The sequence below is a fragment of the Rhopalosiphum maidis genome, chromosome 3 (assembly GCF_003676215.2).
Source record: "Rhopalosiphum maidis isolate BTI-1 chromosome 3, ASM367621v3, whole genome shotgun sequence".
Taxonomy (NCBI): Eukaryota; Metazoa; Arthropoda; class Insecta; order Hemiptera; family Aphididae; genus Rhopalosiphum; species Rhopalosiphum maidis.
In genome coordinates, this window is record NC_040879.1 from 62,141,173 (window position 1) to 62,429,530 (window position 288,358).

Sequence of the window (288,358 nt, forward strand, 5' to 3'; positions counted from 1 at the left end):
ATAATAATTATTATTTTTATATTATTTTCCAAAAAACATTTCAATTAGCACAACCGATCCGGACCCACGACAATTGGAGTGGACGGATTGCTTGACAAGACCGTTTATCCAAAACCGTGAAGAATGATAAAAATAAATAATTTAGCAAAAGCGACTTTATAGAGGTATTATAGTTGTAACTTTTATTTTTTTACGCCTGTCATTATGGTTTTTTCGGAAACATGATGTGATCTGATTATCAAATCATTAATTTCAAAATATTTTTTAGGGAAAATCGATGTGTGTCATATTATAAAAATTATTATAAATTATTTATAAAAATTTAAATGATACAGATTTTAAAAAGTCAAATCTCCAAATTTGTTTATTTATATACATATTTGTTTGTCTGCTCCCGTAAAATGTTTTCTTTTTTTAATGTTTCCTTACATGGTCTTTTTGCTTTGTTTTTTAATTTTATATTTGTATCAGACTGTATTCCCAGAAGAGTGTCCACAAGAATAAAAATATTTGGATGTCCCGAATGAAATAAAGCATTTAATTTTGAGTGAATTCTATCTATAAGGACTCAATTCAAAGATATTAAGATAATAAGCTGGACCCAATTCAAACACATAAAAGTAGCATGGACTCAATTCAATATCACTGTTTTAAAAAGATATTTTTTAAAAAATATAAATTTAAGTCAATTTTGGTTATTTTGTTAGGTATACCTAATTTAAAAAAAATCAGGACATTAGATGTCGAGTAAGACTTGTTAATGAGTAAACTATTATAAAAGATTTTGTTAAATTTGAATAATGAAAACCCATCGATTACGATGAAAAACGACTGTCTGCATTTTGGTAACCATATGGTTACAAAAAATTAGTCTAATAACAATATTGGATTTTCGTAAAAATACTCGTTTATTTGTTTGCTTTTCTCGATTATAAAAATAAGTACTGGGCATTTTTAATTTTTACCTTTTTGAAGTACAAACTAGATCCAATTTACTATCTAAAACCATCCTCAAAGTGTGAAAATGTAAGCATTTTATCGACCATTTATCGTGTATACGGACAAAAAAAAAACGCGCATCATTGTAAAATCAATACATTCATCGCTATGCTTCACTCAGGTTTTAAAATATCAATGCTAGCATTTTTTATCATTTATGGAAAGCATATCATACACGTTATCTATGGTCACTGTATTATTAATACACCTCTAATAAGTAGCTAGTGGACCTCCTTTTGTGGGTGCATTTTAAATCCTCAACGGTTTCCGCTATAGAGAGGTTTCACTTTAAGTAATAGCAATTTACGAATAGTATTACGTTTTGAAAAGGGTGTTGAGTACTTGATTTTGATTGTTCTACAATAGTATTTTGAATAAACAGAGATGCTGAAAAATGTCCTCCTTTATTCTTCTGGCTTAAAAACAAAAAAATACATTAAGTAACTGCGTAGACTTGTTTCCACCGTCCGGCGCATCGGTGGTGGGGTTTATGCGAAAGCGTCTTGAAACGGGACTAGAATCGAAAAGACAGTGATGATGGTTACGTAAAAATAAAAATAAAAAAAAAAACGAATACAAAACGCGTTTTATCTTGCCCGACCTTCTCTCTCCGTCTTGCCGCTCATGCCGCTCTCTCAGTCTCTCTCACTCGCTCACTCTCTCTTACTCGCTCACTCACTCCGCGTCAAGCTTTCGACGTTGCCGGACACGCGTGTAAGGAGACGAAAAAACGGCACCTGCAGACACATGGCGCGCGGGGGTTTCCCCCGGTTTGCCGACGGACTTGTTACACCACACGCGGCTGCTGTTGCTGCCTCTGCACCGATGGACCGCGATTAACAGAAGAAAGTGAACGTGATTTCAGGTACGGCGGAAGGGGTCGGTAACCGGCCATCGTTCCGTCGTCGAACCTTAGAACCGCGTTTAAAGCGCAAACGGCACGGCACTCGCGCGTTGTTCACAACTCCATCACACTTGTCGTCGTCGTCTTCGTCGCGCCGCCGTCGCAAATTTGACCGATTTCGAGAAGTCGTCGTACTCCGGGTGAGTAAAATATTATATTAATATGTTTAATAATATTCCGTTTTTGGCAGTGTACGCACTACGCAGGGAGGGCTATGTAGTATAATAATTGTTGGCATGCAAATCGCAATCGTATATTCACGACAACGAGAACATTTTTTTCGCTATAAAAAAATTTTTTTGTAATATTATTGTTATCATCAAAATTATTGGTGATTTGATTTGTGGTTGTTGTTGTGTTGTTGCGTATATACAGTTCAGAATTAACTATTTTAACGGTTAACCATATATTATTATTATGTATAACTGTTATATTGTTAGTAACTTATAAATATTATAGGGGAATATAAACCAAAATCGATTTTCTCGCACTACAATATAGTTGGTATACTATATTATTATATTTAGATACCTGTATCCTATCATGGATCATTATCACGAATATTATTTATTGCGTTCTGTATTATCTGCTTTACTCGCTCAGCCATGTTGATGAGGTGCTGAGAGGTGTCTTTTCATTTTTTCTTCAATTAAATGTATTATATATTTATATTGCGATTACATGGAATTATAATCAAACGAAAACCAAAACAATAATAAATCTCTGGCGTTAACGTCACCGCCGTACACACGACTAAATATGCAAGAAACATGCATTTTGTTGTCGAATTCAATTACGTACATTTAAAATTATTAATGAATCTAACATAACACCAAATATTAATTTGCTTTTTTCTTTACACTACTAAAATAATGTAATGATTAGTCGATGTAATTATAAAATATAGTAATCTTCCGACGATGAAAAATTAATGCAATCAATTGTATTCATTACTTATGTTACTTTCTATAATATTATAAAGATTTATAAAGATCTATTTTTAAATCTAAATGAAATATTTTATTTGTATTGACCTCAGCGACATTGTTTTTGAATTAGCTAAGACAAAAAAAATTGAAATTGTAAACAGATATAAATAGTTATTGAATTTGACCGACAGCTATTAATGTATACTTATTAGTTATAGAATAAATGATGTACTTAAAAACGTAAGGTATATTTACACAAAATTATTCATTTAACTTATTACATATGTCTAAAAAAAATTGATTTCGTAAAAATATTTACTTGTGCTACTTCTGTTCTACGTATAGGTACTTGATACTCAGTGATTCATGCGTTAAAATCTAACGATTGAGTGGGATTCTCAGACTTAGCCCTACTCTCTAGTTAATCTAGTTGTGTCAATGTTGGGTTGTATTGTGAAAGACTCTACTCAAGTACTGTGTAATAATACTAATAACTTTACAATATCATAGTGCTGATAAATAATACCTTTACGTTTTAATCATATGCATCAGGGAAGATGTTTTTAGGTCAAGTACACCAGACAAAATATGTTTACTTGATTTTTATATATATATAAAAAAAAATGTAATCAACAATAAAATATAATCTTTTATATTCATGCCAGTTAAAATATATATTAATATAATATGTAATTAAATCTAACAAAATAATAAAAAACAACTGAATAAGTAGTAAGTATATACAATAGATTTGACATAATATTTATTTTTTGAGATTTATTAAAAAAATATAATTTTAATAAAATAAGTAAACAAAAGATTGATAGGATGATAAATACATATTAAGACACAATAATATACTTACGTCTATAAAACTTTGTTTGATTGAAAGCTCGGAATTTTATTTTTTTTTAAGTTTTAATTTTATAAATGTTCATCTCAAGCAATTAATACCTAATATCATAATATTTATATTTTATTTTTATTTTAAGTTCTCAGTTTAATTTAAAATTACTTCCAAGACGTTTTTAAGATATATATATATATATATATATATATATATATAAACGTATTATTATATTATGATGATATTATAATGATGCAAGTTTAAATTTTATAATTCAAAATCGTGATTTTTCTTGTTTCTTGAGAAAATCAATTATTTCTAAAATTGTTGATGTATGCATTTATAGTCTTATAGGTACATTAAATTACTAAATCTATAATTGGTTTAACCTATCACACATGTTATTATTTGAAAATTATAACTTAAGTAACTATGAAAATATTAATAATAAAGTTTAAAGGGTTAGGTGGTAATTTATAATATTTTTGAAGTAGTGATGGAGAGTAAAATTATAAATATTAAAAACAATAAAAATAAAGTTTTAAATTTAAGATTATTTTAAAATATACTCTTATATAGAAATATAACAAAAAATGATGGAAGTCGCTCAACTATACTATAGGTTTTTAATGTATCTAATCAGTGTAATAATGATATGACAAGTGATTTTATAATCTGAGAGGGATAAATAGTTGATTTTATAGATAAATAAACAACGCGCTTAGTTTAGTAACTTTAATAGTAAAAATATCAATAAAAAATAAAAATGAATTTGTTTAAAACATTAAACTAGAAATAACTTCAATCTAATATAAAAATTGATAAAAATTCTGAATTTTATAATAACATTAATTGTTGCTATGCGGCTGCCTATACCAATATTATATAGTTATACATATAAATGGAAGACGTATCCATAGATCTATGAAAGTATCAAATTAAGAGACCCCTTAAAAATAAGATTATAAAAAATTGTTCATTTTTTGTTATGAAAAAAAATATAACTGTGATATTAAAAAAAGTGAATAGTATTTAAATAGATTAAACAAAAAAGAATTATTATTACTTACAATTTGTATGTATTATAGATGTATACTATTATATAGATAATATATTAAAGCTGCGTAATTATAAATATTGGGAAATAGTTATGGTAATAAAATAAATAACCCTCATCTCTTATCGTTTTACTACCACTGTACCTCGTAATTTAATCATTGAGTGGTTCATTGTAATGAATTTGTTAAATTTGAATTCAATCATAATTTATTGTTGACAAAAAATTATTTTAAACTATTTCTAAGAAATATTTTAACATATTTTAAATTTATTTATAGGTATCCATTATATTAGTAATTAATACTTCTATTAGTAAAGAAAAAGGTATAACATGTTAGGTTGAATTAAATTTTGACAAAAATATTGAATAATATTATAATTTATTCTAATACTACCAACCAATATTGTTGTTATTATTAACCCATAAGTCAATCAATACCGTCGTGATTGTTAAAATAACGTGAATAGGTTCATGATATAAATAGCTTAAAACATTAAGCTCCAAATATTTAAAAATATATTGTGTACAAACAATAGTAATTTGTACAACTTGGTATAATACTTTGATTCACAAATATGTATATAAAAAATTGCATCGATGTATTTTCGATATATTTTAATTTTATATTAATAATAAAATTACTCACGAGAAACCTTTATAACATTTTAGTAAATATTGACAATTCAAAATAATTTTTTTTTATCAACATCAATAATTAATAATGCATTTACTTTTAAATATCATAAAGTTAATTTTGAAATTTTAATTATTGGTTTTGTGTAGAGAAAATATAATAATTTAAGATATACTGGAATTTTTCAGATCTCTACGATTAATTATTTTATATTTATTGCTATAAATCAACAATAATCACTATTTACATTTAAACATCGAATGTTTTTAACATTTGAACTAAAAATTATCATAAAAACTAATGCACGTTATAATTATTTTTTTATTTCAAAAATAAATATTCATGAGAAATATTACATTAAATTTCTGAGCATTGGGTATACAAATTAGAAATTATTTGATTTTTTATTTAAAAATACTTTGCATTAATTGAAATTTAAATCGTGCATATTCAATTGTGACTGTATTTTTGATTTTTCAACTACTGTAAGAATAACTTTTAAAGAACCTTACCTTAAATTTACAAGATATTTCATATAAAATAAAATAATATGTATAGATATATAGTCATTAATTTGTATAATTTTATGTATTATTAATAAATTTATGTTTAGAAAGTGTCAATTTGAGTTCTAAGTTTCTACAGTTAATATTTATTGAATTTAAAATATATATTATATATAAAAAAAAATGATTATAATATTTGGTTTTCAGTATTTTTTTTTAGTTGTTCTTGATTTTTTTGTAAAGCAAGAACTAGTATTTTCTAACTTTTGACCCTTCTGACAGTTGACTGCATACAAAATCCAATTTCCTACCAGAAATCGGCTGATTGAAAAAAAAACACTTTGTCATTGTAAATGTGTAATACCAATTCATTTATATTTTTGCATAGAATTTAAAATACAAGTAACGACATTCAGTAATTACTATTTTTTTTCACATTTAGTTGATTTGGTTTTCAAGTCTAATGTCTCGTACTTTTTTTTTTATCGATTATTACGTTATTTATTATTGAATACATAATTTTTCTGTTAAAACATAATCAGACAAATGTCGTATAATTATAATACATAGAATAATGGATAGTATGCGTACTTACTATTTGTTGTGGTTCCTATTAGTCATCTGTATAGAAAGTGCATGACATTGTGTAGGAATAAATGATCAAATCTGTCACATATAAACAATAATTATTAATTATTGAGATTCACGTCTAAGGATTATTATGTCTAATGGTTGTTAAATAGGTACACTTTTTCCCTTTACATCCGGTCTTGTATAAATCATTTATGTAAAAATTGTCTAGAATATAATTGATTATCTATAATTATTATTTTGATACTATATGTATAGTGTTGTTTTCTTTTAGAAAAAAAAATAGTTTCCGTGCGAGTGCAAACAAACAAATAAATCCATTTTGAAATTGATTTATATAGGTAAAATAGTTACATTATTATTTTAAACAAAAATAAATGTATTATACAATATACATATATACCAGTGGTCGGCAATCGGCGGACCGCTGGCTGCATCCGGCCCGCGTGGTTATTGTTACGGCCCACTTTTAATCCTGGCACGACAACATTTTTTCATTTATACATTATATTATTTTAAAATTGTAGACAATATTTTTTTCATAGTAAATAATTTAAGAACATACAATTTTTATTGTTGTTTGGTTCGCGAACTCATTTTAATTTATGATTGTGGACCGCAAGTCTATAAAAAGGTTGCCGGTCACTGTTATACGCATGTACTAAAAGCGATGTATATAATAAAATGTAAAATAAATCTATTGGCTTAAACATTATTCCTCTCCACACAAAAATACCTACCATAATTCATAATAATTAATACAATTTTTACTATTTTGCATTTGATATTAATATCTTTTCTTTTTTTTTTTTTAATAAAATCATATTATGTGGACAACAATAATTTTACTGTTAAATATTAAAAATAGTTGTCATGTACCTAGGTATATAGTTTATATCTAATCCACCAATATTAAAAATATAATATATTTAAATCAATAAAGGTTTCAAAAAAAAAAAAAAAAATTAAATACATAAAAATACAAAAATAATAGAAACACACGAGTGAAAAGTGGTAGCGATGACATAGACCAGGGTTCACTAATTAATATTTTTTAAGGGCCACATTAGGAATTTGAAAATTTTTGGCGGGCCATGAAATTTCTAAGTACATATAATAACACATGTAATGTTGTCGTAATGTATGTCATTTATTTTTGTCTGCGGGCCGGATAAAATTTGTTCACGAGCCGCCATTTGGCGACCCCCGACATAGACCATATACTTCTACAATCTACTATTATAATGCTCGCATATGGAGATCGGAATGATAGTATGGATGTCGATTATATAGGGGCGTTTGTGATTAGACGAAGGGATTTTGATAAGGATGTTTAGTTTTATTTAAATTGGATTTTTTTTGGCAGAACCCCATCATTGGGTGTTATTCATTCATACATGAACTTTGATAAAAAGTTTGGTTTAGGATTGAATGGAGTATATTATTTTTACAATTGCAATAAATTGCTCTATTTAAAATACAATCATTCGATACCTATAGTTAATCAAACATACACCATGAACACAATATATTATTATAACTTATTAAGAGAAATAAGAAATAATATCTTATCTATAATTAATGTAAAAATAAGTATTTAAAAATGTAGGCAAGGATCAGCACAAGCATCAATCAAATCAGGTTCTGTGCTTAAGATAATAAGTAGTATAATTTGTAGTTGGTTATGGGATTGCTTATTAGTCATTTTGAAAAATAAACTCATATCATCGTAATTTTTTTTATTTTTTATGCACGAAACATTCAATCGCGCCATTATTTTTAATCTCATACATGTAATATACTTTGTAGTTTTAAATAATTATACATTTATCTAAGTGTTATTATTGCACTATTTTACTAAATTGTACTCGCTGATAAAATCGTAACTATTTCGCGTTTACGCGTTTACTTACTCGCACAGTTACATATTTGTTGAAAAAAGAAATTTAATTTAAAGTTAGTACAAAAGCATATTGTACACTCAATATCTACCACCACTATTTGTTTAGAATCGTAAGTATTTTATGTTTATCTATACCACGCTTGTATCGATATAATTATTCCGTAAACGTGTAAAAGACATTGGACATAGATAAATGTTATACATATGAATGTTGAATAAATTCAAATGCTTTAAAAAATAAAATAAAAATAAATAATTTTAAAATATCAATATTATTCTTTATGATTTAGATTATTGTCGGGATAAAAGAACGGATTTCAGCAGGTTTAATTATTGATGTTACGATAAAAAATTGTATTTACTGCCAGCTGTTATGAGTTCTAAATAATTATGCACAGATCTGATAAACACACACTTCTGCATTGTTGCATGCTGTTGTGTTATCATTACCTCATCAAATAATAATTATAATAATTACTGTTACATATTTTTATTTAATTAGTTGATTCAATACCTGAACCTTAGGTTACAGAGATATTTTAAAGTCTAAATAATTAAAAAAATTTGTATGACATCAATTAGTTTAATAATTGAGTAACGCCTACGTTGTATAGCTGTATATTGTATCCAACAAAATTTTCGTTTTAAAAACAATATAATTAATTAGGCCAGATAAATTAGAATTAAAATTTAAATAAAACCCATAAATGTATGTTTGAAAATACATACGATACATGTATGTAATGAATAAATTCTGCAGTTTATTAAACATTTTTTAAATAACTCGATTGTCATGTGAAATCATTAACGTCGAGTGATATTATATACTAGGTATAGACAATTTTATAGTGAATTACATTTACATATTTTTAAAATAAGTTTTTAATATTTTAATAATACGTTTAGTGAAAGTTTTAATATTATGAAAATTATTTTATTTGTTTTCATTAGTAGTGATGAAAAAAATATATAATCATATTAATAAATTATACTATCAATGTATATCACGTCACTGTATAGCTACTATAGGCTATAGAGTTCTCAGCGTAATATCCAAAAATGATATAGTATTGTATCAAGGTTAATAGATAATATTATCTATTTATAGTCCACTAACCTTGGTCTTGTACAATATTTATTTATCTATTTAAATAAAAATAATAATAATAAAAATTGTTATCAATACAATAAGGAAAGAAATTTGCGCATACAGGTGATTACGTCACAAGTCATCGTGGAAGTATTATGTATGATGATATATTGTAATCGAAATCGTAACTGATTTTTTTGATAACATCGTATACTTATAGCCTTATAGGTATATAACACCTATATATTATGTATGAATTATTTTTTATTATTATTATGTACTATATACTTCGGAAAAATCGGCCAAAGAAATATATTATAGTGCAATAAAATTATTTTTTCGATTCTGACGGAAGAAAAGTTCAAGAAATTTTGCAACAATTTATTAATAGGTATTAGGTACTATACTATTACTTATTATATAATACTGTTTACATAGCCAATGAAATTAAAATAATTTAATTACAGAAATACGTACAAACAGTAATGTGTTCGTCAAACCATTACTATACATACATTTATTTATTTAATTAATTAATTAACGTCGGACGGAAATTAATAAGTTAGGTAATATGTGCAAGAACATTATTATAAAAAGAGTGTAAAGTATGCGTATAAGATCTCTGGTATGTAGATAGAAAAAAATAAAAAAAATTAGAGTAAAACGAAATTCTTACATATAGGTACGATAAGCTAAACTTGAAATTTGGCAAATAAAACTGAGGTAATAATAAAAACTGTTTGGTATGTAAATAATTGATAAATAAATATGATCTAATAATTATCGTCATAATGCATTATAATTTGTTTTATATTTCATACGACAATCATTGGTTGACAATTTTGTAATACCTACAATACTTATCTATATATTAGTACTAAACATTCGCCTTAAAAGACTTTTCGAGTTCAGTGCCTTATTGATACAGACGGGTACTTGATTATATATTATCAACTTACTCTATAGAATTATAGATGGGATTAATGCATTATTTTTTTTTTTGCTCGGTACAACACAGCATGGGAATATGGCACTTACTTAAATAAATAACTGTAAAAAAAGTAAAAATAATACTGAAAACGAAAAATCCATTAATATTATAATATTAACAAATAATAAAAATGTTTAAAAAGATTGCGAATCAAACCATTGTTTGATTTTTAACACAATACGATAAAAAAAGTATAATTTATAATCACATACGCAATGCGCGGTCCAATAAAAATACCTAGTTATTGTATACACGCACTAATTAATGATACACCGCATGTCCTTGCAATCACGTCATACATCACTCGTCAGTCGTCACACAATGTTGTAATTATTACTGGGTGTCGTGATAACACTATATTATGATAATTTATTCAAAAGTCAATCTTCTATTATTATTTTCTGGGTCGTTAATAGCTGTGTACAAAAAAATAGTAGTATTACTTCTACGTTGGCCGAAGAAAAGTTCAAGGGGTCATTAAGAATACCTTAACTTATTATATCCGGCGGGTACTCGATACGCATTTGTGTTCCTAATAATGAAAGATATTGTCAATTAAATACGATAAAAGTAATTAAGTAATATAAGTATAAAATACAAAATATAATATGTATAATAATCGACCAGATAGGAAATGAACTGAAACAAAATATACAAAACGAATAGGCACATATTATGGCAATTTAATATCATAGGTACCCGCCATATTTGTTTTGTATAATACCTACCTATATATTTAAATAAACTATTAGTTCTGATAAAATATAAGCGAGTAAAAACGAATTTAAAATATTGAACGCGTGTTTGCCGTTGTTTATTTTATTGGTCATCATTTGAATAAGATAAAGCTGCTTAAAGCAATTCGATTAGTCAAAGACAAAACACGAGAGTATGGTATACTGTATATTTTATAATATAATATTATAATATGTGCAACATCAATGTCAACAACAACAACTGAAAAATACAAGAAAAACAAAATATGTATATAAAAATACAGAGGGTAATGAACGAATGATATCGTATTTGAGTTATTATGTTAATTATCGTGTCTATAAATATAAAATATATTTCTATAAATTCCTTATTTTGTTAGCCGCGTTATGCAAGAACAGCTCGTTTCGAATGTTCAGAGTGTATATAGTTTTGAGGTGACCCACGGGAATCAATGATGATATGATTATTAATTATTCATTTTATTTTTAACTCGGTATACCAGTATCAGTACCAGTTAGTTTTGAAGGTTTTTGTAAATCTCATTCTTTTTCAGAATAACTCATTATTTAAGAGTTTATAATTTTGATACATTATGCAAAAGTAGAAGTATTATAAGTTTTCGTTTATGAATGAATAATGCACATTATAAATACATATTATTCATAAATTTGATTTTTTATTTAATCGTTGTATAACTTCCAGGTGTATATAATAATATGTACATTTTATACAAATACAAGTATTCAAAATATCGATATAGCTGAGTAATAGTGAAAAACGAATTAATATATTTATTCATTTTCTACAGTTTTAGCGGGTGTTTGTTGAATAAATTAACTATCATATTTTAAATTCGTATTGTTAACGTCTATAGATATTAATCTAGAGATTAACAAACAATGTTAATCTCCCAGACTTGAGAGAGAAGTTAACATAATATATTATATTCTTTTCCATGTATCTGATGCAATTTGTTGTAGGAATACGTTTAATGTTTACAAGGCGTGAACGTCATAATACTCATAATATTACGTGCGGAAGGTACGACTAGAAATTTGGATTAAATCAAAAATATTAATTTAATTGCGTCTAGTAAACTGAATGATCGTTATGATTTTCAAATAAAATTAATTGAATAATTTTATTTTTAATGCATCAAAATATATTTTTATATTAATTATTAAGTTGTAACTTGTAAGTATGTCTTGTAACAACTACAATGTTAAATTTATTATATTTTGACTACACTGTTAATGCATTTCAAAAACGTTTAACCATATTAGAAAATTAGAAAAAATAGAGCAGAACATTAAATAATGTGTGATTATATTGTAATTGTTATATTGTAATTAATTTTTTTTTAAAATGTAAAAAAAAATATGTCTATAGAATTTAAATTAGTTTATTTTATCTTGTAATATGTCACAAAACAATAAGCCCAAAGTCAATTGAAATATACCTAATTTTAATCGATAATAAAGAGACGCATTTAAACATTTTTAAACACCTAAGACCGCAATGATAATTTAAAAATTAATTTTTAAAGTTCTGAAAATAACATAATTTATTAATATACACATTCAATGTAAGTAGTTTACAAACACGTTTACTAGTTATCATTGATATTAATGTTAGTACAGCTCAAAGTTCTAACAAGTAACTATTGTTATTATTCTATTAATATTGGTTAATAATTAATAATTTTAATGTTTTATAGTTTCCCCTGTTGTCTAAAACGTCACAGTAAAAATACACTCAAAGTGGGTGCTTATCCAAGGTAATACATAGACTAGGATTGAACAATTTCATTTTTATTTTACTAACATTATCAAATTAATAATACATACGTATCCACGGTATAATGGCATTCAATTACATTGACATGATTTATTGTAACATCATTTTTTTATTTATGTTTTTTTTTTTTTATTGGTAATTAGCAATCCATCTCATACGAATATACGGCTAATATGGCATGGGTAATTATTTATCAGGACTAATTAACAATAACAAATTGTACCTAATTTATTTATTCGATTATAATTAAATTGCTATATCCTTTGTATTAAGTATTAAATAAACTACTTGATTCAATTAAACCAACAACGTTTTGTACTAGAGTTGCTCAAATGTGCTTAGACTTTTTCAAGTCTTTTTTATAAATTTAATTCCTATACTTATACACCTATAATGTAAATCATGTACTTTTACAACTTAAAACGAATACCTAAATTGAATAAACGGTTTTTTTTCGAAACGTTTTAAATTATAATATAATGCGTCATAAGATATTCATTGTTTATTAGACTGGATAGGAATACAAAAATTTGTAAGACAATTTAACTTACAACTTTATTACCGAATATCGAGTTGATTTTTATCTTCGTTATCTATACACATTTTTAAAAAACAATTTACTAAAAAAATAATCCATTATTACAATATATTATTTGATAGCCAGTAGCCGTATGTGTGTTCGGTGTGCAATAATATGATGTAACGAGAACGGCTTTACGTACCTATTCGTTACGCAATAAGAGTATTTTAATAAATTAATTAATTGGTTATTGCGTTGGTTATTGTACAAGAATATCATAAGATTAATAAATAATTTATAATTTGATATCGTTTTTTGAACATTTTAAATTTGAAATATTTTTCAATTATTAGACGATAATGACGGAAGAGACTGTTTTGGATATTATATTTTTACATTAAAAATCGTTATGGTATCGTTATACTTAAGTATTTATTACAATGGTAACGAATGGAAATAAATTGTATAAATTATTTGAGAACATATTATTTTTATGGCAGACCGTTTGACGAAATAATACGAGATTAAAATAAACGGTATTTATTCACTGCGGTATAAATGAGATGCAAAAACATAAAAATCGCTCACGCGTCAATTTATTATATACACATCGCTTATTTATTCAAACGAATGATATGAATATAATATGATTATCCGTATATATTACAGAAGTGCCTAATCGCTTTAATAGAAAACAACGCGTTGTACATTTATCGAGTTTTACAACACTACATCCCGCGTGGGTATAATATTGTAGGAGGTATAGGTTCAACCAACATAATAATATAATAATGTTAATATTGTTATACGTTGCATATATACAGTATATGCATGTAAACAGGTGTTCATAGGGGAATTTAATTATTACATTTGGTTTATGACTGGCATAGCTATACCTGTCATTTTAAGTACCCAACTCAATAGTTACTGTATTATGTATAGTTAATAAACGTGTAATTTAATTATAATTTGCTATGTTTTCTTCGCCCATCGCTCAATACCACGAGCGATGTATATTGGGTACTTAAACCTTTAGTAACAATAATTATGCAACGACGATAGGTATCTACCCGAATCCCGCAGATACTCTTCAGTTCGACGATCATAGTATTTTTATCTTAATTTATTCTTTTCACACGGTCGAGTGTCGATGACTATTTTTTCAATTTCAAACGGACGTGTGTGATATTGTTCTCCCAGACCGATTTGTTTATTAAATATTAGCGAAATTACTGTATAATTTTCAAATAAATCGATCTTGTTTGTGAGGGGGGGGGAAGTAAAAGAACTCTCGCACGTGTTAAACTGATTTTATTAAGAAAAAAAAATATTGAAACTTCTGGTAGCACCTGTATACACTATACTTATACATAATATATAGTAGACACATCCGTCGTTTATCATACACCAATATTATAATATTTATAATGCGATGATATTATATTATATTATGAGATAATTTCACCTCTGAAGTGCGCACAAACTTATTATATCTGGTTTCACTTTGTTTAATGGTTATCTTACACTTTAATGTTAGACATTCTAATTATTATTATTTAGATTGAAACATAATTTACGGTATAAAAATGTAAAGCAATATAGTGGTATAAAAATGTAATTCAACAACATATCAATCAATTTTAGTTTGTATCAGACGCTATAAAAAATATTAAAGTGTTTTGATCAGAACGTGATTAAAGGCTTATATATTAAAACACCTAACAGGAACGACTTATTAGTGATTGCCGTTGTTTTTTTACGTGTTTAACGTGTTTGTTCAAATTAATCTAAAATAATATATTTTAATTACATTATGTAGTTAAAATATATGATTAAGAATTAAAATATACAATATTAATCAAACAATAAGTTATATAGAACGGGACGTTTTATAAAAGTAACAAACCATAAAACCACGCCTTTGAACTCAAATAACTGATTTCTGGTTCTTAATCATGGATACGGTTGTATTTCGATTACGAATTCCTAACGTTAATCGGAAATGTTGATAAAAGCGTTAAAACTAGGTAAAAAGGAAACAAATAGTATCGTAAAAAAGCGCAAAAACCCCAGGTAGGTATGTGCAAAATGTTTTACTCCAGATATTAAACTAAAATCCGTACTAATTAAAAGCACTTACTGCTTAAAAGCACCAAAAAGGTAAATTTTTAATTAACAAATGTGTTTTAAATTCAAAATATTATTTCTACTTTAAAAAGATGATTAATTTGATATTATTTTTGACGATTTATAACATATAGTACTTAGTAATTCTTTTTCTTATTATTATTACTTTTTTTATGATATTAAATGTTAGGTATTGTTAAAAAATATCGATTTATTTTAATGATTTTATTTTTGAAATATTTGTAGATTATAAAAATTGAATTTTTATTTAGATTTGTTTTATATAACTATATTTACTAATTATCTTATTAGATATCACTATTGGCACAACTTAACAACTGATAATTCAAGTATTAAGACCACTATTAATTGGTCTTGAATAAATATTTTGAGAGTCAACTATAAAAATTTGAATTAGATGTTTGTGCATTTTGTCAATGGTCAATATTAAGTGTCTTTGTAAGCATTAAGCGTAAATATAATATCATATTTATAAATCATAATTATTGCTAAATATATTAATTTATAGACTTAATGATAGGTATTTTACTGTATGAAATTTATAGATTTAAATTTGTATTTACTTGATAATCAGAATTTTTTCATGATATCTGATGCAAATTAAGTTATAAGTTTGATAGAATTGACCTCTTACTAAAACTGTAATTATTGGTTTTCGTTATTCAGTGTTGTTGAATAGGTATATTAATAATTTATTCAAATTTTCAGATCGTTTTTAAAGCATTAATATTGTGCCTTATTATTTTTAATACAAAATTCAAAATGACTGCGTAATTTTTTGTCACAGTTTCGGCCGGTTTTAGACTATCAGGTTAATCCGGGTTCATATAGACCAGCATCAAATTGAAATGTTTATGACAAATTAAACGTTAATAATTTGCAATTTCGTCGATTTCTGCGATAAATAAAATCAAATAATGCTTAGCTAGTTGGACTTAGCTAGTTAATACGTTACTAATACGAACTAAAACTGTGTAATGACATAAAAAATATATGTGTATGGCACTATAATTTTTTTAAATTTTTTCCATTGATTTACAGTTAACAGCGAATTAGATGACAAATATTACTGTTAATTTCAAATTTGGTACAATTTTATATTCAATATATTATTATAAAAGTTAACCAATACGAAATTGTTGTACAATATTTAATGCAATTATTATACATTTTCTTTTAGTAAAACACGTTTGGGTAAAAGTATGATGACTTTGTTGAGGCAGAGGGGATAGTTTATTTACCTAACTTATATATCTAGCACAATTATGTTTCGGGTACCGGGTGCTCGACACTTACAATATTTTATTATAATATAAAAATGTATCTCAAAAAATAGTTTTCAATTCGTTTGACAATTATAACTTCCTTCAGTCATTTTAATAACATCAAATTGTATTATAGAAAAAAAAAAATATTTTTTTAAATTAAGTTTTACATATATTATATTATAGGTACATTTGTAAGTGGAAACTTAAAGATTTAAATGTTTAACATACGAATATAAATAAAATAATAATGGAATATAAATAAATAATATACAAAATTAAATTTTTTTATTTATTTAAATTATAAAACAACTAATTTAAGTCCGTTCCTTAACCAGTTTAACCTTTATAATTCTTGGTATCTAAATTGTAACTAACAATAGTTGTATATATTTACTTTGGAAACTAAAAACACTTTTGCTTATAAATACAGTTAACTCGCGTATGTTCATAAATCAACTTTAAAATTTAATCCTATAACAAATTAATTTATGAAACTAAATTCATTATTAATTACTTATCGTATAAAAGAACTTAGCGAATAATGTGATTTAATGAATAAATAATTTAATAGTTATAGTTATAAAAAAATTCGTCAAAAAAAAAAAAAATTGGCGTATTGTAAATTATAATCTACCTATACTGTAGCAGCTGCGATTCATATAATAATGGTAATTATTATTATTAAATCCGTAATGAATATTGGCCGAGGTCGGACTGTAATTTTTTAAAAAAAAAAAAATTTTGCCGCCACGTTACATTAGTAACATCCGGCACACGACCAACAAACCTGAATGGTTTCGTTTTTTATCTTATAGAAATTTTTACCACATTCGTCGACCGACCGGGCGGCGTGCGCATTTATATAATTATATACACGTCATATAGTTCGCGGTACATATGTACACAAATATATATAATGTATAGCCATTTATATATGCAATACGCAGTCGGGTGCATTACAACAACCGCGTACGACGATATCGCGTATCTAACGAGTAGTATAATATGAATATTATTTTATTGTTATTATATAGTGACCGCCGCGGACACTGTGCGTCGCAGTTTAGTCGCATTAAACGTTTATACAACGTTTAATGCGATTTAGTATCTATTATACTATTATATCGACGTAATACTACTGACAATAATAATGTTATGCACAAGCACAGAGCTTCGGCACATCACGGCCGTTAAATGGAACGCGACGTCAAAATATTTTAGACAAATATATTATGTTTTCATATTATCAGCTGTGATTCATAAATTTTATATAATTACCGTACCTGTGCCCTATACGTATTGCTGTCGTTGATTGAACATCATATTATTATAAATCGTACGTTTAATCAACGACACTGTACGTACCGCGTCGTTACGTCACACCGTCTATACGGGATATAGCAGGTGCCATACTGCGCGCGCATGTATTCCGCTGCACAAAATATAATAATATACGCGCGTGTGTGGGTTTCGATTTACAACATAATATAATATTATTATTATTATACGAAGCATTGGTTTTAGTGGAGTGGCGGCGGCGGCGGCGCCGTGTAAAAAAAAATGCAATTTCTCTTTGTCAAAACTCGTTATCGGGCGGCACGGCGGCGGTCCGTTTTGTTTTCGTAGATGTTTTTTTTTTTTTTCCGTTCCAATTGGCTATATGTACACCCGGCACAGTAGTGTAGACATATACCTGTGTATAAAATCAGACGAAGGCGAGGCTGGGCGAATCGACGATATTTTTCAACCGAAAAGTCGATAGAGATTGTTTTTTTTTTTTTTGTAATTAACTCGAGTTAATAGCTGACTAACTTTTTTTTAACTCGGTTAAGTTAAGAGTTATTAAAGAGCCTGCTTAAATAAAGTTATCAATTTAAGTAAATAATTTTTTTAAATACACGTTAGGTGAGAGTAACTAGCAATCAATCAAGCGAATATAAATACAAAACAAATGGGTTAAAAACTAAGTTTAAAAGTTACTTCTAAACTTACCTCTAACTCATAAACTTTTTTGTGACCAGCATTAAGCGAAGGATATATAATATCTTTTCCTCTCTTTGGTCTTTACTATTTTACTACCTCCTCTTCCTTTTTTTTTTTATTGTTGTTTCCAGAGTTTCTACTCTGTTTTTCGTTATTTTATATATCCTATGCTTATATAATATTAAGTTATAATTTGTATAAGTGCAAAGAAAATATTACGGCTCTTCTTAAAAATTGGCGTGCCGACCTAATTTTTTCACCTGATGAAAAAATGTATTGATGTAATTGTATAAATATATATTTATGGTTTCTGCGAGTGATTGCGCCATCATTATGACATGGTTTCAACGTTTTGATATGCCGCGAGACGAGGACCATCTGTCCACCTGACCTATAATCGTATAAGCCGGTGGTCACCATGTCCCTAGGGGTGGTTTAGAAGTGAAAAAATTTCAACTTCGTCTTTACCGATAATACATTGCATAAGACGATCGTCTTGGTGTCTGTGTACCTCCCGCCAATTGCTTGACCGAAACCGCGGTATCGATAAACGATTGTCGGGATCATAGTCCTACACCCGAAATAGGTATGACTGTTGCCTTACAGTTGAATAATTGTACACGAAGGTGCCTGCAGTACGTCATTTAGCCTCTGTTTTTGGTCACCGGCGTTTCCAAGCGACGCGAATCGGGAAAAATCACGGTCGTATTATACAGCAGCAGTTATTGATTTTTATAGTCGATGCCAGCTATACCTATCGGTGGTGGCGAAATTACGAAATACGTTTTCACTGTGCGATCCAAAAATTGTTTTTGAGAAATAACAAATAATATACGATAATAGTAATTTAGGGTTATCGTGTACCTATATTGACGGAGAAAGTAATCGCCAAACTCTGGTACAAGACGTATTTTTTTGTTTTATACGTTCACATCATGATGCCAGTGAGTCGTGGATGTAAAATAATTACGTTCGAAATCAATCTACCTATTAAACCGACGATATAAATAATAATTTACAAACAACGTGTGCATACCTATTCGTAAATTCGCAGTATTTGTTTGATACGTACTATGTCTTGTATAAACAATTTCTTGTATTTCAGTAACTTCTTTTTTTTTTTAAATGTTTATTCACGTAGAACTGTAAACAAAGTTGTATTCATTGAACTCGACGTCATTTTAAATGTGGCATGAAATCGTAGAAAACATCGTCAAACACTTCATCATAAACGAAAATGATCACGTTTTGTCGCTCCGAACCTATAGAAGACGTATAAAACGTGTAACGAAGACACAACTGCAGTTGGGCTATAGGTTAGGTGTCTCCGGTCGTCTTTAAACTTGAAAGCAGTGATAAATCGTTACATAATCATGTGGTTTATCCAAAAATGGTCAAGGTTTAGTTCGAACTGAGTTTGCATGAATTTATTCAAACTCATCGGTTTGTAGTAATATAATAATATTCTATATGCTGTTCACGGTTACTTTGTCGATATTCACGATATTTTTTCGAAACGTGAAATCTTCGAGAATTCTATATGGTTTATATGCTATACTAATATTGTGTTTGAATTAGTGTGACGTATATACCAACGAGTAGACGCGTTGGAGTGCGTAGTGAAATCGCTTAACGTACAAAAGTGGTTTTTTGGCAATATCGCATATACTTATGAAGTATAATAATGTGCAATAAAACCGAAATCCAATGGACGATTTCGATTTCTTGATCTGTTCATAATTATTTACAGAATAAAATTACAGCTATTTATTTACTGTAAAATATTTCAATATTTTAATACGATTTTTTGTTTTTTTTTTTAATTTTTGTATAAATTTCATTCAATATTTTTTATAGTATCAAAATACATACAAACATATTTAAATGATATTACATTATCATATAGAGAAGTATAGTCACATAGAATACTAAAAAAAGGGTTAATTACAATAGCATAATTATACTAGTGCATACTTATAGTAATAATATGTTAACCAATGCATTATTATTATCATTATTTTTGTTTAAAAATTCGACATATCACGTTTTTTGTGAAATTATGAATGTTACATATTGTTTATAGTTTTATACCTACACTAAATATTTAAATATTTCGGTCGCCCATTTTACTAAAGTCCGTTGGCGGGTGAATTGCATAAACAAGTTATTTTGATCAATTATATCGTGTCATTGTACACTGTAATATTATTATTATTAATTTTTTTTAAGGAGTACTAACATACGTTTACTGGAATATAATTTTAATATTTCATATTACTTTTAATTAATAAACAGATGACCGCTTTAAAAATTTTAATTAGATAAAAAATAAAAAAAACCATCACTAAATTATTATTGTCCATGTAATATTAACAATGCCTTCGAATATTTTTAATGTTATGACTTATGAGTAATAACAGTAATAATAATAATAACGAGACATATGTCTATTATTGTTAGAAGACAATTAAGTCAAGGCAATATTATAGACATATCGAGGCTGCCGTTATCTGGCAAAATTGTATGATTGACGACTTTAACATTGTACTTATGAACGAATACGGTATTAATACTATTGGATATAATAATTAACATAATGATTTTTTTCTAAATACCTATTACTATAATATTGTTGTTTGACTTTACTCATTTTATCATCGAAAGTTTGTTTATAAAATTTATTATAAAAGTATTTATATTATTATTTATTATAATATTTTATTCAAATGTACAACATTTTAAAGAACTTATATTCAAATATTCTAATGACTAAACCATTGAATATCTATGCCCTTTATCATTTATGTAACTATACATCTATATCCTATATAATATGTTGTTTATTGATAATATAAGAAACACGCAGAATGCAATACAAATATTTTGTTTTACTGTTTTATATATATATATATATTTTTTTTTTTACATAAAACAGGCATAATTTTTTCGGTACACACGAACCGCTTCCGAAAATCTAGGTCTGTGTTTCTACATTGTTATACTCAAATTACTTCCGGGCGAGCTCAGAGGCAATGTGATAATACTGTATATACTGTATACCTACTACTTACTAGATTTTTCTCCCATGTGGCTAGTTACGTAAAATGAGTATATTTTTTAATTTTTTTTTCTTTTTGGAGCGGGGAAGGGAAATGATCCGAATATTATATTTTTTTTATCTATATAATTCATCTAAAAATATACTGGTGGAGGAAGTCACACACTAGTTCTTTTCAAATAATTTTTTAATAACAAACAGTTAATACCTAATAATTATTATAATATATTTCTATTATCAATATTATAATATTATCAGCACTTTAATATATCTATTACGCTATTAACATTTTAATGACAAGTAAGAAATTAATTACAAAAATAATATTTAAGCTCAAGTTTAACGCTTAAAACATGCAAATATGTTAATATTCAATGAACGAGATGATAGAACAAGGAGGGAGAGTAAATGATCTTTGCCTCTTTATATCAAAATATGTAAAAGGAATTCATACCTATTACCACTAGAGTACTAGACTAGGTCTTATAACCATATTTTCATAAATTGCGATACATACAGATTTATTTTATGATTATGCTTATTACATAGTAAACAAATTTACGAAGTTTTTGAACATATTCACACCAGATGAGTCTTGATGATTTTCGAAAATCATACATTATGTATTGGATTGAAATTCGAGTAAAAATAGTTGTTACGTACTTGATTTATGTTCGAGTTTATGGAAAATTAGCGATCTCTTATAACATACATTAGGTATATACATCATTATTTCTGCTGCTTACCTAAATCGTATTCATGTTACAAAATATATTGTTTATGATGTTCAACACCACTTGGCACTTTAATATATTAATATTTTAAGTCTTATAATGTATCATTGCTGTGATATACGGTAAGCTATTCGACGAATTTATTATGAAATTTTATCAAATTGATAACATAATAACATTATCATTATAATAGGTATTTAATTTCAATAAAATTCAAATAATGTGCGTACACGATTGTACCGTGTACAGGGACGTACGCAGAAAAAAATATTGGGGGTGTTTTTGAAAATCGGTATTGAAAAGTAGAACTTTTTTTAATAAATATACAAACATTTTTTATGAAAATTAGGTATACTTAAAATACTTTTTATAACAAAATTAACATTAAAATTTAATAAGTAAATAACCAAACGAAAACCCTGCAAGTATTTCGGGGAGTGTTTAAACACCTCCCTGTTTACGTGCCTGACCGTGTACGTATGAGGGAGTAGCAAATGGTGGTAGTGTAATATCATTTCCAGTATATAATATTATCATGATAATATTATTATAATTTACTACTTTATCATTGATATTATATTATATATATAGCTTATATTCAAATATTAATTTCAAATACCGTGTTACAGACATAAATAATATTCTAATTTCTAATGTATCTAACTTTATTATTATTATATTTTTGTTGTTGTTGTTGCTGTTATTATCATTATAAACAATCTTTTAGCGGTTCGTAAAAACATTAATAATCGTACTGTGGCGTCACATTCTCTGTCACGTTCTATTTCATTTGAACACTTAGCAGGTTAACTGGATAATTTTCTCAGCATTCCATCACACGTGATTGTGATGTATAATAATAAAAATATTATCGTCCTTGTAATCACTCGCGCGGTTCCTAATTACTCAGTTTAAGTACGAAAAAGTACCGTATATTTTTTTTTATTCAATACCTACGACCCACACGTTTTGTAATAATTGTCATAATTACGTACAATATCGTTGCACACGTGTTTGAGATTAAATATCATAAACAGGTGTATAGGTACACGTAAATAAATCGGGTGCGTTCACCCCGCAGCAATTGTTTACAAGTAACTATGTTTACGGTTTGATTTGTCAATATTTAAAATTTCAAATAATTATGTATACCTATAATATTTTTTTATTTTTTTTTCGTTTATTTAAAATAATTTACAATCTATACAAAAATTAGTACAGTAAGCAAATTTGATATCTTATAACGGTTAGTGGCAGGAGATTAGCATTTATGGGCAAGCACTCAGCAGGACCACCCGGCCGGTTACATTTTAAATATTATTATGATTTTTATTTTAGTAGGTCTCTAGGCCACGGTCTTTTGAGTCTTCTGCGTACATCACCAGGAAGTGAATTGGAGGATAGTTGTTTTATTAATGGGTTACTTTGAGAGTTTAAGTTGTTGTGAAATTTAGAGTAATATATTTTTGCTAATTGATTGAGTGTAGAAATTTTTAGGTCTTTATGAAGATTATTGTTTGTGAAGTACCAAGGGGGGGATGTTATTACTTGTAAGCAGATGGATTGGAAAGTCTTAAGCATTTTGATATTGGATAGCTTTGCAGTGCCCCACAACAGAATACTGTATGTCCAAACTGGTCGGATTATTGATTTATATATGATAAGTTTATTGGATAGGGAAAGTTTGGATTTTAAGAGTAGTCTAAGGATATGAAGTCTAGAGTTAACAGTTTTACGTTTATGTTTAATGTGTGGGCTCCAGGTTAGTTGTTTATCTAAAATTAGACCAAGATATTTTACTTTGTTTGCCGTTGGAATTATTAAATTATTTAGTGTAACAGGTGGAGCATCGAGATTTGTTAATGTGAAGGTTACTTGGACAGATTTAGTTTCGTTTATTTTGATTTTCCACCTGTTTGCCCACAGGCTGATCATATTTAAATGGTTTTGGATCATTTCACTGGCTATAACGTGGTTTTTGTCGGAGGCAGTTATTAGCGTGTCGTCAGCGTATATACTTAGAGAGGTATAGAAGATCTTGGGTATGTCATGAGTGAAAATCGAGTAAAGGAATGGTGCAATGTCACTTCCTTGTGGGACTCCAGCTTTAATAGTGTAACGGGTTGAGTAGGTGGTGTTTAGGCGGACAGTAAAAAGAACGATTTGACAGATATGATTTAATTAAAAGAAAATAAGGGGCGGGTAAGAACTTTTTAAGTTTATACAATAGACCATCATGCCAAACCCGGTCAAAGGCTTGGGAGATGTCTAGGAATACTGATACCTATAATATTTAAATAATACATATTATTATGGTCTTATGGGTGGTTGAAAACATTAATAGCATTACCATAATACTTATAATGTTTTATCATATTTCGACGATAATAATATTTCACTTGTATAATGACACGCCGATTGATAGGCACATTACGACTTTGATTTGACTCAGCGAATTGATACTGTTTTCCGTTACGTAGACGACATGAGCTCCGCTTTTCAAGCATCACGTTTAGTCAAATTAATTTGTATACAAATATTATAACAATGCATTTTTGTAATTTATCCTTACCAGGATAGATTCGTGGACGTCTTTGTGAGTTCATCTCGACAGAAAGCGACGGTAAAAAGGGACGATTCCTCCCGTTTACTAAAATAAATAAATAAAAATATTTATATAGGTACACGATAAAACAACGTTATTTACAAGACGACGCCGATATAAATAGTTATATGGATAGACACCAAGTACGTTTGAATCGTGTTTCGCTGTGTAATGGATTGAGGAAACGTTTAAAATGATCATGTACACACCACCCCATACATCACTGACCCAACAATAACCTGCTCAATAAATACCCGTATGGACATAACAACGTAATGACCAAAAATTATTTAATTATGAAAAAAAATGTGTAATTATTTATTTACTAATTAATGTAGAGTTTTATAACAACAACGTAAAATATGATTTGTGTAAACATTGCAGGGGCTATCCCTATCGCTCCTATAAAAGTTAAAGCTGGATGGATTTAAATTGAATTATCCCTATATGTATTTTAACAAACTTTTATTTTACATGATATATATGTATTAACCATTGCGGAAATAAATTATTTGCTGGAATAGTTTAACTGCGCGGTGAATCTTTATGATGGTATTTACAATAACCATAGACAATATCGTGGTATCATTGGTATTGCCTGTGTTATTATATTGTATTTCATGCATGGTATTACTATAATAAATATCTTATATATATAAATGATACTTATTGCGTATTAAACATACAGTCATACAGTTTACGTATTGATATAGGTATCATATTAAAATAATTATTTTTTAAAACAAATATGAGATTAGAAAAAAAAAACGTATTAGGTACCAAATTGGAAAACGTCTCCGAATCAAATTATGCATTGTTAACACGGATCAATGTGCAGTCTAGCTATAAAAAAAAAATAATTTCAATAGATAATTCTATCGGATGAACATTAATAGATTTACGATTTCTATTTGTTAATAAATGAGAAGCCGTGGGGAACTTCTGCAACAAAAGTGTTGTATTGTGAATTATGATAGAAAAAAATAAAAAATAGTATATATAAATTCAATAACGTGTCGCGCAACACCACATAGTCTATGATAAATTGTCTTGTAACGGCTTTCAATATCGCGTATGTATAAATGCGTATATTGTAATGTTTATTAAGTTTTAGTAAGTAAAAACGACGGAATTCATTAAAAATTAAAACATGAAAAGCTTATTGAAGTATAAATATTTTCGTAATTCTTATTAAGTCGAGTGTGTTTTGTAAGCCGGATTTGAAATCATCTTTTCCACCATGATACATATATAATCTTATGGTATATGAAGAGGAATACTTACAATGATATCCACGATTTTGTTTATATTTGGGGTTTCCGTTAATAATATTATGGTCGTTGTTTATTTTGGAAATTCATTATTAGTATAATAAAGTATAACAAACCGCCTTCACTGTGGAAAAATTAAATTTGCTCTTTGAAGAAACTCATCGCACGAGTAATATTATTATATTCTTTAGATATAATCTGCATACTGCGCGTTAATAAAACAAATAATAATATTATGTCGTCGACACACACACATATATATATATATATTATGATGTACGTCTTTCGTAACATATATCATATACACTCATTCATTTTATAGATATCTATTATTATTAGCTACAATGTTTGAAATATGAATTGTCTGCCAATGAGTAATAATATTAACATAATATGTAGTATTATTATCGAATAACGTTGAATATCTTATTTTCCAGGTGATAAAATGACGAACGAAGGAGTGGGAAAGTGGTATAGCGGTCGTTCGGTGTTCATCACCGGAGGTACCGGCTACATGGGAAAAGTGCTCATCGAAAAGCTGCTTAGAGACTGCGGCGACGTCCAGTTCATTTACGTACTGTGTAGACCGAAGCGAGGTTTCAGCCCGGCAGCCAGGATAGAGCAAATAAGGAAATTAGCAGTTGAGTGATTATATCTTAAACATTTACATTTTACAGGCCAAGTGGAAGAAAAATTTAAAAATAGTATGTTCGGAAGACATTGATAACACCTTAAAGTTCATTGTACCTATCTATTATAATAATCTGATGAATTTACATGATGAATTACATTATTTTTATCACTCTATCAATAATACTATTATAAAAGTTTATTCCCATTTCAACGTTTAAATATCCTAATATTGCAGTTCTGATTTTATGTGTCAATCAAAATAAATATAAACAATTGACTTGCTCAAATTTTCCTGTACCCATTTAAATTTTGTTTATTTAATTTTAGTGGTACCTACCTATTATTTATTTTACATAATATTATCGATGAGTGGTGATTTAATGGGTTTCTGTATTTTGTGACCTTATTGACGTATTAATAGCTTTTAATTTAATTAAATAATTAAATTACCTAGTAAAACGTTTATTACGTATTAAAACTATATAGTTAACCAAAAAAAACTGTAAATAAAAAAAATTAAAAATGATATCTCTCCCTGTTCTTAATCTAAAATTATTGTTCGTAAACTATTATCATAATATTATTATTTATTTATCACAAATTATAAATTTGTTTTCAATACCATTATAATACTTATTATACCTACTGTCTAACAGTTAAATACTTAGTGACCATATTATAATATTAATTATTTTAATGTTACAAATAATACATTGACATTACTTTAATTAATTTACTATATTTGTATAGTACATTTTTTTTAGGAAATCTAGTTCTCCATGTCAATTACTTTTGTTTTAATCGAATTATTAAGTAATATTTATAGAACCCATATACATTGTATTATAATTATTTAGTTTAATTTTGAAATACAGGCGGTATATCAGGTACCTATAAATAACTAAAAAACATTTCGTTATGATTACTGTGGCCAAGCCTGTGATCTGAAAATATTTTAGCTAGAGGGGATGAGGCTTTTATATATTATTTGTTGTTGCTCAATAAATGAAATCATATTTTCTGTATAATTTTTGTCTAGCTGATTTTGATATAGCAAGAGATTGACACATAAACGTATGTCTGTGAACGGTGTTTCACGTCTCTGGACCATTCACATATAATGTAATATTACTTTAATATACCTATGGCCTTCGGTGCATATAGTTATTATTATTATTTAGGATTTGATAAGATGTTTACGTACACTGCGTGCATCAGGTACCTGTTACACGGTTACACCTAAAACGACACGTATAGTTATATTGAAGAACGCCGTAATTATTTATTATATTTATCGTTTTCTTGAGGTCGTTGGTCGTATAGCGAGATACGTTTACGGACGACGATCAATGTAACATAATATTATAATAGGTAGTTATGTGTACACTATACGGTTTGTATTATAATAACACTTAAGTTAGGTACAGCTGATTATAAAAGTGTCGAAAGTAAAAGTGACTTTAATATTTGTGTATAAATGTGTATAAGCGCAGGAGAAATTGTTGTTTATGACAAATATAACGACATTTAATAATCAGTTATAGAGTCCAATAAAATAAGGTCATTAGGTATACAAACATAAATTAACAGTCATCAAGTATAACGGCGTAGATATAAGGGTATGTATAGTAACCTTCGAAAAACTATATATTATTACATAGGTCATTAAACCCAAATAAACATAAATATAGATGCTAATATTTTACTTCATAGTACGCATTTATATATTTTGTAATTAGGACAGAATTGCAGAAGACACATTATATAGGCCTAAAAAATAAAAATATACAAACACTTATGCATTCAAAATATGTACTAACATTTTTTTAACGGTTTAATAAAATATATAATAAGTTCTGAAATAAGAACAAAATTAAATAAGTCAGGAACAATACCTCTAAATTGGTACGTGTTCACATTCAAACACTCAGTTGATTTACCACCACTGTAGTTGAGGAAAATTTTTGGAAAAAATAACACAAATTAAAAAATATGCTTCAAAAAGCAAAATATACGAAAATGGGCCACATAAAATTATAGATATAGCTTTTTCGTGACATGAAACAAATTAGGTAGTTTCTAGGTGGCTTTTTTTTAAAAAAAAATATGCAAATGCTATAGTAGAAGTCCAATATAGCATGTAAGTAACCGATGGGTCTTGTTTTGTTTTTCAAAGGTGTTCGACCGTTTGCGCATCGAGTGTCCGGAAAGATTGAAAAAAATCAAAGCGATGGAAGGTGATTTGGGCCAACCTGGGCTTGGATTGAGTGACGAAAACAAATCGATTCTTATCAACGAAGTGTCAATCGTTTTTAACGGAGCGGCGTCGTTGCGCTTGGAATCCGGTCTGAAGGATGCGATAAGACATAACACAACTGGAACGAAACACGTGTTGGACTTGGCCGTTCAAATGAAAAAATTGGCGGTAACTTAGACTTAAACACTAAGAATATAGAATAATAACAGCAGTACAGTACACATTAGTGCATTAGTGTTTTCGGTTTTGATGATGTGTACAATGTACATATTATATAGTGCACATACTGCACAATGTACCCAACTTACAATAATATTGTCGTCATCAGTGGTGTTAAATATATAACTTTTGTATTTGTGGGCGTGAGCGCGCGCGCGTGTGTGTGTGGAAGAGAGTTAAATTAAAATTCTAAATTTTTTACGAAAGATATGATTTTTAAAATATTTAAAATGCCCTATAAAAGGTGACTATAATAGTGCATGAAAAATAATTGTATAAGTTAAATCTAAATTTAAAGTCCTAATGTTATAAAATAACTACAGATTATAATACATTTATTAACTAAATAATACACTCGATTTCAAAATAGCATTCTAAAGTAATTAAATATTTATATAAATTAATTTGTATGTATCTTCTACAGTAATGATAGGAATAATGTGTTCTACTACTATGTGAAATTGACAAGTGATAGTGAGTTTGGTGATTAGATATACATCTATTATCGATATTATCATCAATAGGTATTATATTATATTTACTATACTGAATATAGACATATAGTAAGCTGTATTCTATTATGCAATTTTTATTATTTCATTTTTGCTAAGTATAGATTTACTGATATTGGCCACTAACAATGATTATAAATTTCAGGAATTTAACTTTTGAGACGTTTCTAGAAGAAAATCTCCAAATTTTAATTTAAAAATTAAATTAGAACAACTATGTTTAATAAATTAAAACTAATTTGTTTACGAAATTTATAAAAATTCCTGAAATTGAAGTTTGATATTTTAAAAATGTGTATATTTATTTCTAATGTTTCTATAATAGTCCTAAACGCTCTTGTCGAATTCGATCATTGTCGTAGTATAGTCGAATACGATCAGTGTGACAGTGTATATATCATTCTTTAGATATTATTTAGATGTCCATTAAATATTGCAGTGTGTCATTCAATCAATAAATTTGTTATATGACTTATTGGTATCGATAATACAAAATTATAAAATAAACATTTTGCTTTGCCCGTTAAAAAATCTTATTATCACATTGAGAGTGAATACGAGATGGGTATTCAGTTTCCGTAAAAAAAAGCCGGTATAATATTGTACACATAATTAATGGAGTACCACATTGCAGTTTGACGCGATTATCGATTTGATTTACGACAGTGAAACGGCGAAATTTTATTTCGACAAGGACGGGTTTTTTTTTGTTTTCATAATATTCAACAATATTAAATGTATTAAAATGTAACGATATTGTTGCTTTAGTCGTTTGTCCATTTGTCCACGGCTTTCTGTCATTGCGAGTATGACACACTCGACGAAACGATTTATCCATCGCCGGCCAATCCGGAGGACGTCATGCGCGCTGTCGAATGGATGGACGATCATACGATTGAAATCATCACGCCTAGGTAACGTAATACAAGTGTAGGCGAGGTAATGATATTTTTTAAACTTTTTTGGGTTGAGTTTATAGAAGCCAACATTAATTTATAAACTTAAGTCGAGTAAATTACATTTTGTTACATAAACGATAACAGTTTAAAATAATACAAATAATAAATATCACTGAACGAAAGCAATATTATAGTACCTACAATAATAAGAAATAATTTGCTTATATAATTATCTATATCATTATGATGAAAATACTTAATAATTGGTTCATTTTTTAATTTTATCTATGGATAGTACCCAAGTACAATAACGTGCTTATATTTATAATAATGCGTTATTAAACTTGCCTGAAAGTTATCAAAAATAAGTGATTTTCATTGAACAATTATTTTATCTAACGGCAACCAAAAGAGGTGAATTTAAGAAATGCATACTTAAATTCCTAGTATTAATTATCATCAACAATAATTTGATTATAATTTTTATCATTAGATTGTTTAAAAATAAACGTAATTTAAACGTAATCATATATATTATATGTATATAAAATATATATGATTACGTTTAAATATAATATATATGATTGAAAATAATTATTTATTTATCAAGTAAATGTTAATAAAAATCAATAAAATAAAATTACTAAAAATTAAATGTAAATAAAATAAAATTGACTTAACCTTTAATTTATTACCTCGTATGTGTCTAACGTTGGCAAGATAATATAACACATATTATATGCGTTCATGAATATAATTATTATTTTGACTATTGGTTATGCAGTTTTCAAGATCATGTAATGTATTTAGAACAACTAAGTATACTTATACACCACCGTTTTGTGTCTTTATTTATAATTATTTGTCACTTGTTTTCTTACTTGTCAACTAAACATTGTAATGGAGATTGAGAACTCACATATTGATGTTTATGAAAAAAATCAATTTATAAAAAAATACGTCATATATGAATTGACAAATTTACAACAAATTATATAATCCATATACGTAGTATACCTATCTATTTATTAATTACCTAGACAGGTATTATTTGATATTAATTATGTTTAAAAAAGAATTCGTTCAAATTATACAAGTAAACAACTATTTAAATGATCAGTTATTAATTTATAAATTTAAGTAATTGGTTTTCACAATAATATAAATTTTAATATTAATTTATTTATAATTTTTCTAAACAGTATTGAGTTTAACATTTTCTTATCCACTACTGTCTATCTTCAATAATTAAACAATTATACTGTTGTATACTCCGGTAAGGCAGTAATTATTGTTCAACATACAAATTTAAAATATTATAAACAAATACTATTGAAAATTAAAGAAATTATTATTTTCTTACAAGTAATGTGTTTAAATAATTATTATATGAAAACAAATAATACTTAATACGTATATGAAAGTACATTATATTATTATGTATTGGACGAAAATTTAATTTAGAGATTTAGTTGATAGAGTTAAATAATAATCAAATATCTGTGGATTTTGCAAACAAAATAATTTTAAAATAAGCATAAATCATATTTTTCATAAAACGATTCTGCGCGAAACTGGACCAAATCCAAAAATATGATCAATGTAACGAAAGTTACTGTGCTTTAAATTTCACGGTTATTATTGTTATTGTTTTTTTTTTTTGTAATTTGTTGAATGAATTTTCAACCTGGCAACTGTTAAGAAATATTACAAATTTTGTCTTTTTTAAATCTATATAGAAACTTTTTGACTTCACCAGGATAAAATTTATGGTTAATTTAAAAAAAATCGAATCATAATTTACACTGTTAAATAATAGATTTTTTGTTTAAATATTCAAAAAAGGTATCGTCAAAATTTGAACTTAAAAGTTAAGATAACCATAAAAAAATTGTGATAATCTAAAAATTTGCCAGTATTACTGAGAATTTATAAAATTAAATTTTAATGTTATATAATAACCTAACTTAATGGTTTATTACGAAGAAATAATTTAATTGACTAGTTTAATATATTTTTTTTTTTTATCGACATTGCATCATGATATTTTTAAACTTAAAGTAGGCACACATCATAATAAACGCCTAACCTCTGCAATAGGTTTTTTTCGGAAGCTATTAATGACAATATATATCCATCAGTTCAGAGAATAATATAATTAGCTATCAATTATTTATTTTTATTTCGCCACGGGGCGAGCAAACCGGTTAGCCTGAGTATCGTGGACTCAGTGATGGTGTTAGAGAAAATAAACGACTAAATAAATACAATTAATAAAAATGTTCAAATAACGTAATTATTCTAAAGAATCAATGGGATCGTAACATATAATTGTTCTACGGTTAACGGTATTCAACTAATTAAAATTAATCGATTTCAGATTGCTCGGGCCCCATCCGAATTGCTACACGTACTCCAAGAGGTTGGCGGAATCATTGGTCAGCCAATACGCTAACCGGATTCCGATATCTGTGGCCCGACCATCGATCGGTAAGTTTATACATCGATATCGTATATTGTTCGTCATACTGACCTAAAGCTTAACACCGATGCAGTATATGCACTCACGCTGGAATCGATAGCCACCGCGGACGACCTGCATCAGCTGCAGGTTGCGGTAACAGCAACAGTCTTATATTATTGTATAATGCGTTGGTTCGAATAACGTAAATTTTCCTGTCGCGTATTATAGTGACGCCTGCGTTCAGAGAGCCCGTTCCCGGATGGGTGGACAGCTTAAACGGTCCGGTAGGAGTCATCGTGGCTGGTGGCAAAGGCGTGATCCGGTCCGTGTTGTGCAGTCCGGATTACGAAGCGGAAGTGGTGCCCGTAGATATTGCGATTAACGCTCTGATTTTGATCGCTTGGAAGAGAACAATGATCAAGTAAATATTAAAATATATTATATTGCTCCTGTTCTGTCTGTTTGGCGCGTGATAAATTATCATTATAATAATACATTATATATAATATATGATATATGTATTATTATAAATCGACCGGCCAACGATGTGAACATTTTGATCACCGGAAAAGCCCACTAACATCGAACAAGAAATAATATATACATACAGTTTAGGTGGTCCGTCAGCCAGGCGGCTGAATTTAAGTTTAAAAATTTGTAGAAAATTATTAAGAATTTTTAACACAACATCTTAACCCCGAAATTAATGTTTTTATCTTTTGGTATGCTGGACTGATGACACCCTGATGCTCGTTTTTCTATTATATTTTGAAATTAAGCCTAAATATCATATTTAAATACTCAATTAACAAAAATATTTTTAACCGTAATAGTTAAAATACCCGACACTATTTAAATATAAAGTTAAATAAACAAATCTATAAAAAGCAAAAAGCATGTAAAAGTTAATAATATAATTTTACTTAATTTTTTCAAAATTGATTAGAATTAATCATTACAGTTTCCACATTTAAAGTGCATGAATAATTATAATTATATCTCTAGTTATAAATAGTTTATTATTGGATATTTTATCTAAATTCATTCGATAGCCGTGAATTTGATTAAAAAAAAAAAAAAAATGTTTTTTAATAATATTTCATATGTATTTTTATTTTACCCAAAATACTTACATAATATAGAATGTCAGTAGAGCATCCTGAAAAATAAAAACATAAATTTTGGGTTATGTGTTTTATTAAAAATGTCGAATTTTCGGTTACCAATATTTACTCATTGATAAGTAACTTTTGATATAAATTTAAATTTAAAATTTTTAATTTGGGATGTCAGGCTATTGTACTTCATAGGGTTTTCTTTTATTTCTGTGACCATGCTTTATATATAATAAGTAATAATAAATTAATTTTGAATGTGGCAATTAATAATTTGATTATAATTCATATATTATAGTATACAATAAATACTTAAACATTTTTTGACAAAAATATTTTAGGTTTTAGTATATAGATAAATGATATATTATTACAATTTTAATTTGTAGTCATATACAATGCATTTTTAGTGCAATTTGTTTGATTTGTTACAAGTAATAATGTTTTTAATTGTCAATGTTGATTGAACGATGGGACATTTGATTAAGTACTGACTGTTTTATTTAAAACCATATGTCATCTCTGAAGATACGATACAGGATGATGCATTAGAGTTTAGGAATTTATGAGCTTTTACACATGTACCTATATACATTAAGCTGTAAAACATATGTAATTTACGTTAACGTACGTAATTTATATATTTTGATATGTTTTTTTCTGAATACGTCAAGAGAAATGAATATTTTTTTTGTTGTTTTTATCGTTTTATTTATTTGATAATTTAAATACTATTATTAACGTAACGAATTTACGATAATCCGAAGTTCTTATATAAAATTAATAATTATTATAAAATTGAAAAATAAAATGACACGGAGAACTTATTATCATAATTTATAGCCTGTTCTATAATACGCTAGTTGTTGTTTTATTTTATTGTTGTTTAAACAAAATACGTTTTGGATTTACTTAAGAGGAGCATGCAACGTACAAAATTCACCTTTGGAAAATTGACTTTGTACTATACATTTGATTTGAGTTTAAAGCCTCTCTACATGCTTATTGATCGCTATAGGTATATTTTATTTTCACCCGAATATCTAACTGTCAATACAATTTCGTAATGTATTTATAGAATTATTTAATAGAAAAAAATAATTGAATGAAATATTAATGACGAAGAATAAATACGTTGAATTGTTATAGTAACGAAATGGACGATATGGTGCCGTGTTACAATATATCCAAAGGAGACATTGTTCACTTGACTTGGGGTGAAACTTTGGCCAAAGGAAAACGGTACGCATATGAGTATCCATTCGACGCAGGTCTATGGTACCCCAACGGATCGATAAGGACCAACAAACTGGTGCACTATTTCATAGTGTTCTGGCTGCAGGTCGTGCCGGCCTACTTGATCGACGGAATCATGGTGTTGGCCAGGCAAAAGACATTGTAAGTAAACATTACAGGGATCCGATACTGTCCGTTATTTAGGGGTTGAAAGTTGTTGATTTTCTAAGTGTATACATATGCGTGTGCTAGTAAGTTGTTATCATTAACGTGCGTGACTGTGCGTAAAATAAAAAGCGGAGCGCTACCGCATGTGCACGTACACGTCAATACGCCGCTACACGAATATTAAAATAATGTTGTCAAAAGTATCAATCTCTATTGCCAATTAGTATTAATTAACCTATTAAGAGCTTAAAATTTCGATTTTAAAAAGGTGGAGATTTCATTTTCAAGCCAATTCCACAATGAATTCAAACATGTTTTCAGGAGTTTAAAGTTGTATTAGATGATCGGGATAGTTTAATAGATAATTTATTGACATAAGATAAGTGTAAAATGTACGCAGACGGGAACGAATCGTTTTGACCTTAATACAATCATATCACTTTATCGCTGAACCAACATACGTAACGTATACGTATTATGGATGGGATAGTTAAGTGTCTATAATACAAAAAACGAATTGAGTATTTTTTTTAGTAAAATGGTTTTAAGTTAAGCTTAAGAATAACCCAGTGAAATCCAAACCACTTACTTTGCCGATTTTAAAAACCACATTGACACTACATATTCACATGTATTGCATATTTAGCATGGTACGTGTTCAGAAGAGGATTGCGGTCGGCATGGAAGTGTTGCAGTACTTTACCATGCGCAGTTGGAACTTCAAAATCGAAAACACTAAAGCGTTAATAAACGGTCTGAATGAAGCGGACATGAAAAAATTCTTCATTCAGAACACCGATGTTGACATTGAAAAGTACATGATCCAAGTGTTATTGGGTGCTCGTCAATATTGCATGAAAGAGCCTCTTGCAAATCTGGACCGGGCGAGATTTCATCTAAAACTGTGAGTCATATTATGTACCTATATATATAAATACTCTAAATACTTGATAATAATTAATTTAATAAGTAACACTCATTATTTCCAAAACTATTAACGTTTATGTTGATATTATTTTTTATCACATTATTTTAAGTCGTGACAAAAGAATATTTTACCTTTTTTTCTTATAATTCTTATAAGTATTTTAGGTCTAGTTGAGTGGATTATGTATAGGGTCAAAATTTGTGTGCATCTATGATTAAATATTTATAACTCATAATAAGTTATTCGTTCAAAATTCGAATTTTAAACATCATTATATAACTTAAAAAAAAAATAAAAATTTTTAAAAATGGTTTTGATAAAATATATTAAAAATATAGATGCTCTAAAAAAGATTGTTTTGTAAAAAAACTTAGAATTATTGGAAAAGAAAAAAGTTTGCTGTATGTTATACGTTATGTTTTTTTACGTTAAATGATCACTGTATGCAGTTAATAAAAATAATATATCGTTCATTACAATATTAAGAGTTAAGACACGTTCTTTAATAGTCGATTAATATAATGATTATATAATATACAGCGAGTAAATTAATTGGAAAGTCAGTAACTGTAATTCGAAAAATAATGCGAATATTCATATGCAGTTTTTTTCAATGTAATATATGACTAATAGCATACCTTTTATAATGGTGTAAAATAAAAATGTCAAAAACCACTTACGTTTTTTTTTTTTGAAAATTCAAGTTGTAATATGAAAAAATAAACAATTTTGAAATTCGTTTAATTATGAATTAACGAAGAAACTTTTATTTTAAAAATATAGCATAGTAATATGTTATGGTAAAATTGTATGGTTTTCACACTTTGATAATTTATTTGGTATAAAGATTATAAACAGTATACAACTCGTTGATATTTTTTAATTTATTTTTATAACAGATAAATACCATTTTTACGTACTCAGGAATAATAAATTTCATTTTGTTAAGTTAATAAGGAGAAATGAAATAAACATTTAAATTATTAAACTATCTAATGTTAAATTAAGTTATTTACGCATTTACATTATGCACTGATAGAATCTTAACATAATAGGTAACAATAAAGATACAATATAATATCACTATATCAATAACCTCGCAAAAGTATAATTAATATTTAAATATTTTCAAAACATTTTAGGCAAATTATAATTTAAATATAACACACTTAAACTTTTTTCAGACAAGACTATAAATAATTTAGACCACAATAGAGTTAAAATTAGCAGTGGATAGTGAACATATTGAACGATATTATAAAAATAAATATTAAATGCAATTTCCATGAATAGTGAATCTATTTTTTAGGTAGGTTTACCTAGAATTATAGTTACAAAATCATAATACAATTTTATCATATAATAATTATGATGCTGTATTTTTTTAAATAGAATTTCTTCCTTTCATTCAAAATTAAACTGATTTCAAAATTATTGTTTTTTCTCCATATTAAAAATAAATAACGCTACAAAATGGTTATTTTCAAATTTTTAAAAAATTACATTGAATGTATATAAACATTGAAAAAAACTGAATTACAATATCTACATTATATTTCGAATTACAGCAACTGACTTTCCAATTAATTCACATATACCTACGCACATATCTACTGTGTTCAACGGACGGTTAGTTGTGTTATAATATATCAATGATATAATGTCTATTTACCATACGCCCAAAGCTGTAAAAACGAGAAAATTATTCTAAACGAAATGTTCTCATGAAAACCAAATGTTTGAATTTTTGTCTAATTTAATTTAATAACTAATTATTTGAATTCTTTACGAATCTTAATGATGTTAACAATTAAAAAATGTGTTACAGTGTACTTGCCGTACACACGCCATAATAATGTTTGTAAATATTATACATAACTTCCGTTGCGGTTGAAAATAAAATTATAAATTAACCATCAGCGTGACTATTATACGCAATAAAAACATTCATTCTTCCTTATACGCTGTGGTTAGTTCTGTCATAAGAGTTATACCTTCTACACTAATACAGTCGGTTATTATCAGATAGCGTTGATCGTTAAACTTAGATAATGTCCTATAACGATTTTAAAAACGTTTTTTTTTTTTGTTCGATGTGATTATATATATATACCAGTGATTTTCTTATTGGGTGTCGCTGCGTACTGATACATCTCGAGCACAATCTCGGTGTGAAACGATATTTTAAAATGTTTTGAAAAATTAAATAATAAACAACAAACAATAACAGGTAACAAAATAATAATTGTTTTCTAAATATATTTTTTGTCTTTTGAGGTTTAATTTTCGATTATTCTCGATAAGTATGAATACACTGTTCTAAATTAATAAATTATATTTTCATGTATAAACAATAATAGTTTTTTTTTTTATTTCTGAGATATATTAACCTACTTAAATTAGATAATAATAGGAATCAAGGGCGCCCGCATGGGGGTTCAAGGGGGCAATGCCTTCTGATATTTATGTTATTATAATAATTTTTTTATCATTTGTAAAAAAAAATAAAAAATTGTATGTGCTGTATTATCAGAGAATATACATATAATGTACGTATTGTATAGTGATAAGCGCCATGTGAATATATTGCATAACATTCTGTGGTTTAAACATCTGATAAAATCAAACGATAGTAATAATATCCAGCAGCAACGGAGGTAGAGGTTTAATAAAAATGTATTTATATTTATTTTTATTTGAAGACTAATTATCCTAATTTTTTATAAAATTAGTTAATTAGTATAATATTAATAAAAAATAAATAGCTTATGAGTTATAAGTTTATAATATTAATTTTTAGGACTATTGCAGTCTTATACAATACATTATAATTATGTATATATTGCCCCCCTCCCTCGGTAAAAATGTCTGCGGACCCCCTTCATAAGAATTATCGAATTAAAATAATATGCCTAAGAATTTATTTGACAAACCTCATTTATATTTATGTTAGAAAAGTTGTAAAAATAAATACGATATCTCTTATAATAATTTTTTTTTCAAAGATAAGTACTTACTATCTGCACGTTAGTTATATTAAATAACAATGTAATTGTTGAACAATAAAAAATAAATCGAAAGATAAAATATAATAAAATGAGGTACCTACCCAGAACATTTTACGAGCTAAGTATGATCAAATATATTTGGTATTTTTTTTTCTCAATAGATAATTAACCGATATATCCTTGAAATAAGTCTCATAAAATATTTGACTCTAGAACTTAGATTGGCTAGATATGGGGGTGTGTAAATATTTGAAGTAATATTGATAAGAATTGCATCCCCTCTCCATTAACATTAGAAATAACGCGCACAATTTTAGCAAAGTTTATATTATTTGTTTAATGGGTACACACATCAAACTGTAAGTTTACCTTACCAGTAATAGCTTTTTTTGTTCAGGAGGTACAAATAATTGTAAGCAAATCGATATTTGTAAAACTGATTGTTGCAACATCGTTAACCGTATAGTACTTAGCTGCTGTTAATATATATATATATACATCAGTTTATTATCGATCACGAGTGCAGTTGACCTCAACCAGTGTATCTCTCGAGGAATATTTTTTATGGGTTATTGTACGTCAACACTAAATGAAAAAAAAAAATAATGCAACAGACTCGTATAATACCTATATACCTATATAAAAACTGAAATAATGTTCCATTTCTGCGATAAAACCGTAAAATTCCTATATTTTTTTTTACGTTCAATCCGCGCGACCGCCTACGCTATTATAGATACCTACCTACGCTATAACAATAATAATAAAAATATATTTCATATTTTCAGGTTATATTGGCTGAATTTGGTCACACAACTGTTGTTCGGATTTTTCCTCTTGTGGGTGTTTGTACGTGCGTTCGATTCTTTCAAGTTTTTGTTGGACTCCACTACGAGTTCGTTCACAAACGTACCAATCATTGGATCGTTAATACCGAAATGATGTACCTACTGCGAACAACCATATTATTATTATTATTATTATATCACTAAATCGCAATACTGTTATTGCGTGTGTAGATTGCACGCATAATAATTCACACATAATTATTATATTACATATTCTGTATAGATTGTTAGTGTACACAATTTTTTTTACTACTGTAGAATGGACGATCATATTATTATATTATATTTTATAGATTTTATATTATGTTATAATATTTAAAATTATACGCGTATTGTGTGGCTGATACGACAAATCATAGTTTGTTTTTTAAGTATTTTGATTTTCTTCATGTGGTTTTATTTTTTTTTTTTTTAGTTTAAGTTATTATTATTGAATACTCATATTATATATTTTTTTTATATAATACTAAAATGTAATCGCACTGCAGTTTGAATGCAATTCACAATGTTTCATGGGATTTGAATAATTATTTTATTTATTAGTATTAAATATAACAAAAATAATAAAACAAAGAAGAAGAATTCGTTTTTATTCAAATTGTTTTTGTGTACCTATACTGTTATTGTGTTCTATACTAACAGTAAATACTATGCAAAATATTTATGTTATTACTTACGCGGTGTATTGATGCGTTATAACTTATGAGCACAAATTGTATACGGGACGGATTAGGTATTTCAATTTTTTGTAACTCAAGCTAAATTGATGAACTGTAAAAAAAATAATTGTGGGCATACAAAATGATGCGAGAAAATCAAATCTATTAAACAATAATTTTTTCTTTATTTTAATAATTCCGGCGTGTTTCTATTAGTATTATTTCGATTAATTTAATGTCATTACACATAGAATACGAAGACAACCATCAAAACATAATAGATTTCGCTTATTTTATATTTGTAGGATCGTATTGTTCCATAGTCGACTTGCTGTCGAACAAAAAACAATTCCATCACCGTGGTTCGTTAAATAACATTGAAACTCATCGTTACGCATGATTTAACACTGTCACATAATACATTTTATTATGAAAGATGAGTCGATTTTTGTTCTCGTTGTTTGTACAACATAGTAATATATAATATTTTATATGATTTATTGTCTGCAATATTCTAGAACCGCATCTAACAAGTGGTATTTGTTTTTTAGTACTGTATAAAGCTTTCTAATTATATTGGACTTTGAATATTTTTAAAAGGATACATATTGTACTATAATAAAGAACATTTTTTTTTTTTTGATACGTCAATTGTTTAGAATTATGTTTATAATATTCGTTATAATGAACACGCTACGTGGCAGTATAATTAAACGATGAATGCCACTCACAAGTTCGACTCTCTCCAATGTATCAAGGAATGCAAAAAAAAAAAAAAAACTGCAAATAGTCATCTATAATCACCAAGCAGTACTGTTTTCAAAATAGATACTTTTAGATTTGAAATTAATAATTAAGTATTATTGAATATTACGGAATTTAAATTATCGACCATTTTACCCTTAAATAAAAATAAAAATTTATAAGTACATACAATGCTAAAAGTTTCTAATTTTTTTTCCAACTAAAAATTATTTTAGAGAAAAATTAAAATTTTCAATAAATATATATATCTAAAACTTAACGGAATCGTAACACGATTCTTGTTAATTATATCAACAAAAATGTCTACAACCATCAACATTTTATAGTTTATGTTAGGTGTTATCAATAAAAAAAAAAAATAAAAATCTGTAAAATATAAATAGTATCTATAGGATGTAAATGCTCACCTTTCCATCGCGTAAATGACGGCCCCTACAAAGGAATTTTTCTTTTAAAATTTTGACGAATATAAATTTGTTAGACTGTAATTAAAGTTAGGATGGTGTGTTATAAATAATATTTCATTTTATTATAATATATAAAATTGTGGTGATAAAATTTTAAGTAGAAAGGAAAAACAATTTAACGATTTAAAAATAGTAAGATCTATTTATCTCATCTATACGAACGGATAACTGCAGAACAGTAGTAGGTATGTAATAAATAATAATATACAATCATATTTTTAAGAATTAATTGGATTAAATAATCCAATATTCATAAAAAGTGTTTCGTAAATGTATTCGAATACTTTTTTGAAAACGGAATTCGGTGAATGTATCAATTATCATCCCAGCGTTTTAAACATTAATTAATTATTAAATTTGCTTAACATCTAGTTTTAGAATAGTTTATTATATTTTTGTACCAAAATGAATATTATTTGGGTCATAAATTGTTTTTAAGGTTTATCTTATGCGATTTATAAGCCAGTTTTTATTGTTATTAATCGAGTTTCGATCAGTGATAGTTATTTACAAATAACACATTTTCACACTTGCATTGGACTTGCTTGCAGGATTATAAGAAATCAAACATGCCTTCAAAAGTTAAAACGTTTTTAATTTTTGTAATAATGTATTATAGATATATAACGTTTATTTCAATAGCATTCCTGTAAAACGCTTAACCCACGAGTAGTAAAACTATAATTAAATAAATGCTAAAACATTTTTTTACAGCGATTATTTTTATTCTATATATACATACTCGTATATGTACAGGCTTCTGGTTAAATTAATAATATTTATTGGGTAAGTTAAGTTAAGTTAATAGAAAAATATTTGAAAGAAAAATTCAGTTAATGGTTAATTATTTTTTTGAACTAAATCGAGTTAAGAGTTTTATAGAAACTAACAATTAGCGTACTTAAATTAATATAATTATTAATTTGTAATAGATATAGTTTAAAATAATAAAATAATGGATCACGGATGTGGGAAATTACATAATATTCTACTATATGTACTTAATATGTTAATTAATATCATTATAACGAACAAATTTTATATTTTGTTCTTTCGAACAGCTGTACACATGACTTAGTATTTATTTTTATAAGCATGGATTATTACTTAATATTAAGATAACATTTTTAAATGTCAGAATAGTGCAAATAGTAGAAAAAATTAGTGTATCAATACCAACAGTAAAGTAAATTACATTTAGGAATTACACTATTTATTTCTTGTTTTTTATCATCATACGAGTACATTAATAATTATATTATTATTGTATTATTGGTATTTCTCTATCTATTCATAAACATAACTTAGCTTTTAATGAAAATAACTCGTTATGTTTTTAAGTCGATAAACGATGAATAATGTTAGTACAAATCAATAAGTTAAAAATTAAATATATAAAAAAAATAAGTTGAAAAGTTAAAATTACTTGACTTTGACTTATTTATTTTTTACGACCAGAATTGTATAAAGAATATTTAATATCATCTCCTTTACTTGTCATTTTTCTTAAATTTGTATTTTTGTTTTAGAGCTTCTACCCTATTCGTATTATTTGTAGACAAAAGACATAATTTAGAGTTTGGTTCAATAAAAATTATACAGCCCTTTCCAATCATTTTTATACCCACAAACTTTCCAAAAGCGTAAAAAGAAATTATAAATATAATTGTAATTGTATACATGCATGGTAAGTGCTGGGTCACCGTCATGAAATGGTTTTGTGATGCTGTGAGACGAAGACCATTCGTCTGGTCGAAAAATTACTAATGATTAAACATTGTACACAATTTGAGCTAAAAAATTGACATTTACTTAAATCATTACTTATTATCTCGTTTATGTCTAGAATTATTTATACCATTAAACCCAAATTGGGTTGTCTGTTTTTAAAAAAAATTAATAATTTCGTAAAGCTTACTCGGAGTTTTTTTCTATAAGTGACTTTTATTTTTATTCTTTTGGCGTCAAGAGCATTACGATGAAAAAATGACAACTTTCATTTACAGATTTTGTACTTTTAGACGCATGTGCAAATGATCGTGTAGGGTTTTAGAGTATAGATAAGGACGTTGATATGGTCTACACGTGTAGCGGGTAGCGGGTAAGCTGCGTATGATCTACTTTTATCTGAACAGTACTAATTTCAGACATGGTACGCATAACTCCCATGGGAAACATGTGTATATTTTTATTTTATTTTATAATAGTTGAGTTGATAATTTAAAAAAAAAAAAAACTCTGTTACCAGTAACCGAATCATCCGAATTGTGTCATCATCACTGTGGAGTGTCGACAACCGGTAACTGCGTTGCTCCGTCACGAGGTCTCAAAAATGGTACTAATGGACGTAAGTACGATGATCATTTAATATTATACACAAATAATTATGGTGTTGAATTTTGGTCGAATCAACGTATATATTTCAAATGTGGTAGAACATTTCTAAAAATACAGAGCAAATCACTTTTCTGTATAGACGATTTCGAGTATTAGGTACACCGTAGTAGACGTAAAATCTATTTGAATTCTATCATTCATGGTACATTAAAAACCATTCTGAGTGAAAACTGAATGCATATATTTGTATTCATATTTTCCAAATTATTTATTAAAAATTTCTTTCTTTTTTAGTAATGTATACGAAATGTTAAACTACTTTCAGCTAATAACATCGATAACAATAATTTAAAATTATATTTTATTCACATCAATTTATTGGCTTATTGGTCAATTCCTGTATAAATTATAATGGACTAATAATCTAAATAGATTGATGGATTAAAAAAAAACGTTATGATTAGTCTAAATAAATTTAAAATTTCATTGCCTAAGGAAAAGCAATATATTAATGTTATCATGAAAAGTTTCAAGTCCCAACTATTAATATTATTTTAAAACAACAAATTAACTAAAAAGATATTTTGAACATATAATTATTATTTATTCACATTTGAACTTCAAGTGTATACAAAAAATATTCTGCAAATATTATATACAAATTTGTATTTTTGTTATTTTTATTATCAAAGTTCATCTAAGTTTTTCTACTTTCTCTCGGTCAAAATACTTGAAAATGTAATACAAGGTAACTTATATGTTATTATTTATCATAATAGATATTTAAAAATATTTAAGATTTAGGTACTATTTTTTTTTTTTTTTTTAGACATTTTCCAAGTTTAACTATTGATGAGATTAGTTATTTAAACTATATAGTTAAATAAAACATAAAATATACTTAGAATAGTTTAACAAACCGATTTCATTTAAAATCGTTTTTCGTATGCAAAGATTTATCATTCAATTCAAATATATTCTACATCTCAGTGACTTACTCAATAATTAGATACAATCAGCACTTATTGTAAAGTAGAACATTTACTTATTTTTCCATTTTTTCACAATATAAATTTGTTATTCCAAACATAAATTTTCTATTAAATATATACAATCTTATAAAGTTAAAAATGATCAGTGTTGGTACATTTTATACAGCATTAAAATCAAAAAAATATTAATGAATTATTATAAGGACGTTAAACTATTATTTAATAATTAGTAATCGATATATTTAACTTTAAAATATATGCTACAAGCAAAAGTATATACACGAGTAAGTGACATTTATATATTTTTATATTTTTATCATTATTACAAAGCTCTAATTATTAAGCATTTTATTTAGTATAAAATATTTTCACAAATTAAAAAAAAATTTCTTTTATTTTAATACTAATATATTGCTAGTTGTTCCTAAAAAATTAAATCTTAATCAGTGGCGTCATTTGAATTTTTTTTAATACGTATGACGTATAGAGCAGGCCACTTAGCTTATCTAGAATTTTCAACACAACAAAAATAAAATAATCCACATATTTTCAAGCAATAATTCTACTAATCCATCTAATAGTAGGAGTTATTAAATTTACAATAAAGAAAGCATAAAATAATTAACTTATACTTTTTTTTAGATTTTGAATGAACAAAGATGTTTTTTTTTCGTAAATAGTTTTTTTGGTTGTAATAGTGGTCCAAAGTTTCTAGGCGTGAGGAAAATTTGCTGAAAATCGAGTAAAAATAGTAAAATTTGTCAAAAGCAACTTTTTCACTAAATCGATTTTAGTTATTATGTAGTTATAACTCCAAAAGTAATGTTGCTAAAAAAATATCGATATTTTTACCATATATCGTGTGTTTACAAACTCGTTGTGACTTGTTAACGTAGCTTATCTAAACCAAAAATTACAGTTATCAAAATATAAAATATAATATAACATACTTATAGGTTATAATTTATAAAGTAACGAATGACAAAGATTCTCAATAGATAATCGTAATCGTTTATCAAAGATTTTGACATAGTGATAATAATTACGTTTTATAATTAATATTGATCTATTTTTATATAATTGACGGTTATGTATTTACTATAAATGTATTTATTTTTTTGCATACATAGTATTGTTTCTTTCTAAATAATAATGTAATATATTATAGTATTAAGTTGAAAAGTTTCATTGCTGAAATATTTCCTTTTATATTTCAAAAATAGGTTTTAAAAACACTGTGTAAAATACTTAATTCACGATAATTTTATCAAATTTTAGGCGTAGAAGTTTTATCGTATGATATTATAATTTGTATCTACTTACAAAATACAAATTGTATAATTGTATAATTTATTATTAATTATTTGCCATACAAATCATTTTAATTATGACAAATAAATTCTTTAATCAGTAAACTTTTTTTTATACAAATGATAATTGTCACAAAACTTCGAATATAAACCACATGTGTTGTTTATAGGTATACTTCACAATTATTATTATTATTATACTGTATACATGATTCATAACCACCGTTTGGCTGTTCACTGTTATTATTTTGCATTATTCTTAAACATCAACAGCTTTAATCCTTTTTACAATTGTCGCAAAATATGTAAAACTGATGGGTTTGCGGTAGGTAGGTAATAAATCGTATTAAAATTACACTCCAAAGGTAATATTAGGATTTATTTTAAAGGATGGGTATACGCGTAACGCCAGTATTGGTGTTGAAAACCATAATATTAAATCAAAGCTACTTTTGTTCTTTTAATGGATTTATTTTGTTTTATTTATATTGTTCGATCATATTTTTCTTTTTGTATCGATGACAGAGAAGAATATTCATGCACACTAATATACTATTATTATACGCAAGTGTAATATATACAATATATTATTATGCAACACAAATATAATAACTATCTGAACGGGTGCAAAACCAATAAAGATTGTAAACGTTATAATGTTATGTTAACAAATGGAAAATTTTAAACAACTTTCGTGTAAAATATTAGTGATCATAATATTAATTTGGCGTCTTAACCGTTGATGTGTACAAAGGTAGACAAGGGAATGTAACTAATTGAATAACTCGAGTTAAATTAACATATAGTAAACACAATATCATTATTCATTAAGTCAATAGGTGAATGGTTAACAAATAATTAATTTGACTTGATAAGCGTAAACTTTAAACAAAGATTAATATAACTTATTTAAAAAAAAAGTTTACCTATTTTCGAACGCGGATAAAAAAACTCAAGTATTTTATACCTATCTTTGTATACTTATATGATATTATTTTAATTAGAAACTTAAAATAAATAACTTTATTATTATTACTATTAATTATTATATCATTTTTATTTAAAATCATATAGGTAAAAAGTATAGGTACTTATAATAATCATTGTGTAAAAACAAAAATGTTAACAATATTTTTTTTTAACCTAATTGCTTCTTTTAAGTTACCTAAAAATTCCAAGTTATTTTAATAGATAATAAAACTAGTTACGTCCTTAGGTTGAAAAAACAATTAACTTACCTTGTATTCTTCAACTTTTAATCTATTTAAATCCTCACCTTTGGGCATGTATTACCTATGTATTATATGTCGTTATAGTTATTATGGTCATGGCCGTATACTCGTCATGGTTAAACATAAAAATGTAATTAATAAACATTTTTGTTTTTCCGAAGTTCTACATCAACGACCCCAGCAAAACGTTTTGGGATGACCCCAAGATGTACGTAGACGATCCGGGTTTGGACACGTTGCTGTCGCTGACTGCCGACGAGCTGTTGCCGTGCAATGGCCAAGATGTCGTGACCGTGGACAGTGACGATAGCAGCAAAAGACAAAATGTGACGGAATCGCAAAAATCAAAACAGCAGGACAAATCGAACGAAGTTAAACAGGTGTTGGAATGCACTTATCCAAATTGTGACAAGACGTACTTGAAACCATCCCACCTCAAGGTGAATTTCAACGGATTGTATTTATACAGCTATGTGTTATAGGTACATCGAGAAATACAATTTTTAAAACACATATCTACTATTAAACACAACTGAAACGTTGATGTAGTAAATTACGTCAACGTCAAAAATTAACGTCGGTTATCTTATTTAAAAAAAATATAAAGATATAAATATATGTGTCCTATTGATGTGGTTATTAATAGACGAAACGAAGGGGATACTTTCCATGATTAACATATGAAATAACTTTTATTTATTTTTCCAATACATTTTTTTAAATTTATAATTATTTAAATAATTTTTATAAAAATACGAATAAATTTAACACGTATTTTCAAAAATAATAAATTCACTTAATTATTTCACGACTAGTAAAAATGTTAATTTGATATTTTCATACTAGTATATTTATCATAACTACTAAACTACAACAATAGTTTATACAATAATAATAAAAATCGGATTTCAATAATAGACGAATCGGTATTTAAGTCAGCAATAGAGTTCTGATAAAACCTAACCGTCATATTTGATTTGTATAAATGTACCTATATACTATCGTGTCACATTCTCTTATAAAAACTATACATAATATATTTTAAATTTTATTATATAATTTAGGTATCTATAAACACTGCAGATAATAGTAAAACAATCTCTTATTTAAAAGATTGACAAAATTGAGTACAAATATATATATATATATATGTATATTATATATTATTTAACTCAGTTAAGTTAATTATTTAAACTATTTTATTTTAACTGAGTGCTAAACATAAGTTATTCCATGTATGAATACTCGATATTTTATCATTGGTATATTACCAGTGTCTGATATTTTTTTGTTTCCGTTAGAAATAGTATTCCGGAAATCTAACGAAGCACGTTTTACTTTATATTTTTAAGTTGATATCAATTATGGTCACCGCCTACGGAAACGCGGCCATTCATTCGTATAACGTGAAAAATATCAGATTTAAGGAGCCATTAAAATATTATGTTTAATAGTAAATACTTTGCAATATTTTTGTTCCACTAGTCATAGTTTTTAATTACCTCGTATGTTATAAAATGTTGTACTACGGCGTGCTGTATAGGCAATATAGGTACTTCAATGCGCTGAGAACGATATTTTCAAATATTTAATGGACATATAATAAAAATGTTGTTATTTAATAAATTATATATTTTATGTCTTTTGTACGTTTTCGTTGTACAGCTAAATATTAAAACAATTTCGTGCACGTGACTTTACATTTTATACTGTAAGTTACTAGACTGGGCAAGATAATAATATTATTTTACTACTATTTGAGTAATTTTTTAACCGAGTCGAGTTAAAAACAGTTGATGGAAAACGACCATAGTTTAAAATAATAAATAACATCTAACACGAGGAAGATACAGCAAAAATCAGTAATCACTTACTTGTGGTAAATGTTTACGTCATATCATATCATATTATAATATGACGAAAATATTTCAATATCCGTCTTTTCGATTATAAATTGCGCCTATTATAATTTCTTTTTATAAGCATTTTTATTCATTTCCCCTCGTTTATGACTGGCGTTGATAAGTTGAGACATCTTAAACTTGATTTACCAACATATTTTAAAAATACGAAAACTCAAATCATCTTCGTTGCCGCAATATATCTTTCTTTTTCTTTTTTTTTTTATATATACAACCAGCTGGTGTTTTCGGCCAACACTGCTTTGTAATAAACGGGCGGTCCTCGAATTCCAGCGTCGATAATATTACTATTATTACAGCTGCTTAATTTTCTCGTCCACAGGTGCACATGCGGAGACATTCGGGCGAGAAGCCGTACGGATGCATGTGGCCGGGCTGCTCTTGGCGTTTCTCCCGGTCCGACGAGCTGTCGCGGCACTGTCGGTCGCATTCGGGCATCAAGCCGTACGGTTGCGACGTGTGCGACAAGCGGTTTTCGCGGTCCGACCACCTGACCAAGCACGCGCGCGTCCACCACAAGCGGATGGCAGCGGCGGCCGCTCGGTTGCAGTGGCCGCAGCAACAGTGCCAGCAGCGAATCGGCGTGAAACCGACCGCACCCACTACGGTCGCGGCCTCCGCTCCGTCGGTCATCAGACGTCAGTCGTGAAATGACCGCCGTCTCGTGTAGTGGCGCCGCGCGTCGGCGTGCGCGCGGAACGAACGCTGCGGCATTTCACCCAACGTCATCGACGCCGATTCCCTAAAATATACACATATGCGGGCATATGTGTGTGCCCCAAGCTCCTCTTGTCGACAACGGATTTATTAAAATTCTAATTTTTGGAAGTAAAAATTATATTTTCAAATGCTCATAATATTGTATGTAGAGAACGTTCCGTAAGGCGATTCAAACTTATGTTTGTAAAATTAGAACTTTTTTTTCTTAAATGCTATACAATTTTAATCATTCATTATATGTATAAACTGTTTTGCTTCACACTGCGGACATAATAATATCATAATACAGCATTATTGTATACTAATCATCGTGATCAGTGAATTATATGAAAAATACACACCATCACCATACATGTGTATTGAATATTTTGAACTGCATCATAAGTAAGCACATTCAATTTATATTTATAAGATTTTTTTTGAAATGCTTATCGAGGTATTTTCATCTCAAAATACGCACAATATATGCATCTGATTTTACTACAAGCCCAGAACCAGAATCGTTTTAAATAAAAAACAATTCTAGCCGTATGACTCTTATAAAAGTCCGAATTCCTTGTACGATTTGATATGACTGCCGATTGTAGTAAATATGAAAATTATAATTTACATAGTCGATTACAAAGAAAAAAACTGAAGCATGTATATTATTTGGTATGTTACCTATAAACCTATTAGCTGTTAATATACAAGTAAAAATACATTTCTCTAACGCTAATCAAAAAAAAAGTTTAGATATGAAATGCACATGGTGCTAGGACTATTTTTACGGGACGGAATAATTATACATAGTATGTCAAGTTCTATAAATAATTTGTTGATTTTTTTTATTTTAAATTATGATGGCCATATGGCACAAAGAATATCTTATAATAAATAAATAATAAACTGAGTTAGGTACTTTCAAAAAATTATATTTCATTAAGTTAACAGTAATTTCATATTTGTGTGTACTATTAACAGTAGTTTAGTACCTATAATGACGCAGAAAAGGGCATTTTTCCACTATAGGTTTTTAAGGGCTAGTCAATTATTTTGTGCAAGCCAATTTTAGTACAGCTGAAACGGTGGTCCAGGGTTACTAAAATTGTAAATTATTCTATTTTTTAGGACTATCCCATCGTAGCAAATACTATTATAAAAGCGACACATTAAACAGCTGATTTAAAATAATATTAAAGTTTATATAGTGCTTAATTGATAATTGTTCATTTTTAGCCGTTAACTATTAGAATTATTTTTATTTATGATTTATGGACCAGAAGGTTTTTAAAAGTCTAAGGACCAAACAAAATAATACACTTACATAACTAAAGTATGTATATCAATTTTAAAGTAGTTTTGACAAACACAAAATATTTAATTCAAATGGTGAATTCCAAATTGGCGATAAATAATAGCGTCTGATTATAGTTGTCAATGGTGCAATTTTTACTTTTAAATTGGGAGTATAAAAAGTTAAAAATTAAGGAGTAAAATATTGTGAAATCTATTCATATCATATTATATAAATTATAAATTATAATAATTAAATATTATTATGCACTATGATATTATAATTATTTAATGATAATATAATAATTATTTTTTTTACAAAATAATTTTACTTACAAATTTGTTAAATTATTAGTTTTATATATTTTAATATATATAACTACTACCGAACTGAACCGTTTAATGGTAAACATAATAATTATTTTAGATTAATATTTATTTTATTATCACTTTTGCAAGCGCAGTGACTGACTATCCTTTTAATCAATTTACCTATGATATTTTAATCCAATAAAAATTGAGCATTTTGACATTTTACTGTAAAAAAAAATAAAATAAAATAAAATAGGGTTCTCATTATCAAGTTATTATATAATTAACATAATCCGTACAAAATGTTTAAATGTGTAAAATAATATAATAGTCACAGTCATATCTTTTATAGCAATAATAAAAGTACAATCTTTATGGTTGAACATATGACAATAATAAAACACAAGATCCATTTCGTAATAACTTTAGTTTTTATTAATTTTTTTGTTGTTTTTATTTTCTTTTCACAATCACGCAAATAGTAGTCTTAGTCTATGAAAAAAAACTTAATAATTATAATATAACCTATTCTTAAAATGCAACAACGCCAAAATTTATCAAACCCAATACAAACAAAACAAAAAAAAAAAAAAATGAACAAACGAAACCTACATTTAAATGAGACATAATATTAAATAGAATTGTTCAATAATATACAAAAAAAAAAAATAAATAATAGTAAAATAAATAAATAAATTAGATAAAAGAAAAAAAATTATATAGTACGTATAATATTAAATAATATCAATAAATAATTCATAATAATCAATTTTTCAACTCGGCGAAATCAGAAAGGAGAAAAAAAATCATATAAGGAGAAATCATTAAACTATACACATAAATATTACGGCAAGACTTAATAACTAAGGCCTTCTACATAACAATGATCAGTCACAATTAATAATACAAGACACCGGGTGATATAAATGAGTTAAGCCGAGAGTACCAGTTGTTTTGGGTGACTCTTGTTTTTTCCACATTAAATTTTTATGTTTTTATTATAATTATTATTATCTTTTAACGCAACATTACCCGCCGATTTTAGGGAGGGGGGACCAGCAGTCTCAATCACAACGTACAAACATCTTGTTCGCACATACTTAATATATATTATATTATTATGTATTATATTACTTATTATTTCTCCTTTCGACGTTATATTAATATTGTTTTTTCCTTTATAAACTTTTTTTCGATACAAGGTTTTTTTTTTTGTTTATTAAAATTATTATCGTTATCACTAAACTTAAATATAAATTAAGACGTACATTTAAAAGCAAAAAAAAATCTTAATACACTAAAGCTAAGCTAAATTGTATTTTTTTTTTTTTTTTTGGAAACAAAAATAATGACAAGCCATGTTTAAGACAGCTTTGACAAAACAACATTTGAACAATCGTCCTTTTTATCAATTTTCATTTATCTTTTAATATTATAATAATATGTATAGGCTAATCGTGTGTAGCGTACGCGCAGTACGCTACAGAAAAAAAATGAATTTAGTATTAGACTTTTAATTAATGTTAACATAATATCATTATCATTATCATTATCATAATAATAACACTTAAACTTACATACTAAAAATAAGTCGTTACATATTATAACGTACGAATTGTTATCATATTATTAAACGTAGGTAATACGATTTATATAATATTATATATTTTTTTGTTGAAATGTTGAAATGTTGTACATATACTATACACATACGTACATTATAATTTTTATTATATTCTGAGGCGTTATTATTGACGTTACGTTTAGCTACATATTATGACAATAATAATACGTCGTTGGCCAAAAGACGTTTAACAAAAATATTAATTAATAAACAGAAAAGGATCTACATATACAGAATATTATGACGTACAACCATTTAATAGAAACGTCGAAAAACGCAACAGATTTACAAAATATTATTATAATATACATACGAGCATTCGTATATCGTACGTGAATCTGTAATGTTAACATATTTGGATCGGGCGTAGACCATGATTTTTTAATATATTTATTTTTATTTTATTACTACCTATTTGATTTTAACTTCGATTTAATGTCGTCCGGTCTACTGTGGACGTACCTCTACATTATATCGTGTGAGCGGAAAACTAGTAGGCACGTAATAAATCGATCGTAAGAAATTCCGGAACTCACGGAAAATTATTCACTTTTTTTTTTTATCGATATTTTCATTTTGTCTTTAGCACAAATAATCATGTGCAAACAGCGTCCTGGGAAGACACCGATGTGCTAAATATCACATTTAAAACTGTATACGTTTTATTCAGACAAAGGCGCTTAGGCGAAACCAAGTCTTATTATTACATTTTTATTAAATTTTTTTTTATGGGACAGAATACAAAAATACCCCTGTAAAATTTGAACAGTCGTATATATATACAATTCATTTCATAGTTAACCCAGAAATTCCCTAAGAAAATCGTTTTTCGAATGAAGTAAGACAATTTTCTAAAAATCGTAGGTAAATAAAAATAAATAAATAATAAGCTACAATATGAATGAAATACAGCCAAATTAAGATTGCACTACTACGATTATTATAGGAGGCGTTACTATAAGAATGGCATCGTCCAAATTTCTTTAAAATTTTGCTTTGAAAACGTATTTACACATAATTAAATTGTATCATATAAATTGTATAAATTCATCAAAAATAATAATAATAAAAATAAAAACTATAATAATTTATATAACTCATGACAAAAATAAGGAAAGAGAAAAAAACAAAAGACAAAAAAAGCTAAATATAAATAAACCTAACATATTTGTTTTTAGTACCGCCATTAAATGAGCGCCGAGGCACGGTCTCAGCGGTATTACTACAATATCTTTGGGATTAATGGAGCAGACGTATTTAAACAATAATCACAATTGTCGGACAATTATTGGTATTTTTTTAAAAATATTTTTATATATACACACATATGTTTCATATATATATATATTATACACATTGTTTAAATTAAAAAATATATCGACTTGACTAATGCGTCGTGGAGAGAGGTGAGAAAGTCGTGGAGAAAAAAAAATGAAATGTTATTGTAACTTTATAATATGTTTACATGAACTGTGGTAGTAGCGTCACTGTCGTCGGAGTCGTCATCAGGGGACTTCGTAGTTTCGGTTTGTAAGCAGTGGACGATGTTAAAAAGCTGACAAGGCATGAAAAAGTCACTAGTTGGGGAAGAGGGTAAGAACCAATTTCTCAAAACAATAAACCGATAATTATTGTTTACGCTGCGGTTTGGCTTAAAAAAAATATATAAAAAAAATAAATTTTGTGACCCAAATTTTATAGTATAATATGAGTCGATATTCGTGATCGATTTAATGGAAGGGACAGTGTTTGAGAAAATATTCAGTTAAATATTACCATTTTTGTTGTTAATTATTATCGTTGACCGGTGCTAAAAATGACGTATCCCCCATCGAGTGAAATATAATGACTAATTAAATCCTTTTATTTTTCTAGCCAGCTCACACACATATTATTACTAGTACAACTATACCTAACTATGCCTATTGTTGTCAAAATCATAATAATTTAGATGAATAACGAAAAAAATCACATTATGTTTTATATACTTTTATAATGTTATAACCATAGGCCAAATAAAATACGACGAAATCAGTCGTTAATTACTATAGAAGAAATTTAAAAAAAAAAACAAATAAATAAAATATGAAAATAATAAAAACAAAAATAACTCTTTTCTTTTAAAAATACATACCTAAGTCATCAAGGTAAAAAAATAAACATTCTTTAATTTTTTTTATAAATTTAAAATAAAAACTTGAAATGTATCGTTTTAAAGATAAATTTTTTCAAACGGTACAAAACATTATAGTGACTATTAACCGCTGACATGTACTAACACATGTATCACAGAATTTCAAGGAGACAAATTTACCAAAAAAAAAAAAAATTCAGTCACACGGATATAAAATGGATGGTTATACTACGGGGGAGTGGTGGGGGGAGGAGTGGTCGTCAAGGCGACAATAAATTACATTTAAATTTATATTAGGCTACATAACTATACTATACTTATTAAACAAAAATATTGTTAAATATATCAATAACTTAATGAATAAACTTAAACCTAAATTTTTTATTATTATTTTTATATATATTATTCACGTAATAATTTCATCTATGAATTGTATTTGTAACATGATAGTTAACTTCCGGATGCGTCAACGTCGTCAACGGCAATGCGAATCAGGTATTACGAATTTCATATTACTGAATTAAAATTACATACACTGGGAGGCTCAACTTTAATTTTTTTTTTAATTTTTATGTTTAGTTGCCAACGGGTGTAACAGTTATACACTTAAAAAGACAACCCTTAAAATAAACATAACTTTCAAATTTTAAATTTCAAGAAATAAACGGTACCGCGAACGACAAACAAAATTATAACTCAAAACAATTTTAACTTTATACACATTTTTTTAAAAAAAACGAAAAATTAATCTCAACAACAAAAAAATAAATAATAATTTCAATGAACATGTTTTAAACAAAAATAATTTAAAATTTACAAAAACAAATATTATTAGGACCAAAATTATGGATATTATTGAATGGTTTTTTTTAACTCAGTACTGTAAATTTAGTCGACATTAGGCCGAATGTCAAATTTAACAAATTGATAAATAAGTACATATTTTTGGACCGTATGAATCTGCTATTAATTTTTTCGATAATCGTTTAAAATACATATAATAAAAACACGTATTCTCGTTTCATTTTAAGAATATAACGTTCAGTAAATATTACTGTAATAACTCTAAAAATAAATTATTAAAAACTGCAAAATTTAGACATAAAACGGTTTTTATGTTTTTACGTCTAAACGATGGAGTGATCAAAATAAATTTAATGTTTTTCCAGTAAAAATAACTAACTCGGTGTAAATAAATCGTGAAACGATAATATGCGTTGTTTAAAACTATTACATGTCAAAATAAATGACATGCTGTCAAGAGTCCGAAAAAAATAGCATTGGGCAAAATAATCAATTTGGAATTTACAAAACAAGACTCGGGAAGACTTGTTTGGAGGGAATGGCAGATGAAACAAGTGCCTACTATAATAATGAAATAAAAATAATTACTCTACATAAAACCGCAATTGAGCTAAATTTGTATTGAACTAAAATTTATGTTTGTCTAAAATAATGTTAACCTGTTACTCTGCGCTGATAACGATGTTTTGAAAATCTATTTTCCCAACGGAGTTCAACAAGGTGACTAATAGTTTTTATTATTTTTATACAACTTCTGGTTAAATATTTACAAATATTCACCAACCTTTTCTTATTTTTTAGTACTAAACAAATTTAACTAAATTTTGAAATGGCCAAAATAACTAATAAAAAAAAAAAAAAAAAACAGCTTGGGGCGTCGGGGAATAAGAAGAGATGTTACCTACTATATTTTATCGATTTTGGTTGGTTTAGCATAGTGTTTATTGTTTATTTGTGCGTGAAATGTTGATAGGAGTCATCGGGTGACGCCGCTGTTGATGGATGTTCTTCAGATGGAATTGGAACCGTGTGAATTATGTTTGGTGCAGTGCTTGTGTAGTACGGATAACCTGGGTGTGGGCCGGCCACGTACTAAAACATGGATACTTGATTAAAAAAAAAAGAGGCGAAAATGAGCAGTTCTTATAATAATATACGAAAACGATATTTTATTACATTATCAAGAGATTCTTATTGCGATTAAATAACGATTGCCGCTGATCGTGACTAGTAAAACCCTAGATAAATAATGTATACACTATACACGTATTGCATGTTAAATTACTGCATCTGACGCTATATATTGCATGCATACGTACTTAAGATAATTATTATGTAAATTAGGTACATACACAAACATGTACGACTAATAATCGCCATTTACAGGGAAAAAATGTCATGATCGTTTATAATCGCTAAGAATCTACGAGAGTAATGAAATGCCATTAATGTATAGACTTACTGATCCGTTTCCGATCTGTAAAGCAGACATATGTGTGGCGAGTTGCGGTATAACTGAACCGTATTGAACGGATCCAGGATCAGCTTGCTGAATCATCTGACAACATACAGGAGTCTTAAACAAAACATTTATATTTCAAATTAATACGTGTACCCCGTCTTAGTGTGAACAGTGTAGCGCTTATAAATAAAAAAGTTATACACAAAAATCATCTAAAGAGCTTATTTAAAATATGCTTAACGATATATTATATAGTTAACGACCGGAGTGCGATGCAGATGAAGTAAACCTTCAATTTCCTAAGAAAATAAAACAGGCGGAGATTGGAGGAAAAACATACATTTTTCTGATATTTGAATTGCAATATTGCGACTTAATAAAATGTAAATTTTAAAAGCTAGTAGATAGGCAAGACTCTATAACAAACGAAACAAATAAAACACATATAAGTATATTCAAACGTGAAAAGAAACCCAAGGAAAGTATATATTATGAAGTTTAATAATAACATTTGTTATTGTTTAATGATTTTTTGAACGAATCTACTTGAATATTTAGCAAACCTAGTAAATATTGAAAAATATTCCATAATAATGAGAATTTTAAAAACTTAACCCTGATAAATTTGTTCGAGTAATTCTTTTGGTTATAAAAATACATCTAGATCATCATTTTAATTCATGTCGGTGGTTCTTTGATGGTACATGACTTGAGCCTCAAGCTTAAATCATGAATGGTTGGGGACATTATCCGTGGACCACAATTTCCAAGAGTTACATGATATGCTATAAACTATATCTATATAAGAACTAAGAGTATTGCGTAATATACTGGTATTATAATTGAAACATATATTTTTTTTTTTTTATTAATAACATTCTTGTGCTTTCAACCACTGACACTACTAAAACAAGTAACTGAATAAGATACTAAAAAAAGATCTAAAATTTCATCTTCACTTATGATAAGGATTAAATAGTTTCATTTGTAATGAAATAGTGTGGTTTTGAGAGTACTCGACTTGACGCAACCCATCAAAAGTTAATACAAACTATAATTTACCGGATCTGGGAAAAATGTTAAATGAAAATTACTGTCTCCCCACTTGAACTTTACCCTAAAAATATACTCAACTATTTTCGCAATTGCAAATCGTTAAGTTAAAATTACGTATTAAAAATTTGGTAGAATAAAAAATAAATTTAGAACATTTAATACACGAGACAATTTAACGGTACCTATTAAATGTTATCGACATATGAGAATTATGGTTTGCAAATAATAATCGGCGGTTAATAAAATGATAACTCGATTTATAAAATTAAGAATAAATTTCAGTGTAGTTTTTAAATTGTAATTATAATTTAACTATACCATAAAAATAAAATTTGTTTTCATTCTCGTTGAAAAGTTTGGCCCTCGGGGGCCGCATCTAAATATGGCTTAAGCCCGGAGTTTATTGTCGGGTGTACTCGCAATAGCGTACAATTACATAATGATCGTTTAGGCGGATCGCGGTGGCGGAAATACGGCAAAGTTATTACAGTATTATTACAGGTAAGGTGTAGATTAGGTTAAGTTAGGTAAGGTATATATATGCGCCATACGTCTATTTGGGCCAGGTGGTGTGGCGGAGCGGGCTGCATCACGTATTGAGGCAGCCACGTGGACGCCGGGATTGAGTATCCGTGGGCAGGCAACGCCTGCGTGGTGTAGTGCCGGCCGACGTACTGCGCAAGTGCCGTGGCCGGTATGACGTGCGAGCCAGCCGAGCCGGTCAGACCGTTGTGGGTCGCTTCGTACCCGACGTGTGAGCCCTGCAACATATAGTGCTGTACCGGAAATCGCATACATCCGCCGTTCTGTCACACAACAACAACGAATAGAGTTTTAATACAATATTATGCAAAAACAAAAATAATAAATAATAATAATATAATGGTCATAAATTTGGACCCGGATGTCAGTCAGTGCACTTTTTAGTGCCTTATGAATGTGGTAAAGTTTTTTTTTTTTAATTGCTTTATAGGCATGCTAAAAAAATAAAAACAACACACATAATATAAACAAAACACTAAACTGCGATGTGAATATTTATTTTATTGAAGTCTGAAATTATTTTAATCTAAAGGTAAAATAAAAATCACGTAAAACAAAAATTAAAAAATTAAATAAAATAAAAGCAATTTTTTTCTCAACCAACAAAAATCTAAAATTCAAATAAGTTTTAAATATTTTCGTGCTATTGAAATACATTTTAAACTAGAAAATGTAGATAGTTAAATATGTTGGAAAAAAGTTATCGACATCCGGGCCTCAATGACAAATAAATAATAATACAATAAAATTAAGTATACGTTTTACAGATTAGACGGACAGAGCTTGATAAACATAATATTATAGTATAATAATATGTTAATGGAGTGGGCGGTAGATGTCAAAGCTCTGACCCTAACCTGAGGACGTCATATTGTGCGTAATCCATTTATACAGGACAGTATTTTTAAGATTAACTTTGATGATATTGGTTAATGCATGGTTACTAAATAAAATGTATAACAACTGTTTGGAATGAACGCTGTTCCATAATTGTTTATAATTAAATTACAGTATATTGTGATTATAGTTACTATCATTTCGAATCTACTATAAGTATCGTTTTTATAATTTTATAAACCGACACCGTTATTCTATATGATATCGAATAATAAAATCAAAAAAATTAAAAAATAACAAACGTTATACATACACACAATAAAATATAATGTACAAAAACACAAATAAGTTATTTAAAATCTATTCGTGCTATCTAAAATATAAAAATGTTACTTGATAGATAAGTATTAAATATACAACAGTTTTAATGGCTACTCTATTAGAAGTATGTATTATATATCCAATGGTTTGCACACACTGAGTTCTTGTACTTGAATTATGTTCATAATAAGACGTCCTCGTAGTTGGATTTAAAATGTATAGGAAAAAATATAATATTAAATTCGAGATTACCGTGTCGTAAGGTATACGGTTTTGGATATCATATTTACGCGCTCGGGAAAATGTTTACACCACCATAATGCATATTTTTGAGTTAATCGATGGCTTAGTATTTTTTTATGAGAGGGGAAAGAGTTAACTCATGGTTATTTTAAGTATTAAATAGTGTGATTAGATTTAATTTTAATTTTTTTTTATATACATAAAATAAATAGATAAGATAATTAGAATAATATTTTTCTATAAAGAACAATTCTGAAATCAATATACTATAACTGTTTTCGGTAATAACAATAATGCAATATAATATTTGATATATAATACATATTTATTTTTTTAATAGTTGTAGTATAATTTATGAAATATTATTTTTTCTTATACTAATATACGGAGGGTTTTCATAGCATTCAGATTGATTAAAAAAAGCCATTTGTTATTAACTGTTTTTAACACAAGAGTTTTTTTGTTTTTGAGCATTTGAAAAAAAATTGTATGTATACTGAATCGTTTTGTTTATATTATAAAATACATTTCTGCATAAACAAGCTATATTTTTTTTATAAAACACTAAAAACATATAAAAGTATATAAATATTGACCCTAATTATATAAACTAATAACTTTTAATTTTTTTACCGATGTTACCACGGAATTTTAATTGTATTAGTTTTTAAGTTCGTTACACAGTCTTAAATGATTAACACATGAATGTAGTTCATAGTATAAATTAATTAATGTTTGAACAAAATCATTAATTAGTATTATTTTTCAATTTAAAGTTCTTGTGAATTGATATTTATTTCTGAAGTATAAAATTGCAAATTACAACACTAAGTAAAATTAAGTTAAACTATTCTCTATTAAAAATGAAACGCAATAAAACTGTAAATAATCATTTATTTTGTATTACTTTAAATGTATATTATTGACATTTTCGTCTAATTTACCTATAATAATAATTTAATGATTCATCATTAACAGTGCGAGCAATTTAAAATGATGATGAAAGAAAAGGTAAATAATATATATTTTATAAATTCTATTGTGTGAGGAAATTAAATTTATAAAAATTAATCAATACCTATATCGTTGTGATTACCTACCACTTATATATATATATATAATATTATTACGCGTGGTTTTCCAAATAAATTATCTATCTACGTGGGTAATGCGTGTGATAAACGCGCGTACTATATATAGTTCAAAACATACCTCCGATTCTCTCCACAAACGAGAGTCTGATCTATAGCTAGGGTTTCTCTTCTTTTGGCCACTGTCAGCGAATTTGACTAGCAACGGTTCTTTAGATCCTGGCAATGGATTTCCGTTGAACATTTGAATGATTTGTTCACATTTTTCCTTGGAGTCCATTCTGAAAATTATTAAGCAAACAAAAAACATTAATATTATTCTGAAAAAGAAAGTTCTTGTTTGTATAAAATAACTGAATTATAATTTACCTAGCAAATCCGACTCCTTTGCTGACCATATTTGTATCACGTAAAATCCTAGTTGATACTACCTGACCAAACTTCGATAATAGCGTATCCAAATCATTCTCTTTGAAATTCGGTGGCAAGTTGGCTATATATAAGTTTGTAGGATCTTGTTCTTGCTGCTAATAAAATTAAACCATACATTTATTTAAATAATTTTTTTTTTCAAATAATGTAAAAACAGCCAAACAGTAATAAAATTAATTTAATATTGATCATTATTGTCCTGTCCAAATCCTTAGTGATCACACGCATAGGCCTGTCTGTGTGTATACACTCGTATATGCACGAGTAAATATTTTGTTTTCTCTACACCCAAATCAAAAATGTATCCTCGATACATATACTTATTTTTATGTATTAGTGGAGGAACGTCGTCAAATGTGTCATAATATTATATTATTATGAATTACGTACGAAAAACAAACTATAAAATATATATTATACACTAGACACATCGCAATAATAGTGTAAGACACATCGAAAGCGAAACACTGTTTATAATTTTTAAAATGTTAAAACGCAAAAAAAAAAAAAAATACGCCCGAACACAAGACGACGGACAGAAGAAATAACTCAACAACGATTGGTAGTCTGTGGACACGAATAGTGCCACTGCAGTTGCGTATATTAAGATAGTATATATTACAAGTTATATAGGAAAACAAATCGACGAATGCGGAGCAAACATTTTTGTACACCGACTTATAACAGAGAGCGTATAACAGTTGTACTGACGTTTTCGGACGTGTAATTATACACATTATTCAGCACGCCAATAAGTTTTATAATCCCATAGCCATTAGTCAAACACAATCGCAAAGACAATATTATCATTAAGCGGCGTGTACAGAAAACGGAAGCGAACGCATTGACAATAAAACAGAGGCACAGGCGGGGAGGAAGCGGACCGAAAGATTGTAAACCGCGGTTTAAATATCTACTCGTACATCGCAGTGGTATTAACGACGTCTATAAGTAGATTTAGCGTTTCAAAATTACTCGAGAGGTTTTGAAACTATTGATTTTTAAGCCGAGCTCGCTGTTTTCTTTATTCTCCTTTGCCCGCGTTGCCAACACACAGCGTTTTGTGATTCTAACAAAAGGCAGCTTAGAGTTTGATATCAGAAAATATTGCGAATAATGTATATATGACCCGCGACGGCGGCCGTATTGTGAGATTGACGAGATAACAATGTAGCAATAACATGGTGTGCGTACCCGTTTCGAACGAAAATCGACTCTTATGTATTGCATTCGTAATTCGCCCAGTCCATCAAATTAAATTAAATTAAACTATTGACCGTTTGGACTTGCGTGGTTCGACGAGTGCGTTCGTTCGACGCAAGTGGTTTTATCGAGCCGATTAAGAAAGTTACGAGATCAAGACACAAATTTCAAGCGAATTCGTACCATATAAGTCGATTTATCACAGTATATAAATACGTTTAGAGTTGAAAATGCACAATCATTGTTAAAGAACTCCAAAAACGTACATAAAAAGTAAAAGCTACGTCAATGATTCACGGCTTATCGGCAGGTATCTATATAAACGAGTTACGACAGGGGCGTTTTGTGAATTTTTTTAACGAAGGCGGATAGAAAAATTGATTGAAAAGTTTGTTACGGGGTCATGCCCACTACCATAATATCTATCATTAGAGTATATTGTGTTAAATTTCAATAAAAACTATTCTTACTATATGTATTAAATAAAAAAAAAACAGTTGAATTGTTATTTATAAAAATAAGTATGTTGATTTTTCTTTTAGATAACCGGTAAACACTAAATGATTGCACAACCAAAGTGTTTTATAGCTGTTTTGGGTAATTTACGATGAATACATATTTTTATTTCAGAAATAACGGTTTGAATGCCTATGTGAAATGTAACAATAAGCTTTTCAAATTATTCATATTCAGTAAGACAGTAAAATAAAAAAAGAAAAGTACAACAGATTAAAAATTATTTATCATTATCGTCGTACAAAATAGTTTGTCACTTATAATATATATTATGGTGAATACAAAATTGAAAAACACTTCATAATAATTACACTTTGATTACATCAATACATTTTTTAATTAATTAGATTATAGAAACAGCAGACATTAATAAAATAATTGCCCACTAATGTATTAAAGCAGTTTAAAGTGTTTGTAAATGTGACGAGTAATAAAGTTAAGCAAAAAAACCTTTTCAGATGCAACATTAATTGCTACCATCTGGTTAAATTCGTTTAGACCGATACCGAGTAACCTTCAGAATGACAGTAATTATGATAAAATAAGTATAAAAAAAACATCGTAGAATATAATAATTCGAATTTCACGTCAACTGTCGACATGTTATTAGAAACATTACAAGTTTTACAAGACAGTATCGTTCACTCCAAAATTTAAGTTAAGTAAAAAAAATAAAACATTTGGATACCTGTTTGTTAAGAGGAAAATCTAAGTTAAATTTTATTATACGTTTGCTCAAATTAAATCAGTTTAAATTGTACAACGTGTAAAATTATGTTATTATGTTTTACACGTGTATATTTTGTTGTTTTTGTACGGTCGTAAAGCAGTTTATTTTTTCATATTGAAAGTGAGGCAAATTAAAATTAATAATTTGTCAATATAATAGTTCTCGTCATTGCTGTTATTTTTTAAACTCTATATAATAGGTAGTAGAATAATTTAAAATAAACGTTCTGTAATAATTCGTTTTTAATGTGTATCCATTATGATATTATAATAAATGTTTTTTTTTTCAATAACACGAAAACTTCAGAAAGACACAATATATAACTACTACTCAAACGAAAAAACTAAAAAATAATCGGAATGTTAAACTATTAAGGAGTAAGTACCTATACCTAATACTATTATAATGGTAAAAACATAAACGCGTCTGCCACCATAATAAATTACATGTCGCCGGCGGATTGAATATAATAAACAATGGTATGGCTTTTGTTTTATCATAAAAATTCGTCGATAAAATATGGTATGTTGTATTTTTTCCCAACGATGTCCTAATGCATGTTGGCCGTACAATTACATAAATCGATTTTTTGTGTATTCATCTCTCTATAGTGATATAATAAACGTGGTATAGATATAGGTGATATGAAAAATACACTCGTGAGTCATTCACTTAAACTACAACGCTACTTGAGATATTCGAATCAAAAATAAACATTACTGTACGGTATTACAGCTACATATCTAGATAAATCCGAAATAACTAATGTCTGGCCGATCGGTGACGAGAAGGTTCACCAGTAGCGTCAGACAGACACACGTCGTGGAAACCTGACGATAGTACGAAATAAAAATATCGAATAATTGCGCATTGGCAGGGATATGTCCCGCACCTACATATACCGTGTGTTTGAACGGGCTATCTGTATGCGATCACCGTACAATGTTAAAATGTATAGACGCGTACACTAAATACACTGAAAACCACTTAGAAACCCATTGTTCGAAATACAAATCAAAGAATAAATATAAACAAATATATATATGGACGCGTTGAAAATGAGGTATGATATTATTTTTCGTGAAATCAACCACCCCACCGCTGTAGGTAGGTTCGTGCCTACACGATTTTTATTATTATTATCCTGTTATAAGTATTGTGCGCGTGTAACGTTCGTCTATAATATTATACGTACATAGGTACGCCCGTCCTAAATAAAAATAATAAGCCGAAAATGTTTCATATTTTTTTCTCGTTTCATAACGCCCGACTTATTAATACATAGTGATACATACACACACACACACACACACACACACACATATATATATATAAAACACACACACAGACACAAGCATGGACACTGCAGATTTAGGCTCACACGACCGTAATAAAAATAATAATACAGATAAACAGTTGATACAGCGTGTACATTCACATGTGGTTAAATTTATGTAACGATATAGACGCACGACAACAATATTATTATTATCGTTGTAAAATAAAAACGTAAGACGAAAAACATATTACATTATTACTAGTATATACTGTTTGACAGCGACAGTTTTTTAAGTGTATAATATAGTATGATATAAATAATATTCATGCAACAAACGTACAGTGGCCGCTCTACGTTGAACTGGAATACCCACTTTAGCCATTTGGGCTTGGACACCTTTTGCTTGCAGACCTTTGACCGCGGCATCAGCGCACGAGCCAGACTCGAAGTCCACAAATCCGTAACCTATATCACACGCACAAAACACACAAAAGAATAGCATTAACGTCAAATAGTTGCGGGACTTAGGGACTTATTGACGAAGGACAACCTCCGCTCCGTTGTGAAGAAAAAAAAAAAACGAATAATTTAAATAATAATATAGGTAACGCTGAAAACGTCCTTTTTATTTTTTTTCACCCTTCGCCACCCACTATATGGAAGTCAGACACCCTTGTCCTACAAGTACAGTGCTCTACGCTTTGTACCTCTCCTCTTCTTTGCTCACACCAGCTATTTTCGTACCATCCTTTATTCGCTTTATTCATCTCTTTTCCGGTCTTACCCGCCTTCTATTGCTTTCTACATAAATTGCATTAACCACTCTCACTACCCCCGAGTCACTCATAACATGGCCGAACCATCTCGACCTATTTATTCTTATCCTGTCTACAATTGGCGCAACTCCTACACTGCACGTAACTAATTGATTTCTTACCCTATCTTCCCAAGTTTCTCTATAGTCCTCTTCTATTCTGTTTTATTATCCACTACCTTGCAATCCATATTATATAATATAACTGCTTAATAAAATCAACTTTTTCATCTAGTCACACCAAAAATCTGAAGTTTTTCTCTACTTCGTCTATCCACAGATAATTCTATTTCGTTCTAATAATTACCATTTCTATGTACCACCGATTTTAAGAACCTATGTATTAATATATTCACTATATCATCCCCATCTGTATCACATACCTTAACTCATCAATTTTTCGATTACTTTCTCCAAAAATCAAAATCATACATAACTGTCCATGTTTTACTCCTACTTATCTTTAGTCCCTTTCTCTCGAAATAATACTGAAAATAATAATATAATACAATACGTCGCTCGTACACTTGTTGGTGTTCTTGTCCAAGATCGCTTTAGTTGAAACAATGTTGCCGTATCTGTAATGGAAAAAAATAATTAAATACAATTCTATTGGATCAATACATTAGTTTAAGCGCATCAAAATTAGATAGTATTATATAATATATTATAATGACATGCAAGACATGTCACATAACAAGTTATGTGTACAGCAGACAGAGCTTATTATAATATACGCAAATACACAATCAAGACGCACTGCAAGCACGCAATGCAGATCCGGTGGGAGAATAAAACAAGCCATACTATTGCCCGGGACTAACTACACAAAACAAGGATGTGTGTACAATTGATTATATTTTAATATTTTATTCATTGCTGTCACCGAACGATGAAAACAATATCAATATGAATAATAATGAATAGAAACCGTTGATAAAATATTGGTTTAAAAAGTGTACAAGGGTAAGTGGGTTAGGTAAGAGAATTTCAATATAAAGTTTCAAAAACCGAGCGAGGATTACATCTACAAAAGCAATCCTTATAAGACGACAAAAAGTTTGAATAAATCAAAGTCTTACAAATATACCTTTTCCTTTATACGTAGAACTCGAAACTACATTTAATTCACAGCCGATATACATATATGAAAAATCAGGTTGACTATGCGTATAACATATATATAAATATATATTTATACTCAGAAAAAAATTGACGGTATAACCATGGAAGAATATTATATATATATTTAAAAAAACATTTGGAAATGAATAAAGTAGGTCGTCTTTGTAGTGGTAACGAAAATCAAAGTACCAATCGATTAAAATAAGTTTTTTATTCATCTCTTTTAAAGGCTTTGTTGTATACGCGATTACTTTTGTGGTTGAAAGTATTTGATTTAATATTATATAGACTATAAGGTTCATTGATTTTTTAAATAAGATTTTTATTTTATGTAAAAAGTACTTTTTAAAAGGAATTAGATTCTAAATATTATTTAATGAAAATTAAATGAACATATTATAGCGGTAATATGTGGTAGCATTTTTTTACAGTTAGACTGATTATTTTAAAATGTATAATATGTATATTAAAATAAATCAATATCTTTACATGCATATCATAATAATGCATATTAAAAATTTTAATTCTTTCATGGAAATTAACTGAATTAATTAAATATTATACAACATAACTTTATAACTTGTTTTTGTAAGAAGTTTTTTTTACAAAATCATTAATTTTATGTGGTAATTATTTAAATAAGAAAAATAGATATGTAGGTAGAATATATATAATGAAATTCTCTTTTGCAAATAAGTTTGTTATAAATTATTATTAAATATTATAAATATTACTTTGTAACTTGAGAGAATGAACTATGTATTATGTATTGTAATTATTTATTTTCGACATTGATTTATGTTTTGCTAAAGTCAAGAGAACAATATAGTATAAGCGGATTTCAATGAAATTCAATATGTAGAAGGTTAAACAAAATATAATATGAAATTGCGTAAAATACAAAAGATTTAAACACTCATATTATATACAAGATAATATATCGAGTAGAAATGTTAGAAAATGTTTAAAAATTATAACATCGTGTCTTCTTAACTTACATAATACCCGTGAACTTTATTAACAAAAACAAAATGTACACAATATAATTACATTATACACCACACACACTCACTCATTATATTATAATAATACACTGCTTTACTTTACAGTACAAGTAATTTGTATTGGTGAACGTTATTGTGTAACTTCAAACGAACAGCTTTAAAATTAACATTTAAAACCCGTATTATTTATCTTTTAAATATTAAATTTCATCGCAATTTGAACTTTAAATATCTATAAAAAGAGAAATTTTATATGTGTATTTTTAAGATTTTTATTTTCATAAAAATAATTTAAATGAATATTTATTAAAATGTGCAAACATAATAAATTTTTAACTACAAAATAATTTATACATTTTAGCGATTTTGACGAATATTGTCAACATTTTAAATTCAAAAGTTATCAAGTTATTAGTTTTTGAATTACAATAAAAACCAAAATTGATTTTCCAAAAATTGGTTTTGCATAATTTCGTTTTTCTCAAACATATCTACCTTAAAAGTAACAACCAGATTTAATTTGCTACCAGAAAAAACGTTTGAAATTTTACTATTTAAAAATGCTATTACCAAAAAAGATACCCTGTCATAAAAAATAATACGTTATTGTAAAACCAATCAGAATCTAGAAAAATCCTTTACTTTCACCGAGTTTGAATAGGTAATTATGTAAACACGTTAACATTGATAAGTTGCAGCTTTTATAATCTATTACACATAATATACCTATCTTGCATATTATATATACTAATTTTACATGGTCTCAATGGCATTATTCGAGAAAACGTACTCGTATATACTTTGTAGTTTATATCAAGATCTTCGGCATCTTTATAATATAAAGTCATAATAAAGAATATGATTAATAGTTAATACGTTGTGTATATAAAGAGCATTTTAACTTTATAGAACAATAAACAAAAAAATAATATATGTGAATTTTTCTACATTAAATCGATAATTTGTAAAATGTAATTGAATGCAGTAGTTGATGTTTTAATAATATTAGGTCCAGGACAGTGGCGTATATAGACATTAATTTTAGAAGGGGTTAAAAAAAAATTTCCATTCTTAAATTCCAATTAATTATACAATCAAAATCAATGCTCGTATCAAACACACATTTTAGGGGGGGTTGAACCCCTAACCCCCCTATATACGCCACTAGACTCCAGGATTACAATTCATGATATACATCCCACATTTATCATTGGTATATTTAAAAGCATCTTGTTCAAATCTAATATTGATTTAACTATTTACGTCTCAACGATATATGTATCACGTTTTCATATGTCCCACGTATATGATATTGCATTTCAATAATGAACACTGAATATTTTTTAAGTTAGTTTATTTTTTCTCCATTAAAATTATACTAAAAATCAAAATATTATGTACTACTTAAATATTGTCAAACTCCGCGTGTACATGTGAATCGATCGGTTTTACAATGACGTGTGCTCTGTTAAATATTTTCTGAGGAGAATAATCTCGGTGAAATTCGAGAAACAAATTAGTGCTAATAAATATAACGTCAGTTTTTAGTGCAAAATCATGCGATGATCTGTTTTTGGGTAAGCCGGTCTAGTGTATTGAGCGTATAGCTCAAATATCCGATGCATGTTCCGATGTCCACACCATAAAAGAATATTACCTTGGTAATATTCTGTATCAGTCGATAAATTCATCCTTACTAAATTTGGTATAATTGCAGATAATTATCATGTTGAGTATATTATAATAATACATACACGAACTCAATGTGTAACACACTGTACGCGCGCAGATCCATTACTTTAAAAATATTATTATTTATTTTACTCACTGCGAACACATGGTGATCAAATCCTTGTCCATTGTGTTTTGGTTCAATCCGCGTATGTAAAGGTTGGTCTTGGACAGTTGCTGTGCCGGTGGGGCCGATTGACATTCTGACGACGGCGAACTGGTGGTCGGTTGGTTAGACGATTGCAACGAAGCTCCGCCGTTGGTGTTGGAGCTCGAGCTGCTGTTGTTGGTGTTGGCCGGTGAAGAGGCCGTAGGTATCCTGTTGTTGCTGTTGGTGTACTATATGAAAAAAAAAACAATTAAATGCGTTATTAATTTATAAGGTATTAATATATTGCACAATAATCCTGAATTCGAAAACCACCAATACGCATTAACATAGGTACCAGACACTATACCAACGACTATTTTTTAGAACCACCGACACACGTGAGTATACTATTATAACGTTATAACGATTATTGTGCGTACAATCAGATGTTTTTTTTGATTTTTTTAAATTCCAAAAGTGTAATATTATAAGGTCGACGCAATAATATTATAAGTTATATATCTGCACCCTAAATAATATTGCTTCTGAGATTATTGACAGCGATGATTGGGTCTTTATAGTAAAAATTGAAAGTCAGCTGTCATAGTATGATGTATGTTTAGAGATGTGATCTCGCCATCTCAGTAAATTCATGGGTAAAAGTTCAAACTATTAAATTTGAATGATCCCTCGTTTTAAATGTTTTTACAAGCATATTATAATAACTATTATTTAAAAATAGTGATGAGCTTTTTTCCAGTGAAAAATTGTTATAATAGATTTTATATAGGTAGTAAAAACCGAAAAAAAAATACTTTAATTATATACAGCATATATACTTAATGAAAAAATTTTGAGTTGTTAAGAAATTTAATGCATATTATAAATTATTTGAAAATTAAAAAAATACACCTAAAAATATTTATAAAAAATCTATAGATTTACCAATTTTACGTAAATTCCACAGTTGTATGATACTATCCGATCTGACACGTTATTTCCTACGGACTAGGTACGTATAGAATATAATTTCTCACTCACTGTTATTATTACTTGGCATTGAAACAGCGAACGAAAATGGCTGACGATTGAAATAAAACGTATGGTGTGCCTACGGTAAGTGAAAGAAAAATTCGTTCAATTTTTTTCATCTATTTTTGAAGCACCGGGGTACCTATTGTACGTCATAATATACTACGGTATAATACAATACATCCTGCACACATATTTTTACGATACCTATACGCTTTTCATATTCGTTCGTAACACACTCCTATATAATTCAACTGCGCAGTATTCTCCGTCCGTCTGTCCGAACCCGCTTGTAAAATAAAACATGTATCACACACACACACACATTTGAGTCAACACAGAGAACGGTATCCAAAATGGGTAGTTTTCTTTTGAAACTCAACGACCTGCAGTTATGTAGTGTGCATACAACGTACCTCCACAGTGCACATGTTATGCATAATGCCGACTGTATAGTATAGGTAGTTCAAATGCTCAATGCATTATTGTGCAAGGTCGGCGAGAAACCATTAATACCGCATGCTATTATTATTTTTTTTTGTATGCATGTATAATATCTTATCGCTGAGCTTAACATAGTTTTTTACTGTGTGTTTCGTCTTATTTGTTTTTTTTTATATATAATATAATTAATATTTGTTTTTGTTTTTTTTTCAATATTGATTTTATGTACTTGTATAATAATATTATATCTCGCACGATATCGAGTACCTACGGGATTTTCGTCGACTCACTCGACTAGATTAGGTTTTTTCAGAGTCCAAGAAACGCACGTTCATGCACGCACTCATCAAACGAACACCGGTCCGCAATTAGGTACGACAATTTAAAGAAAACCGATAAAAGTCAACCAATGCAACAGTTTATAGTGTATGCGTATTATATTATTATTAAAACAACTGATACGATGACAATATTATTATTGGTTTTCTATTCACCGATATTAGATATATTGTTCTAACCTAACCAAATGGGCTCCAATGCATACGTCGGATGAATGGACTTGAACAATATAACGAAAACGAGTCGTGTTCAATAATAATCGTATTGTATGTGAATCACGGGAATCCTACAACGGTTCCATAACTAATAGTTGCTGCGAATTATAATTACCATAGCGATCGCGGGTCGTCGGTCTGGCAACGATAAGAACAGAATCGGACAAAATATAACATTGCAGTGATAATAATTATAACATAATAATGATATGCATAGGTAACGTTTGTGCGATATCAAGAACATATTTTAAACACCACGCATAAACAATAAATAATATACGTAGGATGATTCACCGATTTATTAAAACTGTGATTTGTAGGAGATTTTAAAACGCGTAATTGAATATACTTGAATTTCATACCATTTAAGGAGTATTTTTCGTGATGATGACTTGTCTTATATTTTCAAATAAAAAAACCCGTAAACTTTGAACTAGATGACTTTTTGAAAATTTTGATGTATTTAAATTGAAATTCGAACTAGTAGATTTGTAATATAATATAATACCGTCGTCTGTAAATGTATAATATATACTTAAGTTTCAAATTCAGAATCTTAATGAATTTATTGCAGGAAAAAAATGGTAGCGAACGAGATTGGTGAATCGCCTGTATCCGTGTACACGTACACGCCCTCAAATAATGATAAGTACACAATTGGCGATAACATGACACTGTAACAACATACATACAATGTAATTATACTATCGTAAATATTTTATGTACGCTATATAGCCGGTTACGAGGCGTGATTTATTTATTATTTACAAAAAATATAACGACGGGCGCAAAGTTCGTTCGTCGGGTTGGAAGTCGTAAAATGTGCAATTTAGTGTACAGCCAATTTTAATATAATAGTTCGTTGAAACTGCACCGACCGCAAAACGAAAGCACTACCACAAAATATAATTATACTAATAATAATAATTATTATTATAATATTATATACAACCTACGACGACTAAGTAGTAAGTAGTTATATATTAAATCATAATAATATGTGCAATGTGCATACCTACAGTATGATTTTTTTATTAGTTAATCTCAAGTTATACATTTTTTTGTTAAGTCATTGTGTTAATGATCATATATTTAAGATCCCTTAAAATCCTGTATAGTTGTAATTCAACAACAACAAATTATATTTTTCATTTTTTTGTATAGACGTGAAGCTATAATTTTCAAGTTCTTAAATTTTTCTATGACAGCATCCATTTTTAATCTCATATTGTGAAGCAGAATAGTTTACTGAGAATTCCGATTAATAAAAATTGATTATCTAACTAGTTGTAGTCAGAAGCATTTAAATCTTACATGCACGGAGTGAAGAGGCAAAGTGTTAGTGCACGGAGTAGTACTCTGCTCATCTAAACTTTTTAAACACTTATAACTTAATATTTTTTTAAGACTCTTACAAAAATTTTTTTTTTAGAAATCTAAAATTAAAAATAAATGTGATAATTTACAAAAGTAAAAAAAAAAAAGGTTGAGTAGGTAACCGTTCTTTGTATAAGCAAATGTTGAGTGTACTCCGTCACTAAGTAGGCATTGTAATGAATGTGTTAAATTTGAATTCAATGATAAATAATTGTATACGTGAACAACGAGAGAGAAACATTCTATTTTTTGGTAACCAAAGTTACCAAACAATTATTTCAATAACAATACTAACATTGTAACAATTGTTAGTGTATCTCCCCTTGACTTTTTAAAAATAATATTGAGAATTATCTATCTTTGATCCACCAAAGTACACACTAGATCTAATTTACCTCTCTTAAAGTCGATGATTTGAGCATTTTTTTTTTTGTATGGGAAAATTATTTTTAAATACAAAAAAACAATTTACAACATTGTAAAATCAATATAGGTGCATTCATGGTTTAGCTAAGAATTCAAGCAGTAAAATTATAGACAAAAAAAAAAAAGATTTTTTTCTAAAATAAATATCGTGTTTTAAAAACTTAAAATTAAGCAAAGAAAATTTCAACTGAAGAAATAACTGTTCTAAGGTTAAAGAATCACTTTGTATTTTATGTATTATATACACTTACAAGTGTAAAAATATTTTAATAAATTCTATCTGCGTACCGGAAAGCACACCTAGTGTAGTAAGCGCTACACACATCAAATATTTTATATTAAAAACAACAACGACAATGACTCATTTGTGCACAATAAAAATGTAGATTAAAAATCGCTGTTTCCTAATTAATATACATATTTCAATCATTTAATAAATATAATTTATTATTGACTTAAATAAAACCATATCGATCACAACGCAACGTGATTTTGTATTACTCAGCTAAATTTAATGATTTATTTTTGTATTCCGTGCCGTATAATGCCTAACCTACCTGATTGCAAATAAATTCGCTATCCAAGGCTAGTGTTTTGGGAAAAAAATTGTTTAAAAAAAGACAAACGCACCATGACTATAAACCCCCTATAAAAGGTACGAACATAAATCCCATAGTTCTCCGCTAAAAATAAAAACGTTTTTGCTTCCAAAAAATTCAATAAAGGCTTAACTCTCAGTTTGATTAGTCAGCAGTGGTTATTGAAATTGAATTAGTGAAATAATTTAAAATCGATCGGTAAAATATAAGAATACGTAATACTATTATAAAAAGTTTAAAACATCAACTATAAAAATACATATATTTTGTCGGAAAATTTATAAAAAATTAATTTTTTTCCAAATTTGGCGGAAATGCAGCCCTTTTCGGTTTTTTGGTAAACACACTGCACAGACGAAAGTCGAGTTCAGTTACACGTCATCATCATAACAGTATAATATAATACGGTGGAATAATTATAGCCACCGAGCGTGATCTACGCGCCGTGCTTAAGACACCATTATATACATATTATATACACGTTTTATGAAGGCAGTCGAGCGTAATTATATTATTATCTGCAGACAGGGCTCAACGGACCAAATCGGTGTGTGGATTATCGTCGTGAACTGGGTCTTCTTGTAATATACGCAATTGGTTAATGCTGTGTATCATATACTATGTATTATATACACAAAACGCAGTAGGTAGGTATAATGCAATATCTGTGGTGTATTGTGAGCGAGTATAAATTAGACATGGTTAGGCAAGTTGACGATATTATTTCTAAATAATTAAATTTGGAGGAAAAAAATTAAAACATTTAAAGTTCGTGTTTTATTAGTTTTTTTTTTTTTTTACTGAAGTGAATTATATGATAGAAATCAAAAACATATGAACTAACTTGAAGTAAGTGGTTTTTTTTTAAATACATAAATATTCAATAGCATCAAAATATAATAGATATTTTTGGCTATAACAAGAAGCAAATTAATGAATTTAATTTTTAGTTTTCTTTTATATATCATCAATATAACTGTGAAATTGTAAAAAAATATTTCATTTTTAACTCACTGTAAAACTTAATTTTTTTAATACAATGTTTGAATTAAGAACTTATAATATAATATATAATACATATTTTTTTAAAGTTTTCATAATTTTTAATAATTTGTATCAGTTATTAATTTTTACGGACATTTTATAAACTATTTTTCAATTTTCGTCTTACACTATGCATACGTCATACTCAAATATATCTTTCACTTATAAAATACTTAAGACTTGATAGATTTTTTTCACATTATTTTAATCATGATTTATTAGAATTTAGTGCATTTTATAATACATTTTTCAAGATTTAAATATTATTTTTTGTAAGGATTTATAATGGATTAAATTCATAGTCCTTTAATCATCAATTATTATTTAATTATTTGTAAAAAAATGCAACATTAATTATACTGAAGTAACTTGTTATTTATTAAGTTTATATCAATAAAAATTAATCAAGTTAAAAGTTAAGATTAACTTTAATTAAATTAAAAGTTTTAAGCTTAAACTTTTAACTCATTTATGCTTAGAATTAAAATTAGTACATACGACGCATAGAAAACAAGAACGCGTTAAATTGTTTAACATCCAGATTGCTATGTTAACCTAGCAACGGTATATACCAGGTATTACCTACACGTAAAAGACAGCTGTAATATACGTATGTTATATATTTTAGTACAACTCTTTATAATGTGGTTCCGAACAAATATACGAGTAGGTGTACGTACATGCTAGACTATATTATATTATGTGGCATTGCTGTTGCAGTAGTCTGTTGCGATGATTATATCAGTTGGTTTTCTCGGTGATTGTATATATATTGTATTGTGTTTTTGAAAGCCTGATAGTATAATATAATATACTATTTACCATACGTATACGGTGACTGTAACAATAGTATATATAAAATACTCGCAAGTTTTACGATAAAACTCCAGAGTTTTTCGATTTGTCCAGCAACGAGCGCATCTATATTATACACCGTAAAATGAAATATTGCATTTTATTTTTTTAATAATTGAAACATAATAATATTATAAATGTCATATCTTTATTATTATTATTATTTAGGAATGCGGAACGAATACCTGCAGCGGTCGGCTATCACATTATTAGAACACGGGTACATTAAAATAAGCGGGTGTATGGGTCTGTATAATATTATAATAAATTAATATATACAGATAAGAATGCAACAAAAACGGTCGGAAATATGAGTGAAACCAACTCACACAATTATTACCGTGTGTCGTTGAAAGCGTACAATAATAATAAAAATAAATATGGAAACGGTTTTTACGACATTCGTTAGAACAGTAAATTTTCAGAGAATTTAAGCGCGAGAATCTTGCATTTTAATTAATAATATAATAATGGCCGGATAAATGTACTGCATCATACAGTACACACTCCTCTTCACTAATAAGCACAAACAAAGAAATTATTATAAAAGGACAGCTGCATTTGAAAAAGTAACAAACGCGTATGATATCGACGTTATGATAAACCAGTAAAGAAAATCGCTTTGTATATTGATAAACAATATAAGGTACGATTAATTTAAATTATATTTTATTATAATTATTATTGAAATGATTATACAAACATAATATATAATATCGACAAGAAAAAAAAATTCATTGAAAAAAACCGCGCATTAAAGAATAACTACCGTAGCTACAGTTATGAATGATAAATCGATATAATAAATAAACATAATAATATCATAATATTATACAATATGCTACTGCCTACTGCGGTATAGTTACAAAGAGGATTGACTACGAGTTTACCGTTCGGGATACGCGATTCAGACACGTTTCGCTGCAGTAATAATGGCCTTGGTTGGAATTTCGGGGACCGCTATATAATATGTATGCGTACAGACGCCGTCCGTTAACCCGATGACGACGACGACGACGACGACTATAATAAACGGAATGCAATTTTTCTTAGCACGAAAACGGCGTTCGTCTTCCAATATATTATATATAATAATAACGATGATCATAATAATATGGGAAACCAAATATTTTTAACGGTGCGGCGTCACGAATGGCATTTGAACGAGTCCCTCCCCACTCAAGCACCTACCAAGAGTGGCATAAATTTCACGCCCATACGCATCATAATATATATGTGTGTTGTATATAGCTTGCACGTCTCCTCTCGTACAACAATCGTTCGTCAAAAATATAGGTATTTTTTATTTTTATTTTTTTTTGAATAGTTCGTTAATAAATCTTCTCCGAGAGGATATTATATTTTTGCTCATAAAAAACGATATTATATGTGTGTGTAATATATACACGTACGCACTTATACATATACATATATATATAATAATGTGCACTAATTAATCATACTTCTTTTCCTATCCGGCGACGCCGCAGCAGTCATTGCCATTATTATATTGTTGTATACTTGCACATCGCGGGGAGGTGGTGGCCGGTGAATTCAGACCCAACAACGCATATATGCCGTATATAATAATACAATATATATATTATATTGCGTGTACAATATGATATACAGTGCGATTCGCCAAGCATGTTTAACTACCCTAACACCGCCTATTTATCCTTTAATAATGCACATTTATTCGAATACCAATTTTTGGAATTTTTTAATATATCTACCCTACCTACATATCTCTTACTCGTTCAAAAAACCGTATTTTTCGATACCAAGGTTTTTTTTCAGAAGTTTTAAGGAGTGTTCTCTGTTGGGTTAGGAAAAAATGGGAGTGAAGACCGCAACACTTAGCGATCGATTCTCCAAGTGAAATATTATATATATTATGGGTGTATACAGAGTGCTACATTGTATGTATAATACATATACGCATATAGTGTATATCATACATTCATTCAGCTGTATATAATATACTATGTACGGATAACGTATTGCCATATTTATGCTCGTCCACACCCATTCGTCTAACTTAATATGCCCGTCTGGCCGTCTATATATAGATACCTACTACCTAAACTTTAAAATGTTCACATAACTGTTTGAATACATAATACAAATGATAGCGATTCAAGTTTTTTTTTAAATATTTACATAAATTAACTCTCTAATAGTTGTATAATATCATCAATTATAGTATGAGAAACGTGAAAATATTTTTTTTCATTGGGAGTTCAAGTGGACGACAAAATATTAAAAAGTTTGTAATGTCGGCGGATTTCTATAAAAAAAAATAATAATTTTCTTGAATCAAGTTTTGAAAATATTAAATGGAAAAAAACTGTCATTTTATAATGGACGAATACAGCGAAATACTATACAGATATATCATATAATACATATATTACAGACCAGAATTAATATCTACGAGTCCCGTAGGCGGTGAACAATTTATTTGTGCCCTATATTTTACTGGGCCTTTGTGAATATATTTTTTTAAATAATATTTAATTTGTTACAGTAGAAGCTTATTGTGAGTGCAACATTCATACACTTTGCAATCAAAATAAAAAAAGCCTTATTATTGTTCAACCTGAATAGGTGGAAAAATAACATGTTCAACTTATTTGATATGCGTACGATCAAAAGTAAAACAATACAAATAAAAAAAAAAATTGCATGTAGTTTATTTTATTTTAAATATGTATAATAATATTTTACATTTAAAATTGGTGTTCTTCCGTGTACTGCAATTCGACTAATGTAAATTATTATTAATACAATATAGATAATTTGTGTTATGTTTTGAATAAGATAAATTATTTAATAAATATATCATTGATATCTCCAAATCCATAGTCAATCACGGTTCTGTAGTCTGGAGCTTACACCGCTCACGCCTTAATCCGACCGTATATGGATATATATATATATATATATATATACGTATGACTTAATCGAGTCATGTATATCATAAATGTATATAGTATATACCTATATATTATGAAAGCGGTTAAATTAATTTAACAGCTTTCGCCAGGATACACACATCGTTGTCATATCATATATATTATCGTGTGTGGATACCTACACCTATAATATATTACGTTTTGTTTACCCAGACACGACGTCTCGTTCGTTGTTATACTCGTAATACGGCCAACGTTAGCCCATCCACCCACCCAACCGTACACCACTCGCATTATATATACCATATACTATGATATTATTGTTTTCGTCATTATTATTATATCGCTAGCTATTATACATAGGTAAATAGGTATGCCTATAGTTAGGTATATGGTTCGTGTGCTGCAGTTTGTGGACTATAATAATATGTATTATAGTCTGACAGGGACGTATTTTTGACAACGGCGTAGCGCGGTCGCTGATGTCTCGAAAAAACGTCTGAAAATTTGGGTGAAAAAAAAACACACAGAAAATAACGGGAGACACTGTATAACGAAATTACGCGGTCGACCTGTTTTATATTATATTAAACATAATATGTCTAATTTTACGTAGATTAAATAATTAAAAAGTTAATTAAAATCGAAAACTGATGGAAACGGTCGCCGCCACAAATGCACACGGTGCGGTGTACCTATATAAATAATATAATAATATTTAGGAATATTATAGCAGACTGACACAATAATTAAAATATTGATTGAGCAATGTAGTATTATAGTTTTTTTTTTCATTTATCTTTCATTATAATTTCAAATTATGAAAACGTGTCAGATATTGTACGAGTAGATAAAGTCATGTACTAATAATACATTTACCCTAACTTATTAATGATTTCTTATTTTATTTCGAATAATCATATAGCCTCTTGATAAATAGGCCACATTTAATTTCTCTGCTTTGAATACAATATTTTTTTACATTTTATTATCCGGTTATTTAGGTCAGGAATAAAATATACATTTTAAAGGGTACTTACTGGAATTGGGTCACAGTTACGTAATGAATAATTATTTTATTATAAATAAATTATAATCTTAATAAAATATATTTTTTCCGAAATAAGTATAAAATATTATTATCTATACAGTTCTATATAAAACTACATATAGTTAATGTATAATATAGTCATATAATTGTATTATTTTACATTAGTCAATAACCACTATTAATGAAATACTGATTGTAGAAAAAATCTATTTTTCCCCCTTCGTCGTATATCTTTATTTCATTAATGATGTAATTATTTTGAACTGAAGTCAATTTTCTGGCTTTTAAGTGTACTTACGAATCTAATTTTAATGTAAATTTATATTTGTACAATCAATAAAAAAAAAAAAAGTGGGTATTGAGATGTGACATTAAAATTAATTTTTAAATGGAAATACTACCGAATTCAATAATAAAAATTCGTTAAATGTGGTCCAATTATAGGCTAAACATATTTTATTGTAAAATTTTAGCAGGTCCAATTAACTATATACCTTTTTGAAAAAGAAAATATTTATTGTGGCCAATATTTATATAAATATTTATAGGATGTACTATATCATTGGTATAATTTAAAAAAATATAAAACACGATTTAATACAAATAATATGATGAAAAATAAACTGGAAATTCTTAAACAAACGGTAGTTGAATTATTATTTTTTTGTTTTAGAACTCTAATTTTACACAAAACAGTAAATTAATAAGTCTCCCAGCAGAAATTATTATTTATTGAGTGTTGTTTTAATATTCTTTTTAGATATACCATATATTATAATATAAACATAGACTGAACCTATGCATATATAATAAGTAGACATGTAAATGTGAATCGAATGTTATAGATTAAAATAAAAACAAATATTTCATTATTTTTTATTCACGTTGATAACAATGAGAATTCCCCGACAATCATAAAATATTTAATATAGATAATATATTATAATAGAGAAGAAATCATCGTCGCATCCGTCATGTTAGCGATATTTTCTTCGTGAAACGAGTAAATTCAATAAAAAAATGTATGGGAAACCGCTGTCCAGTCTTATTTATCTATTAAAATTTTTAAAATTCCAACAGATATAGTCATATAGATGGTTAAAAAAATGGTATTCGGTATACCAATCGTCCATGACGATCATAAGATTTAATTTTCCTGGCGATTAGTGCAAATTATGTTGTCGTCATGTGAGCATGTCGCAATCACGTGACTCACCGATGGCCGACTAATTGTAAATACACAGAACTATTTAATTAAATAATACAACCAATGTAAATACTAAATACACAGTGATCAGAATATCAATAATAATAATTAATATATTATTTCGTAAATAGATGCATATTGTACATGTGATAATTATTGAAATACTATTGATTCCTTTATTGTCTATGAACTATGATCAAAATATAATATTTATATTGGTACGTATAACAATAATTATCAATTACTTATATGTTTGAATCTACAATGGATATTGATTTTACTCGACCAAAGGTGTGTAGTCTGTTGATTCAAGTTATATATTTTTATTTATTGCTATTAATGATGAGCTGAATAACTATTATTAAAACCAACCAACAATATAAGCGTTTCGCAATAAAATAGAAAATGAAAAAAAAATATGAATTAACCTTGAAATTCTAACAAATTATTACGAAGATAAAATCTATTAATGTAGTTATTATAAATAATTATAATTTAACCAGAAAATACTAAAAACAAAAAAAATTAAATCAAACAGATTCAATAATGTGATGTACCTATACAAGGCTACACTATATTGTCAATTATTATAATATTCGTAATATGAGTTTGCATTACAATACTTCCATGCAAAAAGAATTCAAAATTAATTTAAAATCAAAATACATTCATACAAAACAATTAAATCCATTAATAACAATAGTTCCCTATAATAATAATAATAATAATAATAAAAAATAAATAAATAATAATAATAGATACACATACAGATATGCACACATTGCACGGAGCTATATAGTATAAAATATGTATTGTATAAATTGCAAATTTTCGATGTATATTAATAAGTAGAAAATGTATGTAAAAAATACATTTCATACGGTGAAATATTAAAAAACGATGAAACGATTTGTAAAACGGATTTCTGGTTATCGCAGTTTTGATTTACTCGTTACTTAATTTGTCAAAACCATCTTGGGATTAGGGGAGACCCTCACGTACGCAGCATAATCTAATATATTAGCGCCATAAAATGCTCAGCTGGAATGATCATACACATCAGTGATACTTTTTAGATAGGAACCCAATTACGAGGAAATAACAGCAATATATCAAATCCACAATAAGCTGATTGCTCAACCATCCATCGATTTCTAATAAAAATGACTAATGACTATATTACACTCAATATCAGCTTTGAGCTTTCCACCACTTATGACTTATAAAAAAAACATCAGACAAACGCCGAGAAACCTATACAGTCTACCGTGAATTCTTAACGCAGGTTTTCGATTTTACGGGCAATGGCTGACATAACTAAACACATTTAAATAGAACATTCAACAATTTATCTATCATTCGAAAAAAAAAACATAGCCCGTCAAATTATGTTTATAGAACATTTTCAACTATAATATACACTCTCTCTACTACGAAATATGGGTATAACTGAGGGAACTTCTTACGAGGCCAAATTCACTTATCTACCTGCAGAATCTGTAGTTAAACAATATGTAAAACGGTTTCTGGACGTTTTGTCGGCGCAGCGATCTACTCAATTTATCAAAATCGATTTGGTTCAGGAGAGCTCTTCGCATGTATAATATTATAATATTAGCAAAACAAAGTGCTTTGCCGGAATGATCATACAAATCAATGATATTTTTCAGGTAAGCAATTACGGGGGGATATAACGAAGACAGAATGTATAATACGTATTATATTATACTGGAAATAAAATATAATATATAAATGTGTGTGTGTGTGCACTATGCACACACCGATATAATAATATTTGTATATATTTGACACATGGGTTCTAGATAACATGGGCGGAGGATTTTCAGCCAATCAATACGATCGAAAAGTACGTCAGTAACACGGCATATAATATAATATATCTAGTACCTACCCGCGAGCATAATATATATATATATATATATATTATACTGTACGGTAATGTCTTTTTTTCTTCTCGGGGTATCCTTCAGCACTAGCTGCAGTGTGTTTGACAATCGATTCCTTTCGCATGCACGAGCACGCGCGTGTGTGTGTAACGCAATATACAAACAATCTGCAAAACTGTCAAAATGAATGGGCCCTTAATAGACAGTATGAGAAAGGTCAGAAATGCGGAGCGAGATCGTCATTTGTCAAACTTATAATATATAACATATTTTATAAGCGATTTCCCGGTATAAAGGTATACGTCTACTTTATATTATATATATATATATATATATATATATATATATATAGATTATATAGATTAATAACAGCATTGCACCCGCACGCGCGCGAAGGGTGATATAATATTATATATAATCCCTGTAATTATGCGATCCCAAAATTTAAAGGAAAAGGACTGTAGTCTGTAATATATTGCAGCTTGTATAGGACGGACCACAAAATACATATAATATACATACCATGTATTGTTACCAGATGGGAATGACTAGGTCGTCGTTCGTTGATCGAGTCAACGACGGAAATCACTTTAATATAATAATATGAAACGCGTATATCGGTATATCCATCTATATACAAATATATACGATTCAGATATTGACTCGAAAATGAAAAAAAAATATGACAGTTAATAACTGTTATAATAATATTATATCTCGTAGTATATATACATATCATATTATTCGACAAGTTAAGATTATGTTACTCTATCGTGTGGCACGGAGTGTATTAAAACATATGTATCTATATAAAAAGTAATATGCAATAATTTCGAGCGTACAGTGTCGTTTCGTAATCTGCAGAGGTTAAATATTTAGCAAATTGAATTCACTTACCTGCGTGCAAATTATCAGTGCACCTAATTATAATCCTAGTCGTTCGCGATCTATTCATAATAACATGCGCGTAAAAATTATGAAAACGGAATTATAGATTAAATAAATCAAAAAATTTTATCGTACAAGGTTTGAAAGTATATTAATCAAACAAACTAGGCAAATTTTAAAAGGTTAACACTTGACATTGATTTTATTTATTGTACTATTATATATATTCTTTTGCATTTAAAATATTAACTATTTTTAAAGTTATTTATTTGAGATTATCTAATATATAATTAAACGCTGATTACTGATTATAGGCAGTTAATGTAAAGTAGTTTATCATGATTATATTTTTTTTTTCCACTAAAAATACAATATATTAAATTGTAACATACAATATCATAATAATATTGCTTGGGTATTTAATTTTTTAAATGTCAATCATTGATAATTTACGATAATGCGCATAAGTCAATATCACCGCATAGTGACATTTCCTTAATTAAGCTTACTGTTTAGTTACTATATAACGAACAAATATTCAAAAGCAATTAAAAGATAATTTTAACTTATATAATAGCTTGAAAGAACATATTATTATACCTAAATGTGTTATGTATATTCAAATAGAAAAATATCGATTTATTTAAATTGATGTATTAAAAAAGTGCATTAAATAATTATTACCTAATACATTGGAATTGTTTTACTTTCTTAGGCTTTTCATTTATTTAAATTTTAAATATTATTATAATTCAGTAGTAAGGTAATAAGTTTATATTATTTTTCGATGAACTACACACAATTGTATCATAACAGTATATACTGCATAATTAAATGTACATAATTTATATTAAAAGTTATTTTATAACAGTAATGCAACATAATATATATATTTATAGGTACACATAGTATAAAAGTTTGTAATTTGTTAATGTTAAAATTAGTTTATTTTTTTATAAAGTGTTGACCGAGTGCTAAATGATTAGAGGGACCTTTTCAGGTGAAAATTGAGCTATATATCCGGTAAATGATGTTGCAAATATGTGGCAAAAATCCCTACAAATTATAGCACATATATATGTCGATATAATAATAATAAACTAACCGCGCTAATGATATGTATATTTATAAAGAGGGTTATTCGAGACCAGTGTGAAATACGGAAATTTGGATATTTTAGAAAATAGAGATCGTTTGTCGATTATTTGCAGCCTAACTCGACGGGCTATTCTCGTCGCGTGTCGGACGACGATAACGACATAATAATATATAATACGCGCGTACAACCTATATAAATGCCGAAAAGCCCGTTTCGGTGTTTCACCGTTAATTTTTCCTTTCTCTGAAAGCATTCGGAGAAGACTCGGGCAAGACCTCGCATTATAATATAGCCGCGGTGACGAGGTCAATTAACCGAGAGATTCGCCAAGTCGCGAATCGGTCCGACGAACAATCGTTGCATGTTTTCCTATTTGTACACACACACACACACCTACCCGAACGCAGCGTAACGTGAATTTCCAGGAATAGCCGTCCGCCAAAAACTATTATTCCGACAACGCATTTTCCGGGTTACGATGGATAGTGAACTGTGCTGCAGCAGCTACCGTGTACAAGAGAAGAAAGTGGGCATAACGCGACAAATAACACTATTACGATGAGTAATGGTTTATTTTATTATTTTTTATTTTCAGTTGTTTACCGTTTGCGATGAAAAACAAAACAAAAAAAAAAATGTATAATATAATTATATGTATAGATACGCATCATACAAATATATTTTATACAAACACCGTATAATAATATAATAATTATTATTATAATGGCAGAGTAGTGTCGTATTCAGTGCACCCCGAGCACGGCGGAAATGAACTAGATTTCTAGATTTATTATTCGATATTTCTGAGAAATAAATACCTACGAAGAGACGATTTCATCCAACAATGACATCTATATAGTAACAATATGTGAAATTGTGATGTCAGATGCGACAGATGATGCAAGACGACGTGGAAAGGTGACGGATACAAAATAAATTAACGTTTAGTATTATACCTTACTACAAAGTATAAAAAAAAAAAATCATATTATAATTATTATTATAATCGTCGCCGGTCGATATATTTATGACTTATGATTGGGCTTGGCTTATGCACCGCTTAGTATATATAAGGAATATTACGCATAATATTATACACTATGCATAAATATTTTTTGTTGAATTTTATTGCAATATTATTATAATAGAACTTCGCCGCACGGTTAGAAAATTATACGCGTATAGACCAAACATTATGGTATACAATATAGTAACTATATATAACTAAAATTACTGTGCACATTTTTCAGTCTACGTATAACAACTTTTAACTTGATTTCGATATCATATCTACTTGCAATAATTATTATTGTACAAGCATGTCTAAACTTTCACTTTGAAAACTTGAAACTGCGAGATACCTATATCTCAGATAGCAGATTAAACAATACGTTCTCTATAGAACTGCAGAAGTTTCAGCCAATATTATAATAATATAAACAGATAGTAAGATATATATGTATATAAATAGATCTATAATGACTTCGGGATATAGTAAAATGTTTCATCAGTGATATAATTAAGACGTGGTTAAACTGATAATAAGATTAAAATGAAAAAATTGGATCGATAATAATAAACGAGAAAACGAAAATAGGTATATGCTGTATACTGTATAGGTAAGATAGGTAGGTAAAATACATTGCAAATAGTTACAGTTTGGCCGATGTATGTATACTGCTGTCGAGGTGTACACAATTTTAAAGCGATAATAACACCATTATTTTTTTTATAGATTTTGTATTACCAATATTGAATTTTCGTAAACGTAAATTATTAATGAATAACCTATAACTAGCATCTCAAATTACACGAAAGTAAGTATAGACTACACGATATTATTGTTTTGAATATTATAATAAATCGAAGTTTTACATATATATATACCTAACCTAACCTATAATATATATATACAACTTGCGTCGGAAAATATTTAATAGAGTTAACACTTATTATTTCAAAAAATTGTTTTTTAATAAAAATACATAAATAATAAAATTGTTTGCATTCTAAAATTTTAAGATTGTTTTAATTGGCAACTTATACGCATATTCTGCATTTTATAATCAGTAGGTATAGCGAAATACTTGTTGAAAAATGTCGATTTATTCTTATCGGATATTGAAGGAATATTTCAAGTTCAGCATTTCAAGTTTAGTGTAGGCGAACATATTATCTATACGTTAAAACATATTCTTGTAATAGTTGCATTAATATAATATACAAACGTTTTCAAGACATACAATTTCTCAATGTTCTTAATTCACTAATAAATTTCAGTTCTAATGTTGCAATGCACAATTACTGTCGTACACACTGCACATAATCGTAGACACGACCGAACATAATATAATATCATGCTGCATAACTGTTGTTGGCTACGCGCATATTTTATTATATATTTATAATATTATTAGGCGAGTATATATTATGTTATTTACTAAAAATATCGAACTTTTTGTATTAAATACGAACCATAACAAACTATTAAAATAATAATAATTTTAAAGACACTTACTAAAATATTTTAGTTATTTAAAATATTTCTGATTCAAATTGCCATCTAAAAACGCGGAAGGTATACTATACATTCATTACACTTTGAATGCAACTAATTAAGGTATCCGAGAATATACATCACTATTATATTATATGTGTTATAAATCGGCACGTCTATGATCTATAGATTTGTTAATAACAATGTAATAAACTATAGGCGCCAAATGCGTGTATAATTAACATTGGTGGTCTGCCTAACCGTAAGATAAAGTCGAGACAGTCTAATCATTACTTGTCGAACCGGGTTGATGGTCGTATATGTAATCAAACTGTTTTGAAAAAAAGTATTAAAAGCTAATAATAATGATAATATCGTTACAAATGGTTTTATTATTATTATATTTGAATATGACATAAATGTCACATGAATGTTATAAAATTATGAATTCTTGAGTAAGAATTTTAAGACAACACGAGATATACATTTAATAAAAAAAAAATACGTTTTCCTACAAAAACATGAAAATCGATAAATAACATACTTAAAAAAATGTAGTTTTTTAACTCACAGAAGGCATAAACTAAGTTTATAATTATCTTTAACTATGAAAAAAAAGTCGAAATGTCCAAAATTTCATATGATTGATAATTTAAAAAATGTCTTCGTATTATTCATTATTAAAGACTAAAAAAAACAATTTCAGTACGATTTTAAGTTCACAGATCGTGTACAAAATATATATATATATAAAAAAAATATGGACTCATCTATTTTTCTCTAAAAACAAAATATAATATACTTAAATTGTTCATTTCCATAATAAAAAAAAAACAAATCAAATCTAGACCATTTTCTTTAGTTTTTTTAAAATTATTATTAGGAGTGTTACAGCGTTATTATGTATTATATTAATACATAATAATGAAAATCAAATATTTATTGGATTACAATTTATTAACAAATAAAATAAATAATAGTAGGTAATACTAAAAAAAAATAATAATAATAATATACGGTCTTAATATTTAAACGGAAATGGAAAGCACATTTTTTTTTTGGTAGAGAAAAACGGTATCTATTTTGGAGGAAAATATTCCCACCCGTCTATTAAAAATCCAACAGTTCGACGGTGCGCGAATAAACAACTACCTTGCGTCAACATTTGTGCATCGCAGTGAAAATGACCTCTCCAATAAAAAAAATATATAGGTTACAACAATATTATTTGTAACCGTACAACTATACGTTTCCGATCCACATGCACAGATAGAGAAACTATATAATATTTATATTCTACGAAAACCTATAGGTAGTTAATATACAATTTAATATTCAAGCAATCACGCTCCTCAGTCTTCGTGATCGTAAAAATGATAACACAGACAGAACCGATGGAAAAAAAATTTAATAAAACCCATCATTGCAGAAGTAATACATTCCTGATTCCGTTCTGGATTTAAAATGACTGGTGCCTTAACGTCGAACACTCTTGGCGTGGGGATATATGGGTGGGAGATGGTCTGGGCAGTGCGTTCCGGAGGTCTTCGTGAGAAAACTCGTTTGTCGGTGGGGGGGAATAAAGGGGAAGGGGGAACATATTGAAAACCGCGACGACTTGTTGCGCGCGCGTTTGGCACACGCTGAGAAGAGTCATTCACCGCCGCCGATGCAGTTTGCGTGTGTGCCGGGCACCGCCCGCCGCGACCCGGCCCCGTTCGACAGTCGTACGCGACGGTGGCGTTCAATGTCAAGGGCAATAGCACGTCCGCCACACGCCGTTGCTCTTTCTCGTCGACGTTCGCTATATTGTAATAGCCATCATTGTTGATTTTAAAAACAGTTTTTTTTTATCTTATTATTATTATTATTACGAGGACTTAAAATTATGATGCATAAATTGAATTTGTCGAAAATCCATTATAAAGAAAAAAAATATGAGAATAAATAATCAAAGAAAGCGTCTGCGCATTGCTTTTATAGAAAATAATTATTCTATAATTTATTATTGATTTAATTTTTATCAACTTTGATACATTAGATTCTTAAATAAGTTGGTAGTTTAAATAAGAATATATGCCTATATTTTAATGTTTCAAAGCAAATAAATAATCTACGGTACAATGATTTTCATTAGCTCTGAAATTATATAGGTACAGTGATATTTAATACGTTGGCATGAACACCATTTTAAGAATGTTATAAAATTATTACAGTTAGGTATAATAACATAGATCTATCGAAAATTCAATTATTTTTATTTATTTTAGAAACATGGATGATGGATCTAAACGGTAATTTTAATTTTACTAATCGGTGATGGATAATGAATATTATATTATATAAACAAAAATCAATAATAAATATATGCATGTACTAGTGATTGATATTTGTAGAACTACTCACCAAAAGCTTTTAAAAAGTGTTTTTAAATAACCAGCAAACTTTAATTTAGACAGATGTTACGTTGGTTTCCGTTCTCAAATAACCTACAGATTCAAATCACATTAAATAATAATGACTAACACGCAAACAGTACGGTAATAAAATTATTTTATTGAACTCAAGTCATAATAGCTTCTCTATTTCAGAATGATTTTTATGCGAATTCGACAAAACTATTAATATAATATTCGGACAAAGAATATTCGGTCAGTTATTGTCTGGTAACGCGTCGTGTGGCATTTTTTTAGATTTTTTAACAAATATTTATATACGGTAGGTCCACCAGCTTAGTACCCTAAAATCAAAATTTCAAAGTCGAACCATGCTTAAATTAATATGCAATTCGTAATCATTTGTAACCACATCAACATTTTTAATCAACATCTAAGCCCCCAATCGGTATATTTTTGGTGTCTCAGTATAAATATTAATTTTTAAAGTTTGTATTAAATGCTCATCGTTTTATCGACTTGGTATATAACATGTATATGAAATACTTTCCAACTGCCAGAAAATGGCAGATGAGCGACATAATGACAATTTCTATAATATAATTTAATCTATAATATATATGTTACACTCAGGGTTTATTATCAATAGTGTACGGAAACCTGTGGCGACAGTTGTCGCGTGTATTATATCTCAGCTATTATGTAATATAGAATAATATTGTAACAATATTTTTATGAACATATGTATAATATACATATCGTATAGCGTGGGTAATATGAGAAACGCCGATAACGTAAAAAAAACGAACATGGATGAGCCTGCGGCAACTTAAATTATTTATTATCATGTGCTCGTGTATACATATATTGAATTGAATAGACCGCGGGTCCGTCAAACGAAATTTGAAGCGTATCTTATCTAATTTTTTCTACACATTGCCCGGTTACACTGTCATAATATTATATTTTTTATCTAAAATTGACACTATATATTTTACAGATTCGGACGATGTACAATATTCGTTTAAGTTTACTTTGGCAAACATATAACCATATACATTAACATGGCAAACGCACATTTACCCTTTATCCATAACACATTATACCTATATACCCGACTATTAACATTTTTTCGACACCACCATTTAATATTATTATACTATTATATAATATACTGTAAAATAATAAATAATACTACAGTCAGTCCCAAATATAATAGACAGCTAAAATTATTATGACCTATGCCATACGACAAAGATTCATAAGCGCTGTTGGTTTTAGGCTGCAGATAAACTATTATAAAGTGACGATATTGTGAGGTCAATAATTGTTAAGTATATATATATTATTATTTTGTATACGCTTTATTACCATAATTAGGTATATATTTATATAAACGGTGCAACAACTAAAGAAAAATCATTCAAAAAATAAAAAATAAAAAGTGAATCCTATTCATATTCTTATGATATATTATATCATTTTCATTCTATATATGGGAAATAAATTCCTCGCACGTCATATTATATGAAATTCACTGTGAGTATCGTGCATAGTACCTGTATACAACACATAATAAGATACAGGTAGTAGATACGTACTGATATAGGTTTATTATTATATAAAATAATATGTGTTCTTATTCAAAACACACTATTATTATTCATATAAATGTAAGTGTCTCGCCGTTGTACGAGTGCGGCTGCTGTACATGGGCCGAGGGAAATGGTTTATTAATCAACGTAATTATTCGAGTTCTGGAGCTGCAGAGGTTATCAAGCCGTTAAATTCGAAGATATAAATTCAAATTTCAAATTATCAGACGGTAACAAATATGTTTTTTGTGTTAATTATATTGTAAATATACAACTATAGGGACCTATATAATCTATACGGCTATATTATTGTATATTATCTACGTATAAGCTCGCATAATTTCCAATACATATCACAGTATAGAATTACGCGCAATGATCACTTTTGCATCATTAATGGAATTACGAATATTTTTCTCAAATTTCAAACGTCTTATTATGAACATAATGCACTTATTTGGGAGAAATATAAAATTCAAAAATAATTGAATATATGTATTTAAGAATAACTGTATTTCGTGGTATTTTAAACAATTTACATAAGTGATGTGATTTCAAATTTTAGTCAATCTCTAACAATGATTAAAATATTTATAATTACGTTTTTCATTAGTGATATTTTTTAGTATTACACTAAAACCAAAAATTCCGAAAACTATTGAAATCGTAACTTTGTGGAAATCAACTAAGCATAAAGTGATATATGACATTTAAAAGTAATCCTACTACTAAAAAGAAAAAAATTGAAAGTAAAAGATAAAAGAAGTATAATATAGTATATTGTGTATTGTTGTGTCTATATTCCCATTATAAAAATTACATAATTTAAATACAGTAAAGAGTAATCGTTTGAATTCTTTGAATAATAGAGAACTATTGTTAGTCATTACTACAATATGGTATTCAAATGATTTGACTGCGCATTTTAGAGAATTCAGTAAAATAATTTAAATCATTTTTTAAACATTTTTATATATTTTACCAATAGGATTATCTCAGAAAGTAAAAACAAGTACGTTAATCTCGGTTTCCTCGTTTTTAATTAACAATCAATAATAACTTAACTGAACAAAATGTAATGAAAAAAGCTTTCAGTTTATTAATTGTATCATGTAATATTGTTGGACCGAATAGGTTCCAGAATACCAGGCTCGACGAACATTCAATTCGATAAAGGTACTAATGGGGAAAAACTGCAACAACTTTGTTTGCACGTTTTATACTATTCAAAAATGACATTTAATCTCACAAAGACGAAAATCCTCAATAGTTATATTTGTGACGTATCTAACAAACAAATCAACGAATATTAAACGAAACTATAATTATATAGGTACATATCCCGATGTCTATTACAGGACGTAAACGATGATGATAATGATGATGATGTTCATGATAAGAATCGTGTGACACGTATAGGTTTGAATAATATTTTACATTTTCAACGAGAACGATGACAGCACTATAATATACGAGTATGCTAATATAAACCTACCATGATTAATTTAGCGTAAAAACTCATTATATTATATTATTACTCATTATTACATATTTTAAACGATTATTATCGTTATTTTTTTTAAAGTTTTTTTTTTTACTTTTTTCGAAATATTGTCCAGATGATTTTGATAAACAAAAATCTAAAATTAGACGAATACATAATTAGTTATAATTTCCTAAGTTTAAATGAAAAGAGTAGTGGGAAAACATTTTTCATGGTACCACTGTACCATTCCATTCATATAATCTAAACTTCAAATACTTATAACGCTTATAATACTAGTATACTGCTGTTACCAATACTTGTACAAAATAATGTATTCAGGTATTTTGAAAATATTCTATTTTGAAGAAATAAATTAAAAAATTAAATTGTTTTTAAAAAAGTAAACAACTTAAGAAACTATAACTATAAAAATAGCAAATAATATATTTTTTTTTTTTCAAAAATATTGTTAAAAACAATTTTTGATTTTAATAATCATGTAAAATAATAATTTTCAGAAATATTAATAGTTAATTAACTATACCTATCAATAAATGTTTGTACGCGTGCAATAGTAAACGAACGAAATAATTTACAAAATAAACACAAAACGGGAGTTTATTCTCATGCGAACGGATTGACCGATAAGCTCATCCGCTACTGACAACAGCTATAATATACTTTGGTTGAATATTCGTTTAGACACGGTCTATACATTACATTTTATCTACATTAGAGCCGTCCGCAACGGTCTGTGTGACCGTATCCACGATAATTTAACATTACGTAAACATTATAATATTTTATTATACAAATATTATAATAAAATATTAAGATTCGGCAGAGCGGTATACTCCGTAGTTGCATTACACCATAATACAAATAAGCAGGTACATGATAACTAACAAGAAAAAAAAATACAACGATTGAAGTTATATTTTGCTCATGACGTTATAGACATGCGAGTAGAAGGGCTTCTGCCTATATGTATGTAGCCATATTATACTGGTCTATAAAGGTGCAGAAGAAAAAAACGAAAGTATATTAAATTATATAATATTGCTGATCGAATTACTTTATAATATATCAACACCGAACGTGCTCACTCTCATATTTTCCTTTAATAAATATTTGTTACAATTCTAATTTTTGAATTATTAAGTATTCTCGAGGACCACTATATTCACAAATGGTTTTTATACGATTTAAAGAGTGTACTGTGTCTATAAAAATATGTTTTTCAAATGATAATTACCATTTTTATTGTAAGTTTAAAGTTTATTAAGGAAACGATTTTTTAAAATGTTGATGTACATAGTTGAAATTTGAACGAGTGGTTTCTGATTATTTATCAAAGTACTAAAGTAATAGTCAATATGGGATTTAAAATTAAATATGAAGGTAATAATGATAAGAAAATTGTAGTCATCAATATAAGTTTATGGTAATTTTATAATTTGTTAAAAACTACCCGAGTATAATAGGTATTAAGTTAAATATTAGTATAAAAGTTTTAAAAAATATAATCTAGCTATAACTTTAAAATTCCAAAATCAGAATTTAAATAAATGCATAATTAATTGAAAAAGTAGTATGAAAATACACGGTGAATCACTATGTAAATATATATATATTACAGCGTTTAACATAAGTAACTGATTAATTATTTAATTTAATTAATTTGAATACCTAATAATTATTATAATATACATAATGATTTTTTTATTTTTTAATCAGATCATAAATTATATTACATTATTAGTTAGGTATTAAAATTGCTGTATTTAAATGTTTATTACACTCGGTATAGACTACTAGAACCATATCGGGATTTGTGAACAAAATGTAGTCCATCGAATATATACCATGTATATGATATTTATACGAGTTTTCTGTGACAGTAGCAGCGGGCTACAAACAATACATTCTTTGTACATAGTTTTCGTGCTGTCCGAAAAAATATGAACATAATTTTACCGTGGAATGATTTAATGTGTACTTCAGTCAGTGGCACAAATACAAAATACACGTGCGGCGATCGAAACTATTTTCTAGCTATCTTTACACTAAGATGTATATATATATATATATATATGTATGTATATATATATATATATGACATACATAGAATCTGTGGTGGCATGTTTAGGATTTTTCAAAAGAGGAATGTAATTTTATACAATTTCAGCAATGATAAAGAAAAAAAAATTGTATTGAAATTTTAACTATTGAGATGTAGAACTCGGTTCGGGTATTTAACCGATGAGTGGGAGAGGGATAAACCAGTGACGACTCTCCTCCCACCATGTCGAATGCGAAAAAAATATGATTATATCAATACTATACTACTGAACCACGGCGATAGCGTTGCGAGTAAGTACATATACATACATAATATTATACATAACGGCTGTTGTCTTTCGAAAGAAAGTATCGAAAATACAGATTACACGAAACATTTATAATATTATCATTACCTATGTACCTATTGGCGGAACGAGGTCAAAAATATCGCGTCTCGATAGCAAAAAACATATTCGTCTATACTCTTTTTTTATTTTACGTATTATAATATATACTCAATGTTATTATTATTATATTACTCTACACGATTTATATATATATATAATATCATATCCCGAATTAGAAGATCGACTTACCACTGAATATCATTGTATATATATAATATTTACTGTATAGCTTATATAAGTAGGTACACATCAAATGTTTGCAGATCACGTTACCCGCGAGGTACGCAAGTAATTTTGACAATATGTTATACACACGTCGATAACAGTTTGTTTATATTATAATATAGGTACTATACATCGACGTTATTGTTTAATATAGATACGCAATATCTGTTGTCACTTATCTGGCGAACCCGCACATAAGAATTTAGAATACCGAATATTAACTCGATATTATTATTCATCGTAGTAATGTTAATATACACGTAAACAAAATGGTAGGACTATAGGATAAAAAGTGAATAAGTTAATGAAAATAATTAATTCTAGCTAAGTTAATAGGACACAATATAGTTAAGCAAGAAGTTCATATAGTTAATTAATAATACATTTAACTCGCCAAGTTTAAAGTTAATATGGAAAAACATTGAGTAAATATACTTATTTAATTAGTATGTGCGGGTTATATAAATGTATACGAATAAAAAATAATTTAAAATCAAAAATATTAATAAACATTTTTAATTTTAATTTGATGGATCATTTTAAAATCATCTAAACAAGCTAACTTATTTCAATAATCTATTATAAGTTCTACGGATGATTAGAAAAACAACTAACTATTTAAATTAAAAATTACTTATAAAATTGTATTAATAACTTTCAGTATAATACATATAGGTATAATATATATGTAAGTATACATTTTTGATATTTAACTGGAAGACCTTAAATCCATTCATATTTACTGTACTCATAAAATATATAATAAGCAATACATATTTCTTGTTTTAAATTGTCATGTTTATAATTGTTATGATATAATTAGAATATTAAAATCGTTCCGTCAAATTAAACATCAGCGCTAAATACATTATTTGCTCTACACATATGCCCCGATTACAACGTAATTTCATATACTTATGATCGACATTTGACACACATATCATGAATAATATAAAATATTTTATTATCACCCATACAACAAATCCATGGGCGTAGGAATATGCATTACAAATAGTTTCCGTTCATTATCATTTGACTGCAGTTATTATCCAGAACTCAATATACATATATTTATCCATATAAGAAACAGTTTACATTAAACATTAAATATTACATGTATGTTATGTTATTATAATAAAATTAAAGAAAGAAAAAATAAATATATGTAATGCATTTTTGCATCAATATGTATATGGAAAATATACGCAAGAGTTTCAGGTATTTTAACTCACTGACTAGTTTAAGGTGTCATTTAAAGGTTTATAATTAGCTTAACTCAGTACGCAAGACTCATTTGTGGCCATGAAAGTGTAATCACTCTGTATAATGATTATCGTTTAGGAGTGCCAAAATCGCATATAACCACGAAGAGTGCAGTTGTCGAGGGCCATGTGTATTGTACAAGAGGGGGCGTTGGTCTATTTTTATTGCGAATTTCCGTGGCCAACGTCCAGAAAACCATTTATGTTTTTATCCGGTGTCGAAATTGTAGGACAGCGCATATCTCGGGTGAACCCGTGTTAAATTGATATATTTTTAAAAATCAATCCTCGCTTTACAAAATATTAATAAATATATTACAAAAATGCATTGTAAAGTAGTTTTTATGAGCACAATTTATTATGTACGTTTTTTCCAGATGTATTGAAAAGTATTCCATTAAAATATAGTTTGAAAATCATGACAGTAATAAATTATATTGAACAACCACATATTTAATTGCTTTATGCTCGGCCAGCTACGGCAAGATAAATTATTGATGGAAAATATTATTGTAACTTATCACATTAAATCAAATGCACTTATACATCTAAATATTAAATACGGGGTAAGCAGTATATTACATACTTCGGTAATATAATTTAAGTATGGTTATGATTACAGAACAAGTTTTTTAACTATTTTAATATTGTGCTTTATTTTTAACAAGGAGAAAGATAATGATTTTTAAAGTACAATTGTAAACAAAATGTAATTTAATTTACAACCTACTTGTATAAACCCTATGTAAATTTCAAAAGTAACTTGTTAATTAATAAACTTGTTTAATTAGGTAACTAAAGATGTTTTGATAAGTGTTTAGATCTTCAAAAAGTAATAAATAAATAAATTGAATAGGCACCTATATAACGAGTCTTAATCCATCACAGTTTATGCTAAATTAAACAAAGAAAAAACAAACTATAATGGTAACAGACGCGTATTTTTGTAAACGGAGTAACCTATGTACATATAATAATGTATTATATGTTTGGTGTAACAAATGTAGTCGATACTTATAATAATAATAATAATAATAATAATAAATAAATAAAAACCATATTCGTGGGATTTCGAGTGAATGAGTGAGTAAAGTAACTTACAATATGGGTTTAATTAAGTAACGCTACCCTATCTGCTGGAGGTTGAATACCGCGGTAATGACTTAAATTTATGTTGAATAGATTGACGGGCAAAAGCAAAACTTCGTAGACTTTTGTCGAGTTGAGCAGTTAATTATATTACTTAAATTAGGTTTATAGGGCTAATTAGTATGCAGTAAAAATGATTCAAATTAAACTATAATAATATGTATAAAGTATAAGACTCGTTAAAATATTTTTTTAAATAATTTAAGTAATTACGATGATAATTTTTCCTAGTACTTACTTATTTTAACGGTTGATGATATCAACGATAAACAGCTGCTATCTTACTCAATAATTAATTTATAATTGAGTTACAACGAAAAATAATAATAATAATGTACAGTCGTAATAATAAATAATTTCCAGTATATTTCGTTTCTCGTCAGCATATTATGATAAAATACCTAATTTATATTAAAAATGCAGTTCAACACCTGAACTTAAAATTTATATACCTAGTGGGTACACTTCTATACATAAAGAAGCACCTTAAATGAGATTATAATAATAATTAAAACGTCACCACCACCACCGCCACCACTGATGTGACATACGTGAGATTATTAATGAAAATTAATATAGGTAATATATATGCTACTCGTGTATAGCTTTCTACGAAAAAAAGTGTACTTAATAATACTACACTGTTATAATATAATTTTAATATTTGACGCGTACGATAAAATATTCTTTTGACACCACTCGCCGTTTATCCGGTTATGGTAGATAAAAAAAAAGTAACGTGACATTATTAGGGTAGGCGATGAACGTTCATCGTAATCGTATCGCATTCTGAGAAGGTTGCAACTTAAAATCGTAAATGGGAGATTATGTTTTACCTATATACATAAATCGTATTCACTGTGCTAAGTATATATATACTTATGCATGCACGGGCAAGGCACAAAGAAGACTTATATATACACAACAAATTGGGAAAAAACATAGACTGCTGGTCACTAAGCACGTTATGTATCTATACAGGGTGTATAATTTATAAAAATCTACACTATTTTACCAAGAAAATGAAATTATTTTTCAAAAATGATTTTTTATACATATATATTTTTTACTAAAAAGATTTAAATGTTTTATTTTTTTTAATATTTTAATACAAACATCTAACACTAAACGTTATTTTTGTTAGGCTTAATAACACTCGAGTAATAAAAGTGAAATGGCAAAGGATGCCTCATAAAAGTTCTGGTCCGTACTCTGCTAAACTACCTAATATTTAATACTTAATCTTTTATTATTTAATTAATAATTATGCACTACAATTTTTAGAAAAGTATTTGACTTTTGATAATGAAGTTCAACATTTAAGCTTTGATTAAAATAATAGATACAATATTTTGTGTAAATATGAATATAAGCAATATTATAATATAAAGTATAAACAAATAATGTATATGCTATACTATACTATACTATGGTATATTATAAAATCAATAGCATATTTTACATATTAAATTATTATTATTATTATTATATATTAAATTTATACCAAAAAACATTATTTTTTTTAAAATACTTAACAATTTTAGAAAATTAATGTGACCGTGTAAATGCATCACCCAGTATATAAATTCGTACAAGAGAAGAGTCTAGGGTCGAAAAAATAATTCGATATCCTGTAAACATTTCGTATAATAAAGTCACACGCGCGCGCTCGCGCATGTGTACAGTGTTTTTTTTCGTAAGTGAAACGTTATACTCCACCGCGCACTCGCGAGCCACCTTTTGCACTTGGATTTCATCGGCGTGCCCACTTACTGAAAACCGAAATAATAATATATAACTATGACGAACGTCTCTTGAGCGTGTGTTTCGGTTTGACAAAGTGTTACGCGAATACGAAAAGTATAGTGTGTCTAAAATATATTTTTACGTAACGAACAGGTTCACCTTCAGAGCCGCAATAGTATATAATATATAGAACTGCACCGCAGAGGCGATGTGACATGCGAGTATTGGGAACAACCAAATTCATCGCAAGACATAAATATAATATATACAATATAAATGTATCTAGCTATATTATAATTATGTGTATACTGTGTAGGTGTGAATATGACATGTAAACTAAAGCACTTGAACGCGAGTCGCCATATGTTTTTGAACGGACTCGGAAGTTTTCAGAGAAGCGAGTAAATATAATTTGTGTAATATCAATCATTCTAGTTATACATCTACTAATTGGACCTTAAATGCAATTTTGAAACACAATATTTAAAATATAAAATCGTTAAACTAACGAAACGAACGCTCTTTCCGAAACATATTTTAATAGTAAATAGGTACCTACAGTTGTTTAGTATGTAAGCGCAAAACCTGTGTCTTAACTAATGGCTTGCCCCAATTCGTATATTCGACAACTATTTTGTTATATATAAGTACCTCTAGTACGCTCTACTCTGAAATTGTAACGACTTAATCGGCGGCGACGGAAGTTCGAGATACAGTAATCTCGTATATTGTGGTATTAGATGAGTTTGAAAAGTTTTACCCGTTTTGGTTTTGAAGTAATATAATGCCTATAACGGATTAATCTGCAAAGAAAAGTAGCAGTACGTAGATTTTGATTACACCTTCAAAAAAAAAAAAATTAAAAAAAAATTGAGAATTATTTTATTTAAAAAAGTGTATATATTATACTTATTATTATTATTCATATAAAATATTACCAACCTTCAATTATATAAACATAATGAAACTAAATTATTATAAAAATAAATACAATTTATAATATAAATTTAGTATGGATAATATGATTAATAATCACGTATAATCTATTACATATACTATATTATACACTTATTTTAAAAAGATTGAAACAGAGGAATTTAAATTAAAGTACGTGCTAAGACTAATTATTTACATATCATTTAATAATTTAATAATAACTATAAAGAACAATACATCATTCGCATTCGTTGTTTATATAGATCAGTATAATACATTTTATACAATAATTGTACAATTAATTGTTTGCTAAAAGAATATAACACGTGGCATTTACACCACACATGCATATAAAATATTAAAATGTAAAAATTAACTGAGACAAAAGGCGAGAGTCGAAAATCCTAGTATGTCCTAGTTAACCAGTTTTATTGCTTTTGAAGGTTAGAAAAATTAGTCTCAAAAATTATAAGCGCATTTCTATTGGTAATTTACAAACAAGAATTTATTCATTTTTTTATGTTTATCATTTAAAATATTAAAAATTGGAAAAAAAAAGAATTAAAATTATAAATAAGATGGCGTATTAATAGTATACGTATATCTAAAACATGAAAGGTAAACTAATGTACATCAAAGTAATTATGCGAATTTAAGTAGTAAATGATATGCGTGGAACAGAAAATAAGAATAGATGTTTAAATTAAGTTTATAGAAAAAGTATAGAGGGGTATAAAGTATAATATAGTCGGGAGAGGAAAGGCGATATCTATAAAAGCCGTCAACCTTGAGTTATAATTCATTCAAAATAGAAGGAAAAATGCAATTAAAGCTTGCACTGCAGTTGCATTTTATGTAGTAGTTACATAATGAACCTACACATTTTATTTAATGACGCCATCGAGTAGTAGAGGGGAAAAAAGCTCAAGGCCGAATTTTTAAACAAAGGCTTGGACAAAAGCCATTTTAAATCCATGTCACGGTTGACACTGCAGTTCAGTGTAATTTCGGTATGTTGAAATGAAAAAGATACATACATCAACCGTCAAATATTACTCGAGAATTGATAATTTTGATGCGAGTATTTTATTTACTGTTTGTCTCAAAAACTACTATCATACACATGTATAATATAATAAAACAGAGTATTCCAAATTTAGTATGACAAAATGAATGAAATTATTTTGCAGATTCTTATTGGTATCTACACATAGGTTATAGCCCATAGGGTTAAAACATTATTTCATGGTTTTAGTCTAAAGTTGTATAAAATGTAAAATACATCTCAATATATTTGTGATAAAGAAAGCGAATTTGTCTACGAAAAATAAAAACATATACTTAATGAGTAAAGAAAAAAATACTCTCGCAAAATTAATATCGAAAAACGCCAGAGAAGAATACAACGATATACATATTATATATGTATATGTTTACATATATAAAGTATAATATCATCGTCTTGGCACTGTAATGGTGCGACGGCACATCGTAAATTGTACAATAAATTATTTAAATGAATATGCAAAATAATTTTTACACACATCGGACGTGAGGATTGCTTTTAATGGACGATTTCAGATCTTCATAAACGGCGACGGTTTTGTGTTTTATCGTCACAATTCCATTCGCGTTTCGAATAACTTTTTAGCGTACATAATATAGTACGAACACACTGCTTACAATCTTATACTATATGGTATTCACAAGAAATATAACTTTACTCGCCTTCCTACAAAGTTTTACAGTGCATCTTATACGTGCATTTTCGTTTCGGATACGACTTACTAGACTCGTGATCGTTTATCTTATCGCGACACTTCAGTGAATAGACAAAAATATATCAAGAAAAAAAAAACGGTACTCGACTACCTAATAATCTTTTTATGCAAGTATTGCAATGGGATGGTGCCGATGGTGGAAAATAAACATTAGAAATAGATTATATATATTTGTGATAATATTATGGTGAGTGGTGACATATATTTCAACATACTGTACATAAAGTGAAAAAATAATAACAATAATAATAATAATAATAAACAAATACGGTTTAGTTTTTTTCAAATTCGTCTGCCAATATAAAATATGATTACACGCGAGAGATAAGTGGGCAGCAATTTTTTGTTTCAAAATATTGAATAATGTTTGTGAATTCAAAGTGTATAATTATTAAAAGCATGTTTTTAAGAAAAAAATATTTAGTGTATTTATAATTCAATATAAAATAGTTATTGAAACAACGTTTAAAAAAAAAAAACTATTGTTTATTTTTTAATTAGTTTTTAAATGTAGCTTATTTATACGATATTTAATATAATATATTTATATAATTTATTCGAATATGTACCGAAATAAGAAATATTTATTATAACACAACTGACGAAAAGTAAAAATGTCATTGACACTAACCAACCTCAACATTTTGTTTTTTTTTTAATCACACGCAAACCGTGAAATATTCTTATAATACATTATAAGCTCAGTTCCAACTTATTAACACGGGACTTGTCCTTGAGTACTAATAACTATAATTTATAACTGAAGTAGGCGGTAACTGATAACATATTTTTAATGTTAGAATTAGTTATACTTAATATAAAGACAAATCACGCTTTAGATAAGCCGTTTAACAATAAGCACATAAAAATTATTTACATGTATATGCATTATATATTATTATAATTAATAACTGATATTCCCAAAAATTTAAGTGGGCGAAAAACAATTTTTAGAATACGAATAGTGTACCTATCGGACCAAATATCCAACTTAAAATTTCGATACGATTAAACGAATTTCATGAAAAAAATTCTTATTTATCTGAAGTCTCTATATGTGCATAATAGTATAATGCTAAAATGGAAAGGATTTTAATGGCGGGTTATGTATTTTAACAAAACCGAACGAGCGGTATCAAAAAAAAAAAATATAAATGTTCTACCGATACGACTTATTTTCTTTAAGTATCCACCAATATTCTACCTACATAATTATAGTTACCGAAATCTGTATAAAACTGTTTTGTGTTCGATAAAATAATAAACTTAATAAGAACAAAGTGAAATATACTCACGGTTGTCGGATTAGGGTTGTAGGACGTGTACGGCGACATGGTGGTCTGCGTTACTGGACCGGTTCCGTATCGATACTGTTGGGCAGGTAAGGGAGCCGAGTTCCAGCCGGTCGTCGCTCTGTGATGGTATTGTGTAGGGGCGCCACTAGCATAGTTGCCGGTCATACCGGGCGGGCCACTGTGATGGCCAGGTACCGTGCCCGATTTTCCGCCAAAGGTTGTGTTGGTTAAACCTTGGTTACCGCCAGCAGTGTTATAACCACAACCCAACTGTGCACGCTAAAAAAAGTAAGACAAAAATCGACCAAAATATTATTATTAAGTACTTGCTATTTTCATAAAATTATATTATTAATCTGTATCTTTTTTTTAGCATTCGAGAGAGTATAAATATAAACGTATCATATGTTATTACAAAGAGTCATTATAAATAAACGCGAATGAATATTGTTCTTGTGATAAACCACGCACACATTACAATCCATACACACACGACCGCATACAGTATATATATATACTTCCGGCCTGTGATCAAGGTCGATGACATTAGGATACGAACGATTTCCGGACATGAAAACTTCCCCGCACAAATATTTTGTTAATACAATATACATATATAAATTTAAATATTATTTTGTACTCCCGGGAGAGATAGTGGAATGTATGAAAAAATATAAAATTAAAGGTTTGTGTAAACGAACGTAATTATTTATACACATGCATTTTTTTTAATACAAAATAGCTGCTTCAATTGTCAGACGCAAACACTGTCACACTGGCGCTATCTTTATCGACATTTCGAAGGCTTTTGACAAAGTGTGGCACGAAGGTCTTCTCTTTAAACTATGAAATATAAATACTCCAACGCATTTCTTTAATACTATTTGCTCATTCCTCTCAAATAGACAATTTTCAGTCAGAATAACCTCAAGTCGATCTTTACTGGTGTACCTCAAGGCTCCAAACTTGGTCCTATATTATTCAACTTATACGTTTTCGACATTCCTCAATCACCATGTACTCATATTACTCTCTTCGCTGACAATACAACTATCTTTACGGAATCACGCAACATTGAGGCAATAACTACAAATCTGCAAGCTCACTTAAATACCAACTTACGCTGGTGTAAAAACTGGAGGATCAAAATCAACGCCTCCACGAGCATTGGAGTTATTTTTAGTCTACGTCGTTACATTACTTCCCCTCAACTAAATTTCGACAGCGAAAATTTACCGTGGCAACCGATGGTTAAATACCTTGGAGTAACTCTTGACAAACGATTCACGTTGCGGCCCCACATTTCAACTTAAGTCCAACAGGCATACCAGCGCATTTCAATGCTTTATCCCATTTTGAACAAAAAATCAACTATACAAAAAAAATGCTCTCTCTTAATTTAAAAACAAATCATACACCCACTACTCACCTACGCATGCCCAATTTGGGGTAATTGCGTATCCACGCACATAAAAAAAAATCCAAACTGTCCAAAATAAAATCCTCAAAATAATTGCAAACCCCCCGTGATTTGTTAAAAACGCAAATCTCCACAAAGACCTTTTAATACTGAATATCGAAGATCATATAAAAATCTTAGCAAAAAATTTCCATTGCTTTCTTCCAAATTCATCAGGTGCAGTCCATTATAATCTTTTCACTCACCCAACTCAACGTCGATTAAAACGAGCTCGTCCCCACGAACTCGTACGCTAAACCACCTTCACAACACTCAAATCTTCTTACTACACATGCGCTCCTAAAGCGCTTTTAAACGTCATTCACTCTGTTATATTAAGTTTTAAATATTGTAAGTACTAGTATTTATATAAACATATTTTTACTTCTGTAATTTATATTTTAGATATATTTATCCCTTAGTTCTTATATAAAAATATTTATAATCATCACGTTAATATGCTAAAACTATATTGTAATTTGCCTAAATATTCATAGATATAGATAGCCTACGGCTAGGAATGTCTTATTTGTACTAAATAAAAAAAAAAAAATTGTCAGACGCAAAAAACACAAATAAGTAATAACTATATTATGTAAGTATTACTCGTGCAATAAATAAATAACCGTGCGTTTAATAGCAGGGTACTTCACTAATCGTTATGTATTTCTAAAGTGTATTTTCTTATTTGCAGTACAGACTAAAGTCACATGTAATTTATTCTTTAATTGAGTCAATAATGACTTAAAATTGAAATTAAGAACGACGCAGTTGCAGCTGCTTTACTTGCATGTGCATAGTGAAAAGTATTTTAACTAATTTATAGACATAATAAAGATGATACAATGGAAGCATCTTGAAAAAAGTATTAAAGATCCTGGTATAATGACTTTTATACATACATAATTTTAATATTCACTTGAATATAATATATGTATTATTTAAATATTTTAAGCACAATATTTTGTAATAATCGTTATATTAAAAAAAAAATGTTTTCACAGTAAACAGGTACTAGAGAAGTATCTAACTTGTTTTATGAAAGAAATAATATTCTTATTGATATTCTATGCATAGTTCATGAAGCACCAGTAATTTAATTAAATCAATTTAAATGTTAAAAATATTTTTTTTTTACTCGTATCACACTTGATATAACATTAATATAAATTTTAGATGAAAAGTTATTTTATATATTAAAAATTTGTATGCTTTTCGCGAGAGCTCGAAAAAATTGTACAAGTACAATAATAATAATCTTAGAATAATTGCAAAATTCCAGTAATTATTTTTATAAATATGATTTTGAATACTAATAAATTAATAAATATGTATTTTATGATAAATAAAAAAACTATTCACATGCATTTAATGAATGAGAATAGATCTATTTATCTAATTCTCACTAAGTATATAAATTATACGTAGAATTACACAATGTTCAAATAACCATGATAAATACATGTTTCTAACAAATTGATAATAACAGAGGATAAATTAAATTAAATTTAAAAAAATAAATAAACTTTATTATACATTATAGTTATTTCATATTTATTAAAATGTTTTTTTTTTTTTTAAGAAGACAGCAAAGAATTTTTAATATTTACTATCAGTAGATAACACTAATCTGTAATATTTATAATATCAAAAATTCAATAACGTTGTCCTAATATATTTGTGTTGTAATATATTATATTTCAATGCACTAAAATGATGACGTAAATTTTTAAGATGAGTTAACCTAAGTAACCGCTAATCACATAAATTAGAAACGTGGAATAGAATATAAATATATACACATTAATAATATATATTTATATATTATTTATTTTTTTAAATCAATTGTAATTGAACATTTTTTAATAATATATAAATACAAAACTCGATAACTCTCTATAGTAATATTGTATTATACTAAATAATAATTAAATTGTATTTATATATAAAATAGCATATCCATAGAAGGTATTTAAAAATGTAGAATTGCGAAAAAAAGCGATAAGATTTATACTTTATATTATTAATTTTACAAGTTTTTAATAAATGTTTAATAAATATTTCTTATAATGTCATAATGTCATAATTTATCGTTTATCTATGGCAAACAAAAATACTCAGTGGAAATACAAATTCAACAATAGTTGCTATTAATTTAATATTTTAATAACCTTATATGGCCCATATACTATCTTAAATTAGTCAAATTAAAGTAATCACATTAGTTATGAATTAATGATACATACAGTTTTATAGACGATGGATAGTTTGCCGGAATATCGATGAGTCATTACAATTACGACATCAGTATAGTAATGTATTATCGAAAAAATCATAAGACTATTTTTAATAATTATAAAAACATTTAGCCATAATAACGTAAGTTATAGGATCAAGTTAATACTATATATTTATCAATAAAATTGAAACCCTATATTTTAAAACTTGTAATTTAAATGACATTAGTGATATTAAGAAATAAGATGCAATAATTTAACTTGACATTTTTTAAGCCTAACTTACAAATTTAATTTCGAATTTAGGGTATACTATACTGAGATCATTAAGTCTGTAGCTAGTCATCCAAGAAAAAACATACATAATCTCAAATTTCAAAAATAAATCGAAAAAACAGCAATTTCAACCCGTTTGACACAAATAGATTGAAAATATAATTAATTTTGTTTTTACTAGTACATAATACTATAGGTATATAATGTACACGAATACTAAATTATATACTGTTATATATATTTAACGAACATATAAAAACAAAATTTATTTTGGAAGGTTTGGAGACAAACGTAACACTATTTACATTTTAGTGTATAGGTACACATTAGTATACCTATATTAGTATATATTAGTGTATATTTACCTGTTATATAGTTAAAATGTAGGTTTTGTGTTCAACAAAAAATAAATAGAATTATACTTTTTTTAATTGGATGACTTGGACACCAAATGTAGGATTCGCCATGTCACGTCATTATGATTAAAATGAAATTTGTGGAATTTTTAGAAGTTATATATATATATAGACTTATAATAGTAGATAGTTGTTTTTACTCGGTTTTTGTTAATACACTCTATGATTATGGTAACAATATTATAAGTATAGTATACACAGTATACACATATGTCTATAGTGTGTGCAAATGTGAGTCATTGGATAGACATTATGAAATGTCATCAAAATATATTATGCACGTAGTTTGAATTTAAATATTTTTAAATAGGCGTAGTCTGTACGTACCGCTATTTATGTACCTAATCATGTTAAATTAAAAAAAATTCCAGAAGTGTATGACTATTTGTATTAGAATATATTTTTATGAAATTTGTACAAATAATGCGTAGGTATGTAATTTGTATGTACTAATAATTCGTTTCAAAACAAATACGGAATAAGATTATAAGAAATAATATTTGTCTTCAAACTAGTATTTTGAGGGAATTATTTTGATCACATATATTTCTGAATGATACAATCGAATGAAATGGTTTGTATAAAATTTATATTGTACATGGGCGATAACTGCGACGTTTTAAACATATTTTATACCGGACGTTCCAGACGTTTACAGGAAACAAACAAATGCCTCTCTGCTGATCATTCCTAAAGCACCCTACACATAGTTAACTCTACTGGCACTTCAACAAATATATAAACGGGTCTTATAAGACAACGTATTATATCCGTTCCGGGGCAAACGTGTGACAACAACTTCCTTTGAACACTCAGTTCACAAAGTCAATTACCCGCATTCGCAAGTCACAACTCGTTCAACTCAATCACGAAATCGTTTTAGTTTCTAACCACCAAAAGTTTATTTTTTCAAACGTGGTTGGGCAATGTAACATTAAATGTGTTTTAAAACCGAATTAAACGCAAAGCTAAAATCGATAACACTATTGATTATGGATAGACGTTTGTAGGAAATGACAAGCCGATGACACTATATTATATTATATTATAATAATAATAAGGTTTTTTTCATAATATTACAATTATTATTATTAACCGTAATGGTATAACTTTAGGTATATACTACATAATATATATACGGGGTGATTCTTTTATCATAAACCACTCATTATTTCAAAAAGTATTCATGTTTTTGAAAATATTTTTTATCCTTATAATTTCTTTTAAGTTTTTTACTTTTTCGAATGACAACATACACTTTTAATTTTATATTTTAAAGCAAAATATTTTTCTGAGTATTTTGATACATAAAAATCGAATTTAAAGCGAGTACCTTATGAGTTATAAGTATTTAAAGTTTAGACAAGCAGAGTAGTGGACAAACATTATGCAGGGTAACCCCGTACCCTTGTCCACTCCACGCATCAAAACTTTAAATACTTATAACTCATAAGGTACTCGCTTTAAATTCGATTTTTATGTATCAAAATACTCAGAAAAATATTTTGCTTTAAAATATAAAATTAAAAGTGTATGTTGTCATTCGAAAAAGTAAAAAACTTAAAAGAAATTATAAGGATAAAAAATGTTTAAAAATATAATTTTTTTAAAAAAACGTTGATTTTTTAACAACTTGAAACAATGTAAATAAATATTTTCAAAAACATGAATACTTTTTGAAATAATGAGTGGTTCATGATAAAAGAATCACCCTGTATATATATTTATTATTATTATTATAGAATATTATAATAATGCAAAATGCAATATTATGTCAACAGCACACAAAAAGGACTCTTGACGCATATTTGACACATTTGCAACCATCGATGAAGTCTTTTGGCTTCCGACGACCATGTCATGCGACGTTATCGACATGAAATATCACCCGAGAAAGGACTATAGAGACGCACCGAGATTAGCCGCAGGGGTTGTACTTCGTTATCATAGTATGATAAAACCAAATTAAGTACAAACGAAGGTTAACTGTGTATTATTTTAATGATAATCTAATACACAGAGCTTTACATTTATATTACATTATTGTCCGTGAAAAGATAAGTATAATATTGTATTTGAAACAAACAACAATAATCAGTTTTCGATGTTCAAAGAGATATGAATATACAACTAGTATTCATCATGAACAATTATACGTCTAAAAATAATGGAACTGAATCGCACCTAAAATCTTGAAACACTAATACGTTTAACTGATTTTTTTTAGTTCTATTATAAATTAACAATAATAATTATAATTGAATAGGCGGACATCGCTACAAAATTCAATGATTGTACCTATATAGTGAACGTATCTCTGTAAATTTGCTCATTGTATTTCAAACCTCGCTAATACAAAATCATATATATTTTATTTTTTCAATAAACATACACCGTATCCATGATAATTGACAGACTCTAGTTTCAAGCTCTATGCGTGGTCTACCTATGCTTGTAATATATTTGAACAACTGCGCTGTTTAAAATTAGCATATATGTATGTATATACATACCTATAGTATATACCTACATATTATAGGTAATATTGTATAGGTACCGACGAAATTGTAGAGCAAACATTCAGGCATTTTCCATAGAGTTCCGGCATTATAAATAATACGAATAAATTAATATCTTTCCGTCCCAAGATAGTTACTACATTATTAAATGTATAAATGTAACGGGGCACGGAAATAATGAAGTTAATATGATAGGTACTTATTGGACTATGGCTGAAGACACCCGTATACCATTATACGAAGTAGGTACTACAAGCCAACACCGTTAAATAACAATTTCTTTTTAGTTCTCATTAGTGTAATTAACACTTATTATTCCGACTCACTCATCGGGGGGACGGAGGGCGAGAATGATGATGAGTTACATAAACGCTGTAGCAATAATATTTGCTGTAGAGTATATTAAATTATGGCGCTCGATGAAAATACAGTACGGTACCTAATATACCTACATAGTTTCGAACGTAAACGAAGAAACAAGAAAGAGGAAAAGAAATAATAATCTTATCCACCTTTTTTTTTTTATTTCTCGTGTATAATTGTGTACGCATATGACATGAATAGGTGCTCTATAAATATTATAATCACTGCTAAACATTTCACCGCAAAATTCGTACTGGGTATTGAATAGTCGGGGACGTCTTTTACTGCCCATTGGATATATTATATGAATATAAGAAGTTTTTTAGATAGGTATATAATGTTATGTAATATATAATATAAATCTAAGTGTAACCGGATACACGCAGTTCCGGACTGCGGAAAAAAAGATAAACGGTTATAAAATATAATATCGCACGTACAAGATATCCCCTTCCGCCGCACACGTCTGCACTTCTGCAGTCAGCACTGGTGTAGCAGTATAACTATATACGGTATATTATTTTTAATAGAGAGGTACAATAATTATTGTTTTAATAAGCTCACACACATTTTGTACATTCGAATGTGCCGTACGTACACAAAGGTACTGCGATAGGTACGCGCGTGGCAGCGATGACTCACGGTTTATACTTTAAAAAATGCGAATGATGAATAGCATCATCGCGCTGCACAACATTATAATTATTATTATCGTGATCAATGTTTCTACGGTGTTGCCTCCTATACGAATAGTGACAGCAAAAACAAAAAAAAAGTTGAAGTCTAATTCAATTTTTGATTTTAGATTCTCTGCCATAAATAACTTATCTATATTAAAGTGGGAAAATATTTATGGTACTAGTGTATCTACTAGTGTACTACAGACGTACAAAATAATAATATATTATATACTTAAGTCTTAAATACATTAGGTTAGATCATATAATACAAATTAATAACTAAACTATGAAAAATAATAATTTTATAGCCTGCATGTGATATTTAAACAAAACTTAGTGCAAATTGCATGTACTTAACTATATTTTTAAGGACACTAGAACGATGAATTGAAAAAGTACTGTCCTATCAAAAAAAAGTACGTCTGGTCACAAGCTTAGTTGTACCTACATAATATTCTATTTTTGACGATATCCGATACTAGTCACTGACGATTTCGTGGGTTAAGTTCGGGCAATTGTAATAGTCTTAAACAAAAAATTAATTGTCAGTTTAGGTGACTATTATACCGCTTTAGGGAATAAAATTATTTTTGTTTACGTGTGCAATACCTACGGACTTAACATTACGAAATTGTTGGTGGAATAAGCACTCGACCAAACGGTCTACACTCATTGTAGTGCTCCACGATCGCCGGTCGGTGTTATTTTAATTTCTTGAAAAATAAAAACTATAAAAACTATGTTAACAAAAATAATAACGAAAAATATAATAGAAACGGAAAATAAAACGGTTGCGTAATGACTCGCGGCAAAATATAATATTATACACCTATTATATTATATACCATTATAAACACACTGAGTGTTTATAATCCACGTACTATATTCATTATAAAATCTTATTATTGCCGCAAAGATATACAACGAAAATATTTAAAAATGCACGTATACTGTACAGTATATATAGTATGCAGGAATAACCTTTATTTCATAACGCGCGCGCTCAAAGACCGACTTCTTCGTAATAATAATAATATGATAATAAAAAGAACTCACCAAAGGAACGGGTCGTCACGTAGCTGCAGTCTGAAGGATGTAATTTAATAATACTATATTATATATAAGATGGCGACAAGAAAAAAAAAATTAACGACTATCAAAACGCGAGACCGTTCTTGTAGCGTTAGCGGAAATTCACTGAAGGAATCACAATGAGGATTAAAAGGGACCTACCAATTCTGTATTATCCGGCGACGGGCAGGATTATAATAAAATTTTATTATACGAACATAATATACTATACATACATTGTTAGAGTTATGTTTTTTTTTTTTTTAGATAAGAACGAAATCGACGAGGGCGTAGCCCGGACAGGGCCAGAATGCCACTGTGATACAGACCATCATTCTTTTTTTTTTTTTGTCAACCAGTCTCGTACACACACATACACATACACACACACACACACACGACATGAACATTTATACACACCATTAATATAACATCATTTTAACATTACACACACAGCGGACCGAAGATAAGAACGTATTTAGGACGTGAAATGTGATATCGAACATTACCGAGCCACCGCCGCCGCCGCCGCAACCGATTTCGTAGTACACCCGGCTGAAAACATTACCATAATATACGATATACTATAACTACTACTATATACTATACTATTGTAACGTCTGAAGTTATTATAATATAATTGTATATAATATACCGTCGCGTAATGGCGATTTAAACAAACGTACGCGCAATAATGAATAGTGCCGTCGGACTACCTGGGAAACCATACGCATATTATTCAACACAAGCACCAAAAAAAAAAGTTCAATTACTTATTGGTGAATCAAGGAAATTCTGTCCTCTAAAAATATTAAAATATGATATTTAGTCCCTACAGGGAGTTATTAGCTATACGAGTAATAGGATGTTTGGTTTTCGACGTATTTTCATTATAAAAATAATCCGTAACTATCTTGACTAACTATAAGATTATGAGTTGACGTGAAAATTAAGTATACATAGGAAAGTTGTTTGATTATGAACTATTTGTAATTATATTTGTATAACATTAATACTTTTCGTAAAAAAAATTATTTAAAAAAATGTATACATTTTGATTTTCAAACTTCAAATATTATTAATTAATAATAATTAATATTATTATTTAACTATGTCCTATAATCTATGTACGGCTAAACTTTCTATATTTATTATAATATACCTTTTGGAGTTCTAGAGACCTAAATGTTCTATCTTAAAATTTGAATATTTATCGAAGAAGATATAGTCTATAAACTTAATATTTTACATGAACTTGAAACACCCGTTTATCCAATTATAGATTTGCACTAGACTTAATTCTTTAATTACGAGTATACAGAGTCCAAATCGACAGAATATGGGAAATATTAAAACTGAAATTGATTCAATAGATATCGACAGTTAAGTATGGAATATATTAAATCACATTATTTTTTATTAAAACCGTCCCACGTAGGTTTCTGCCTAATTCTATCTTGCACATCATAAAATATCTATAACATCTTCTCCGTGTATATGTAATACAGTTTATCAGACATTGATATACTACTTTGAGTAAAGTAGTGGAAAATCCTTATAGGATAAGACCTGCCTAAAGTGCTTAACCTACCACATAAATACTTACTATAATATAGTGCCACAGCGACTACCTATTATATCGACAGGTTTAAAAATATATAACGAAGTACCTATCAAAAGAAAAAAAAGTTTGTTATACAATATAAATTACACGTGATTAATTTATACGATACAATTTCCACAAAACTGATAAAATTTTCAATTGAACTGCACACGCCTGCTACGGCGCAACAATATATATATGTGTAGTTTCGGTATGGGATTAATGCAACGCGAGGCAAATAAATAAAACTCAACCACTTCATATTACATATTATTATTATAATAATTTGGAATAAAACATATTTTATCAAATGCCAAAATCACGTCTATAATGTACTATATGGTTTTAAAATCACGAAAAGAGACACGTCATAATAATATTTGATCGTAATGCGATTTTATCTATAGAACATTTTGTGAGTGTGCGAAGCGCGCGCAGGAGACGACATCAACGGCATTGTTACGCGCTTCCTATACAAATACAACATAATGACAACTACAGAATTTCATCGAGTAATCGATACACGGACAATGATGATATTTATAATAACAATAATAATATATTCACAGTCATCCATGAAGGGTAAATTCAATATTTTTACAACAATAAATTTCGTATATATTATACGCTTATATTCTTTAATATAATTCGGTCGATATCATTATCTGAGAATAAACTAAATATATTATTATAATGTTATGCATAATATAATGTATATAGTTTATTCTGCACGCAATAATATTAATAAAATTACAGTGGCGTTGAATTTAATAGTGACGATATTGAAAAAATAAACGTCTTGGACTGTATAGCTTAGCTTCCCGTTCGTGTCGTCGCGCTGGTGCCAAATAGGCGACGAATACGACGAAGATAATAATATAATATTTTATTATATGGGCGATGGAGAGATAATCGTTTTTGGGCGAGCCACTACAAATACGCGTTTGTCCGATACCGTCACTGAAATGTCAACCGGACTATTCGCAGTTAACTTTATTGTATCGTATACACGATATATGCACTGACGGAAGACTTAAATTGCATACGCGCGTGTGTGTTATTAATGATGACTACCGTGACGAGAAAATTAAATTCGTATTCGACATGACTACGCTTGCGGGTGATAATTGGTAATAGTGACCAAACGGAAAAAAAGCAGTCGTCCCGGAAAAAAAAATGATCAGAGGAAATTAATTCGACGGACGAGAAAACGGTTCCACGAAAATGGTCCAAGAGAAAATTAATCCGACCAACAAAAGTGGGCGAAATAAATAAAAGAAGAAAAGTCAATTGAAAATTATTTTATAAAAAAGAAAATTACCGAGAACAAACAAAAACGGTTTTATCAAGTGTGAGCCATTCACTATAAAAATGTTTCGAACAATGTTTCTGTTGATATTATATACATCATACAATACTACAATGGCTATAAATCAATTTAAAATGTACACAAATGTTCCAATGTAAAATAAATAAACTATCAAAATAAAATAAAAATATCAGGGGATATAAAATAACACATACACAATATATTACATATTGTTATATTACGTTTATACGTATATGTTTATATGTAACTTGCTTCTATATGTTTTTAATATTTATTCGGGAAAATCTAAAAAATATGTTTGATATTTTATTATATAATATTATACCTAATTATAGTAATAAGTGAGTACCGCCAGCATAACATATCCTAGCGAGCACTTCTATTATACATTATATTATAACTGAAGAGAAAACTGCAGCAGAGGTGCTGCTATAGAGATTCGTATACTCTATATACGTGTTCAGATCCCTCTGCAAACTATATAGACATAGTGGCTGTGGTGATTAAGATTAAGATTCGAATAACAACTGTAAACCTACCTCTCGAATATTGAGGTCATTACAGCAAAGGCGCTTACTGACGCGTTTTAAATTCGCATTTATATGATAATACAGCCGGCTTCTATACTTGACATGCGCGAGCAATTAACGACAATCTCTAAAATGTTCGAATTCCGTACTATACATGCAAAGAGTTTCGGACCCTCGTCTTCATATATAGGTAGAAATCAGAATAAGGGATTAGACGCTTAGTCCTTCAAAATATCTGCAGTTACAAAATTATTTAAAATTAAATTAATTAATTATTTTTATTTAATTTTAATTATTTATAACTTTTTATTACAATTTATTAGGAATTTTGTCGCTTTTGGCATGCAGAACTATAATAAATATTAATTTATATATATTATACATTTTTGTATTATATAATTCAGTTTTTACCATCTAATCATTAGTACAACTTCGTGCTAAACAAATTATTATTTTTAATAATAAAAATTTAGTATTTACTCATTAATATATTATATCATACTACAAATAGTATCATAGAATAATGTTTTGTATTTGATCAATTGTAATACACTGAGCTACATAGACTCATAGTCATAGCTTAAGAAGACGCCATACCCACATGTGTTGTCTCTGTCTTACTAACGTATATCATAAAACAATTTTCGTTCAGCAGAACACATTTTATGATGTTAGCTTTAATATTAGAGTAAATTCACCTATTATCAAATTTAAAAGTAAGAATATTATCTAGAAAATGATAAATGCTTTTATTGATATTATTATTTTAAAGTAAGTTATAGTTATATAAAATATTACAACTTTAAAATGTTCATAATTCACTTTAAGATGATAATATCAATAAAATTTATTATATATTATATATTTCATTTTCTAGATAATATTTTTACCTTTAAATTTGATAATAGGTAAATTTACTCTAATTTAATATTAGATTAAGCTAACATCACAAAATGTGTTCTGCTGAACGAACATTTTTTATGATGTACTTTAGTATTAGTAAGACATAGACAGCACAGCGGGTATGGCGTCCTCTTAAGTATTTGTTTAAATTGGATATCAATAGAAAATATAATGATTAAATTAATTAATTATTAATGTTTTAGTACATCAAGGATTTTCAAACTTCCCGCACTCGACATATTATTGTGTGCATATTATTATAGTATTGGTCACTTGGTATGATTATGTAACGAAAAAATTTCAAATCTAACATTTGCGATTACACTATACTGTACTACCCACACGGTCTGTCGGATCAAAGTAACTACATAGTATATATTTACCTATTATAAACGTTTATCTTAATACAGCTTTGTTCACTAAATAGATTCGCGGCAACGCGAGAACGGAAGTCGAGACGCCCGACCGCGGATATGCGCTAACCAGTATGCAAAAACACGTATACGTCCCCGAGAGCCGTAAGTTGAGAAAAAAAATTCACGTTCGCAGATTGCAGGTGGCGGTGGCGGGAACGTGGAGGGGGGATAAGAAACGCCGAGTTTAATATAATATTATTATGCTGCTCGAGAGACCTTGCAATCGCTCGCGCATGTATTGCACGAAACGCATCGGTTGGGACGGCGACCTTGCAACGAGGTAAAATGTTGGCTATAAAACATCGTCGCGCGTAAGTACTATATGTTATGATAATAATAATAATGATATTGTAATAGCGGAGGCGAGCGGTCTCGTCGTTAATCTTTGACCCGCGTTAGCCGACGCCGTAAAAAAGAAATCAAATAAACAAACTCACGGCGAATATAATTATCGTTATACGATTCATCGTTCTTGGCCGATAAGTGTCACTGCAGATTGTTGCAGTTTCTATACATCATTGTTTTTTTTTTTACTATTCTTTCACACTCACACGAGGACTAGGATTTTGTCACTTCAATAGTGGAAATCAATAGTGCGAGGCTTTCAAAATAATGTATGCGTCGAAATAATACGTAATTATTGAATTATTAAAACAGCGCAATAATCTGTACGCGAGAAAACAACTCCAATGAACAAACAGATTATTATAACTCGTCTTGCGGCACACGCGAAACATTACGAAAGCTTCTAGCGGTATTACTGCCATAGCTTGATAAATGCGCAAGTCGAAATTACTTTTTTTCTCCCAATAGGATCGGGGCTGTTGCAGTGTCCCCATAAAATATACGCGACAATTACACCCTATGGACTGCAGTCGTATGTGTATACGCGCTGTTGTATGTATAATATATATTATATACAATATAATATTATTGTTATAACTGACAAATCGATACACTCCCCAATTGTGAGACTCGAGAGAAAACACCACCTCACATGACCAATATAACCACCAAATATAGTCTACTAAGCTGATGCCGCAATGTGTATAAGTATATAATATTAAACAAATATTACTATATAATAATATAATATATGTAGTATAAAGCCGAGGGACAATGCGTTTGTAACATTTTGCTTGAGTATATAACTTAAGAGCAGTTATTGTGAATGGAGGTACTCGAATTTTACGGGTAGTGCCGTTAAGTATTTTTCCTTCCTATTAGCTTCTAAATGCATCCTAGAAATACTAGAAATATATGTACTATTCTTATGTCATAATAATAATATATATAATGTGTGCCGTTTCTTTTATGCGATATTAATTTGCTAAACGCTTTTCAAGACAATATCAAAATGTTAGGTATTCAATGTTTATTACTGTATAGTACCTAATAATTATAGATATTATTAAATTGGAATTTAACATTGCAAACATAGTGTACAAGTTGGATTTCAGGAAAGTTCTATTTGAGTTTCATTTTAATGTACAACTCGGGTTCTGAAAGAATTGCTTTTCGAATTCAATAATTTAACATCGGTTTTATGGTTTCTAACAAATAAGAGACCGCCATTACAAATCGATTATTTTTTACCATGTGTTACATAAGATATTTTTGAAATATATGTTTAAGATCGTATACGTGCCATGCAGGTTAAAAATATTATTTATTCAAATTATACGCAAAAATGCAAAAACTCAGATAATAATAGTAGTTGTACTTCCCAATAAATCACCACAATCACAGTACATATAAGTACATGCATTTAATTATATATAAAAATATACTGCAGTAGTAGTTCTGACAAATGTGTGCGTGTTTATCGCAGTTCATATAAGATAAGACGTCCCGCAATGGCACAATAACTGCAGTACTGCTGCACACAACACGTTGCAATTGATATGAAACGCATTTGCATAAGCTGACCACCGCCGTGTAGATAAGTGACCTCCATCCCCACTCAACAACCAGTATAAGTATACTCCCCGACAATCATTTGAATAACGCACGTAAAAATGATAGAAATGTAAAATAACATTTCGTTCGAAATTAAAGCAGCAATGTACTTATATTATTGCAATACCTATGTGTTTTGTGTACGCGTGACAAGAACCAGGCAATTCATAAAATTTTGAGAATAATTTACACGTAGGTATATGTATTTTGTAAATTGTAGTAAAAGGTTTTATTATGATACAAATAAACTCGTTTCACCATCGTTCTAGATTCATAAGCGGATTTTGTTTTCAGGAACTCCCAACTTGCTATACCACATACAATATATTTACTATAATATAAAATAAATGATTATTCTAGCAAAATGTATAAATGACCTAATTATAATTTATAATAGCATTATTATTAATTCCATCCCCTGTTTTCGGGACAGTTTCTCACTGATTATACGACGAACGAAAACTCAATCAACTGTAAAATTTAACGAACGGATTATTCAAATTTTTTCCATAAGTACTTCAAATATATGACACAAACAATAATTTATATAATACTTCTTATTATTTACATATCCGCTGCACGAAATTACCATGTATTAATAGTTAATCTCTAACAACTCTATCTACATATATAAGGTTTGTTTTTCGAGTATGGGACTTCTATAGACACTATAGAAATATTCAAGTTCAATCACGCGGGAGAGTATAAAACATTTAAAAAATCGTAAGCACAACAGATCAGTATTTTCGTATAGGACCATGAACAAATTGTAAAATTCTATGCACAAATAAAATATTGAACCACATTGATTAATAATAATTGAATATATTGAGATCATAAATATTAAAATGTAATATAACTTTTCTAACTGCTAGTTTTTATCTGAAACAAAGTTTCGATAATCATAATATTTCGACGGGGTGAAAAACAAAGAAATTAAGATAATTAATCAATGTCAAGAAGTAGTAAAGTTAAATTACGTTGTTACTTAAAATATCGTTCGTCAATGAACATAAACAGATGCTCTAGTTTCGACATATATTTTGTAAATCATCAAACGAACGCTATAAAAAAAAATCATCTCGATCATAACGCAAGTATGCACTATACCAACAATCTAAATATTTATAATATTATATCGGAAAACACATACTATTTATTCTTTTTGGATTCAGAAACAATTTAATTTAGATGTGAGACACAAACGAATGCATTTTTGAAAATTACATTAAAAAAACAATAATATACATATTATATATTATTATATATATGTGTGCTTTTTAAATTGCTAAAGGGGAAATTTAAAGCAAAGTCGTCAAAAATAAACTTACACCATTTGAATGACAACATGATTAAATTATCAATTCCACGAAGTAAAGTATAAGACTAGACAGATAAATAAATTAATAGTATACAAAAGTGGCTTACATACATTTCATGAAAACAATCATCCAAGTTTTTTTGAATTGGATTTTTTTAACTATTACATCTATATATTTTTAAAATATAAATTGAAACAGCCACTCACTCAGAATTGAAAACACATATATTTTACTTATTAAATTGAAAAAAAAATGATTGTACATTTTTGATATCAATACATAACATTAAAATTCAATATTCAATAATATATTACAGTAATTTATTTGTAGGTACATGTATTATGTATTATTCGATATTACACGAGTTGGTAAATGATTAACTATAATAGTGTTAATTTTATAAGTTACTAGTTATATACTTTGACCAATTCAATTACTAATTTGTAAATATTTACATGTTTACTTCAATTATTAGATACTTAATGATAATTAATAAGAGGTTATCCATTCTATGTTGTTTAAAATAAACATATCTATACAAATTGATAACAATATTATTTTTATGTGAATACACCATTCATAACGATTATAAATATATATATATATATTTTTAATCATATTTTAAAATTTAGGTTGGTGATTTTTTTTTTTTAATAAAACAAAAATGTATACACGAGTATCTCATTACTTTAACAACCATGGTAAACTTAGGTATAATATATTTTTTTAAATGCAATACAATAATGATAATATTATATTATGTACCTACTAAGGAACCTCGTGCAATCAAAGTTAAAGGTACGTACTTATAACTAAAAATACTTATTGTTAGTTGTCAGTTTAGAATTACGTGAAATGAATCGATTGTGTACGGGTTTTTATTCATTCGTTTCCTTGTATGGCTTTACCGAGAAGGCTTTCAAGATAATATATACTAATGTATAATAATAATATATATTACAAGTATATACATAATCAGGGATCACTAACTTCGGAATTATAGAAAAAAAACCATATTATGCATACTGCATAGGACTTCGGTATAGAAATGACATGAATACATACTTTTACTCATGTCCAAGCCTTTGCATCCAATACCAATCCACATATAATAGTTCATATTCATAACTATTTCTCTAATCATATTTACCTATATGGTTATTGGTTATACTTCTATTGATTGATGTAATATATACGAATAATAAAGGACCTTAACCGTTACAACATTTAATCAATACAGTATCTAATTGATCAAAAAGATATCAACACTGTTATATATTATGAGTTAATCAAGCCATTAGGTTTATTATAGGCGTTGATAAATGTATTGAAAAAATTACAATACATTTTATTCACTTCGAAAGAATAAATGATTATTATAAATATAGGTTTTGGATTAATATTAATCTAAACTAAATAATTTAAAACTGAAATACATAATATAATAATATGTTTTGTTTAAATATTTCAACATATATTTTATACATCATATAACACTCTACATAATACATTGAGTATATAAACTGAAATAAATAAATGTATGAATATCGACGTCGGGAATACACTACAGTTTATTAGGTATCTATAACTTTAACATTTGTGAATATATTGAGCTCGTAATAATTACTTAGCGTAAAATAGAAATATTTGAATTACATATAATTAAACTAAAAATCCTAATTTAAAAAAAATATATTTTCTGACATATTGGAAAATCGATATTTTAATTGTAAAATATATCAACAATAATTTAAAAATTATTCATCGTAATAAACATAAAGGTTTTTTAAAACATATTGTAGTACCTTTTGTTTAAAGTTAAAATTATTTTCAATACATGTGCGAAGTTAGCATCTATTTTGTATAAATCATATCAACTAATTATATTTTTGAACCTCAATAATGTGTTGGTAATTGTGAGACAATCTTTGGATTATTTTAAGTTCATTGATTCGAAAATATGACAAAAATATAATTATCTTCACATTTTAAAGCTGTATTTGTAAGGGATTGTACGTTGATACGATAAGATAAGATATCTAAGGAATATCACAATTAAGGTATCCATAGTTGACTGTTGTAAAATATGAACTTAGAATGAAAAACATCGAATTCGACGTTATAAATTTATAATAAATGCACACAATAAAAACAATTATAAAAGCTATTGGTCGATGACACGATAAATATTGTGTAAACATATCACTAGTAATACTCAAGAGGATAGAAAACACAAAACCCCAAAACTTCGTGTCAAGCACGTTTATGAATTATCTAAAAGACAATTTTTATTGATCTACGCAAATTGGTATAGCTTATTAGTCAATTTTATAAATAAATATTATCCTCTTTGAATAGTTATTCAAACTTATATTCAGCAATTTATGAAAATATTTTCATAATTAAATACAAATATAATACATTTAAAAATTTATAAAAAAACCACTTGCTTAAAATTGTCTTCATAACCATGTCAGTGGTTCAACATTTTCAAAACTCGATAATTTTATTGAATGCAAATTTTTATTTTTTAATATAATCAGATGCGTTGTTGTGGAATTTATTTCCAGGAGTTATTTTTTGTACACTGTTTCACATCAATAATGAACGTACATTGTTCAACTCCAAAAATTTTCACTGCTCGTTGGAAAATTATGTTCCATTGTGACTAAATTTCCAAAGCTAATAAATCGAATTTTACTTCATTATTTGATACACGAGCATACATTATTATTGTACGTATCAATAAAGAAGTGAATCTCTGGATTTTTTACGTATAATAGTAAAATAAAAAAATACATTCTACGAAATAAACTGCATAATATATATATCCATATAACAGAATAAATAATATAGACCACTATTCAAAAATTGCGAATACCCATTATATATTCTTACATGGGGTTACATAACTATCATTCTTCTATAGCAAAAGGTTAAGAAAAGAACAAAATAAAAATAAATTAGAATAATTGCGACGGTTGCCGAAAAACAAATTGCTTTACTAAAATAGTGTTGGCACATAGCATCAGGATAATATTAATTCAGTAATAACCAATGCAATTTCATCAAAACGATTTGTAAATTGATATTAGATTTAACGACAAAAAAAAACAGAACAACTATATGATGCTACTACGGTATAGTCTGACAATAGTGAATATAATTTAATGTGTATGTTTTCGTAAATAATTATACATAGCGTCAAAATAATACTAAATCGTCTAGAACAACAATTCATGATTGTTTTATAAGTTATAACTAATGCATTAACATAAATTGTAGCGTCAGATTAATCAATAACCATATCGTAAAATAATCATGAAAATTAAAAGATGGTAGTTATGGAAATGTTCAAGTGTGTTCAAAGTACCTGTCTACATATTTTATTAGGTAGATTTATGCTTCATCATAATATTAGATAATAATGTTGATGGAAAATTATAGCAATAACCATTATAATAATTGTATAATCGCATTAAAATATTTATCTATTTTTCCTAATAATAAATCTTCAAAAAAACACTAAACATACATTTCGAGCATAACCAATCTATTTAGTCTTAGATTTTTAATGTTCTATTCAACTGTTATTGGCAACACCCAATTAACTGTTAAAAGCGATAGGTTTATACATTAGCTTAAGCACATTAGAAATAAATATTATTTTTTCTACAATACGAGAATTTCGGATAAATATGATCATAGATTAAAGATCAACTGAGCTAGGATACCACAACTCAAGAAAAACGAAGAAAATAATAAAAGTATTTTCTTATTAACAAATAAGCTGCGAAAAAAAAACAATACACCGTTTTAAAATTTACACGTGTTTTGGGAACCTAATACCACCATTATGTTGACGTCTACTGAAACACGATGACCCCTCTGCTAATTGTTTCCATGTGATTCGCCCTGTATATGATACCCGCATCGAACATGCATATAACGGAGTCGTCGGCCTCATAAAAAAACACATATGTACAAGACGCGTACTTGATATTGCAGGAGTACTATAATTCAAAACTAGGACGTAATTTAACGTCAATAATCATATCGATTAACAACGTGTGATTTAAAAGTACGCACTATATCGATTAAGTGCATTATATATATACAACCGGACCGGAGTTCGAGTAAACGCGTATATATAAAAACGATATCCGTTTCGCGCAGAGACATCGATCATTAGGTATTTTTCACATGTAACATGTTATGACCACACATAAATACATTGACCACAAACCGAGAAATAAATGATGCGTCATTGGTTCTAGGACATAACTGTACAGTATACACATTGTTTATTATAAACTATCACAAACTAGTCTAAGCCGTTTTACGTAAGCAAATACTGCACAAACGCGATGCAGCCGCATACGTCACACATTAGGAGGGAATGTCCCTATTCTTATAATGTAGAACTGTGCCCACCATTTAAAATTGCTATTTGTTTGCTATTATGTTATTTTTCATTACAATTTATGTTCCAATTTGGATAGTAGGTACAGTTTCATCATTGTTTTTATGTAATTGAAATTGAAAATCGATATGTATACTTAGGTATTTAAATAATATAAAAGATTTTAAGTTAATATTTCAAAGTGATCCCAACAGTAACAGTTATAGTAACACTAGACGTATTTACCTACCTACTGTATAAAACCGAATCGTTGCCCGTTTTTGTGCGCGTAATAATAAATTGATTTTGGTGAATAAAAATCTACTTATTTATAATTACACTATAAAGAATGACGAAAAAAAGGACTTCTGTAATGTGGTAATAAAAAGTATTAAGAGACTGAAATTCAAAACGTCTACCTAGTAATTAATGTACGTAGTAAAAAATTATCTGTACACATATAACTTTTTTGTATATATAAATGGGTAAAAATACAAAATCGTAGGTGTGCTGGGTCGACACCAAATTAATTCATTCGCCGCCGGCATTAACTAAAAATATTGGATTGAATTGAATATTATACAACGATATAAAACGGTCTTGGCTCATCGTATATAAAATATCTACTGTAAGTCAACCCGGAGATCCGTTAGTTTGAAAATAATTACGTTCTAATCGGACAATCGTCCGGACGGTACATGACCGAAGACGTCCCATGTATATAATTGTGTATGAATATTACACGCGTATTACATACGCCGACGAGATATGAGAGGGAAAGTTTTAGCAAAGACGAGTAATACTCGTGAGTTTCGACACACCGATACGGCGAGTGTAAGAAAATACAAATAGGACAGTATATTATTATATGGTAAAATTATAAAGAGTCGCGCGAAGGATGACAAAGAATTCTTGAGCGCGGACACACGGAGAAGACTGAAAAGGACTGCACCGAGTGATAGAGAAAAGATGAAAACCGTTATGGCCATTTGAAATGTAATCCGACGGCGGCAACCGAGGACAGGAAAATCGGGATCGTGTAGCCGGCCTACCGGCCGGCATGCGTCGCCGTCGTCATCGGATTTCCAAACAAGGACCAAACATCTATCGCATTCGCGAACGGAGAGTGGTACGGTTTGTACGACACACACGCACACGTAAACGCGATCGGAAATACGCTATGTATGTGTGTGAGTGAGTGAGTGAGTCTATGTTTGATGTGCCACATTGCATTTACCGCGCATACATTACCTAGTGAACTCAGTGGACCAGTCGAATGCAGTGCAGTGCGCACGTATAGTTCGTCTGCCTGTCGCGGTCGTCGTTCAGACTAAGCGTATTATTACAATCGTTATTACAAGACGGTAGAATGCGTCCTTATATATTATATTATATATAGATATATACATGTGTGTATTATTATAGCCTAAAGGTACGCATATAACGTATAATAAATTTACTACAAACGTACAGAGTGATTGTTTCTGACGCATTTTTCGCATTATTTAAAAAAAAAATTCTACCTATACATTAAGCATGCTCACCTAAGGACCATTTCTTTAAAATTCACCTAAATTCTTAAGCATTTTAAGGAGTGTTTTAAGACGAAACAAATTTGTTTTTTTTTTTTTTTTGTCAAATGAGGACCAACCTTTTATACTATAAATTATGAAGTAGATAATTTTTTTTCTGATAATGGCTTGATTTAAACTAGTAGTTTTTGAGTTATAAAATGGTTATAAATTATAAGTATAACAGTTCTTAAAAACAATTTTACAAAAATGAAATATTTAATCTAGTTCCCCTAAAAAGTTATACATACACGACTATTTTTACAAAACATAAAATATGGATAGATAAATGATAATTATTAATTATTAGTTATTTTTAAATAACTGATAATTATTAATTATTAGTTATTTTTAAATAACCATGGGTTAGGTATTCATATTATCACAATTCGTGAATCTATTATAACTATACATAAAGTTCAACATCAAAAAACCTACTTATTTAAGTTTCGAATCGAAATCTTCAACATTTTCAAAAACATCATCTGCTTGCTGCTTCATAGTTTACAGTAAAAAAGGTTTATTCTTATTTGATAAAAAGAAGTTTGTACCTATATCACTATATATAAATTCTAAAATTGTATCTATATATTTTAAATTAAGACCATTTTGAATATAATTGAAAAAACTCAAAACTCTAATCTTAAATAGATGCATTACATTATTTTATACAATTCATTGAATTATTTCAAATGTTGAGATTTCTAGAAATATTAATATAAAATAAATAATCCGTATATTATAATACATAAATATATGTGTATGTGATCGAGCATAATATTTCGATAATATCCAGTAAATTATAACCAAAAAGTTTATTATCTTATAAACCAAATTTTCGTTTAAAACACAAAAAATAAATAATAAATTATATTTTAATAAAAATCACTCTGTATCTCAACAAATGTACAAACGTATCATTGTTGTATAGTTTTTTTTTCTATATGAGTATGGCGGAAGTGGTCGGGTGTGTGAGTGGGATATCGAAAAGGTTACCAGCACATGACCAACATACGGGGTGAAATCAGAAATTCAAGTTACATTAACAACAGGGATATAGTATAACGCTCATACATTAAGTCCCTGACTGTAACACAATTGTCTGTATATAATATATATTACCACATTATATATTTGCATTCGGACAAAACTACAACCTAGGCCAGAATAAAAGAAAACAAATAAAAATACTATAGGTGTATCTATAGTTTTATTATATATATTATTATACATTATATTTTGGTTTGATTTTTTTATTTGAACAAACATCGAAATGAATATTTAAACCATTATTCATACATGTATGAATAGAAAAAAGATAAATTCTATGCATAAGTTGTACCCCCAAAATCATTCAGATAACCTAATGTCCTTATACCACACTCGACGATGATATTATACATGCATACATAACAATATCATACACTAGACGCATGGCTGTGTACAAGCGGGTATATTGTGATGGGAAGTTGTAGATTTTCCGTTACATTTAAATAAGAATTAAATTTAAGTATAATGTGTTTGTGTTATGTGTATTGTATAATTTATATTGTAAGTAGTGTTTTTAAACATTTTAGATTTTATAAGTCACGATGATAAGCCCAAATATTATAAATTACAAATCAGTATATTGTTAAAATATAACTGATATTCACTTCACCCTTCATTCTCAACTATATGGGTCTGCGTCTCTCGTCCTACTCTTCCGTAAGATTTGTCCACATCTCATCTTTATGCACATCAGATATTTTCGTATCATCCTGTTCTTGTATTTTCTTCTACATTAATTTACATAGCCACTCTAACTCCTTTCAGTACTCATAACATGACGAGACCATCTCAATATATTTATATATCCTCATTTTGTCTACGATTGTTATCACTCATAATTATATGGATGGATAACATTGAATTGAATCAAGGCTTATTTTAGATGTATGAATTGAGTCTACTTTATTATCTTAATATGTTTAAATTAAGTCAGTTAAACTTCGAATGACGTGTGATACGCAACAAAAAGATATATTATTCAACAGCTCGGGTGTATGTCGATTGTCGAGTAAAAAACAGAAAACAATTTTCATAGTTAATAGATTTAAGTTTCGATTACAAAAACATTTAAGAAGTCCAACGGTAGATTTGTTGTAAAAATCAATGAAAGTATTTTTTTTTTATTTATCCTTTAATAATAAGGTACCCTTTGAAAATTTCAATTACGGTAATCATGAAAAGCGTGACAAATAAAATATTTACTACACACATAATTTGTAACTGTGTTAAAATAAAATTAGTGGTTTTATTTACCAATTAACAAAACCAGGCCAATGTAAACAAATACATACAAATTTTGGGAAACTATTCGGCCAATTTCCATGTGGTGTTTCTTAGATAATGCTTATAAGACTGAACTTTAAAAATCAAAAATTATTTATTGGAACCGATTCCGACAACCCAAAACTATTCGTTGGATTAAATTCAGTATTACTGTCCTGCTACGCTAACTCAAATATATTAATTTATTATTCAATCCTCCCTAGTCAATAACTGATACAATAAATACTCGGACATGTTTGTACCTCTTAAAGGAACTTATTATCAAGGTAATTTCTATCAAAAATCTTTTTGCAGCAGCTATTTCGTGCACGAATTCTAAATGGGGAAAGATTAAAAGTGACTGGAATTCACGAGCTCCCAGTAATGCTAATATATAAAATTGGCCTACCAACTGCTTACGGTTTTCCATCGATATAATCGTTATAATTTGAAATTCCCCATCACTACAGGAGGATGAGCCACTCTAACCTAACCACAAGCAACAATAAATAACGCATTATGGTATTATTATAGTGGTTGTGTGTTTACCTAGCTATTGTGTATTTTACAATTATATACAACAGACGTATGAGGGTATCACACGCACATCTAAAGGCCTATATAAATATAATTAAGTATTAACCGAAAAAAATCACATATACAAACGTCTAACGAACTATAATCGTTCTCAATCGTTTAGGATGTGTAGCTTATAACAGTCATAAAAAAATGTTATTATTATTATTTTTATTTACATCGATTGAAATACAATAAAGTGTAAATTACTGTTGTAATCCAACCGCAAATAATGAACGATGAATGTAATAACAGTAATATAATATAGGTTATTGCCTGTCGGTCACATACAATACGCGCGCGCAACGTGACTCAATATACTCGAGATTTTTTTATGTTTTACAACCCGCACTCGTCGCTATATATTATATATTAAACGAATCAACAATAATTGACTGAGGCTGCACCCAATCGATTAACGAATTATTGTTAATAAATAATATTATTATAATAATCGTTCACACGAAAATAACGCAATCGTTTTTTTTTTTTTTTTTAATAGCATTTTATTTTTGACAAAATTGACGCGGGATGCAACAAATCTTTCTATATAATATAATATCATATACTCTTACATAGTATGAAAAATTGTATGGAATTTTACTAATTGAATTGTTGTCATTGCGTATACAAACATGTATACGTATAATTATTTGAATATTATGCTGAGTATAATATTTAAAATTAACAATATTATTTTCTGTAGATGTATCAATACTAGTCTTAAAATAAATAACAAATGCAACAACATCAATAAAAAAAACCTTTGAATAAATAAATTTATTTATATTATCATATCTTTGAACATAACCTTCAAAGTTACACAATATTAGATATAAGATTATATCGTAAATATTTTACGATATGTTATTGATCATCACAGCATATAGATACAAAATATATACGACGATTTTAATTTAAAATGTGAACCTTTAAATAATTTAACTAATATACTGGGAAATAATAGAAATAATTTCAAATTATGAACACTACACGTATGTAATTTTAATGTATAAACTACTATACGCTCATAAGCAATTGTGAAAAGATTTTCCATGAAAATATTATATGTTAAGTGGATAATTCCTAAAAAATTGAGTTTTAAATTTACTTTACATGAAACAATGTAAATTAATAAAAATAAATAAATTGAAATCATGGTAACATGCCGCTGTGCAAAAACATAAACAGAATTAATACGAAGATAAATAAATTTAATTAAAAAGATAATCGTAAAACATAATATTTAAAAGACACTAAGACAAACAATTAAATCATACAACCTACCTAATACATTAAAATAATATAAAAAATTAGAGGATATCTAATAATATTATATTAAAAATTAATACATTTATAATTGAAATCAATTCAATAAATACTAGATATTAGATTACTAAAATTAATTTTTATATTTTATTTTTACAACACCTATTTACATTTTTCAATTGATTAAATTACTAAAATACAGAATATTGCACTCAAAATTATACAATATTCAAGTATACAGTTTTATAGTATATAATACTTATATTATAAATTAAAATTTTTTTATTAACTACAAAACAATTTATATGTAATTATTTTCGCAGAAGTGGTGGGCCATAATAGTTATTAAATTCCACATAAACTTCAACATGATTATATTTTATAATATTATTCTATAATCATTTACAAACGCATAATAATTGTACATTATTATATACAAATATATAATATATTGACTAGGTGATTAAAGTGAAAATGTGCATATAATCAAGAATATCAGTGAAAGCAATAGTGATGAAGAATATTTTATGATATAATTTTTTAATTTCATTTTACATACGGATAATACTATTAAAAGTATATTAGTTATATTACATCGTATGTATTAAAAGTTCAAAGTAATATACATCAAAGCTTGAAAAATTATCAATTACAATATATTTTGGAGGTAAGTACTGAAATGTAATTACAGTCAACGACACAACGTCTTTATAAAACATATACAGTAAGTACAATATTATATGATGTAAGTACTAATTAAAGTAGACAAAAATATGACAATTAAAACCATTATCATTTTTATAACCATAATCACAAAAACATTAATAACATATTACACATATCATTAATATTACTAATGGTGTTTACAAATATGTTAAGGTAATAAAATTCAAGAAATCGTTTAAATCCCCTAAAACATTATACCCAATAACGATTATTATCGATCTAAAAATGTATATTGTATACATTAACTACTTCATATTAACCGACGCGACTTCTGTCTGTAGAAAAACTCAAAAATAATAGACGACAACAAAACGTTTATTTTTTATCATGAAATTCAATACGTTTAAGTCCAAATGGAATAGACAGGGTATCTTAATGGAATGTCGTACTTCCTATTCCTCGTTGCATTAAAGCAAACAACGATTGCTATCGATCCTAACCTTTCTAACACATACACACACACACACACATTTTTTTTTTTAGTTTCAATGTCTAGCTGAACAACGTCGTATAAATAATATTTTTAGAATATTTTAAATGTATTACTAAAACAAATATTTTATTAAAAAAGTTTTCATGAGCTTTATTTAAAACTATGACGCGTTCTATAAACAATTGTATCGTATACTTATAATAAAGCATAACAAATATTGTTTAGTAGACAGTTTTAATAAATATTATAATAACGGCTTTGGTGAAAAAAAAATTGTGATCATCATATATTATATAATTACAATAAACTCTACAACATTTTGATCTGAAAATAAAATATGATTTACACTTATAAACCACTATACATATAAGTACTAATAAATACATAAAAAAAATCAAACATATTTTATCTATGTGAATACATTTAAGACGTCCAATAAATTCCTAGTTTACAATAATTATAAATTTATAAATGTTATCAGTTCTTTGCTACACACAATAATAACAATAATATACAATAATATAATATTATAAGTTATTATTACACAAACATGCACTTTATTCTCGATCGTGTTGTAATGTGGAACATAATCAGAACTATGAATACATTATAAATAATGATTAAATAGAAATAAGACAATTCAAATAAGTAATGTCTTTGTCAAATGCAAATGAAAAAATATTAGCACGAAAAAGTTTTTATTTCAAAATTATCTAAAATATTACCTAAATCAACTAAATTTAGTATAAAAATTAGATATAAAATCATAGAAATGGTGATATGAACGTATACAAAAATAGTAAAACATTATTGAAGTATAATGTATATACATATTATATTATATTAATAAATAATTAAATTGTATTCAACAAATAGATAATCAAAATCAGAACTAAAGGTATAAAGGTTTATACTTATAAGGTACTTATAAAGGCCTAGATCAAATAAATAACAAATAATTAGAAAAATAATTGGTACCAATTTTTATTTTTATTTTATATTATTTTTTATTAAACAATTATTTTGGAAATCACTCTTATGATATTAAATTATTATCCAATACAAATCACATTAAAAAGTAGATTCAAAGAATTAAATATAATATTTCAAATAAATTAAACGGCCGGTATACCCATATGTATTACTTTCAATTATTAAGTGATAATACATTTTAAGTTAACAAATAATAATAAAAAAAAATTTGAATTATCTTATGAAAATATCGAGTAATATATAACTCGAATCATAAGTAACAGATCTAATAGGTACCTAAGTTAAAAAAAAATAAATGTAGTTAGTAGTTACTCAATATTTATCAATACATTCACTAAAATGCATGAAACTTAAAAAGTGAAAACCATTCGAGCTGTAAATGAGAAATTTGAAGTCTTGAATATAATAAAACAATTAAGAGTATATGAAAGGCGTTAATTCAAGAATATAATATATAAATTTCCTGCTAACATTCCAGAAAAGTAATTTCCAAAGTACAGGCAAGGTAAAATTCGACGAATTCCCAAATTAAAAAAATACTGAAATTAAAATATAAATAAAAGTAAAAGTAAACCATACTTTTTTCAATATCATTATCAAATAAAAAAATAAAAAAACAACATAATAATTCATTATGAATAAAATTTAGATTGGTTTACTTTGGTTTGTCAGTGTTATTAAAAACGTTCAGCTATTAGACCAATGTCAATGAGATGATTTTAAAAGGGGTCAAATGGCATATATTTTTTTAATTACCTAGTTGCCAAATGCTGATACATTGCCAGGAAATGCCAATAAGGACCTCCCAAGTAGTACAAGATTCAAAAGAAATAGAAAGGCATGCATTCAACCAATGATATCCTAATCAAGTATGGTATATTTAAATGATAAAATAACTTTTTTTTTAACAATGCATACTGAAATAACAACTAATCAACATCGTATAAAATAATTAAAAACATATCCAATAAAAATAAAAAGTTAACCAAACTATTTCCCCTGGGGTAAATAACTCTTTGGTTATTTTTCTACTATGCGATTTGTACTTGTCAAAGATATAAAATATCATTTTATCATTGTTGTAGTAAATATTAATATTCTTGAGCATAAAAATATTGAAAAATGTGGTATTATACCACTAGTATAATTAATATATACTTGTCATTAATTATTAAAATATACAATTCATATAATGTCTAAGATTATAAAACAATGCAAAAAATATAAGTATTAATAAATGTATTTATGCTTATCACTATAGTAGTTTAAAAACTATTATGCATATTTATACACAAGTCTACCTATATTTAAATTTCTATATCAAAATTAACATTGTAATCAATATTAAAGAAAATAATTGTATTGGCATTATTTAGATATTATGCATTTCATCGGAATATCTAGAAAAATTGAGTTTATCATACAGTTATAACTTATTACTCATAGACAATAATTAAAGAAAGCATCTTATCTTATTGGTATTTAAATATCATATATTATAATAATTGAATGAATTAATTTTTAATATCTAGATAAAATAAATTATATTCAAGACGGACTATACTGTATGTTAAGAAGAACATTGTAAAAACACTATATATTTGAGAAACGATTAAATTATTACGATTAAAAAGTAGAAATATCGTAAACCTATTTTTTAAATATTTATTTTATTAACAATCATTATTATGAAATAAGACAATAACTCAAGTTCTTAAAGTTATTTGAATAATTAAATAAAATAAACACTGACTAACATATTTAAAATTATATTTAATATATTATAATATTTACAAAATCTACAATTAAATTTTAGTTGTAGTTGTGCACATTTTAACCTTGTAAAAAATACATTTAAAATAAATAAAAATCCTAGCGCATTATTATCTCACTTGACATAATGATTAATATAAACGATTTGTCATTGATTGCAGTTTAAAATCGACTCGATTCATATACAGAATTATATTATTGTATAAACCAGATAGTTTTACTTAAATGTTGATTCCAAGAATAAAATTCCAATTATAATATGAACAAATGTTAATAATATTATAGGTGGGTGTTTTAAAATGAGTGAGTGGTAAGGTACGTAAAACTATTCAAAAGACGACTTAAATGAAATCAATATAATATGAACGTATAATAAAATAAATACAAAATTGTAAGTCTAATTTAATTTTTAAATATTTCTAAGTGAAGCTCCTATTTTAATATTTTATTTATTAACTATCTAATAATTAATTAAGAGTAAATTATCTTTCTTAAAATTGTATTTATTAACCCCAATATTTTTTTATAATTATTATTGTTTAAATGTTTAAAGATGTAAAAATGTTTGACATGTATTTCTTTAATTTAATTTTTAATTACATCTACAACTCGACATTAAATTGAGTTTTCAATTATTTTAATATTACATTACATTTTTAACCGAACACAAATGTACATAACTATTAACTGCATACAGATTCAATGCACATTATGAATTAGTCACAAAATATTTTTTAGTATATAAAGATAAATAAATAATTTTGTTTCATTTTTCATATTATCATAAAGAGATTAAATATTAAAGCTAAAATAGATGCACACATCACTTATTCACGAACACAATTATTTTTATTAGATTGACAATGTATATTAGCTAAATTGTGTAAAATGTAATAATTATGCATTTTAAAATATATATTTCTATTAATTATTTTATTTTAAAACAACCCCTAAAATATGAAAAAATGTTTTTTCATACATATAAATAAACACAGGGGATAAATTATTATTGATATTGGTGGTCTGGTTTTAAAAAAGTGATCAACTTTAGTATCCTGATACTGGGTTTACACAAAAGGATAAATTATTTTTAATTTTAATTGTTTGTATCAAGAAGCCCTTATTAATGAATGCAATATGAAAATGGAAAATGCATACATGCATCATGAAATTAAAATGAACGTAGAGTGCCTTTATGGATTTTTATAAAAAAAAAAAAAAAACAAATAAAAACTATAAAGGATTAAGTGACACGTTTATAATAATACGTGAATCAACTTCAGCACTTAACAATTGAAAAATGCAACTATTTTATCAAATCAAAAACGTTCAAAACTACTAGGAATATAATAATTATTGTTCTTCAATAAAATAGAGTAAATAAAAAGATCACTGTGATATATATGAAAATAAATAAAAATATTTATTCAATTATTCATGTTAACGATGAATAGTAGGTATACGTTGATAATCATTTGTGAATACAAAAATTTGATAAAAATAATAAATACCTGTTTTAAAAGGTAATTAATTTTAAAATGTACTACTAAAAAAAATTAGTGTTTATTTTAACTAAATACAAATTGTATTTACAATTACTAGAGTTTATTTTTCATTAATGTGTTTAGTTTTTCGTAAATGTTTTGTAAAAAAGAAACAAAATATTTTTTTTAATAAATAATGGGACAAATTTTTGTGACATTACATTTTTCTTCTGGCCTAAATTTATATTAGTTAGTATTTAGTTTAATATTTTAAAAACTAAAAATATGTATATATATATTTAAAAACGAATTAAACGATCAAAATTATTAATAGTTACTCAATTTGAACGGTTTTCAGTAGCGATTGGTCAATATAGGGTGAGTAACTTTGTATATTAGGATTGTCGCAAAAATATATTATAACCACACACGCCCTTAACTAACCATTCAAATGATTGTATATAAAATGTATAATATTATGATCTACTGCGTTACTTGTCACATCTATCATTATTGACGGCTAAAAAGAAAAACCCGTAGTCATTACGCGAAACTCGAAACGTACTTTTTTCCCTTGATAGCCGTTCAAAAGGAGAATTTTAAACAAGATAAATTATTTTTAAGTCAATTCACCTCTCTTTACGTCGTACAACAACAAAAAAATAAAAAAAAATGCATTAACGTTTGGTAAATTGGAATTAATTCGAATGTACGAGGAAAAGGGAGGAAAAGGACACGTCAAGAAAAGCAACAGGGGCCAAAGTTAATAATGTAGGCGTCTGGAGTGTAAATGGAACACACACACACACACACACACACATATCTACAGGATTTTGGACGTCATAGTTCTTTGCTGGGAAACCACCCTCTCCCAACTTAACAAAAAAAAAAATCAATCCTCAGACTGGCTCATGACTTTCATGACTTAACTGTACATCTATAAATAATATACATATAAATTTTTTTCTACAATCGTAAGTGCAATTTTTTAATTTAAACTTACTGTTTTTAGATACCTACAGCAACTATTAAGCATCACATTTTTAAACAAACCGTTTAAACTACTTAAAATATTTGTTTTTAGTTTAATTTATATTTAACTATTACCAGTTTAAGAAATTGGTAATTATATAAAAGAAAAACGTTAAGTTTTAAGGAATGTGTACCATTAATGTTGGCTTAAAAATAATTTATATTCAACGTTGTTTGACAAAAGTTTGGTAAATATTTACAGAAAAATAGAAGTACATAATATATTAAGTATTACGAAAAATAAACACTTGTAATTTAGAAACTTGAAATATGTTATTTCTGAACGTTCAAACAATATCCAATTTTAACGACGTACAAAAATAACAAGGGTCTAAAAACGTCGAAACGTGATGAATAGTAAAAAAAAAATTAAAACCGAAATTAAGAAAATAAATATAAATATAGAATGATAGTACCATAGGTAGGTACAAAAAATATTTATGACCTGATAAGTCGGATTCCTAAGAAACCGATGAAGTCACAAAGACTTTTATTTTTTTTTCTAACACGATCGTTTGTGTAACAAATTATTACAACGTATCGATAGAAAAATCAACGTTGTGCCCGCCATGTGCAAAACAATCGATGACGTATAAGTTTTAAGGATTTTTTGCTTGAACACGTTAGAAGATATATATAGTGAACAAAATAAAGCATAATATATACATATTATACACATTTACAGTATTTGTCTGACAGTACCTAAATTATATATTATATGTACGTTTGGCGATAACGGGAGAATTGCTTAATAAATAACAACAGCTCCGTTTGATATAATAATATCGTGAAACGGGATGACGTAAAAAAGTGCTTCCCCGCCGCGCCGCGAGAGGAGTAAAAAAAAAAGCCTAATGAAAAAAAAAAGAAAAAAAGGTAAAAGACAAAAAAGAATAACCAAACCCGGTATTATAGTGTACCTGCCTCTTTTATATTATATATAGTGCATCATCTGAAAGTAAAACATATGACAGCGGCAGGCGCGTTTTCCGTTTCAATGCAGCTTTCAGACCGTTGTCATTACACACGCGCTAAGGACGGCATGGACGAAACAGGGGTAGTCCGACACACGCCCTTATAATATATATATAATATTTCACTCGGACGTATGACTTCCTGCTATACCGTACGTATACGCTGCACACGCACACGACGACGACCACTACAACATCGAAACGTGATTTATTTCAGACGGCCGATCTATCGTCGAGAATTTCGTCCGCGTACGGCAATGGGTTGAAAGACATTATTATTTTAACCGCGAACGGAATATAGTGAATATATATAAAAGGCAGTAGATGAATGCGGATACCTAAAATTAAAATTGACCGTGATGTAAGCAAAAAAAAAAAGCTTAAAGTATGTGTATGTGCGTAGGGATATTTTACTTTTTGAAAGTCATATGCTAAAAATCATAGTTATTTTTTATTTTTAATAAACATAATTAATACTTATATATCACATCACGTTACGTCGAAAAATTAACTAAACTCTCTTTCTTGAATAATACCTATTTGAGATATATTACGTATTTTTATTTATTTACTTTCGCATATATATATATATATATATATATATATATAACTACGTATGATGATATACAAAATGAAGGTAATGAAAATCACGGAATGAAATCTATATAGCCAACTTGATCTAACCTAGTATCCGTACAATAATTAATAATAATAATCATGAAAAAAAAAAACCAAATATTTTGGAGGGTCAAGACACCAAAAACACCGTTACTAAACGATAGGTATATACGTCTTGATGTACAATTACGTATATTATAGGTAAATATTATAATAAATTATATTTTTGTGATGGACTATGGGTAATATAGGAATATAGGTATTTTAATTTTCGGCGGCGGCGGCCAAACCGTTATCGTTGCGTTCAGGTATTTTCGTATATATAGTATATTACAGTGTACATTATAATGTGCGTGTGTTCGCGTGTATACGTGCGGCACACACCGCGAATTCGCCGCGGCCGCCTCTTTCTTGCACATAACAATAACACAATATATAGTATTAAACTATGCTATACGTCTATATACATGAACGTATATTATTGTTGTTATTGTTATTATTATTATTATTATTCTAATATTATGATATTATCCTCTCGTCATCGTCATCGTCGGATTTGCCGCTGCCGCCGCCGCCGCCTCGGCGATGATGACGTGTGCTTTGAAACCCGCGGCGGCGGCGGCGTACAAGTTGTTGTTGACCGCTAAAATCGCGCCCGGCCCCGGCGGCGTTTACCCATCACGCCCGTTTCTAAGCATTATCGTTATTACTATATAGGCGCCCAAAATGACGACACAACATACGCCCGCCGTAAAACTGCAGCGAGAAATCTCGGGAAATTTTATTTTAAAACATCGCACCCGCTTCCATATCGGAGGGGAAAAACCGCCGTGTCGTGCATGTTACGATCATGTGCGTGTGCGTGTGTGTGTGTATGTGTGTACGTGTATGTGTGTGTGCGCGCGCGTTTATGTGGAAATGTGCCAAACGACATTGCGGCACCTTATAAGGTTGCAAATAAAAACCGTATAATAAATCGTTATTGACGACTTACCTTGGAATAGGATGCGTTGTAATCGTGGTAGTTTACCTGGAAACAGAAAAAATAAGAACAAATGGTAAGTATGTAACATGTATGCATCAACCGAACGAAGCTGACAGAAAAAAAACAAAATCACCGAAACGGCGATAAACGCCGACGGTTAAGATTTAAATGTTTTATTATCGTGACACCCGAGTAAACGGCACGAAAACCGAACGAAATTAAAGTCAAATGACAATTTCAAACGAATAATAAGTATACGTATGGTAAGTGTGGGTACGCACGTTTTCTTTTCGTAGACCGGTGGGCGGCGGCGGCGGCGGAGCGTTAATTTTCTCTCGGCGTTTTGAAAATCAACAACAAATTTGAACGGATAAAAACCGCCGCCGATTTCGAATGTCAGCTGTGACGGAGAGACGATGATTGATGAAAATTTATTTTAATTTACGTACGACACGACGACGATATTATTTAAAATAATATAATATGATATTATATCGTTATCTGTATTTTATAATTAAAATTATTTAATAACAATAATTATTATCGCGGATGACTGGCGGCTGTGACATACGCGACTGTGCAGCAGATAATAATAATAATAATATATAACGACTGGTTGCGGCGGCGGCGGCAGCGGCGTCGACCGAATATGATGATGCGATATCACACATGCACACCACACTGATCGACGGCGAACGGCAAATGCATACTACCACGGCCAAAGTTGCTGGTGCTCTGCCGGTGCCGCGTATAGCTGGCGCTGCTGGCCGCGATGACGATGACGGCGGTGGCGGTGGCGGCGGCGGCGGCGGCGTCGTCGACGATCGCCGGCGGTACCGCCGACTTCGGACGAACCCGCCGCGCGCGTCAAGTGCCGCCGCCGCCACCGCCACCGCGACGGTTAGCGCGGGTCGTGTCGCACGCACGCGCGCGCCGGCCGGCCACTCCCAAGCGCTCCGTCCCCGACCCGGTCCGCTCCGTCCGAACGCGCTCACCGCGGCCCCGTTATAATACGCGCGTATTACACAGTTGTATTATATGTATATATAGTCGCAGGCGAAATCACCCTTCCCTCACCGCACCCATCACCGCTGCCGAGTCATCATCGCCGTCGGCACTCACATGTACCCAACGCCGGCGACGAGCGTTTTTGTACACGACGACGAACGCCGCCGCCGCGTGTCGCGCGCCGTCGTTCTATTTTCATATATATATATATATATATACACACATAGACCCGTATAGAGGATGTATTGTTTTTTTTTTCCTTTTCCTCCCAATAGGGTGCGGTTAGGGCGGTTTCACGAAAGAGATCCCCGAGTAAATGTATATATTATATACGCGTAAAGATCACCGACACCCTCAAACGTACTATAAAAATTACGTTCGATCAACACATGTGCGGCGGCCCCGATGTATTTATAAATCACAACCGGAAAAACGAGTATATTCACTTCACATATCATATATTATTATAATATAATATTTTTATTATTACTTATGTATGTTTTGTATACTGTACAATATGTGTTGACGAAACGAATCAAAAACTTCCTAATTGAATTAAATTGTACCTACATGGCTCGCGAGGAAGGTGGTGGCGGTGATGGTGTGGTGGTGCACGCATGATTCACCCGGAATAAAATATAATATAGACGAGCAGCTTAATAATACGCTGTTACTTTAAGTTTTAATCGACCCGTCTATTCCTTATCAGTTATCACAATTAAGTCATTCAGTGGCTAGACCAAAACACGCATGTTGCTCACACATGTGTAAATGTGGAACACAGACTTTTGAAAAGCTTTAGCTAAAAGAATGTTTTTTTTTTTAAATATACAAAATGGCAAACGCGGTATAAAAAGTGAAATCAAAAATCGGACAATGATTAGGTTAAATGTATTATGACTGTCCAAAACTATTATATAAGTATAGATAATGATTACAAATATAATATTCTGTTGGTTTCGAACTAAAGGCAGTGCAACAGTTAAGAATACTCGTCTAAATTACTATATAACATTTTGAACAATTTAAAGTTACGCTTACACATTATGATAACTATATATTTATAGATATTTGAGTTAAAATATTTAGATTTAAACATTTTTTGTCATATTTAAAAAATATAACCAAATACCTTTAACACCTAGCAGCTATCATAAAATTGTATTTAATAAATACATCGATACTACAATCTAAGTACCTACATTATATTGTATATTGCTATACTTTCGTATATTTTACATATACTATGACGCCTAGAAATTGTGATTATATATTTATATTATATTGATTTATGGAAGTTGTTAATTGTTTAAATATAGAAGACATTTGGAAATTGTTTTATTTTTTTACTTGCAATATATACCTATACTCTGAATTCTGTACATGAATTGTATATGAATTCTGAATAATTCTGTTTAGTTTAACTAAACTAAAATGAAAATGACACAGTGATATGTTAATAATAAATAACCATTTACCCAATTAAGATGAGCTTAATCTTTATTTAATTTTTATTGTGTAAGTACCTATACAATTATAATTTAATAAAAAATATGTGTGAACAAATGTAAATACTCGTAGCTCGAAAATCATTTATGAAAATTATCAAAATCAACTGTTTAACAACAATTAATAATCAAATGTTAAAAATTAAATAATTCCATTAATATATGAATTATATTTACTATATATATATATATATATATATAACTTTATAATTAATGAAAACATTGATAATTTGATGCTATAATTTAAAACAATATTTTTGAAACTTTGAATAATTTTAATGATAACTACAAGTATTCTAATACTGAGAAAGTAAGAAATATAAAGTAAATGTAAACAAAAAATTAAAAAACAGTACATGTATTTGTACCTTATACTTGTATTTCAATTCAAATTAAATAGATTACCGTTATATTTAATTTTAATCATACCAAATAAAGTATAAAAATTATTTATAAACACTGAGTAAAATAATAAATTTAAAATTAACGTATAGAAATAAAAATTTAATTTATTAGATTTTAGTATCAAAATATTTAAATTGTAGTTCAGTTATACTAATTTTAAAAAATGGTTCTGTATTCTAAAAATATAATTAAAAATTTTTTTTTTTCATTTAAATTAACACTGAATTTAAAAAGAAAAAATAACAAATATAATTTATATTATATACGTGGACGTAGATATTTAATTCGATGTTTGTTGAAAAATAATAATACTTCAAATATCCGTACAATGCTATAAATTAATATAAGCTGCGTGCCTTACCTATATATTGCAGTTGACCATTATATTAGTAATTTAAAGTTGTACTCATAACGACATTAACTACAATTTCAAAATATTGTGTCAAAAGTCACTAAGTCTAACTGCCATAACTAGTTAAAATAACACACAATTGTCCACATACATATTATATTTATAAACTTACAATCAATTTCTAACTGATTAAAAAAAAAAAAAAACACCTAACAGCACTTTATAGTTTCATTTACGATTTACTGAGTCTTCTAAATTCTAGTACTGACAGATACAGACTATACTGCGTGTAACATATTATCTCCTACATGTACATTTTAAATTGATTTTTTTTATTTTATTTTATTCTATTTATGTGGCCATATAATATGCAAGTAGGTTGTATGTACGTTACACAAACCTTGAATTACTTAATACTTTTTGTTAAAAGATAATAACGATTAACTTTATAACCTATAGCAATTTAATATACATAAATTATTTATATTTCTTTTCTTGCTAAATTTAATATCTTATTATTTACATTATATTTACACCCACGACCGACCCATATACAAGTACTTTGAGTATCTACTTATTTGCTATAAACTTGTCTATTTAAACTTTAAAACTTGCAATGAAGATTTGAATAAGCTTAATGAAAATAAATAATTAAGGTTTTGTACTTAAATTAATTATATATTTTATATTTTCATGGAACAAGAAGACAAATATTTTAGATTCAGAGCAGAGCGAATATTATGGAGTATGGATTTTACAATGGTGTAATTTTTTTGTATGTGTATGTTATTAGCAAAAACTATTTCAACTTATCGTAATACTGATAGTAAAATGAATGACTTTAATAACAATATCAAAAAACATATTTTGAAATTTTGCTTAGTAAAATAAACTATTGGACCGTCTCCGCTCAAAATCGTTTTTTTAAATTATACAATGATATACCATTGAATTCAAATTTATAATACCCATTACAGTGATCCACCTGACACCTAATCCTAATGTATATAATAGAGTGTTATCCACTTTACCACCTTTTTTTAATACTTAACAATACAGCATTTTTGTAAAATTAAGCTCAACAACATCATATTTGTTTATACAATATATATACGGTACTCATAAAGGTACCTATAATATTACGACAATCAATTAATAACTAACAATTAAAAAATATTTCAGTTTAACTGCAGAAGCACGGCACGGCGACAACTGAGCAAAGTTGTTATTTAATTTATATTAATATCATCTTTTTTAGGTACCTAGTTAAAATCTATAGATTATGAAAGTGTTCGACCAATAATAGTATGATATAAAATTGCATTGCAATTAAGCTTTATTCATTTAAAAATTCATTGACTGGCAATGCCCCTGTAAGTCCTATAGCGAACCATATTACACCAAAAAATATTAAATAATGTGTTTTTACTTTATTATATAATAATAATGTCTTTATTTTGCTATAGAAAATAATGCATCATATATATATATATAGATATACATAAAACTAAGTTGCTATAACTAAATAATTTTTAATGACCAAATAACCATTTACCCATTCAAGATGTACTTTAAATTTATTTAAATTTATTTACTTAACTTGGTATACAGTTATAGTTCAATATGTGAACAAATGTAGTTTGAAAACATTTTTGAACATTATTATTGTCAACTGTCAAATAGCAATTGATAATCAAACAGTTGTAGATAAAAATGAATAACTCCATATTATAGATATATAAATAACAATCTACATAGTCCATACATCTACATTTGTAATGTATAAAATGATAACTCAATGTTATTATTTAAAATAATATTTTTTCGAAATAACGAATAATCAATTTATACATACATATTTTAATATCATAAGTCATATAGAAAAACACTATGCTTTTAATTAATTCTCACTAAATATTACAGTTTATAAAATATAATATGGAAACCTGGTATTAGGTACTGAATTTTCTCTTTTGATTTTCATTATAAAATACTAGTGTATTTTATTATTATGAATTCAAAAGTAAATAATAATGGTAAGCTTCGCGTTTTAACAACGTTTCCGTAGAAAGATCGATGGAAAACACACTTCTGAGTTACCTACGACTGTTGAGAGTTTTTTTACGCTTACAAGGATACAACTAAGAAAATTGAAAGTTCCCACTGTATTTCAATTTCCAATCGATAAATACAAAGTAACATAAAAGTTTTGGACTTTTTTATTGTTTGAAAAAGTCTTCATTTTCACACCACAAAGAACTATAAAAAATAAATAATTATGAATACTTCTACAAACGTAATGATAAAATAGATTAGCTCATAGTATTTTACATATCTTTAATTACTATTAAGTGTTAATTTTATTTTATCTGATCTCATCATTATTAAACTTTTAAAATAAGACTGCACAAGTAAATATACTAATAAAAAAATTAAATTGCTTAGATGAAGACATTAAAATATCCTTAAAAATTACATTTTTGTTATATATATATATAAATATTATGCAATTGTAAACAAATTACAAGACGCATACTAAAAGTTAAATAAAATGACATATTTTTAGTTTAGAGTTAATCCAATCATATTAAGTTCTACTTATTTCCGTGAGTATATGAATATTCATAACGTAGTTTTAATTAAGTGTGTTTGATATGAATTTATTATGATTTTAATAGATATTATGATTTATATAGGTTATAGGTAATTACAAGTAAAAACATGTCGATTAATATTTCCTATCAGATAAAATGTAATTACTAATAAATATTTAATAAAGTTATTTACAAATTTAAATTTAATATAGCGAATATTATTTGACCAAGACTTAGAAATACTGCGAAGTAAGAAATACCTTTTAAATAGTTTAACGTCTTACGACCACGACTAAAAGTTTAATACCAATAAAATAAATAAATAATTGTTTGAAATTCAAAGTTTGCGATAAACTGTTAGACTTGACATGGACATAACGATCAATAAAATAAATGTTGGAGAAAAGTTTTCTCATTATATTCTCGGATAGTATAAAAATGTCCAGTATAAAAATTAGATGATTGATCACTTAATTAGAATTAATATGTACTTTAAAATATACTTGCAATTTATTAACTACCTACTTACTAGCTAAAATCTATATATTACGTATTCGAACGATTCGTTTTAATCGAAATATTATACATTTATACATAAAGTATTCTGCTTCATAATATGAGATTAATATGATGTCATTCGAAAAAATTAAAAAACAAGAACGATAAAAATTGTAAAAAATATTATTTAACATTGTCATTAAGTATAATAAAAAAATATTTTCAAACTTGGATTAAAATAATAGGCGTGGACACTTAAATGGTTAAATAAATCACATTGTATTTTAGAAGGAATTAAAAAAATATATTTATTTAAGTGTTTAACGCATGCACATTTAACAATCTTTATTGATATCTATATTAATTATTAATAATTAATATTGTACACTTTTACTACTTTTGAAGAATTATACATAGTTATATACATACGAGTATATAGGTGCATACTTCGCAATATATCTTATGCACTTAATTTTATCTTATTTTCTTTACTATTTATAATACATTTATCTAATGCAATTGTTGCCTACATCTCCAATCTCTCTAATCCCTAACAGATTATTTTACACGGACAATTCCCAATTGTCAATCAACGTTCGTGTATATCCACTGTGGTCAACTAAGAAACATAATACTTGGTAATTTTGTTCCAACTTTGATATGAAATGATAATTTTTAGAAGTAGTTATACAAATTTTGTAACTTTATTTAACTAAGTTATATTTTATATTACATGCATATTGTATATTAACTTCGTTTATAAAAAAAATATTCAAAGTGGCATATAATAATAGACATAAGACGTTTATAATTTATAGGTTACTTCAAATTCGTGAATTCTATACAAATAAAGTAGATTATTAATACTTATTAAAATATATTCAAGAACATACTAAAGAAATCATTTTTTTTTATTAAGAATAATCATAACGATATATGATTATACGTCTAGACATAATTAGTAAAGTAGATGAGAAAACTTTTTATGATATATAATTTTTATAAATATATATTCATGCGACTATGGAGACTATCTAATAATGATAGATAAATGGAGCTCAATTTGTTTTTGTTTTCACAACTTAAGTCATCTATACGATTGTACACACAACTAATAATTTTTTAATATATCTCGACAAATTCTGATTTAAAATAAAACATTTTTTTAATCAATCCAAATTAATATTTTTAATAATTTAAAAACTACCAACAATTTTATTTTAGTAAATGATAAATACTAATAATATTAAATAATAAATGTACGTAGCCTTAAAGAAAATATTTTATTCGATGTGTTATAATTTTTTCTATAATTATACACATACCTAATATTAAATATACTATTATCGGAGACATATATAATTATAAATTATAAACCCAGGCTTAATTATTTTTTAAAAACTATCGATAAGCTGCTTACATTTTTAAAAAAATTCAATATGAATCAAAAATATAAGTTGGAGTTTTGATATTCTTAATGTGTAAGCAAAAATGAATTATAGCTATTTTGTATTCTTTAACTATCTAAATAAATAACCTATAATTTAATTTCAGTAACAATAAGATTATTCCATGATTGCCTTACTATACTATTAATTGTTTTATGACAACATTCTTTTGAATTAGCATGTCATATTTAGACATTTATCAATGTAACAAATATGTTATAGTGAAAAATAATACCCATTAGTCGTGTTTAAATTGTATTAATGTTTAATTAAATACCAAGTTCAATCATATTATTTTAAAAACAATTTAAAATTATCATGTTCTTTAAAAAATATTTACAGTAGTGATGATTAAAAAATAAATTAACAATTAAAAGAAATAGTGAAATTTTTTTTAAATTGTATGCTATAAGAATCAAAATAAAATTCGTATGCTATCTATTGAATTGAAATATTAAAATTGTTAAACTGTATTAATAACAAAAATAAGTTTTTAACAAATTCTAACGCTACATTATATTATATATAAGTATATATATTTATAGATATTACAGTATGTAGACGTATAGTGTGTATGTACGTCTTCAAAATTAATAAAAACAAGATCAAATACTACAAGCTTTACTTCAGCGTTTGAACCATATGAAATTTAGATAAATAATTATTTATAATGTGTAATTTGTATTTTTATTATTCAAGTAATAATAAGTGTCAAACATTTCAGTATCAATTATATTATCTTTTTTAATACACAATAATATTTTAAAAGTATTTAGACAAATTAAAGCTATATTTATAAGCATTTAAATTATTTGATTTATTTTTTAAAAGTGTATTGATAAATAATGTATATTATATAGAAGTGACTAAAATTTAATACAAAAATTTTTAAGTTAGTCTTATAGTATTATAAAAATATCGAAAATACATATTCACAGTTATATTATTTAATCACACATTTGAAGTTCAAATTTCGAAAAAACTTAGGTACCTAATACATTTCATCGTAATTTAAAGAAATATTAGCAGTAAGAATTTAAGAATTTGTATAACTATGGATATTTTAATTTTCTCTATACATTAACATTTTCAAATACACTTAGATTAATTTTAAGCTTTTTTTACCATGAACATATTTATGGTGTTTAACTATATACACTGTATTGACTTATAAATTAATAAAAATATTATATTATGCGATGTTTTTGAAAAATATTTAAAAATATTGAACTATTACATAATATAGGTATTTTTTTTAGTTATATAAAAAATAAAATAATAATTATTTTTTTAGTATTTTTTATTTTAGATACGAGTATTTACATAAAAAAAGATCAAGGCATAAAAACGCTCTTTAACAAAATATGCTAAAATATGCAAAATTTATCAACCTGCCCTTATTTATGCATAAATATAATGTATGGAAAATGCACTATAAACTTTTTTCTATTCATTCAGTACTAAACATTTCGTCGACATTTTTTATTCTCGTCAACCTGCATACTCTCAAAATTAAAATGCATTTAAATCTGGACTTTAATCATCACTATTCACTTCATGTCACGTACATGTCCCCTTCGCTATTCTAATAAAGTATAACAACTATTTCGCAATTTTAATCATGTTAGGCACCTAATACTTAACATCTAATTAGCATAGTTTTGAACATCTTCAAAATTCACTGGCCCTTTCATCATCAGGAAAAAAAATATTTTTCGATTTTGCTTATGAGCTTATGTCTCCAGGTCCCAACCTTCCTTACCACTTTCTATTATAAACCCTTAAAAAATCCATACATACTATAAAACCCACCATGTTAACATTTTCTTAATTTTTTTAATTTTTTAACGCATATCTATGATTGGGATACGTACGTCTACGTAACTTAATAGCAATCTTATGATTCATCACGGATTAAGTACGTCTTTTTATCTTTGTAATATATAATATTATTGGTAGGTCATAAAAAAAATCACTCTGTACAAATATATATTCGGTGCCTATATAATTTATAATTGATACTATACTATAAATGATAATCCCATTATACGCATTATTAATTTAAAATGAAAAGATTAAATTCTTTCTCAGATAAATATTACCATGGGTCATAAGTGGTTAAAAATAATTGAATAAACGAGATCATGTCATTATATAACAAACCAAAAATTAATTTAAATCACAACTACTAATGAAAAATAAATAGAAATAACTACCCACAATAATAAGTTATTAGAACAATAAATAATCTCAAACTTTATAAAAATTTACAATTTTTTGAATATAACTGTGTGCCCATAACTAATGTACATAAACATACTGTTATTTCCCTTTTTCAAAAAAAAAAAATCTGGTTCTGATTCATTTTTCCCCATTTTTTAAATATAGCAAACAAAATATCCTCTTCATTAAACTTGTTTTCATTCAGTTGTGAAAGTCTTAAAATATAGCATAAAAGTAAAATGTATGTAACATTCAAATACCTACCTATTTATTTTTGTGAAAATATTATTTGTAATACATAATTTAAACTATCGTTTGCCTTAATGTCGACATACATTAATATTATAAATACATTATAAAGAACTTTCGTCCGTTAAACAATTTATGCAATAATAAAAAAAAATATATAGCCAAATTAGATATCTATATCAAAATATTTTTAAAAAGCAACATAGTTATGTAAAAATTATAACTTTATAAATATTAAAAAAAAAATAATAATAATTTTACACAAATAAGACTTATAAACGTATAAAAAAATAATTTAACAAAATTACAAAATAAATTATAAATTTATATCAAGGATTTATTGGTTGTTAATAATAACCAATTACCTATATAAAATATTAATAGATTGGCATAACAATTGAATTTATTATTATTATAGATAATATAGCAAGTTTAAAAAATATATTAATAAATTCTCAATTTTATAAATTTGTGAAATTCTTAAATTCATAACCTAAAAAAATATGCGTAATAAATAATACATGGTAAAAATTATTTTTAAAACCAAATTATTCATTAATTATATGTTTTTTAATATAGAGTTGGCTATTATACCTACCTATATAGTAAATTACAAATATGTATCAGAGTATAATCAAAATTAAATTTTATTGATTTCAATATAAAAATCAATTAGTATATTTAAAATTTGTATGAAAAATATACAATCATATTAATTATGTTTAAGTTGTTTTAAATATATTTTTATTATTTTCTATGTAACAGAAATAAAACAGACTGATAAATAATAATGCTGAAAATTGACACTGGTAACATATCAATAATTTATATTTAAACTAAGTAAATACTATTTGTGACGGATAATTGTACAAAGAAAATATACAATAATAAAACAAAACGTGTGTATTTCAAGAATGTCAAATGTACAGTAATTCTATTTTATAATATTCAAACTAGGTAATAAATAAGATAAAATTGAATTATTATACCATAATAGCAATAAATATTGATTTATCAAGGTGTGAAGTTTTTAAATTCTAAGAGGAACGAGTAGGTTTTTTTTTACTCGATTTAATTATCAAAGCTCAAGCCTACCTTTGTATTTTCCACAGATTGAACATTTTAAAACTAAAAATGATATCATTTAAAAAATTTTAGTTGATTTAGTAAAATGTTTGCTATTTTAATTAATAACAAATTTATCATTTTAAGAAAGTATTAATTTTGGAAATAAAATGAGATAAGTTAAATATTTTATTTTTTTTTTTTATAGTCATATACATAATTTTTTGTACCTATATAGTTTTTTTTTCTATTAAACACCTATTACGTAAGCCTAAATTATTATAATCAACATATTCGTACATTTTTCTATTAGCTTTTTATAATATGTATATATTTGAATATGATGTGCACTACATTATAAAAATTAAAAACAGCAATAATTATATACTAATATCAAATAATAGAACTATATTAAGAATCATTTTATGATAATACAATGACTTATTTCATAACCTATTCAACTACTATGAAACAAGTTTAAAAAAAAATATTGTTTTTATGTCTTAAAATACTACGTATAATTTGAGATAAAATAAAAATAAACATGTTTTATATTGTATAAAAAATATTTAGATAATTTATTATTATAATTTAATTTTTAACATGCATCAAACTAAATTATGTATTAATCTAAAAATTCATTAGCATAAGTTCTGTAAATAATGAAATTCGGTGGTTTGACTATTTGAAGGATAAAAAATGATACATTGGTTGTCCAAAATAGTTGTGTTCCAAGAAAAGGTTTAAACTTAAAATCAATTGCTTTGTATCATACCAAATATGTGTTTACATATATATATATATATTATAAAATAATGTAAAAAATCACAAAAAATTTTTTATTCTGAGTAAAAACAACAACTCCTAAACAATAATGCAGTATGTTTTAAATTTATTGAAAATGAAAGCGTATTTCAAATGATCACGTATTACTGTAGATAAACAAAGTATCACTATATAAGAGATACATAAATTATAAATATACTATATAGTATACTTATAACCATAAATATATTATAATATGCTTTAGGTAACGTCGACATTAACAAGTAACCCGATTTAGAAAGTAATATACATATACATATAATATTATACAATTTATGATATTAGTTTCAATCAAAATGTATTTGTGTTTATAATTTCAGTCATTATAGAATAAACAAAAGTAAATTTTATTTTATTTTTAATTTATATTTTCATTACTTTAGCCTAACACCTATTACAAACCATTTTACGTTATTGGAAAAAGTAACAAAACTAAGCATTTCAATACAATTTAAAAAGAATATTACTAGCTACATATATTACCTATTCAAAATTCTGTTAATTTTCATCATCTTAATTACTTTATCGGAGCTTTTAGTTAATATTATGATAGCCTGGGCAATACATATATACATATAAGTTATAACCCATTTTCGATATTCGTATATCCATGGATAATGTATGAAATGAAATAATATTTACATTTTATATGAAATCGAGGATCACTTAAAATATACATAAATATAGTTTCAGTCGACAGTAACACTTTAATTTTTATATAGCTTAATAACTCTCCAACATAATATATTATAACTAGGTAAGTACATATTTAATGTATATTATCAGTCAAATTTCATAAAGTTAAGTTTAAAATGCAAACATTATGAAAATATAGAGTATTACTATAGTTAAAAACTTAAAACACATAATATAAACTAAGCCCGCAAATATCATGCCTAGAGCTTACGGCGATTATAAGAGATCCTAAATATATAATCATTGAGCAAGTAACTGTAATTGATTTAATTTGACAAATTTAAGTCTATGATAAATCATTCAATACGAGCAAATACTCTGATATGTCAACCATAATAATAACAGATATTTTATAATTTATTTATTCTAATATTTGTAATTATTTTTTTTGTTAGTAGAACAATATTTTAACTATATTTTTTTTCAAAATATCGGGTATATTATAATATTATCTAAGTTTAATAGATCATATTATATTATTATAATATCATGCAACTATTTTGCAAACTACTAAGAATAACTTATTATTCAATATCATGTACCGTTGAATTGATTCGTTGTATTCCTATTTTAAAAAATGTGTTGATATTAAATTGAAAATTATATTGTGTATACAAAATAATAATATAGGTAATTGCAGAGTTTTAAATCTCTGAAATTATTAATATTTTTTAAATCACAAGAATTAAAGTAATGTATTATACTTGAATTATTAGATAATAGAGTAAACTGTTATTTTTCGTTTAAATATGCAGTTTTGCTAAAGTTAAAATATCAAATGTCTATAACAATTTACAAATGTTTGTAGTTTTGTTGAATTTTTTCAAAATTTGATTTCAAACGCTATAAAAAATATTTTTTTATTTAAATTCCCATAGATATCTTATATTAATGAGCGTTTTACTTAGTAACCAAAATATTTTATAAATTGTATCGTTAAATGTAAAAAATAATTTAATAATTTTTTCTTTATCAAGTACAGTTATTGATTTTTGATCATAACAAAAAACAATTTCGTATTAATAGATATTCTAGTTTTTCTGTAATCTGTATTTTGTTTTTCAAGTTTATTTTTAGAAATAAAATTTAGTAAAAATATGCGACCTTGAAATTTAAAAATTGAATCATTTTTACTGCTTCGAAAGAAGAAAAATCAATAAATTCATTGCTCCACTTATATACCATATAATACTTCAAAAAAAAATATGAAGAAAAGTTAAAAACTATTTATTTTATATACTACTGAAAATATAATCATTTAACCACCCACAGTAATAAATATCTATGGTACCTACTTTGATAAACTATTATATTATATTGTAATCAATATAATAAAATAGGTATATCAAATAATTAAATTTAATGAACAAAATGAATTGTATAAAATACATTTATATTAATCTGAATTGCTTTCTTCAATATAAAATTAAATAAACAATAAAAATTATTTGTAAAATAAATAAAAAAAATAATAATGACTAAATAAATAGTACGATAGTCAAATTAAATGAATCGCAGGACTCTATAATAACATTATACCAGAAACCAAAAATTAGTACAGAAATTAAAACATGACTAAAATGTAAGTTCAAACTAAATATAAGCAATCGTCAACTTGAAAATAAATAAAACAAAATAAACAATTCAAAATTCTGATTTTAATAATTAATACAATATCATTTTCATGTATAATTATATATCAAACTTGAAAACCATAAATACCTAGTTAAGTAGGTAGTTACAATTATTGAATTATAGAATGATTAGAATGCAATATAAATATAAAATTGATGCTAAGTTGCAGATTTAAATATTTATATCATAGTTATATATATATACACATTAAATAATAAATGTATGTTAATTAAAATCGATAAAAAGCTTATCAATATCTAAACAAATACGATGTTTTAAATTTTAGATTCTAAGTAAAGCGATAGATGAAATATGATTTTAAAAAGATATTTTTGTTTGGAAACAATTCTTCGATTAACTTCTAAGTGAGTTTTTTGTAAAAAAATTGAATCTAATTTTAACTTTGAGGGGTCATAAGTAGAAATATCAGAATTATTTTTTAAAATATTCATAAAGAAATAAAAATAAATTACTAATATTTTTAAAATTGTAATCTCTACTTTTTGGTAGCCATAATTACGTAAAAGTTATTTTATTAATCAAATTGTTATTAAAAACTATTAATGTAAAAATTACATATTAGCATAGGCGTAACCAGGAGTGGATTAGGTGGGTTTCAGCCTCCCCAGAATTTTTAAGTAAATGTATGTGCATATAATTACATAAACATATTATATTATTAACTTTATTTTTCCCTACAATATAACAAAATATATTGTTTCATTTAAACGAATAAACATTCAAATCAGTTGTAAACAACAATAGAAACAATGATATGAATTATTCTATTTAATAAATCGAATAAGTAAAATGGGGGAAGAAAATAGACACAGTACCTAAGCTTTACTATACAGTAAAAATCGAATAGAAATCTTACTCATTAAGATTAAATTATAATTTAAAGGTATTGTAGAATATTTTTTTTTTATTTATTAGTACTATTTTATATTATTAATAATTGGTTTTATATTAAAGTAAGATAACAATAAATCACTCTTTATAATATATTCGTAGGTAAGTATTTATATGTATGTAGTACGTGAATGACTATTTTTTATGTAGTATTATCTCTTCAATTACATTTAACTGTGACCTCAGACAATACTACTGAACTAAAAATTTAATATAGGTAATAAGTAAGTCCATACAATGATGCTATAATATTAATAATAAAAACTCATATAATTTTATTAAAAAAAATAAACACTCATATTTATTCTTAACAATTTAATAATTTATCGTCCTTATAAATGTTAAATTATTAAATACCTAATTTAAAAATAAAAAAAATATTATATTTTATGTATCAAGATGTTGTCAAACCGATAGCAATGTCTTAAACAATTTTTAAAAAATATCATATTACATCTTACATGCTTAACATAACGATGTAAAAAGATATTATGTTAGTAGATGTTTCGTTTTAAAATTTAGCAATAACATAATTTTGTGATAATTTAATAGACAATTCATTTTCCGTCTTATAGGAACTAAATCACGTTATATTTTTACCGTATATGGAAATATACATCACATTTGTAGGAATCAACGTATAATGTTTACCTATTGCTCTCATATAAGAACTTGCTATTTCCCTAATAGATCACTTATAAAAACATATCGAGGTAACCAGTAGTCAGTACAGAGTACAGACAATATACATTATATTTATACAGATATTTAATAAACATTTCTTTATTTCTTATTTAGTTATACTTTTATGATTAAAATGTATATTACTATACATTCGATTAACTAAACTTTACTTAAAATTTTACTACATCATATATTAAAAATAGACTTCAATAATAAAGGTATACTTTTATTTTATTTTTTTAAGCATCGATATATTACGGTTATAATTAATAATAAATAAAAAATTATTATTGATATAACAAAAATCAACGATGCCTTAATATACATAGATGTAACTACGTCAATTTATGATATTTTTATGAAAAAATGCATTCAAATAAGTTACATTGTTTTATCACTAAATGTAACTTTTCAAGTTCTATTTTTAAAAAATAATTTAAAGACCTACTGTTTAATAAAATATATTGTAATCAGTACACACAACTACACTAGTAATTAAAATTATGAACTATAATGAGTTTATGGTTACTTAATTTGCATTTAAATCAGATATAGTCAATAAGTAAGTATTAAATAATAATTTAAATCGTCTGAATAGTTTCTTTTAGTTTTTTATAGTTGTTAATTTAATTGATTAATAATTTTACTCGCTCTTTTGTTCTAATTTATTAATAATTTATATACAACGTGTTCAATGATAAAGATAACGTGAAATATTTTGATCACACCATCTTAAAATTGATTAGGAATTTTAATTAAAGGCTTAGCGGATATTAAACTTTTTTGTTGAAAATTTCAAATTACCTATTACTCATACGACTAGGTAACGAAGAACCAAGTCATCGATAGAAGGCATATTTAATCTTTGAAATATTGCACAATAATCGATAATCATAAAAACAATCTATTATTCCATATTTAATCACCGCGAACATTTTAAACATTTCACCTCGAAATTAGTTAAGTATATCATAACATTCATTATCCCAGATATATTTGTATAACTATTATAAATATAAATATATATATATTATACTAAAAATAAATAAATATCATATATTAATAAACAAATGCATCCTAAAATTTGTAGATGGCAAAAATTTAATAAAAACAATTGAAATACATTAATATTGGTATGACGACTCCTTGAACTTTATGTGTTCAAAGCGATCAAGTAATCGGATAAAAACGTCATTTATTCTATACTTAAAAAAATAATAATAAAGTGTTTTTTATTGTAATTCTATAAAAGCTAGTTTTTAAATGTATTTATATCTATAGATGATTTATTCTATTATTGTATAATCAAATACCAAATTCCAAGTTGTAACTCATATAAGTAATTTAATAAATATATTTTTATCATTATTATTCATAAGCTAGGTATACGCAATCTATATAACAAGGGTGGCCAACTTGCAGCTCGCAAGCCTCATGTGGCTCTCGTCATTGCCTGATTTAACCTAATCTGATTTTAAATTTTAATTTTTTAGATATACATTTATTTGTATACTACATTGCACACAAATACATTATGATATACATTTTGGCTCTTAGTAATATTAGTATTTATACTTGTGGCTCGCAAAACCATTCATGTTGACTATCCAACTATATAACATGAAATATGTAATAATGTAATGAGAATAATATGTTGATTTTAAATCATAACATTTTTGAACCTAATATTATAATATATCTTATTGCATTGAAGATTGAAATGATACTAGATAGAGGATTTTGATTAATTCAATAAATTCTTGATAAATATTCTCCTTATACTACCTACTTATTTTAAAAAAATACATACGTATTGGCTATTGCTGATAAAATATTTAATATTAAATTTAATTCTATGATGTATATTTATAATATAGTAGTGGACTAGTACTATACTGCAATATTATGTATATATACCTGGTAAAATTTGGTATTCGCCGAGCACTCTCACTCCTATTTTTTATTTTAATTGTGCATTTATTCAAATTTTGATTTTCGGAACTTTTAAGTATACACCTATTTAAAGACTACACTCAGAGAAAAATTTAATTTAATTAATGAAAAACGCATGTTAAATCAATGAAAAACGGGTATGATTTTGATCCAATGAAGTCAACTCATTATATTCAGGTTATTGATTTCATTAAATTAATGAAATTGATAATTCTTGAAAAATAATAAATTTTCTATTAAATTAATTATGACTATAAACAATTTAAAGAAATTATTTTTTTCATAGTAAGAAATCATATAGTAGAAACAAATATTAATTGTAATAAGATTAATACTACCACCTTTAAATTATAACCTTAATATCTTTAAACTAAAGATTTAATGTACTAGATAAAAGTAAATTTTCCTTCAATATAATGATTTTTTTTTTTTTTTTAATGCAAAAAATTCGAGCACCATGTTAATAAAGGCGTCGCCCAAATTCGCCGGAGCGGGATTCGTTCTTGTTACTATGGTACCTACCTATGCTTGGAAACCTAACGCTAACAACTATCGACTACAGTTTGAATTGATAATTGATGCCAAACCTTGAGCATTTAAGCAGTTATTTTTGAGCTGCTTTTTTTATTTTACGTTAAACATTATTTAGCTATGCGATTAGTATAATTCATGTGTAATTAAACTTGGACATTCTTATTATTTATCTTTTTAATTTATTTACTATTTATCAACAATATCTGTTTATATTTTCATATTTTTTATGTATTATATATTACCCTTAGCATAAAAAATACAGAATATACAATATACAATATTTTAATATACCAAATTTATTTAAAGAATTAAATATTAATGCTTATACCTATTTTATATAATTTCAATAAATACATTATAGCAACGTATAAACACTATAGTTTCATAAAAAAAAATGGAGGGGGGAATTATAGAGTACTATAATAATAGTCTAGGTACTCTTTTTAAAAATAGAACATTTAAATAACTACTTTCCATTTGTTTCAGTTCTAAAAGAATATAGAATAAATAAATTTACTAAACAGATTTAGTTTAAAATGTTAGACACTTCTTATACAAATAAAAGCTATAAGAGTTTGCGCAGTAGTAATGTACGCGTTTGCTGTAATCTTACATAATATACCTATGCCATAAAACGCGCCAAAACTTTTCTACTAATTGAATGATATTTTTTTATCTTAAACTATAAAAATAAATGTTCGTCAATATAACGAAAAATGCTATTAATTCAATACCATTTTACAATTGTTAAATTGAGAAAAAACGAAATATTGATAATATTCCATTAACATTAAGATGTTTTCCTTAATACTATTTTAGAAAACTTGAATTATGATATCCGATAACATTGATTATAGGAATAGTAACATTGATGTAAAGATTGATTGAATTGTATTTAATGTAATAAGCTATTGATTTTAAACCATTTTGTTAACAAATTAAGTACTATTTTTCATTAATACAACATCATAATTATGCGTAAAAATGAAGATATCTTTCATTGTTTCTAAGTCAGTTGAACATAAAATAAAATATTTTTTTTCTTTATGTTAAAGAAAACTGAATAATATAATCAATGGATTAGTTAAAATTTAATTGTATATTTTTATTCTTAAATTAAAGAAAATATCTTTGAATTGATTGTTATCTCTGAAATGATGAAATTTGTCATACATTTTAAGAAAACAATAAAATAGTAAATCAATGGAATGAAATCATAAAAATTAAAACTATATTTTCTCTGAGTGTATGACTAATAATACTTCAAATAAATATACATAGATTTTTTACCAATCAATAATATCTAGGAATAAAATGAGCCATTTTCTTTTATTAATTTTTACTTATACTGTCTTAATACATGGATTTTCCTCTATATCCAAAATATAATTCTTTTATAATTTTTTTTTGTCTAATTTTTAATGGTTAATATTCTAGTATGTCATATTTATGTTAAATGTTATTTCACTCCAAACATATACAATGTTTATGTTGCATTGACTCCATATGAAAATATCATTAGATACTTAAGTAATAATAATAACTATCAGAATACTTATAATGTTATTTAAAAATAAAACTGTTGATTAAGATAAAAATACATTTTAGCATAATAATTTGAGTGTAACACATTTTAGTCAAAATTATTTAGGTACCTAATAGGTACTATTATAGGTTTATTATATAAACACCGTTGTAATACCACAAGGTTATTTTAACAAAACATTAATCAAAACTTAGTTTAGGTCGGTGGTCGGTACCTAGACAAAAGGAAAGCAACGTATACACTATGCATAGTAGATAAAGTTAATATTTGACAATAACTACACAATTAAATGTATGTTATAACTTGTAACTTCAGGGAAAGTAAGTTAAATTTGAATTAATGGTTTACACAAATAATTTTTTTATTCACTGTTGTGAATAAGATTAACTGATTTTATATTGTAGTTATATTTTACTTGGCTACGATTTAAATAACATAATGTAACCTACTTCTGAGTTGAATGAAAATAAATTTAAATACTACAAAAAAACATTACAGATAAATATTATTTGATAAACTAAATGCCAAACTCAATTCAAATACTGAATATTTGCAGTAACACTAAATAATTAGCTATGCAATAGTACCCGTGGTATCAGCAATGCAACACTACGAAATTACTAAATGTATATCTCATCGTATGCCACACTATCGGATAACACATCATAATCTCATGGGTCCAGGATATCCGTTAATAAACGATTACAAATTTATAACTTTATTTGATAAACTGGAAAAATTAATACAAGAATGGTTATTTATCAATCCACGAACGGTTTGTTTGGCAATTAAAAAGATTTATTTATTAATACTTATAAAATTCTAAGATAAAAATTATAAATTTCCTAAAACCAAAGTACGTTTCTATCATTGAGTTTTACTTATAATTTACATACAGCTCAACAGCTGGCAATTATTTACTGTTAAATAGGTATGGATTATTTTGTCCCTTATAGAGGTAGCAGTTCATTAAGCATATTTAATATTAAAAGATACAATTGTATGACATCAAAATAAATTATTTATACATACTATACCCTTTTACTGTATGTATAAACGGGTTGATAAAGCCGTAACGGTATAATTATATTCACTAATTAGCAATTATTAGTATATTTCCATTGCGAATTTTATGGTATGTACCTACTTATTTACACCCAATTATAAGATATTAAAAATTTAATTATTGTCTACACGATATCATAGTTCTATGGCTTTATACCTATAATTGATAATAGTCACTTTTATAAAAAATAAACAATAACAAATATTTTTCTTGAATTCTTAAAATATTTAAACCGATTTTCTCAGAAAATGGCCCCCATCAAAAGCTTATTAACTAACATATTGTGGTGTTTTAATAAATTTTATTATAAGTATTAAGTTCGTATACAGAAAAAAACAAATACATACATACCTATCGGATAAATTACACAATGTGACGTGTGAACAATATATATGCGCATATATACATAGGTAGTGAAATAACAATAATTATGTACCAGATATATACCAACACATAAACCCTATAAAGCTCGTCAAACAAAAACGCGATTGTTTCTCTGAATAGTTGGAGTGAAACAAGGGATGGGGAATGTTTATCCCCATCATGCGTATTAATGTTACTATACTAATGCTGAATACATGTATGAAACTCCACGGGATGTGTCGGATTCATATTTGAGAACACGACGGCGGTAGTTACAAAGTCGTATGATATATATATATATATATATATATATTATGATTATAAAATAGTGAATATTCCGCGGAGGCTCGTGGTAGTACTACAACGGTAATAGCAACTAAAATAGGAATATATTTTTGGGATCTTTGTTCGCCAATAGTACCTATATTAATATTAAATTACGATAATATATATAAAAAATATAGTTGAGTAGGTACCAAGTGATCGGAAAAGTTTTGTACAAGGTTTTTAAATTGAAAATAATCAATAAATATATTTATGATTTTTTTTTTTAAAGTTAAGCGCGAGTAAGTATGAGGGTATATTAAATTAGTAATTTTCATTCTAATAATTCATTGTTGCAAAAGATTTGATGTAGCAAACTAATTAAGAATAAAAAAATAAAATATTAAAACCCATGTTTTATATCAAACTTTTCCCATATAAAATGAATATAATGATTACAATACGTCATGTATTTTGCAATCTATATACCTACCTAATAGTATCGTAAAATCAAATTATTACAGTTCATTTTTTATTAAATAAAAAATTACATTAATCGATCATAATAAAAACGTTAAAAATACCACAATACTCGTTACAAAATAATTATTACTCAAGACATTGGTTTATTATGTGTATTAAATTTCTCGAGGAATGTTTTTTATTTCATTATAGTACAAACGCAAATTGTTTTTTCTTAAAAGAAAAATATCAGCATTATAATATAAGTGCCAATATATACCTAACTGTGTTTTATAGAATTATAAAATAAATGTAATATTAACACATCAGCGCACAATACATTTCAAAATAATAATATAACTACAATTTCAAAAATCATGGTAGGCGCTGAAAAGCTGAATTAACATAATCTATTGACTATTTTGTATAAACAAATTATACCAATTAACGATGTACATAAACATATTACACGTAGTATTATATAGGTATATTCTATTATAAATAATATAATTCTATTAGTATCAATAAATTAATAAATAGGATCTTCCTGTATACTTGGACTAACGATGTTTTGAATAGTCGATGAATGGGGTTTTAGTGTGGACAAGAAGTACGAGACGAACGTCGCCGGCGACGATCGTTATGTACGATAAACTCACCAGGCGTGCCCGACCACGCCTAAAATACTCGTTTATAACACATGTTCCGATTGACCACAGACAACACTAATCGCAAATACCCAGATATTTTATAAAAGAGGTTCGTCAATAGGTCAATACAAAACTAAAAATATTTTATCAGTTTAGTATCTACTATGTAGTAACATATTTTTTTAACGAAAAAAATAAGTACAGAGTGATTCAAAATTTATGTTACAGTTCTTTTATCATAAAAAATATAGATATTCGTATTAGAATAAAATGTTTAGTAGAAAAGTTTTTTATTCACCTGAACTTTAATAACTTATAACAGTTATACCTAACTCATAAACTATTGGTTCAAATTTCGATTTGTAGTTTCAAAATACTCAAAAAAAAAAAATGACTTCACATTATGATTTCTAAAAAAATAAAGGTTTCCATTTAAATTTCTATAACTGACCCCAAAACCCTTTAAAATATTGTAAACAAAATAAAACGTACTAATCATTTTAGATATTTCTAAATAAAAATACTTTGGTGTTAAACATTTTATATTTATATGATAAATTGGTTAGGTATAACATAAATTTTGAATCATTTTGTATACATTACCCCATGCCCACATTAATTTTACTAATAGCTTCAAAATTCTTAAAAATTGTATGTTATACAACTCAAAGTTTTATCTATATCCAATATTTTGAATAAGTTTATTCATGTTTGTACATAAAAGGTAGGTACATCATAATGTCTAATTGTAGGTTAAAGTGTGCAGGTGTTGTTTTTTCAATAGTTAAATTTGTATTTTAAACATATGGTCTTTCAATATTTACAAACCTATATAATATGTTAATATGAAGGTATATAATATATATATACTATATTTATAAAGTATTTATTAAAATCAAATTTGTAATTGTATTTTATTTTTGTAAAATTGTTAGACTAATCTAACATAACCCATACATATTTATTTCATGGTTAATACGTGATTATTTCAACATTATATTATTGGTTCTCATTTTAGTTTATTAGATACTTAGTACTAAAAATGTATCACTCGAAATTAATGAAGTTATACTGATTACATTATTTATATTTATATAATATAATATTATGTAAATTACATAATTACCTATTCATGAAAAAATAATCAATAATATAATTAGGTAGGTACCAATATAGTAGGTATTACATTTAAATTTATCTTGAGATAGTGAAATAGGTACTTTTTATTGATAACTTAATAGCAACAATATAAATTATAATTTTTTTTTTTCGTGTCACTGAAAATCTTTATTTAGAAGTTTTTTGTATAATAGCTTGAATTATTAATTATATTTAAGTAATTTCAGACATAAAGTTATATTTATAGTAATAGTTCTAAGCAACAATACAAGGTTAATACTGGCCATGTCCGAATTAAAATAATTTGCATAGATACCAAGGTACTAGTTACTCAGTTCTCAATGTCCCACTGAAAACTGATTATTAATGTTAACAATATTACAAAATTAAACTTTATATTCAGTTGTAAAAAACATTGTTAAATAGTTACTAAATACATTTTAAAAATAAATTTGTTTTAACCAAAACATTAACATATTATATTATATAAATTTTAATTAATTGAGAATATTATAAAAGGTTTTTTTTAATTTTTCATCATAATCTATCTAACTAGATACCAAGCTTAAATAATGTAATAAAAATATCGTAAATCTATAGGTACATACATTGAGTTAAAATATAATTTGAATGTCTTTAAAAAAGTTAAAACTATCGACTACTAAATAGGTAGAAATATGTATAATTATATCAATATTAATACATAGCATTATAGCAATATAATTCCATTAAAAACAAAAATAATAGAAGTAGGTAATTATTAAAATTACATAACAGAAAACTTAAACTGATATTGAAATTGAGACAGTAGCCTAACAAATTAATAGGTAATAATATGTTTAAGTGTTGTAAGTAGGTAATTATCAAATCAATTTCAATATTTAGTTATTAATAATCATATTTTGGTTGAACCTTATTTCAATAAAGATAATTTTAGGGAGTTAAGGTTGTAAACATAGACTACCTATCTATAAATCAAATAAATAGTTCTTTGCTTTTAAATACATTTTTATAACAATTTGTTTTGAGTAAATGTTCCAAGCTATAATTTACAATTATTTTAAAATTTTGTTTTGGATATTAAAACATTTGAATATAACATACTAATGAGTATAATTTATTTCAAATATTTAGGCTACATTGCAATAATTTGTTACAATACTACAAAATAATAATTAATATGGAACTAATAAATATAAATAAAAGGTTAAAAGGTACCTGAATTATTTTATCAGGTATTTATTTTATTTTTAATAATGAAAAAAATGTTTAGTTAGGTATACCTAATAATTCAGTAAATTTTCAATAAATTGTCATTACCTAATTGCCACATACTTAATTGTAACAATATAAAGTTATGCATAAGAATTAGTAAGTAAGGTACTTGGAGGAAGCTAAATATACCTTTACACATAACTAAATATCTCACACAAGAAATTAATTAAGCTTATTAAAGTTGTAAGAAATATAACCATATATAAATAAATGTATAATATATTGTGTATATACCTATGTACAGACATAAATAGTACCTTTTCTATTTATGGTAAAATATTTTCTAATGAACCCATTTCATATCACATGTTATAGAAATTAATTAATATATAGGTACTTACACTTGAGTAATGTGGATGAGTTGGCCTAGGAGTAGCATAATAGGTTGCCACTCCTCCAGCATGTTGCATGGGATGCATTACCGTTGCAACTTGCATTCAAACGGCTTTTAGGAAACTTCTAAACAGCTAAAATATAAAAATATTTTTTAAATTATTGTATTACCATTAAGTATACTGAACACACACTATTTTTGACTTGTGGGCAATAATCATAAAATCAAATGCATCAAAATATAAAATATTGATACATTTCAATCTGAAATGTATCAATATTTTATCAGAAATGTAATCTAAAAAAAATCAAACTGAAAACAAAGCCCTTACTAAATTACTAAAGCATTTAGTATAGTGTTTGGATAAAATAATTACAATCAAAATCTACTGATGTCAAAGGCTAATTATTGTATAAATAATTACCAGCAATAATACAACTATAGTCTAACAAATCATTATGTATTAAAAATAGGTAGTTCAGTTGATATGGATGGAGACAATTAAAATACGAGAATAATTAATATATTTTTAAATTATAAAATTATGATGATAAAACCACTGTCTTAATTAAGTCTCATTTATTAATTTAATAAATATAATATATACAAAATAATTACAATAGCACATTTTTAGTTATAAAAGCAATAATAAAATATTTGTTTTTCCATTAGGTACCTTTAATATGTATTATTAAAATAAAAAACTTTTTAATTACCAAACTAAACCTCAAAAAAAAAAAAATGATTGTACTATTATTCTGTACAGTCTTCAAAAATAAAATAACAAATTTAAATCATAAATTAATTCTTAAAATTTTAGATATGTATTTTGCCATACTAGTATACTAAACTGGTGAAAACAAATAATTTTTAGATTTTATTAAAATTAATAAAATTATAATATTGAATAACTGTACCAAACATAAAATCTAGGATACAATCTTATGTTATATGAAAATCAAATAGATTTTTATGAGAATTATGTCATAAAACAAAATATGAATGAAATGCTCGTAAAAGGAATAAAAAAAAGTTGAATTACAATTTTTTAGTAAAAATGAACTTATAAAATTCTTTAAACAAATAAATTACTTTATTTAGACACTTCTATGTTATACTCTATTAAACTCTTCTAAATATTTATTCAAATACAATATTTTACATTTTCTTACTTATCATTAATAGTAAACAATTTAAATTGACACAATAGTTCCTTTATAGTTTATTATACACAAAGTAATTAAAATTAAAAAAAAAAAAACAGCAGAAGTAATAGGTTGAATATTATTAATGCGTAGTTAAAAATGATTACTATTATCAATTATCCAACATAAAAATTCTTATCAAATATAAGTTACTAAGGAATAGAAATAATGACATAGGTTGTACAACAATCAATGTAGTAGTAAGTAGTGAAAATACAATTTGCATATACTAGGTAACTGTTCTAAAATAATGTAAATAAGGAGTGTGCACCAGCATAATAAAGAATCATTGGTGGAGCTCCTTAAAATGCTTTTGAATGTACATGCTATTGCATTTTATAGCATAACTAATGTCAACAAAAAAAAAAATATAAAAACTAAAACTATTTTTAGTAGATACCTTGAACGAAAAACTGTATACTCTGCATATACCATCCAGGTGTACGGTTGACGACTTTAACTGATTAAAATTACAGTGATGCAGAAGCTTCAAACGGTGCTCACAAAAAAAACTTAAAAATTACATTTACCATTTACTCAACAATCAACATCAAACAATACAAACATTTGGGTGTAAAGCTTCTCTCAATACACACACACACACACACTACTCATAACTACAGGGCCACAAGCTGCAGTCAATGCGGTGCGATTGTAGGATTTCCACAAGGTTAACACTTACGAAATATCAATCGATATGGTCGACTAGTAAGACGGCTGCAGTGAGCAGACGACAACTTTCTACCGCTTATTATCTACACTCATGCGTGTACAGAGCGGACTTGTTGCGAATCGGGACAGTGTGTTCCTCCTGCAAAACCACAGATATCCGTCCGCGAGACGGTGTTTTGTATAAAAACATAGAATATATTATCCATTTCCAGTGTTTGGCGTTAGGTACTTACCAGTGTGTAGTGTCCGTTGTTCGTACCAGACATAGCTGTGACCATGGGACGATTACTCGATTAGATTTATGTATGACGACGACTCGCGCCGCTATAGAGAGGTATCTCTGTATTTTAGTAGACTGCGACTGCGGTAGGAGAAGAAGAAGAAGAACTAGGCACCATGCGTGCTGTAGTAAGGTCGTCAGTGAGTGCCTCGACCATCGGTCTTCGGGGATATCGAAAACCCTCTTCTGGCGGCGGTTGGATCGGAAGAGGAGAGCGGCGGGTGGATAGCTGAAAACAGCGAGACGTGACGGTATTATTATTATTATTATTATTATTATTATTATTGTGCTCGTTATCGAATAATAGGCAAGTTCCTACCCGTCGCCGTTGGTGAACGATGGTGAATAGGTAAAAAAAAAAACCACACGAACGACGATGACCGACGGCGATCGGAAGCGTATTTTTTTATTTTTTTTTTTTTACACGGACGTAACCGGCCCGAATCGTTATCGCGATAAATAAATAATAGTAATAATAATAATAATAATAATAACAATAATCGCCGTCGGGTCGTCTGCGGTCGCGGTCGTCGTCGTCGTCGTCGTCGTCGTGCTGAACGGCGGCGTCGACGTCGTCGTCACGTCGTCGGCCGGCGGATAAGGAAACACTCGCACACGCCGGCGCGCGCGCTCACACACACATACACACACGCGCTCACGCACGCACACCCGACGGCGACACACTCGCTCAATGGGCACACCGACAACGCACACAATCGCACGCCACACACGCCCAACGAGCTGCAGTCGCAGTTGTAGTGGTGACTGGTGGCGGTAGTAGTAGTAGTAGTAGTAGTAGTAGTAGTAGTAGTGGCGGTGTGGACGGTGTGGTGGTAACTGGTAGTAGTAGTAATAGTAGTAAGTAACAGTAGTATTAATACTACCACCTATATATAGTGACGGCGGTCGTCGGCGGCGGGGTGAGCGTGCCACACGGTAGCCAGGGCGGGGGCGGACACGCGGTGGAGCAACCCATCCCTGAAATAGTAATAATGATAAACGGAGGAAAAAATTACGACGGCGCGCGAGAGGAGGGTGTGATGAAAAAAAAAACCCGCTGTCCTACCCTCCGGCACCCGCCAGTACGCGAGCCCGCCCACACGGCCCGTTGATCGATTTTTGGGTTTACCGGTGTATGATGTGCACTGTGCTCTCATGGAACAGAAAAAGGCCGGCGCTGTGGGTATGTCGTCGGCCGACTGCATAAACGGGGAACGGATGATATTATTTTTTTCGCCGAAAATTTGCGATTTTCCACACGATCTACTCGTCCCGATCGATCGATCGGCGCAGCACTACGCCGTCGGCCGTCGTTGGTATATCAAAAATAATAATTTCTCGTGTCTTACATTTTTGTTCGTTATGTTTTGATAATCGCGAGTTCGCGACTGCAACGCTGCAAATATCGCGTATCTATTCGACCGCGGCCGTTCGCGCAACGGTAATATTCATTACCGTCCGCGACTTCCGATCGCAATATCGCATCAGTCCTTCGGCTCAGGCGAGTCGTATGTGGGGGCGGCGTCCGTTACAGCGACTGGGCGGCGGGGGACGTTTTTCCACGCGATCGGGTGTCACATTCATGCCGGTCCCGCGAACAGCTGTTCCAGAGGCCGCCGCTTCGACCGGTCGGAAGGTGCGTAGGTGGCAGTGGCGGTTGCGACCGCGGTGTCCCAAGTCGCAGTATATGACGCGCCGTCTACCGATCGCGTTTCGCACTTCTGCGCCGCTGGAAGCCGTCTGTCCGGCCGATAGATGGCAAAGCTCTCGCCAATCCTTTAATAAATGTCAAGCAACGTCCGTCTATGCGTAATGCGAATTGTGGGCCTCGCTACGGTTATTATTTAAGGGGCAACATTTAGGCAATTCATAATCTCGTCTTAACCGCCCGAGATCTATGTGTTAGTTGTAAATGATTATTAGTGTAAGCGAAATGCGATGCGGGTACCGACTGGAGTACGCGCATGCACGTGTCAATAACTCGATAGCAATAAAAATTCACAATACGAATTTTACGACAACCTACTTATTGATTTGACAAAATTAAAGTTAGTCAACGTTGTCTGATCTTAATTCCGAAAAAATATTTAAATTCAACAGAAAAATGTCTGTACATCGTACGAAACATTCTGGTTTTAATTTTAATATTATGATTTGAAAAAAATTACATTTTCAAGTTTTTATTACCACTTCATTAGAATATAAGATTTAATTGTTACAAAGTATTCCGTACGATCTATAGACAATTTTCTGCCGAGTTCAGAATCCTTTTCAAAATCAAAATAGGGCATCTTAAACTAACTTTAATTTTGTCAAAACTTTATGTATTTTGAGCTCAAATTGACGACAGTAGCGAGGCCCCTTAACTTGTCGACCAAAATTAACCATTATTAGGCTATATAACTATATAAGTTATAACCAGTGCCATATTTATAGAAGGACAAATGAACAATTGCACTGAGCACCAGAGCCGTCTTAAGGTTTTATGGAGCCCCGGGCCAAATATATTTCGAGGGCCCTATAATACTAAATTATAATATACACATTTTTAACACATAATGTATTATTTATTAAATATTATACAGAAAAATCCCGTTACAAAGAAATCCAGAGACCGAATTTTTTTCGATATAACAGAAATTCGAATAAGCTTTTTATAAGCCCTGCTTTTCGACAGCGGACTTCCATGACTTTCGTTATAACGGGATTTTTCGTTGCATTGGTATTCGTTGTAACGGGAATTTTCTGTACTTTATTAGTAAAAAGTGAATATTTGTTTAAATCTCTGTTACTTTATTGTACGTGTAACGTGTTACGTATACCAGGAATAACCTTAAAATTTAGAAATTAATCAAACTGTATTATTTTGATATAAAGCTAATTTTAATAATTTTTTCATTCGAGATTTATGTTAAAAACATTTAAAAAAAAAAGTAAAATTATGATATTCATTAAATAATGTAATCTATGTGAATTTAGGACCCTTAAAATTTTGGGGCCCCGGGCTCGGGCCCATGTCTTAAGACAGCACTGACTGTGCCCCTCTTTTGGCATATAAGATTATATATAGATTTTATTTGGATATTTTGGTGGGTTGTATAATGGCTTTTTTCCGAAAACGACGGCCTTAAAGCTGAAATAAAATTTGAATTAAAACATTAAACATTTAGTTTAATATATAAGTGTAAAAAATAATACTAATTTCTATTAAAAAAAAAAAACGTTGACTTTAAATACTAACTTGAATAAATATTAAACATTAATTAGACACATTTAAAGTGTAGTGTTCTTGTATACTAAATAATCATATTTTTGGCAATAAAATATTATTCTATGATCCAACTACTCATTTATAAACAGCTAATTACATATTATAACATTAATTTTAAAATATATTTTGCATAAATTTTATTTTGGCATTGAAAAAAATAGAAATGAACAATTTGCGGCCCAAAATTATTGTAAATTGTACTTGTAGATACTGAACCCACGAATTGGTAAATCAAGCACTGGTTATAACTACTTAGAAAGTTATTTTTTAAGTAACTCTAAGTTAACTAGTTAAATTAAATTCATAAGATCTAACCCGTTATAAACAAAAAGCAACTAGTTTTTTTTTTTTTTTACTATACAGTTTTCAGTAAAATGTAAAATGACAGTATGGCACCAATTGCCGCCAAGTACGACTAGAAAATAATTAATAGATACATATTAATTAGAACTTTGTGATGATAGATACATTTTTATATTAGTATTAATTATCATTTATCGTTAATCCCTTACACCTATTTTGGCTATTTTTTAGAAGTTTTAATGCACAGTTTAAAATACGACTACATTTTGCCAAACTGAACTGATAATTGAAAGGAATCAAGGAGTGTGTTCGTTTTGTTAGAAATTAGCAATCCTATAATAAGGCTATTTAATTTTGAACCAAACAATAATGCTTATTCACAGATCGATGCAATAATAATTTTACTAATGCCTACGCGCTGTCGCTGTGTGGTCAATCTAGACTCTTAGGCTCTAGAAGTCTGCACGGCCCGATAATTTGCAGCACGGTAATTTTTTGTAAGCTCGACCCGGCTCGGTAACCATTTGTTGTATATTAACCTAGTCCGGCCCAGGAACCATTTGTTGTATTTAACTCCGACTTGGCCCGGTAATTTTTTTAAGTAAGCCCGGGCGGATAGATAAATTTTTTATGAGTTTTCTTTTTTTTAATATTATATTTATTAACTAATAACTATAATTTACTTAACAACATATTTATAATAAAAATATTTAACGGCTGCGGAAAGTTTAACAATAAAACAAATAATCAGTTGTTATTGACATATATATGTATTATGTAATATGTAATTGTTATTATTTTTTCATAGAAGCCCGGTCCAGCCTGGCTTCATCTACATTTAAGTCTGGCCCGGCCCGGCTTAGAATTGTATAGGTCCGGCCTTGCCCTAAAGCCACCTGGGCCAATTCCGGACACCTAATAACATGAAGGTATCAACAGTTTTACAACTTTTACTTGATATCTATAATGGCTATAAAAATTAATTAAATTTCTATACAAAATAACGTGTGTTTAATTTTTTATAGTCTATCACTAATAATTAGTGTAATTAGTAATTCACAGTAGTTTTTCAATCACCTTTTGCATTTGCATATCAATAAATTGTTTGTTTTCTTAATTTTTATAAATTCCCATGGCCCATATATATAAAAAAAACTTTTTTACAGTGTACAGACGTCAGACGTACAGTGATTATTGATAGTAACTAAGTAAAGTAGGTATTGCATTAGAATACAATATGTAATGATAGTAGGTATACCTACTATCCAGTGGTGCAATTATCGGGAATGTTGGATGTGCAATTCACAGAGGCCCCAGATTTTGAGGGGCCTCTAGATTAAAAATTTCATGTACGATATTCCTACTATGATCTGTAATATACACATATTATATTATTTGTTTTAATATAATAAATAATTATTTCTTTACTCTTTTGAATTTAGAGAATAATTCAAATTAACTATGTGGGAAACCAGTTAAGAGGATGTCAGCGCACTGTTTGTTTTCTCTCTCTAGCCCACGCGCAACATAGACAAAACGCATTTATGCAGTCTGAGTAGAACTCACTCAATTTTGGTTCTAGAGTAAATATACATATTATAAATTAATTGTTGATAATATTTCTGAGTACAAGACGATGAGTTTTTTAAAAAAAATTAAAATTTTGAAAATTTAAAGGTTATTTAAAAATGTTGTAATTTATAGCTATTTCTAAACTATATAATTAACGTTGTATTGGAAATAATGGAAATAACTCATCGTCCTATACTCAGAAATATTATCAACATTTAATTTTATAATAGGTGCATTTATTCTAGAACCAAAATTGAACGAGTTCTACTCAAACTGTGTAAATGCGTTTTGTCTATGTTGCGCGTGGGCTAGAGAACTAACAGTGTGTGACATCCTCTTAAGTGAATCGTAACACATACAATACACTATTACTAGCAATTTAGGTGCCAGAATGCGAGTATAGCGTATAGAAAATAATTGACAAATTGAAATTTCTTTTATTATTGTACATAATAATTATGTTGGTGTGTGTACTGTGTAGTGTGTAAGTCATGACTCGTGACAATATTATGTGTCTGACGATAATAAGACATAAAAAAACATCTATCTATATTCTATATAATTCAATAATTATTGTATTACTATCTGATAATAATGAACTGGATACAAACAAAATCATTAATGACTAAAAACAAGAAGAGTTAATTTTTATGTTTAATTTTATAAAAAAAATAAATTTAAGTAATAATTATATTAACTATTACATGTGAAAAAACAATATTTTTTAAAGTTATAATAAGGTATAACTGTTTTTAATTTTTATAAGTAGGTAAGGGCCCCGGTCCAGAAATTTTCACATGGGCCCCTTATTATCAAGTTGCGCCACTGCTACTATCATTTTATAATACAATTTGTAAACTTTTTTTTTACTACGGTAGGTAGGGTAATGGGTATAATATGTTTAAAACTTTATATGTGATGTTATACTTTTTTACAGCTTTCATTTAACAAATTTTCATTATTTTTCAACGTAATATATAATATGTAGTAATACAAAACTAACAATTTATTTTACAAAACTACATATAACAACGAAAATTAATCTTTTTCAAACATTATAAAATTAACAAAATTGCTTTTTTTAAATATAATTTTTATTCTTGAATAATTATTTTAAACATATTTTTTATTATTATCCAATAATGTATAATATTTATATTTTGGATTTACTTTGATTCTGCATTTTTACACAATCGGATACAGCAGTTATGAGAAAATCAAATAATACTAACTGAAAAATGACTTGGATTATTAGTAATTATAGTCGATCTCATAATGGTATTAAATTAAGTACAAAGACTGAAACACAATATAAATATATATAGGTTATACTGTACCAAACTTGAAAAGCTATCTATGAAGATATGAAGTAATGTTGTTTATTAGTAGGTAGTAGGTACTACAAAAAAATAAGGTACTTACACAGCTACAACTTAAAAAAAAAAAGAGTTTATTTTATAACAAACTAATAAGCGTTATTTAATTAGGAATCATAATATAATATACTTCAATACTTGAATGTATTAAATTATATTAGCGGTTCCCAAACTTTTTCGTTTTTATTTAAAAGCTTATAAAGAGATCTAGGAAAACCTACGTCCTACAGTAAAGGCGTTAAACTGTAACCAATAATACTACAATAAAATTAATTTTAACCATTAAAATGCTACTAAAAATGTAAAAATTCAACCGAAAATAATTATTGATATCGAAAAATAACTTATTAATGACTATAAATAACTTATATGTTCAAATAATTTTTTTTAGAATATTTAAATACAATTTAATATCTATATAAAGCAATAAATTAAGAACTGTTTTATTAAACTAAATGTACCAGCTGTTTATTTTTAAATTAATTTAAATACCTACCTACTTAACAACATATACCTATTTTATTTATGTAGTGTTCTTTCACTTTTCAGTAATAATTACAGAAAAGGCAATAAAATGTCATCACTAGGTACAAAAACACAAAATATATCTATATTAATTTTACTTTAAATTGATCAATAGGTACGAATGTAAATATTTTAAAAATATCGAATATGCATACAATTAACAAAACTTAATGTACTTAAAAAAGTTTCAAAAATACATTTATTCAGAAAATACAAAAAATCTTGCACATTAAATGAAATTGTGGTGTATGAATTAAATTTAGTTTTTTATGAACTATACCTTTATATGACCTGGTGGACTACTATGAAAAAAAATGCAATTGCTATAAATTCATAGCATTAAGTACTTATAAATAATATAATTCTATAATAAGAATATAAATAATATTAGTAAAATGGTAAACCAATATAAAAATGTACAGTACAATATAAAAATGTATTACTACTATAGTTTTTTTTATCAATGTTAATATGATTTTTTTTCACTTAGGTACTTAAAAAGCTTAAAAGTTTATTGCAAAACTCCACATAAATTGTTTTTTAGTTATATAAAATAATTAAAAATACACGAGTACAATTTTATTTTATATGCCTTTAAAGTTCATATTTTTACAAAATCACAAAAATTTATAAATTTCTTGTTTTTTAATACCTATAACAACAGTTTGTTTTGTAAAAAATGCTGGTTAAAATAATAAAACTGTTCGATATTAGAAAAATTGAACTTTAATTTATTGATATACTAAATAGATTATGTTGTTAAAAAACTAAATCTGGTTGAATCAGGTTTATATGTATTCTTGGAACCATAAAAGTTTGTCGATGATGTCTAATAGAAATTTGGGACTGGTAAATATTGATTTAACGAAAGCTTGTTCAATGCAGTTGCAGATACGTCGAAGAAAACTTGTATCTTATTCGAAGTCAACCATCCCTTAAACACCGGAAGATGAGATATGAAATATGAATCAAAGCAAGAAGCAAAACATATGACTCGGCAATTCATACACTCATACATAAATTGCTGACTATATGCCTAGCCTAAGATAGTTTGAAGCTTTTTCTCCAATTTTTTTAAGCGGTAAATCTGCTAAGAACCAGAGATGCTTGAGCTTGATATGCATCGAAGAATGATAATGGAATAACAAATCGCCTAGTAGGTTCACGTGTTTGTTCTGAAACGTAGATGTTTTCACGTTGACTATCCCTGCTAAATCTTTCTGGAACTCCCGTCTGGCTCTTTTACTTGCCATAACCGTTGGTTAATGTTCTCCGAAAAAACGGTAAGTGACACAACGTTTAACTAGAAGGGTTGAGACACAGAACCCAAAACACAGCCTATAATTTTCGAATCAAACAAGCATCCAAATGTAGTGAGTAACGAATCTCCGATGACGACCCATTTTTCGTCCATGATCTGAGAGAAGATATTAGCACCCAGAAGCAAATTTATAGGGTCGAGACGACTGAAACTTGGGTCTACAAGCGCTAAGTGATCGAAATGCTGTTTCAGCTGAAGCGCGAGGCGGTGGACGAGCACATTCTTTGATTCTTGGTGACCTTTGTTAAAAGATCCAAGGACTGACGTGTAGACTGATGTTATATCTCGTTTTTAATTATTTTGTTTGTTTGAAGAATAAGAGTCTTGGATTTGTCCTATTATCTTCAATCTGTTTTAGTATAAATTAGTAATGTATATTCATTTTTAGATTCGAAGCAGAGAACGACTGTATATTGTATTATTTCAACAATAACTACAATACTATCTTATGGTTTTTTTTCATTATCTAATATCTATTTTGTGTTTAGTTTTAAAATAGTTCGATTATTTTCAACTTTAATTAAATTCGGTCTTTGAAAGCAAATTATTATTAATTGGTGATTTGATGAGGGCTATTTTTTTTTATACTATCTTATGTTTTATTATGTAAGAAGCATAATTAATTAGTTATAGGTAATTACATTTTTTTCTCACGGATTGGCAGTGTCGGTCAAACGGTGGGGGGAATAGATCCCCCACCGTTTGACTTTTTTCTTTAATATTTATAATAAATATATAAATTTATGTATATCACACTATAATGTTAATTTATTAAATTTTTCACGCCACCCCCCTCCCCCATGACAAAATCATTTGACCGCAACTGCTGGTTAGACACGATCGTAAGGTAAAGAGGAAAAACAAAACTAAAAAAAATAACTTACATTTGCAATTGTGTACAATTGTCTAAAATTATGAAATTATTTTGTATCAATTAAAATAAAGAATCTATAAAAATGCTATGCTTTTGCAAAAAAATTGCTAACTATTAAGGGTAAAGCAGAATGAAGCTTATGTGTGTATTGTTTTAATACTTGTCATTTACGTTAAAACGTCTATAATATTACGATAATTAGAATAGAAAATAATAAAAAATCTGTTGGTTTTAAACATTTTCTTTTCTTAGTTACTTGTTTTAAGCGTTTTGTATTTATAATAATTCATTTGCTGTTCTCTTTGTTAATTATATTTTTTTACAAAATATCGGAAACACAAAATAGCGTTTTTATAATAGATGTTATTACATTTACTTCTAAATCACTTCTGTTTTTCAGTTATCAAGCATATTTGTTAAAAGAAATTATCACTATAACTTCATTAATGATCTTGAGTATTGTTTTTCTCAAGTTTTTTTTTTTTTAGTTAAAAAGAAGTGAACAGTAAATGTAAAAACAAACCCTATTATAAACTATGGGTAAAAAAGCCATCCAGAAAAGAGTTTAAGGGAGAGCCGATCACCCCTTCAAATATACATTTGCAATTTGTTATACTATTAAATAAATATACACATACAATCTATTGGTGTCTACTAAATATATTACAGTAAGATAGATTAATTCATAAAATACATAGTACAGAGTGTTTTGTTTACAATAATTTTCAATCAAATATTTTATAGCATTTTAGTACAGATCCTTGTTAACAATATTATTTTACACAATGACACAATTATTTTGGGTTAGGTTAAATAATTTTCTATTTACCATACATGAGCATAGCTCAATTTGTATACATATCCATAGGTGCAACTAGAGCTCTATTGCTGGGTAGGTAGGCTAAAGTGATATCAGTGACTCGTAAAGGTACGGTTTCCCTGCAGCATTCAGACGCGGCGTCTAACGTCAACTACCGGTCTGGACATAGGTAAGCTTCTAGACGCAGCGTCATGACACCGTGCTGTTCCACTCTTTGACGCTGCAGGAAAACTGTACCTTTAGAGCTTTGCCCCTAAACCACAAATATTGATTATTAACACTAAACATAAAAGTTGCGCCTATGTACGTGTCAGTTCTTATTACTATAATTTAGTAAATGATAACGTGTTATTGTATTAAATAATAATAATGTGGTTACTGTTGAGCAGTTTTATATTATAAAATAGTAATTATGTGGTATATTCTATACCACATAATTATTTATTAAACAATAAGCTATTTGTTCATTTGTTATTAAAATATAAAATAAACCATAAAATATGGCTTCTGTATTACTTAAGCATATTATATTATGTTATAAAAATATTGAAAAATGCTTGTTCTTAAGATAAATTAACATAAACTAATGAACACGGTATACATGGTACAATAAAAATAAACTTATGTATAACATGTCTAGCATTACATAGACATAAAATAGTGAAATATAAAAATAAAATAAAATTATAAAACAAATAAATTTTAAACATAAATTAAATATATCTCGCACATAATGCACATATACATTTTTTGATAATATAATATTGCTAATTATAGTTATATGGAACTTCTTTATAGGTTTTAAAGTATCTAATACTTTTATTATTATTATTTTACTAAGCTTTAACTAAATGGTTGATAATTATTACATACATAGTATAAAGATATGGACTAGGCTTAGAAACATCTGGAGACAATGTAATTAAAAAAAGATACCATATAAATTACATATATTAGAACTTTGGAACTATCATGTGCACAGATACCAAATATTGGCTATCACTTTTTAACAATGTTGGGACTAGGGAACTTATGGAAAGGTATGGATAAAGTATAGTACATGAATATTTGATACCAGATAATAAAATGTTTAATAAATTTAAGATTTTTTTTTTAAATCTTAAAAAAAAAAAACTAATATATAAACTGACCGGATTACCATGCTTTTTGTATTAGCCCATGTTCAGATTACGCAACTCTACTGTAATATTAAATATTAATAAAATTAATAGTACACTATGTTGATATTAATCTTTCAAAATATTCAACAATATTTAGATTGTTAAAGAAAATTAAAAGCAATTATAGTAGTGTCACGGCAATCCGAAGGGAATTGAGGAAAGAGATTATTCAGATTAATAATTTATTTGCTCTACCTAAGACTGCTCACATGAGGCTATTATCTTTTTTTTTTCGACAAAAATAAAATCATTATAAGCTAACAACAAACATATATGATATGTAGTCGTAATAATTGTTATGATTATTATTTTATTAGTCTACATAAGTACAGTAATAGAACAATGATAATGTACACTCAAAACTGACCGGATTACCATGCTTTTTGTATTAGCCCATGTTCGGATTACGCAACTCTACTGTAATATATTGTTTTGTTGTACTTTAATTATAAATAATAGAATATTATACACAAAAGATAATTTTTAAAATACATCTAAAATTGAAATAATCAAATACAAGCAAAACAAATTTAAGTACACTTTTATCTATTAATAAATAAGTACATACACTCACTTAACCTACATATACACTTTTTAACTGCTTAAATTTAAATACTAGTCTACAAAATTGGTCTACTGCTGATCATCTCAAAATACAAATAATTCTAATGTTAACGATTAATAAGCTTTACCTTAAATCAGGGATGAAACATTGAAAGTTATTAGAGGGCCAATTTTAAGAAAATTAAAATTTAGTGGACCAGAGTATAGGGAGCAAAAAAAAAGGTCATTTAAAATATGCATTTTAATTTAGCATAGACGTCTATATAATTGTATGATATAATTTGAAAATGTAGCAAGGGCCGCCAGTTGCCTACCCTTGCCTTAAATCATTAAAAAATGATGACATTTAAAACATTATAACTATTGATGAAAGTTTATTAACAATGAACATAACTTATGTACGATAATTAAATATAATTTATGACATGGACATTTATCAACTAGAACCAATACTTTAAAAAAAAATGTACAAAAAAATTAATTCTATTTATGAATAAGTATCATACATATAATTAAATAAACTAAAAAAAAAAGGTAAAATGTATTAATTATATTATGGCACTAATTGGTTTGTTCAATGTGTTAATATATAATTCAATACATTACTATAATAGGGATAGTTAATTATTTAATTAACTATTAATATAAATATATTAAATATATCATATAATTTAATGGTTTGAATAGATAAATTTGTATAGCTTATTTTTTATTTTAATAATCAAATATACTTCAGTCAGGTAAATATATAAAGTATAAATAGTAGTTGTAATTTATACTATTACATTAAATTAAAAAAAAAAAAATTCTTAATAAGAATAAGTAGGGCTTGGATTTTTTTAACTAAATAAATCCTTAAAAATCATTTTAAGTAGCCAAAATAAGCAAAAAAGCATTTATTAAATTTAATTCTAAAAAAACAATTTTAAATTACACATGAAATTAAATATTAAAAAAGGAATTACAACCATATATTTGGTCGAAGTTACTTTCATTAAAACTCATCCTATTGGGTGCTAATATATTTGTATACATAGAAAAAGACGTTTGCACATAAACTGACTGATAAGTTTCCCTTTCCTTAAGTCATAAATACAACTGTAATTATGGTCATTAAATTGTGGATAAAACGATACAATTTCGGCACAATAACAATAGTTATTTTATCAGTCATCCATTTATTACTGGTTTTATAATTTCTAGCAATAATAATATAGTAAAAGTATAATATACATAGAAATAAGTTAAATTTTCAAGAAAAATATGTAAAAATTAAGAAAAAAGTATTAAATAGGGGAAAAAGCAATAAAAAGTAGGTTTTGTGGAAAAAGGCAAAAAACAGTTTACTTCATTGAAATCAGAACAATTTAACTTTCTGTCACACTCCCCTCAAAAGAAGCATTTGCTACAAAATCCGAGCCCTATTAATAACCATAATACATAATATTTAAGTCTCAATAATTAATGTATCACATTAAAGCATAATATTTACACAAAGCATAAAATATTATTGAAAGGCAAAGCTGAAAACGTTAATACATTATTTAAACTAATTTAATTTAAAATAGTTCGGGATATAAACTATCAAACTAATTTTATTATCTGATTAGAATTTAACAACTAAAGAAAGTTAAAGAGTTAGAAGTTGTAGGTAGATTTTAATTCTAACTATTTTACTTTAGTAAGTGACCAGTCTTGATAAAAATGTAATTGCTTATTAATGAACAATTAATCTTATTAGTTTAACTATTCTTAAGAGGATATCAATAAACCATAATCAATAAAAAAAAAAAAAAAATGTTTACACAAGTAAAAACATTACACATACATGAAGAATAAAAATTTAAAAGTAGGAAAATTATCTGTTTTAAATATGTAGTTGTGTGGCTACCTTTTAGCATTCTTATAATAATTTTATCAAAGTAATAATAAAACATGTATAAATAAAATTATTTTATACGCTTCATTGGTTTTGGCTGCTTTTATAGATAAGCTAGATAATTATTTCATACATAGATGTATAAACTACCATTGTTGAAAAATTAGAATCCTGGCATATTCGCTGCTGCAGGTTCCTGCATATCTAATAGAGCATATGTAACACCAGTAACACCTATATATAAAAATAAATAAATAAATTCAAAATTAGTTATTTTTTATACTACATAATAATAACATAGTTTGTATACATTTATGTAAATAAAATATGATTTATAATAAATATTGTTATTATTTTACATTTTTTTGAGGTTTCTGGGTTTCCGTCTTGAATTAATTAGAAATAGTACCAAAGAAATTTTTTATCTTATCAAAGTTTTACTAAACATATTTACCTTTAATTATTAATAATTGAAATACAATCATTTTTAAATTATATGACTAACTTTTATTGGTCATCAATTTAATAACATGACAACTTTAAATTACCTAGTTTAATAGTACAATAAATAGTATTTAGTATTTAAGTATTTAAATTTTTGAATTAAAAATATATTAATTTAAATACTAATAGAGAATATTGCTAATTTAATTAAATACTTTAATAAAACACAAAATTAACTTTTTTCTTTCATAATTATTTTTATCAATAAGTAATATGCAAGAAATCTATTAAAAAGATTGATAAAATAAACAATAACTCTAAAACTAATAGTTTATATTATGTAAATTACTAGCTTAATATTTTCAAGTCAGAAAGTTGTTGATTTATTGTAGAAAAGTTTCCTCAGTAACCTATTATTTATTGATTAAATATCATGAATGTTTAATGTTGACCTTAAATATAAATTACTTAGCTAATAAAAATATAATGCACTGCCTTAAAATTAATTAAAATGGTTAAGAAATAAATAACATGTTGTATAAATATACAATACCATCAAACATTGAATATGGATTGTCAGGAACTTTTTTTTGACGACCAGTTGTTAAGCACCAATCAACAAACCTTGCAGCTCGATATAAATATTTAGCTTTCTGTAAAAATAATATTTATTAATAAAGATGAAAAAATAGAAAAGCATTTCATTCTATTGAACCAAATTCTAGAAATAACATCTAGTAGAATAAAACTTCATAAAGTTAATTTTGTCAAAAATATAATATTGATAAATCATAAATAAACAACATAATATTGTAGTCTGTAGGCTATATTAAATCACATAATTTTAGAAGTATAAGTGTAATTATAGTGTACAATAGATGCCAAATTTATACAACTATAAAATAATTAGAATTTTGAACAAATCCATTATAATTATAATTGTAAATATTTATTTTAATTTTAAATACAAACAACATTAATTTATCATCAAAAATATATGAACAAAATCAATTGAAATAAAGTAATAACTACTACAAAGTTTATAAAACAAAATTTATTGAATAATGAATTGTTTTTATTTATTTTTTTTTTTATTAAAACATTTTTAAAGTAAAAATAAAACCATGATTTATTAATAAATTTTGGTTTAAGAAGTTACTTTTATCTAAATTATCTATATACCATGGATACATTATTATAAATGGATACATATTATATACTCAGGTTTAGTTTGGAACAATAAAGAATTATAGTGTTTAAAATTTTATAAACTTACTCCAGTTAATTGGAAGAGTGATATAAAAGCATAGGAATTTCCACTAACACCATGACACAGTCCATATCCTTTAGTCAATAAACCACGTTGCCATACAATATTAGTGAATTGTTCTGCAGCATTGAGGTACTTTTGGTCTAAAAAAATCTTATGAGCAAATATAACTTATTATTCAAGTATTCATAATATTGTAGTTTATCATAAGCTGTCAAAATATTTTATGAGTATGAGCAGTACCAATGATTTTATAATTTATAATAAAATATACTTCTATAATTTTTATTTATATTATATTATATTATAGTTATTTATATTATTAAATCAATGGTAGTATTTATAATATAATATATAAATATCTTTTTTTTTATGTTGATATTGTAATTTTAAAGAACTAAAAATGTTTTTATTTTTATAAACATACAAAGGAAGGTTAGATAGTAGTATAGTACTATATAATCTTAATACATTAAATGAAAAAAAAAATTAACTACACACATGTACACAAAATATTGTATTAGATTATTATACTATTATTATATATTTATATGTGATTAATGATTACTAGAGCTAGAAAGTTATAAGTGTTACAAGTTATAACACTAAAAATTGCTTAATAAGCGAATAAAAATGTAAGCAAGATTTATTTTATAGAATAAAATAATAGAAATTATAGATATTTGATCTGGCTTTAGAACAATAAATCAGATAAGTGCAGTACATTACATCTGACAAAAATTTTATTTATTAGAAATTAGAATTATTTATTTATTAGAATTAATTTATTTTTTATTAGCAATGAATAGAATAAATAACAATAATAACCAATAATGTACCTACTATTTGAAAACCAAAATACATGTTTTTGTAACTTTATTGGAGTTATATATTTTATTTATTATAAAAAAAAAGTCTCTATAAATAATACTTAAAACCCTAAATTAGCAAAATATCATAAGAAATTGTCAATATGTGCATAAAATAGCAAAATTAAATTTATTATACAACATCAAGAAAGTATGAAACAAATTTAAATCTTACTTTCAATGTTCTATGACTTACAAAAAAAATATGCATTTATACTAGAACTTTCAAGCCTAGGCGATTACTTAATTATTGATCTGAATTTCATAAAATAATAGTATTTCAAATATTACAATGTTATTAAATTAAACATAACAAACATAAAAAGTAGGATTTGTTTATTTAAATTCATTAAATATCCCTAGTATACCACAGAATACAAAAAAAAAAAATAATGAATACCATACAATTTAGCTTTATTATAATTGTTGGTTAAAGTTACACGATAAGCATAAAATAATTAAATATATTAGTGGGTATATATAATAAAATCATTTTTTTTTCTTAAGAAGTATTTTGAGAAACTATTCAGAATACACAAAGTATAAAATACTTATAAACTTATAATAGTGTTTAAAATAGCACTAGTCTATTTAAATTAATGTATTCAGAAAATTTTGAAGTATCAATATTAAAAAAATATAAAATATAATATCTAATATTTATGATATTGAGTATAATCAGCAAATATATAAATTTAAGTTTCTTACTTTATATGCTAGTGCATAAGTGTGTGAGACACCTGAAGCACCATGACACCATTGAACTAATTGATCAGGATCATTACACAAAGAAGATGGTAAATTTCCAGATTTATATCTTAATGTTAATAAGTAGTCAAGGGCTGGCTTAATAAGATTGTCTAGTTCACTTTGTGTTAGATAAGTCTTTGCCTTAAACATATAAAATACAGTGACAATGTAGAACAATTGAAATAAATAAAATACTTAATTTTATATTATCATGATAAATAAGCAGTCTTATAAAGTACTTTAGTAAAATTATTTAAATAGTTTTTAAGTACACAAATACATATTTTAAATACTTTTTAAAAAAGTCATTACGATAGATTTAATTACCATCTCATAATATTTGTATTTAAAATCAAATTATTTTTTTTTTAAAGCTTATATATTTTCTATTTTCAATTTAATAATTATCCTACATAAAATAATATTTAAATTTTAAGTGACTTACATACTACCAAAAACCTAAAAAAATCCAGGTGAGTAATTTATAGTTAATTTAAAATAAATGATGTAAAACTCCTAGTAAAATTAATATGTTATAAAAAAATGCTAAAAAAATATGGGATTTGTAAAAAATTTAAAAATGTATTAATATATCTATAAATGCTTTTTAAAGTATCCGTATATTTTATCTATTGTATATTTTACTGAATATACAAATATATATTTTAAATACTTAACTAAATAAAAATCTGCACTTGAATATTTTAAAAGTATAAGAGTATTTTTTACAAGACTGCGTGTAGGTATTTAATAAAAACATACCAGAAGAAGACAATGTATAACACCAGATAAGCCTTGAGCTGCTCCTAAGTATTTTTTGTTGTGACATTTGTATATGAGAGAAGTTTTTTTTGGTTTATCTTTTTCACATGCCTGTATACCGTTGTTTAAAATTGCTGTCACGACCTGTTTTATTAATAAATTTTACTACAGATCAAGCTAATAATAAAAACATAACAGTTTTGATTTGTTACCTTTCTTATCAATTTATCTCTATCTGGGAATTCCCATCCCTGCTTTTTAAGGAATAGTAAAGAGTATAGATATCCAGCTCGTCCATAAAGTAAATTATCGGGCATTTTGTTATTTAATGCTATTGGCAACAAACTCTCCACTCTAAATTAAAAAAAATTAAAAGATATTATTTAAAAAAATGAATATAAAATCATAAAATAAGGTTATGATATGATAAATACTTTTGAATCATTTTTTTTGCATTTTCCATATCACCAAGATCTCGATAAATTTCAGCAGCTGTCACATATATACCAGATTTCCCAGTTAAATATGTTACACTATCAGAATTTCCATCTAATATTGAAATACATTTTTCAATAATCAACTTAGCCTAAAAATATAAATAGGTATATATAATATGAAAGCTTTAATAGCTAATAAATTATAAACAGATGGCTTACAATACAATCTTATCCAAATAAAAAAATTTAATTAGTTATGTTACAAAAACCACAATAAAAATTACAAATACAAGGTAACCATTTTATAAAATGCATTGTAAAACAAGCTATGTGCTTTTTAAATTTCAGATAAATAGTATAAGCATTAAACATATTGGAAATATAATTCTCATACTCAGGAGAATATTTTTAGCTCGTGTTTTAGTATAAGAAAAATAAATAAAAATTAGAGTTAATTTATTATTACTATTAGTTATTTTTACATAATTAAATTATATAAAATAATAAATTGAATAATTAATTAAGGCCATAATATATAAAAATATATACGGTTTTTATCAAATTTATAAACTTAACTTATATTAAATAACAAAGGGTAAAATTTAATCTGATAAAAAAAAAAAACTGAAAACAGTTAATTATAAAAAATACATTTCAACATTTATTTTAATATTATTTATAATCTAGCAATACTTTTGTAAAGAATTTTTCTCTAATTAAAATTGAATATCTTAATTAAAAAATATAGGTAATAAACAACGAATACATTTATAAAATATTAATAATTAACTGGTCAAACAAACCTCTACATTTTTATTATTATCTTGTATTTTGTTAGCATAAAAATTGAACAGCAAGGCAGCACCTGCCATTCCAGAATATACAGACTCTACAGTAAGTTCATCTTCATTAGGTTTTGGTTGTTTTAAAAACCTTTGAACTTCTTGTTCTATTATATAAATATGAGCATCAACAAACTCATTAATCTTGCATTGAAACATATCTGTAGGATTTAAAGTTTCTATAGCATACTGAAAAATAATATATTCATAATCAGTAAAATATCAATTAAATCAGTCCATAAATTATTACAAAATGCATGTAAGGATATTATTTATAAAGACGTTAATTTACTGTAAATTAATATATTAATTTTTAAAAAATACTTTAAAAAATCTTATAGAGAATTTGTATTTAATTTTCAAATATTAGATAAAAAGAAAATATTTAATGAATTTTATAAAAATACATAATTTTAAAATTTATAAAAAATTTTTTTTTATATTTTTAAGTTTCGATTTAGCTATGATCCAGTAACGCAATTTTTCTATTATCATTTATAGAACAAAAATTAACAAAAATGTGTATAAATACTTTATAATGTACAGAAAATCTCAAAAAAATAAAAATACCAAATAGATTTTGTTGAATAATAATTTTAAAAAAAAATAGTAAATAAAAATGATTTTGTTTTTCCCAAGCTAATTATTTTAGTATAAATATGACTTTCTGAAAATTAAGAAATCTGCTTGACTACTAACTAGTTATAATACAAAAGAAACAAATTTTGAATTTATATTACTTTTTTTAATAACATTTGATTTTGGATATATAAAGATTGATATTTGACACGAAAATATGTCCTTGTGGTTTATCAACACTAACAATAATTAACACATAAATACAATAAAATGTATTAAAATATTATTTTTTTAATATTTAATTATAATTGGACATTTTATATATTAGGTTGAAAAATAATACTACATATCTGTTAATGATCCAATGGGCAAATGTTTGTAGAGTTATAAAAATTTTAAATTTATTCAAAGTTTAAATAATCATTATACCTAAACAATAGCTAAATGGAAAATTAATTTTTCAAATTATCTATCTACAAATTGATTATTTTATTAAATATCTTTCAACTTCAAATCATTTTTAATCACCTACTTAACCTTATTATTAAAAATATGCAATACAATTTTTGTTAAATCAAACAAATCAATTATGTATTATCTTAATTTATTTACATGATTTTATAAAATTAATAAAATAATTGTTTTATAAACTTTTTCTGGATTGAAATAGTTGCAGTCATTAAGAATTTATAACATTAATAAATAATTATTTTTTTCTTCAATATACCTAACTTAATTATTTATGTATAAAGAAAAAATGTATTTTTTTTCAACTACAAATTACAATATTATTAAATTTACTTAATTGTTAAATTCATGAATTGTCTTTGGAAAATGTGAATTTAGTTGTATATTTTTAGTGCATTATTCGTAGTAGATACTTATTGATAAATAATACATTTTATTTTACATATTTGATACGCTGAATTTTTGAAGTACATATAGTTAATTCAAATAATCATGGATAAAAATCACAAATAACTGATTGGGTCTATACATTCATTTAGTGGGTTCCTAGTAAGTTATATTTTTATGGTTCTAAAATAAAGAAAACATGAATTACCTCTTTTTAATTACAAAAAATGTAATAATTTTTAGCTATCACACAAATAGAAAAACCTCTTACTTTGGAGATGAGAATACAATGAGAAATTAAAAACTTGGCCAAAAATACCATGTTATTTTGAACAATATTAATTTAATTAATTTAAAAAAATGTTTATAGTTCAAAGATTTTTATTTATTAAGATATAACAATTTTTTTTTTTAATTGTTTCATATATTTTAAGGATCCTGTATTTGCATTAATTTTTGTAAAACATACTAAGTGATTAATAATAATTATACTTTCAGTTTCGTCATATCTATATTTTTTGTGTTATTGTTAAAGTATCAAATACAATGTAATAACAAAATATGTTGATCTATAAGTTAATAAACATTTTTACTAGCTATAATTTTGTAAATAATAAGTAGATGATTGAAAAAAGTTATTATATATAATTTAATTCATACAAAATTATATTAAAAGATTTAATTTTTGTTTAATATTTTGAATACAGTATATTATAATTGATAGTACCAGTAATTAATTTAACACTATTTAATACTTGTATAATATAAAATGCATATAATATTTCATTATAAAGTTACTAACTTTTTGTTCAACAATAATTAATACTTATTAATTATTAACATCTAAGTTTTGTGTCGCTTCTTGTTATATTTACGTGTTAATTACACTTGTGGAGTAAGTATTTTGGTTTAATAAATAAGGACTAAAATATAACAATACTATTTTTCTTACACTGTTATTTTTATTTTATTTTATTTTTTTGAAGTTCAAATTATAATAATTATAACAATAGATATCTGGAAAAATTATCATTTAAGAGGTGATATAAAGTGATGTCAAGGCCTTGCACCAGAACTAACTTGAACTTGTAAATACTTTTAAAAATAAAACATTGGAAACTCATATAAGTAACCTAAATATTTTTTTTTCTAAAACACCAAAATTAACCGAAACCAGAATATTTTTCTTTTCAAATTTGTTGTTAATTTTAGTTTAATTATGTAAGTAGTTGTTTAAAAATAAACTAAATAGGTATTAATTATTAAACAATTTAAGCACAAACATGCTCAACATATAAGGGGACTTGGTTATTTTAATGACATACAAGAAATTTATTTTTTGTTATACAGTAGTGTCAATGGTACAGTGAACACAGTAATCCGGATGGCACATAATAAGTAATATTTTCAGAATTTCAGAATTTATTTTATCAGAACTGATAAATTACTCATCAATTTGTTAACTTCTGATTTTTTTGTTGTGTGATCTAGTCAAAAAAAAATTACTAATTTTTTTGCCAATATATATATGTATGTATTTCACATCTGGACGTCACTTGGTCTGAATTCATAATTCTGGTGCAAAGCCCTGGTTAAAGTGCAATATTATGTTGGTTGATGTATACTTTATAATGTAAACTTTAATATTTCTAAAATATAATAATTTCAGGATTTATTTTAACTACACAAATAAAATTGATGATTATAGTGACTTTAGGGGACATTTCATCCTAAGTTTGCTTCCAAATATATAGTGTATATTTCATTTTAAACTAAAATAAAAATTCTATACCAAAATATATTTTGAAGTAAATGATTTAACGTATGTACTATTATATTACCGTATAACTTCCAAAGACTTAGAAAGAGATTTTTTTTCTTTTAGTATTATAATTGATAAAATATAATTGTAAAAAAGAAAATAAGTGTCATGCCAAGTTTTTAGAAATTAAAATGTTAGTGGTGATTCTTGAAATTTAAATAGGTAGTCGATAATATAATAGATACCTATTAACCACTATATACTCTTATAAATTATAAATTGTATGTGAATTAAATATCTAAGTTGTTAATTGTTGAGCTATAATTATATGTAAAAAAGCTAATAAAAAAAAAAAAAAAAAAAACATCTAAGAAAGTTGGCAATAATCAACATAAACAACATCTTTGTAATAAACTGGTTTTAACTATTTTAATTTAAATACCCAACAATTTATTTTTATTTTAGTGATTAATTTGTTTTTGTTTAATAAATATATCAAACAGGTCTAATACAGCAAAGTTACTTCTTAATATTTTATATATTTCTCAAGAGTACATATTTGTTAAGTTAAAAGCACTTTATATTTGCTACTGTACAATTAGTTTCCTACTGTAATTTACAATAAATCCTGAATAATTTAGCAAACCAAAAGAGTATAGTTAAATTATGTTAATAACAAAATAAAAAGTAAATTAAAAAAAATATTTAACTATTATGGTATGCAATGATTTCATTTTATTTTTAATATTATTAAAATAATTTTTAATAAAACAGCCTTTTCAATTTATTTTCTAACATATTTTTTTTATATCATATTCAAATATATCTGTGTCTATGCAAAATAAAATGGTAAAAAAATGTTTTTAAAAAAAGAATACAAACATTGATGTACAACTAACAAATACATATAAAATATTACTCAGATAATGAAAATGAAAAAAATAAAGGTTTTATTCATAACACTGACCAAGTTAAATGCGTTGAATAACAAGGTACACAAGTGCAGATCTAGAATATTTTTAAGGGGAGGGGAGATGACCATGAGTGTACTGTATTTTATCAACTACTACAAAACAGACATCCTAGAATTCATCAGTGTGGCAGTCTACAGATTGAGGAGGGGGGGGCTATCGCCCCTTGGATCCGCACCTATAGGTACATGATACCTTTTGAATGCCCACATTTCACTAAGTGAGAAAATACAGTGAATTTCGCTTAATATGATCACATTGGTTCAGATAGTTTTGATTCTATTAACCAGTTGATTCCGTAAAACATTTTTTTTTATTGATGAGTTTATATTTATATGTATGTTTAAATTAAATTAAAATAAAATACATTTAAAATAAAGTAAAGAAACTATCTATTTTTGATTGTACTTGAGAATTTACTAATTTAATTTTCATATTAGGCTGAAATTAAAATCCATAATCAATTAATAGGTATAATATATACATGATTTTTAATTATTTAAAATTAATAAATAATAATGTATGAAAATTGTACCTATAACTTTTGGAACAACTGAAAAGTATTGTTTTTGACATATTTTTGAATAGCTCCTTCTAACTTTATCAAAACAATTTTTGTTTTTTTTAGTGAAAGTTTGAAATACTATTAAAATAATAAGCATGTTCTTAAAAATTATTTAATTATCCGGTACTTAGTGTAATGAAAGGTTAATTTTATTAGTAACATAAGATCTGGTTAAGGATTTTCAATTTTGATTCCAATAAATGGTTGATTCTATAAACCAGTGATCACATTAAGCGGAACTCACTGTACAATTGTTAATGACACCAATATGCATCATTTGCTACAAATATGTTTAATACCTAGTAAATGTATTACCCAAAATGTTAACTTTTGCTTAGGATTAAAATTGAATAACAAATTTTTCTCAAATTAAAAAAATTAAATTTTAAGTTAATACAAAATTGGACTATCATGTCGTATGCGCTCACCAGCAACATTGCGACTGCAGTATACGCTCTACCATTTGATTGCACTCTACCGTGTCTTACCATTGTCACTCAACAACTATACTTAGCTTATAGACAATGTATCTCACAATAAATGGATAATGCATAATGTTAAAGTGGTTTTAATGACGAACAAAAATTCTTATAAATAAACGAGTAAATAAGTAATATATTTTTAAAAATTATTTTATATTATCGTTTTTCATTCATTTCATTATTAATAATAATAAATATAAAAATAAAAATAAAATACTTGCACTATGTCTTTCAGAAATACACGAAATACATTAAATTTGTCGATAATAAGGATATAAATTGGATAATAGAGCGCATACTACAAGTTTCCCATAATTGTAGGTAGACAGTAATCTGTGATAGAGTACACACGACAAGATAGTCCATAATTGCTTTAAATGTAATACAAAATTAGTATTATACACACAGTTAATACGCCTACTTACATATATTTTAAGTGATCTTCCTACTACTTCATTCGCTTTCTCATCAGATAGTAAACTCAGTTCATTTCTGTAATTTCTGCAGACCTCAAGTTTTTGCTGATTGGGTTTCTTCTTGTCCACCATCATACATTTATTGTAAACTACTCCACAAAAATGTATAAATTAAATGCATTAATTGTGTAAATAAATAAGAATCATAATGTTTGAAAATTGTAAAATTTTTAGTGAAGTTTTTTTCTAGTTTCTATTGTGATGCAATCATAATAGCTACTTTTGCAGGTAGTATCAATAGTGTTATTAATTTAAATTTGTCTAATTTTTTACCTAGATATTTCTAAATACTGGACAAACCTCAATCAGGTTTAGATAAAATATCAATTTTTACTCAGTATTAAATTAAAATTATTAACTAGGTGGTCAAATAAATATATTAGCTGCTAATGAAAAAAAAATATTATATCAAGTAGGTAAGTAGGTACCTATCATAGAAAAGTATACCCATTGATATAATTAGGAATAAAATATCTCAGTGGTTTTCAACCTTTTTGGGTCCACGACTCCTTTTAATTTTGAAATAAATTCTACGGCTTTCGTATGAACACTTAAAATAATCAAATTTTTATTATTTAATGATGAATTAACATGTAATTATTAATGATAGGAAACATTTTTAAACGATAATAATAATTTTAATATTTAGTGGGATGACTGCGTTTGTTTTTGTTGCATAATATTATCAAATAATGGCGTACATTTTTGAGATGCAATTCTCAATTCCTCGTTTCAAGAATTTTGGAATTGAACAATAAGTTGTGATAACGATAAGTGTTCCATGAATAACAATTTGACAGATTCTATCGTTTTAATTTTTAGCGCGGCTCCTTTGATAATAACCAACAAAGCCCCTGGGAGCCGCTACGCACAGGTTGAAAACCATTGAAATAGCTTATACCTAAATAAAAATATTAAAATTTAAATTGTGACAAGTACATTAGTTAATGAAGAAAATTTTAAAATTTTAAAAACAAAAAAAAAAGGTAATTACTTATTGAACTGTGCATTAAGTTAAAAAAAATAAAAAAATGAGATTTATAAAACAAAAATAATTGGAATTATGTACGATGTAGATACATCATGATAGTATTTTACAATTATTTAGTAACAATACAATTGTTAGTAACTACCGTTTCACGAGTTAAATACTTAAGAGAATATTGCACACAATCGAGACAAAACACAAATCTGTCAACCTAATCACCCAAGAAACTAGGTACACCTCCATTAATTAATTTTCGGATTTCGTACCCGACTAGTACTAAATGATGAACAGTGGTAGTGGTAGTTGTAGTTCAGTCTTCTTCACTCTTCAGTCTTCAGTGACTAAAACGTATTATAATACTACCTACAATAATGCATTTCAGCAATGTAATTGTAAAATCGAAAAAGAAATAGAGCTGCCGGTTCAAGGCTTCCGGTACACGAAGTCGGAGGCGGCCGCCAGCCGGGAAGCTTTGCTATCCGACACTCGGACTCGGACGCGTAAACGGGTCACGGGTAGAAGATCCAGAATAAAAAAAGAAATTAGTCGCATAATCATTGTTGCGAAATCGATACGATAGTTGTGGTACGGTACGCGGTACCAACAATCGCGACGAGCGCGTATCGATAACACTGTTTTGCTGTTCGCAACATCACGTAAGACTGTCTACAATAATATTATGGTCTATGGTAATGTTGTGGTAGGCGTTGGTGATAAACCGAAAAATTGCGTTTCAGAGTTTCAGGCCACAGAATAGATACCTAGAAGACGGGCCTGCCATTCCACTCGTTCCAGTTGTGTCGTGGGCTGACAGGGCATCGCAGATATCGAGTACAAACAACCATCTCAAAAATAATATATTTTTACAGTAATATCCATACTGCGTTGTACTTGCTCAGACTACCACGACCGTCAACTGGGGACCGAGTGGCGAGTACCGATCAATCGTCAAGAGCCGTTCGGACTTCTCTAGTGTGCCGCCATCACCGTCATTATCGGTAAGTCTGAATAATATTTTTCGCCAGACGTCTTGCGTTTCGTGACGGCTGCAGTGGCGAAATCCGTTTCCCTGTCGCAGACGTTATTCTCGTTCAGATAACAATTTTTAATGGCTGGCTGGTCAACAACTCCTCTAACGCATTATCAGGGCTCAGACTGATTAATAAATCATTCCGATCGTTTTCTATTTTTTAATGCGACTAATACATTAGATATATCTCTATAGCATAACGGACAAGAGATTAATATTGCTAAGCTAAAGGATCGTCCGATAACCCGTTGTATACTTAATACGCTCGTACGACTACATAAGTTACAATATTATCGTCTTTTCTGGGGTCGTCGTATATTATATCGTTGACTTACTACGATATAATTATTTATTTATGAATTATGATTGAACATCGAATAATTTTACATCTCATTTTCTGATGCAATAGTATTAGTTGCATTTCAACATCGATTTGTTGTCTTTATCTAATTTCCTTCTTTATTAATCTCTACTACATGATATTATTATTGTTTACTATTGCTATAAGCGACCGGAAGACCACTGATTAAACCAATATTATCTTTACGTTCTTTAGTAACTATACTTTAGCCAAGTGGGCACTAAATATTTTTTCTCGTTTTTTTTCTTGAAATATCAAAAAAAAAAAATTATAGGTTAGGTTAAGTAGGTACCATAGATATACTTTAATTATTGCAATTTCATTGTAAGTATATAATATGTATTTACATAATGCTTAAACAGTAGGTATTAATATTAAAATAATTTAACTTTAGTTAACTGAAGTGTATTTAGTAGAACCTCGATAGTCCGAATGAATTCAGACCGAACATTGTCTGGGATTACTGGAGGTTCTTCAAGAAAATCTACTCAAATAACTAAGATTTTTATTTTATTTCCGTCACCTTTATAATTTATTGCACTTTAAATTACAAAGAGGTAGGTAATAAAAAATGACAAAAATTTTTTTGTGAGTAACAATATTTTATAGATTAATTGGGTTCCGGGAATTCCAAATAAACAACATAAGTTCATTGTATTTACTAACAAATTAATTTATATGCCCTCCAGATTATTGGGGGTCCCGACTATTGAGGCTCTACTGTACTTGTTCAGATTTTGGAATCAAACAACATTTTATTAATTAGTATTTTTTTATTTTATTTGCATTTCTTGTTTATAAAAAAGATATTTTGTTACTTAAATATTGAATTTCAAACATAATATTAACATTTTTATAAAATATTGTTATGAGAAAATTCTTATTCTAATTAGATTTACCATTTAAAACTAACCGCAAGCTATACTAGTTTAATAATATATATGTTGCGGCGAAAGACAAAAATTGATAAATGTTGTCGTTCCCTGGCCAATGACGTCATTAACCAAAATGATTTAATTATGTAAGTAAATGTTATAAAAATACATATTTTAAATTCAAATGTACATCTTTACCAAAACTTGTGGTAAATGAAGATAAATCTCAAATAATACACTGAATGTTTTAATATAGGTAGGTACTATATTAATGTTTTATTGTTGGTAGGTGATTCATTTTTGAATCTTATTTTTTATTTCAATGAAGTTAATGAAAGATTATGTTAATTGAAATGAATAAAATAGATGCATATTATTACAAATTATTTATTTGTATAGTTTTGGTTACCATGACATTTTGAACTGCACAGCATTTCTGCTGCATTGTAAGCACACTTTTTAGTGACAACCAGTTTTGCGATTGCATCGATTGAAGCCTTTTGATGACCAGCTATTTATTGTTCAGTGACTTTGCGTAATGTTATTTCCCTATCTTTAATTTTTTTTATAGTTTCATCTAGTTCTAGAAATTTTTCTTTGCGTGGGAAAATTTGAGTTCTTAGTTAATGTTTCAACACACCACATTCTGTACTTGGTTCAAACATCCAGGTACTTATTTTATTTAAAATTAAATTAATATTATCAAGTTAAAATTGGCTTACAGAATTTATACATGTCATCTTCACACAAAATAATAACAGCAAATAAATTTACACGAAGAACCTCAAGCCCTATCAACATCTGGTATTGGGATACAAACAGTTGTACCGACTTGAAAATTTTTCATTAGTCAATCTCAACATTTTTTAAGTCAAAACAATTTTTTTAAATTTGATACAATTCTTTCCATAAATGTATTGAACATCATTCTCCAATTAAACTGGGAATTGACGTCAATAACCGAGTAATGTCTACATTTACAACATTTACCAATTTTTAGATAAATGACGTCATTTACCAGGGAATGACAACAATTGCTACGTTAACATCATTAACTGTAACATATATACATAGGTTTACCCACATACACCAGTTTATTGGAAGTTGACGACCTATACAATTTTTAAAATATAAAATCTATAAAAATACATTTAAAAAATGCAAATATTTTTTTGAAATGAAGAGATTATTTTAAAATTAAATTGAAATTATTTTAGTAGTAAAATTCAATATATGTAAATCACAGAAATAAACCATACACAAATTAGTAGTGTCATGAATTTTTTAAATTTGTTAAAGTTGTTGGTTATAAATTATATGAAATTACAAACAATTAAAATAAATCACATTTATCAATAGAAAATCATTATCTAAGACAGAAGTTCTTAAACTGTAAGGCAAAATCGTTTAACAGGGGTCACGAGATAAAATATACTGATATTTTATATACTGTAGTACTTTATACTAAAATAGGAATATTTTTTTTTGTTTATTTAAGAGAGGCGTTTTAATATTTTAATTTTTTAGGGATACTTGACCCAAAAAAATGTATAAACTACTAGTCGAAGATGTTCAAAAACAAAAATAAAAGTCCAGTCCCTAATTAAATTTCATACTTGTAAATTTCTTCATAGAAATCTGATAAATATGATTAAATTGAAACTGATGATTCAACTTTATATCATAATAATTTTAAAAAGGAAATAAAAGAAACAATTCAAATTTTTTTTTTAACTTAATTAAAATATATATTTTGTACATAAACCATTCATTATTCAATACACAATATTATGTATTATATTACATTAGAGAGTTTTTTTATTCACTATTTATAACTAACAAATACTGATATATATTTTACAATAATTGATTAATAATTTTGGATTAATTATCTTTGTTTATATTTTTTAAATTTAGTATTAACCAATGTATTACATTTTACTTAAACTCAGTACTAACATTCAAACTACTGTTGCTTAACAAAATAGAAGGTTACAAAAACTAAAAGCAAATCATACATTTTCTAAAATAGGTATTCAATATATATTCATTATTTTATATTTAGTACCAATTATTTTAAATATTATATATTAAGGAGATTGGAAGCGGTGACTTTCTGTCTTTTTCTAACACACGTGGAACATAGCTATACGCCTGACAAAAATTAAGGTACTTCTAGTTCGATTTAAAATATGTAAAGATGTTTTAATTGGTATACAAGTTTACTTTGCATCAGTCAAAGCACTTTTTGGATTGTTTTATTATTTAAAATAAATATTTTAATAAGAATAAATATTTTAAATTTTATAAATTTGTCAATTTTTATTATTAAATATATTAAAAATATTAAAAATATGCTTTGACCGATACAAAGTAAACTTGTATACCAATTCAATCATCTTAACATATTTTAAATCGAACAACTAGAAGAACCTAAATTTTTGTCAGGCACGTATAGCTATTTTTCCTATGTTCCACGTATGTAAGACAAAGATAGAAAATCACCGCTTCCAATCCCCTTAATATATTATATTTAATATTTACCATACTAGTAGCTGTATATGTTGACTCCTAAGAAATCGTTCTCAGATAGAAACTATTGAAAACCTACCTAATATAAACACTGAATAAAGTAAGGACTTATTATCTTTGCTGAATTAATAACATTTTTAAACCCATCTTAATAAATAAAAAAATGTTAGTAATCCAAGATATGTATTTATTGATCCCTAAGAAGTTATTGATTTCATGAATCAAGTCAATAAAAATAAAATATATAATATATATACATTTATATATATAATTTTATTATAAAAAAATATAATGCAAAAACTCGTAACATTTAATTTTACAATTTTTATTTTAATTTTACATAATTCTATTTTTTTTACAGGTTTGTTTTTATTGAAAATTGAAAGTTACCATTTATTATGTCGACTCCTGCCAGACGTAGACTCATGCGAGACTTTAAAAAATTACAAGAAGATCCACCTGCAGGGATCAGTGGCACACCAACTGATAACAACATTATGCTGTGGAAAGCTGTGATATTTGGACCCCATGATACTCCATTTGAAGATGGCACATTTAAGTTGACAATAGAATTTACAGAAGAATATCCTAATAAACCCCCAACAGTTAGATTTGTTTCAAAAATGTTTCATCCTAATGTTTATGCAGATGGAGGAATTTGTCTTGATATATTACAGAATCGTTGGAGCCCCACCTATGATGTAGCTGCTATTTTGACATCTATACAATCACTTCTTAGTGATCCAAATCCTAACTCACCAGCTAATTCTATGGCTGCCCAATTATATAAAGAGAATCGCAGAGAATATGAGAAACGTGTAAAGATGTGTGTGGAGCAAAGTTTTATTGATTAGAATTTATTAATTATATTTTTTAATCATACATAAAAAAAAACAATTAGTGTGCTACTAGTTATTATAAACTTAATAATTGAATGTTTATCATGATTATTACTATTATTCCAGTGCATCAGAAGAATAATTTCATGTGAAATTTTTTTTTTTTGCATAATTGTATGTTAATTGAATTATTATTTTTTTTAAGGTATATATTATTGACACACAAGTGAAGTTAAAATATTATAACTAATTTAAATGTTTTTTAATGATTAACTTTATAATCATAGCTTATTCCAGAAACATTTTTTATTTGTATTTTACATTTTGAATTTGTATATTTTTTCTATTTACTTTTATAAGTTATACTTTATATCAAAATGTATTTGTACTTTTTTTTGCTTTTATTATTGTAAAATGTATTATTATTTTTTTATCCATTATACCTATAATTATTGAAAACATGTCCAAGTTAGATGCATAATATTATTGATCACCTAAACAGTGGTGAGTGGTGATATTACATAGAATATACATACTTGAATTAATAAAATAAATACTAAAATAGCTCATTATGTTAACATATTATCGAAGGTATTATCGTTTTTAAATATCAGAAAAATTGTAATGTATTTTAATAGGCAGATAAATATTTATACTCGTATTTATATATTGTAAAAGTTATTTGTTATACTATGAATCAACATATAAATACAGTGTATAATTTGATCCTAAATATAGAACTTTATAATGGATATAGTTTTATTTTTCATATCATACTAAAATATTTATTTAGATCTTGTTCTACTATATAATACTACTAAAAGTTTATCTAAAATAAAAGATATTGACAAATTTAATAACAACTATTAACAGTTTTACTCTTGTGCATATGTGTGTAATTAAGAGTTATTAATTTATAGTATAAACTATAAATTAAGTGAATGTATAAAATGTGCAAGCCGCTTTAATGCCATATTTTTAAATGAAATTGTTCAAATTAATTTGTGGGAATTTTACAATGCATTTTTACATTTAAAATATGTTGATTGTATACATTTATTTTTATGATTGCTAAGTTGCGATGATTAGGATCTGTATTTGTATGCAAAATATATTATAGAATATATACACAAATGTGTCCATATAAAATTAAAAAAAAAATCATAGTATGTTTATTTTATACATAAAAATGGTTAGAAAATGTTATAATTTTCTAAAGATTTACAAATTATAAAGTATTTTTAATTAAAGTTAAACTAATTTATTATGAAAATATTGAAATAGCATTAATATTATAATACTATTAAATTCGATTTAGCATTGTATTAAATAGGTATTCAGAAAATAATAATTTTTTCCATCCCATTATTCAATTATATTTCTGACTTGAAAGAGTCAGATTACTTGAACAAAATTTGACACTCATTAAATATGCTATGCACTATGAATATTTACCTAACTGTAATAATTGTATGTTGGTTTAATATGCTATCTACAAATAAAAATTGTCTTACCTTTATAACGCTGTATTTCAACTTTGTAAATTTGTTTTCATTAATAGTGTGTAGGTAATGTATGAGGTTATGTATATTAACTTCTTACAGCTGTATTAAATGAGATGATTACATTTTTTGAATTATCTTCTTTCAATTCACTATCACACATTTTTATTGTTTGGTTTTAATTTTAGTACATGTTTGTCCATTATGCCTGAAATACACGAGTATAGTTTTTCAAGCTAGCTATTCCCAGCTCCTATTCTGGCTTGACATGCTAGCTAACTAGAATATTCACTAGCTTGCTAGCTTAAAAACAAAACTAGCTCTGTTTACACGAAGCTAAAATTACTAGCTTACTAGTATTACCTTGTTATCCTTGCTTGAAAAACTAGCCTCGTGTATTCCTGGCATTAGGCAATAAATTACGGTATTTTAAAAAACGTATGTACATACATTTCTTTACTTTAAATGATATTTTGATACTAATAATTCATAGTTGAAACATTTATTTTACATTGATAATTAAAAAATCTTAATAATATAATAACACAAATAATCACACTTTAACCGCATATAATCGACACAACTTGCAAACACAGACTAATTTCATTTTTGTTGTAAAAGGTAAAACCCTTATCTTGATAATTTCAAAAAGTATTTATAGATACAATACAGCAGTTTGATAGAACTCTAATCTTAATTGTTGCAAAATGATACAGTGTTTAGGTACAATAAGTAGATATCTGATACCTATATAAAGTATTGACATTAAACCACCATACGTACAGCAGAAACTATAAAGCGTATTGAACGAATACCCATATTTATTTTCAAAATCACTTTACTATCATATCTATTATTATTATTATTTTATAAACCTATTAAAATATGTTCTTTGCATGCAGTAATTTCGAAATATGTAATATATTATTTGTTACTCAAATATATGTAAAAGTATTAAAAATATATAGAATTTACGCATTACGATAATGTGGGGAGATATTTTATTAGAATTAGGTATTCTTATACCTAGTTAATATAGGTAGGTAACTACCTACCTAGTTTAAAAGAAGAATATGCATTAATAACATACCTATTATAGGTGATCATGAATGAAAATGGTGAGTAACCACGTTTTTAAAAAATAAATGAGTGTGAAAACCATTAACCATTTACAAATTTAGTAGGTATAGACATTTTTTATGGAAGTGCTTTATTTTAAAAGATTTCAGAACATTTTTAAGAGAATGTCAGCACACAATTTGTTTTCTTTCTAACCATTGTGCAACGTGCAACAGACAATTTTCGTGCAGTGGAACAAGTCTATTAAATAATATAGTTAATTGAGCTATTATCATATTTTAAGGTAAGAAAACGTTATTTAGAGTAAATACATCAATAAAAGCTTAGAAGCAGTGCCGTATCCAGGGGGTCTTTTGGGCTTAAGCCCACCCCGAAATCTTTTATTTTAAATATAGTATGTGTATATATGTGTTTTTAAATTATTTCCTATTTTCCTATAGAGTTAAGTATGAATGTTTAAACCTTCCCCCACTCCCCGAAAACAAATCCTGGGTACGGCACTGCTTAGAAGGTCATATAATTATATTCTTATCTAAGTTTAATAATATCTAGTTGATTAATTTTTCAATTTACGACATTTATGTAATAACTTATACATAACTAGTTATTAAAGTACCTATTTATTATAATTATTTAGCATTGTCTAGTAAAACTGAAAACAGTACTCATTATTAGGTAGGTACCTACCTATGTTAAGTTAGAATTGTGTTTAAATATTATATCTTTAATTGTATATTAATTAATATGTTTATCTATCCATATTCTGAATTTCTGAATTCTCTTATTTTGGCGTGTTTAACTAAATATAAAATAATCTCATCAAAATTAGAATCCATATAGGTACGTGTTCAGCACAAAATCTCAATGGTAGTTATCTAACCTTATGCTGAACATTTTTTTTTTAAAACGTCAGTTTTAATATACATATACAATACCTACCTCTATCCTCTTCTTAATGTAGGTATTCAGGGTGATTCTTTTATCATAAAACACTCATTATTTCAAACAGTATTCATGTTTTTGAAAATATTTTTTTACATAGTTTCAAGTTGTTAAAAAAATATATTTTTTAAATATTTTTTATTCTTTTATTTTTTTAAGTTATTTACTTTTTTAAATGACAACATATAGTTTTAATTTCATATTCCAAAGCAGAATAATTTTCTGAGTATTTTGATCCATAAAATTCAAATTTAGCGTGAGTAGTTTATGAGTTATAAGTATTTAAAGCTTAGATGCGTGGAGTGGAATGGTACGGGGTTAAAAAAGAAAAAAAGCTATAATATTATTGATATTAATATTTAATAGGTATAATGTATATTATAATATATTATTTGTACCTGTGCACTTCGTTGTCCGTACAAAATACATCCGTGTTAAATTTGGTTGCCTTTTAATGCTAACATTTTGTGTAACGCGTGTGGATAAACAATATTTTCGGTCTTCTGATTTCATGTATGGATGACATTTCTGACATAGTATCAACTTTCCATGTAAGTATTTATTTGAATAAACTTATTTTTAATAATAATTAATAACTTTTTTCATCTGTTTTACAGGTACAAAAATTGTACCTGTTTATTATACGGCGTTCCTCATGAAATAATTGTGTGTGCAACTCCTTTTGGTTATAACTCAAATACGAATGAAAAACCTTTTATTTAAGTTGCTCGCAATAACGGTTAATATAATTTTAAATATTTGCTTTTCTGTTAAATAGAAAGTATAGAGAAAGCTATAGGTACTCACTACTCATATCGAATTTAACTCAAAGTTAAATAGGCGGCTTTGACCAAGTATAAAATATTGGTCTAAAATTATAATGACTTTTTTATTTTTGGTAGGTACCCAATGGCTATTCTTTCATCATTGTTAATCAAATAATAATCGTTCCTCACGAGCCGATGTGTGACTGTGTGAGTAAGCGAATTTTTCCGTTTCTTGGTGGAGGTCTCTTAATTATAAACTACTAAAGTTTGTTAATTAACTTATAGAGTTGGAAATAGATTTAAAACTTACTAGGCCAGAATAACTCGAATTTTCGGAATAAAAAAATGAACACAAGATGCCAAGGTACATTGTTATAATTAGGACTCGGAAGTTGATGACTTTAAAAACATTAAAAAATGACTTAAAAAAAATGCAAATATTTGTTTTAAATTAATAAAAATATATTTCTTTTAAATTGTACTCTATTTTGCTATACAATTCTATATGCATTTATCAAAGCTTTCAAATAACTCAAAATATAATATACAAATTTCAAAAAGTGTCCTTTAAAATTAAATAAAATAAATAAAATTTAGATATATTAATATTCACTACAACACGACAACGACTGTAATTGGTGAGATAAAATTTGATAGGTACTACTCTTAGTCCGTGGTAATTTTAAAGTTCTAAGTAAGTTATCAGCATAATGATAAGAAGTGAACAAATGTGAAATCAGTAAAAATGACTAAAAATGTGGAAAAATTACCTAAAAATGTCAAAATATGACTTAAAAAACAATAAGCACCAAAAAATGGAAAAAAAAATTAGTTGTTTAGATTCACATGCTAATTAAACACAATTGTGGCCAGGAAAGCATCGTCTAAAAAGTTCCAAAAAAAAAAAAAAAATGCAAAATGCATCAACTTCCGAGCCCTAATTATAATGTAAGTATCTCGGTTTTATTGTGTATACTGAATCTGATATTGTACATGAATTCACTATAGCGTATCGTTAATTTTTATAATCATTATTTTAAAATTAACTAAAAAAAAAAGGTGGGCAAGTGGATATCGCTCTGCTGTATAGTAGACATGGAGATGAGTAGGTCACTAAAATGGACGTGTTAAATTTGAATTCAATGACAGGTATCATTATGTCATTGTATACAAAAAACGATTCTGAACGGAGATGATTTGTAAGTCTAGGATAATTAGTGGGATATATTATATTATATTATTATCTATATTTAAATTGTAATATATCGTTATTTTACGCAATTTTGTAAAAAATTTTAATTTCATATGCTCATAAAATGTTTTCTATATTGATGCTGGAATTTTTTTTGTAGTTAATTGAAAGAAAACTTATGGATAATCTTGTATTGGGTTTTTTAATTTTAGGTATAAATCACAAAAATTTTATGAATTTTCAATTTCAAAATTCCTCGAAAATGTTCTCTATTTTGATATATTTTGTAAACATTTGAACTTTAAATAATTATAAATAAAAATTGTGACTTACGACTTTTGATTTTTTTACTACGATAAGTTATAATAAACCTTGTATTAAATTTTAAAGATTTTTTGGAAAGTCAAATTTTTTTTTATCGGCATTTCATGAAAAAATTTTTATAAAAATCGAAAATTTCAGTGGCCTGTAAATAGTTCAAAAAAATTCTAAATATTTTGAAAATTAAATCGTAAATAGATAACGCTAATATAGAAATTTTGTGAAAATTTACAATGATTCGTTTTTGAGTTACAGCAAAATCAAAAAATTGATTTTGTCGAAAAGTGGTTATGCGTAAAAATTCCCATTTTTCCTGACGCTTTTGAAAACTACTAGAAATTTTTTACTTTTGACCCTTAAAGTACCAACTAGATGAATTTTACTTTTCTAAGAGGGGCTGAAGTCAAAAATCAAAGCATTATTACTACTCCAAAACGTAATGACAGACACAAAAATAAAAAAATAAATAAAATAAAAAACACATTATTGTAGAATCAATACATTCATCACTCCGTTCAGAATCTAAAATGTAAGTTGATAAAATATTGGCAATTCTTCTAGTCATATTAAGTTCGACTTCGACAGTAAAAATGTTGCCATTTTTTTTTTGTGTTCAATTTTATTTTCCTGGACAGATGGCGCTGCTAATATAATATTACTGTTATATCGTTTAATATTTCATGGACGGGAAATTAGGTCTATAATACTATGTTTATAACCGGCTGCTTTATAATGTGCTCTTTTATTTAAAAATATCACACGATGAGTGGTTTTCAAGATTATTTGTTCCTATCGAATATTCACACATGTGTTATTTTCATATTAATATTTATAGTTAAATAGCAAATAGGATGCGTTCCAATTGATGACAGTCAAAATATCGATGAACGAAAAAACGAAATATTGAAAAATAATATCAATGGATGATACGAGTACAAAGCAGTTTTTGGGTGTGAGCAGGGCTCTGAGCCCAGGGCTCGAGCCAGTGGTTGCGTGAAAGGGTTTTTGTGGGACAATTATCTTACAGCTAAAATAGGGTTGTGATCATTAGATATCTAATTATTATATTAGTAAAGATATATAGTCTACACAACAGGCAACAGCAGTTATTATGACTAGTGAGGTATTTCTGAACAAATATTGAGTACTTTATATTTATATAATTATATACCAGCTATTATTATATATTAGACTTAAGTACCTATGTTTATATTTTGAATACTATAATTGTTTAACATTACATAATAATTTTATTAAAAAATAATTTATCAACAAGTCGTTTTATCGATACAAAGAATAATATTGATATTATTGTTGATTAGTATAATATACTATAATAACATTATAATTTATCAGTACCTTAGTGATCATTTTTTCGGCATTTTATCATAATTTTGAATTTGAACCAGATTTTTATTTTATATTTATAATTCATTCCATAATTTTATAATTTTATAATATTAAATTGTTAAATTATTTGGTTTCATTTTCAATTTGTTATGAACACTTATCAGTCATCATGCTGCGTTTTAAGCAAATTGTCAATATTTTATGAATTATAAATAACATAGTTTGTGGTAGTGGCGGAAAACGGGGAGATTCGTGTAAAATAAATTGGAAACATCATATTATTGATGCGTGTAAAAAAAGGAAAATAACAGATAATACTACAAGTATATACAAAATTATGTACAATTCCAATCATTCCTCGGCTGAAAGAAGTTTTTTAGAGGAATATATTAATTTAACTGATTTAGTCTGTATGATGATTTTAGGGTTTAAATAAAACATACTATTTAAATTTTGAATACGTATTAATAGACGTATTCATATTTATCTTATGAATTACTATGGACATTTTATATCTATTCGACATTATATACTCGTACATGGATATTTAAACATTTTAAACATTTTTTCTGACCATTATTTCCGTGAAAAATTTTACCATGGATATTTTTGCAAACTACCGTAAGTATATTTGCACTTCACGTATTTTTGATATACATTATTGAACTTTTTCCATCACTTAAAATCTGTCTCCGTTAAAAGGAACACTTGTCAATGTTTATACTAACATGTCCATTATTTGGTCGCATCTTTTAAAATAATATAAGTAGATATAAATGGTTCACAAGTATATTGGATTACGTCATATAAAGGATCTTCGCAGGGTTAATGATTGAATAGAGATAATAATATGTACATTAGTGAAATAGAATCACCGAGACAATTTCCAAACATTATGTTGCTATCGAATACATTTTTATTGAAACAACTATTGATTTTAAATATTACCCCAGCTTTATTTACTGTTGTACATCGGATTAATCCTATAGCTGATCTTTGATAAATAATAAACTAGAGATTGTTTATAATTTGTTTCCATTTAAATATTGTTTTCTTTTTCTTGATTTCATTTTTTTTTTTTTTTTTTTTTTTTTTAGAAGTTACAAATAGGTCCCTAATTAAGTCTTAAAATATAATTTAATTAAGAACATATAAATGTGTTATAATTATTACTAGGAAGATAAAATAAATAAAGATAAGTATATTAATGAGGTAGTAAAAAAGTTAAAGCAAGTTAAAAAATGTATCAATTTATCTTTTTACTTAAGAATTAATCACCTACCTATAGTCAGTTGATCATATAATTAATTTAAACTTTCTAAACTTAAATCTTACTATTGCAGTATATCTCGTGTCATCGAGAAGGTCACTATAGTAACTAATATAAATGAATAATATATTAATTATTATTTTTGTATACGATTAAAAAAGATTCTAAATTTCTAACAACATGTTTCAGTTCACCCTAGAAAATAACTAAAATTTTAAAATAATTATCAATGTGATAATATCTCATTTCAAGAAAAGCCTGACAAATCGTTAGCTATTACTAATTTAAAAAAGGTAAATCTTTTTGGTAATCACCTGGCTTCAATCTTCTTTCCTCATCCAGATTTTAATCCTACAATTATACCTAGTTAATCTTATCTTCATCTTTTCCCATGTTTCTTTTTGCCAAGTTGATTTTTCCTTTCAAAATTATGTCAGTAATTCACAAGCCTCAGCCTAAAAAATCACTTGAGCACGAATGCATAATCAAATCATAAATAAAATAAAGCAAAACATTTATCTAAAAAATCAATCTTGTTCCTTACCCAAAGCGTAGATTTATTGCATTAAAAACAAACCAAATATGCACTAAAATGTTAAAATATGCATAAAAAATTAACAAAAAAAAATTATTTTTTTAAATATTTAATTAATACAAAATATTTAAAAAAATTACTGAACCTTACTATAGATACGTCATAGGTATCTACTTTTCTTCATTTTTTCGTAACTTTCATCATCTTGGTACATGTATTTTATTTCCCCAATTATTGATCTAAGGCAGGCGGCAGTGGTTCCCAATCGGGGGGAATTTAGAGTCTGCTCGGGGGAATATATAGTCATGATGGAATTACGAAAAAAATTATGTTATTTTACAATGTGTAAAATTGAAATCATTATAATAGTTTTAGAAACAGGTAAGAAAAAAACAGTCTCAAATTACTCATTAAATTTACTTATATTATTTATATCTTATATTAATATTTTTGTTTTTATATTCAATAATTTTTTAAAATAATGAAAATAATAAAAGTAAATAGTTGTATATTGTATAATATATCGTTATTTTGTTTGATTTACCTATTTGTACTGTTCACAAAAATAAAAATTTGCCTATACTCTAATTTGGTGAGAGGGGGATGAGATTTTAGTAAATTTACAAGGGGGTCGTATAATGAAAATGTTGGGAACCACTGAGCTAAGGTCATATTTGGGAAAAAGGTACAAGTATACCTATTAATTTATTTTGATATTAATTGAAACTATAAAAATATAATACTTTTTTCTTATTTTATAGTAGACAATAGTATATATTTCAAAAATATCGAAAAAACAAAAAAATACATTAAAATATGTACTAAAAGATGAAATGTGGAATAAAAATTGTAAAATAAGCGCTTAAAATAAAAAAATGTCGAAATATCCAAAAATATACACTAAAAAAGTTTCATTTTTTAAATCGTTCTGTCATGAAACAAATGTTATGCTTTGTTGCGGAGTAGACTTTAAAGTTACCGTTGCAGCTTCCTTAGGATATTAAGGTTAACCAGCGTATTATTTTAATTAATTTTTAAAATTTTAACGCATAATTTATTATAATAATACGTTTTATTTTTGTTCACATATATGTATTATATTCGGAGCCCGCACGACATGTTCGACATATTTTCGATGACTAACTAGGTATAATACAAAAGAAAGGCAAAACCGTCGGTCTCTCTGAACGATAACAATAACGTTAGGTAAGGCTTATTAGTAATATGAGGTATTATAATCATTAACAAAAAATGTATATTCATTGCTATTATATATCAAAAAATATATAATACTCCTAGGTCCTAAAACAAATTAAAATTATTGTAAAACATATAAACATAATATGAGGAGGTTTGAGTGTTACTATAATTGTTATAAATTGAATCAAATTGGCACTATAATCTAATCGAATCTAGTTAAGCCTTAAGGTACATTTTAGAAATAAAAATAGATAAAATAATATTCAATGAGTGTGTCCTGGCAATGGGCTAGGTAGAAGGTTAAATAAACGTATGTGATTTATGTGATTGTCATTTAAATAGGTATATTTTTCTTTTTTCATCATCGATAACAATATTTAGTTTTATAATAATATGTATAGTATTAAGTATACATTATTAATATTATTAATGAATAGCAAATATTGTTCTGATGTACAATTTATAATATTTAAACACGATTTTTGTTAGACTGTAAGTGACTTAATCACTAAATATTAAATATATATTATGTGTTGAAAATCAAAAAATAAATGCCAAATAAACTATGATGTTTCATGCCTTAAGGTGGCAATGCATACGTTATATTCAATAAAAGTTTAATTATTATTGTTTATGTTAAAACAATGTTTCGAGTGTTTTGGAAAATCTGAGCTTTTGATAATATATTGCCTAGAGTTGAGAACGTGAGACGCAACTAAGTTGTAAAATAGTAGAAAGATAGTTGATAATACGACATAATCTTAAAAGTTACGAGATATGTAAAAGTTCTAAAACAATACACGTATCTGCGTTAAACAAGAATTCGACAAAAACGGCTAATAACTACGTAGGTACCTGTTGAACCTGTAAGTGTTTCAATTTCTATATTATAATAAATTGTACATTAAATCGATCATAACAATCTTATAACGTTGTTCGCATAATTAAAAATAGCAGACAGAATTCACCTATTCAGTTAGTTTTAAAAAATTATTCTGACAAAAAAAATGTTGAGTTGTGAAGGTTTTAAATCGAATAAAACCTATGTGCAATGTACAATAATATCTAATGTATATCTAATGTGTATCTATTATCATTTATCGATATCGCCCTGGGTCGGGTACAAAACAGGCACGGGTCGTCAGTAGTTATCTAAACGTTGCGTCAGTGACAATACCGTTAAATCACGACAGTCACCTCATTAGTTACAATAAGTGTAGGCAAGTATTAATTTTTTATTAATATTCAAATATTATTTCTAATCTAATTGTTATTATAAAATATATTACATTATTATACAGTCCACTGGGTTTTTTTTTGTATTCAATTACAACTAAAGCCAAAACAACCTGTAAGAAATAAAAAAACAAAATAAACACGCAGGTACTCTTGTATCTTAAAGTTTAATGATTCGTGTGATTATTAGGTCTTATTGTTCAACTACTCGTTTTGAAAAATGTATTTTTCTTCCACATACACTGAACCAAGATTTTATAGTTCGTATAATTTAGCACCCTGTTTTATTCATCAAAATACATGATGCGCATAGAAATCGCTGTCGCGATTGCATTTTATAGTGCTCGTCATCTCACTTTCACATTTGTTAGTCTTGAATAATTTTTCCAGAGCGACTAATAAACCGAGTTTCATCAAAAATTAAGTAGCAGTCTCTTCATTCACATATATAAATAACCTTGTAAGAAAATCTTTTAAAAGCACATCGGACTCCAAAGGTAAATGACCTGTTCTCTGTAAGTATGAATATTAAAATAGGTATAGTAAGTAGTTTAAAACATTATACATTTAAAGTGAGCAACTATATATATTATGTGTATACATCCATGGTGATTTTTTTATGAATAAATTTTTATTTTCTCGAAAAGCATTAGGTAACGTGATTTATAAACACATTTTTTTGTTGCAATATTGTAGCATATTATTACAAAACAATATTTTTAATTTTATCATTTTTTCTATTATTTTTTGTTATATTTTTTTTCAAAAAAATCATAGATTTTTAGTGAAATTTTTAGAAAATTATTCTTTTTCTGAGTATGGCTGTAGTTCTATACATAAAAATCGAATTTTAAAGGAATCATTAAATTAAAGTATTTATATAACAGTATTTCAAGTTTAAATTATCGTAATACTTTTGCAACCTCTAGTATGTGGAATGCTGTACAACTCCACTCAAACTCAGAATATTTTTTTTTAATGATAAACATAGTGTCAACTTATTCAGCTCACTAAAAATTAGACTTTCAATAGTTTTAGAATTAATTCAAGTGATGAGCATTATTGATATTTATACACAATTCAAAAAATTAATTTTTACTTATATTTATAGGCATAGTCAATTATTGGATCCATAATTTTTGGATAACATAATTTATTTCAACAGTTATTTTATAGTTAACAGTTTTCCAATTATTATTTGAAAAAAGTAAATATGTATGTTAGGTAGTACAATTATAGTACATCATGAGCTATATATGGCCTATACTCATGTTACTGCAAATATCGTTAGTATATGTAGTACTTATGAACAAAACTGGTTTAATAACACTTTTTGAGATACACAATTTGTTTTATTACTTAGTATATTGTTTATAAATACCATCTGTTTTATATTGTATAAATAACTTTTAAATCAATTTAAACTTTCATTTTTTATCCCATAATCTGATAAAATGTTCATAGGTTTATCGTGTCGAAAGTTTTTGCTAAATAAAAAACAGCTAAATTTTTTGATTTTAAATTGAGTTCATATTATATATAAAACTTGTAACCACATAAAGTGTTCTACTCGTGCTTTTACCAGGTCAAAAACAAACTGATTTTTAGGTAGCTATTTATTTTTTCCAAGAAAAAAATAAGTCTACTATTCACTATTTCTTTTAATATTTTTGACAAATTAAAGTAATGATATTGGCATATTGTCATGTACACGATGCATTTTTTTAATTTTTAATCTATAAAACAGTTTAAAAATCCCTATTTCGAATGTACCTATGTAGGTAAGTAAACAGGATTATTAGTAGCTAACATTTTCTCATCAATATTTATCATAATTTGACTTTGATACTGCGTGAATATAGAAAAATGGTCTATAATTTGATTGGATTATAGTATTACAAAAAATTTTTATTTTAAGTTTTTAATACAAATTTGATCCAAATATCAGCGATTAATAATAGCTGGTAATCTAGTAAATATATTTATAAACTTTGCTCGGCCTTATTTTTAATAAATCATTGTTTACATTTCCACTAATATAAATATTCACCTACTATAGATCAGTAAATATTCTTGTATAAATTAATTGTTAAAATTGTATTTTTATGAATAATACAAGGCATTACTAGCTGACTCGACAAACGTTGTTTTGCCAAAAAGAAAAAAAAAAACATTCCGGAACTCAAAAAATCAATCATCAAAAAAAAATTTAAAAAAAGGGTTTTTCCAAAATTTTTTTTGTAAAAACCTTCTCCTGGTAATTACGAACCATTGAAAAAATTTGAACCAAATCGGCACAGCCGATCTCAATTGATGAATTGTTATACATTTTTGGCTCCATTTTTATATATATAGATAATCCATTATCTTTATTCTATTTAATTGATAACACATATATGTATTGTAATCAGGAATTAAACAATTAAACACCAACAAATTATATATCCTTTGCGGTATAGCTCCACCAGAGATCAGACGACAAGTAACAGCTGAAGAAGAGAGAAAGAAATGCAGCTCCGACGGAAGACATCCTTTGTATGGCTACATACCACGTAATAACAGACTAAAGTCAAGGCACAGTTTCCTACACAGCACTACAGGGACCCTGCAATCGAAGGCCGATGAACGTATATTAAAATGGAAAGATAGATGTAAAACGGACGACCCAATATGGACTAGAACCTCAGAGAGCCTCCCACCGGGTAGGGACCTGAAATATGAACTCTGGAAAACTTTAAATCGCCTAAGAGTAGAAGTAGGGAGAACAAAAAAGAACCTCATGCGATGGAAGATAGGAGAGACTGCAGAAAGCGAATGCGGAGACGTTCAAGACGATCAACACCTTCTACAATGTGGTTTGACTAATACGAATTGTGAAAGAGATGACCTTTTCAAAAAACCAACTGACGAAGTAATAAAACTGATTCAATATTGGCTCAAAAAAAGGAATTTAATACAGCTGACTGACACGAAGAAGAAGACTGAAGTTCTGGCTTTGAAAAAAAGCGTTCTTTTCAATAAAGTCATTAGATCATTAAAGTAGATAGGTAGAGGTAATATAGAATTGTTTCAAGTTCCATAAATATTTGTTGAAATTCAATTTTTTTTTTCATTTTGTTTCATAAGGTTATTTTTCTCATCCAATGAATCATAAGTGAATAGTGACAGATATGTTTCTTGGTTTACACAAAAACTTTGATGGGATTCGAAAAATATTTTTTGACAGTAGGTAACTCAAATTAATGTTTATACAGACTTTATTTTGAATCTCAGGTATCTACAATTTCCATATTACATTATAATATCTTATGTTTAAGAATTTTAGGTACATTATATAGATTAAAAAGATTTTTAAATCCCAAGATTTTATATAATTATTTTCATTTTTCAACTCTGTTATCAATAAGATGAATTATATTAGTTACTGTGCAAACCATTCAAACTCATAGATTATTAAGTTAACGGATTAATAAATACCTGCTAAAGTTTCTTCCAATATTTATGTCGGGTACTTTATTTATTTGTGAAGGTGACTTTCATATTAAAACTGAAGTTTTTTTAATTTTGAAATTTATACTAAGTCAGGTAGATTTTGTTAATTTATTTATTTTGCTTACGTTAGCTTATCTACTACTTTAATAAAATAATAACAATTTAAGTAATATTATATATATAAATGAATACAAACATTAACCACTATTATATGTAGTTATGTGTAATAGCCAACTAAAAAAAGGTATGCTAGTAAGTATAGTAGATAGCGCTTTGAATGCTTCGATTACGAATTATGTAAATAAGATCATATTTTTAAAAACTTCAAATATTTTAAAAAAATGAGTATTTATTTCTTAAAAACTGTTTTTTTTTTATAATTAATATTAGTGAATTAGTTCTTATAAATTATAATACATATGTAAGAACGTCATATAAAATATTCAAAAACGAATTTATACTCATTTACATATTTATATTTATTTATTTCATATAATGTCCATTTAATTTTTTTTTAACGGTTTCTCTCTAATGAAATTAATATATACATTTAGTTACATTTAGATTCATAGGCATACTGGTTTCATAATATTCGCTTTACATGATGGTTCAGTTGGTGTATAATCCACTTCAATTAACACAATTAATTGGATTCTAATTAAATTAAATAATTACATTTTGTTGCAGATCGCAGTATTCATGTTAACTTTTGTTAAATTTTAGAAAGGCATACTTTATTATAGTTTGTATTTCACAATAATTTATAAGTTGATTCATGTTTTAATTGGATCTTCCTGACCATCGAATCTGTTATTCACTTCGCACCTTGTCAACACAACAGTTCATTGCGGGTCGCAATAATTATAAAATACTATCTACGCGCCAATATATATTTATTTATAATTAATTGTGTTATTTAATATTTATGTTTCGGTGTAAGTTTTAATTATATATGATTTCTTACAGCGAACCGTTTGTTTCTTTCTTTGACTCACACACATAAAACTGTGGGGTTATTTAAAATTTAGAGTACCTTATTAGTCTATTCCATACACATTTGAGCGTTGAATTTCTCCAAGATGGCTATACGCTATATAGTTAATATACCTAGTAACTATTTGTTATAACGTATCTTGTGGTATAACGGTTTATATAGTATAAGATTTTAGATAAAATTAATTTCATTAATACAACTAAATGACTACATGTTGACGCAACTATTTTGTAGTTAAAATAACTACTGATTTGGTTGTTAAAATTAGTAAAAAAAAGTACAAACTATATTTAGTGACAAAATTGAGAAATCGATCTTTAGGCGAGCATTTACTAATTGAATCCTAATCTAACGTGCCTAATATGTTGAGCCATTAGGAACTTAATTTTTAAAATATCAAGAAATCTAAATGGGGATCTATTGCATAGATTACTGGTGTATGAAAAATGGTTAATGAGTTGACTACCGATGTACTTTTTATCATTTAAATTTTATCGCTATCAATAAAACAATTAGAGAGGAGTTGGCAATAGACAATATATTATTATTTTTTTAAATTTTAATAGCCCCCTACCGGCAGTGGTTCCAAAATATACTACGAAATCACATTACCTAATTAATTTATACCACACATTGTATGGTAAGACTTGAAATGTCACTTTATAATAATCAAACATCTAAATAGATATTATTACAATATTATGTAATAGGTACACCATAAATTTAGTTATGTTATGCAACACTTATTATTTATTCAGTTAACCCAGAACCGCATTGAGTGTTATAGTCTATTGAGACATCTTATAAAAAATTCGAATGTGTACTCACATTTTATACTTCAGTGTTTATAATTACTATAGTCATTACTATTTTTATTTATTTTGAAATTTATATATGTTTATATTATATTTTTATAATGTTACTTAACTATTTAATTTAATTTCAATCGGTAGTTGCTTATTATTTTTGTACATATTAAATTACGACACTTACGCTCATATAATATGGAATTGCAGTGCTATTTGAATATATTTGTAATATTTGATTTCATTGTTGATGATCATTTATATTAGGTATAGTATTTATTGACATATTATGATATAGTTACTATAAAAATAAATATGTATTATGCACGCTACGCGTACTTAGTGAAAATAACTTTAAATTTTAGCAGGCAAATCAACTATACAATTATAGTTGTAACAATGTTTATTTTTGATCTTTATTGTAACTGTTAGAATAATTCTGATAATAATTTAAACTTATTGTAAATTTAATCCACTGAAAACATTAAACTAAATAAAATTGATTACGCACAAAATGGACAACAAAAAATTCACGTAAAATAATTTTGTATATATATTTGAGTAATCTTAGTGTAAAATTACTCATTAACCCTAGAGCACACGCTTCACGGTTAAAAAGACCGGACTTTTAGAATTTTATTCATTACTTTAAAAATACGAAATATTAATCTAACTTTACCTAGGTGCCTTCTAATTAGGCGAATGAACTAAAATTAGACTCCCAATTATATACAATTTGATGCCTGTACTATAGAAGGGTTTAAAGTTCATTATCTATTGAAAAAACTGTGTAAAAGACTGTGTGCGTGATGGTATACTGTGATATAGCCTTATATGTAATAACATTTATATGAAAGTTTAATTTGTTTATATTAAGTATCAATAAAAGCATTTGACAATTTTTATTTACTTAAAAGAAATATGATTATTGTAATTATATACACAATGATTATTTTAATTTATCGAGTTTTAATTGATATATTTCAATAATACACAGTCAAAAAGACCGTGAGCGTAGAATCTCGTGAATATTTTTAACGCGTGTAATCTAGGGTTAAACAATTTATAGAGAATCATGTTTTTGAGATATGAAACAGAAATTTATCTATTTATTATCTCAAAACTATTTAAACATCATTATTTTATTTTTAAAGTAAAATAATAAAAAATATAAAAACCATAAATGAAACCTTCAAAAATAATATTTTCTATGATTTTTGTAATAGGTGATTTTACATTAAGATTATTCAAAAATTATAAAAAAGAAGACTATTCATCTACCTATGTTATACGTGAGTTTGAGGGATAAAACTCAGAAAACAAAATATATTGAGCCAACATTCTCTAAAGACTAAAATTAATTTTGAATGATATTGTATAGTCACTATTCGTGTTATAATAATGCCAAATTATTATTTCTACCGTCTACATTCTATATAATCGTGGCATGTTTCGTTGTGTTCATTGCAACAATACTTTTGTTATATATAGCTTATGTTTTTCAATGTGATGGTACCTTTAAAAAAAAACTTATCAAGTACAAACACAAAAGTTTAAAGTTCATTTGTATTATTTAAGAGATAGTGCCAGACTTTGGTGAAAATTATTTTCATTTAAACATCGTCAGTTTTCTTTCTTGTCAGAATTATAAAATGATGATAATTAATTCTTGAAGACTATTACGAATGATTTATAATTATATAATATAATGTATTTAATTAATATAAATTTTAAAATCTTATTTCTAGAAAAGTTTTTAATTTTTACTTTTAATATTAGTCCCACGTAAAAACACACAAAAAAAATAAACTTTCTCTTATTGTATTTTTTAATAATATACATAAAACGATTTAATTATTTCCAGATATTACAATATTATTTTGGCCAGCTAATTTTCAGTGGTTATACAAAACAATCAATTAAATCAGTTGAGTGGATGTCATTATTCCTTTAATATTAAATAAACATTGTGTTTGGTAGATATTATAATACCAACTCGATTTCAAAATTAAATACACGTGACCTGATTAAAACAAACACGATCTGTCATCGGTCATTATTCAATTAAGTATCAAGTTTATTTAACCGAAATAATGATATAACTATGTGATACATTGTAGACAATACATTTTTAAACGTAAAACGATTACAGGTTTTCACGCGACAAACTATATTAGGTATACACAAAAAATGCAAAGAAAACGATGAAATTATTTATGTTTTCTTATTTTTAATAAAACATACTTGTCTTATAGGAAATAGGTACATATAAAAACAATTTATTTTAGTTACATTCTAAAAATATTTTTTGTTAGGTACCTACCTATGAAATTTAAATTAAATTTAAGTATACATTCGAATTACGATAACTCAAAGTTGAAGGGAGATAAAAATTCACTTCGAGATATGTATTATTCGAGATATCTAACTCGAATTTATATTTATTTATATATAATTTATAATTTTAGGGGAATAAAAAAAAAATTCGAGTTATCAAGTTTTTTGAGTTATCGAGGTTTGAGTTATCGCGACTCGACTGTATATAATTATAAAACGGATAAAGACATTTTTTATAAAACCATTGATTGGTTACAATATTTTCAAAATACATTTAAGTGATTTCTCTAAAAAACTTTAAAATAGTTTTTTTTTTTTTAACATAATTCTAAAAAATGTTCATGTTTGATATTTTTAAACATAACTGTTGATAAACTTTTCTAGGATACACGTGTATATAATAATTGTGTAACTATAGCTAGGTAGGTAGATCAGACAACTAATAGAAATTATTTTGTTAATATTTTCACATCATAATAGATTCACAATAAAATACTGTAAAATAACTTAGTATGATACATGGTTAACAATTATTATAATATTTATATAATATTATGTTATATATACAGAAAATATATGCTTACACTAGTGTAGCAAAGATTTGTATACTTTAATAAATATTGACAATATTGTAAAATTTATAAAATTCCAATGACATTACAGTCAAATCCGTTAAAAGAAACTATTCTTCCTGAATTTGATTTTAATACCTACATCAATATTTTTAAAAAAAAAAAATCATCTACATAACAATTTACAATAAAAGAGAATCTTTGTAATTTTAAAATAAGAAATTTGTATTCTCACAGAACACGTTTTATACGGTATAAAAATCTATTTACCTATCTACATAGGAATATGGAAATATGATATTAATACTAATTTGGTATATACCTATACCTACTTAAGAATTCGAGAAATTAGAATTCGAATAATTGCATTATAATAAAACAGGATAGGTTGACTGTTTGTTGAATCTTATTGTATGCATATTCAAACAATTTACATGGATTATTCCAGTTGTTATTTAATATAATAATAGGCTACTGTACTTATTAAGTATTCCAAGTGGTTGACTACATTATCTCCATAATGCAACGATACAGATACATAATTTTATAGTGGTTTCTAACATTCTAAATATGTATTCAATTATTATGAAAATTATATTTTTTGAAAGATTATATTTAAGTATGTTTAATCAGGCCTTTAAAAACATACTATTTCGTCATATTACTTATATTATACAATTTATAACTATTGTATACATATACATTAAAATAATTTCTTCTTAAAAAAATATTTTATTTCCAAAAACTATAATTGTAAATTATAATTGATTCTTCTACTGAACAAAACCTTGTTGAAAAATAAAATTGATTAAAAGCAAGTTAAACGTCTATAATACATTTTAAACTATTGAATATTAAGAGAATGATAGTGCTATATGTATGTGTTTTCTTTCTCAACACACGAGCAACAAGAACAGTAGGTATATACAAAAATACTAAACGTGTTACTATTAATAATTTTTCAAAGACATTTTCTCTAATAAGATTACTTTTCAATATATCTAATGCAACTTAAAATTTATATACTTATATTTTTTCATTTAAATACATTTTATTTACAAAGAACTTTTGTAAAGGTGAAAAATCAATATTATTATTTTGTATTTTATAGGTAAGATATTTAAAACATAATAGTTTTTAAAAATATGTTATTTGAATAAATATGAATGTCCAAAAGCGTTTTCAGCATTTTTTTTTTATTGCTTGGGGGATATGAAAATGTATTAAAAAATGAGCCACAGATGCTAAGCTACCACACCCTTTTTCTTATATAAAAACAATATAAATTAAATTATAACATACAATATTTTTGATTAAAATATTGTATTTACGAAATGATAGCAATCAATTTTTTTTTTTTATTTCACACGGTCCGTAACCGTGGCGGTCTCTGGTCACTGGTCTGTGATCTTGTAATCTATATACAAATTAAGTATTGATATATATATATATAGGCTATATATTATGATCATATATTGATGCAATACACTTTGAAATTGTTATGAGTCAAAAAGATGTTTTGGTTATATTTATTTATTTGATTATTATCACTAAATATCAGTTAAACAGGAAACTCTATATTGCCTAAAAAAATCTCTTAGAGTAAGACAACTAAATACATTTATAGGATGATGTTTGTTTAACTCGAGTCTTCAATCTACACATTAGTACTCGGTACTTCCATTGAACCCGCTTTGCAGGTAATTGAAAGTTGGAACTTATATCTCAACTATATTTAAACTTATCAAAAAAAGAAATAATAAAAACCATTTTAAGTATATGATTGACGAACAATTTTTACATTTGTCAAAATATAATAGTGAGATATTATATCAGTAACAAATACATTATATTTTGTGAATTTAAGACCATGACCTAATATAGCAGAACCTATTATCCTATAATAAAAACGACATTATTAAAATATTTCTATTCAATTATTAACAAAACACCTTATAAAAACCATACAATTTTCGATTTTTATTTATGAATAACCAATATTATATGGATTTATTATTATATGTTGTTCAGAGTTTTTGTCGAAGTCATACAAATTAAGTTTACTTTCAGCATTTTCGCATCGAGCAACGTAGTTTAAACGTCTATTTATAAACATTTTATAATAACAAGAATCGAAATAATGGAAATTGTTTGTGTTAACCAATCGAAGTATAATAGGTACCTATATATTTTAGTGTTTAAGTTTCTCTCAAATAAAAATAATTGCAAAAATAAATTGTTACGACTTTTTATATTAAACAACTAAAATGTCAAATAAATATTATTTTAAAAATTGTTAAATAACAATTTCAATTTTATTTTTGCAAAATAAATATCTACTTAAAATAAATGACTATTTCAAATAATAAAAATCATAATAATGAAGACTTTTCGATTTTTATTTCACCACATTAATTAATTATGCATTATACAGAATACTTAAAATGTACAATAAATATGATCAAAAATAACATTTTTTTTACATTCCAAACCATATCATGATCAATATAAAATTATTTTACCTAGCTTAATTATAAATACGTAGTTTAATAATGGACATAGTTAATATTGTAATCTATTAATCTATGTACCTATGATTATATAAATCAAACTGTGCATATTAACCATATTATATAAAAGTAAATATATTATTTATATGAACAATTAATAATTACGCTATTTTTTTTGATTCTGTTGAATGAATTAATATAATTATTAAAATTGTTTTTAATAATCATAGTATAAAATATTCATGAAATTAAATTCTTCAAAAAAATCTAAATAATTTTATAATTTTTATGACACTTGATATAAAATACATTTTGTAATTTTAGAATATATTAGGAGGATAATCCGATAATGTAGAAAATATACTTAATAATATTGATGCATAGTATAATATTGAACTAATAAAGTCGATAAAATGTTTCAATTTGCACTTTGAGGGTGGTTTTGGATAGCAAATTGGAAATAGTTAGTACTTTGAATTAAAAATTAAAATTATTCAGTAATTTTTATTTTATTATATGTAAATTAAAAAAAAATTAAAAATTTTACGCAAATTAAACATTATTATTACATTATTAATTGTGTTATAACCATGGTTACCAAAAAATCATTTTTACCTCACCTACAATCTTTATATTCAGATATTCAAAAAAAAATTTATTAAAATGATTTACTCATTAACGAGTTCACTCGACATACCAAAACAGTAACTAATATATATTTTATATTTTCATGTATCTTAGTATTTTTACTGAAATTGCCAATTTGTATGCTTTGTTTGGGTTTATATTTTGTCCTAAATGTATCTGGAAAATAAATAAATTATATATTATACTTTTGTTTCTGAATGTAAAAAATATTTTTTTATATCAAATATCAATATAATAGCTTATAATATACTTACATTATACTTATTTAACTATTCTAAATTAGAGTTCGTTAGAATAAATAGTATTATTCCATATAATTTTTGGATAAGGTATTCATTTAATTTGAATGTATACTTTAACTAAACCAGTACGTTAAATTATTAGAAAATAACGGATTTCATATTTTAACGAGAACATATTATGTATTATGTATACCACCTAAACCATATATTCCTACATGCGCATTCAATTTAATAATAGAGCATCAGAATCGCAATTGACATTAATTTATGTACTGTGTTCTATTGAACCTTTTTTCGAAAAAAATAAGTTGAACTTAATCCAACTATACAACTATAATCACATTTAGTTCTTTCTATTTCAATTTAAAATATTCTACAATTGTATGTATTAAATGTCTGCTATCAGTTTGCATTAATTAATTACATATAAATTGGAAGTCGAACCCTATAGTAGTATAGTTGCAAATTATAACATTCGTATTTCATACCTCGATGATGCATATACTACTTATTATAATTTACAATGTATCAAATTATACAATGAGGTGATGATTCATTAGTCTATATTTCCTTCAATCACGGTTTTATTTAAATTATTTATGAATATTATTTTTGGTATTTATAAGTAGTCGTATATAATTCTATATTTCAAATTACTTCAAATGAATCCTTTGACATCTAAGAAGTATCTTGAAGTGATATAAAGATCTTTTTTTCAAAAAAAAATTGTATTTTTTTACTGTACATTTTTATATTTAAGTATATTCGTACATTGGTTTTTAAAAATGTTGATGCATTTAAATCGTATTTTAAATGAGAAGCCATGAGTTATTAAACACTGTATAGTAAGGATTATAGCCTTTAATAATGATTAAACATTTTCATTTTCTTTTTAAGATGGAAATAAAAAGTTGCTGATTCTTATTTATTGCCATATTTAAAAATTGAATTGTTTTCTATTGATTTGGTTAACTTGGTGTTAACCCAGCATACGACAATTTCTTTAAAATTTAAATTTAATTTAAATCTAATACCTTTTTATACTATATATTTACCTTTTTAATACTAGATTTATCCAATTATAACTCTGTCTCACTTTTTATTAGTTCATTAATTATATTTATTTTAATATATATTGAAATATATAAAAAAAAAACAAATTTCAATTAATAAAATGAATTAAGTAACACGTAACACTTCTAGAAAAAAAATTGCATTAGAAAAATTGAAAATTTTTATAAAATAAATAATACTATTTTTACTGACATGTTGAATAAAAATTACTATATATACTTGATACTTATGATGAATATAAAATAAAATGTCATTAAATTCATTGCAAATTCTAGTTCAGTGATTTATATTTACTGGTTTAAAATTTAAATTTATCTAAATAATTAAATATTTTAAATTCAAAACCTATAATATGTTAATCAATTTATATAAGGTTTATATATTATTTTATATATATATATATATGCCACTGGGTAATATTTGTGAACCCAAAATTTACGGTGGATTATATGTTTTCTATACAATTTTTATACTGCGATATTATTATTATGTCATTAAGAGACGTTATATATCTGCAGAGATAAGTAATACATTTGTTCGTATTATTTGAGAGTAGGGCTATCCATATTGTATTGAAAATAAACATCTGGAAAGATATTCGATTTCTATGAACTGCCGCATTAGACAACGAATACTATTTTCATTTGAAAATATTATCAATATGTACCTATATATTATAATGTTAACAACACTTTTAGTTTTGCGTTCGAAATATGATATTTTTTCATGTTGTATTATTATATTAATACATATAAATCTATTATATGGTAGATAAATCAGTGTTTGACGTGCCCTTAAATCTTAACGGCTCATATACCATTGAGTTTATAGTGTTGATTTTAGATTTAATAAAGAAGGGAATTAAATGACTTCGAGCATGTTGAAAGTTTCGACTTGAAATCGATATTTTTCCAATTCGCTATAATGATATAACATGACATATGTAAGGTATAGTACGAGATTTCGTAATTTCAACGATCCATTAATCATTCTTATGAATATAAATTATCTACTACATACATTTTGAAATGCCAACATAGCTGGTGTTAAATTCGTCTATTGGTGTCCACGAAATCAACTTTTCAAAATAAATTGATTTATTTATATATTTTTGAACTTTTCACATTAAACCCGAAATATACCTTAAGTATCCGAGAAATATTATACTTGAGAAACCTTTGATGCATCATCATTTTTATGGATTATCATTTTTTTTTATCCAGAGTCTTTGAATGTCATGTCGAACTTACGAAATATATATTCGGATTGAGCAATATTTAGAGAAAGTAGCTTTAAGGTTTATTTTGGTTTTAAATATATACCTATGTGACATGCCAAAAATATTATTCCATAAAGATCGATCACTAAATTACAAAGGATAATAATATGTATAGTTTTTATGATCGATCTTATGTATATTATAATTTGCGTTATGAATTCAAATACATTCTACAAAATATATATTGTATAAACATATATTATATATTGTTTACATCCCTTATGTAAATACATAAAAGCGTTTTTATTAAACAAGTTATGAATATTTTAAATAACATTTTGACATCACTGCAACATTTACATTATATATATATATAAAATAATTTAAAGTAGTTTTATAATTTTAAGATTTTTAAATAAATATTTAAAATTGTTCAAAATCCATAAATATATTTTATTTAAAATTTTCTATGGCGGTGTTTTTCTAAATTTGTATAGAAATATTTTAATCTATAAGAGATTCATACAGTTAATTCCTTCTTTAATATATTATAATATGAACACAGATGATAAAATTAACATAAATACACGGTTACATCATTTTTTTTTAGTTTAAAATTTTTTTATTGTTTTTAGTAATATATCGTATGTAATAATAATATGTTTATTTACTAGTTCTCAAATTTGGCCAATATATTATAATATTAAAATGTAGCATTCACATAATAACTGTAGATAAAATATTTAAATCAATTAGGTATATACGATGTTATATATGTATAATAATAGCGAGTTAAATGAATCTCATTTAATATTATCCACACACGTATACACATATATTTGTACTTAAGTTGGTTAATACATTATATTTTGAGTAGAGTAGTGAGTTTATTTGATATTTTTTTTAAATATCATGTATGAGGACAATAAGTAAATGTATTTACGTTAATACTTTACGCACGGCTTTAATCAAAATACATTTTAAAATGTAAATCGTATTTTTTGTATTTCTTTTATCATTTTTATATTTACTGTGATGCAGTGAGATTATTTATAAAGTATAAAATATGTACATACAATATACATATATAATTACAACGGAATATTTTAGTATTGATAACGGATTTCCAAAGCGTCGTATAACAATTTATTGTTTAATTATTAAAGACCAACACTTTATTACTTTTAATATGATTTCTGCATCAATTTAGACTTAATTTATTTTAACTGAGAACTCGTTTTATTGTTATACTCAGTAATGTTGCACATATTCAAATAATATTGATGGAAATAAAGATGAATATTTTAAGTAAATACATGCAGATTTTCTGTCGTATTTCACATGAGCAATAGCGACCGCTAAATTTAATTATTATCGTTGCGACATTGACTTGAACTGCTCAGAGAGTACGAAAGTTAAATTATATATACTATACAGCAGGTTTAGTGCGTGTCATCTATTATAAGTGATACAACAGTATATAGGTATGTTTACTATATTATAGTAACGTTTAAAGTTTTCAATGTTAAAGCTGAAATATATTTTATACAAAGTAGAATATTTAACAGCATTTTTAATAAGTAATTATTTGCATAACAAAGGTTTTCAGTCTCAGTATCATATAAGCCATTAATTTAAAAATAATTTCTCATATAGAAATATTTTCGAAGAAACTATAAAATCTTATATTTTATAATATCATTATAAGATTATTATATTTTAGACACGCGTTTGTAATATACTTACGCAGTTATTTACGATATGTGAATGCTGAGAATTCTTGAAAATCTTTTAAAATTTTAAATATATGTAACATATTCATGGGGTATGCAAAAGTAAAATAAACAAACTTAAATTTCTGTGTTACTTATAAACATCAAAAAAATCAAAGCATTCCTTTTAACGTTAAATAAAATGATTGCTCAAGAAAATATAGCTAAACCATGGACGAGTTAGGAAAAAATAAATGACTCATTTTACATTATACAAAAATTCTGATACTAGCTAATATTAAACAATATTTTTGATCTTCTTTTGACTGCGAGGTACCGAGTTGTGGGGTATCTTATTTAAGTTTACTGGCGTGATAATTTTACGTTAAGTGCTCTAAATAATATTATATTTAAGGATGGACAGTTCCAGGAATACAATGTGACAGGAAGATATTACCGAAAATTACTAGGAATGTATGAGAATTTCTTGGAATCATGCAGAGTCTATAACTCTGAATAAAATAAGCATTATGAGGCTAAATATTGATGTATTAAATATTAAATACATTTATTTTAATATTCAAGTTTCTTGCTAAATTCAAATTAAATAAAATACTAATTCTGTAAAAAGCATATAAACGAAAATATTAGATTCCAAATAGAATATGTATATTATAAATACCTGTAGTACTGATAGACTGATGCTATATTAGTGGAATAAATGAATCTCATTCAATAAAAATTATTTATTTTTTTTTTAATAATACTTTTAAAAAAATGAACAATTAACATTGTAAGTGCTTTGTTACAATTTAATCCAACAAATCTTTTATAAATTGTAATAATAATTAAATTCAAATTGAATATACATAATTTATAAAATAAATCAGTTTTTTTTTATTTATTTAATATTTTAAACATTCAAAATCTTAGAATTAAAAATGAATAAATTTATACCTATGACAAAAACGAGAGATATTGCAAAAAAAGAAAAACAATATAAATGATCAAATGTTTCAATATTGATTTATAATAACTAAATATATTTTATGGACATATTAAATTCCCGATTAAGATTTTCAGGATACCAGAACGTCAGAAAATCCTAAACCCTAGTATATATAGGATTATTTAAACTATTTTAATTGCTTTTTATAAATGTATAAGTTAATTTAATACTAAAATATGGTACTATACATATTGTTTTTACCACATATTTTTATGAAATTTTAATTAGTTATTAGCGCAATATACAGCGATCATCATTGCATTAAGTGTACTAATACATTCTTTTTTTTTTTTACAAATGCATATTATATTTTGATGCTTAGAATACCAATATAATATTTTCAAAAATATGAATTGATCTTTTGAATGAAAATATATTACCCGAATATAAATTATTTTATTTTTCCTGTTCAAATTTAAATTTAAGTATTGTTTCCATATAACTACTGATTAATTAAATAGAAACATATATAGACTCGTAAAGGTAATAAGCTTTGTTGAAAAAAGTAGAAATACATAGGTATTAGAATTATTAGATATGTTTTAAAATTGTTCATTAAACATGGGTTATAAATTCTTTGTATTACATTATCAAGGTTTTTGCCAAAGAAAAAATTAGCAACAATTGAAAAAAATTGAAATTTCACAATTCTAAAATATTCCAAAAATAGTAGAAATATTTTTAAAATTATACCATGACATGTATAGAAATGAATGAAATACATTTTTGTTGATTATTTCATGTATCCGAGTTTATATTTTATTTTTGAGTTAGAAATCGAATCTGTCGAATAGTGATTTTATGTAAAAATAATCGTTTTTCCTTTTAGGTTCTGAATAAAGCCTATGTATCGTATATTAATATATAATTATGTATATAAAAGTTTTTTAAATGGTAAATGATTTATTTGCACATTCACTACTCATTGACCTATGTAAAATATCTTAAATAAATAATAATTGAAACAAATTATAATATATATATACGTACAAAAGCTTATTTATTTCTTTAAATAAGTATTATTCGTATTTTTTTTTTGTATACATTTTTAATACGACTTAAATATTTTTTAATTCTACTTTGTATGGCTTATAGCTTATGTATATCATCATATAAAAATGACTTTTATTGAAAATATATTATATACAACTCATGTATATATGGTATTAAATATGAATAAAATAAATTATAATATTCTAATAATTATTGTACGGTGTGTGATAAAGATAACAATATTAATTGACATATGATTTTATATTATCATAATAATATGTATAGCCCATTTGGTTACACATATTATTATAATTTACTCCAGCGTCACATGTCGTCTGTAGTTATATTGACGATAAGCTGATAACCGATAATCAAACTCGATTCGTTCACAGTAGGCTGAGCAAACCGCTTAAGCTCGCGTTGAGCCGGTGGTTATAACGTTGACGGTGGTGGACACGCCGAACGCTATATGACCGACGCGACCTGAGGACAATAATTTCGTAAAACGACGCCAAAATTTAAACGCGTAGACACAATATGGCGCTGTAATAATGTCAACGACAGTACAACGACAACAGTACCGACGGTGATCGATGACGTCAATCACGACATGTGACTATAATTATTATTATATTGTATGTGATGTATTATTGTCAGGTGACGTTGATGGGGTGCGTGCCATATACGTCAAATCCGATTTGTCCAAAAGCCGTGCGATATGATTAACACAGCGACAACACCGCGAGAGGATTATCGAATTATCTCGCGGGCGCCTACCACATACACCCTTTACCACTAGTTCAGCCGACAACACTACTAAACTTTGACGAGCGAGAGAGCGACCTCCGTTTAAAATTTAAATATATGTATTTTTAAAATGATAATAATTTATTTAGAATTTTAGCGATTTTTTTTTTAGTTTATCAACAGAATATTAAATTTGACGTTCGATCGAAAAAGAGCGGAAGAAATGGAGACGAATTTCCGTGGTAAAATTAATGTATTTATTTACGTTAAATGTACGTCATAACGAGTAACGACGAACGAGTATTTCTCCAATTATTTTAAGTATAATTCTTATACCTCTTTGAAAATAATTTAAAAAATCGTTTATAGGTATACTTATTTATTTTGTTTACCTTTATTAAAGTAAGTACCACCAATAAATAATTATATATATTCTGAAAATATTGTTGAAATATAAATGCATTTTTATGACTTTATTAAATTAAAATTATGTTTATTTAACATTTATTTTTCAGTATACAAGTATTATTATAGTCAAGTATATTAATTAATATTTACAAAAGTTAAAATATATATTATAAATAATTTTTTTATATGCCTTTAATTGAAGTGATAATACTAAAATGGATTATAAACTGTTCTAGGTTTAGAATAAAAAAAAAATGCTCGTATACAGATGTATAGTTTGCTCATAAAAATTGAGCATTCAATTGTAAATCATGTCGAAAAATATCTATACCCATTATCACTGTAAGTCATTACAATCTTCAACAATATGGTATCTATACTGACCTTTCTGTAAGCAATAATATTACTAAAGATAATAATAGTAACCATCATAGGTGCTAATAGTCACACTTTTAGGGAGGTAGAGAAATAAAATACTTTTCAATATGTAAGCTAAATAAAGGTTTAATATTATTTTAACATATGAATGTAAATATTATAATATTAACAAAACTAAATACATTTTGATATAAATATTTAAAGTAAAAAAAAAAAAAAACAAAAAATAGTAAGTCAAATATAATCAAGTTTATTATTTGGTATCTGTAAATAAGAACTATATACACATTTTTTTCGCTCTATTCCAAAATTAATATTATGTCAGATTTCATATTGCTAATACTTGACAGTTATTGATATCTTAAATAAGACTATCCTTTTAACGATTAACATTCATTAAATTATAAGTTGATATTATTTTTCACTTCTGCTTATCCCTTCTTTCCCCAATAAGCACCCACGATAGTAGATAGTAGGTAGATACTGACAAGATATTACGAGTACTTATAGATAGATATTTTTATTTATTTATAAGTATTTCAGATTATAATAATAACAGTAATAAAATTAAGCAAAATATATTTATTTTTAGGGTCTTGAGATGTAAATTTCTTATATTTTTAGATTACCGGAATCGAGCGTTGTTTAATATTCGTTGCACGCGATTACAGCAACACTGAGTTTTATTTTCAAACCAATACGATTATCTTCTCATCGGATTGATAATAATAATTATTATTGATACATTATAATCATATTTGTAATACGCGCTCGTCGAGTCGACAAATGCCGAGTGTACATCATTATTATTATAATATTATATATTATATAGTCTATAGTTCACAGAGATCGATATATAATACTAATTATATTATTACTTAAAACGACATTAAATAATATATTATTGTTAGTATTACGCGCTTATATACGCTTTCGCGTGATCGGTAACAATATAACTTATGTTTATACCACATTATAATATTAGTGTTATACACTTTTGAGTCAATACTAAATTGCTGTAAAAAAATGTGAATAGACACAAATAGGTAATATTTTAATATTAATCTACTTAATTTTTAAATATAAATTCATATAGTAAAATTCATAAATGCGTAATAACTTTAGGTCCTTACGAATAGTGATTTTATTTATTAGTATTCATTAATCTTATTCAAATTTGAACTTCAAGTGTTTATGAGAAATAATGATTATGTTGAGTAATATTCTTTTTAGATTTTGAAATAGTTTTTATATTTTTATAAAATATTTAGTTCTGATGTGTCGTAATTGTCGTATAATAAACAATATATTTTTATTGTATTTATCGTACACTATTTAATGTATTACGTATTAACTTATTTTATTTTTTATTTTTTTTTTATATGACACTATAGTCAAGTAAGGTATACTGTAAAATTTCACAATTAGATGCTACCAATATCTTACATTGCTATAATGATTAAACTAGGTCTATCGTACAAAAGCAATTTGATACCAAATCAAAATAGATTTTTAAGATTTTTGCTGCAGTTGAAAGTTGAAATACAACTACTCGCGTGCGCAAGAAAAACTAACAGAAACTCTTTCAATTATGCGTTATACACGCATGTACACGCAATAATAAAAATCAGAAAAAGTTCATAAGATTATAAACTAATGCACCGACTCATGTGGAAGTACTTTGTAAGTGACCGTCGCTCCCCCATGCAATCATTCATAACGAATAGTTCACCTCCCAAACGAAACATATTTGAAGTCACCGTACCACTGTATTATATTATTATGATGTAATGCCATAAATTATAACGAATTTTTTATTAAAATCAAGTGGTATAGAATTCACTAACTTACCTTTGATGGTCAACGATGATTACAGCATTAAAATGAAACCAAATACCACTTCATTATTCTGCCGAAAATTGTTTTGGTTAGGTACTGCATACGTTCATGTATAATACGAATTCATGCGTAGATTATATTTTAGATATTTCGAATTTAATTAATTTTAGTTTTGATAAAGACTAATAATTATTACGCATTGTACATGTGTACTCGAATGTTTATTTTCAAAAAATCAAAAAAAAAAAAAAGAAACAACAATAATTATTACATTTCATTTAAAGAAACTAAATTAAAAAAATGACGTTGAATAAATTTGATTTTTTCGAGTTTTAACAGTAAAGATATTTTAATTATGAAAAAAAAAGAATTATTAATTAGGTACTAAAATATCTTGTATATAAAACAAATATCACCTTCAATAATTAAGCATAGACACGCAGTTGACTAGATATGTCCAACTAAAACATTACAAAACTTACTATTCTTCTCCCGACGACATTTGCAAATTGTTTTCGCTTTCCATTCTGCGATGAATTTATTTTGCTCCGTATTCACTCCACGAATGTCTTGTTATAAATGCGTCTAAAGTTTAACTTTCTAAAAACACGCCTATAAGTTGTTTTATTGACAATTAGATTTTCGTCGTAATGTTGTTATATACATATACCTTTTCGTCTTTCGTGTTTGTTTAACTTCAAAAATTGATTCAAATTTAATTAGATTTTCGCAAAAAATAAATATATTTATAGGAGATATTTTTACCGTTGAGCTTATCGTTACAGTTTGACTGAATGAAAGAATGTAATATAATTATCCGACAACACAAAATATTGAAATTAAATAAAGAAAAAATGATAGATAATACAGTGATGACTCTTGGTAACTCGAACCTTGATAACTCGACATTTTCGATGTTTCGAATAAATAAAATTCCACTTAAAATAACAAAATTAACGTTTTAATAACATTGAAACTTAATTTGACTAGTTTTCGGTATATCGAATTTTCTTGTTCAAATTTAGTACAGATATAAAGCAACGAATAAAACAAAAAATATTACATGGATATTAAAAATAGTTTTTCACTGAGATTATTTTTTGCTTATGACTTGATTCGAAAAACTCAATCATCATTATCTGAAAATCGAATCTTGATGTCGAAAGCAAAGATAGTGGTATGTAAGAATTATTTAAACTACTTATCATTGTTTAAAAAAAAATAATCGAGAAGAATGTATTAAATAAGTAAAAATAATAACTATTAACCTAACACCGTTTTTCTTTAATAATGATAACATGTAAGTAGATATGTAAATATAAATTTGAAATTTTTTTATTTTATTATATCAACTTTATACCTCTATATATTTAAAAACACAATACATGCATACTTTTTTCAGACTTTGATAACTTGAAATATTTAGTAAGTAGATTTTTTTTTATTTCCTTGCAGTGGACTTCGAGTTAATGAGAGCCGATGACTGTATTACATTGATTTCAGTTTGTAGCATTCATAATGAAATCCAATAAGCAAAATAAAAAAATGACCACTTGTACTACTTAAAATATCATAACAGATAATATATATTGTAATATACTTTTGAACCATAAATCAATAACGTAAATGTCAGACAGTGATTTATTGATAACAATATTTAGAAATAAAATAACAGATTTGGATGAATTATCTTGTAGGACGTAGGTACTCGTAAAACAATTGATTAAAAACAACGATAGGTTTTGAAACGGATCAGTAAGTCACTGTGTGTGTATTAAAATTACTATAAAGCAATGAAATATTATCGTTTTAGACATTTTAGACACGCCTCGATTAGCTTGGCGTTCAACGATTATTATAATTACCACACTCGTTATTATAGTCTATAACTTTGTGTTGTAAACAGGCGTAACTAGGGGAGGGAGCGCTTGTGTGGGCTTCATTCCTCCTAGAATTTTTGAGTAAATGTATGTGCTTATAAACATATAACATATTATAGTTAGTAATTACTTTATTTTCGCTTACAATATAAAAAAAAAATATAATGTTTCACATAAACGAACAATCATTCAAGTCAGTTGTAAACACCAATAGAAACAATAAAATATAATAATCCAATTAAAAACAATTTGCTATAAAACATTTTTATGAATCTAGCCCTCCCCTAATTTAAAGGACTTATGCCTGTAATGTTGTAGTAGTGTTTCATCATAAAAATTTAAATAATTATTCCCTCTCATCATGATGTATTATATTTTATATAATATATTTTCCTTATTTTATACTTTTGTAACTATTATAGTTAGTTAGTTTTTTTTAAATGTAATATTATATTAAACTTTAAACAATTTAGGTACTTAAAGTTGTGCCACTCACTATCACACATGGTGTTTGGGATTTAAGTGCTGAGATAATCTTAAACACGAAGTTCTTCGATGTTTTCTCAACAAGTTTGCATCTTTTCCGAATATTGAATATTATCTTACAATAACGAGCAAGGAATTTAATTTTCATATTTCACGTATTATACTTGTTTCAAAAATTATTTTTCATTTTTATTCATGATTATTTTATTATTATTTCATAGTAATTTATTTATTTATTATTAAAAAAGGTTTCCTTTGTAAATAGTTTTATTTTTACACTAAACGAGCGGCAATAAAATTAGTAACTTATTACGATCTTAAAAATACATTGCATATTGGCCTTTTCTTTGTAACAACACAAATAAATAATAAATAAACTTATATATAAATAAATTATTATAATTGCAAACAATTATCAATCGATATTATGCAAAAATAAAAATAATAAATTTAAAGTATCAAAAATTTGTTTTTAATTTTAAGTATAAAATGTGTTATGATATTATGTTATAAAGTCTACTTATGAATTTATGAATTACGAATTATTACTTTATGAAATTATGTAGTAATTTATAAACTTACTGATTCAGCAACTAATATGTTAGATGTTAATGGTTTATATTTGTTTAATACAATTAAGATATTTTTTAAATTTCTGTATATTGTTGTAGATATAAGAAAAAAACAATCTTTTATTCAAAATGTATGATTCATTTTTATTTTTCACATAAATGAAATTTTTAATGGAACTGTAAAAGTTTAATGTAAGTACCAATACTTATTATAATATAATATGATCTTTTTAAAGGTAGACACTAATTTTCTTTAATAGTATTTTTATAATTTATTTTTTTTACACAGTTTGATATTATTAGAAATTATATGTATAATGTATCCGTATACATATACTTCGATTATTATAGTTATTTTTATTATACTTTTCTGAATGACAAAATATCATTTTAATTTATTTAACTTATTAAATAAAAAATTATTTTGAAATTTTTAATGTAGGAAAATTGAATTTCATAAGAATTTTAATTATTAAGTTTGAATGAGTGGAGTATCTAAATTTTAAAAACGTATAACTATATTATTTCATTATTTGTTTGAATTTTGATTTTCATGCAATGAAATTAATAAAAAATATATTGCTTAGAATTATTAAATTAAAATTTTTTGCTATCTTTCAGAAAATTAAGAAATCTAAACAATGATAATGATGCATTATAAATTGTAATTATTTTAAATTATGTAAAAAAGATATTTCCAAAACCTTGAATAATGTTTGATTTAATGAGTAAACTAATATTAAATTACTTTCTAATTTTGATACTGACATAAAACATTTCCGATGGTCTATTAAAAACAGGCATAAGTGACATTATTTAAATCGAATTGATTTTTTTCATCCACGGACAAAAATAAATCAATTTATTCCAAGTGCATATTTTAAAATCTTAAGTGCTCGCTGAATATTTTTTTTTGAGATGCAAGTCTTCTGCCCTATTGCCAATAACCAATATATAACAATACGACAAAATCTTACATTCTTTTGATGATATTATTTTATATAGTTGTTTAATATAGTGTAGTAATGTTAATTGTATTTACAGTCTTGCGTTTCATTAATGGGAATCGATTGCACGAAGTCATAGTGTATACGTAATCGCATGGTACTAGATATAAAAAACAATATATCCGAAATACATCACAGTCAATATGACAAGTATAACTTACTTACCTAAAAAAAATAAAATAGTACAAAACTATTTTTCTGCGACAAGGAATTAGTAGGTATATATTTATTTTCATAGTATTCAGCACAATATTTTTTTATCATTACCGCCGTGGTTGTGTGAACATAGTATATCCTTAAAACGGCGAATTCTCATCATCTGCGTAACGGCAAAATACATTTTTAATCAACAGCACAAGTTCCTTGTCTCTGTTTCAACAAGACGTAAATTTCAGCAAGACGATATAGCTGCTATAGGGTGTTGCGTATCATAATATTATTTTGTGACACGGCCTATAGACATGTATAGGTAGACTATAGGCAACGTGCTACATAACCGTGTCAGGAAACATAACTATTATAGAACTATAGAAGGTTAACTAATCCTTAATTTCTAAATGAATAACTATATTTACGAAGAGTACAATTGTATATCAATAAATGCCAATGAAACTGTCAATAATTATTATTTGAGAACACGTTTATGAACTGGCATACTTAACTGTACGTCACGCATTCACGCTCAGAATAAATCGACGTGTAACCGTATTGGAGACCGTAACTATTACAGATTTTACGTTATCATTATTTTTTTATTTTGAATCGTGATTCTTATAAGGTGCCTGTAATAAAACCGTTAAATTTGTGTATTTAAATTGGCTTCTAATAAAACGGTTACATCAAATATTCAATAATTACGTACGTCTCTACAACTCCCCCCTCAACCGAATTTTGAATTTAAGGTTCTTTTTTAACGTCAATATTTAGCGCGCAATTAGCGTGAATTTGTGTGACCTATTTCGAAACCCTACATTCAAAACCCAAAGTACTAGGGGCGTTATCACTTCAAAGCCATTTCCCTGGCCCACCCTTCCCAAACATACGAACTAATTTACGAAAAATATAAATTATAAATTACATGAAAGCAATTGATACTAATAATTCAATAATTGTCTTTTTCAAAAAAAAAAAATGCAAAAAAGGAATTTTTTAAATTCGAAATGAGTGGGGGGGGGGGCTGGAGAGACGTACGTCAAATATTCGTCACTCGACGTATATACCATGACTTGGACTCAGCGTGAACGTTTGAACAAACAAAAATATAAAATCGTTATTTATTTTTAGTCAATCGTGTGAACTTTTTTTTTTCAAAACGAAAAATCATAAAATAAATTTCATAACCTTTGAACGCACTGTGCGGGTGTTAAAACAAAATTATTGTAGCGTGGGCGCAGAATACAAATTCGCGCTCACAAAGTCCACGTCGTGTGTACCTACTTATCTACACTTTTATACTTCGCGTAATGGCGGTGGTTTTCAATTTCGACTTCTGAATTGGACAACAGTGTGTTGCGGGAATGGAGTGAGGGGAGAAGGGGTGCGTGTTTGCCCTTCAAAAACGTATATTGTACTTGTGTCTGTACCTATATGCGTTTTCTTTGTATTAGTATGAATGTATGATATTTACCGTAAGGGCACTGGAAACTAACAGTATATACTTCACGAGGACGTCAATAAAACTTTTATTTATACTTGAAAAGAAATATAAACACGTTCGATTTTTATTGTATTCATTTTTTAAAAATAAAAAAACTTCTTCACGTCGTTATTTTGTTTTATTATATTTTCGTGAAAGTCTAGGCGACTGAGAAAGAGCATAATATAATATTATATACACACATATATATATATGTATATGTACTCATAAATAATGACGTATATAATACAAATATACAATAGTAATACATACGCATTATAAATTCCCAGCTGACATACGAAAATGTACACATACGGAAATTCAATGGTGGAAAGTAATTTAAAAAATAGAATCGAATTAACATGTTTTATTTGTTCATTTTCTTTCCATGTTATCGTGATTAACAATTATTGTTTCGCCCTGTATAGAAAAAATATTTGTTTAAAATAATTATTTTGATAAACATGTCGTTCCATCATATAATAGTAAAATGTTAAAATTACTAATAATGTTATAAATAAAAATAGATAGATTAGATGTTAATGAATAAGATTAAAATATCATAATTTACTAATCCAAAGCATTAGTATAACTCTGAATACGCTAGATTTATATAAAAAATGTAGTAATTGGAATTTCCTATCGTAAATTATCTTCTAATATAAACGATAGAAAACTAAAAATTGCATATTTTTATACAATCAATTATAATATAAATACATCACCAAAAATTATATTATTATTATAATACATTAAAGTATTAATAATGTGATTTATCGTATTTTATTTTTTGGAAACACAAGGAAAATAAAAAAAAAAATGATTATTTCGATTGGTTATTGGCTTTAAAGTTTGTCGACGTTAAGAGGCCGCAACAGCCTTTTTTCGGTTTTTTACGATAGTTCAATTCTTTAGCAAGTTATGTGTACATAACATAGCGTAAATTAAAAATGTTCATAACGCACTCAAAAACTGAATAACTGCAGAAAACCTACACACAAACACAGATAATGTTTTTACCATCAAGTTTCATAATTTGTTGATTCGCTCTAGTTTTTAATCTAACGGAGCTAAACGTGATCTGATGAGCGTAATTTTGCTTATATTACGCACTGGTAAGACGGAGACAACACACGTGACGCTCTGTTAATAGAAATGAGTCATCACTCACATTATTTAATAACATAAATGATATTATATAACATACTATCTGTATTAACCGACTTACCCAGTAAAGCTGTATAAAAAAATAAATAATTATAAAATACAGCAATCGACATATTTTGGTGTTGGCAACCTTAGGTTTACCTCATTTTGTGTATAAATTCAACAGAGACAATCTGCTGGCGGTGGATTGGATGTATTCCTTTTCAACTTTTCAAGTATAATAAATTCGTGTGATAATCAATTTGGATATTGTACTTTAACTAGCGTAATAGACAATTTTTAAATTCGAAATTTATTTTGTTATTATATTTAGTATAGTAGTTGGCGTGTAATCAATAAAAAAAAGTTTTTTAAGTGTTACCTATTGGATTTGGTTTAAACTACTTTCCCAGTACCTATCTCTTAAAAAAATCTCTAAAATTTTCGTCGAAGTTGGTCGAGTATTTGTTGAGTCTATAAATTACAACCATGTAGGATAATTCACAAACTATGCTCACCACCTTATTTTCTTTAATAATGAATTTATTCAAAGTCTGACTTTTGTTATTTTCAAGTATACTTAAGGCCTAATGGTCATATGATTAATTATTTAATTTTTTTTTTTTTCGTAAGAGATTTAGTGGCGGTCTTTTAACGTTTACAAACTTTCTTTTTGCACAGAAAATGTTTAAGGAGTAAATGAGTAAATTGTTTCTTTTGAAAATATTGATATGTCTTAGTCAAAATTTTAACAAACATTTTCTAGGTTGTTAAAATATTTATAAAAACATAATAGTTTTAAAAAAATAAGTGAATTAGATGTCTATAATTTAATTCAGTGTTTAATATTTCAGAAAATTTTTACAAATAATAAAATTATAATATTATATTGGTATTAAATATTAATTACTACATTTTTCATATCACTAAAACTCTCATGTCTTTGAACATATTACAATGGATTATTATTATTAGTACCAACATACTCGTAATATTTAATAACTTGGAAATAACTCGTTCGAATTTAAATTTGGATTTATCAAAATTTTCAACAAACAAATAACCGGTTTAATAATTTAAAGTAAAAAGTATCGTACTCATTTGAAAAACATAATATTGTATCAACACAAGAATTTCCTTAATAGCATAAAATATCTAAATAATTAAAAATATTGTATTTTAGTGTACATGAAAATTCGAAAAATCACGATTTTATCAAATAAATCACTTATTAAAGTAAAAAATAAATAAAAAGCCGAGCGTGTTGAGTAAATTATTCAGTAGATACCATATAAATAGGTATCACATTTAATACATTTAATTGAAAACCATTTACATATAAATGTAGTGTGCAACGAATAATCACCGCTAATAGAAATGAATATGACGTAATAGACTGTATAAGATCTCAATGTAATTGCATCCAGTGATTTGAATTTGCATTTAGACAGATAAATAATATGATGTCATTATGCACGAATAAATGATTCGGTGTACAACTGAGCTTTGCTCATCTTATTTCGGTGTCTGCGGGTTAACGTGGTTTTCGCACGTCAGCTGCCCCGTAGAATTATGTAAATTATTCGTGTTATTGTGAGTCTATTTTGGGTTAAAACCGACAGTGATTGAAAAAAACGGAAACTAAAATATAAAAATTGTATACCCATTATATTGTTGATGAAATATTCTCCAACGTGAGCAACTAAAATTCTGCGAATAATGTAATATTTAATTTTTTTTAATACACATCACAGATTTACTCGTCGCAGAATTTGAAGCAAGCCTCGCGCAATAAAAATAAAAATTAAATAAAAAAAAAAACCTAATTGAGAGTTTTAGCATGACTGACACCTGTCAAATTACGAAAACAAAAATTGTCAGCACACGGTAGACAAACAACGTCAACACATAATATTGTTCTATTTTTAATTTTTGATATTAAAATAAATCGAACCGAGTAATATTAATCACGTTCAAAGTACCACGCACCGATAAGATAATAGTATATTCTCATTATTTTTAACGCGTGATATGACATGATGGGCGATTAACTTATATTTTTAAATTAAATAAATTACGATTTTATTTTCTAAAATAAGTGGGCGATTCAAATACGATTTTTATCGTGAGATTATATTTGGTAAGTCACCACAATTTTGCTGTTAAAAATATTATTATACATTATGTTACAGTTTGCGGGGGAGGGTATAATGCTGGAGAGGAAAATATTTCACCGTCACCACACTGAGCTGTTAGGTACATTAATATTTTCATTTTAAATAAAAAATACTCTTATCCATAATACGTCCATCTGTTTATCCGTTTATGTTATTATCATAATATTATAATATCAGTTCTTTAATGTTGGGCACGTTTTAAACGAAATAGCAACGCGGTGCACAGGTTGCTCGTTGCGCGCGCTTTTATTATTATAGATGAGTACCTATGCTAAATGAGTTTGTTGGCTAAAAATTTAGTTTATTGTTTACGTCTTACCCTATGAACTCGCTGTGGATGAACACATTTTGTCCTTTTATAGCATTATATAAATGCACTATTTTGTAACTCGAGTAAAATTTATAGGTATATACAATTTCAAAAAAATAAAGATATTTATAAAAACTGTTAATTTGGTAGAAATAAAGAGATTAATTAATTCGAAATGTACCTGTTCAATTATTAATATTATTTTTTTTTCTGAATCTTATAACAATTTAAATTTTTTTTTTTTTGGAAATTAATTATTTACACACTAATAAACCAATAAATAAATAGCTACTGCTTTAACTCGTTGTTGATATAATTTATTTAAAACCAATAACATACATTTTTTTTTGTAAATATTTACACGAAAATTTGACAATTTTTAGCATTTACTAGGCTATTATGATTTTTTGATACATATAAATTCAGTTAGCTTAATGTGGATAATATTATAGCAGTGTTTCTTAAATTGTTTTCCGCGAAACTTAAGTAATTTCTTTCAAAATTTTCAAGAAAATTACTTTAAAATATCTAACTGAAGATTAATAGTGGCCAGTGCGTACCTACTTACAGTACTTATACAAAAAAAAATATTTGAACGTTGTCGCAAAAAAAAAGTAGAGGTTTTATGATGAAAGAGGACATCAAAAAGAGTTCTATAAAAAAATTAAGAAATGCTGTATTATGGTATAATGACTTTCATATAGCCAGCTTGGGAAGTATCTTTGATACAAGTATTTTAAAAATAATTTTTCCTTACATTTTTTTTAATCCCAATTATTTAATTCCGGAAATTGCCGAGTATTTTGTACTTGAAATACATTTTTAGCCCATGTTTCAAATATTTCATAAAATGTTTTCATCGAAAGATATTCAATGCATAGAAAAGGATACTTTGAAGCACATACACTAAAGATAGGTAATTAGGTAATTAATATTAATAAGAATAATAGTACTTAGTTTAGGCATATTTTTGTTGACATTATAGTGATTACTGTTTACTGTATCAGTGATTAGATAAAATAACATTTTAAACCGGTTTAACACGAATCTTATACTTAGCGAATATTCGAAAATCGTTTCGCTTTACGAGTTATACGACTTAATGAGGTACAAGAGGTAATTAATCGTAGGATTTATCAAAAATATTTTCACTTCTATTTTACCAATTTATTATCCGCTTAACATTCACGCTCAGATACACTTGCAGGTTAGATCGAAATCGGAATATGCAATAATTAATGTATAACGATAACATTTTCAATATCTGTGTATAACGTGTCTGAAATATTTTGTCAACCATTGAATATAGTATCATTGTTACCATTAAATGTTATGATAAATTATTAAATGATATTAATTATTTTATTTTTCAAATGATAAAATATTATTCATTTATATTTTGAATAATACATATCTACTAGTGATTTGTAAGTTTCATAGTTTGTTTACTTAAATTATTAAAACAGCTTTTTTGCTTATAAAATGTTACTGCTTACATAAAATGTACGTAGACACCCGATGACATTATACCAAAATGAACATTATTCTTTTAATGTACCGATTATATCGAATACCTAAATACTTAAAAAGTAGGTAAGTGTCAATAGTAGCTAGTACAACGATACTCCAAAGACAAGTATTTAGAGTTAACTATCGTGACACTGATTTTTAAACAAGCGTCTTATCTATTGTATTTGTTTATATTACACACATTAACCGATTCAACCGTATACGTATTGTGTTCAGAAGACTGCTATATATAACTCTCTATTTTCCATAATGCGGAATCACTGTGCGGAATCCATTTGAAATAATATACACAGTCCACACCGGGCACGATATTGTTTAGTTATTATAGGATTAAATAACGCACAATATTATATCATAAACATTGGACAAGCGTTTATATTGACACATTATTATAGGTATTTTGTCCAGTTGAGCTTTGCAGACTGCATGTACCGATTGTTCAACGCACCCGCTTTTCAGGAATAAATTGTTGGTTAAGAATTACAAGTCTTATGTCCAATTTCTATGTTCTACACGTAATTATTATTGTTATCACATTATATAACGACGATAGAGGTTAATCTCTTTAAAATTGCATTAACAAATGTTTGAATTCGTTAGACAAGACCAAGTACAACGCGTTTGTCGGGATATGGTTTTTTGAAATTTGTGTATTGTGTTTACTATTTACAGTATTTACAGTTTAGTCTCATCCGTCCAAGTTTGATTCGCTTTCAGATAATTTCGAGTTTTATAATATATAATATATACATATAAACTGTTTGCTATCTGTAATTCATTTTTGATTGTCAAATTTGAAAAAAAAAAACACAGCGAACATGACAGAATAAGTTTACACGTAAATATTTATTTGTCTTTTTTTTTCTTTTAATTATTATTCAATTTTCCAATCAAATATCATCGTCTCGTGAACATTTCTTAGACATCTGTTTCTCTCAAAAAATAAAAATTTATATTACATATAGATTTTGTGTTAGCGTTTATATTTTTATAGGAATAAATTCAAGGATTGATGTTATGTATTTAATAGTTTTAGGACGTATATATTTAAGAAACGTATGCTGGAAATAAAAATAAGTACGCGCTTGTAGCGTCATCTAACGTGGATCAGATTCCATTTTCATCCGCCGTTGTCGTCGTCTTCGTTTATCGATCCACTAGTTGTCAGCGACAACCACTGTAGCGTGCTGTTCCAAACAAATGTTTTAGACGGGGAATAGTGGTGGAGGGTGCGCGAATGTTAGTGGGTGGGATAGCGAGGGGGTGGGCTACTTCAGCACATTGCAGTCCGGTACAAAACCGCTCGATTGCGACATGTGGTCGTACGCGATTTTTTTCTACAAATTTCTAAAAAAATTCACAATTTATACAAATTACACCATAATATAATTGCCATGGCCGCAGTCGCACATGTCTATGTCAAAAAATACATTGACTCTTGACTGCGGTGGGCCATTTTGAACAGTTATTTAATAACAAAGTCAGTTTGGTTCAAAATATTGACATTTATTTTGTGCTAGTTGAATCAAATACGTAGTTAATGTTTCTTTCATAATCATTAAGATTCACCGCAAATAAAAACATAACAAATTACGTTATAACATTATAACGATGAATAATACATGTCTCCAAGTCAATGTTTTGTTTTGTCGAAATTATCTTCTCATTTCAATACTTTTGGTTTAAATTTACTTCAAAATATTAATCACAAAAAACGTTATACAAAAATTCAAATGTTCCAAACAGATAAATTAAATAATTTTTCTTAAAGCTAATAATTCAACTGTAATTATAATATTTTTATTAAAATACTTAACTTTTGTATTCTTGTACAAATTATTTTAATAATTATTCTATTGAATCGACCAAAAGGTTTTGAGTCTAGAATAATTTTAAATTTCATATAAACATTTTACATTAACATTAATATTTATATATTTTTCAAAAACTAATCATATTTATAATTGTTCTATTGAATCGACCGAAAGGTTTCGACTCTAGAATAATTTTTCATTTCATATTAACATTTTACATTGAAATTAAAAAAAACATGTTTATTTTACAAATATTGGAACAATAACGTATAAATAAAATATAAAATAATTGTATATTAAATATAATTAAAGTATTAGAAAACTAAATTAAATTAATGTTCGATGATACAAAATTTAATCTAAAACACTCAAACACCGAAATCAATTTAAATCCACAACATTTGCAGTCTTATAGGTGAGACTATAATGTAAATAATTTACATTTTTGTGTGTACAAACGTGTAAAAGGAAAACATTGAATGTTAATAACATATTAGTTTCATATTTAATTTTTATCCATAAAAAAACTAACAATTAATTATCATTGTAACTACTAATAGATAATGTTAACTAACAAACACAATATTTAATAATGTTGGATAGAAGTCATTGCTAGTAGGAAAGTTTTATGATGGAAAAAAGATAGAAAACAAAATAGTGCACAGACATCATCCATTTAAGTCTCTCGACTTTATCAACCACTGCTAATTTTTTCAATTTCGATAAACTAAAAATATTAACATTCATTAGACACATAATTATCTGGCCGTATGATAATTCTGTAAAACTTTTGTCAAAATCTCAGTTCCAAGGAAAAATGTTATTATTCCAAAACCATTTCTCATAGTCCAAAAATGTATTTGATATATATTTTTCAACTATAATGTCACAATTCACGAAACATGTTATTCAGTACGGTCGTTTAGAAAAAAAAGTGTGTTATTCAATTTAAATACACTGATTTTTGTATGTTGTATGATGTAGAACTGTCATTGGTTTAGGCATGGCCTTTCAATTCAAAGAGTTTTTCGAATAAAATAAAACACCCAACTCAATCGTATACAAATTACTTTCCAACTCACAGAATCCAAAATCTACATAATTTTCTTCTTTTCAAATACCAAAATGAAACGGATTGTACGAAAGAGATTTTAAAATATATACAAAAGTAAAATATTGTATGAACGCCAAAATCAATGGCGTATTTTAACGTAAACTTTAGGGCAGTGGTAAAATGTATAAATTGGTTAAAGTCACACAAAAAAATATATTTAAAAAAAATTTCCAAATCTAAAAATTTTCGGGAAAGTTGTATTCCCTTTCCTCCCCTATTTATACGATTAGTAACGTCACTGGAGCCTTGGTATTTTTTTTCTTCAAAAACCCATATTCCTATCATGCTTGTACGCCACTAATTGTGGTTATGGTTATTAATATATTAATTTAATGCTTGTCGAACACCGAAATTGTAACGCTTTTTCGCTCAGTATTAATTTTGGTCTTGGTTAACCTAACTTGAATAAATTAATCTAGACATTTCTAAGCATCGAACAGTCATTAAATTAAATGTAAATGCTGAGAACATGATGCAATATTCATGGATTTCAGCCATTCATTACTTTTGGTAATTTACTCATAATAGGTCATCAAGCGCGTCTATAAATAGAGTGGTCGAACATTTCATGACGTATAACTTGATCAATATACGAAGCGCACGGACACTGTTAATTACCAGTTACCACAGTGATATTAATTTTGATCCCTTATATCTTTACAAGAGGTGTGTCGAATAATTTTCAGTTAGTTCCTCATGGAATTAGAAATTAGTTTGCATTTTTTATACTTTGATACCGAACACAATAATAACTAACTCCATAAGAAAATATTCACATGTTTCGCACAATATTATCATCATTTAATTAATTATAACTATTACATATATAACAATTGTTATAAAAAATGCATTTGCTTCTAGTAGTTCAATAAACGTGTACGATATTTATCGTTTGTGAGCAAGTGGATTTAAAAAAATAGTTGATCACTGATGTTTAACGCAGTCTTATAAGCATCCAAGTATATTATTGTATACGACTACCGGAGATGATGAAAAACGGCATAAAAAAAAATAATATATGTTGACTATTATTTTTGAGTATTTTTCTTTTTTAAATTTGAACACAATATAAATATTATATATTTTTTAATTTTGTATTCCAAATTTATTTCTGTGAATTATTGTGTATATAATTATGTATAAATGTATATAATTATTATGTATCGAAATGATCAAAAAATTATTTTTAGTAATATATTGTTATGTTTATACTTATAACGGTTGCGTATAACTTATACCTATTATATTATTATTATTTTAAGCACGATCACCAATTTATACGATTGACGCTGTGAACATCAACAGATATTTGTACACAATTTTCAAATGTGTTTACCAAATCATTGAAAAATGTACAAGTTAGTTTATAATTTGTTTTTCGGTTAAAAAAAAAAACTACCTACTTTGTAGTATTTTCTTCGGTTAAGACGGCGCAAAATCCAAAGAAATTCCCACCGGAGCTCCCTTTGGCAAGAGTATAAACAGTTTTAGGAATGCTAGCTGTCACTAGGGATTAAACATGTACATTTCACGGTAAATACAAATAAAATAAAATCGAAAAATATATTTACGTCAGTATTTTTACTGAAAGGATTATTTTAATTCACTTTTTCTTTACACCAAACAACTAAAGTCAACTATTGCAATACTTCGGAGACTTTCACATATCAAACGGCCATAAGATGAAAAAAAAATATATACTATAGATTTTTCTTTTAAATATATATATAAATATAATATATTTCATATACGATATACGTACATAGGTTATCAGTAATTTTTTTTCTTAATAATAATATAATATAAGCTCCAAAATGTAAAATTAAATTTAAATTATCGTTAAGTATTAGAAATTACTCTAAAATATTTGTATTTTAGATAGTTAATACTATAATATGTACATACTACATTGCACATATAATATTAGAATACAAATAATTACTTATGGGTAATGGTAAGTAACAGATTAATCCAATTAATATGAAAATAAAATATTTTTTTATTGTTTGATTTTTCTTGATTCAAAAATTCAAATCTTTTAAATTGACATTTATATATTATTATTATTATTATAGTCAAAATACACGTAAGTACAATTATTTTACCACATGATTTGGCAGAAAAATTATTCCTTGGATTGCCAACTCATTAATTTAAAATTTTTACATAGATTAAGTTGATTGCAGTTGATTGATCCGTAGATGTATAATACTTTAGTAATAAGTATAAAAACAAATGTAGTGTACGTACCTAGTTAATGTTAACCATTTAATACCTACCAAAATTGAATTACTCAAACGTTAAAAATTACAAATGCATCTCGTAATTTTGAAAATGGGCGCGAACTGTTTCGCGCAGATACATGTTATGACCAAAGCCTTTTTAGTCACTTTAAAATTAAATTGACAATGGTTTTAAAATAATATAATATATCATTATTTTTTACTTAGACTTTTGTAAAAAGCCTTTTTTTAAAATACATTTTCAATTATAAATTATTACAGTTATAATAAAAATCATTTTTTATTTAAATTTTTCCACATGATTTTTACTAACCCATACCTATAAGTGGTGATTTTGGTGGATCTATTTAAACGTACACGTTTTTTGTTGCGACCGTGTCTTCCTTCCTTTTTTTTTTAACTTTTGATTTTTGGGGGAATTTCAACGCTGGTCATTTTGATATACTTTTAATCACATTAAAATCATTTGAAGTTAAACCATTAGTAAATTGAATGTTTTCTGATAATTCTTTTAAAATAATTACTGTCGGCTGTAGGTACGTGTATGTATAGATTTTCAGTACCTTTTCCTTTACATGAAACATTTACTATTTGACGATTTAATTTTGTATTACTACACTAATTATATGATTATATCAAAGCTGGCTAGTGTTTAATATATTCTCTTCATTCAACCACCTTAGAATTGGATGTGTATATAATGTAGCTGAGCACGTACGTTTTACGCATCGCCAATGAATTTCATCCGTACTTAAATTTGTTGAAGCGGAATCGTATTTATATTTATTAAAAGCCACCATTTCTTTATCTCGCTTACTTTTTTTTTTTATAAACATAGCCATCGTAAAATATTCTTAATTAAAACTGTCTACAACTCGAAACTAGAAACTACTAACTTATACCTACGTCTTGTAGACATAACTGTTGTATTAACGTGGAAACTCCTTCATTGTAGCCGACTATTTCATCATTAATTTGATAGAGAAATAAAAAGGTGTATATTATGTTATCAGAATGTAGTATGTGATGGCAACAACTCTACGAGTCTGTATTATAAAGATTGTATTTCACCCCCTTGAGTTTTTCTCTAGATAACGATAAACGAAACACAAATATTGTTTTAAAATCATTGCCGACTTAATTTTAAAACGACCAAAATGGTGGTTCTGGTCTAAACGGATAACTGGCTAGAACGAGAAAGGTCGATTTTGGCCGAAACTGATACCACCCTTAAAAAAGACTATACTGGTGTGTTAAATTTGAATTTAACGATAAGTCATTGCATGAGAAAAATGATTCTAAGTGGGCGCTATGTATCAGCCTCCATTTCTAAGGATATTTCATAATATATTTGGGTATACGTGTAATACCTATAAGTCAGGAACTGGAACCATACCGAAAAGAACCAGTTTTGGAACCGGAATCCTTTGAATTTCGGGAACCGGGACCTCACCGAAACCCTAATTTAAATTAATTTAAAAATTGGATCCTTACCGGAACCGTTACTATTTTGTAAAGGTTTTTTTACGATTAATTTCGATTTTAAATAAAGTAAATAGTATACTATATATATATATAATATGAGGTGATAATAAATAAAAAGTTGGTGATATTTTAAAATTTGAAATACCAATAAGTGGTAATTAGTAAATAATACATAATAATTAAAGTATAAACTAGGCATAAAAATTTAAAAAAAACAATAAAGGTTATTTAAAACAGGGTTATATTTAATGTACAAAACATTATTAGAGTTTCGTAATTGTTTTACTTATTTAGTCTTTTCCGTTGACATAAACAGTTAGTAGAATATCTGGTTGAAAATTGGTATTGACCTATCATAATTGATATTTGATGTCAATTGACACTACTAATATTTTATATTTTTTAAAAAATCGACACAACCAAATTTTTTTTTACAAAAGTATAAAACCAAAATAGGAAACGTATTTTTTATTTTTTTAGGAACCGAAAAGAAACCAAAACCGAAATTTTAGTTTTTTAGTAACCTAACCGAAAGAGGAACCGTAAAAATAATTAAGGTTCCAGTCCCTGCTATAAGTACGTAATTAATTTTTCTAATATTAAATAATTATTATAGTAATGATTATTGCAATTAAGTTTGTCGTTTTAGTTTTTCAATTGGGAGGCGAACATAACATTTTATTACAAGTTAATTTTAAAAGTGGCGCTAAATGATGCATGCTATGTAGAAATGTTTGAGGCATATTATGTGTGTACCTAGAAGCCTATAAAAAGGCGGTGTAATCGTTCGTGGAACGCTTGTTTAAAGCTATCGCCTATCATACAGCACTTGCAATAAAGTTAATGGTAAATTTAATAATACTACCATGTGATCATATAACAATTTTTTTTCATTTTTGAGTTGAAAAGGTTTCAACGTCCGAGGTCCATTAGCTATTAGTTTTTTTTTATATAAGTATTAATCATAATTCTACGGAAGTACATTATTATGTTGAACATTTGGGGAATTGATAAAATAAATTGTCTTAAAGTAACTTTGATGGGCCCATGTCCGTGAAAAACATGAAGATGTTTTCCGAGTTTTTCTCTCCGAGTGCTTATTTTATAGTGAATAAGTTCCCAATAATTCGTTTTGAGCTGTTGAACTTTGGGCATTTTAGTACGACGTGTTTTATGGAAAGTACAAAAAACACGTTTGTCACAGAGTTCGCAGGTTGGGCATTCTTCTTTGATTATAAGATACATATATTACGTTAAACGAGTGTCCAATCCGGGTCCTTGTAATAACTACACTTTTTCGTGTCTGGTTGAAGTAGAGAGAGATTTCAATGGGGTGATTGATGTTTTGATTACTCTGAGTTTTTTTTGTCTCCTCCAACATGTCTTGCCAGTATGTTTTGGTTAGATTATTAATATTTTTGAGTGCGTCTTGAAGTCATTATAATATTACTATTATATACAACCACAGTGAACATCAAAGTGTATACAGTCGATTACTACCAATACCATACCACGTATATTTTATAGTTCATTTGGACGTAAAAATTATTTGATAAATATTGATACTCAATTACACCACAGTACTGTTAGTGGTGAATAACTTGTTTATACAAATGTTCCTGTCAAAGATGATTTTTCCATTTGGCACCAATACCCTTTTCCGCCTAATCAGAAAAAACTGCATTCATTTTTACGTGAGTTATACATTTTATAGAATTTTTAAGTTGGGGAAACCTTACGTAAACATTTAATAATATTTAATACATTGAGCGACTATAATGTGCCATGTGTATATAATATTATGTACAATGTACATGGTACACATTATACAGTTAAATAGTGATTGTATACCTATAACTATTTAAATTATTACGCACTATTTTTTCAAGTTATTCTATGATTACAATAATACTGTAGAAATATTATTAAAATAATTAAAAAAATGACCAAGACGAAACATATAAAAAAATTCCAACAAAATTAGTCTTTTGAAAAAACATTTTACTCCTATGAAATTAATTCTTTCAAGTAATCACTAATTTAAATCGAATTATTCAAAAGTAATAAATAACCCACATTTACTATGTAGTTGTAAGAACTATTATGTTGTATATATATAAAATTTACAACCAATGATATTACTTACTGACCAATCTTCAGTAAACTGCATTTATAATAGCTTTTACGTAATCAATAGCCACATTTTCCGGGGAAAAAAAAAATCAAACAAATATCTTTGCATTTTTGACAAATAGAACAACATTACAAAGTGCAAAAACACAATAGAATAGAAATATATTAATTTATTCGATAATAAGCAAAATACGAATGGAACATATAGTGGCCGTTTTGTAATACATGAATAGTAAACATTTTCATAAATAATCGTGTATAATAATCAAATGTTCCATCCGTATAAACAGTATCTACCGAAGTCAACAATTTTAAATCTGTGTAATACAAAAATATAATATTTTCTTTTTCATTATTTAATAGTAAGAAATGTCCTTCTTGTTTTGTTTCAATACCTATTTAAAATATTTAAAGTTTAGTGTACTTCAGTAATGAATATTGGATTTTCTGAGAGAGTTTTGCATCTTTTTACTTATTCTATTAATGTCGTTTTCTATTATTTATTAAACACACTCATTATGTCTTAATTCTTGTAAAACGATTTTCTTGTTTTTGGTCTTCTAGCGCTTTTCTTTTGCGTATAAAATATTAATCGACATTGCTGATTTATGTACCTATTTTAATTTACAGCATCGTGATTGTGTTCATTTTACCTGTTCAATACTTCACGATCGAAATTTGTTTTTGTGAATACTTTTACCTTACATAATTTGTCAATACATTTCCAACGTACTTTATTTTAACTTTGTACGCTTTACTATATTTAAAGTTATTAACTACAATTTGTGGATTTTTGCGTTGATTACTTATTATTTTTACTTAAAAATCTACCACACTCTGTTTACTAATCGGTGATCACTACTAAATACTTTAAATTTCGACAAATTAAATAAGTTTCAGTATATATGATATGAAAGACAGCCTAAATAATAAAATATAATGTTTTCTACGTAGATAAAGATGCGTGAATATAAAAACCTACTATATAAGATATTATGTACTTATATTATAACCGGAAAAAAATCATGCGTAATGATTTAAATAGTTGTGAATGTACAATTATTATTTAACTGTATAATGTGTAGTATGTACCTAGATTAGAGATGTAAACTGGGTAAATTTTTACCGCGTAAATTTACCAAAGATTTTTTTACCGATTTTTCCGAAATTATCATGTGATACCTCAAATTAAACGTCTTAACGAGGTGAATATTCATAAAATATCAATAGAATATAATAGCTGATAATATAGACTTAAAACGTAAAAGTTCAACATGCTCACAACTATACCGATAGTGTATTACCATAATATATAATATATACCTATAACTACCTACAACTATATGCTTTTAATATATTTTTTTATTATTATTAAATTATAATTGTATAGGTATAACTAGAGAAAAAGACAAATAAAACTAAAAACTAGAATTTATTTTGAATTTTGATTTTTGATGTTAATGTTATAGGTACTTAATTAATCCGATTTAACTAATTTGCAATTTATTTTGTAGGTACATTTTTAATATTTATGTACATAAAATAACTTAAAATATATTAATAATTAAAAATTAATAATACACTACAATAGGTACTTATATAAAGTCATTCATTAAATTTATAGTACCATGAGCATCTTACTATTCAGTAAATAATAAAAACAAGCGTTATAATAATTATAAGTTCTTGAAAGAGGCAGTGAAGTAGTGAAGAGTTCCTGGGGGTGTCCCTATGGCGATTTACAAGAATTATCAAAATTTACCAAATGTACAGAATTATCAAAATTTACTAAGTTTACAGAATTTATGGTAAATTTACGTAAACTTTTCTTGGTAAATTACCCCAAAAAAAATGTACGTTAATTTTATATCTCTAACCTAGATAACCTTGATTGGTAATATTGATTGCTTATTTTTAGCTTATAACTTGTCCTCAATTTTTTTTTTAGTTTATTGTGTTCATTAACTTTTCAATCTTAGAAAATTAATTGATATGAAGGGTACTTAGATTGCTTATGTTTTTATGTTTATTTATAATTTAATTCCAATTACTTATTTAAGGTTAGGGTAATATGTGACCTTCGAGCACATGAATATTTGAATAAAAAATAATTCGGACACTTTTTGTTAACAAAAGGCAGTATTCTAATTTAATTATAATATTCAAACACGTGCACCAATAATAATTGTTGTTATATCGGAATATTAATTGTATTATTGGTTTTTAGTATTTTTATCAATAAAGAATATCTAAAATTATTTTTAGCTCGTTGATCAATATTATTTAAACCAGAGAATTAAAACCATTAATGTGTACTCACCCATACGAATATTTTTAAGCATATCAATAATTATAAATAGATGGCTGTAGGTATAACATTATAACTAAAACATAAAAATACTGAAATAGAAAAGAGAACAGATAAAAAGGAATATATGAACAATTTTGTTTAAAAGTTTAAAATAATAAGGAATTTCACGAATTTTTTGGTTTTTTTTACAAATGTTTTATTTTAAAAGAATTAAACAAAGATCATTTGTATTCATTCTGTGTTTTTCAATTGATAAAAACATGTAGGTATATCTAATTTTTTATATTACTAATGCAAATATTAACATTTAAATTATATAATGTCATTGAAAGTAATATGTAAATAATAATATCATGTATTTATAGTATGGTATAGAAACAAATATACTCCGTTTAAGCGTAAGTTTTATTATATTATACTTATTTTATTTTCATGATGCGAGTAATTTATTAATTATTAAATAACATCGATAACGTTTTAGCATTTTACTTTAAAAATGACAAGAGTAATGTATTATATTATTGGTTAATCAGAAATATGACACTAATCAATGATGATGTTATAAATATTATTTTTGAACAGTGAGTAATCATAAAGTTATGTTTACGCCAACGCGGTCAATACTGTAATATTAAAACGGGAATAACAACATGATCGTATTTTAGTGTCCCACTGATCAGAGCCCAAAGCTATGCAGTGGTTGTTATCATAACAACGACACGGAGAAATTAATTAAAAGTACTTCCAACAAAAATAAAGCCGTAATTAATTTTATTCACAAACAGTAATAATTTATTGATATAGTAGGTAGGTATAACATGCGGAGGAAGTGATTTTTATTGGTTTTATTACATAAATATTCGCTATAATATTACTACTTATAGGTACATGTTTTAAAAATATCGGTGCATCCAACCGTATTACTTAAAAATATTTATGAAGCGTCATTAGAAGTATATAAGCTGTCGACCGTCACCGCTCAGAATCGTTTTTTGTAAACAACGATCACACAGCGATGGTACTCGATTACCGCCGATGGCGTCTCCTTATTATTACTCTTGAATATATAGTAATGCGCAAACAGCTAGAATCTCTATAGTTCGATAGTTTAATTACTTTTTTCGGAAAATCGTGATCAAACTCCAATAATTGTTGTTGTGTGTTCGAATTAATTTTTAAACCAATCGGTATAACGAAATGCCTATAGGTGTTCTCGGATTTTCGGTCTATTGGTTAATGTTGTTTTACAAGACAAACAAATAAAAAATTAATCAATACGTTAAAATGTATAAAAGCTAAAATATCGTTTCTCGTTGGTACGCCATATTTTAAACACTTTGTTAACAAAACAAACAATTATACAATACAAAAATGTATAATGTTATATATAAACTGCTAAGTCCAATTTATTTTGATATAGTGTTTTGGATTTATTAAAATCTAATTTTATTGTCTCGTACATATCAAAAGAATATGAACATGGTGATAATAAGTTAAAGCAATTTCCTTTAAAAATAAACAGTATAAAGAACCTTAAATGTTTAATAAATCTAAATGTACGACTCGTATTAGATTTTGTACATTATTAGGAGTTAAAACAGACATGTCAATTATTTGGATAGAACACATGTCGAGTCTTTGATGCAATAAAGCAAAAGGCAGTTTTATCAAAGGAAATTGTTTCCTTTTTCAAATTAAACAAGTATCTAAAACTCTATTATTTACTGTAAACCACATTCGACTATAATTTAATTTAAATGCAAAATTTAACTTTAGAAAATATAACGTTATTTACTACAGACAGACGTTAGGTTTTTATTTTATTTTTATCTAAATCTCTTAAAACGTTTTATTATTGTTTTATAAAATATATAATACATACAGTATGTACCATGATTAACGTTATTATTACGTTTTATTTTTTTTTTTTTAATAATTTGTAAATGAAAAATTTAAGCGACATGAAATTTTAACAGAGTTATATATTACTCTTTTGCTTTCAATTAGGCCAAATATTTGTTTGAAATTATTACTAAAATAAAAAATACTTAATGTTATAGGTAGATTATTTTTATAAATTAGCGTTTCAATTTACTTATGAGATCTTACGCCATGATACGTCAATAACGTCTTTCGTCTGAAGTTGAAACACTATTCGGATAATATCCAATATTTAAATATTAAATTTTGTACATACAATAATTCTTAAAAGAATCTATTATTTTTCAGTGCACATGTATACGTCAACAGCAAATATAAGATAGAACGAAACAATGGTGTTATTAAAGATTGTAATAGTATGCGATCTATGTATATATATAAAAATTATCGAAAAAATGTCATGCCATACATTTTTATACATGACACGTTTTCTTATGGAAATAGAGCTTCAAACAAAACATAAAACATTGCAATAAATTGAAAATTCGACGCAGGTGGTATTATTCGAAAATCTAAAAGTACCTATTTTATATAGTTTTGAAGTAAAATACGTCTCTTTTGAATATAAGTAAGAAAAACTTGACGGATTTTACAAAATGTAGTCATTTTAGATTTTGATCAAAGTTTATAAAAAAGTAATACTCGTAAGGACTTTGATTATTTGATATTTTTTGTTTGTCTTGTGCAATAATATAATATATAATGAAGTACTATCATAATTTTATGATAAAATAATTAAATTCATAAAATTTCAATCATCTTGATTTCCTGAGTGAAATAGGATATGAGTATATGACGTAAGACGCAATGGTATTACGAAGAATTTTTTTTGTCTAGAATTTTTTTAGATTTTAAAATGTACTATATACTTTAATGTACTTATAAACTCAACTACTATTTATAATTTTCAATTAGCCTGATATTTCGATTGAAAATTAAATCTAATTAATTGAAATTGTTATTTTTTTCATTATGCGATAGTATTACCCAGTGGCGTAGCGTGTGCGTATGCTGTGTTTACAAATTGAAAAAATAGTTTTTTTTGTATTAATAACGTAATATATTTATTAAAAAATGTTTTGATCGTATTTCATAATATAATATTTTGTGAATTTTCTTCGAAGTTCATTATGATTGATTAATCCGCAACACTACGGCCGCGCCGCGCTATAGTCCGCTATATCTAATGGCTAGTACCTGTCATGTTCATTATGTACGCAGCATGCACGTTGGCGATTGCATACGGGTACAGACATTCAGCGACAGATTTTTATATTTCTTATAGATAATATTAATAACAAGACATAGAATGCTCGCGGTCGTGTTTTTGTCATTCGTGTATGCGAGATCAGTTTTGCATACGCTATCGTCAGCTGTCGTCTATCGAATTATTCTTATTTGTTTATTAAATATAATATTGTGTTATGTACTTACGTAATATATATTAACAAACACGTAAAACATTGTGTCATTGTATGTTCAAGTTAAATTTTAAGAAGTGTATAGGGGGTTGTGTGGGACGTAGCCCCCCACGATTTTATTAACTTACTATTTCAATGCATACACTAAGCTGAAACCCTGCACTACGCCACTGGTGTTAACACTATTAACCATGAGAGTTGAGGAAAAACGATCGAACATTTTCGATGTTAATTGCATATCTATTTAAGATTTTTGATGAAAGGACCTGGAGAAAAATTTTAAAATTATCGTATAAAAACTAAAATATTTAAATAAAACTTAATGTCCGTATTGTTAACTTGTGTTCGAAAAAAAAAAACATAGACATTTTAAATGATTTTTTCGTTTGTAAATATTTATAGTATTATTTTGTAGACACGATATATCATTTTCAAAATATTTTAGCTCTCTATTATGTCCTGTTAAAAAATGTTTTTTTTCCAATTTACGTTTTATAATAATAAATATTACTTCAAAAGTCCAAAAGGATGTAGTGAATAAAATGATAACTATTGTAAATATCACAAGAAAACATTTTTAATATTATTGAAGTTCAAATTTAAATAAACTTTGTGAAAATCATGAAAATTCCTAAATTATTTTGTAATTAAAAATATGTAGTGCTCAATTTTTAAAACTAAAGCTTAAAAATATAATAAAAGGTTCCTATAATAAGTCCATACTAATATTTAATCTTTCTTTCCATAAAATTTAGTTTAATCTTATAATGTTGCATAGTTCGTACTATATTACTAATAATACCATATAATAATATCAGCATGTACTAGTTTAAAAGTATTAAAAATAAATACTTTTGAGAAATGAAAAGAAAAGAACATACAAGAATATCAAAATATAATTTATAATAAACGTATTCGAAGTAATGTAATAAGAACTTTTTACTTAAAAGCTTATAAATTATTGATTATACCTAGTTAATTTCTAATTTAAATTTCAGAAACTTTTTTAGCTTATAAATAAAAAATCAACGCAAGAACTCGTTCATCCAAATATAATAGGTTTCGACTGCACCTCGTTTTTGAGTAATGAAAACAAAATCGTTGTACATAAACGAAAAACGATTCCGATAGCGAAGGACACAAATATATCAATACCAATCTTTTTCTGAAGATAGTTTATGTACCTAATATTATTATTATTAGTTATTTCTTGATACGGATGGTTGAGCTAATTTTAAGCGAAAACATCGCAAAGGTACAAATGCTACAGCGGTATAATGTATACGCTATTATACCAACGTAGCGTAGAATAGTGTCAATAGCGCTTTGTGTTATAAATAGCTTAAGATATTAGAACACATTTCATTGTTCGTAGAAAATAGTAATAATATACCAACGTAATGTCGAATCCCTACAGTTAGTTTGTTTTAATAACAATACCATATAATATCTAAAATCAATAACCATTTAAATGGAAAATTAATCTTTATTTTCAGTTTATAATATCCTATTTTGTTAAAAATATAATTTTAAATGTATTTAAAAACAATTTCACATACTGTGTAATTTTTATTTTTTGGAAATTATTTAAGATCCACTTCATATAAGCTTTGAAATAAATATTCAATCTTTAAAGCTAAAATTGAAAATGTTATGAATTTTGAACTACAAAACCAATTGCAACATTTAGTGATTTTGACGAGTTTGGTGAAACTTTAAGCTTAAGGAAATTTAAGAAAGGAACAGGAAGTTTCTCTTTGATGTTGCGATAAGTTGAATTGAGTTTCTGTATCTTACAGAAATGAATCTGCCTTCTATATACGATTTAAGTATAAAAGTTAATAACATGTAGTGGTTAAAGAGTATTTTAGTTTAAATAATAAGCAATCTTGCCATGGTATTATGTTAAATGCTTTAGACACACGTCAAGTAAAATATCCTATAGCAATATTATTTTGTTACCAATGATGAGGAAATACAGTTTATAATCTTACGCACTTGATGGATTGTATTGTAAAAAGGATCAAAAGCCCAATTTGATTGTAGGGTATATATTATTTTTTAACCTAATATTATAACATTTTATTAACGTGTTAACTGTGAAAGAATATACAGACTCGCCGTAGATTAGTATGGACATGTTTTTCATATAAATAGCTTTGAATTAGTCAAAATATTTCAAAAATTTTGTTGTGTATAGATATTTTTAAGTATGTAAAAATTAATAATTAAATTGAATGATTCTAGTTTTTACTAATATTATCTATATAATAATTATTTTATGATTTTTAATTACAAAATAATTTAAATATTTTTTTGATTTTGATGAATAAATTTTGTAATAATATTTAAAGTTAAACGCTTAGAAAAAAACTATGCCTATGCATTTCCTGTATTTGGAAATCTTTTTTTTAATTTGAATTTTAAAATTCTCAACAATATTACTTGACCAGAAACCTGTAGTAATTTTTTTGGCTATTTATTTTTTACAATTTATAACAAGGAATAGTATTGATTAATAGTATATGTGCAACAACTAATATTACAAATTATCACGTGATTAATGAGATTAAAAAAATAACTAGAATATTGGTACTTTTGATACTTTAAATTGTCGATTATAGTATAGTTACTAAATTTGTCTTAAAAAACTTCACGTCCTCTGACAAATAAAATATTTAAATTGTAAAATTAATACAATTTTATTAAAGTAATAAATTGATAATACTAAAGGTTAGGTTATTATTCTTTAGAATATATAATTTACAATCTAAAATTTAAACATTGTTATAATATGTTAATAATCATTTCCATTTGGACAAACTTAATGTTCTTTATTAAATTAACATTTGATATATATTTTGCAGAACCGTGGCTTGTTTAAATAATGTTGTATAAATAAATAATAATCATATTTTTTTATACACAGTAAACTATATTTTATTTTCTGTGTATTTTGTTTAATAGTATATAATAATTAATAAATGACAACCGGTTTTGAATTTCTTATCGATTTACAAATCGGTACTTCAAAAATGATATATTTAAATTTTATTTACATTAAATATCTATTCGTCTTTTTAAATTATTTAAAATTATTTATAATTCTAATAACATTGAAATGATCAACGTTTTATTTTAATATTTTTTTGAATAATTTATTTAAAAACAATATTTGTTGTCCTTATAATTGATCCTATTGGGCAATATAACGAGTATACTATATGCTTAAACAATCTGTAGTAGTTAATACATTTAGTTACAGAATATTTTTCGAGGGAATAATTCATGAGTACGGTTTTTGTCACGATGTAAAAAATACATTATTTATTTGAACTTGTTATAAAATCGTGTTTTCGTTTAAAGATCATTGGACAAACACTTGAAAAGTCAAAAGGAGATTTGTGTTTGAATGTAGGTTTAGTTTTTGAAAATTTATATAGCAAACTCAAGTAATATTATAAATTATGGAATCTTTTTTTATTTGCAATGATATGTACTCGTATAATTGATACAGATTTGTTCAAATGAATTTTTCACCACTAGATTTTGAGGAATATTATTTTATTAACAAATAACTTAGTACAATTTCACTAGAATCTATATATTCTCCAAGCACAGTTTTCTGTTGTAAATAAAAAACGGTATTATAATTAAACATTCTTAGTGTACCTAATCTATCTAAACAGAAAAATGGATAGTCTACGAAGTATGAAATACCTTAATAATATTAATTATATTATATTATACTGATTTGATATTTCGATATGACTACATTGATAAATACACAATATTTTATTTTATTTTTCGAGTATAATTATCTAAACAAATGACTATGTTTTTTTTCGAAATATTATTGACGGTTTTAAAAACAATTTCGGCAATGAAAATTGCTCATTTCAGGCTGTGTGTGGGTTGAAACTCTACGCACAATACTTTTATAATGACGCGTATACGGTCGTGGGTGAAATATTGTAATAACAGTTTATAAAAATACGTCTAAACAGCACACAAACGAAATGTCTCAAAGATCAATGTGACCGCATGGATGCTGTTTAGCTATTTATATACATATAATATTGTATTGAAAACACACACACACGCATAATATACTATATTTGAAGAATAATATTATTCGAGTGAAAATAGTTCATTATTTCAGTTGACGCCTACGAATTGGTTCCCAAGTCCAAAATACCAAATTGGTTCCCGAGTAGCTTATAATATATAGGTAACATACACATTGCTTCCAAAAAGTTTTAGTTATAATATATACATATATATATATTTTTATATTATGATTATGTTTTCAGTCAGTTTACATAGAAGTATATAAGTGTTATATTTAAATAAACTAGAAATCAAATTTTGGTACTTTTAAAGGTAACGTCAATTTTCTTAAAAATCTTCAGTTGTTTAAAAATATTATTTTTAAATAATTTGATATTATTCAAAATTATTTAATTTTATAATTTTATAGTAATAATTTTTTTAGATCTTCATTTTATTTTTTAACGGTGGTGTAGTTTTTACTTTTTAATATCATATTTCAAAGATGAATATTTTGTTGAAAATTTCAACGTTTAAATTTTGAATATCGAGTGATCTACAATTAATATATTACACTAAATTTTCAGATTCGGAGTGGAGCAACATTAGATGTGCTGATTTTACCACGATGTATGTGTGTGTGTGTGTGTGTGTGTGTGTGTGTGTGTGTGTGTGTGTGTGTGTGTGTGTGTGTGTATAACAGAAAAAGTTGAAAAAATGCTTCGATTTTCAAGGAAATTGTAACTAGTTGTATTTTAGAAAAGTCAAAATAAAAAATTTTTGTTTAATTAACATTTTTCGAAATATTTATGATAGCATTTCTTACACATATTATAATTTTAAGAACCTTTTTCAACTCTTTTAAGGTTATTTATAGATATTTTCAAAGTTAAGGGTTTTAGTAATATTACTATAAATTTCGATTAGAATGTTTTTGAAAAAACCGTCAAAATCACACGAATTTAAAAACTGTTTTTCAGTTAAAAATTTATAACATGTGCAATTTTTATAGCGGAAAAATTAATTTAAAGTTTTTCGTAAAATCTAAATAAAATATACGAGCTTAATTTTTTTCAGACTTTTAAATTTTAATTTGTACAAAATTATAAAATTATGGTACCTATTTAAATTTTGAATAACAATATTCATTTAAAATAAGGGCGTAATAAATTAAGGAGGAATAAGAGAAATAGATCTTCTCCGGATCCTTATTTTACTAATATATTTCTATATTTTTTATTTAATATAGTAATCCAACTATAATAATATTATCTACAATTACGTTCTTAATAGAGTTAAAGATTTTTGTTTTTGGAAGTGATAAAGTTTACAGTTTTCTACCAAAAATAATTCCTAATTACGCCACTGATTCAGAAACATTTTAATGTGGGGCATAGAACATTAACTCAATTTATTATACTTAATACGCATAATGATATTTTTAAACGCAATGTTTTTTGTTAAAAACGAATTCAACCTACTGTAGTTATTACTAATACGAATAGTAAAATAAATTACTTTACTTATAATAACAATATCAAAAAACATAACATAAAATATATTTAGTGGTACAGGCTGATCGCTGATAGACCGTTCAGAATCGTTTTTTGTAGGTATACAATGATTGATTATTATTAAATTCAAATTCAACACATCCATCACAGTGACCCACTCGACAACTACAGTACATCGGAGTGATATATCTAATGCCCACCTTTTGTTCTGGTACGTTACATAAGTCACCCGCAAATCCAAGTATTGATGTACCATAAGCTATATGTTATATCATATGAGCTTATAAATAGTTTGATTAAAATAAAACGTCAAATTTAAAACAGAAAGAACATACCTTCTACTCTACTATATAGGTATACTAATAGAACAAACTAAAAAGTATCCAATACACCCGTTTAATCGTATATAATAAGTAGTTAATAAACATTGTTCATAATGATTAATAATCATATTTAGTTTTGGAAGTTAATTATTGTAAATGAGTTATTGAAAACAAAATAAAATACATTTTCATCGTTGATCGTAAGATATCACGGAAACGAATTATTTATTTTCGATTGTGTAATGATTTCCAAAAGTATAAATTTATAAAAAAAGTTCCTTTGACGAGAACAAAATATATAGCCAATCGGTAGTACGCTATAACAGTGCATTGTATTACATTTTGAACATTTCACCCTCTCCCCACTCATTAACCTTGACGAAATCACATTTCAATATTTCAATAATTGACAGCCGAACATAAAATTACGTACACTGTATAATGTATATAACTAAATTGTATAGTCATGTTGTGTGATTCTACATATTATTATGATATTTATTTGCACATCGATAGATCGTAAATATTGCATAACACGTATAACATTTTTGCAGGGTTTTCTATTTAAATTTTAGGATAAGGTCATCGTATTTTTGTTTTCTTCTTTAATATTTTGTCGAACTTCGATTTTTTTTTTAAATTTAAAACAACTTTTGTTATCTTCGCTGTTTTACTGAAACAAACTCAAAACTGTTTTTTAAATTCATATCAGATCACATTATATCACGTTCCATTATTGGAAATAGAATTAGCGTTTTTCAATCGAAAACTTAAGACCTCATAGTCACGACGAGGATCCGTCATCCGTGCGTCATTTTCTTATGTTTTTATAAAATACATTATAAGTATTTTCAACGAAAAAAAAAATGTCTTCGTGATTGTCACTCAAAATTTTAGATGTTGTTAAAGTTTTGTTCACGCATGTGTTCCAGATCATGTACTTAAATAAAAAATCCATCATTTATCATATTTTTTGGGATTTTTAATACGCAGGTAGGTAGGTACATTATATTTACTCGCAATATTTACTATTTATAATATATTCAGTCAATGTCACACCATACACTCAGCTTTATTTAACATACATTTTTTATTCTTATTCAAGCACTTCCACTGTATGAGCTATTCTATTTACATTTGATTAATTGTATATATAATAAATTTTTATATAAATCATATAACAACAATAATTTTCAATAATATTATGTTATTTTAGTTTTATATAATGGTCATGGTTGTAACATGGAGTAATGGAAACGGGTATATACGTGTAAGTTTTTAACTCCAATGTATCAGTCATCTTTACGCTTATCATACAGTTGGTTACAAGATAACCATATCTTGTAACCATATCCATTTTTTTTAATAATTTGTAAGTATAGAAAAATCACTATATCAAAAATAAATATAAGATTCATTTTCCTTTTCGGAGAGGGGCTGAAGTCAAAAATCAAAGCACACTATTAATACTCCAAAACGTGATGACAGACACAAAAAAAAAAAACACACATACGTCATTGTAATTAGTACATTCATCATTCCGTTCAGAATTTAAAATACTTGTTTGGAAAAAAATTCAAAACAAAAAAAAAGTGCAAGTAAAAATAATATAGCTAATATAGCACATATTGTTTCATTTGTTTCCAGTAAAATACCTGTATATTACTATAAATACAATTTTTTCCTAAGTATGTATTCACTTTTAAATTTTCAATTAATTATTAATACCTATTCGTTGATGAATATTTTTTCACTAAATCTTCTAAGCCTTTCACGGAAAAAAAATCGTTTTTAATAGATATTTGCATTAAGAATGGGTTCACTGTAGGATTCATTAATAATTGCTAAAAATAATAACTATACTCTGGACAGTGCATATAGTATGATAGTGTACTTACAAGTTAAATAATAATAATATTCGCCTTTTTGGCAAGTAATTAATGTTTTATAAATGTAAACAATATGATTATAAGAAAACCGATAGCCATGTAAAATAGAATATGGAATTTAAACGTACACAAATAATACGCCATAACTCATAAATTATGCGTGTGTGTGAATCACATTTTACGATGGAAAATATTTGTATCCAAAATCTGAAAAAAATAATCTCGAGGCGTTGGTAGTAAGTTTAAGTTTAATATTGGTCGTATAATGCGAGCCATCGTTTCGTGAAATATTTTCAATTTGTATACCCGTTTTATTATATATTATATTATATTTATATATATTACACTATTTTATGTCAAATCACCAAGTGAATGTAAAGAGTTTTATTTGGATGAAATTAAATGGGTAAGAATTATTGCTCATAAAATGTTTTGGGGTTCATAATCAAACTTTATTTTCGCAATATGTATTCATTTCATGCGTTCGTGTAATAATATAATACGTTCAGTCACTGAAAAAGTCAATGAGTTTTTCAAATCTATATGTTATTATTATACTGCAGCTATTGGCAATCTTACGCAACGGCACAATTATTTTCGAAGCTATCCATTATATATTGCATAGGTGTTGTATATTTTATTATTAAGATTTTAATTAAATTATTGTTTTCGATGGTATCGAATCTAAGTCTAGAAATTGTATTCGACGAATGGCTATTAAATTTTATGGATTTAAAAAAATAATCCATCAAGATTATAAGTATTACGGGTATACCGATTCATTATATGATCGGACTTCCGAGGTTGACTTATATATAATATACAAATAATATTAATTAAAACAAAATAAAATCAATACAAATAACCATCTCTAAAAACAATTATTTTATAACTTTGAAATTGGCAGTGGAGCCTAACCTTATCTAACCACCCCTAAGGGATTGGTTTTATTCCTTTTAATATATCAATAAAATAATAATAATAATAATAATAATATTTTACGGCGATTATTGTCAGTAAATGCCATAAAAGTTTTAAAAAAAAGGACAATGCATTATAAAAAGATAAGTACGCTAGAACGATAATTTTCTGCAAGAGGAAGATAACAATTTTTTTTTGTTCCATAGTACTGTATTCCACCCTCCCTCGCCACGTTAACGTGTTGCTAAAATTACCACTGGTAATTCACGCTATACATTCGCATGCTTGCAAGTCAATGAATTTAGAAATCAATGACATTATTTAGGGTATTGTTTTTTACGTTTAACACGTCATAATATTAACCAAATGAATCAATTATGTGCATTTAAAAGTTAAAAACCAATCATTTATCGTAATTCGCTATAAATTTACGATAATTGAAAACTATTTCGAACTTCTCGGGAATGAAAACAACTATTCGACATAATACTATGATATAATCTACAGACTACAATGCGTTTAGCTTGATCCATACTGAGTTAGGATCATTTATAAACTATTATTTTTACGAAATCAACTCACAAACGCGTACTTACATTTTAATTGGTCGTTCGTGATAGGTACTTGTGACACAAGTAAATTTAAAATAATTCTTGTCCACTGCGTTACATTTTATCCCGTTGTCAATAACCAATAAGTCCTAACCATATTATAAAAACTCCCTGAATATCGTAAGAGTTCAACATATCGTTATTGTTATAATAGTTTTCGTTATGATTTGCTCTATCATAATTTTGATGTGCCATGACGACATACTATGTGTTGAATATAATTTGTACGTATTTATATATATATATATATATTTTTCAAAACTCATGTTAATCTTTAACGAGTTCTATTTGAGAAAAATTATAATTATCGTTAATATCGATATAAATTCGCTGCGTGTGGGATATACTTTTACGAGCAACACAACCAGCCAAAGAACTTGAAAATGTACGACCATAGTAATGTTGTACTCTGGAAATTTAATTTTTAAGACTTTTTCGTGAAGAAGCTTCTAGTAAAAATATTCTTGGAATTTTTAAATGTGTGTAATTTGAAAATGTAATTTTTTCTCAAAAAAATAACCCAAAAATGTATCAAATTTGTTCAATTGTATCATAAAAATTGTTTCAGATTTAGAAATTCATATTTTTGGTTTGACTTTATTCTTTTAAATAATCTTTTTTAAGTTAATCTCAATAGTTGTTATGTCCATTACTTGCAATCGAAATCCAGTGATTAGAGATAAGGCAGTATCGCCCTTTTATCTAAACGTTTATATTGACAAAAATCAATTGTTTTAAGGTTTATATGAGTGGCGCAAAATGTGTAGTTTAGAATTTTTTTATTTTCTTACTAAAATCAGGTATGCGTGCAACGGATAAATTGCTGAGTTTTTATTTTCAGAACTATAATTATTACAAACGCATACCGGTATCGCTTCGTCAATATAATAACACATAAATTAAGTATATACGTTTTGACGTTGATAGGCTTATTAATTAATCTTTTATTATTTTGAACGCGCCATCCCGTTTCACCGAAGTGTGCTCCGCTCCACTTTAATAATAGATGTTTAGGTATATTATAATCGCTGTGCCGTGACGACATTGTACCGACGTATGTATTGTCATTTCAATTTATGACAACAATAGCTGATGTTTTAGCGTTGTTAACCAAATACTTTAATGTAATGCTCATAAATATTTAAATTTTCAACTTTGATGAATGAGGAGGACCCCCGAGAAAACGTATTTTCTCTGCGATGTCGCACAGACGAGTTTTAATAACTCCGAAGAGGCACTCCGCAGTATTATGGGTACATATAGGTAAAATAATGATAATAATAATATGTAACACATCGTATTATGACGGCACCACATGATAATATTAGATATATGTATGATCGTACGTCGCACCTACGCCAATCCTGAAAATTCGATAAATATATACGTTACACTCGATGCTCTTTAACCGAGTGATGTAGAATACATTCCGGTTTGGAATGTTTCTTCGTTTGATATTTCGCCTATTCCCGCCATTGCAGGCAAAGGATGTTTATAGATTGTAATTAGTATAGTGGTACGCCGGACGTGAAACTCTCGGGGCTTGGAAATGATTTGCATAACGTATAGTCTCCCTGCGTACGCTATAGACATTACGGTGTCACAAAAATACATACGAATAGAGTGGAAAAAAAAATTGAAACACCCCTATACACTCACATACTAAATTGTTATTATACAACGTCTTCAATTCTATGCTATCAAAATTGTAATGTTATGAACCGCCTTGAGTTTCATTAAAGATTTACAATAATTTAAAGTAGAAATTAAAACATCGACGTATATACAGTAACAATGCGTTGGTATACTCAACATTAATGTTTTTTCAAAATTTTTAATTTACACGTCTTTCAAAAATGTATTTTTTCACCTTCATATCCATCGGTTAATCGTCTTTTAATTTTCAACCTATAACTAAAAATGTGATAGATCAATTAAATTATTCTTTCGTTACTTTTTACGTCAATTCGTTTGCGAGATATAACGCTTCGAAGCCAAGTATAGGTACTAAAGAACCTATTTTTTGTTTGTAAATATCAGAGATCGATAGCGATCGATTGAAGGTAATGAAAAAGTAGGTATATCAATTCGTAATGATATGGTACTTATCTACACCAATTGATTATTAATAAATTATTATCACTGTAACTATTATTACTGTTTAACACATAATGCCCGCTCCTTACTAAGTACCAACGCATAATGGTAAAAACCGTAGGTACTGAATACAAATAATCGATAATAATATGTACTTTAAGACGATACAAAAGATGAAACTTATTTTACAGCTGTTTTATAATATAAAAATTCAAAATAAAGAACAGTGTAAATTACGAATGTTTTTTTTTTTTTGGTTTTAGAAAAATTTTAAATGATTTTTAAATTAGTCAACTTTTTAAAATCAAATAGAATCTTAATTTTTTCACAAATATAACTTGAAAACCTTCACTTATCAACTTAAAAATATTTATAATATTAACTTATTTTATATGTATATACTATTAATGTGTTTGTAATACCTATATCGGTCAAATTATATTTCTCTGAGTTTAATGCATTCACTATTTTGTTTTGTTAGATGGTCATGTAAATAAGATATTTGGATTCGACAAATTCAAAATAGAAATGTGAAATATCGGGCCGATCAAGGAAACTTCAAACGCCAGTAGTTCTTCCGTCTTGATTCTCGACTATTGATGGTGTGGATAGTGGAGGATGGAAGTAAAAGGAGAAATCATATCCACATGCAGAGCTGTAGTCAACATAACCGCATAACCGAAATACGGATCAATCAGAAACAAAATCTCATCGAGATGCACAAAGTTCGAGTCAATAAAGATTATTTGATATAACTTATGTAACTACCAAAAGATAATATTTTATATATAATATAAGAAAAAGATATTCGAATACCAAATTATGACGGTAAGAATATATTATTATGGGCAATGGGTTGTATTGTAATTTAAATATTGAATTTAGAATAATATTTTCATATTTTTTCAGTGGGACCGGAATAAATCGTAAAAATACCAATAAAATGTAATACCGCTATCTCCATAATATCCGATATCAGTCGTATCAAGTGCTGGGTGAATCGGTTAATGATGTACAATACACAGACCTACATTTTAGGAGATACTTAACCAGAAAACGGTGGAATGATGGGACGAAGAACTCCGTAACAACATCTCAAGTAATTTTAATTTCAGGCTCTTTTAACAATTTTTAAATCACGTAAGATATTTAGTCGAAAATTATGAATTTTCACTTAAGTATTTATGTTATTAAATTGTTGGTATTTTTACACTTTAAAATCTATTTATCTACAATACAAATAAAATAGGTATGTTAAATGACAAAAAAAAAAAAAATGTGAAAAAACAAATATTTTTTCCTTGGTTTTGCAATGTATCTATTCATTTCAAACTGATTATTTAAATTATTTATAGTATTTCGTTGAATATTTAAAATAGATACATTGGAGAATCGTTATTGTAACTGTAACATATATTTATCTTTATCCAATTTTTCGGCACATATATTACTGTATATACCAACTTGAACAACTGCGCTCGCATGTTAGCTCACTTTAGTAATTTAGTAGAAATTTCAAGTAATTTAAACAAGTTTTAGAAAAAAATCTCTTTGTATATTGTATGGGCATACTTAAAGCATATTATTTCGTTAATGAAATTTTATTATGAAAATCAATATTTTTGTCAAACCTTTCTACAAATTTAAGATAAATTCTTTCAAAACATAAATATTAAAATGTTTTATTAAGATAATTAATAAATAATATTTATTGGAAAATGTAAGATTAAAACTGACTTGGATTTCTAGAAGTTCAGATTAAATTTCCCTTCTCAAATTCACGACTTTGACAAACTGTTATATATATAATATAATTTGTAATATGTACTGTATTAAATACAGTTGAGCAAATATTTATCTAAATAAGTATTCGAAAAATTGTCTTTGAAAATTATAGTTGGAAAATATATTTTAATGTAAATAGTGTTTAACGTCTGTGATGTTATTTTTTTTTTTTTTTTGGCATGACATTACTTGTTATTCAGAATAAGTACAGTCTTATACATATGGATGTTTTTTGACAGTATGTGGCAACTTTTAGGGGGTTTGTTTTATCTGGAAATATTTCATCAGCGCCATATTTTAGCCGAACAATGTATTAGATGTATGAAAAGTTTGGTGTTTTGTATTTTCGTCAGAACCGTATTTATTCCGTAAAATATTTTATAAGAACCGATGATAATAAACACCGAGATTAAAGTATTTTAAAATATATCACATGAAGGTATTTTTCAAAAATGATCTTGGATAAATCTTTTAGTAGGTAGCTAATAAGTTAAACTAAATATCCACAAGGAAAATACATTTTCAAACTATATTGACACAGAAATTTGAGAGTGTGTTAAAATACTTTCATTAAAGGAAAACACACACTGAAAGACACAAAATACCTACCTATTATAAAATATTTTTAGAATAAAAAAGCATACAATAATTTTGCTGTAAATTAAAGAATTGTTTTTTTTTTAACAAAATATTTGGTAAGTAGTAATATGAAATAATAATGATACAATTCAGTTTAAATGTATTAATATTGTATTCGATCATTTCCCCCTCGACGGCATAAATAAGTATGCAATGCCAGTGGCGTGCTCAGCTTTTTTGAAAGGGGGGAATTAATTTTTGACTTGTCATAGACCCAACATTTTTTTTCACGTAGATAATAAATTATTAAAAAATCCAAAGAGGGGATATGACACACTGATAACCCCCATGAGCACGCCACTGCGCAACGCGAGTAACATAGTGTATAATGATGAGATTGTATTTAATGTAAGCGTAGGATATGTGTAATAAAATATTTTGAAGATCACAAAAGTGTTCGTTTAATTAAATATAATTTTTAATTAATTTTAAATCGTATACAAAAATATATGAAAAAAACGCTTCTATCCAATTCAAAATTAATTGAATCGTGTGCATTATTATAACAAAATAAATAGATATAATGATCTGTTCATAAAATATTTATAATAGTATTATGTTGATCCGTAAATACAGTTACTTATTACTACGATATACAATTCTATAATTTTGTCAACCGAAATTACTAGATATGGTAATTAATTTTATTCTTATTTTTAAAAGACCTTTTCACACTCAAAAAAAATGAGCGTAAAAGATTAAATGTTAAAACAAAATTTAATTTAGTTAATTTAGTCAGATTTTAATTTCTAAGCAAGATTTAAATTCAAGCAATAAAAATGAAATACTACCGATTAGATAAAAACAAATTATAATTTTTTTTTTTTTTTCATAAACGATAATAGAATATTATTGTACACTGTGCAATCGAGTATAATATAAATAAACTAGAAGTTAAACTAAAAAAGTTATTTTTAAATGTTATGAATATAATACATATAATAATATTTAATATATCATTATATTTTGTAGTTTCACATACAATTGTATTTAAATTTAATACTTTTTGTTTTGTTTAAATATAAACTACTTACGTATTTGTAATATTAATTTGATAAAAATACATTTATACTTTTTTTTTGTTTTGATTACATATTTAGTTTTATTTAAATTAAATTCGATTTTAGTGACTATGCAAAAAAATGTATAACAAAATATTATTATTTTGAAATCAAACCTCGTCAACAAAAACATTAATATACTATCTCTATTTTATTTGGTACTTGTCTTTACTGGTAAAATAAATTAAAAATATTTTTATTTTTACTGAATAATAATAATAAAAACATTTTCAAAATAATTTGAATCAAAACATTTTGATTAAAGTGCTATAGGCCACTATTCCGTATTATTACCATTTGTTATTCTAATAGTTTATAAAATATAATAATAATAATAATAATAAAATGATTGGAAAAATTATTTATTCGCGAAAGTGAAACGACAAAAGGTAATATTCATATTATTACTAAATATTGTCGACCATTTTTTTGCAGTAATAAATAAAAAAAAAAACCAATTATTTTAATAACGTGAAATAAATAACGATATTACGGGTACTTGTTAATTTTCGTAAAAGAACGAAACGTGTACACCGCTGGAAGTTTCTTGGAATAATTGGATACAAGCGTGAACAAAAATAAAAAAAGAATATTATACAAACACAATATAATGTTACAGTTTGACTTATTGTATTGTATAAATTATCAAAGGCAGGATGTTGTGAACTTAAGAACGTACACAAAAATATTTGTTGTACAATAAAATGGAAACGAACAAACCTAACGAACTAATGTCGTTTTCTTTTTCTTTTTTTTTCAGACAACAACATAGACCGTTTTCAGACGATTTGCTTCGGAAGTCGTTTTCGCCACAACATAAAATCGTCAAACAAAAGCGTGTTATTTCAGAGTACCAGAAACCTGATTCAATTTCAAATAATATGGTTTAATATTTAAAAAACCTCCGCTTCAAGACACATTTCGTGCCGATGATGATACATAATTATTATGAACGCTAATTACATATTATAATTATTTACATGTCTGCAGGGATCGTCCATATAATAACCGAAAATATTACAACAACTGTGTATTAGGATGATACTGCTATAATATTATAACATTAATATAGGTAGAATGATAAATGATTTTGTACTTTACAATTAGTAAAAAAATATTTAGGTCTATACATGTTTGCTTCAAAGTTCCATCTTGTTTATATCGTTCCATTGTCCATTTCAATGCACCCCATGACATCACCATGTATACGCACAACGAACCCTTAAGGCCTCTAGATCGATTGCGAATGCAAATGCTATACCTTAAATGATTTTTTTATGGATCTATAATTTTAAATAATTTCTTTATTATAAATTATTGTAATTGTATATTATATGCTATCTTAAATTTTGTTTGTTATATTAATAGTCATATTGGACCTTGTTTAACAATGGTGCAATAGTAGTTCAACAATAATGTATTTTTGTTGGTATTCATAGATGATAAACTTTACTTAAACCCTAGACTGAGTTTAACGATAAACCTTTGATTTAAAAACTAGGCAAATACGAGGTTTAATGCTGGATTATTGTAAAAACCACTGTTATCTTATTATCATTTAATTTATTAATGTTTTGAAAACTTGTGCACTTTATACCTAAGAATAATGAATATTGCTAATGTACAAAATGTTAGACGCATAAGGAATTTAAGCAATTTCTCCCAACCACTTTCTCCCAGTTAACTCTTTTTTGTTTATACATCGCAAAAAACAATTACGCGATTTAAATTATAATTTTGAATAAATAACATACAATTAATAAACTTTAAAATAGAAAACGAATTTAAATATATTTCACGAAAATTCATAAAATTTGACGATAATAATGACAAAAATAAAAACACCTGGAAAAACTGTAGAACATGAAATGTATTTTTGGTCTTATTTTTTTTTTTAGATTTGCGTCAATTAGTAATAATACGGAAATTTAGGAGGCTCTATGGCTCTTTATAATAAAACTAAGATAATCCACAGTTTTTAAAAACTTAGCCTAGCCCATTTACCATGTTGACTATGAATAATACATCATTAAATCTGAGTTTAACCGAGGTCTAAGAATTAAACCAAGTTTTTCTAAACTTACGTTAAACCTTAGTTTTCGACAATGACTATGAATAACACTGTAAAGGGACCATTTCATAAAATTAAAATTAAAATAAATATATGGCACTGCACAATCTAATATATTGTAAAATATGCAGTCTTGTAAAAGATAATTTTTTAATGTGTTTAAGTACAGGTATTGATACTATAAAACAATATTTATAATACTAATAATTTCAAACTTTTTACATACAATTTTTTCCCAACTTATAAATCAACAAAACCGATTTTTTCTAATAAATGAACATGTTATCTTACATTGTTATCGTATCGTTTGATGCAATATTATAAATTCTTCACCAAAGTATTTGAATTTTCGATTGGGTATAAGACACGCAGAAAAAATAGGTTTATTATTATCATACGCGCACTAATATAGTACACTAATAATATTTTGAATTGAATGATTGGTCATCATTTTGAATAAATATGGTCATCCAAAAATGTGGAACGATATTAAAATAAAAATCATATTTCTGATGCGTTTTTTACGATAAAATAGAAAATATTATATGATCTAAAAATAAAGATTATTCAAAAATTAATAGGTACTTAAATTTTTTCAGATAGTTTGAGAAATAATTTAAAATTTGTATTTAATCATTTAAAAAGCATTCGAATACTTTTACTCTTTTTCACTAGGTACATTACTGAAAATATTATGCAATATACAGTAGTATTGTTTAACTGCAATTCTCACAGTGCACACCTTGTCATGATAATTCATAGACTTTTAATTATAGTTGTATACAATAACGCCAATGGTTAAATCAAATTGAATTTTGCACCTCAAACTTGATGACGACAGTATATTTTCGATGAAAAAAAAATAAACTTATTTTTTGCTTAACCTAATCTTATAGTGTTATTTACTCACCGTATATAGTGTGATTCAGTCACGTTTTTCAACGTTTACGCTTTCGTTTTTACTTATCTATACTTGTGAATCTATTAATGTTACTTTCCAAAAATCAATAATGTCAATTTTTATAAAAATACTTGTTATGGACCTATAAAAAGTGTTTTCTTGTACAGTTTTAAATTTTAAACAAAAAAAGTGTATGCAAAGTACGACGTATTGGTTTTACAACTATGTGAAATGCTGTTTTTGTTTTTTTTAATTACAAAATTTTGTAGTAAAAAGAACAGTAAATTGTCAAGTTAAAAATTGAACTTTAAAACCGTTTTTTCTAATGTAAAAACCGCGATGTGAGGAAAAATTTCAGTATGTAAGCCTAATTTGAAACTTAATTCATATTATTTATTCATTTAAATATTAATACAATTCAAAATATATTATTTTTGTTACAATATTTTTATGCTATTTCATCGACAAAATAACATTATTTCAAACGCAGTTTCTCACGTTGTTTCAAAGTTGTTTGAAAATTGTCCAAAAAAATGATAATAATAATAATAACAATAAAAATAAATTAGACGTGATAGAAATATCCAGTTGGCACAAGTTCTACTCAGAGTCAAAAAATATATTAACCAAAGTAGTAATTTGTATATGATGGTTTTACTATTAAATGTATCAAATTATTAGATAGTAAAACAATACATAGAATGTATTTATTATTTTTTTTTTTTTTAATTTTCTGTATGACTTCAAATATATAATTACAATCGACTAATATGTAATAATATGAACAATTAAAAAATATTTAATCATTACTAAACATGTTCTTAACTCAAGAAATATGCACTAAAAAACCGTTAAATAATTTAAGCGTTTACTTAAAATTTTAATAAAATATTTTCAAAAGATAAACAAAAATATAAACATGTTTAATATTTTATTAGTCGTGAAATCGTAAAATTAACTTATACATGAAATACTTTTATACCGGATATCCGCATGGAAAACATCCTTGTATTATAATTAAGTATGTATCAAAAATATTAACAATTTTGTGATAACAAAAAATAATAATTTGTGCTTCCGTTAAATCTTAAACATAATTTGTAACAGAATAAGTCTAGTAATAATAATCGAAAATCAAACGACAGACGTATTGTTTTATAACTCTGAATAAAACTGTAACCGAATAGAATTTTCTAAGATCATGGTTTGGATTACTTCTATTGTATTACCTTGTACCTACACAAAAGTACTTAACAAATGGCCAATGGGAAAAATACATTTTAAGGGTATATGAGTATATATTATATTTTGTAAATACACAATGAACTTAATTTCTTGTTACATCAAATTCGCATTAAACATACAAAAAAAAAAAAAAAATGTATCGCCCTAAAACGTAATTAGCTTGACGTTTCTCTCGACTTTCACGTTGAAAATTAATTTTTCATGCGAGGACATGTCAAACAAATTCTGAGTAAAAGTGAACAAATTCAAACTAATCACATACTGGATATTTGTAGAATTAGTTTTGATTTTAATGAGCAGTAGAAACGGGCTTCAATAAAAGATAATAACCTCAAATACTTGAAATTGTTTTTCCAACTTCCATTTAAGAGTAGTGTTGTGATGCTAAAATTTGATAATTAATCAATGTTAATGTCTAGATTTTACGCAATAATAACGTAAAAACATTTGTATGCATCTTAGATTACCAAAAACATATTTTTGAAGGAAAACTATTTATTTGGTAATATTTTAAAGCTTTTTAAAATTTATCATGTACCAGCCTCCATAAAGATCAATGTTATATAATGCCTAATTTCAGTATTAAAATTACAATAATCTACAATATCATAATATTTAAAAATATTATATAGTATATAGACAGATAAAAATAGTTTGTTGTAGTATACCTACAGTTGATAAATAAATTAAATAATGACACAATATTTTATATTTTTTTCGTTACTTGTTAATTTAGATTTAGTTATTCATAACAGGTAAATTATTACTTATATTATACTTTTAATTTCAATATACTCAAGTAGATACTTAGTTTAATTTATATTTATTTTGGAATGATGTAAATGTAATAATAATTAATATAATATAAGTGTAATAATTGACATGTTATATAATTATTATTATGGTATTGAATTTTAGTTGAATTAATAGTACAATTTGTAAATATTTTTGATTTTCTATATTGTATATTGGTTTGTTATATTTAATTTTATATCATGTGTAGTTGTAATATTTTTTACTTAGTAGGTACTTGTCTGAATAATACTCATTACTCACATATAAGTTTCTTTAAATTAAGTTAGATATTTACAGACTATTGTAAGATTAAATGTGCCTTCAATGTCGTATTTTAATATTTATAATTATTCGGTAAGTTAAACACCAAAATTGACTATATTTATCGGTATAAAGTTTACTGTTATTTCATTTTTATGTTTTGTTATATAATTTAATTTATATAAATTATTCATTGTGAATGTTATAATAAGTGCAAAAAATATGGATTTTTAAGCACACCTAATTTTGTCATATTAATTTTAATTATTCTTGATATTTAATTTAATGGACTTAAAAAATTTTAGATCAATAATATGTTGTACTTATATGTTCTGATTACAGATTTAATTAGGTAGGTAATGATATTTTTTATCGATATTAGGTAATGTTTTAATGTCTTATGCGTATACGATTTAACCTTATTTTTTATTCTAGTAGTATCTTATGGTAGGTAACAAACAAATTAATTACAAAAGTTAATATTAGTTATATATTTTAAGTGAAACGTTTTTTATTAATTTAATAAAATAAAATTACATACATAAATACCCAGCTAAATGAATTATTCCAATTTAAATCCTGATTTCATATAGCTATGATAATTGTTAAAACGTTATAATAGATATAAATAACTTGATTAAAGAAGAAAAAAGAAAATATTTTTTTTAAATTTATTAAAATATGTATGTATATATTATAAGTAAATATTATTTTAAAATTCGACAAAATTCAAAATATAGGTATTATATTTATAAAATGTTGTATTGGATTTTTATTACTTTTATAAATGTATACAACAAATTTTAGATTCATAATAGTGATCATTTTCATTAAAATTGAAAATTCTTATTTTTTTTTTTTTTTAGTTTAATAAAATCAAAAAAACATAAATTTGAGTATTTTTGATATTTTTTTAAGTGTTATAAGAATTAAATAGTATATCTACCTACGATAAAGCATGTATAAGATTTTTAAACTTTTTGACGTTTTGATTTTATGAACCTAAATCGAAATAAAACTATAAAAAGTTAAAGAAATTAAATGTCCATAAATACCTACTAACTGACCAGCTCAGAAAGAGCAAATACAATTTAATAATTTTATCATATTGCGGTCAATAATAACATAAATATTTACTAAAAATTTCAAGTATATATGATCTTGAAAAAAAATCTATTTTGTAAAAAACTGGTATTGTATGAGATATTATCGTATTTTATATTTTTTTTTTTTGTTCTTCCTGATAATTTAAAAAAAATCTTGTTATTTTAAACTACCTAAAGTAATAAGTATATCTAATGATAGTTTATCACTAAAAAACATTTTTATACATTATGGCCACACATAAAATCTAAAATAAAAAACTAATGAAATAAATTGAAGAGTTTTCTAAAAGTAACAGTCATGTAGTAAAACTTAATCAACAATTAGCACGTTACTGAATGTCTGTCTATCTCGGTGGTCCAATCCATGGCTCTCGAAGCCTTTTTTTGGGGACCGAAAATTTATAAAATTACAAAATTTTACTCGTGAAATGTTGTCATTAATTGGTTGTACGTATATACATGTAAATTGGCATTTTTTACTATACATTTAATAAAATCTAAATCATGAAACCGTATTTACAATTTGTCTTAATAATCGAGTTTCAGATTAACCACCACAAGGTGCTCAATTGGTATTGAAAATAAGCTTCTGAAAAACAATGTCAATCATCACATTAATTATATAAAGTATAAGTATAAATAACCTGATCACCATATTATATGTAAATATTATATTATGTTATGTAATAATTTGTGCGTTATAATATAATATGTTTGTAATAAAATAAAATATAAATAATATCATATTTTTTTAGCGGTCCCAGTGATTTTATAAAATTGTAAATTGGTCCACCAACTACAAAAGCTTGGACCATATTGCACAAAATAAACAATATTTGTGTGTATTGTAATTCGTAGCTATAAATTCTAATATCACATTATTAATACCTAAACTCTGAAATGTTATGTCACGATTTCAGAGCCTCATACTTAATTTTTTTATTTTATATTGGCAGTATAATTAAAATATTAATTAGTAATTTAATAAGTTCCAAATTCTTATAATTTTAATATTATATTTAACAAGTTGTGTGTTATTTAATTGTATTATTATTATTGTATCAAATTATTCTAAATTTATATAACTAGAGGTTTTGAATTTTTGCACATACTTACACCACTCAACAACCTCCATAACCTAACCTAACCTTATAAAATGCTATTCATATCAGTCCTGAATTACATTATTTTTATATCAGTTTTTTTTTTAGGAAGTAAGTCACTGTAATGTATGTATTTAATTTGGATTTAATCATTGCATAAAAAAAAAGATTCTCAGTGAAAAAAATCTGTCAATCTATATTACTTTGTAACATATATTACTTATTTTATGATAAATGCATACATATATATATAATAATTAATATTAATATTATGTATTCGTACCTAATGCAGCTAGTTCACTTTCAGTTAAGTAGTACAAATTTTAAATTAAAATATTTGTAAAAAAAGCTGTGTATATATAATATGTTTTAGACGTTTTGGTTAGTATTAATTACTTATGAGAAACTTTGTATTGTATTTTCAATCCTAAGCTATAGAAATCAAGTTTTTAAAATATTTTAGGTACTTACAAAAATATTAAAAAAAATTGTAAGATTTTATTGTCAATATATTTTCAAAATCGTTTTTTCAAACATAAATATTTAGTTTTGTAAAAATTTAAACTTCACTTGCTCATGAAAAAATATTTCTGAATAAAGCTCATATTTTTCTTAATTTAAATCATAAAATGTGTAAAGATTCTCTTGTATTATTGTATTAAATCTAACCTGAGGTATGAATGTTGACATTTTAAACAATTATATGAAAACTATAAAATAGTTAGAATATTTCCGCTATTTTTTTTGATAAATTATTTAATCAAAAATTATAGAAAAAAAAGTGAATAAGTTGTTATAACTCTTCTGTACCTTATTGTATTTAGGTTTTGAGTTACTGTACCTATTAAATTTGAATTAAATATCCTATGTACGAATAACTATTCTGAGCGGAGACGGTCCACGATACTAAGACATTTTAGAATCGTTTATCTCCTCGAAGTTTTATTTGAATTCTATTTTTATAATATATTATAAACACAATTCTATTGTGTTATCGAATATCACCATTCTATCAATAGAGAATAGTATTGTCTATAAATCTATAACAAATATTTTTAGATTCCTACAAATTAATGATTTCGTATTTCAATCTACGCTTAATTTATAAATTAATGATCAAATTTTAGGTTCTTTACACATAATGATATGTCATTAACTTACCCGTTACTAAGTTTTCAAGATTATTTATAAATTATCATTTTACTTTGATAATAATTTTAGTCAAATATTTCACAATATATTTTTGACAAATAGCATATAATACTTTATTCTTCAAATGTTCGACCAAAGACTTTTTTAGAGAATATAATTTTCTCATTGAGTTGTCATTTAAGTAACGATATATACCTTGTAAAAATCTTTAATTTCAAGATCCAGGATTTTAGGAATTTTGAAATAGGTTAATATCTAATTATATACTGTATTAAAACAATAACAAATTGAATTTATTATGTGCGTTTATTTTAAATTTCGTGCTCTCAGAATAATTTTAGTAATAATTATTATTATAATAACACTAATAATACTACACACTACATAGTTTTTTCAAAAAGTATTTTAAAAATGTAGATATACATTGATATTTTTAGAATAAAACAATATTTGTTTATAAATAAATTGTATAATTGTATAACATGAAATCAGAAAACAGTTCAAACAGTGTAGGTATGTCATAACATACCTATTATAATATTTAATATTATATTTTAAGATAACAATAATTTTTTAATAGTGTGTATTTTTAACAAATTAGTTTGTGAATTAAACTGTAAAGAAATAACTGTTAAACTATTAATAATAATAACAATATTATAACAGTTCAAAGGAAAATTACAATAAAGTATTAGGCTACTCGAGCCGGTACATATGTGTGCGCGTTTGAATATAATGGATTTGTTTAAACTTATAATGATTACAATGAATTAAATAAATTTAAAATATTGAACAGTAAATAATAAGTATAGTTGAAACAGTATTGACATTATTTATGCAACAATATTCTTTGACTTATTATTTAAAAACTATACTTTATAAATATAATAATAGATATATATTGAATATTAAATTAAGCTATATCAATAATTAATTAGTGAAACTACAAGTTTATATATTTTATAATAAATTAATTTATAGTATTTTCTAATTTCTATGTCGAGTAATTTTTTTTTTATCTTCGATCTACATCTATAGTCGCGAATGACTAATTTATTATTAAACAACATGTAACGTGACGTTTGCTTAAACTATCAAGTGGTCCACCTATCCCAAAACCAGCATATTATTTGACTTTAAATAGTTAAAAGCCTCTTAACTTTCATATCGCAAAATATGTGATTTCATTCATCAAAATATGCTATTAAAAGTAATAATATCTTACGTTTTCTATATTATTATATTAGGTACCTAATAAATGTACTCGTAAATAAGTGAATTATTTTTAATTATCTATATAATTTTATAGTGACTACGATAAATTGAATAATCGAATGATTAAAATCGTTTTAAGCCTAAAAAATAGCAATAACTTATGTTTACAGTGTTATTCAAATACTTATATTAAACCTTAATATAAGTCGTTAATCTAAAACAAAATTATCATATTTCTTAAGATAATTATACATTAATATATTATTCAAATAATTTAAACATTATATTATTATCGTTGTACATCATCGACAGAGTTTTGAGTACCTTTGCGATATTATCTAGTTGTTAGTTGATTAATGACCCCAAACTTAGTCGTATTGAAATACATCGATAAATAATTTAATGCCCAAATGTTTAAAATATGTTGTACGATCGAATTTTGAATGTCTTATGAATATTCTATACTTAAATCTAAACTTTTATGATTAAAAACTACATTTATACTAATTTCTTAATAATCATTATGAGTAAAATCTACACTTACACTAGTATCTTAATTGTTATTATTATAAACTACACATATACTAGTATCTTAATTATTATGATTAAAAACTAAACTTATATCTTAATTTTAATGATTAATTAAACATAATATAACATCTATTAGTTATAAAGTAAAATTAAGTACGATATTTACATTATTATGTACCAGGTGATTTATTTTGAAGTATTTTTTCAAATGTTGTTTACGTTTTGTTGTTGAACGTGGCATGACAAAAGTGAATCACCCAAACATAATAGAGAACCATTTAGCATTACCCGGGGGACACCACGTGGAGGCGGTTCTCGTTGTCCCCCAAAAATTTTTACCCTAATAACCAAAACGAGTGCGCGACAGTAACGATGATAATAATTGTTTTAATTTCCTATATTCTGATGAAAACTCGTGACAAATATTGAAATTAAATGACTAGTTAATAGATGAGTCTTTTTTTTCAGATTTATGTCTGACAATCAGAAGTATTATATCTGATTGTCTGAATCACGTTTGAATTTATAATGTATTCTTATTAAGAATTTTAAAAATGTACGATATTGGGATAAAAATAATCCATTGTCTATAATAAATATAGTTTAACTCTTCGCATCAATATTATCTAACGAGAAAATTAGTATTTGTGCTGTTATACGCAACACAAAACAAACAAAAATAATATAAAATAAACTTAAAACAGCTCGAATTTTGTTACTGTTGCGATCGCATTATATTAAGTATTATAATAATTTATACCTGAACACATTACAGTACAAACGTTTTGAATATTGATTATTTTTCGATTTATGTGAGTAGCAAAATTTCTTTGAATAAAATGAATTATCTAATGTCACTAAAAATGTATTTAATTGTACTTGATTTTTTATTTTCAAAGAGAAATTTATAAAAGATAACTAATAAAACAATAATTATTAACTATTTGATGATAATGTAATATTAATTATGACAATAATAAATATTGCATCATTACAATTTGTAAATGATAATATGATAATACTAAGCTCCTACACGGATATGTATCACTTTTGCCTATACGAGACGCCGTGCTAAATTTATAAATGCAATACGTACCTAACTAAAGTGTTACAACTTAAACGCTACGTCGATTGACTAATTTAAAAATTTTATGACATGCAAATTCAGTACAGCGAATTTTAAATCTCCACCAAAGCATAATAAACAATAAAGTGGTCAATAGTCTATCACTACTAACAGTTCCTGTATTCTAATGAGGAGGTTTTTTCTAATTTTTTTTTATCTGATAATATTATAGTAATATAGGAATGTTTTTCCTTGTGTTGAAATATTTTTTATTATTATAATATAAACTGTGTCAAAAAATTTTGGTTTACTTCTTAAAAAAAAATAGCTAACTGCATGTTCTTAATAACTTTATGTCCTAAATTAGTTGAAACATTCATATTTTTGTTATCATCCACGCGTTAACGTAGGACAGTAGACACTAGTTGTGTTGTTCCTAAAAGTATGTTGTGTACACATTGTTGCAAATTTGCATGTGACTCTGAAAATGGACTTAAATCTCTATCGCATAACACAAACATCAAACATATAACAACTCAAACTATTAATTCGCGTTGATATAGATAGTATGAAAAATAAATAATTTAGTATATATTATCAAGAGAGCTATGTGTTGATGGTATTTATTAACGGGGTTGAAAGCAGCGCACATTTTTCACGGAGTACTCGAAGCCTGTTTTATAATGCGTTATATACACGTGATCACGTGCTGCAGTTGTGTGAATACTATTAACTAAACGATAATAATTTGAGAGTGTATTTCCAGCACAGCCACAAATCCGACAAATGTTATTGCATTCGATAAAATAAAATCTTTATTTTTCTTTACGGGAAAATAAATTTAAAACAATTTGGTCCTAAACTCTTGACAAAATTACGCATACCTAATATAATCGAACTTGAATTATCCAAATATTTTTGAAATCATCGTTTTTTTTTATTCCCAAGTTGTGAGAATTGATTTTTGAATTTCCTTAAAAAATACACATTACCGTAAATACTTAAAACCTGAAAATCTGAAAAAAAGTTTTAACACAATTTAAACTGAAATATCAAATCGATTTCCTGGAGGATGATAAACTCAAATCTGTTTTTTTTTTTACAAAATTTAACTCCGATTATTCTACGAGTAAATAGACGTTATTATTTCATATGTTTAGGTCTAAAATATCACAAATAAATACGCAATTTTGACAATTTAGTTGATTCACAATTTAAAGTTGATAAGTGCGAACATCGTTTTTTACTAATATATACAGTATTATAATCAGTCTTAGAGATTTATTTATTTTTTTATCAGTATTCAATTATCAGGGAAACATTTAAATGCGTATTAATAAGTGATTAAAGTTGTTCAACATTTTTAGTTTGAAATAATTAATTTTTCTTGAATTAATTTCTCTTGGTATATCCGAAACCATATTTTTATGTATACAATTATATTTTTGATTATAAATTCTGACGTTTTAATTTAACAACAAATTGGTTAACATTTGTATCGCTAAGACTACTAAACTCACGTCTATATACGTACTCAGCAACAACCGCGCCTTGTAAAAAACAATATAATATACCTAACCTAACCTAACCTATCCAGTCTACATGAAGATTAAAAATAAATATAAATATTTTAATACTTAATATTATCCTTAAGAAATATGTTTTTTGTGTAAGTCTAATTATACGTTTATAATACCATTAAGATTATATATATATATATAATATTGGTACGTTTCAATTTATAATAAACGCTGAATACTGTTCCGTTTATTTGAAAACATCCATATCACTTATCATTTTTGAGAAGGTTCAAGCGATGAAATAATGGTTATTACCTATTGATCTATATATCCTCCTTATTAAATATTACCGATATAATATTTAATACAGTTATATTAGGTTATATTAAAGCATATAATACAATAATTTAAATTCAAGGCTATCATAGCTAAATTCCATTCGTCAGACTAACGTAAATCTGGGACTTCAGCTACTACACATAAAATGGTGTAGTTCATATATAATAATATATAATCTGGTGATTGTCTATACGAGATCGTGATGACGGCGACGACGTGGTGGAAATGCCGTGTGTATCGAACTCGACGTTAGCAGTTGTATGATAAGGGTCGTCTTATTAAATTAATTTGACCTCTTATTGAACAACACCAACGCCGCCATCGAGCGATGTCCGTCTCTTCGTGTTCAACCACGTGTCCCATATTTTCAATTCATACGCTAAATGACTGTCGTCTCCCGCGGCACATCACTATAGATTACCAGGCTGTAATAGGGAAGTTCCGCTCTTCGCGACTTTCTGTCACCCGCAGTAACACGGCGCCAGAACCGTTTCAACCTCTGCGTTACACACGAGAGGTCATTCGAGAGCAGAGAAAAACCCATTTTTAATGCGTCTTTACATTATAAAACGAAACTGATGATCGAATTTCATACTCATAGCTTGTGCGGTTCCGGCTAGGCGGTATGACGAATCAGTGAGTCAAAACATTTTATTTTATACTCATACATTAATTTATACTAAGAGATAATACACTCTATAATCGATATAAATACAAAATTATTAATTTATAAGCCTTAGAAAGCAGTGAACAACAAAAAGGAATACCTTCTAAAATAAAGGCATTCGTATGTTATGTATTACATTTGTATTGTTGGTTATCAAGAGTTTCAAATTTGTTTTCAAGTGGTATGAAAAATTGGATAAAATATGCTTCAAACTCTTCGAATTTGTATGTATTTAATAATAATTAAGTTGATTTGATTTTAAAATATATAATAGAAATGATTTTAACTGTCTTGGTGTCAGTATTGTTAACAATTTCGGAAGTTTTATTTGAAAATTAATTTTTGGCAGGAAAAGATTTGAATCAGTTG

The 288,358-nt window shown here is 26.6% G+C and overlaps 5 protein-coding genes, 1 long non-coding RNA gene and 1 pseudogene across 16 annotated transcripts; 4 read left to right on the top strand and 3 right to left on the bottom strand.

Annotated features, from left to right (window-relative positions):
• The first annotated feature begins 1,780 nt into the window (after nt 1–1,780).
• Nucleotides 1,781–41,227, top strand: LOC113556323 (putative fatty acyl-CoA reductase CG5065). The gene is made up of 9 exons (XM_026961192.2): nt 1,781–2,043; nt 26,993–27,195; nt 29,365–29,613; nt 30,945–31,090; nt 33,456–33,565; nt 33,768–33,960; nt 35,804–36,052; nt 36,705–36,962; nt 40,783–41,227. Exons 2-9 carry the CDS (start codon nt 27,001–27,003, stop codon nt 40,934–40,936), a joined length of 1,554 nt encoding a protein of 517 aa, XP_026816993.1. The 5' UTR covers nt 1,781–2,043; nt 26,993–27,000; the 3' UTR covers nt 40,937–41,227.
• Nucleotides 41,228–44,998: 3,771 nt separating this feature from the next.
• On the top strand, nt 44,999–51,508 carry LOC113558707 (Krueppel-like factor 5). Its single transcript, XM_026964218.1, has 3 exons — nt 44,999–45,080; nt 48,766–49,044; nt 50,849–51,508. The coding sequence occupies exons 1-3, from the start codon at nt 45,066–45,068 to the stop codon at nt 51,173–51,175; spliced, it is 621 nt and encodes a 206-aa protein (XP_026820019.1). The 5' UTR covers nt 44,999–45,065; the 3' UTR covers nt 51,176–51,508.
• Nucleotides 51,509–54,445: 2,937 nt separating this feature from the next.
• On the bottom strand, nt 54,446–170,918 carry LOC113555532 (protein alan shepard). 8 transcript variants are annotated; one of them, XM_026959926.2, is made up of 14 exons: nt 170,491–170,916; nt 170,125–170,400; nt 169,902–170,030; nt 168,022–168,147; nt 142,356–142,391; nt 106,114–106,392; nt 71,880–72,121; nt 68,448–68,500; nt 67,482–67,573; nt 63,318–63,472; nt 63,070–63,229; nt 60,465–60,719; nt 58,858–58,971; nt 54,446–58,487 (listed from the first exon to the last, which is right to left on the bottom strand). In XM_026959926.2, the coding sequence occupies exons 4-14, from the start codon at nt 168,115–168,117 to the stop codon at nt 58,344–58,346; spliced, it is 1,626 nt and encodes a 541-aa protein (XP_026815727.1). In that variant the 5' UTR covers nt 168,118–168,147; nt 169,902–170,030; nt 170,125–170,400; nt 170,491–170,916; the 3' UTR covers nt 54,446–58,343. The 8 variants fall into 8 exon arrangements, with proteins under 8 accessions (XP_026815727.1, XP_026815725.1, XP_026815726.1 ...); XM_026959924.2 differs by having other exon boundaries at nt 67,449–67,573; XM_026959925.2 differs by having other exon boundaries at nt 58,858–58,953; nt 63,318–63,475; nt 67,449–67,573.
• An 11,898-nt stretch (nt 170,919–182,816) lies between these two features.
• Nucleotides 182,817–203,602, bottom strand: LOC113556826 (lanC-like protein 2). Of its 3 annotated transcripts, XM_026961992.1 has the most exons (11): nt 203,412–203,602; nt 203,061–203,256; nt 194,871–195,010; nt 189,193–189,420; nt 188,387–188,538; nt 188,165–188,306; nt 187,953–188,096; nt 187,149–187,331; nt 185,578–185,724; nt 184,855–184,954; nt 182,817–184,091 (listed from the first exon to the last, which is right to left on the bottom strand). In XM_026961992.1, the coding sequence occupies exons 3-11, from the start codon at nt 194,994–194,996 to the stop codon at nt 184,021–184,023; spliced, it is 1,293 nt and encodes a 430-aa protein (XP_026817793.1). In that variant the 5' UTR covers nt 194,997–195,010; nt 203,061–203,256; nt 203,412–203,602; the 3' UTR covers nt 182,817–184,020. The 3 variants fall into 3 exon arrangements, with proteins under 3 accessions (XP_026817793.1, XP_026817794.1, XP_026817792.1); XM_026961993.1 differs by lacking the exon at nt 203,412–203,602 and having other exon boundaries at nt 203,061–203,297; XM_026961991.1 differs by lacking the exons at nt 203,061–203,256; nt 203,412–203,602 and adding an exon at nt 196,176–196,536.
• Nucleotides 196,612–202,115, top strand: LOC113556827 (ubiquitin-conjugating enzyme E2-17 kDa-like). The gene is made up of 2 exons (XM_026961994.2): nt 196,612–196,907; nt 201,069–202,115. The coding sequence occupies exon 2, from the start codon at nt 201,106–201,108 to the stop codon at nt 201,559–201,561; it is 456 nt and encodes a 151-aa protein (XP_026817795.1). The 5' UTR covers nt 196,612–196,907; nt 201,069–201,105; the 3' UTR covers nt 201,562–202,115.
• Nucleotides 198,217–199,038, bottom strand: LOC113556828 (annotated as a pseudogene).
• A 43,199-nt stretch (nt 203,603–246,801) lies between the features above and the next one.
• Nucleotides 246,802–275,784, top strand: LOC113558576. 2 transcript variants are annotated; one of them, XR_003405661.1, is made up of 4 exons: nt 246,802–246,894; nt 271,014–271,360; nt 271,442–271,672; nt 274,778–275,784. It is a non-coding gene; the product is annotated as an uncharacterized LOC113558576 (long non-coding RNA). The 2 variants fall into 2 exon arrangements; XR_003405662.1 differs by having other exon boundaries at nt 271,442–271,631.
• Nucleotides 275,785–288,358: the final 12,574 nt, after the last annotated feature.

Coding starts and splice junctions, on each gene's coding strand:
- LOC113558707 (XM_026964218.1), top strand. Junction 49,045..50,848: donor TGAAACCATCCCACCTCAAG/GTGAATTTCAAC, acceptor TCTCGTCCACAG/GTGCACATGCGGAGACATTC.
- LOC113556323 (XM_026961192.2), top strand. CDS start 27,001: ATGACGAACGAAGGAGTGGGAAAGTGGTATAGCGGTCGTTCGGTGTTC. Junction 33,566..33,767: donor TGTGGCCCGACCATCGATCG/GTAAGTTTATAC, acceptor CGCGTATTATAG/TGACGCCTGCGTTCAGAGAG. Junction 36,963..40,782: donor GCGAGATTTCATCTAAAACT/GTGAGTCATATT, acceptor TCATATTTTCAG/GTTATATTGGCTGAATTTGG.
- LOC113556826 (XM_026961992.1), bottom strand. CDS start 194,996: ATGATGGTGGACAAGAAGAAACCCAATCAGCAAAAACTTGAGGTCTGC. Junction 188,539..189,192: donor ATAATAATAAAAATGTAGAG/GTTTGTTTGACC, acceptor TTATATTTTTAG/GCTAAGTTGATTATTGAAAA. Junction 187,332..187,952: donor TTATACATTGTCTTCTTCTG/GTATGTTTTTAT, acceptor TATATGTTTAAG/GCAAAGACTTATCTAACACA.
- LOC113556827 (XM_026961994.2), top strand. CDS start 201,106: ATGTCGACTCCTGCCAGACGTAGACTCATGCGAGACTTTAAAAAATTA.
- LOC113555532 (XM_026959923.2), bottom strand. CDS start 168,117: ATGCAAGTTGCAACGGTAATGCATCCCATGCAACATGCTGGAGGAGTG. Junction 68,501..71,879: donor TTGATCACCATGTGTTCGCA/GTGAGTAAAATA, acceptor TTTCCATTACAG/ATACGGCAACATTGTTTCAA. Junction 63,230..63,317: donor AAAGGAGTCGGATTTGCTAG/GTAAATTATAAT, acceptor AATAATTTTCAG/AATGGACTCCAAGGAAAAAT.